At 38.5% G+C, this 259,322-nt stretch overlaps 10 protein-coding genes across 14 annotated transcripts in view; 7 read left to right on the forward strand and 3 right to left on the reverse strand.

Moving 5' to 3' along the window:
* Positions 1 to 25,986: 25,986 nt before the first annotated feature.
* Positions 25,987 to 41,993, forward strand: tbx20 (T-box transcription factor 20). Of its 2 annotated transcripts, none has more exons than XM_062422784.1 (8): positions 25,987 to 26,232; positions 27,307 to 27,544; positions 28,864 to 29,028; positions 30,606 to 30,714; positions 34,462 to 34,620; positions 35,976 to 36,082; positions 40,813 to 40,925; positions 41,665 to 41,993. In XM_062422784.1, exons 1-8 carry the CDS (start codon positions 26,103 to 26,105, stop codon positions 41,991 to 41,993), a joined length of 1,350 nt encoding a protein of 449 aa, XP_062278768.1. In that variant the 5' UTR covers positions 25,987 to 26,102. The 2 variants fall into 2 exon arrangements, with proteins under 2 accessions (XP_062278768.1, XP_062278769.1); XM_062422785.1 differs by having other exon boundaries at positions 35,976 to 36,052.
* Positions 41,994 to 57,214: 15,221 nt separating this feature from the next.
* On the reverse strand, positions 57,215 to 67,988 carry herpud2 (HERPUD family member 2). The gene is made up of 9 exons (XM_062422472.1): positions 67,902 to 67,988; positions 65,268 to 65,647; positions 63,256 to 63,333; positions 61,690 to 61,797; positions 61,228 to 61,397; positions 60,842 to 60,967; positions 59,551 to 59,886; positions 58,894 to 59,005; positions 57,215 to 58,169 (listed from the first exon to the last, which is right to left on the reverse strand). The coding sequence occupies exons 2-9, from the start codon at positions 65,412 to 65,414 to the stop codon at positions 57,969 to 57,971; spliced, it is 1,278 nt and encodes a 425-aa protein (XP_062278456.1). The 5' UTR covers positions 65,415 to 65,647; positions 67,902 to 67,988; the 3' UTR covers positions 57,215 to 57,968.
* Positions 67,989 to 70,152: 2,164 nt separating this feature from the next.
* On the reverse strand, positions 70,153 to 72,785 carry pkdc (protein kinase-like domain containing). Of its 2 annotated transcripts, XM_062423288.1 has the most exons (4): positions 72,718 to 72,755; positions 72,520 to 72,553; positions 72,003 to 72,385; positions 70,153 to 70,934 (listed from the first exon to the last, which is right to left on the reverse strand). In XM_062423288.1, exons 3-4 carry the CDS (start codon positions 72,371 to 72,373, stop codon positions 70,343 to 70,345), a joined length of 963 nt encoding a protein of 320 aa, XP_062279272.1. In that variant the 5' UTR covers positions 72,374 to 72,385; positions 72,520 to 72,553; positions 72,718 to 72,755; the 3' UTR covers positions 70,153 to 70,342. The 2 variants fall into 2 exon arrangements, with proteins under 2 accessions (XP_062279272.1, XP_062279271.1); XM_062423287.1 differs by lacking the exon at positions 72,520 to 72,553 and having other exon boundaries at positions 72,718 to 72,785.
* A 4,602-nt stretch (positions 72,786 to 77,387) lies between these two features.
* On the forward strand, positions 77,388 to 92,934 carry brd2b (bromodomain containing 2b). Of its 2 annotated transcripts, XM_062423277.1 has the most exons (13): positions 77,416 to 77,506; positions 80,769 to 80,842; positions 83,227 to 83,515; positions 84,078 to 84,215; positions 85,742 to 85,886; positions 86,104 to 86,267; positions 86,641 to 87,138; positions 87,692 to 87,820; positions 87,945 to 88,190; positions 88,280 to 88,533; positions 89,039 to 89,355; positions 90,839 to 90,967; positions 91,104 to 92,934. In XM_062423277.1, exons 3-13 carry the CDS (start codon positions 83,255 to 83,257, stop codon positions 91,232 to 91,234), a joined length of 2,412 nt encoding a protein of 803 aa, XP_062279261.1. In that variant the 5' UTR covers positions 77,416 to 77,506; positions 80,769 to 80,842; positions 83,227 to 83,254; the 3' UTR covers positions 91,235 to 92,934. The 2 variants fall into 2 exon arrangements, with proteins under 2 accessions (XP_062279260.1, XP_062279261.1); XM_062423276.1 differs by lacking the exon at positions 80,769 to 80,842 and having other exon boundaries at positions 77,388 to 77,506.
* On the forward strand, positions 92,046 to 97,799 carry LOC133983924 (H-2 class II histocompatibility antigen, A-U alpha chain-like). Its single transcript, XM_062423136.1, has 4 exons — positions 92,046 to 92,108; positions 94,765 to 94,984; positions 96,331 to 96,615; positions 97,669 to 97,799. Exons 1-4 carry the CDS (start codon positions 92,046 to 92,048, stop codon positions 97,797 to 97,799), a joined length of 699 nt encoding a protein of 232 aa, XP_062279120.1.
* A 1,286-nt stretch (positions 97,800 to 99,085) lies between these two features.
* LOC133983431 (class II histocompatibility antigen, B-L beta chain-like) lies at positions 99,086 to 103,697 on the forward strand. 2 transcript variants are annotated; one of them, XM_062422504.1, is made up of 5 exons: positions 99,086 to 99,175; positions 100,124 to 100,393; positions 100,604 to 100,885; positions 102,861 to 102,972; positions 103,096 to 103,697. In XM_062422504.1, exons 1-5 carry the CDS (start codon positions 99,103 to 99,105, stop codon positions 103,157 to 103,159), a joined length of 801 nt encoding a protein of 266 aa, XP_062278488.1. In that variant the 5' UTR covers positions 99,086 to 99,102; the 3' UTR covers positions 103,160 to 103,697. The 2 variants fall into 2 exon arrangements, with proteins under 2 accessions (XP_062278488.1, XP_062278490.1); XM_062422506.1 differs by having other exon boundaries at positions 100,696 to 100,885; positions 103,096 to 103,194.
* A 1,113-nt stretch (positions 103,698 to 104,810) lies between these two features.
* LOC133983755 (vitelline membrane outer layer protein 1 homolog) lies at positions 104,811 to 109,723 on the forward strand. The gene is made up of 4 exons (XM_062422933.1): positions 104,811 to 105,096; positions 105,541 to 105,653; positions 107,110 to 107,416; positions 109,652 to 109,723. The coding sequence occupies exons 1-4, from the start codon at positions 104,887 to 104,889 to the stop codon at positions 109,652 to 109,654; spliced, it is 633 nt and encodes a 210-aa protein (XP_062278917.1). The 5' UTR covers positions 104,811 to 104,886; the 3' UTR covers positions 109,655 to 109,723.
* Positions 109,724 to 113,295: 3,572 nt separating this feature from the next.
* On the reverse strand, positions 113,296 to 227,690 carry LOC133983731 (raftlin-like). Its single transcript, XM_062422907.1, has 10 exons — positions 226,979 to 227,690; positions 212,811 to 212,982; positions 179,753 to 179,930; positions 169,495 to 169,603; positions 160,950 to 161,436; positions 151,012 to 151,215; positions 139,165 to 139,283; positions 125,417 to 125,520; positions 119,759 to 119,834; positions 113,296 to 118,600 (listed from the first exon to the last, which is right to left on the reverse strand). Exons 2-10 carry the CDS (start codon positions 212,956 to 212,958, stop codon positions 117,944 to 117,946), a joined length of 2,082 nt encoding a protein of 693 aa, XP_062278891.1. The 5' UTR covers positions 212,959 to 212,982; positions 226,979 to 227,690; the 3' UTR covers positions 113,296 to 117,943.
* Positions 227,691 to 239,077: 11,387 nt separating this feature from the next.
* Positions 239,078 to 243,285, forward strand: LOC133983925 (cysteine-rich venom protein). Its single transcript, XM_062423138.1, has 7 exons — positions 239,078 to 239,141; positions 240,069 to 240,169; positions 240,955 to 241,045; positions 241,392 to 241,534; positions 242,418 to 242,506; positions 242,965 to 243,047; positions 243,149 to 243,285. Exons 1-7 carry the CDS (start codon positions 239,078 to 239,080, stop codon positions 243,283 to 243,285), a joined length of 708 nt encoding a protein of 235 aa, XP_062279122.1.
* A 5,668-nt stretch (positions 243,286 to 248,953) lies between these two features.
* Positions 248,954 to 259,322, forward strand: part of LOC133983027 (inactive phospholipase C-like protein 2) — a 54,846-nt gene continuing 44,477 nt past the window's right edge. Inside the window, exons 1-2 of the mRNA XM_062421942.1 lie at positions 248,954 to 248,966; positions 249,165 to 249,686. Of these exons, the coding sequence (XP_062277926.1) occupies positions 249,435 to 249,686 (252 nt within the window). The 5' untranslated portion in view covers positions 248,954 to 248,966; positions 249,165 to 249,434. The remainder of the gene's footprint in view (positions 248,967 to 249,164; positions 249,687 to 259,322) is intronic.

Genomic DNA, 259,322 nt, shown 5'->3' on the forward strand with positions numbered 1-259,322 from the left:
TCACCTGGTTCCATCAACAGGGAGTGAAATCAGGCCTCGGAGAAGTGGTTGTGTCAAAAACAAGAAAATGAGTGTGTTGGATTTGAGTTTATGCATTTACATACTCACGCTCCATAAGTAACATAAAACATTAAACTAGTGGCATATGACAATGTCAAACTTTTTTTTTTAACCAACACAGCCTCGTGGTGATATGTGTCAGCCTGCAACTGTGTCATAAACATTATACTGCACAATATTCTGGTTATTTGTGTCTATTTTGAGTTGTGACATTCCTGAAAAGGCATTTTTTGACTCCCCTGCATTGCATATTTTGGCTTCTATACATTAAATGTTTCATAACAGTCACAATTGATGATGGGAAATTGACTGTAAAGGTATCAACTTCATGTCTTTTTATTCAGACTTTCAGAGTTTTAATTTCTGTATAAACTGTGTTAATATGTTGAGGCTTAAAGTTTGTGTTTAACAAATATCATCTCATAATTCAACTTAATGTTTAAGAAAAGCTACAAACAACACAATACGCATTACAAAAAACATGAGAGACATGTTTAGTACATGTAGGAAAAATAAATCTGCTGTAACTTGTTTAGATTTTCTTCTCAGTTGTCAAAAGTAATCTGAGTACTTCTCCCTCCCTTGACTGTAACCATAAAAATCATCTGTGCTGCTTTCTCCGCGTCACCTCGTGTCTCTTATCCAGCCCGCTAATGAAATTAAGACTGACAGCGTGCCATGACAATCTTCAGCTCTGTCGCCTCATTGGCCGATAAAGAGGAAGTCATTTATGTGGTGATGTTTTATAGGAAGATCTGCATTAAAGTTCAGAGCTCTGATTTCAGCATTGTGGCTTCAGTAGAAACACAAAAGACAACAAACAAACAACACAGACACACTGTTAAAAACACACACAGACATACAGACGTCTTTCCTTATTTCTCAGATTCATGGCTGCATCTTGAAACACAAACCATGCACAAATACGGAGAGAGCAAAGCACTGTCAACACCATCCCAGTCTTCCCAGTATGGACCACATCACTGCCATTCTCCACCCTGTGCACACACACATGCACGTGTACACACACGCACATGCAAGCACAGTAAAAATGCCCAAAACTTGCTGGTTCCAGCTTCTCAAATGTGATGATTGTATGATTTTCTTTTTCTTCTATAATGGTAAACAGACAAAATACATCTCAAGACATCAACTTGGGTTGTAGAAATGTATAAGACAATATATTTTTTTACTATTTTCTGACATCTTGTAGGCAAAATGGCTAATTGTAGATTATTCTGCAGATTCAATCAATAATAAAAGAATTAGTTGCAGCACTTGTTTACAAAAGGAATGACACACAGAGAGTTGCAGCAAGTGACACACTTATAATAAATGCACAATAACTTATAATCAAATACACACATTTCCTGCATAGAACACACTGACAAACACTTGTACCGATGAACACATGAAACAGAGACTTATACAGAGAAATAAACACAGGCTGGCTGACACACACGCACACACACACACACACACACACACACACACACACACACACACACACACACACACACACACACACACACACACACACACACAGAGAGAGAGAGAGAGAGAGAGAAAGTGATCCAGACCTGCCCAGTCCTCCCCTCCTCCTCCTCCCTGGGAAAGAGTGAGAGGACAGCGGGCCGTCACTGTTAGCGTTACATACCACTCAGGGCTCACTCAGATAAGACAAGCAGAGGAGCCGAGTCCCTCAAAAGACCACAACCAGACCCTCAGTGAGCCGCTGACACCACTTTTGCACTATTGAATTATGTGTTATTTAGATATTATGTTTAAAACCTAAATAAATGCCACCTGGTTAATGTGGTTGATGAAATAACATATAAAAAAAATAACAATAAAGTTGAATGAAACAACAACGTTTTTTAAAAGATTATTTCATCTTTTTTCACCAGTCAGTGCAGGGAGATATCAAGGGGCGATGAGCCATGTTACAGTTATGTGGTATGCATCTTAACTATAAGGCCACTGGGTCACGCCTGAAAATACAATATTTATATAATCAAGTTTTTCTTCTATGAAATCTCCACAAGAATCAGAAGGAGCATGTTCATCACTCACACCGTGTCAGATGACGTTTTCATAAAAGTTTGGCCTTTCTCAACTTTACGCTGCAGTGTAGCTAGCTGCTTTTTATCTCTCTCTAGCTCAGCTGGTGGGGGCCTGCTATTTACTTGCTTTGGAGTCCGTATATGTGAATGTAACCAAGTCTGAAGACGAACTTATTGTTTCAACAGTGATTTGTGACAGTTTTGAAAGGCGGATAAATGATGTCATCTTGTCAATAAAGGCGTCAGATCAAAAAAAAGCTTATATGTGTCATTCTGGAGGTCAGTTACAAAATTATGTTTCTGTTGTTTAATTTGGAAGACTTCAAAAACTTAAATTGATTGTTAATTATGATACTTGTGACACCAAACTGAAAATCTGATAATATAATATGCTCGTCAAAAATACAATATTTAAACCAGCAATAACAGATTTTTTGTTTACTTGTTTACAGTGGAAACATTATCGTGTCGAGTCGTGTTTCTGTCCACCAGGTGAATGTAAGTCCTATATTCACTCACTCATTTGCTATTTTTATTTAACCAACTACCAAGATTATTTTAGCCTCCATAGCAGCTCTCGCCCTGTAACCCACAGTCTGCAGGGAGTTGGTTCCTCAGGGCTGATAGTCGAGGTGTGGGACAGTACAAGGACCAGAGTGGTATCCTGATAAAGGAACGGAGAGTTGTTGCGTTCACGTGTTCACTAATTTAAGACGTTCACTAATCGTGGCTCACTAATGGACTGTAGAGCTACTATTAGGATCTGTGAGATAGTTTATCTCTGAGCTGACAGAATACACTGACCTGAGACAGACACCGATACTCATGCACACATTTGTTTTTCCACTTCCACATATATCCGTACAAATGAATACACAGACATAATATTTTAATGTGTGTAGAACTATTTCATTAATTCATTTATTCTCTTCTAGTGTTAATTTTGGCACCTAATACTGATTTAATTTTAGTCTTTTGGTTGGTTTTAGTCAACAGAAACTAAACGTATTACAGTCTTATTTACATCATGCAACTTTCATGTCATGATGATGAAGCTACAGCTGTCATCGTCTTACAGTTACCATGGTAACCTCTATAGTGAGGTTAAAAGCCAACTGATGGTAACGTTAACGTTGCATTCACATCCACAGCGTTTGATAAATGTACGTTAGCTTAAGTTTCTATAAAAGTGGCTGCATGTTTTCTTACCTTGTCCAGCTGTTTTGTTGCTGCTGCTTACTGTCGTTTTAATAATGCACATTCAGCAAAAGCAATTAATAGTTCATCTTTTGAGCATGGCAGTCACATAATTAAGAATATCTCCTCAGGTTTTAATTGTTTTCTTGTTTTTTTCTGATGTATGATGCCTTCTGAGATGATTTGTTTCAGCTGGGTTTAATCACCAGTGCATCCATGGCCGCTGTGTTATATAGAATCAACACACAAGGCAAGCCGCGGGCTGAAATGCATTTTGTTGCTTGTGCTGCTGTGCACCATTAAAGTGATAATATAAACTGATGTGTGAGTGCTGACATCTCCATTTGTTTACTTCTTGGGGTCAGCACCCGACACTCCTAAAATATTTAGAGTTGAGCACGCCAGTTTTTGTTTTTTGTGTGTTGCTGCTGCTTCTCATGTAACTCTCAGTAATTTGCAGATTAATTTAGTCCATCTATCTGTAATTTTGGAGAAACGTTACAACAACAACAACAACAACAACAACAACAACATTACTGACAGAAACACAGTTTTACTGAATGAAAGATGCCTCTATTAACGATACGATGCAAAATGTCAAGCAGCTAACACTAAACAACCTCAGAACATGATATATTTTGGTGCAGGGTAGCTTTTACTAGTGAGTAACTTCAGTGTGTTATCATTTAGTTTTTTATTAATTGACCAAAAATGTGATACCTTTCCTATGACAGCATATTAGGGCTATATATGTAAAAAAATAAACAATACTTACCTGGAGGAGGGTGGGTAATATTTTGAGAAAAATCTCAGAATTTCTGAAATTAAAGTCGTAAGTTTACGAGAAAAAAACTTGGATATTCTCTGACATTATAAAGTCGAAAATTTGTGAGAAAGAAAACACAAATTTACAAAGTCCGGAAGCTTAGGATGATTTGGTGATTCTGGGCGAAGATAACTACTATCTCCTTATTGCTAAAAGTACAATTTGAACAGTTCCTCCGAGGCAGGCGATTTCTCTCCAGTGTTGCAAAATGAGGCTATGTGACTTCTTGGCAGAATAAAACATATTCAGAGAATATCCAAGTTTTTTTCTCCTAAATTCACGACTTTTATCTCAGAAACGCTGTACTTTCCTTATAGTTCCTGTTTTCAAAGATTGCTTTTTATTTAGTTGTAGTCTAATTTTTGTCATAAAGCATAGTTTAACTACATTAAAACTGTTCTCTCCACCCTGTTGCTCCTTTTCATGGTTTGAAATTCTTCAACTCTGTCATCTTTAGGCTTTTGTTTTCCAGTATCACAATGAAAAAGGTCAAAGCTCCAACAACACAGAACAACTTTATTATTAGACCAACCCATTTCAGCTTGCGGCGGCCTTCATCAGGTTGTTCTGTGTACTACAAGAGTTTTTGGAGCTTTCAATTTTTTTAGACTTTTTTCCCCTTCTCTGTGCACCTTGGAAGTACTTTGCTTCTTTTATTGTCTTTACATAAACCACATTACAGTATATTCTTAATATCAACTGCCCTCTGTAACATATCGTGTGCTAACTGTGTGTTGGTTAACGCAGTTGATCAATTACTCATCCCCCGCAGAAAACAGCTAACAAGAAAGAAATGTCAGAGTGAATGATTGGGTGGTAACAAATTGTGTTTTTTAAGTCTGAATATCACAATCTTAAATCTCGGCCTCACTGGTGATCCAGCGGTGTGGAGCTCTGAGGGTTTATCAGAGTCCAGGGTGCTGTTCAGGGGGGGGTCAGCAGGTCACAGTGGGGGGCCTGAGGGTTCAGGGACAGCCTGTCTGTCTTTGAGCTAATCCTTAAGCACACATATACACAGATACACAGATATACACTCTTAGACCTGGTCTCTCTACCACCAAACAACTTTACAGACAAGACAAAAGAGCAGAGTTTATATACGATCTCAATGTTTGCATGGATCTGTCTTTGCTGTCTGTGCTTCTGAGCTCTAAAACACATACCTGACTGTGTCCATCATCCAGTGGCCAGACTGTAGGCCGCTACTGCCGGGGCGGCAACAGACAGGGAGGGACGGCATGGGGGTCAAAGGTCTAAGAGAAACAGAAGTCCCTGGTCACATCTATCTATCAGCACTTTGTCATTCTGCACCTCCTTTTTCTGAGCAGAGCAGAGGGATTGTCAGCAAAGTAATGACAGAGCTATCAACACTTCATTTCTGTTGATTTGTTTATCATTTTTTATTTTATACAGCTTCATCAAGAAAGAAAAAAATCCCCCATGTCTTTGACCTAAATGAGAAAGTGAGACTTCATAAGAGAAACAGACAACAGTGGAGCTTTAAGACAAAGAAATAACTATTTGTTTTCATGCGTCATTCATCACAACACTTATCCTTTGACTTGACACTCAACACTGAAACACGACTTCTGTTCTACTGCTAAAATGATGACCCCACATGCAGATATTTGTGTCTGGCCAGCCCTGTCTGCAGGAAATCATGCTCTCATCTTTACTGAATTGTGTTGTGCTAGAAATGTAATGCTGTAATTATGTTTTCTCTCAACATAATGAGAGAATGGAGTTAAATGAATGTCTTTGGCAAGTTGCTAAAATGTTTATGAGTGCTTATGAGTAATAGGTTCAGTGACAACATAGCTACCACCCCCCCCCCCCCCCCCCCCATTAAAATATCTTATCTTTCACTACAGTATCCTCTAATAGCAACTACAGCAATATTAAACTTTGTTTGTTTATGTTAAGGCTCTGTCAGCACGTTGTTATCGTTAGGGAAAGATCACAGTCTTGGTTTAAAGGTCCAGTGTGTAAGATTTAGTGGTATCTAGTAGCAGTGAGGTGGCAGGCTGCAGCAAATTGAATACCCCTCCCCTTCCAAGCATGCACGAGGACCTACTTTGAACATTCTGTTAGATGCCACTAAATTCTACATACTGCACCTTTAAAACAGAAAAAAGTCTGTATTTACTTGAAGCACAAAGTGTTAATGAACATTTAAGCAATATGCTCTTTCTCCTTTGCTGCCTAAATGTAATAACATGTGGGACAAAGGATGTGCCAGAGTCCTGCATCTTGTACGCCAGTCATCCAGCCTGACCTCCTACTTCTGACTTCAGCGCAACATAACAAAATAAAACACTTCATTCATTGGGAAAAACGTGACGTGAACACAATCCAAGAAGCGATTATATTTGCCAGCGCAATGTAATAGGGAGAAAACAGTTTAGTAGTGTATGAGCGTAATTTCTAGGAGACAGGGTCAGTCTGAAACACCAAAAAAAACTGAAAGTGAAGGCTTCATCTGTGACTGAATTCACTTGAATTTCAAACAGGAAGAAGAAAGAAACTGAATCGGTTTTCAGACTACAAGCCGCAACACAAAGTCAAAGCCTATTATTTGTTTGGACGAAGCAAATGTTACAATTTAAAGGCATGATTTGATCATTTCTGGGAATAATGTATCAAAGATCAACCCTCTTATGCTTACTGGACTGTCTATGTTTGGAAGTTGAAGGTGGAGAAATCAATCGTGCATGTTTTAAAACCTGATAAAACATGATTTTTATGTACATGATTGATTTTCATTCCTCAGCTCGGAGAAACGTCCGACGTATCAGCTGACAAAATGGACACCATTTTTATTTGTGTCGGGAGTTGGGACGTGTGACAGTGTGTATGTGTTACCAGACAGACGGAGTTAGAGTATGTGTGTGCGTGCAGATGGCCGACCATTCAAAGGTGTGACTGTGTATGTTCAGTCATCTGTAGATTTTAGCAGCAGCGTGTGTCTACTGGGCATCGCTCAGTTCTTAGCAGGCAGTGTGTTTCTCTGGAGGGTCAGAGACAAAGTGTGTGTGTGTACATGCATGTACAGTACAGAGTATGCACATGCTTATCCCACTGGACTGTGAGGATTTTTATCACCTCATCAGCTTGTTGGTAGACACTTCTGTTTCTTCTAATTGAGTCACTGAATGAATCACGATGTGGGTTTTTATTCATTACAATTTGTACACATCAAAATCTGAGAAGAAATGCTAAAAATTCCAAAACAAAACCCTCAAAATATTGCAAAAAAAATATTTTTAATGGCTGAGGTAGAAGTTGGCATATAAATAAAAGAAAAATGCAAAACAACAAGTGAAAAGATAACAGTCTTAGCGATGAAATAAAGCATGTGACTTAAATGTCCATTTATGCTCCACTGAAAAGATGAAAACATCTGTGTGGATCAATGAGGAGACTCTAACACTCCTCAAATTAGTACTTGTGGAAAAACTGAGACAAATGTCATATTTCCATAATTCTTTCTTCATTTTTACATGGTTTTGTTTGTGTTTGAAGGAGGAAAGTTTTCTCATCTTAAAGGACAGGTTCACAAATGTTCAAGTCTGCCTTAAAACAACAGTCAGGAGCCCAAATTAACTTTGAAATAGGATTTTTCTTGCTCTAGTCATTCCTTTCATTTCATACTGACCATTAGAAGATCCCTTAATAATGTACTTACAAGATAAGGGATGGGGGACAAAATCCACAGTCCTCCTCCTGTGCAAAAATGTATTTAAAAGTTCATCTGAAGCTAATAAGAAGCTTCAGCCGTCCAAATGAGTCAAATCAAATAGATATCTTCTAACATCACAGTCTTTTTAGTGCCAAAGTCTTTGATGGGAATTTGATGCTAAAAAGACTGTAAATGTGTAAGATATCCACTTATGACTAATTCAGACTGCTGAAGCCTCATATGACTGCAGACATATTGTGGATTGTCCTCCATCACTTACATTGAAAGCACATTTGAAGGGGCTCTTTTAATAGTCAGTATGAACAGGAGGAATGATTACAGCGAGAAAAAACTCTTTCACTGTTGTTTTAAGACACACTTGAAAAATTGTGAAGATATCCTTTAAGATGTTTAAGTTTGGCGTTGATTTGTGACATCACAACTATAATGGTCCAGTATACGACTTACACAAGTGTGATGTGGACACATGAAAGATTTGATGTAGTAGTAATTTAATTTATTTTTATTTTATTCACACACACACACACACACAGAGGCTGACGTCTGCTCTCTCGGGGTTGCAGCAGTTCTTAGCAGCTGCTTGGTGTTTATGTGACACCTTTTCAGGAGTGCTAATGCTGGAAAGGCGTTTAACAGCCAAACAGGCCCGACGAGCCCTCTGCTCCTCCCCGCTGCCAGGAAACAGTAATGGATGGCTGGATAGTGACTGAGAGGAGAGGAGAGGAGAGGAGGGGAGGGGGTGAGGAGCAGTGAAGAAGAAGGGTGAGGGAAGATGTTGTGAGGAGGGGGTGATTCTTATCCCGATCCCATGGCGGCTCCCCTGCTGCGCTGGATGAAAGCTCCCCGACCAGCCATCGTCGCGGTAACTAATTTGCTGAGATTTTCTGCTCGACTAGAGGCACGAGGAAGAGGCCCCCGTCGCCCCCACCCGACCATCAACTTCCCCTCATCTCTCCCTCAACACTCACAATCTTTCCATCTCTGCTCTCTTGCCTCTTGACGGATCTTTTTCAGCTATAAAAGGTCTTCAATTTCCAAAAAGCGTCTCTCATTGTCGTCACGATTAAACCCTTTTTTAAACCTGTTTTGCATCGCTTTACCATGCTGTAGCAAGTATAAACAGTTCATGAAGCTAACCTCTTGCCACATTGACATCAGATTGACTGTAAACAGGAGCATGAACATGTCAGCCTCCTGGTGCTAATTAGAGGTAAAAGACTTTGATAGGGCTCTGATATTTGCCACATGGTATCACACATTTTCGCTTTGCATTCTTTCCTTCTTTCTTTTTCGATGAATTTTAGATTCCTTGTGTTTTTTTTCAATATAATATCCCGAGTTTTATTCAACAAACATTTAAAAAGTCTTAGAGGAGTGTAATTGCTGGAAGAAACAAGAAGCAAAGTGTTTTATTCATTTCTAATCTCCAGTGTTGCCTGATGAGAAGTAGCTCAATCATCATAAAAATATCTACATTTTACAAATAATGAAATACAGGTGCTACGTAATGGTATTTTTAATTTTTAAAGTTTTCAGTCATATGAACAGATCTTAAATAATATAATAAGTATTGGAATAGGAGAAAAGTTCTTCAATTTATACTCAAATCTCATCTTCTCGGATGAAAGGAAGAGTGGATATTGTCGAATATAGCCAAACTTTTTGTCAGTGAAAGCTGCCCAAGTGGTAAAAATAGTCAGTCAAATCATCAAAACCTGCCCAAAACTATTTGTGTAGCAGCTTGCTTATTAATAAATTCAATTTCAAGTACAGTAACCATCTCAATACAATCACAATGCCAGGTATCGTAGCAACAATGTGCCTTACCTTCCTATTATCTAAATGTTGCAGAAACAAACTGGATTCTCTTCACCTTCTCTGTGGTATTCTTTTCCAGAAGCAGAATTGAAAGCTATGGTAGAGAAAACAATCATATCACATGGTCTTCATCAACATACATCAACATCAACCAGTTGACATTGATTTATAGATGTTCAAATTTAAGGATTTCTCTTCCGTGTTGGCTTAAAAGTTCAAGTTTAAAGTTCATGACTGACCTTTGAAACAGCAGTTGAGAAAAGATCTAGCGGCTCCGTCAAGTGTCTGAACATTTAGTTTCCAACCTCGACGCTTTAGGGGGAAAAAAACATACATACAGCATCTCATTCAGTTTATTTCTCCGAGCCACGTTGCCTTGATAATATAACCTAATCGTCGCTGTGGCACCCTTTAGAGTTCAAACGGGGTCACTGGCAAGAAGCCATAATCCTCTTCTTGAACTCTAACCCACGACGGCCATTTTAATGGGGTCAAATACTGGAAGCGGATCATATCACATCCTGACCAACAACGCAAACACAGACGATAGGCTGCTGGATGTGAGAGGACGAGGACTTTTTTACACTTTGGGAATTCAGCAATTATGTACCTGGAGCAGATAAACATGAAGATTAAATGCAGGAGGATCAATAATATTGATTGGGGGGGGAGCAGCAGGAGAGGTGATCACTTTATACTTTAAATGTCGGAAATGAATGAAAATCTCAAAGGAGGCAACACTCACACATGGATTATTAAACGATGTGAAAACTGCTAAAATACTACGTGGGTCACAATGTCGGGTTTGTACGTGCACAAGTCTCTACAGTGTGTGTGTGTCTGTGTGTGTGCGTAACTCTCTCTGTGTGTGTGTGTGTGTGTGTGTGTGTGTGTGTGTGCATTATGGTGTAACTAAGCACAGATAATTCCAGGCAATAACAACACTTGGACAACAATAGGCCTTTTCTTGGGGCCGTTTGGCGCTACTCCAGTTTCCTCTGTGTTATTTTAGCACCGATGCTAATCCCACTTCTAGCAAGAGCCAAGAGGAACACAGGCCATGAGACTGAAAGATTATGGCTTATAGATCGTTCCTCTGTCCCGCACGTGGTCCATATGAGCATGTGTGAGAAAGTTGTTTGATTTTGACATTTCTGTGTGTGTATTTTAAGTCCGTCTGGTACTTGAACCAGTTTAGCTCTCCGTTTTACTTAAATCTGAAATCTTTCTTTGTCAAGTCTCTGTCTTGATTTTTTTGGCATTACAGGTGTCTCACATCTGATTTCTGAAGGCCTCGTAGGCAGACTGTGATTGACTGACATCTGTCTCACACACCTGTGGGAGCGAGACAACTTACACTAGGGTGACCAGACGTCCCCGATTTCCGGGGACAGTCCCCGTTTTGAGTGACCTGTCCCCGGTCGAAGCTGTCCCCGATTTTGACACTGAATGGGTGAAAAATGCGCACAGACTCAAACACCAGTTATTACGGTAGCCATTTAACGCATCGCCAGAGAAGACGTCGTATGACGTACAGACGTTATCAGGACGTATGACCACACGAGGCAGCGTCAACAACAACAATCTAGAGGCGGCAAAAAGGAAAGAAAAGAAGACCAGCGGTCATAAATGGTATGTTGTGTATGAACTTATTTATTTTGTGTGAATTGGCAGTAGACTTAGTAGTGTGTGTGTGTGTGTGTGTGTGTGTGTGTGTGTGTGTAGTGATGTAACGTTAAAGTAAGTTGTTTATCTGAATTGAAGACCTAACGTAACTTTTCGTAAAAGTCAGTGAACGTTAACATTATGACAATGTTTTCATATCTGTCATTAGTGACGCTGTAATGTTAACGTTAGCATGAGATTACCAGGTGATGACATTGTATGTGGCCCTGTTTTGGAAGAGGGGGAGGTGGAAGACATATGATTTTCCTGTAGGCATAGGAACATGAGATAAATGCAGACCATCTGATTAGCTGATGCCCTGAGTCATGTATAATATTAATATACTCATATGTTTTGACTTGGTAATTATTATTAATTACATCTTGATGATATTTACTAGCTACTGGTCTGGCAGCTGTCTTTGCACATGACACTTAACTTTGGAAGAGAGATGTATTCTACATTTGTGTTTTTGACACTGCTGTGCGCTACTGATACATGACATTTGTGGGTGCTGATATTTTGATTTATTAACCAGGTCCTTTTGTGTAATAAAAGCTTGTTAAAATACATGAAAAAGTACTTGTCCCCATTTTTTATTTCATAATGATAATATTTAATGATTTTTCACCGCTGCATTGAACATGTCCCTGATTTTCATTACAGAAATCTGGTCACCTTAACTTACACCTGTAACTAGATCACACTAGCTTTTAAAAACAGCAACTTTTCGCTGCAAATAACTCAAATTTTATTTTCATCACGTTCATTTTATGTACATTTTTTGGTGGCACTTAGGTTCTTTTGATGTGAAACACTTTGAAATGTATTTTTTTGTATGAAAGGTGCTATAGATAAAATGTTATTATCATTTTTGTAATATATATTAGTTTTATATGGGAATTTAGTAGCTAATCTCCACCCAGTTTGAGCCTGTTTTGATTTAATTAGTTAGAACTGAATTCAAGCAGAAAAATCTACATACAGTGTCTGTTTATCCTCAAGAGAAAAGTATGTTTTTTGTGGAAAGAAAAAAGACTTGACTTGCTCTTGACACTTTGGAGCTGGTCCTGAATAAAGACAACATCTTTGGTATGAACGTCATGGTTGACAACCTAAAGAAGAGATCACATAAATCTGGAGAAAGACACTAAAAGTGTGGGCATCAAGATCTGTTGATTTCCCAACTGCTCAGTCAGAGTTAGATAGTAAGAAAGTCTTCTGAGCAACACCACAGAGCATGAACAGGAGGTGGGTGGGTGGTGTTGTGGGATGGAGGGGGGTGCTCGGGGTTGACGGGGTCTTTAAGTGAATAAAGGTTAAAGTCAGTTCTACTAACAGGGGCTCTTTGCACATGCAGCGCCTTTAGCTCCTCTCACTGGGGCGGCTGTTAGCACCCTGCATCCCTCTGCTCACCAGCTCCAGTCTTCAGCCCCCCGACTGCCCACCAACCCACACACGCACACACACATGCTGCTGTGTTGTTAGTATCTTAAAAATAAAGAGTAGCTACAAAAAAGTGGTGCTTACATCTCAGACACTCAGCCGTTTGAACTCCTTCACAGTTTCTTCCCCACATATTGTATGCTGTTCCCAGAGGCTTTAAAGCATAATAGTTGCATAAAAAACCTCAGTAGACACAGAATATTGGAAAAAATCTCTCTTTTTCTATTGTAAAATCCATATTTTAGATCTAAAAAGTAATTCATATTATTCCATATTGTGGATTTCATGTGTATTTTTGCCATTCAAAGAAAAATGCATGTGTATTTTTTGAATGCCCTGTGATTTGGAAACTTCACCTTAAAGGACATAAAATAGATATACTTATGAAATAGTGAAAATCCTCCTTTATAAGTTGCACAATAACCTTGACTTTGACATTTCAGCCTCGGTGTGAAATCCTCCAAACTCTCCACAGAGCGCATCTCCTTCTCTCTCCTTGCCAAAGTGAAAATCTGTGGAGCTGAAGTGTGGAGTTCTGAAGTTGAGGTCAAACTAATAGAAGGACACGGAGGTGAAGTCCACAGTCTAACATGCGGCGATGACTCCCCTCCACCCGTGGCCATATTTAGAGATGTGACTCTTGGCACATCTCAGAAAACAGCTTCCCCGGGGGGTTCGGCAGGGTCGAGCCAGTCTGCAGAATCACAACACAATTACAGCACTCCTCCTTAAAGAGATGTACAAAGAGGTTGAAGAGGTTTCTAAAAAAAAAAAAAATCCCACTGTCCCCAACAGCTTTTAGCACCACGCCCCTGTCGCTAAAATCTCATGGTTGTTTGTGCTATGCTGCAAAAAGGGTTCGGGTGTTGCAGTAAGCGTGTTATTAGCCTCTCGCTGTCAGTGTCTGTCACACTCTTTCTCTGACAAACACTCTGAGGACAGACGGCAGAGTAGACGCTGTAGATGTGCATTAATCGGCTTTTCTTTTTCTTTTTTTAACCACCGAGCTCCTCAATTATTCAGAAGCGCGGCGGAGTCAAACATTCCCATTTAAAGATCTAACACTTGTTTGACCAGCTGAATGTCCGATAGTCGTGTAGAGACAGACAGAGCAGATGGCTGGGTGATGGGCAAGGAGGACGGACATGACATCCTTTCAGGCTCAGATAGTCAGTGTGTTTAAACGCATTTGAATGCTCAGACTAAATTAGACTTTAGCCAAGAGTTTACCAAAAAGACCGATGAAAAGATGCACAAATCTATACCATTTTAGATTGACAGATATGCAGCATATACATTATTTTATTCATTTAGGATAACCTCTTTCTTTGCATAAATATATTTATTTAAAACACCCAAATTCAGATCTGAATCAACACATTTTGTTCTCAATCTGGTCTGACGTATGTAGTTTGGTTTCGATCCAAATGTATACATTTTTACCAAATTTCTTACAAACAAATATGTTTCTTTGTTATTAGTGATATTGGTTTAGAAAGTTCAGGGACCCCCAGAGGACCACATGATTTTGAGGTCTTGTAGCCATGTGGTGATTATTTGTGAAAACGTTCATGATCTGAGGGTTTGTTCCCCTCTGTTGCAATTCTGGAAGAGTTAATTTGTGGTGGGAACGTGATCCAACTTCAATTCAATCCATCTACTACAGTATGTGTACTCTGCAGGTTTGAGCAAAATGGCTCCTGTGAGCAGGTGAGCTTTGCATATTGGGATACAGATGAGTGAATTTAACAGTTGCCAACTGAAGTTGGACCTGGACTGGTGCAACTAGTCCTATGTTGTATTTGGCCACTGGTCCTCCTTCAGGACCTTCTGACTGTGTTTAAATTCTTGCTCCCGCCTCTGACACATCCAACCAGTGAGCAAACGTTCTCACATGACTTGTAGTGCTGCATTTTGGGCTCGATTAGATTTTTACTCTGTGTGAAAAGAAACTGAATCAAGGAGAAAACGCTCCAAGTTCACCAAGTTCACTGTTCTATAGGTGTGAAAACGCCCTGAGATATGTAAGTCAGCTGCTAAAAGCCAGTGTGTTTTACCAGTTTGTGTTTAACGTCTTGTTTTTTTTAATAAAAATAACTCTAAAACTTTGGAGTTTCCATGAATGCACCGAGAAGGAAAGATGTTTAAATGAGCGCCTGCGTTTCCACACAACTGTAACACGACTTCAAAAACAAAATAAATCAACTAAGGCTGTTTTCAACTCTGCATTTAGACCAGTCCAGTCGTCTGATGTGATTTTTTTGTTTGTGTTTGTTGTGTTCTTTTAACATTGCAATCATAGCCAATAGCATAGCATAGCATTGTATCGATACACGGACGCCAAGTATCGATCTTCTATTATAGGAATTTGCACATCAAAATTGAAGTTTTTTTCCCTTTGGGGACATAATTTGCACATGAAAAAGGGTAATGAATTGCAATATATCACAGCGTATTGCAATGTATTTACAATCGTGAAAATATTCTATCGTGACACAAGTATCGTGATAATTTCGTATCGTGGAGCCTCTGGTGATTCCCACCCCTAACAGTCAGGTGCAGATCAAAACATCTGCACTGAAACCCTTTAGAGGAAATAGTTTTGCTCCCAACTATCAGTATTCAGACATGAATTAGAACAACTAGGTACCAATGAATGGAGTGAACATGCTCACATAGCCATAAAATACCAACTGGCCCACTAATTCTGTTATAATCACCAACTTGAAGCAGGTCCTCAGTATCTGAAGTGTGTCTGAACTTGACTTTGTGTCTGTCATGAGATTTTCTCTTTGAACAAGGACTTTGAAAACTCTCTCACAAACCTCCGTCACACATCATCACAGTGTTTGTGGCTCAACGGTCCCCTGATCCATCACATCCTCATCCCTCTCCTCCTCCTCCCCCTTTTTTCATTTGACCTATCCTTCACCAAGGCCCAGTGTAATCCCATTGAGTTTGGGCAAGACAGAGTTGAAGAAGGGGGTGAGGGGGTGTTTATGGAAACCTGCTCGAAAATCCAAAAGTCAAACATTTGATCCTTCAGCTACAGCTGGATGTTCTTCAACCTTTAATGGTAAACAAGGAACTGTATTTTTACTATCCGTTCATGAATACAACATTTATTCTTAACATTCTGATTATAGCAGTAATTTAAAACGGTGATTCTTTAGCTCTGTCCACTTGTGGTTTAAGTTTTGCTTTTTAACTTTTTGCCTCACTGGAGAGATGTAACCATGAAAATGAGCAAGGTATGAATAAAATATGATCATCGAAGATAGGATAGAAATCATCGTCAGAAGTACAAAAAAACCTAGATATTAAAATAAAATCGAAATAAAATAAAATGACATGAAAAAAAACTTGTTTAAAGGCTGATGAAAATGATATTTGCCACTGCAGGAAACTTCTATTAAAGGATATGTTCACAATTTTTCAAGTCTGAATATATTCTGTTATATTGATAAAAACATTATATGGCATTATATTTTTCTCAAACATATTTACTTTTAAAAATTTAAAGAGACAAAGTTGCACTGAATCCATCCCAGACTTTTGCAGAATTATCCAATATCAACATTTTCGTCTGGTGATAAAACTTATAAAAATAACTTTCCTAGAAAATCTGCAGCGTGAAATAAACCCAAAATAACTCGATTTAGCTTCTTTATTTTGTTGCAGACATCATTCAGACTTTTAATATATATGAATTCATGAAAATAGAAAGTATTGAACAGTAAAGTAGAGATGTGTAGGAGTTTTACTGAGGAGCTGTGGGGGATGTTTTCCTATAATTTTAGAAACAGATCATATCAGATCACACATTAGCTGACATAACAAAGCTTTGATCTGAAGCATGTCTTCACCAACATGGACTCTCATTCACCTGCTGTTGACTGTAGTGAGTCAGTCCTCAACACACACACACACACACACACACACACACACTCACACCCCTCCTGAGGCATGCAGTGGTCGGTCTGTTGCCTCCGTTCATATGACTAATTAGACCAGATTCACACTGCGCCGTTCCTTTTGATGTTGATCCCTGGTGCTAATTGCTGCGTCAGTCCCGGGCCACAGCCAGGTTAAGTTCAAATGCAGGACCCACGTCTCGACTCGCCCCCACTCTCTCTCTCTCCCCCTCAACCCCCCCTCTACTCATCTCACCCACGAGGAGCTTTAACAAACAGGTTTTTCCACTGAGTTTAACAGCAACTATAAGGCTGGAAATACTGATGAAAACAGAATTTAAGTCAAAACACAAGAGCATGTACGTTCATCTTAGTCTGTGTACTTGAAGCTAACATGAAGCCATCCAGACTAGTTAAATCAAGTCAATATCTTTCAATGTTTCAATGTGTCTTTTTACTGCCGAAGTCCTACTTTTTGTTACAATACTTACACCACAGCTCAAACACTGTCCACTGAGACATAAAGAGAGAAGATTTCACTATAAAGACTGTAAATGTGACATATCCACTTGATTTGACTAACTCAGATGTCAGTGGGGCATTTTTCCTTGTGTGCATGTAAAAAGATTAAATACAGATATCCACAAAGTCCAGTTTGAATAATCTTTCCATGAGTTTGATGGTTTATCAGTTGCCAGCATAGTGCTTTATAATACATAACAATCATTTCATTCTACATCAAGTAAAAGCTTGAGATATAAGGTCAAAATTTGAATTTGTCAAATACTATTTATGATAATATGACATAATATTTATGACCTGCAAAACTCATGATATTCCCATCATCTTCAGCTGTACTTTGTGTTAAGTCCTAATTAGAAAATATTAGCATGCTTATATTCTAAAGATGGTGAACATGGTAAATATTATACAAACATGTTAGCACACTGAGATTCAGTGTTGCCAATTTATCGACTTTCTTACTATAATTGGCGGTTTTCAAGTCCAGCTTCACAACTTTTTTTTTTTCAGCTAGCAACCACTTTGAGCAGATCTGAACCCCTCTCAAGTTTAGTCATGTTTAGTCTTTAGACTTCATTTTCTTTCCTTGCCTTTTTTCATATCTTATGATCGTAACCAAATACCTAAATATTTGGAATTACAATATGACATCACATTTATGCAAATTTGCGCATTAGATCACCCAAAAAAAATTTCAAGCAGGCTTTAGCTACTTTTAGCTGAGTATCGTTAGAAACTCTACTGGCGTTAGAATTTAGCTTAAACTTTTGCCTTCCTTTTGTATTTTAGTATAAATGATCTAATTTAGTGCTGAACTTTTGCTCTTTTGTTGCATTTGTTCTAAGGAGCGACCATTAAATGGCGATTATAAATCAGCTTGCCCAGATAACATCGCTCCGTGGCCCCGTCAGCCCCGAAAGTGAACGCTGACATGTAATATGCAGAAGTACCTGTGATAATGGGGATTTACATTGACAAAACAAAACCCATGCACATATATTAAATGTATTCCTGTAGGCAAATAGTCGCCCCTGCTGCATGCTCTGTAATCTGGTAGAAAATCGTCAGGGAGGTGAAGGGGTCGGGTCACAACAACAGCCATTTCATTACTGTGGCTCAAATGTCCCAGGATTCAATTCAATCACGGGGCGATTATTTTTCCTCAGATTCCACTCTGCTGGGAATTGGCTGTCGTTTGTCGCTGACCTTTTCGCACCGTGGCCATTTATCCCGAGGAATAATTGTTCGGATCGTTTCATCGTCATATCCCTGAGTGCTTTGGCTTTAGGCTCTCAGTGTGGTGAGCCGTCACCTATCCTGTTATCTCCTACTACTGAGAAATACTGATGTGTGGCAAGAAGAGCGTCGCACACTGCAAAACATGCCATCTTTAACATGCTCAGTTACTTTTTTTCTTATTTAAATGAGTGAAATGAATGGTAAAAGCAGAGGTTGTTTGAGTTGTTTCCCTCAAAAATTATTATTATGAATTTGTATTCCATCAAATGTCAGATTTTCAACATTTCAAGACTATATGATAAAAAGACAAAGATTTTAATCGCATCAAGTCTGAGCAAGTGACACTGCAAAATCTGTCTGTACAAATCACTTTTTAAAATCACTTTTTAATGTATTTAGTGATTATTTTATCGGGTAGTCTCCTTGAGATTGCGATCTGTTTTTAAAAAGAGACCTGAGAACAAGATCAGCATCAAACAGAAACAATACAACTAAAGCCAGACAGATAAACAAAGAAACAAAGAATTGATAAAAGCAGTTACAAGAGTCATAAAAACATCAGATAATACAGTTTATTAAAAGGTGCAAAGTACCTGAAACCTGCTCTTCTAGGATAAGTGTATGGAACATCTAAGTTAAAGTAAGTAGTTACCAGATTGTGTTGAATGTAAGTAAGTCTATCTGTTTCTATTTGATTCATGCTGGTGTCTTTTTACTCATACTAGTTCAGTAATCTGCCTCATTCTGAAATGCTTATTATTCTATTAAACTGGCAACAAGTTGAGTTAAATATGAGTTCAACAAAAGCTTCACATTTTTTCCAGTATGTCTTAAAACAATACTAACATGCCCTTACATACATTGGAAGAGATACTGGTTGTTATAATGAATCCTCCTGTCTATACTGGCTGCACAGAGATATCTTCTTAAAGTAATTTCAATTTAAGCAATATGGGGATACAAACAGTCTTCGTCCTGTGTAAAAACACAGCAGAAGTGAATATAAGGCTTCAACTGTCTGAATTAAAGAAGTCAAAAGGATATCTTCCAAAGCCACAGATGTTTAAGTAACAAATTATCTTTGTACAAAGAGAAGATCCCCATTTGAACCTTTGATTAATTTTTTATTACTGCATTTTAAACTAGTGTCATGCAGCTGTTGTCTCTTATGACCTCTTATGATGTTATGTGTCTGTTTCCTTTTTGTCCTGTCTGCATCCTAAAAAAACACTTTTTTAAACAAGTTTTTGGGCTTAAATTGTCTATTGTCTATAAGTTTACTGCTTGTATTGTGATATTTCTTCATGTCAGACAATGAACAGTTTTAATGTGTTGTCAATAAAGCCAAACCTCAAAAACCTTTGCTATAAAATGTCCCATCAAACTCATCAAATTTATGAACTTATTTTGTCCAAGTCAACCTGCACGTCATTCACGTTTTTATTCCCTGTTTTTATATGTGACTCATCCTGTATTCAGCTGTGAAAGAAACACTAACCACCATATTTTTCCCCTGGTTCACTTCCAGGTTGTCTGTTTCTTTAAGGCTGCACCGGCCCCTCAAAGTGTGAATAATATTCAGTAAGGAGTAACGCTTAAGTGGGAAAGCTTTTAGCACATTATCCACTGGCAATTGCAAGGTAATCTAATTTGCCAGCGCAGGTCTCTTATTAAATATCTGCAGCAGCGGATTTGCATTCAGGAGTCTCCTAATAGGTTTAGCGGCTCCACGGATCTCTGACTCTGTGTTTATGTGAGCCTCCATCTCTCAGAGAGAGAGGGAGAGAGTGACATTGAGGATGAGAGGTGATCCTGCTCTATCCACACAACACACACACACACACACACACACACACACACACACACACACACACACACACACCCACAAACACACACACACACATACACATATAGAGACTTTTGGAAAAAATCAGAAGTCAGCGTTTTGCAAATGTGATGCATTCAGGTGCTCCTCGTAAGCTTCTGCTTCAGATGTGACTTTCTCAGTATCAAAAGAAGAAAAAGGGTCCAACTGCATTATTATTTTTTATTTATTTTTATATTATTATTATTTTTGTGTGATTTACAGTTTAAAAAACTCCTTATTTATCTCATACTGGCTTTAAGCAGCCCCTCAGTTCAGCCTCTGTCTGAAACAAGCTGTTTTAGCTCCTGTCTCTTTAACGATGAGCCCACTCTAGTCTGATTGGCCAACTCTTTGGGAAACCTACACTGGCTCTCGAGGCAATGTCAACACACCTTAAAGCGAACTATAGTTGTAAGATTTCACTTAGATTTCACAGATTTCTTTTTCTTAAAATGTCAACTTCTCAAATATATGTTCATATTCAGGCCGAAATCCGATAGCAGACATACAAAACACATGGAAAGACCTTAGCAACAACCTTAGCAACAAAGGCTACGCAATGGTCAGCGCAGTCATTTATGGGCATGTGCAACAAGCAGACATGAGGTTGTTAACGAGGTAGAGATAGTCACAAATGGAGGTGTTCAGAGCAGGTTGAAGCTTTTTCTACTGAAAACATTACAAGCAAAGAAAACAACATATTGTCTTACCTTCAGAAGTGATTTCTTCTGGTTTTCTTTGACACAAACTCTTTGATTGTGTCTTTAAAATCACACCCTGAACAATGTAATGCTGATGAACAATAAGGGTGAGGTGACTCAGTCTTTCTTGCTGCATAGTTGACCGCAGTCTACTTTTAACAAAGGAAAGTTTAGAGAAAGATCGCTCTCTGCTTGCATTGGTGACAGGAGGGGTAAGGAAAGGGCATAGGGTTATGTCTGTATTTGGGAACACTGCAATTTTCTTCAACTCAAGTGTTTGAGCATTTCAACCACCAATGTGTTCACCTCATTGTGCACAAACCCCTGAAACTGAATCGCTTTTGCCACAAACTCCTCCTCCAAGTCCATGTGATATCTTTGTCGTGTTCAAGCACATTGTAACGACCAAATATCGAAGCACAGCGATAAGATTTACTTCCCATCATGTCCATCCCAGCATCACAGGTAGCTCACTCTCCTACATTATGTTTACTGTTTGCTGTTCTTTTTTTAAACTCAAGTCTTCTTAGACCCCTAGTCCTCGATCTGAGGCCCAGGACCCGGAGCTTAAGTCCTGGTAAGTCCATGTATTAGTTAGTTAGGTGTGAAAGAAATACTGTGGTACAAAAATACAACCCAGAATGCAAAATCTGCTCAGTAATACCTGAACATTTGACTCTTTGTGTGGTTTTCTTTGATTTTTATTTCACAAACAGTTTTTTTTTTTTTACACAGAAGACAATGTTACCTTCTCATTCTGAGAAAAAATTAGTTAAATTAATCTTAAAGAAGTTGCTTGCATGCTATTGTGGCAGAAAAGGAGGTGACGCTTATACATCTGTGTTCCCTACTCTCTTCCCATTGGCTCGCAGATCTTGGGTCCCCAGAGAAGAGGTCCACTGATAGACCCATGCAAAAACACACTATGAAGTTTTTGGCTTTTAATGAATATATATGCTTTTGGGTCTGTAGTGAAAGCGGTCTCTCTAATTGTCTTTGTTGTTGTGACCCAGGCAGTGCTTATCTGTCATATCGAGGAAGTCAAAACATTGTCTCGATAAGGACTCAACCTTATGTGACGTCTAGACCGGATTCGGCCCCTATCAAGTTAAAAGAAAAAGAAATAGCAGGAAATACGAAAAAGATTTCTTTAATCAGTCGAAAGCTTTCCTCTTTGATATAAACTTGAATGAGTGATTAAGGACAGTAATACGATGATAACAGTGAAGAGTCTGAGCCTGGAAAGCTGATCTGTTGTCACCAGTTACAACCAACTAGACTGCTACTGACACTGGAGTATTACCACTGTTACCAGCAGGCCTCATAAAAAATAATGTGCATTTCCTGTTGTCACGTGAAAGCTGTGTGTGTGTGTGTGTGTGTGTGTGTGTGTGTGTGTGTGTGTGTGTGTGTGTGTGTGTGTGTGTGTCTGTGTGTGTCTGTGTGTGTGTGTCTGTGTGTGTGTGTATGTGTGAGAGAGAGAGAGAGAGATTAGGGGCTCACTGGTGTGTGTCATAGAACGGATTAACCCAAGACTGCTGCTCCTGCACTCAATAAGGTTCCTGTGTGAGTGTGTGTGTGTGTGTGTGTGTGTGTGTGTGTGTGTGTGTGTGTGTGTGTGTGTGTGTGTGTGTGTGTGTGTGTTGCTAAGGGTCTAACACACCTCACATCACATAATGAGGGCAAGAAGCAGAATCTATGGCGAGTCACTGTGTTGTTCAGTCTCACAGTCTATAACCAGGTCGGGCTCATACCAAGCAGAGAGCTACCACGGCTTGAGTCTGAGGCCAGTGTTGAAGTCCCTTAAAGAGCCACCGACGGGTCCTGCTCACTCTCAGTCAAACCATCTTCTCTCTGGAAATACCATGTCAGTAATGTTTTTCAACTAGTAATTATGGCCTCAATCTCTAAATTCAGGCCCTCAGATTTAAGTGGGTGTTGATTGACAGCTGTGATTGATAGTTCGCTCACCTGCTGATTCTCCAAGGCTCTGGGACTCACACTAAGTCGGACTATTGACGCAACATTTTTGATAAATTTAATGTTATGTGATTGTGATACCTGTCCAGTTAGATCAGTTTAGCTAAAGTAGCTAGCATTAGACCAAATGTGCATCACTAAGTGTTCCCAATACGCTAGTAGGGGGTCTTTCCAGAATGTGAAAAACCTTATTTGGCAGCTTTCCTTTCAAACGACCATTATGCTGCAACTCTGGTCTTCAAACTGGCTCCAATAAAAACATCACACCCTGCTACATCCGTCTTTATGTACAGTGTATGATTCATATTCAGATCACAATTCAAACCTCATCAGAAATTAACATTATCATCATCATCCTACTTATTATGACAGCTTTTAACCTTTGTGTCGTCCTCCCGGGTCAAGTTGACCCCATCTGTTTTGACTGTTCCTTCTTTCCTCCCTTCCTTCCTTTCCTTACGTCTGTCCTTCCTCCCTCCCTCCTTCTCTCTTTTCTCCATCCCCCTTTCTTCCTTCCTTCCTTTCCTTCCTCCCTTACTTCTTTCCTCTGTCCTTCTTTCCTTCCTTCCTTCCTTCCTTCCTTCCTTCCTTCCTTCCTCTTTTCCTTTCTCCCTCCCTCCCTCCCTCCATCCTCCATTCTTTCCTTTTCTTCTTCCCTTCCTTCTTTCCTTTCCTCCCTTCCTTCCTCCCTCCTGTCCTTCCTTCCTTCCTCCTTTCCTTCCTCCATTCCTTCTTCCTCCCTTCCATCCTTCCTTCCTCCCTCCCTCCCTCCTTTCCTTCCTTCTTCCTCCTTTCCTTCCTTCTTCCTCCCTTCCTTCTTTCTCCCTTCCATACTTCCTTCCTCCCTCCCTCCTTTCCTTCCTTCTTCCTCCCTTCTTCCTCCTTTCCTTCCTTCTTCCTCCTTCCTCCCTGCCTTCCTTCTTCCTCCCTTCCTCCTTTCCTTCCTTCCTCCTTCCCTCCTTTCTTTCCCTCTTCCTCCCTCCTTTCCTTCCTTCTTCCTCCTATCCTCCCTCCTTTCCTTCTTTCTTCCTCCTTTCCTTCCTTCTTCCTCCCTTCCTTCCTTGACTCGAGGACAACACAAGGGTTAACCAAAGATATTCATTTTAAAACTAAACCACATAGCCTACTCACCTATTCACTTTTGCCTCTCCCGCTGCAAAAAATGTGTCATTACACATTACATGCACCTGGAACCTTATGGCACTTGGTGGTCAGGTGGAAATAAAGAGTAAATAAAGACAAAAACACACATATAGATTATAGATTACACCTCATTGACTACATCACATTGACGCCATACATGCAATTCACGTCAGGACTGCCTGTAGGGCTGAAACGTTGCCTTTTCCTGTCCATTAATTGTTCAGTAGCTATAATCCAGTGTGCAGACACTATTGTCTTTCCTTCATTGAGCCTGTTGTCCTACACCTGCCCTAAATATAGTATGTAATGTGCACACAACTTTCTATTACTTATGTCAGGTGGAAAATGAAACTGAGTGAAGTTTCTCTTTGATTTGCAGCGGTTTGGATTATACAACACCAAGCAAAATCTGCCAAATGAATAAATGTTAATACATATAGAATAAGCGACGTTTAGGCTCTGACTGTGAAAACTAGCTATCCAATAAATCAAAACAGCAGCAGTAAGTAAAGTAAGTTTCTCTCTGAATATGTTAACATCACAAAAAAGCCACTGTTCATAAGAGGACACAGGTTTCAGTTAGGTGCTCTGCCTAAAAAAAGAGAGAGACTGTAATGTGTCTGTTACGCAAAAACAACTTAAGGATAAAATTAGAGGAAAAACCTCATGTGTTGATCATTTTAAATCAATCAATACCAATATAAAGTATACATTTTGAACAGATAATACAGTTTGTGATGACTGTTGGCATTTTAAAGTATAATTTACACTGAGTGACCAGAAAAAGTAATCAAAATGTAAATTGTTGGTCAATTGACTCAACTCTACTGTTTGTTTTGAGGTTGTATACTTTATAGTGATAATGCACTTTATTGCCTTTTATTGAGATGCTTTTAAAATTATATTTACACTCCTCAAAAGCTGCAAGAATATTAGAAATACCCCACAATACAACATCACATGCACCACCCTTAAACATTACCACATATTTGACAACAAAATTGTAAACTTTGACATATTTTAATTACAGAAACATTATTTTTATGATTATTTAGTGTTTGGAGCTGGAGATTCGATTTTGTATATTTGTATTTTCTCTGTAATACCTTCCAGTTTTGACTAAAATGTTTTAATGTCTGACCAAAATCTTAAGAAATGATTTAGAGTGTGTGTGTGTGTGTGTGTGTGTGTGTGTGTGTGTGTGTGTGTGTGTGTGTGTGTGTGTGTGTGTGTGTGTGTGTGTGTGTGTGTGCGTGTGTGTGTGTGTGATCATCATGGCTTCTTTTTTGCTGCCATTAATTATCAAATAACTCATTCTTGGGTCACTTTTTATTTCTCTCAATATTATGCAATGACAGTTAAGCATATCATTTTAAAACCAACATCAGATCCTCTACAGTTCAGTATAGATGAATACACACTGTTCCTCTTCAACATCACACACTGTCTCTATTTGGGGTCTTGGGTATGAAGAAGAAGAAAAAAAAGAAAAAAAACCCTGACAGCCCGCTTATTTAATTGGCTGCTCGGTATCAGAGCCGCTGTGGGACAGTGTGAGTGTGACGTGGAAGCCGAGACAGTGATTGGAGGACAGACTGGAATAATAAGGGGCGGGTGACCAGGACCAAAGCTTCCCAAAGAGCAGCCGGCCTCAGATCTGCCACCGCAGGACGCTCACAAGTCACTGGAGTCAGTCCTCCTTCTTCCTTCAACATGCATCCAACAAGACTTCTAACTCGTTTGTGACAAGTGTTTTTTTGTTGGGTTTTTTTGTGCAAAGAGGCGAGTTTTCTTTTTTTTGTTATCCGTTCAGGCGAGCAGATTGTTTGTGCGTAAAATAGACTGAAAACGGGGAGAAACTGCGCGTATTTTTCCTCCGCCGGGAGCCAATAACAGGCGGACACAGGATTTTGTTTATTTTATTTTGAAGGCGGAATAATTTGAGCTTTTTACCCAAAGACATGGAGTACACGTCATCCCCGAAACCTCAGCTCTCATCCCGGGCAAACGCTTTCTCCATAGCCGCCCTGATGTCCAGTGGGAAGTCCAGTAAGGACAAAGACACGGAGGAGAACACCATCAAGCCACTCGGTGAGTCTGGGACTGGGAAATAAAATAAACTTAATTCTGGGTTGATTTGTGCGTAAAGTTTTGTAGTAATTTAAGTTTTACGCACAAACAATCCTGCGTTTATGAAGGTTTTAATGAGGTGAAAGTTCCCCGTGAGGAAACTGAGAGCCGATGAAGCAACAGAGAGAATAAAAAAAAAAGATAATAACTAACTGGAATAAAAAGGCCAACACCAAGAGATGAAAAAAAGAGGAAATAATACGCATATTAAAGATGGATGAACTCTCTTTGTTGACAGTGAGGTAAAAAGCGAAGGGAGCCGAAGCTTTATAATGTAAATAGTATATAAAATAAATAAATAAGTAAATATGGTGACAAAAAAACTCCTAACATCATTTTAATTGCACAAATACACTCTTTACATTTATAGAGTTGTGGCGATTGTTTCAAATTGAGGTTTGAATAAGTATATTATAACCGAGCTGTTATTAATGATTTAAATAATGTCCAGAAATTACAAAAGAAGTGAAGATGACTGACACAGTGGATCATGTGTTTTATACAGAAAGTAAATGTTAACATGCAGGTGATGAAGTGTATTTTGTTTCCATATTCACTGAATTTGGAACAGAAAGGTCTGGAGAGTTTTTAAAGAAATCAATCAGAATTTATTTTATTCTCTTACAGGAGACGTTTGTGTCATTTGCAGCTTCACATATCCAAAATACTCCACTATTATTTCTTAACAATCCTCAAAAAGGGGTTTTGATATCTGGTCATCTTTTTTAAGGAATAAAAAACATTTTGCAGATGTTTCAGTCCATTTTTGCCCTTTTTCTATCATTTGAGTGAAATTGTCACAGCGGCCTTTTTCCATTAAGGACAAACATATTTAATGGATTCAAATAGGAAACATGTTTTCCGTTTCATTGTCAACGCTCCTGTTGAGATTTAATGTGCATGGATCAGTATGGATGCTCTAATATTAACAATATACAAAAGGAATAATTAAAAGAAACTGAGAAACTGTAAGTTATAGATCTATTTACTTTTTTTTCCTTTTTGTTTCTGCGTGTATTCTTTAAAAACAAAAAGAGCAATTTGTGGAGAAGTCCTCCTGCAACCAGCAGTCTCTGCCGGACCTGTCATCCCTGGACGGGCACGGGGACTTCAGCGGGAGCGCGCCCGCGGTGTGCACGGAGCCGCTGATCCCCACCAATCCCGGCATCCCTAGCGAGGAGATGGCGAAGATCTCGTGCAGCCTGGAGACCAAAGAGCTGTGGGACAAGTTTCACGACCTCGGCACCGAGATGATCATCACCAAGTCCGGCAGGTAAATGGTTAACACCTGATTTATATCATTTACATGCATTTATGGTTATTTATCACTATGCAGTGGGAGTTGTTAGACTATAATATAAGCTAATAATAATGGTCATAGTAATAGCCCTGATAATAATTAGATAAATTGGTCAAAATTATATAATATAAACAGCATTTTAATATACTAAATTATAAGGAAGGATGCAAAAGAAAAAAAAACCTAACACACACACACACACACACTGCTCATGTCTTTTTTTTTAGCCCAAAACTTTGTTACAAATAAAACAAGCAGGGCATTTATTGTCCCGTTATTGCTGTTATTGTTTTTTTTTTAAAAGGTAAAATTAAGAATAAAGCTTATTTCCTGATGCAGAGGTGCGATACACACAGCAACACCTGAGATGAAAAGTTCACCTTTCGTCTGATAAAGCGGAAGTTTAAGTACATACACGTGACAAAATGAACAAGCTATAGGTTTACTGTAGGCCCACACCACAGGGCTTATGTATGTGTGCTTATAATACGTAAATAAATAAGAAGAATTAGAATTAGATTATATTTCAGAGTAGCCTATATCTTAAAAGAAAAACAACCAAGTGACTTTAGCTTACAGTGTAAATATATTTGTAGGTATTTCCGTCTAAACTGGGACAAGCTTATCTTTCATAAGCTTAGAAAACATTTATATTTCTACTGATTGTATTTTCGTGGATGTGCATTGTGCAAATGTGTTTTTCTGGCAATTTGGGAGTTTCAGTAACCTGAGGGGATTTTTCATCCTACAAAAAAATACTATATTTATTTTCTAGGCTTCAGAATTTAAGAGGGATCACTTTAAAGCCCCCTAACAAAAGAAAGAAAGAAAAAAAGAACCCAAACATATCGGATTCACTATTTCTCCACCAGGATTCCTGGCAGTGTGGAGACGGCTTTGAAAACAGCATTTAGACTTCATGTTGGGAAATAACATTTACAAAAAATACAGTTATTTAACTTAATGAAAAAGAAAACAGACTGCTGGACATGATGTGGTGTCTGACAGTGAAGAATGTTTTGATATCTTAGTCATGCATAGCTATGATTGAGATGTCTTGCCTGCTGTTTGTATATAAATACATTTACAAAGCTGTGCTCAAAATTAAAAATATACAAATATTACTACTACTGCTATTGATAGGATAATAATAGTAGCAAATATTGGTTAGATTCGATTTGAAGAGAAAAAACTAAATGGCACATAATCAATAGGCTTTTAGTAGGCATAATTAGCATAACAATAATACTACTACTAATAATAATGATAATATTTTGCCCTGTGATTATCAGGAGGATGTTTCCCACCATCCGGGTCTCTTTCTCCGGGGTGGACCAGGACTCTAAGTACATCGTGTTGATGGACATCGTCCCGGTGGACAACAAGCGGTACCGGTACGCTTATCACCGCTCCTCCTGGCTGGTGGCCGGCAAGGCGGACCCTCCTCTGCCCGCCAGGTACAGACACTCACCGTCCACACAGCTGATGACTGAACATAAAATACTACTTCATCTTCATGACTGTGAAAAAAGAAGCAAAACGAAGAAAGAAATAGAAAATAATCGGAAAAAGCACAAAAAACAAATATCAAATCAATCAAATGTTATAGCACCTTTCATACAGACTAGTGTAGGCTAGTTCAAAGTGCTTTAATGAATGAGGAGAATACAGCCTGTATTTTTTATTTTTTGTGTTTGTGTTTGTGTGTGTGTGTATGGAAATTATAACTAGGCGAGGTTAACGTGTTATTTTAGTCTAATAGTATAATTATGTTTATATATAAGACTTACATTATATATACCATATTTTAATGGTAGGTTTCATGCCAGACGCTTCTTAGGTGACTGTTTTTATTCCAGATGTCGGTGTTGTGTTAATAACAGGAGCCGTCACATCAGTACTCCAGTAATGGTTATATTGGGATTTATCGTGTTTAGTCTATGCGTTTCGTTTTATTCAAACACCAAAAACTGAAGTCGCCACCTTATTATAGAGCAGGAATGATCAGGATGCATCTGGCAGCCTTCATACATGCTGATCAATGATGTGAAGATGTCAATTCAAGTAACACGCCAGCTGAGGAAGCCGCGTTTCTTCCCTCAGTGCAGGAAAGGACCGTCTATGCTTAGACACTGAAGTCAAGTTTTTTTTCCTGGGAGGGTCTGAGTGCAGGCTGCATCCAACAATTTAAGAAAAAAAAAATCCACGTTGGACATTTTTTATACTGATTCCGGTATTTTTTTTTGTGTGATTCCTATTAATTAGGCTAATTGAACTGTCCCACTTTCACACCGAGGAAATGAGTAACCAAACAAAGTATTCAATATTTCCCCACCAGACTGTCTTTCATGGCTGCATGATGGGAAAAAACTTAATAAAGAAAACATTTATTCAACTCTATTATTGGTGTCTGAATGAGGTTATAGCCCAAACTGGACACATGTATTTAAAAAAAAAAAATCCATGCATGTGATCTAAACTTTCCTATAATTACAAAGACATAAAAATAGACTAATTAAATCGAAATAATCTCACATATAAAGATAGAAACGTTATACAATCGAAATAAACTTGCATATAAAGATCTAAACACAATTAAATCGGATAATGTGGATTAATGGCAACATAAGTAACAGCATATAAAACAAGCTATATGCAGGCTTTTATAGGCTATTTCGGCAATATTTGCTTTATTTGCGTAATGTAAATTAGTCAACTACAGGTAGGTTCCTACTAGATAAACTGATAAATATACTGTATAGGCTTATATTAATTTAAAAATAATTAGAATTACGAATTCATCGATTTTCCTGCTCTAAAACAAAAAATAGATTCCGAAAAAATAAAAACAAAACAAAAAATAAACAAAACACAAAACAAGAACGCGTTTGGAACGGTTGCTAGGCTACAAGTCACGCAGTGGAATGCTGGCTTCGAACGCTGGTTTCGAACGCCGCTCAGCCAATCAGAACGCAGGGCGTGACCCGACGTTCTACTTCTTCTTCATCATCACGTTCTTGTCCTTTTCCTGCAGGTTGTATGTTCACCCGGACTCTCCGTTCACCGGAGAGCAGCTGATGAAGCAAATGGTTTCCTTTGAGAAAGTCAAACTGACGAACAACGAACTGGACCAACACGGACATGTGAGTGTCTTCTGTCTGCTGACGATAGAAAAGCACGTCAAGTATTAACATAGTTATTATTACATGTAGCTCATGTGTACAAGCTGTAATGTTAACATAGCTCACAGTTACATTTCAGCTGAAACAAAAACAGACAAAGCTAAGTTTATGACATAACAACAATAATAATAATAATAATAATGCATTTTATTTAAAGGCGCCTTTCAAAGCACTCAAGGACACCTTACACACATACACAACAACAGTACATCAAACAATATAAATCAGGTAACACTGATGTGGAAGATAGATAAATAAATAAAAAAGAATGTGAATAAATAACATAATTGGGCCTTCCAACATTTTTAATTGGCTGAATTAATGATATGTATAAATGTGTAAGTGGGCTGTGTTTTCTGGTCTGGATTTGTTATTACTATTGCCATAAATTATTAATCTAAGCCTGGATATAGTTTAAATTAGAGCCTGACCGATATATCAGTCAGCCGATATTATCAACTGATATTGACCTATATCACAGATATATTGGTATCAGTGAATAATATGTTGTGCTGATTTATATAAGTGATATAGGCATTATTTTCATGTAGGCTATATTTGACCCTTTTTTAAATTCAAGTTTTATATATAGGCATTTGTTGTTGTTTTTTGTCTGACCCAAATGGGTTTTTTTACCATTCAAAGCTAATTCGTGCACATTCATTTTATACAATTAAATGTATTGTTAAACTGGATAAATATCATACCTACATTACATTTGAGGGATTATTACAAACAAAAATGTATTTTTATCTATATATTCTGTACATATAATATTATCAACCAAAATATCAGTATCAAAATTGTATCCAATATCAGTCAGGCTCTAGTTTAAATAGCGTGTCAATTATAAGTGTACATAAATATGTTAAAGTTTGAAAAGTCACGCAGAACTTCCATGAACAGCAGGCTATTCGTCTCTCTGTCAGAAATAAAAGGCCGGAGTGTACTCGGTTGACTCTTGCAAATTGCTCCTTTAATCCTCCTTTCACTGAAGGCATCACGACAAGCAGCAGCAGGGAACAGAAAAACAGTTAGCGTTTATCCATTAATTAGCCAACAGTAGGGCAGACAGCATGGGAAACCAGGTAATTATTGTCCTGAAAGGTGTGTGTGGGTTTGTTTAAAAAAAAAAAATTAGACTCATGATACAGCTTGCATGAAAGTAACCAAAACAAGCCTCTACAGTATATGAGCAGATGACACCAAAAAGTGCTGAATATCTCTTTAAATTATTTCAAATTTTTTTGGCTACTACTAATAATAATAATATATATTAAAACACATTTTATCTTGTAAAAAACATACCAAAGATGTTTGTTTTAAGAAGAGATAATGTATTTACACCAAAAAGAGATCGCCACAAAGAAACTGTATTTCAAGAGACACCAAGCAAATGCATTGTGATAATTAAACTGCTAAAATATTTTACATTTTTGTGGACCAGATAAAGGTTAGATTGTATATGATCATCATTTGATTCATATACTTAGCTAATTTACATTTAAATTAATTCAAATGTCTGTTTTTACTCAGAAACATACAATATAAATGAATGAAATGAGTGAAATTAAATTAATTTGGAGTGTGCACTGTATATTCTTAAACAGACGTAACCTAAAAGCAATAAAAAATAAAGAATTACTGTATCCAAAATAAACACTACCAACAATATCTCAAATAAAACCATTTGACAAATCATTCAAACAAGCAGGATGAATTATGTGATGAAAGCAATGGAGGAACAGTGTCATTGCACTAAAAACAGGGTTACTATTTTAATAAATATAAATATCACATTGTATCTGACTTTATTATCACTGACATACACAGAAGCAATGTATATGGTGCATCCTTGTGTAGCTAAAATCAGCATCTACTGTTTCTATATCTGAATTTAACTGTGACCTGCATGCTGAGATTGATAATAAATTGTACGATTGGTTGAAAACACAAAATGTCACACAGCAGTTCCATCTTTAATTTATTGGCCTGAGTTGAGAAAGATAAACTGTTTCCTGGGACGCAGCCAGACACAAACAACTATGGAGGGGAAATTCTCACCATGACGCTGCAGCTGTTAACAACTTTATCTGTTCGCACTTGTCTCTCTTTTTTTTTCTCCTCGATCACGCCATTCCTCTCTCTGTCTTTTTATTCTTCGTCTCTTCGCACAGCATCCCCGTCTTCTTCTGTCATCACAAGCTCTTCGTGTTTTTGTTATTCTTCTTTTGCCCTTTTTTTTTCTCCTCCGTCTTTGTTGGCCTCCCCTTCCCTTTCAATAAGAATGACGAGTTGGTTGAATATGAAAGCTTTTCTATTTTTGAAACGTATCCAAAGCTGCGAAGAGGCATAAGCAGCTATGACATGTGTTAAAATGTGTTAATTCACCATTTCACAAATGTTTTACACTCCAACACTGTATATAATTAAATTGTTTATTGACAATAATCTGATTAATATAAAATAGACAATGTCAGACTTTTTAAGAAATGTTTTAAAAACACCTGCAGCAATGCAATATTCATCATTCTGGCAGACAGACAAGCTCACATTTTGACGTAAAGCGTTTCATATTTAGACATTTAAAGGACATTTTAACGTCACAAAAGGAAAAGAGCAGGTGTCAGTAATTGATGAATGATGACCTTTAAGCTGCTTCACTTTCATTGTGCACGTTACCTCACTGGGACACTTTATTGTGTCTTATTGTATAATTTTATATAACATAAAGAGTTGCAATTATCACTTGATTGAACTATTAGTTTCCAATTTAAAAAAAATAATTGCCAGCTATTTTAATAATCCATTCATTGTTTTGAGTAAATTTCCCCCCAAATTCTCTGATTCTAGCTTCTCAAATGTGAATATTTTCTAATTTCTGTGTCGTGGACTTCTGGTTGCGAAAAAAGCAAGACATTTGAGGATGTCACCTTGGACTCTGGCCAAAATAATTGGCATTTTCTGACATTTTATGGACCGAACAACTAGTCAGATGAATCGATAATGAACATAATCATTAGTCACAGGTCTAATAACATCATGTTTCCTTTTAATGCCACTGTTTTTTTACATGATATTTTAAAAAAATTCTACCAATTACAGAGCAATTAACAACTCAGGCAGTAAATACTAAATACTGCACTTCATGTTAAACACACCACTAACTCTCACCTTGGCTCAGTAGTACATATTATACATGTTGTACACATTGTCCTGCAGCATAATATTTGCAAAATTAGCACTGTGCTGTTCTGTTGTGTTCTTCATTTCTTTTGCACAACCTTCATTCTCAAGAATCCCCAATTCACAAGTGTGTGTAAATATAGTTTTTCTTCTTTACTGCTACTATTATTGAGGTGTTTATATTATTCTACATTCATTCATTTCATTGTTTTATCTACTCTAAATTATTATATCAGTCTAAATTGCACTAAACATCACTGTGGACTGGACTCAGCATCTTGCTTTCCTTCAACAGGTGCCTATAAGCCAAAAAACACCTGACATCCAACAATAATATAAAAATAACACCAAAACTGGGCCAATTTCTAACCCAGTGATTTTTAGTGTGTATACATGGAGGGACTTCAGCTGTATTTCATGGTGCAATCCTGCAGGCAGTTGTATAACGATGATTATTGGACAGTTCAAACCTGCACATGTCTGATCTGTTTCATTGACTCTGGCTGTGCTCCTCCTCTGCAGATCATCCTCAACTCCATGCACAAGTACCAGCCGCGGGTCCACATCATCAAGAAGAAAGACCACACCGCCTCACTGCTCAACCTCAAGTCCGAGGAGTTCCGCACGTTTGTCTTCGTCGAGACCGTCTTCACCGCCGTCACAGCCTATCAGAACCAGCTGGTGAGTGACACGAACCAACGGCCGTAAAACTTTAAGCCTTGTCTGTTTTCAGGGGCTTTAAAATTTCCTTTTACTTGATCGTATCACATGATCTTCCTCAGCAGATGGAGTTCATGGACTTTCCATTTCCACTTTGTCCATGTTGGCTTAAAAGCTAAAATTGAAGGTTTTTGACCTTGACCTGACGAAGATGGCAGTGAGCAGGGAACACTGATCAGCACTGGTTTTTATTCATATATAAAGCTTTATTACAGTTACTGCCAGCCTATATTTCTTCCCTTTAAACCATGAGGTCACATGATATTGGTACTCACTCACAGAATAGGTTGTTGCTTTATACTCCATTAGTGGAATTTAGTGGCATCTAGCAGAATGGATTTGGCAGAAAATGAATAAAATTCATAAGTATGTTTTAATTAGTGTAGAATCACCTGAAAATAAGAATAATCTACACAGGGAGCGGGTCCTCTTCTACAGAGGCCGCCATGTTGCACCACCATGTTTCTACAGTAGCCCAGAATGAAATGACTACTGATACCAGAACTAATCCAAGTACCCTTAAAGTGACACCAGTACCATCATGTAAACAGAAGCATTAAATGCGACTTCATTATCACACAGACGGGTCATATAGCTGCTGTGGCAGTGGGCCAATCACAATTTGCATTATATCGAAGAACGCTTGTGTTGATTGCCTGTGAGCACGTTCACACAAATAGTCATATTTTTCTAGTTCTGGGTACAAAAAGGATCGGTTGCAGTTATCGTTTGACGGGAGACGTTTCGATACTACTTAGTGTCGATTTATTATGGTCAGTACCTTTAAAGTATTGAGTACTGATACCCAGCTCTAATTGTTACTTGGGCTCCTTTTTTTGCAACAGTGCTGGTCATTAATCACAGCCTGTATTGAACTAAATTAGTGTAATATCTTTGAAATTCAAGTGAAATTCAACAATTGTTAAGTACTTTGCCTTTCTGCATGTTTCACTTGCAAAAGTCTTTATCTTTAATACACATTTCCCCTTAAAACTAGCCTGAAAGTGTATTGATAAACTGTGACAATATAGATATCAATAGTAAAGAAGGCCTTTCAAGCTTTTTGCAAGTTTTCGGGCACTGTAGGTTTTCTTGCATGGTTAGTAGTGGGGGAGGGGGGGGGGTTGTTTAATTAGGTTGTAATGTGCAACCTAATCGCGAGATGCCACTAAATCCTACAGACTGCTCCTTTAAATCATGAGCTGCATTGTGGTAATATTACAGAAGATTTTTTTAATGATCACATTTTTTTCATACTCCACATAGTGACTTTGAAGAATAATAATTGACACTTTTCTCTTGTCTTTTTTTCTCAGATAACCAAACTGAAGATTGACAGCAACCCGTTCGCCAAAGGTTTCCGGGACTCGTCGCGGCTGACGGACATGGAGAGGTACAGGGGATTCTGGGTCCTGCACTGCTTGTTTAGCTTTTGTCCTCCGCCGCCATGGCCGCCACTGATAAGATACACGAGGAGGGAGGGAGGGAGGGAGGAGTGTGTGTGTGTGTGTGTGTGTGTGTGTGTGTGTGTGTGTGTGTAGAGGGGAGTATGAGATCTCGGCTCATTAGTAAATACAGAAGCTTCAGTGTTTATCTCTCTCTGTTTGTGTCAGTTTAAACAGATAATCCACGTTTCATGTTGCAATCTTCTTTCTTTCTGTCTTTTCTTCTTTCATTTATCATTTCCTTTTTGTGTCTTTCCATCTTTTCTGTCTTGTTTTTCTTACATTCCCTCCCTCTTTGTCAACCCTTCTGTTTTTGCTTTAACTAGCCTTTTTCCTTCTTTATTTTTCAGCTCTCTATCAAGCATTTCAGTTCTTTATTTTCTTTCTTTTTTGTTTCTTGTCCTTCTTTCCTTGGTTTTTTTCAGTTTCATAGTCTTTCTCTCCTTCATTCTTTCCATTAACCTTTCTTACCTTGTTGTCTTTCCTTTTTCTTCTTCTTTTCTCTCCTTTCTTGTTTTAAGTTTTTCTTGTCATCTTGTATTCATTTCTTGTCTTTCTTCCTCCTTTTATTCTTAGTTTCAACTCTCATCTTTCTATCTTTTAGGATTGTTTTCTTCTTATACTATATTCTCCACTCCTTTCCTTGTATTTTCTTTCTCTCGTTTCTTCCTCTCTTGCTTTTCCCTACTGCTGTCTTTCTTTCCTAATCTTAACTTTTTTTCTTTACCTTGTCTTTCCTTTTCATCTTTCATTCTTCCTCTCTTGTTTTTTTCTGTCTTTACATCTGCCTATCTTACCTTTATGTCTATTCCTTCTTGTCTCCCTATATCATCCCTTTTTTCCTTTCTTTTTTTATTTCCTGTCTTTATTGCAGTAGGCAGGAATCAGAGTGTGTCATAGTTAATACTCTCTGAATCGCATATGTTAAACAAAATAGGCCGTTACTGCTGTACCTGCCTGAATGCACCACAATTTAATCATACAAGCCTTTTACATCATCAGCGGCAATCGTTACAAGCACCAAGACCAACATTAACAGCATTGCATAGCCTGGCAGAGCCGGCCACATAAACCACACACACACACACACACACACACACACACACACACACACACACACACACACACACACACACACACACACACACACACACACACACACACACACAGTAGTGTACAGTAAACAAGTCTGATTAGGTGTGTATGTCCTCAGTGCTGCGCCGAGCTCAGGCTTTTGCATCCAAAATATTTAAATGTGCCTCTCTGAGTGCAAAGCTGCAGATATCTGTGCTTTGCTTTGGTGGGGAGGGATGGAAGTCATCACTGCAGAATCATGTGATAAGTCACATAATGCTGCTGCTGCCGCTGTCGTGTTGTCACTACTCGGCATTCGTTGTAGAGAAACTGGCTTAAGTTTAGCTGTCTGGGTCGAGAACGACGGCTGAACTTTAACTCTCTTCCTTCTGTTCCCAATGTCGTGTTTTTGTGATAAACGTTAGCAAACTGCGTTGTTTTTATCTCAGCTTACATTAAAAGCAGCCAGCTGAGTGAAAGAGGAGGGGCTGCTCACTGCTCACAATCTAGCATTTGGGAAATATACTGCCACTCAAAACATCTGACCTATTATCATCATCAATATCATCCTCACACAGTAAACTAGAGGAAAAGAAAGAAGAATAGTTTAATTTTTATTGGTCAGATAATTAAAACATTGACTGCTTTTCACTTCATGATCCAGGCCCAACGCGTCTAGATTGTTTAGGATTTTTCGCTTCTTGTCTTCTTTGTCTTTCTTTTTCCTCTTTATTTTCTTTCTTGTCTGTCTTTCTATATTCGTTTCTTGTCCATATTTCTGATTTCAGTTTATTTTCCTTTTTTTAAATTTCCATTCTTGTTTACATTTTTCTTGTTGTCTTTAATTCTGTTCATCATTATTTTTTCTTTTCCAGTCTTTCTTCTTCCTTATATTCATAATTTTTTTCTCCCTCTGTCTCAGTCTTTCTTTATATTTGTGTTCTGTCCTTTCTTACCCTGTTATTTTCTTCCTTCCAGTCTTTATGTTCTTCCCTTCTTGCTTTACCTTCCTACTCTTTCCTATTTTCTGCCTTTCTGTCTTGTCTTTTGTTTTCCTCTTTCCTTATCTCTCTTGTTCTTTTTTACTTGTCTCCTCTTTTACTATTTTTTCTCATCCTTGTCTTTCGTTCTACTCTCCTGTCTTCCCTTTTTCCTTTCTTGTCTATTTTTCTTTCTACCTTTTCTACCTTTGCTTGTCTGCCCATCTTCTTTGTCCTTCTTTTTCCTCCTTATTTTGGTGTTTCTGCCTTTCTTTCTTTCATTCTTTTGTCTTTCTCTTTCTTGTCTACATTGCTTCTTTTCTTGTCTTTCTTTTATCTCGTGTCTTCCCTTCTTTCCCCTTTTGCTGTTCGATCTCCCTGCCTTTCTGTCTGGTCTCTGTCCTCTGGACTCTCTCTTTTCTTCTCTTATTTATTTAATTCCTTTTCTTTCCTTTCTTATTTATTTATTTTACTTCCTTTTCTTATATATTCCTTCTTTCCTTTCCTTTCTTCTGTCCTTCATTTCTAGTCTTTAAAATTCTCTTTTAATTTTTCCTTTCTTGTCTTTTTCCTCTCCTTTCTTTCCTCTGTAGTTATACTTTCTATTTATCTTATTCTATTGTACGTGACAGATTCAGAGTTCATGCTCAATACCTCCGAAACACACAAACACACACACACACACACACACACATACACAAACACACACGCGCACGCGCACACACACACACACACACACACACACACAGTTACAGTCTTCCTCCAAAGGATTTTTATGGACGCTGCCAAAACACACACTTCTCGTAATTCCTGATTCCGGTACTACGGCCAAAATCAGCTGACAAAATCAAACCATCTGCCCATTTCCCTCAATCAAACATCCTGAAACAGAGACCGCCGAAACACAGCCAGACACCCCCTCTCCACCTCCCCCCCACCCCCATCTTCCTCCTCTCCTCCTCCTCCTTTTTCTTCTCTGTCTTTCTCTATTTGAGGGCTGTGAATTAGACCTGATCAATTGATCTTCGGGGAGCTGCAGAAATCACATTAGTCTGGAGTCGGCCACTGCACTAAAACACACTGTAATTCAATTGGCTGCAGTGACTGATTGAAACCAGCATGCCCCGCCCGCCCTCAACTCCCTCCCGCCCTGCCGTGCATTGTGGGAGTTCGCTGTGGCCTCTGCGCCGGAGGGGCCCGACGCTGATAAAAACACACACATTTGTACTCCTCTGCTGACAGATATTGCACTTTCCTAACCTAATTGGAGGGGCGGGGGCTGCAGAGAGGGGGGCTGCTAATGTGGACGCATGGCTCTCATGATGCAGACCACTTGCCTGTCTGTCCTCACACACACACACACACACACACAGACACACACACACACACACAAGCTCACTACCTCCCCCTAACAATTTGTGTCACTGTGTTTGAGAAGTGCTGTCTGACAAGACTCAAATGAGCTAATGCACTTTGTGGGATAGCAAACACACACACACACACACACACACACACACACACACACACACACACACACACACACACACACACACACACACACACACACACACACACACAACACACACACACACCAGAAATCTACATACACAGTCAACACAAATACATACAAAGACACACACATTCAGATAAAAACTAAACATGTAAAGGAAACTGAATATACAAACATAAAACAATGCTAAATGAGACCCGTCATTTCCACCGAATCTGACGGATCAGCCATGAAAAACAACTAAAATGTCGACTGAAAGGCTTCATACAGCAGACTTATTATCATCTATCACAGTATGGGACCCTTTGAAAACATGTGCTTCTGTAATAATTCATGTTTTTATGTTTTTGTATTATTTTGTTCAAATATAGATTAAGAAAATGTAATTAAAATTATCAAAGAATCACAATCTTTGCTAAAATACAGCAGGCAAAAAAGTGACTTCTATTCATGATTACAATTTTCTTTTTCTTTTTCTTTTTAATTCTGATCTTCTGACTACAGCGTCAACGATTAGTCAATTAATCGATTGCTTTTCAGCTTTTAAAATGATCGCCAGCTATTTTGATAATCAATGAATCATCCAGCTTCTCAAATGTGATTTTTTTTTTTATCCTTGAGAGATTAAACTGAATATTTTTGGATTGTGGATTGTTGGTCAGGACAAAAAAAGACATTTGATCATGCCATCTTGGGCTCTAATTGATTTATTACTATGAACTATTACTATGATAATGAAAATAACTATTAGTAGCAGCCCTACTTCTGACGTATATCTTATGGCTTTTGTTTTGTGTCATTCATTGTTGCCGCTTATTGTTGTCAAAAATACATTTTTCAACTCTAACATGGTTAAATAAAGGTTTAAATATATAAAACTGACACATCACAGATTTTAGAGTAACACTGAAACTGAGAGAAAATGCTTTACATTCAGTGTGTGTTGTTATTTAGTTCATTTCAAATATTAAAGAAGAGTTAAGAAGTAAAGTAGATTATTTTCATGTTCGTATTTTTCATATATTCGACATGTTTATTTTCTGAAAATCCTTTAAAAATGTTTATATTTACTTGACAAAATAAATAAATGAAATGGGAAAAAAAGAGATTTATTTTGGGGTTCTCTCTTCGGCTTTTGCTGCAGGGAAAGTGTTGAGAATCTGATCCACAAGCACTCGTACGCCCGGTCGCCGATCCGAACCTACGCCGGCGACGAGGACAACCTGGGCGAGGACGGACTCTCCGCACACACCAGAGGTGAGCGGCCGTCACACACACACACACACACACACACACACACACACACACACACACACACACACACACACACACACACACACACACACACACACAGATACAGTAGATGAAAGAGACCCATAAAAAAAAGAAGGGAACAAGAACTTAATGTGGGATAATTAATCAATCACCTTATTACTGTTTTAGTCATTTTTAAGCGAAAATACAGAACATTTGCTGCTTCCAGCTTCTCAAATGTGATGATTTTTTTATGGTTTTCTTTCTCTTCTGTGCCTTTAAACTGAATGTATTTGGGTTTTTGCACTGTTGGTTGGACAAAACCAGACATTTGAAGATATCACCTTGTGCTCTGGGAATTTATAGCAAGCATTGTAGACAAAACAACAAATGAATAATCAAAGAAATATTCATCAGATGAATCGTTAGTTGCAGCTTTATTCAAACAGGGTGAAACAGTGTATTTGTTGGGGACTATTTTCAGCGGCGGATTAATCCACATTTGGTGTGCTAGTGAGCAGCACAGTTTATGTGGCATTGAGTCAAAATAAACCACAGTGAGTGTGATAATGGTAATGGAGGAAATCAGTGCAGCGGTGTGACTCATTGACATGTTTTTAATAGTTTTAGGACAACATCAGAGATCTATGGCACAGAGGAGGAGGGAGTTGGTTTTGGTCTTTTAATGGTCTTTTTTCTTACTTACTCTAACATTTACATCCACTTCATTTGTCTTCTGCAGGTTCGGCGTTCACCGCCTCAGACAACCTTTCCCTGAGCTCCTGGGTCACCACCACCTCGGGCTTCTCGGGCTTCCAGCACCCGCAGTCCCTGTCGGCCATGGGCACCGGCGCTGCCTCCCTGCCCCACCCAATCCAAGGCTCTCTGCCCCCCTACAGCCGGCTGGGCATGCCGCTGACGCCCACCGCCCTGGCTGGAACTATGCAGGGCAGCGGACCATCCTTCCCGTCCTTCCACATGCCCCGTTACCACCACTACTTCCAGCAGGGGCCCTACGCCGCCATCCAGGGACTCCGCCACTCCTCCACCGTCATGACGCCCTTCGTATGACTTCATCCTGGGGGAGGAGATGGCCGAACCTCGCTCTGACACTCATCCCCAACTCCAGTGCAAAACACAACAAGTTATTTCTCCACTCCTGCTCTTCACTCCTCCATCAAGTTTCTATCTTCCCCTCTGGTCTTTGTAAATAGCTCACCTGCGGCGAGCGAGGTGACGGTAACGACGAAAAGATAAGACCTGCGGAAACACCAGTAGGTCCAGAGGTTTCTACTTGTGACGTTGTACAAACACTTATGACCTCGATACAAACTTTAAAACAAAATCCAAGACAATAAAAGGAGCATGTCTGATCCTGGCCCTTGAAGAACAGAAAGTGGATTCTCAAATCCTCAATTTAAACTCATTTTAACAATATTTAGAAGACCCTGCCTCCCTCTAAAGATTTAACAGTCGCTACTGGCTACAGGGTCTCCACCGAAGCTTTAAACGATGCTTTTTGGAGTGACTCATCCGATGCAATGTTGGACTCCGAGGCTTGGTCTGAGTCTGCAAACGATTCAGTGAAACAGCTCAGCGAAGAGACGGAGCCGCCATCTCAGCTTTCCTCTATTTTGTAGAAGGTCAGCCATATGTACAGCCGAAAAACTCCGCTCTGTTGAAAGTAATGTCAGAAACGTACGTTAAAATTCATTGTACAAAGATGAAAATGCTACATTTACTCACTGTAGAGTGCAAAAAAAAAAAAAAAAAAAATCATAGACGCATGCTGACAAACGCAGTAGACAAACCTGCTGGGTAAACTTTATATGGAATAATATGAGATAAATAAGTTCACCTACGACAGGGGCGAAGGCTTTTTGGTGTTATTTTAAAAGGTCCGGTCACACCAGCGTTTAAAAAAAGAGGAAAATCAGTTCAATTTATGGATTTGCTTCACAAGGGCGAATCACATAGATGCACATTTTTCACATTATAGCTTCAACTTTGGCGATCTTTGGCAGGCTGATGATCAAAATCAAAACATCTTCACTTCACTTTAAAGGAACAAATTTGAGGTTTCAATCAACTTGTTTGACTTCTTCTGTCTGAGTATAAACTGCTCCACAAACGAGGAATGTTTGCAGACAATTATGAGACAAGAGTGACACAACACAATAAACGGTGTGAAGTTACTGTCCCATCAGCAATCGAGCTAATAGACAGTTAGCAGACTTCTCCTAGAGATTACATTAATATTTGACTAAATTACGCTAAGAAACGTAGCTGCGGCTTGGATTAGACAAGATACAAACAACATTTAGTATCGATAAGTGAGGTAGCTTGAATGTTGATGAGACAATAATTTAGTTGTTTATAAAAGCTCTATTATTAGTTCACCAACTCGCCAGTGAGCAGATTCAACGTTATCGAGCACCTGCAGCGTTTCACAATGATTTCACTTTGTCACTTATTGGTGTGACCGGACCTTAAAGGTATACTACACAGGATTATCATTAAAAAAACACACACAAAAACAATGTTCAGACTCATACCCATTAGAAGTGTGTTTATCTGCTCTCCGCTAGTGGTGTGAGGCCACTGTCTCCGTCTCTCTCCTCTGCTCTCTGTCTTTGTGTCATGGATGTATGAAGAGCACACACACACACACACACAGAGCAGAGACGTAACAGCAGACATGATAAACATGCACTTTGGCTGCATAAACACCAAATCCACTGATCCAGCACCAATGCTTTAGAACGTAACCGCTGTGAAACAATTAAAAAATGATGTTTTATTTATCAGATTCATGACTTTGTTCTCACTACAGCCGCTCCCTCTCTTCATTCACTCTCAGCTCGCTTTGGTTGTCGTTGAACCGGGGAGGAAGGGCCATCTTTAAATGTTGTGTTTACAAATCCTGCATAGTATACCTTTAAATAAGAGGTAAGAGTTCAGATATTTTAATTCACTGTTTTAATTCATTCAAGTGTCTGAAACTGGCCGTAAATGTATCCACTCTAATTTTAATCTGTGTTGTTCTTGAGGGAAACAAACAGGTAGAATTTGAACTCATCAATCATGCATTTTAATCTCTTTTAATGTCAAAACACACAGAAGTATTTGAAGGGTAACAACAGTGTGATTTCATCTTTTTTTCTGCACCGTTTGTGTAGAAACATCCAGTTTGTCCGCAGAGTGTTTTCAGCTCGCAGTTTCAGCTGGGCAGTCGGTCTCCAGCAGGTGTTAGCGAGCTGATGCATGGCCGCCTCAGATTGTGTCGACAGGGCTTCCACACTTGGAAATAATGGCTCTGCGCCGTCTCATTTAAAACACGCAGAGAGAGGAAGAAGCTGCAGGAGTCGACTCACACACTCAGTAGAAGTGCAGGTGCATTGAAATGGCGGCTCGCTGGTTAGAAGAGTAAAAAATACAAGCAACACATATGAGATGGACCTCCACAGTAAAATCTCTAAATCTTATCACATCACTGTTGTCTATTATTGAAGCCTAAAAATTTAAATCAGCAGAAATGAGCTTTTTTTTGCAGATATATTGATATTTCTGTATATGTCAGCAGCTAATGCCAAAATGCCAAAAAGATTTTTGAGGTAAAGTCTCAATTTCATAATTTGTCCACAGTTCTAACAGTTTATTATCATTGTTGTTTACTCTGCAGATTATTTTAGTGATTAATTGATTATTTAATTGTGCTCTCTACAAAAAAAAAGTCAGAAAATTGTAAGAAGTAGCCCAATGGGACGAATTCAGATGACAGCAGCTCAAAATCCTAAAGATATACAGTTTAATATCAAATGTAATGAAGAAAATCAGCAAATCCTCACATTTAAGAAGCGTAATACCTGCAAGGTTGATTTTCTGCTGATTGTCTGCTCTAATCAATTAGTCGACTAATCATTTCAGCTCAAAACTCTTTAAAAAAAAATAATAATTTAACAGATCCTCATCAAAAATGTTTGTTAATGTAATGAGTTTATGAACAAAATACATCACTATCTGACTTTTTAAACTTTAAATTATAAGTATTAGTATAAGATCACAGTATCAGTTGGATGAAACTAAAACCTGTATTAACTCAAATGAGCTTTAGTTTCATTTCAAGCGTCACTTTCTTGTTTCTAGAGCAGCAATTCTGTCATTTCATCATCCAGAAACTCATTTACTAGAAAATGACTGAAACATTGGACTAAAATTTGACATAATTTTAACACACAGGTGGATTATTTCACTGTAGAAAGGAAAATAAGTCTTTTTACGGACACAATAATTGACAAGATATCGGATTGGGTGCTGTCACATTTATGCACAAACTCCACAGAAACTTAAAGTTCAATATTTCAGCAAGTTTTGCGTCATGAAAGCATCATCTGGCTGTACGGAAAATGGGGCGTTATGTTCATTCAGAGGTGTGTGTGTTAGGGACGATGAAGAAATCCTGTACTATGGAGGCTGGATGAAAATAAACACATGTATAAAAAGTGATGCATTCAAACACTGTAAAAAGTTTGAAAGTCTGCAACATTTTTACATCATAAGAAGCCTGTCGCGGTGGAAGATGGATGTTAACGTGCTGTTTTGACGCCTTGCACCATCATTAACGTGCGAGCAGTTTATTTTCTCTCAGAAATTAGACTTTTACCTGAATGTTTAAATGTAAAACACTTTTTTTTTCATTTTGAACCAAACGCACAGTCCCGATTTACCACTGAAAATAATCTTTTTCTGTTATTTTGTTTTGTTTTTAATGTTTTGTTTCCTTTTGTATGTCATAATCTGAATACGACACAGAGAAAGATTTTTTGTTTTTTTGATGACTTTTAAGTGCAATATATTTATTTTGCTCTCTGGAAATAATGTGTAATGTATTATGCCGCATTAAAAAAAAAAAAAAGTTATTTGTAAACTTTGAGAAATATATATCACCACCCCAAAACACTTTGAGTTATTTTTTTCACTGACTGAAACTATGTACACTTTTCTTTCTGTTGCAATGAAATACAGAAAAATAAATTAAATTGTGAAATCATTAAAAAACCACTGAGCTGACATACAGATATTTATTTAGGTCTGTGTATTAAGCAACATTTCATGAGCTCACACTTTTAAATGCTGCTTTTATTCATGTTTTTATTTTTTCTCCACAGACTTTTATAGCAATTCAAGTGTTAGATCTTTGAAAGTTTAATCTGAATCTGAAGTCAAAGGCAAACATTTATTGAGATATTTAAAGTTTTACATCTTTAATTTTAGGGTTTACAGTAAATAATGAAAGTCTATTACAGAAACCAGTGATTTAACACACAATAAGTATTTGTCATAAGGAGAAAAACACAGACTTGTTCTCATTTTACCTTCATCAGGCTCTTTACTGTCTCTACTTGTTTAAAGTGGCAACACAAACATATCCTACAATGCCACCTAGTGGTTAACTGTTAGAACTCACACTCATACTATATGCATTGACTAATATTCTGGCATTGTGTCCACAGATACACAATTTTCCACCGTTTAAACATACAGATTACATTCAGAGGCTCTCATGTGATTTAGAGTCAGCTGATCAAAAGGTCACTGCAGCTTCATTTGAATAAATTAAATAACAATGACAGAAATGTTTATCTAAAGTTTGGAAAATAATGTCATATTTTTCCATATTGAACACTTAAATCTAAGTGATTAATATCCATCACCTTTTCCAGAGCTGACAAGAAGATTACAGAAATAGTTAGAAAGATAGATATAGAAGATAAGAATAATAGATTTTATTTGTCATTCAGATTATACACTATACAGTGCACATCCAAATGACATTTCGTTGCAATGGCTCAAAATTGTACAGAATATTAAAAAAGTGCTGATATTAAAATAATAAAACAGAGGGGGAAAAAAAAGAAAAAAACAAACAAAACAAAATAAACAAAATATTCTGAACAAGTCCATACAAAAGCGCAAATATTGGCCAAGAGAAGGAAGGTTATTATGACCACAAATTCCTGGCATTTTGGAATATACAGTCTGTGATTCAACTGTGTAAGATAGTGAATAATTATGACTTCTCTTTTAGTTAAATGTTGATGTTTGAGGGTTTAAAAGTCAGTAAAGGTGTGAAAACTTTTAGCGCTATTTGGAAGTGTTTTATCTGTTTTAGTCCAATCAAAGCTGAGAAAAGAAATCCTTCACAGCTCTTTATATTTCATACAGACCTGCCAGATTCATTCTGATTCAAATTAAATTAATTATCTTAAATTCAAGTGAGAAAAGTTTATTTGACAGTGCAAATGTTTGGAGATGAAATGGTTCAGTGTGAACATGTTCATGAACTCCAATAACTCTTGTAAAGTTAATATTGGCACTGCTTCCATAATGACATATTAGGACAATAACTAAGTGTATGTGTTTTATTCTTTATTTAAATTCCTATAAGCTTCTGCTAAATGGTCGCTAGTCTTCTTGTTGTCCACACAACAACAACAACAACAACAACAACAAAACTTTAACGTTTAATTGATTAATAAAGGAAGAATAAGCAACAAAAAAGCCAAATATAGAAATAATAAGTGCCAAAACTGGATTTATGAAAAGATAAACAAAAACAAAAAGATCCAAAACTGCAATAACGATAATAAAGAACAACTAAAAAACCTTCATCACAGATAAAGGACTCTGTGATCTTAAAGGAGGACCATCAAGGTGCTGCCGAGGTCTTCCTCTGAACTGATGTGTCGTCTGTCTCCGGTGATGAGACAGTGACATCATCGTCCAGCACTGAGACTCTTCATTCGACCCACACACACACACACACACACACACACACACACACACACACACACACACACACACACACACACACACACACACACACACACACACACACACACACACACACACACACACACACACAAAGGATGATATGATCAAATGAAGAAGCTGAATCCAGGAGTGTGTTCATTCTTAACTACCAATAAATAAAGTCCTTTATGTACAGAAATATGCGGCTGAGACGTCTATGACTCAAAGACACAGCTGCAGGCGGATAATGTGCAAACGTACATTTTATCATCATTTTCAGTCAAAATGTCCGATTGTCACTCATATATCAGTCACTTCCTGTTCTGGTTTAAGGGTTAAAACCAGTTTGTGTTTCCTCCAGTTTGAAATAAACACATTATAAAACAGCTTCTCCTCCACTCCGCTCTGCTTTATATAGTACACATTTTCAGCTATCTGGTCTTCATCAAGGCTGCTGTTGGAGCTGCTTCCGTTTCCCTAATTATATCATATGACCAACAAATCAACATAAATACTACTGTGTGTACACAATATCATAATCAACCTCTTCTTAAATGATATAATTATAAGAGAAATATTGATCCAGAACATGTAATATTCTCTATCAATGAGGAAAAAGCTGAATATTCAACTTTCAATTAAGGCAAACAAACAACAAAACAACTCTGTACATCACATTTTAGTTTAAAAAAAAAAACAAGCTTTAGTTTGATTATTGTTCTTTAAAAGCAGACATAATGGGTAATTAGTATTCTCACAAAGACTATACTTGTTTAAATGGAGTTTAGACACAAACTTAGTACACTGGATGTCCCAAATTTCACCCAGTTTGGGTCAAAATAGCAGCAACACAATACTGAGTTAATGTTACCCAGAAAGCCTCTGAAGCTGTTTGACTCAGTTTTTATCTTACTGTTGGGTTATTTATCCAAACTACTCTTTAAATGTGTATGTCACAGTTTTATAATGATTGTTTATTCCTTGAGTATCTTTTTAATGTCATATAAACATCATTTTTTAATATGAAATTAAACGATTTGTGACAGTTTTTAGCTGAAGCTTGTTGTGTGTAACGCTGGATAAGGTTAAACCCAGTGTTTTATTGGTGCATTTTCATCCAAACTTGGTAAAAAAAATGTATCCAGTGGTTTTTAGTATGTAAAGTTCACAAATGTGTATAAATCCTCCTCTAAATATAGTCCCAGATAAATGCACTATTTATTCCAGTTTGAGTAACGTTTGCTAAAAACTACAATGCCCAGATGTTTTAGGAAATTCCTGCCATTCTGCCATTTTTAAGAATTAAACTATACATTTGTAAGCCAGTTTAGAAGATTTATGTCGCCAGTAGGAACCAATAGGCACAAAGTTGTGAGGGACAAACTAACATGTGTCGTAGATCTATATGTCTGCCAAAAATTAGGCTGAAGCGCTTGAAATATGGAGTTAAAGAGGGTTTTTTTGCAAAGAAAAAACACTAACATGCAAAATATAGTTCCATATTTATATAAACCTTTGCTACAATAGTTTAGTAGCTTTATTGTCATTATATTGAGAGTCAGACAACAATATAATGACATTTACATAGCACTCCCTGAGCCATAAGAACATTTAAGACAATTCAAAACTTTTTAAGACATAAATAAAACATTGATAATCTATTAGAGCAATAAAGTGCAATATGCAATATAAAAAGGTGCAAACACAGCAAACAGCAGCAATGCTTATTGTAACAGGAGGCCATGCACACTTCATTTAAGTGTGTGTGGGTCAAAACAAATCACAAATTACAGATACTTCCTGTTGCTGGTTATAGAAGCAAACAGCTGTGGTTGCAATTATTTCATTTTATTCACAAGTTATCTCAATATCGCTCTAATTATATTGCACTTAAGACTAGATATTTATCTCAACAACACATGAAAACAGTCTGTTGTTTTCTGTTGTGTGTCGCAAGATACCAATAGTAAATAATAATAAAAGTATTGCAGATTCTGAAGTCGGCTTTGTTCTTCGATTCGTTGAAAATAAGAAAAATGTAGCGTGACACCAGATTTATCCTTACACTGACATTTCTTTTTAAGACAAAACAAATGAGATGGATTGAAACCCTGAGTTGCTGTTAAATTATTAAACAGGGCTGAGTTCTTTCAAGGATATGTCGCTCAGTTCAAACATATCATACATCATAATAAGCGGTAAAGCTAATTGAGCTGGAATTGAAATGCATAAAAAGTCTCTTCTAATGGGAGCATTGCAATGTTGTTACATTTACATTTTAGGCATTTTGCCGATGCTTTTATGAGCATTACAGCAGAATATGAGCTTAAACATTAAGGTAAAAGCAGTCATACTGGATGTAGATGCTTGGAAGGGTCCAAAAAATGTCAATTCACCTTTAAAAAATATAACATAAAACAAAAATGATGTCAGAGCTGCAGCTCAAAATGATTTTTGTGTAAGTCAGGTTAGCGTTGTGTCATCCTCGCGCACATATTCATTCACAATCTAAACAAAAAAAAAACATGCTCATATCTGCACTATTGACTCCAGTACATGAAGTGCACACACACACACACACACACACACACACACACACATACACACACACACACACACACACACACACACACACACACGGTCGTCTATCACCAGAAGCATCACCCGCCACCGCAGACAAACTGACGGATCGATGGCTGGACGTTAGTCACCGTTTCACCAGGAAGAAGGCCCCACTTCGGCCCTGATAAGAATCGGTTACATCCTTCGAAAATAAATAAATAAACAAATAAATAACATCCAGTGTGGCTCTGATTGGATTAAAGGGAGAGGGGAAGGGCAAGACGAGCCACCGTGAGGTATGGCCCAACAAATTGGAGCTAACAGTCGGGCCAGAGAGTCCATTTTGGGGCATAATTTACACAGTGAGGAGCATGAGCTGAATCTAATGTCATTTCCATCAATTTTGCATTTTGGCCCTTTTTTCCTTCCCTCAGGCTTTTAGCGGTCATTTGAATCGTCTGGCGGAGGATAGCCGGAGAGCTTTACAATGTCGGAGACGACATTTAGCACAGCGGCGGAGTGAGAGGTGGTTTTTTATGGCGTGGTGACTGGCTGCACTACAGCGATGTGTATCCATTGCTGCACCATCTTGCAAATGGCTAACAATATGCTAATAGGTTAAGAGTACAGAATGGCCCCAGACAAGCCCTTTAATGGATGTTTTATCTGCAGGTCAAGTGACTCATCATCCGCAATCTGGCTTGACGAGACGTGCCAAGTCAAATTTAGCGATAAAGTGCTTTTAACAAACAGGCCACAAAGTGCTTCGGGGGAGGACAAAGGACACAAACACTCTGAAGAGTTTGTGGTGAAATGTGAAACCTGTTGGCAAACAATGGAAAATTGTTTTAGAGAGAATAAAACCTTGAAAGCAAAGTTACTGGAGGTCAAACAGAGAGAACAAGACTTCCTAAAAACAACTGATTTCACCTCCTGCCCTCAAAGGGTTGAATACATGATGCTTCCAAAGGTTTCTAAGACCAAATCAGGTTTTTAACTTGCTGTATTGCCATGACAAGACAACCAAATTAGTGGTGGAAAGTAACTAAGTACTGTACTTCAACACAATTTTACAGGTGCTTTACATTTCATTCCACTTAAAACCTCCACTGCTCCAAATTTAAAGCTATATTATTTGAGGTTTTCATCATTGCTTCATCATTATTTGCTACAATAAAATGACACTAATAATAATCTAATAAAATGTATAATATATTTCATACAAAACACTCTGAAAGAAGCTTTTTTCATCATGAGTAGTTTTATTTTTGATATTCAAACTTGCACTTATCAGAAAACTGTTTATATAGCAAACATGTTAGCAAGCAGTTACCTAATTACAAGCAGAAGTGATGGAGCAACTTAAGCATTCAGTTGGAGTTTTGTTTCTGTCCACCTGATGAATATAACACCAATATTAATTCTCCTTTTTGCTCTGTTTTTGCTCTCCACCATCTCCTGATGGAAATATCTGGATCTTTATCTGCTAAATGCTCTACTGTGTTTGTTGAAGCTATTTGTTGTTCTTGTTTAATTTAATAATTCAATGTTGATTTATGTATTTTTGTTGCTGTTTGTTTTGAAGAATATTGTTGAATTAGTTTGATTATGATATTAGTGTCATTTTAGTTAATTGTTTTGAAGGTATTGGGCAGCTTAGGGCACTGAGGTGAATCTATTTTCCTAGGCAGGTAGGTAGAGGACCAGCAGGCATTTGCTATTGCTCTTTGTCTGTTTGCTTGTAAAAATGGTCAAATAAACCAAAAGAAACATCATGCTTGCCTGGACAATGCACTTTTTCCCCCTGCATAAGATTCATTCCTGCGGTGCCTCAGTGGCTGATTGATCTTGAGTTAATTCATTTATTTTTTATTTTTCAAGTTAAGGACTAATCGCCACTACAATGTTCACCAGCTAGTCTACAGCTAACTGTGTCTGTTTGCTGTTTGGTGCTGAGCAGGTAGTGTATGGTGGCTTTATACAGCTTTACACAGCTTTTTCTCTGAAACAACGACACTATGATCATTCTCTGTAGGTTCGTCACTACTTAAGCAACTCCACTCACACTCACAAAACAATAATAGCAACAATTATAGCAGGATTTACATGCAATAGAATATAATTGCACTGTGGTATTGCTAGTTTTGCCTTAGAGTTCAGGGAAGTTATTCTTGCATATGAGACGCTCCTCAATGGTTAAAAACTCTCAAGGCAAAAATCCAATTTGAACTCCGTACGAACAAACTTTGCTAACATAGAAGGTTGTGATGTGGCTGCAGTTATGTTTGGGACTCAATTCAATTCACAAGATAACTTAATAACAAGCTATCTCGTACAGTAGAGAGTAGTTTTGACAGTAGTGAGTAGGAGGATTATGGGGGCCAAAAGATGCACGCAGTAGTGTTACTTTCAGTGTCAGACAGAGCCAAGGAAATCCACTTTACATGTGATGTAATATTGTTTCTGACACTGTCTGACTTTATACTACAGACTGACCCATACTGTAGTTTTTAAGGCCGATATCGATATAAGAGTTTATAAATCTGGTAGCAGTATATCCTCTGATATTTGCTGTTTAACATAAACACGATCTCATTTGGTTATTACAGAACAAGATACAATTTAATGCCTTAAACCACAATTATAACTATATTTTTAAAAGAGAAAACATAACTGGGAAGTCAATTTGTATCAATAACAACTAAGAGTTAAATATATGCAAATGAACAGTGATAATCTGTATTGTAGCATCAGATGAAGGAGTGTGTGATGTGAGGAAGTCTTCAGTATGAACATTTTATTCATTTTTGCACCCAGGTGGACAAAATATATAACGATGACTGTTTCAATCTCACCACAAAGGTTCATTTAGTAGCTGCTCTGGAGCTTTTGATCTTACTCAGCAGATAAAGTCTGGTCAGTTATCTTCTTCTTGTCCAAGTTAAAAGCTGAGGTTAGAAGTTTTTCTTTTAATATTTGTATTTAAAAAAGTATGACACATGAAGAGGAAAACAGTGTCAGTTTAACATTAAGAAGACATAATAGCATAGTGGTATTAGTATAAAGAAAGCACCTGTGCATTTTCATGGATCAAAAGAAAAAAAAGCTTTACTTTCTACCTTTTGGATGTTTTTAAGAGCCATCTGAGGACTGCTGGTGCTTGATTTAACTAGAGTTTAGCTATCCACTGTGTTTTGGAGACATGGAGAGGAGAAAAAAATGAAAGGGACAAATGAAAATGAGCTCCACACCTGATACATTATGTGATAATTTATCTTGTTATCTTGAGAGATCTGCCTTCTGTAAAACTAACTTGTGATCTCAAGATAATGGCATTAAAAAAACATTATGTTACAGGCTTTTATCAGCTTCTGTAGAAACGTAAGCTCCAAATGTGAGTTCGGTGAACTTCAGTTGATTCTTTAGCTAAAAGTTCTCTTATGAGTTGTTAGAACGTAAAACTGATTTAGTGAACTTAACCAAAACTAGCTTGATTGATTTTGTACTTAAGTTAATTAATACATTTATAATGTAATACAAAGTCAAGAGGTTGAGATATGTAGCACGACAACCTGAAGCTCTGTAAATGTAACCATGTTGCTGATATTGCGGATATATCAAATATTCCAATATCGTATTTATGAAACAAAAATAATTAACAGGATGAAATTGGGACGTCAGGGTCTCCAAAGGCAAATCACCTAAACACCATAATGCCGACCTGAAACAGACAGCTCTCTTCCAAAAGAAAAAAAAGAGAGAAAAGTCAGTGGATGTAACAGTAATACAAAGTCAAGAGGTTGTGATACGTAGCACAACAACATGGTGAAGCTCTGTCAACATAATCATGTTGCTACACATGCTCAGTGGCGTCTGCTGTACACAGGACTACTCTCTGGAGACTCAAAACCTCATTGCTGTTATTAGTCTTTGGAGCCGTTTCTAAATCAACTACGTAACCGGGGTCTTTAGGACAAAGGAACATTAGAGCGGTGAGACTCACTGATGTGTTTTTAATAGTTTTTTGGATAACATTGGAGGTCTACGACACAGAGAAATGGGTCAATGGTGTGGTGTTTTTGTGTCTATGTGGTTTAGTCAAATTTAAAGGGGTTAAAACTTGATAATAAACGTATGAATAACTTGCACACATTGTTTTTTTTGTGGACCCAGAATAAACATTCTGCTTTTAATCCATTTTGAGAGAATATATTAGAGGATTATGGCAAAAATGTCTAAGTGGTGTAACCATAAAAACTTTTGACCAAATAATTAAACCTAAACTAAACTTAATGGAATACAATTGTTATAAATATTACATTTAATCTGGGGAATCATGTAAATCAGGAACCATTTACATTTTTTGTACATGAAGTAATTATTTATATAAGTCCACTTAAATACACTGTAGGTGGATAAAACATTTAATATTTATCATTCTTTTTTGGTTACACCATTTGAGTTAAAAAATGGTGCAAATATAATTTCAAATGACATAAAACAAACAAACATACAATAATACATTGTATTGTATGCAGATATTTTTGAATTGCTTGCCAACCCTTATTTGTCACTAACCCTTATACGATATATATCAGGCTTTGGATTATAAACTAAAATTGGCTCATATTATCGGCCCTCCTATACATCGGTCAAGCTTTAGTCTGAACAAGAAACATTTCCTAACATTTGCTCAGTCAGGGTACTTTTATTGAAAGCAGACGCTTCAGTGCATCACCATCCCGTCTATCTCCACTCTCTCCTCCATGGCAGGTGTCCAGCCCAACTGCTGCCTCTCCAAAGACAACGAGGCCTGATAGCAGGGAAACAGGAGAGAGCCGGCTGCATAACAAGGACTTATTATGATGATGAAATGTCCTACAAAGCCCCAAACACCCTCTTAAAGAAATCTCTCCGTCCGATAAAGGGAGTCTAACCCTCGTCCCAGAACTGCGGGGAAAAGGAGTTGGGGAGGGGTGGGTGGGTATCCTAACCTGATTGGATGGGTGGCTCAGAGGGGGCACACGTAACGAAATCAAATGGCCGTCAAGCCGCTGTCATGCATAATTAATTGGGCCTTCTACGACCAACTACACAAAAATCTATGGTCATTAGATTAGGGGGTTTTGGAGGACTCTCTGAAGTGCATCGCTGTCTGAGCTGCTTCCCTGCTCACCTCTCTATCTGTGAGGATAGTGTCAGAGTCTGAGCATGTTTTAACATCCAGCAGACACTAAACTCAAGCTTTCATTGAGGCTCCTTTACAAACTCAAGGGCAACGTGATGCTATCGCTGGTTCACAAAGTCTGCACAGCACAGTCATACCAACCAAAATGTGAGTGAGTTTTACTTTGAGTGGGTAGTGATCACTTACAGTTTACAGGTGATGAACTCAATAAAACACTTTCTGAGCTGCCGTCCCCTCCCATCAACTTATCTGGACATGATAAGTGCATCCAGAAAGGTCGAGTCAGGAGAAACTAGACTTTTTGATTCTGCTTCTCATCCAAAAGGCTTCTTAAATCGATTATTTCTAAAAATGAAAACTGGCTGCGATTCAGAACAATTCTTAAAAACTGTTTCCCAAAGAGCCAGGGTGGGCCTAAAGCAAGAGATTCAGAAGCAAGATGGTAATTTCCACTGTGAAAAATCTCTCTAAATTGTGTCTTCTGACTGTCGAGCTGCCTAAAAGAAGATCTGAGTGTATATAAATGTCGATACACTCAACTGAGCAGCCTCTTCTTGTTATATTCAGAGCAATGAGCAAAGAAAAGCAGCAGTGAGCAATGCCATGATGCTTTGCCCTGAGTTTCACCTTTCAGACTACATACAGGCAGCCCTACTTTAACGATGTCAGCTGTTGGAGCTGTATGCGGCCAGAAAAGGAGTACCTGAAGATGTTACTCAGCGCCTTTAGTGTTTTCATACAGTTGGCAGTGTGTAACTACACTGTTGCTCTTAATGTCAGGATTCAAGTCAGAAGAGGGAAGTCCTGATCATGCTTTTTAGTTTACATTGTTGATTTTTCTTACATGATAGAGCTGCACAGTGCATACTTGAGCTATATTAAACCTACAATAACATTAGTACAGCAATTTGAATATGAGGCAGCTGATTTGTTTGGTTTAAGAAAATATCACCTGCATCACATTTCCTATAATATATCATATTTTCTCCTGGAGTATTTATGTAACTGTCCAGAGGAGTGTTGCTGTTAATCTGCTGAAGCTTTAACAGAAGTCAAACAGCTTCTTATTCACAGCATAAACTAAACAGGGAAGTTTCAGCTGCAGTTTTCAGCCAACAGCAGAATTTACAGTTCACCTGTAAAATGAAAGTATCTACCATGTTAAATCTGAAACAATAAAGGACGTGTTTTTATGGCTGAATATACAGCTATTGATATAATGTATTATGCATAGTTTCATACACACATTTTACTTTAATTACAACATATTTGCTATTTCTGGTTCTAGCGGATTGAACTGTTTTTGTGTTCTTAAAATGCTTTATCTTGATTTCATCCTGCTCATTAATTTCTATTTAATTTGACTTCAATTGTCTTTTTTTATTTACTTTTTTTTTTTTTTTACTATTTGCTCTTATTTTGTTGCCTAAGTGTTATTATTTTATGTTATGAAATATTTTAAGCCAACAGGATGAGTATCGGAAACAGTATTAAATAACCCTAACCCAGTAATTAAAATGGGACAGGAAATAAGTAAATATTACAAATAATGCAGCATTTATGAAAATTATCAGAGTGCAAAGATGAAAACAATTAATCAAAGTCTAATATAATGAAGTTCCACCAGCTGCCGCAACCTCCAAACATCTCAACGCTCAGCCGCTCTAACGTTTGTATGTAAATGCTGCCACCTGCAGGACAGCAGAATAAATGACAACCAGTCAAACTGCAGAGAGATTTTTATTCAAAAAAAAGCAATATATTCAGGAATTAAAGATGCATATACTTACATGTGTAAATAGATAATGTTCAAATACACAAAGTGGGAAAAACAATGTGCTTAGTGGCTGCAGTGTCTTTATGCACATCGTGTGCGTACATGAAAATGTCACCAGGGCTTTCATGGTTTGTAGGACACACGTCTTCCTCTCATTATAAGAAGAATCCTGATATCTTTTCTTTCTTTTTTGTTGTTGTTGTTGTGTGTGATCTGGATCACATCCCTCATTTAAAAGTTTCCCAAAAAAAACGAGCTTATCACTGCTTAAAATGGAAGACAGTTCCCTCCAGAGTCTCTTCGTCACGTCTCAATGAATTCACAACCGATGAAAGAAATTTAAAAAAAAAAAAGAAAAAATCACTGCTGAAGCATTTACTCCATTAACACAGAATGATATTTATTTTCTAAATGTTCATTTATTCTCCTAATCCTGCGTCAGAGAGGCAAACTGCATCTCTTAAACGTCGGAGTAGCCTGTTTAAAATAAATGTCTGTTTGTTGGCAGCTTGTAGGAGGTTTGGATTGGGCGGTCTGTAAATGAATATTTGACTGTATGAAGGTGGTTTTCTGGGTAATTAGGGCAGCTAAGAAGAAGGTAGCAATTGCGATACTTCTGTAGACTGGTACTTGCTGGAAGGAGGAGTAATAAGAAGAGGAGGAGGAGGAGGAGGAGGAGGGGTATTTGAGTGGTAGGGGAGGCTGCCTAGTTAGCCGGTTGTGGCCGTCCCTCAGGGATAAGAGAGGTGAAGAAAGTGCTGATGAAGGACCACGCGGTAGTAAGGAAGTTTGGCTCGGGGAGAACAGCAGCAGGAGCAGCAGCAGCAGCCTGGGCCTGGTCGTCCGGGCCTCCTCCTCCTTCTTCACCGCTGTCATCGTTGTCTATCCCCTCGTCCATCAGACGCTCCTGAGACACAGACGGACAGAAACAAGCGTTGTTAAAGAGACACAGAAAGAGTGAAGGAGGAAATACTCCTCTACATATTACATTCTGACTCATAATTAGTTTCTACACCAATTCACATTCATAAATTCAGTCATTAATAAATGTTTGATTAATCTTATGGGAAAAAAACACATTCACAGTCACTATTTTATGGTCCAGGAGAACATTTTATAGAATATGATGAATACAACATGTTTAAATGCTGATTTGGAATTTCTTTTTATAAACTCAGGTCAAATTTGTACATTTGCATATATAAATGTGTATCAGCTGCACAAGAAAGAAAAAGACGCATTTTATTTCCATTTTTTGTATACTGTGGGTCACATTAGGAAAGATCTGGCTAAAAGGAAATGTGTATATGGTGTTTTTACAGCTCTCAAATGTAAAAATGGGTAAGGGTTAAGTTAAAGTAACAATACAACAAATTAATAAAGTTTAATTAAAACAAGACACACTGTAAATTTCCCCACAATGAGACTAATAAAGGACTTGCTCATCTAACAGACATCTATCATCTAACAGAGTATTGGGGCAGATTCATAAACATAAATAAGCTTTTTAAAGCTCCATGCAGCATGAATTTTAATGTATTGCAGCTGATTCAAGTCTCTATGCAGACTTTTTTTTCTGGTTATTTGTCGCCATTAAAAGAAAAAGTGTGGAGGTTGAAAACCCGACTCACCATTTCCTGTATGTCCTGGTGCCTCTCCGCTTCTTCCTGAGGAGCTCCGGGTCTTTCTCCTTCTCTGAAGTTCTGCTGCTCCGGCCTGAAGGGAAACCAACCAGCCTGGTGCCTGAAAAACAAAAGAAAAACTCTTATACAAGGATTTAAAGTTTATTTAGGATTCAAATTGAATGAAAACTGATGAAATTTTGACCATAAACACACCATAAAGCACTGAATATCAGGGCCGCGACTAATGATTACTTTCATTATCGATTAATTTGTAGATTATTTTTTTGATTTATTGATCGATGGTTTTGTCTATAAAATGTCAGAAAATGGTGAAAATGCCAATTATGTTTTCCCGGAGTCAAAGGTGACATCTTGATGGTTTGGTTTTGTCTAACCAACAATCCACAACATAAAGATATTCAGTTTACTATCATGTATGATAAAGAAATCTTCACATTTTAGAAGCTAAAAGCAACACATTTTGGGGTATTTTAGTAATTAAAATATGACTGAAAGGTTTATTTAATAAGCAAAATAATTGGTTGGTTTAGTTAATTTAAAATAGACTAATCTAACTCAATATAAATTCAAGTAAAGGTGAGACAAAATTATAATATTATACTTAAATGTGTATTTTTTCAGTTTCGCGCAAAGCTGACTCACAAGTAGACGAGCAGCATGGCGCCGACCACCATGACAAAGCGGCTAAAAGAGGAGTAGAAGTAGACGATACTGAGCAGGACGCCGGCCCGCGACAACGTGTACAGCCAGTCCAGCCAATCCCGGTTCAGCTCGTCCTCGTTCATCACCGCCCCGCCCTGCGCGTTCATCTGGATGTTGGGGTTGGCCGGCTGGTTCTCCGGTAAAGGGTTGGGTGCCGGGTTGGGCCCCAGCGGAGGTTGCACCCCTTCGTTGGGCTGGGCGGGCTGAAGGGGCGACGGGGAGGGGGAGGATGGAGGGGAGGTGCTGGGAGGCTGAGAGGCAGCGACTGCTGCTTGACTGATAGGAGGAAGCAGGGAGCGAAAGTTTACAATTATACACACTGAAGGATTTATTTATTATCTATTTCCATATATTTTCATTGTAGTTATTATACTTTTTTAGTAATCTCTGACACTCCTGGACTCATCATATCATTTACATCATCAAAGCTGCTGCTTTACTATCTATATGTATCTTAACTGCTTTATGTCATCTTCTATAGGCTCTGTCTGCTTCGATTGTCACTTGTCTCTTTGTCTGTAGTGCTATTTCATGATAAAAAATAAACATATCATATAAAAGATATCCTCTAGGAAGATAGAAGTTCGACCACTTAAGCGTGTGATTTTTTACTGATTAACCTCTGACTGTATATAAAGATAGACATCATGACAGCTTCTCAAAAGTGAAACCAAAACATCTGGATCACCCTCTAGTGGATGGCTGCAGTATAGCTCATGAATCCAACCTCCTCTATGTTAGCAGATGGGACATGAGCCATGAACCTAAAGATGGTTTCTGCCATTTTAGGTCATTCTTATCACACTGATGTTTGTTCAACTGCTCATTTTTCTGATGAGGTATTTATTAATTAGTTGTTTGATGATGTAAATAAGGGGGTGTGACATCATGATTGACAGCTATGACAACCGCTCTCAAACCTCAAAATGAAGTCAAATAAGCGAGGTGCTCGCTCTTGGAAAGAAGATATTTTGGCTTCACTTTTGCATTGCGGTAGAAGTGGAGATGCGTCGTCCATGTTTATATACGATCAATGTCATTAAAGTTCAAAGAGAGCAAGAAAATAAGCTTTATAGTTAATTAAATGAAAGAACTGAAACTTAAAATGAACAGCTCATCATTCACATTTTCACATATATATTCTGTCTTGGTAAGTCCTTGATATCTTCCTGATGAATCCTGAGGAAAATGTATGAATCCAGATGAGTACAAACACACTTCTTTAACTTACTATTGCATGTAGTAGTGGCGCGCATACATCTGCTGCCACCACAGCATCTGCATGGGCATGTACATGGGGTGGGGGGGCATGTTGGCCGGGAGGCCGCCTTGTAAAGGGACCTGGGCTCCGTCTGGCCTGTGGAAGAAATGTCACGTTAGTTATAAATAATCTATCAGTTTCCACTCTTGATTATCAGTAAAAATGAAAAAAAAAGTTCTGTATTTCTCTTTGAAGTATTTATTTTAAAATGTTAACTTGTTGCTTTTTAGATGTGATGAGCACAGAGCACAGATCTTAAACTGCTGTAAATTTCTCCATTGTGAGACTAATAATAAACAATTGTCTTTTCTTATCTTAAATTATGACCTGGGTCTTGTTGTCAGACATTTGCTTACCACTGAGGGACTCCGGGGGGGCTCTGAGGGTTGTACTGGGGGAAGCCGCTACGATACCTCAACCCATCATAACTTCCTGGCACAGAAGAAGATGAGGAGGAGGAAGAGCCTGGCTGGTTGTCCTGATTTGGTGTGGCGGCAGGAGACGCTGAGCCTGCACTGTCTGAACTCTGTGACGAAACATGAACACCAATCAGAAGTTGAGCTTAGTAAATACTTAAAGAATCAACACAAGGAAAACAGAGGATTTCCTAAAAGCAAGCAAATAAACATGGATTTGGTGTCGGTGGTGCAAAACTCAGGCTGAAAACGTTTCAACCTGTAAGACTCCACTTCACGAACACACAGAGAAAGGAGGGGGGATGACTGTGAGCTGTCGTACACTGTGACTGTGTGAGGCCCTTACAGGAGCAGGTCGTGTCAGGTCAGTGTGTGTGGGTGTGTGTGTGTCGGTCTACTCACGCTGGAGTCAGAAGCTGCAGTGTTGGCCATGGAGGGGCTCCGGGACATAGGCGAGCCGGGGGGACTGTGAGAGGTACACACTAAATGCATCATGTGGTATTCATCCTGCTGCAGGTCGACAAGGTCAGGACACGAGCCGAAAGGAGAAGGAGGAGGAGGAGGAAGATAAGGCAGTAACAAAGGAGAGGGAGAGACAAAGCAAGAAACAGAGAGAGAGAGAGAGAGAGAGAGAGAAAGGGAGAGAAAGGGAAAGAGAAAGAGGATTAGTATGGAAATGACCAGAACTCAGTCACACAATACTCACCCTGTGTTTGAAAAACACATCAGATCAGCTATTGTTCCCCCCAGGCAGCCTGTTTCAGTTCCCCCACAGCGCGCGCACACACACACACACACACACACACACACACACACACACACACACACACACACACACACACACACACACACACACACACACACACGTCGGACCAGTATTTCTCTAGTTTTATTATGGCTGTACATGTCTTTATGTCTTTATTTTGTAAAGAGGAAGATAAGATAATTTAAGGCAAACCAACAAACAACAAGAAATAAAAATCACTCAGTCAGTACATAGTAAATACAATTAATAAATAAATAATTGTCGGTTATAACTGGAGGGCAGGAGAAGCCTGTCTGTACAAGAAGAGACTTGAACTTACTGCTTATTTTTATGCTCTATTTTAGTCTAGCTTTTTGTTTTCTTTCTCTTTTTCTATTGTCTGTTTTCATGTTTCCCATTTTTACGGTTTAATCATCCCCTGATATTTTCTTTTTATGTAAAGCACATCGAATTGCCCTTGTGTATGAAATGTGCTATATATAAATAAAGCTGCCTTGCCTTGCTGTGTCTTCATTACTCCTGTTTTATTCAAACATGTCAAACATACTGTGTAACACTCATTATGTGAGGATTTAATCAGTTATATGTAAATCAGTTCTTATCTTTTCTGACACGTTGTTACACAATTGCGACAATATTTTTTTGCTGGGCTCTTGGATGTGCATGAAGCAACAATAAGTGAAAAAAGGCTGATTATTTGAATTTGATTTAATTGAAATGTACCTTTAGATCCATCAAATGCAAATAATCTAGTTTAAACATTATGTGAATTATTGTGTGCATTATACATTTTACTTGTTTGAGTTAAGTTCTTCATGTTTTTTAGCCAAATTAATGATAACTGGAACTTAAACACCTGAAATAATCTAAAAAGGAATGTGTATTTATGCAGCTAAGTTTTGCCACCTCAGTGTTATCACCATGGGGAAACTCTAGATGATTTAATGGACAGACAACATCTTTCATACATGCAGTTTTCCACACAGACTGGGGGGCTGAAAACAGCACTGAGCATCAGGAACTGACTTCAAAACACCAAACAATTCACAAACTAACTGTACATGTGCCTCTGAAACACACAAAAACTGAATACAGACATTTAAAAAGATTTTTTGGATGGTGACTGCCAAACTAAAATCTATTAATGTGAAATATTACACACACAAAACCCAACAAACAGCCCTTCGGTCAGTCTTTCTTACCTTTCTAAGCACATCTCTGAGCTGCAGGTGGTCTTGAAGGAGCCTCCCTGAGTAAACCAGCCGCTGGTCTTTGGACAGCTACGACACAAACACCAGTTATAATCAGTGTAGAGACAATATGAGACACTGAAAATGTGTTTTCATTCCTTATTTAGGTCACTGACTCCTACTCTAACATCTAACAGCCTTGTCTTTGCAGTGTAACTAGATAAGGATGTCTTTGTTATATAAATAATGTGTAAAAAAACATGTTGTCTTTATTTCTAACATCTCAAATTTGACCTGATGTCGTGCAGCTTTTCCTCAGACATAAACTTGCAGCAGTGGGTGGAAATGATACTGCAAAGGGCCTCTGGAGCTAAAATTAATCCCCAAACATATACAAACGCTTCAAATGTTTCCAAAGTCAAGAATGAACTTTAAAACCTCAACTTTTAAGCTTCTACCTGGATTAGAAGCTCTCTGATATTTGTGCCATGAAAACTATTTTACAACTTTTACAGACTCCACTGGCTAATAAAGATTATACTATATGATGAAAAGTATAAAAGAGGACCTTGTAGTGAGACTTAGGTACAGAGTGATAAATGAACCACATCTATTAATACTGTATGTTTACAGTAAACACTGCTGTTTCAACCTCTCTATTTTTGTTCTTTTGTTTAAAGTTGTGAGAAGATTTAAAACTTGTCGTTGGGTTGAATATGATGAGCACAAGATGTCAAATCCTTAATGTGTGTAAAGCAATTAGGCACCTTTGGATTAGATTAAGACAATTTTTTACTGAAAGCAAACCAAGTGTGTACAATCATATTTGTTTTCTATGCTTCACGAGGCAGAGGAGCCTCTTCATGTCATATTTATGAGACAAGACTGACAACAGAAGCATAGAAATAACACAAGCTGACCTCATTCTCGATTACCGTACAAAGAAATGTTTTATTTATGAGTGCCATGTTTGCTTTTCTATAAAATGATATATATTTTTTGTGCAGATATATGTTTGAGTATAAAGTTTATTCTTAAACTAGAAAGATACTCCTGAATGGGAAAGGTGTAATTTCAGTCCACAGACATGACCCCCATTTGAAGCACATTTTGCTTGTTGCCATACTGTAGTTACACAGCATCGCTCAGTGGGCTTTTTTTAAAATCTATGGCCGGCTTTTTTTAAACATGACAAACTAAAAACAGATAACTTGGAAAAGGAAGTGTTTCTTAGTCAGCTGAGATGAATTTTTTTGTTTTTTGTTTATAAATCTATGGCCAGTTTTCTTCATTATGACAAAGTAAAAACAGATAACTTGGAAAAGGAAGTGTTTTTCAGTCAGCTAAGTTAAGTTTTTTTGTTTTTTCTTTGTTCAGATTGTAAAGACAGATTTCCATCAATCATGAATTCACCTAAAATCACAAACAGTTAACCTTTGACTCGCAACTTCAATCATAATTTAATAAGTCTTAGTGTAAAAAGGACAATACTGAACATATTTGTTGAACATCCGAAGTGCAAAGAGGACAAGATAAAGAAAAGGAATAAAAAAAGATGAAGGAACAAAAACAAAAAAAATAAATTACAAAGAAAAAATTGTGACACAGACAAGCGAGAGAAAATAAAAATGGGGGATAAAAAAGTAGGATTTAACTTTAAAATAAAATAAATAAGAGAAAATGTATTTAAAAAAACAAGGTTTTAAAAGATTAAAATGACAAAACAAAAGTAAAATAAAATAAGAGATAAAGTTCAGAAAAAGTCAGACTAAAACTAGCTTTAAAAAAATTAAAAAGACAAAAGAAATGGAGATAGATAAAACAGATAAAAATATAAAACTTACAGAATGATAATAATAATAATAATAATAATAATAATAATAATAATAATGATAATAATAAAATAAAGTAAAACAAACTTTTAAAACATCAAAACAAAAGAAGAAAAATGAAGCTATGAATAAATATTTGTCTGTTGTAACGATCGTTCGAACCTTTTAGGGAGCGATTTTAGGTCCACTTACCGGCTTGCTGGGGTAAACGTTGGAGATGTGAGTCTTCAGCCTCTCCACGGTCCAGTTGAGGAAGCAGTTAATGGTCTGGTCTTCATACTTCTGGTTGGGGGCCTTGATGACCAGGGTAACAGGACTATCAACTGCCCCAGAGTCCATGGCTCATATTACTAACCAAGGGTGGTCTCTGAAGAACTTAGTGTCGCAACTCAGGACTCACCTGAGGAAGTCTTCCTCAAAACCTCTCCATTCTGCACTCAGATTAAATTAAATAAAACACCTGAAATAATCCCTGCTGCTGGAGGTTGATGGGAGGATGTGGTTCCTTCTCTACAACATGGGTCCAATTATACTGATGGAAATTCTTCTGTGGTGACACTTCTGGTGGATTACTGGTGAAAATAAGAGGAAACGTTTCAGTTTCTTTTCCACAGAAGGAAGTCAAGTTTTCCATAAAATGCAGAAGCTTTAAAGTTGTATCTACCAAATGTAATAATCACATTATAACATATGTAGTTGTAATATTTTGTTATTTATATAGTGTATTACATTTTTTTTTTAAACAAAATATTAAACAGTAAAAATTGGTAAACATTAAAACATACAGTTAAAACCAGGAAACCCCATTATAATAAAAAGAAAACAGTAAAGAAAAATAAAAAGCTAGACGAAAAAGAGCATAAAATATGATGAGAGTGCAGCATAAAATAATGATTTTGCATTAAAATGATTAAAAGAACATACAGTACACAGTCCAAATGAAAGATTCAAATTTAAAATGTTTTAAAAGAACTCAATCATAATAAGCACATGAAAAGAAGAAACTGGATGTAATAATATTCACATTTGGGGCTAAATGCTGGTTCACCATGTTCAGATTAAGAAACATACTCTATATAGCATCACTAATAAAAGCCTCCAAAATGACCATGAACTTAAATCTACGCCTCTCTATAAATCTGATCATAGCTGGAGACTCTAGTAAACTACATTCTTGTCACAGTCACAGGAACTTTAAGAAAATGAATGTTTGCATTTATCTACCAACATGAACTGAAACCAAAGCTGAGCTCAGTACACTGAAGAGGAACCGGCCGACTCAACCACCAAGCAGTCAAGACTTTTAGTATATGTTGTAGCCTGTTAGTAGTCTGTTGTAAGGTTTAGTGGTAATTACAACCCCCAAAAGAACTAATAAATGATTTACATTTGTATTTTGGCTGGTGACGTGCTCCGACCCTACATACATCAGTAGCTACTAAAGCTATTTGAATGAGAATTTCTGATTTCAATCAATCAATCAACTTTTTCTATTCAGTTATTTTAAAGATAACTAGTATTATGCAAACTGTGCTAGTTATATTGTGTAACATTACACATGTGAACATACAGGATCCTAGTTTGTTAAACTTTCAGATGAGAAACCACAAGACAAAAACCTACAGGCAGAAAGTTCAGAATCAGAAAGTTTTGGCAGATATGGCTGCTTTGTATAAATCAAACCTACAAATTCTGAAACCAGAAAAACAGGGTTTTTCTTGAAGTAATTTCCCAGGACTTTTCCAGGACATATTCAGATGCTACATTACGACAGACAACTGATCACACCTACACTAATCAGTGTTTCCCACATAATTTTGAGAGACTATGGTGGTGGGATCGCAGTCCATTTTTAAGTCAAATTTATCATTCTGGTTTCACTCTGAGAGCAACATGAAGATGTTTTATCTAGATAGAAGCCAAGCAGAGTTGTGCCTTAATATTTCCCATTGAAGGCAGAGTAAGAACAGATTATATGCATGCGCAAATCTTCTAAACCGTTTGCATTTCCTCTAAAGGCATAGAAGCAAAGGGAGGAGAAATAATCTTCCGAAAATTTTACTTTTTCTCTCTTTTCCGATGTGTTTTCCATGACTGCAAAATTGGTCAATCATTTTCCAGGTTTTCCAGCAGGGTTCCCAGGCATTTTTACCATTGAATTTTAAAAACGTTTCCATACTTTACTTAATTTAAGTAGTTTAAATTAAGTAACTTGGGGGGGGGGGGGGGGGTCCAAGTTCATGCAGCATGTCTTATATCTGTTATCTTTGATATCAGAGCAGGTCATCCCTAATTCAAAACCTTTCCAAAACATTTACCTAACTTCAAACCATTTCCAGGCCTAGAAAACAGTTTTTCTAATTTCATAACTTTTCCAGGTTTTCCAGGACGCGTGGGAACCCTGATTAATATATGTACCATTTTCCTTTTCAGTACAATATCTAAAAACTGCCTTAACTGATTAAACAAGGAAACATCTCAGGGATTTCATAATGATTAGGTGTTGATATAATGTGTTTGATTCATATTTAAATATGTTGAACAAGTCAGAATTTCAAAAGTGTCCCACATTACCCTGTTCCACCCTACTGTCAAAACAGTTCACTGGAAACCATTAAGAAGGAAAGATAAGTCAGTCACACAGAAAAACGAAGCAGCTTTTATTTTGACCCTTGTCATAATAAAGCCCAGTTAGCATTGTTGGCTAACGTTAGCATCGATATAAACTCGGGTTAAACTTGGCAGACAGCGACTATAACCAGTTTATCCGTGTTAAATAGTAACCACGTGATCGCTTCAGATATGTTATTGTCTTTTTTATAGTACCTGCTGTCTGGTGTCTGCTGTCTGCTGTCGTCGCCTCTTCGTCCCAAAGCTCAGCTCTCCTGTCTTGTTGTTGAAATGTCGGGGTGTGAGAGAGCGGAAGTGACGTCACGACCGTCCTTCACACAACAGCTGATCAGACAAAGAGGAAAAGTGAGAAAAGAAGAGAAAATAATAGCAGAGAGGAGAGAGACACATCTGAGTGAGAGAAGAGGGGACATATCCAGGCTCTTTTTTGAGTGAAGGGGGAACATATTATAGGTGTTTTAGGTGAGCTGGATCATTTGGCTCGTCTCAGGAAATAAGAGCCACAGGTGTTACATAGTATTTGGTGACCCATCAGATTGTGTGACCTGCAGTGTTGGAAGAAGTACTCATATAAATTAAGATAAGATAAGAGAGGAGAAGAAAGGAGAAGAGAAGACAACACTGGGGCAATTTAGACCCTACATTTTTATTTATTTATTTTTTGTTTATTTATTTTTTTCCAATTCTGCATACTGCCTTGGCTTACTTTGCCAGGAGCTAGAGGGTTGATAGAAGGGAAACTGGGGGTTATGGGAGGGGGACTGATTCTCCCCCATTGCTGTATGCCTATAGGCGATTATTATGAGTTGATTCCCCTCCTGTAAATGACAAATATATAAATAATGAACACTTAATCACAAAAAAAGATTAGATAAGATAAGATAATCAACAACAATCGTCCCTGAGAGAAGAGAAAAGGTCTTTATTGATCCCTCTTGAGAGAAATTCAAATTGACACAGCAGTACAGGGGGAAAAGGTAGCAGTGTAAGGGTGGAAGTGATGAAATAAAATAAAATATATAGTAAACTGGACCTTTGTGTAATTAAATCTGTGCAATATGCAAACATTTCTGAGATTAAATAAATGTGTGCAATGTTCCTGGGATTAACATTGTAAGGACAGGATCAGTCTTTTTTAGTGGGAGTGGGAGGTACTGGGATCTGTGGTGTTGTGCAATCCGATTGCTGATTATGGTATGAAGGAGCCCCCAAGCGCTTTGAGGCACACGGCTGGATGAGTCTGAGTTGCCTCAGCTCGGCATATAGAGAGGGTGGGAGGGATTGTCCATGAGAGCTTCTAGCTCTCCTCTCTTCCTCTTCTCACTTAAGTAAAATTTTATATATTAAAAACGTAAAAGTACATCATTAATAGTGATCAGTCAGTGCACCCTAACCCTAATTATCCTCAATATTAGTACTTTTACTACTTATACTACTTTTAGTATTTTAAGTAAATCTAGCCGATAATATTTCTTACTATACTTTAAGTGTTAAATAGGATTTTAAATGCAGGATTTTTACTTGTAATGAAGTATTTTGACATTGTGATAGGCTACTATTACTTCTAACACTGTAGATCACAGAATCTGATTTGTCACCAAATATGATGTAAAGGGTCTTCATTTAGTGTCACTGCTATCTTTTATAATTCAACCAAATTTAGCAATGTTTTTGATCAATGACCCTATGTAACCCTAACCCTAACCCACATGTATCACCTAAATTATTCAGTGCAACTATACTAAACCTTATAATTTCCAGAAAAGCATAATTTTACATTGTTTGATATAAAAATCTTAAATAATATATTTTTTAAATCAACCATATCACGTTTGTTAAAAATGCAAAACGAGGCAGATATAGTCTCTCAGAATAAAGATATATTTGCTCAGAACACTACAACTTAATAATCATAATCTTTTTAATAGAAAAATAAATAAACAGCTATTCTTAAACTGTATTTTGTATAATGTTTCTATTCTGTTTTTAACCCTAACCCTTGATTATTTCTTGACAGTTTTAAACATGCTGTATCCTATAACTATTATAACCTTTTAATAGTGATGTCTTGGGCAGGGCTACTTTAAAAAATGATTTTTATCTCAAGGGACTTTCTGGTTAAAGAAAAAAGAAATATAATAATGATATTTTGACATGCACGACACCAGATTCATGGAAGTTATATTCAATTAGTATACTACTAAAGAAAGAATGAAATTGATGCTCCTCATATCAACCTCATTCTCTCTTCAAATGAAGCTGTTTAGAAACAGTTTTAGCTCATTTGAATACATTGCAGTCTTGCTGCACATTATTAAACATATAAGCCATAGAGTTATGTTTTGCAATTAGTAAGTATTATGTCTTTGTAGTCCTGTGGTTTAAGAAGATGCTAAGTGTCCGTTAAGATCTCAAGGGCTGAATTATAGAAGAAAAATAGCCCAAGCATTTTTCAAAAACCTTTATTCATCCAGAAATGGTTTGATAAGCATGTGTCACTGCAAACAGCTGAGTAAAGGATTTGACTGCATGTTTCATTTTTCTATCTATGATACGTTCAAACTGGTCGCCTTCAAGTCACACACTCGGCTCTCTGGTTGTCTGCAGAGTTAAAATTAGAGTTTTTTTGGTGCTGATTAAAGCTGCAGTTTTCCCAGAACCTCCTTGGTCAACTGTTTACTGTAGCGGTTGATCTTCCAGTGTCCGGGCATCCATCCCAGCAGAAAACGATGGAAGTCCGTCCAGGCAAAGGCGAACATCTCCCTCCACTCCTTCTCAAGGGCGGCAAAGTCCACATCTTTTTTCACAGAGAGCTTCAGCTCGGAGAAATAATAGTCCAGTAAGTCTGGTACCCTCTTTTCACACTCCTTCTCTTCCATGCAGCTTCCTAAAAAATACACGATATCTTTCATCCCGCAGCCCCCACCAACATACTGAAAGTCTACAGCTGCAACTTCCTGTCCGTTTGGGGAAAAACAGAAGTTGGCTAACTTGGCGTCTCCGTGAACGATGGTCTTGAAGTGGCATTCGTTGAGTATTTTGTCGATGTCGCCGGCAGCTGCTTTGAGCTCGGCATCATCCATGACCTCCAGCTCGTCCGGCCGGGTCTCCAGGTGCCAGTAGGTACCGACGGGCCACAGACCCTCTGGTGCCACGCCCACGAAGAGAGCATGAAAGTGGGCAAGCCAACTGAGACAAGCTTTAATCTCTCTGTTCCTCACACTGGTCCTGCAAATAAAAAACATACAATGAAGAAATATAGACATTGTTGCTTATATTGATTGTAATTCCTCTCTAAAAGATATGATTAATTTAGTTATTAATGTAGTTAGCAAATTTTACACATATTAAGGTTTTTATATCTCATTACAAAGATACACTGAAATCAATTATGAGTAAAAAAAGGTTGTTTTTTACATTTATTCATCATCACCATAATGTGTTTGTTTTTTATTTATTTGTTTTCAATCTGTGATGTCTGAGTTTTTATATGTTAGTTTGTTAATAAAGCTTTTGTTAAAAAACAATCAAACACCTGGAAAAGTCTTGACATTGAAGAACTGCAGAGCATCACTAGTTCTGTTGTTAGTGGTAAAATCTTTACAAGCTGGTTTTATGACCGACAAGCACGTATAAGTTCAAGTTTATGAGGTTCAAATGTTGGATTCAGTATGAATATTATTATTATTAGATCATTATTATTATATAATATTCAATATCTTAATATTGAAAATGTATTAATCTTGATGAGACTCATAACAAATATATCATACATAGATCTGGGATGTATAAATATCCCATATCTGACACATAAATATTAATTATCATATTGTTTTATTAACGATTTTGAGAAATGAATTCCTTGCTTAAAAATCATTTAAAATCATCTCATGTAGATAACTCATTCAAATTAAACTATAATTCTGGATGATGGATCCTCCTGTTTTGCTCTTTAAGTGAAACTGAAAGTAAAACCAACAAACCATCTGAGCTCAGTTGAGCCTCGTATTTACTCAGTTAACCAGGCGCATCCTAGCGTGCTCTGACAAACCTCAAGATGACTGTTGTATTAACTGGAATTACATTTCACAAGTAGACACTTTAATGCTTGTAAATACTGCAACAAGTGTGAGTACTGTGACATATCCTCAGATTATTTTTAGGATGCTTAAATCCACATCTGCATATGGCTACTTACTGATCTTTTTTAGTTTGTTTTGAGTTTGTTTTGTACTTTTTAATGTAAATTTGAGGACAAAGATTTTCCAAAACCGCTTATTACCCCCATATTACTACCTTCTCTGGTCAAAACCGGCCACATCCAGGTCCTCCAGCACAATCAGCATCTCGTCTCCATGGGAAAAGGCGGTCAGGCATGCTGGGATGCGACAGCTCTGATTGGTGGAGTAGTTCTGGTACCAGTGTGTCTCCACATGATAGGATCTTACTTTGCGTCTGTGAGAGCGGTCTGTGTTCCAGCCCCCGGGATGCTCTGCGTCTTCTGGAAACTTGACATGTTTGACGACCACAGAGGGCCGGTCGCAGCCCTCCAGGTGCAGCCTCAGTATCTCTCCATAACCGCTCCACAGTGTCTGGATCTTAACACCGACATGCAGGGATGAGGCACCACACGCCTGCAGTACAAGATCCTGGTACTCCTGTTTCATCTCCACTCAGTGCTGAAGCAAAATGAAGAGGAAGCACCACAGTTTATGATCAAATATAAAGCACATTTCTAAAAAAGTGAATCTAACATTTACAGATAGATAGATGTTGCTGGTGGTCACTATTTTAAAGGATGCTTTTTACTTACCTAACTCACACTTCACAAATCTAGTGCATGCACACTGGAAAACATAAAGCTATATTTCAGCCTATTTCTGTCTCTCACACACAATCAGATGATGCCACTAAGACACTTAAATGAAGTAAAACTAAAAAAATGAAGCTTTTAAGAGATACAAATGTCAATAAATATGAGAAAATCTGTGAATAAATAGGCTTGTTTTACCTTTCAGCTTCCAGTGAGTTTCATGTCACCTGCGGTTCAATGATCAGAAAAACAGGAACTATTCACTAGAGCCTTCTGTGTGTTGTTTAAAGCCACAGGCGTGAAATGTGAAGTGAGCCAAAAGAACAACACTGTCACCTGCTGGACTGGAGGGCACAAACACAATTTTTTTTTTTAGATAATCCATATATATTTGGTGCATATTTGGACATATTATCATAAACACCTTATCATAACTATGAATATTAAATTTATTTTTTTTCTTCTTATTTTTTGGTGCAACTGAGTCCTCAAGATCTGTTGTGTGTTGGAAGCTTTGAAAATGCAGGTGAGACATTTCCTGTATTGTGGTGCCTTTAGGTTTTGATACTTTGATCTGGCTATATAAGCATGAGAAAAATGATGGGTTCATTTTATAATCACATCAAGAGCAGGGGTGTCAAACTAATTTTAGTTCAGGGGCCACATACAGCCCAATTTGATCTTGAGTGGGCTGGCCTAGTAAAACCATAGCATAATAAACTATAAATAATAAACACACTACAATGTGTATTCAGAAAGTTTTGTTTTGCTTGATATTTGCATTCATTTCTTACCATGTGTCTCTGTTTCCTCCCACAGAGACAAGATGATGTGCCGTATCCGTACAGAGAAAAGTTGTTTTCTGACTTCACGTTCTAATTATTTTTTATCTGATACACATATACTGTTCCCATTAAGCAGTTTTATGTTATGTACGTCTGTCATGTTTTGCATTATATTGTAACATCCAGATGCAATTAATATTGTCCCTGTAATGATGAAAGTGCAAAAAAATCACAACACAACTCAACTATGCATGTTTAAAGAAGAGAAATAGGTGTAAGCATGCAGAAAACACGACTGTTTATTGAGAGGATTTTTTCTTCAGATGTGAGTTTTGAAGATATGAGCAAGACAGAAAAGATCTCAGACATTTGATCTGATTTTAGCTCTCCATTCAGAAGTTGATCTAATGACTCATGTATCGCTCTCTCTGATACACACTAACCTATTCTGTCGACCCACATCATGGTCATTTCATTGTTGTTGGCGTTGTTTTATCATGTCAAATATTTAAAGTAAACTTATTATATTCCTTGTGCAGCAAATGTGACGCCTCATGTCATATTTGATGTAATTTGCATATTTGTAGAGATTTGTTGTTCTCACTTGAATTTGCAGCTGCTATGAAAAAACTTTCACTGTTGAAAAGTGATTTAATTGAAGGGATTTTTGGCTCCATCTTGTGACAGAAATACATGACTGCATTTTAGAAACTGAAGATTTTTAAATGCTAAATGTATTCAGAGATAAAGTCATTTCCATTTGAAATGAGCACGCCTGTGGGTGTAGTCCACATTGTTTCTGACATGAGAATCGAGATTTGATGCTGTAGATTTTCCTTCTCACATCTGCGATGACTGAACTTTGACCTCATGTGTTCATGACTCCTCTCCTCCGTCTCCTCTCACAGAGAGAAGATGATCTGCAGGATCCTTCTGCTCATCAGCCTGATCTCCTGTGTCTCTGGTTGGTTTACAACTTTGCTGTAATATCCATAAATATGAATAACAAAATATATTTTCAGCCTCACTTACAGATTTTATGACCTTTATCTTTAATCTGAAAATGATAACATTTGCAGAACTTATTAAAGGTGGTAAAAATGCCTTATTGCAATTGGAGAAAGTTTTCTTCATTCAGTTATTACTCCTTTTTTTGTAGGAGTATCATGCATCACCTTTTTTATAATACAGCATCTTCAAACTCCTTAGTTTTGCACTCTCAGTTTGTCTGGTCCTCACTTTCCCTTTCTGTCTCCTCAACAGGAATATTTGTAGTGAAAGTGACACAGACTTCCCATCAGGCAGAGGAGAACCACAACATCACACAACCAAACCTGACAGTTCCTCTACCTCACTTAACATCTTCTGTCAACTGTTCACTGATCACAAAGCCCCAGTCCTATAGCTCATGTACATCAGGGTCTTTAAGGTGTGACAAAGACGCTCTCAGAGGAGGATGAGTCAGACTTCACAGACAGTTGCCTCCTCAATGTCACTGCTAAGATGATCAGTGTGAAAGTTGTGTTTCTCAGAGAGCAGACTTCTGTCAGGGCAGCTTTTTACTTTCTGTGTCAATTCAACCTGACCTCTGACCTTTTGACATGAGACAACCCAGCAAGATGAGAGTGTGAGTGAGGAGAACAACATCTGATTAGACCCACCAGGACTAAAAAGGTCTGTGTGAATCTGTCTTTATCTAAGAAAGCTATTACATTCCTGGAGTTTGTTACTGCACACAGTTTAAACCCAGACTGAAAGTAATCAGATAAATTGAACTGCAGTCATATAGGCCTGCTGTATTTGTTTCAGACCTGAGTCGTATGTTACATGTGATTCTGTGTCTGCTATTGTGTTCGATCTTTTGTTTTGTCTTTTGTCAAAAAATGCTTTAACCTTTTTGGCATTATAACCTGGTCTCGTGTCCCTCATTGAGTTGTGGCTCTCGAGGCCAGCTGTGACATAATGAGGGCTTGTCAAAAACTCATGTTGTAGTTGGTGAGTTAATTTTTGAGCCACATTTTGTTTTTTTCTTTCATTTAGTTAGGAGACTCATGTTGATGTTGCCACATGAAGTAGATTTTTAGTTAGATTTAGTTTAGTTTGTTAGCATTTTTTAAAAAAAAAACCTACTACAAGCAAATATTTAATTGTATTTCAGTATTTCAGTATGCCTATAGGTCCTGGAAGAGAAAGAAAAGCACACACACACACACACACACACACACACACACACACACACACACACACACACACACACACACACACACACACACACACACACACACACACACACACACACACTGTTGCATTAAAAGTTTTCCTTAAGTTTTTGTTATTTAGCTTACTTCAATAATATTACATTTCACCCAGAGGTACGTTACAACTAACCCAGACTATGAGGTTAGTTGTAACATTTCACTCCTTGTGTTTGAGACTAAATCATGCATTTTCCGTTTGTGCTGCAGAAATAACAGTTACATCATTTTAATAGCAGACACATGTCACTAGATTGCATCAAATTTTGAACGCCCTATTTTAAAAGAGCTCCAAGCTAGAGACAGAAATATCAAAAATGTTACAGCCATCCCTGGTCTCCCTACTGATTATCGACATGGTAAAAGTGAGTGTGGGGGTTTGTTTGGGACCCCCACATTAAAAGAAGTGTAATGTAAGTGTATGTAATAGTGGCCCATGACTCTACGTGATTTTAGATGTCCATGAAAATATACCACCTCTGAAGAGTGAGAAAACCTACATCTGAAACTGCAGATAACACAAACTCATAGTCACACTGTTAGACTGTAGATCATCCATCTTTCAAGGTGATATTCAATTTTGAATACTTCAAAGCCATAAACTCAATTTTGAATCGGTTTAAGGCAGACTTGTGTCATAAGAAAGAACATAAAAAACAACAACAAAACAAAAACAATGTCATGTCATTTCCATGTGAGCAATGAGTAAAAACAATACAATCACAATAAATAAAATAAAACCATATATGAACACACACAAGAGGTTTAGTTATTCACATTAAATTTTAAATTGCTTGCACAATTAATAGTTTTTGTTAATTATTATTATTTTTAGATTTAGTAAGGTTTGAAAATAAATGTTTAGGTCAGTTTGTTTAAAAGTCGAATAGGATGGTAATTTCTTCAATAATTTCATTTTATGAATGTAGAATTAGGCTAAAATAGCAAATTAGCAAATTAATGACACATACTTTATTGCTGGAGAATTTAGGGTCGTTGAATGTGAATAACCAGGGTTGGGAAGGTTACTTTGTAAATGTAATAGGTTACAGATTACTAGTTACCTTATTTAAAATGTAATAAGTAATGTAACTATTTCAATTACATTTGATGACTTTTTGATGACTTTTCTAGTTTTCTAATGAATGTGTTCAGCTGTAAGTGTACGCATTAAGCCCCCCAAAATTTAAGTTCAGGTGTTTTGTCATGGATACTGACATGATTTATAAGGGAGATCATTTCTTATAAAGCATAATAAATCTCCCATTTGAAAATGTATTCATTAGTTCATGTAGATTTTGGAATATAAAATAAAGATATTTTATGAAAAAAGTCAAAAGTCTGGTATGAACATAATTGGTACTGTGACACCAGTTAAGGCCAAATCACGATTTATTTATAAATTATTATAAATATATTGATTTCAAAGAATTAAAAACAGCAATATGTATTCAGTAACATAAATATTAAAATAATTAAATTACATAACGCCATGTAACGCCACGTAAATATTTACTCCCCAGCACTGATGAATAACAAATCATGCTTTTTGTAAGCAGTGTCCTTCTCGAAATATGTTTAAAGATCCAATTAAAAAGTCAGCCTTAAAACATTGTCACATATAAACACTAAACTGGATACAAAGGGAACAAGATGTACTGTCGGCGGGGCTAATGGGCGTGTACCTTTTGTAGTGTGACAGACGTGTAGTCGCAGCCAATCAACGTCCAGAATCACACAAAACGTCACAGGAAATACGTGACGCGTCCACGTGTGGGTTTATATAGCGTCAAGCGGAAGCGTTTAGGCGCCATTTCATTGCGGAGTCGCTCGGTAGCGTTACACCGTTAAAAACACAAAACAGCGTCAACAGCGGCGGAATAATAATAATAATTGGATTGTAAATAACAGCCCGATGGAAGCGGCTGTCAACCCGCCTCACGACAGGTAATGTCAGCATAGCTTTGTTTTTTAAAGATTTAATCGGATTTGTGCAAATTAAGCTAAGTAATGTTAAAATATAATACGTTACTGATACCGTTAGCTGCCTGTTATAAAGAGCTAGCTTGTTTTGCGAGGATTTAGCCAGCTAGTGTATGCACGATTTATTAAATGTCAATTAAATTGTAGCTTTTCTTGCCGTTTTTCTCCTGCTTTTACAGAAGAGCTGGCACTGAAAGTACAATTGACAGCTGCAGCCCCACCGGCAGGGTTGAACCCGGCTGCTGCTCCCTCTGCCAGGTGTTATGGTTTATCTGGTGACCGTGTTAACTGGTGACTTTCTCACATTACATTACGTTACGAGAGGTGAATGAGTCCTCTGAACACAATTTAACTTGCATACATGATTAGATATTAAATCATATGAATGTGTATTTTATAAGACTTAAACTACAATCAAAGGCTTTGAGGAGAGAAAGTCGCCAGATAATACGGTCACCAGTTAAACCATAACACCTGGCAGAGAGAGCAGCAGCCGGGCTGAACCTGCCAGGTGTTATAGTTTCACTGGTGACCGTGTTAACTGGTGACTTTCTCTCCTTATAAAATACACATTCATATGAATAATATCTAATCATTAATGGACGTTAAATTGTGTTCAAAGGACTCATTCACCTCGCGTAACGTAATGTAATGTGAGGAAGTCCCCAGTTAACACGGTCACCAGATAAACCCAAACACCTGCAGGGTTCAGCTTGGCTGCTGCTCCCTCTGCCAGGTGTTATGTCGAAATCTGTTCCCCTGACAATATGTGTTCCCCTCCTTCCTACTTTCCCCATATAACCAATAATCAAATTGTCTTTTGAGGTGCTTAATCTCAACCCAAATACTATTACATTAACCCTCAATTACCTAACCTTATCTCCAAAACGCGAATGATGATATTTCTAACCAGAGGAGGGAGGAGGCATTATTTTAACAGGGGAACCGATTTCAACATAACACCCACACACACACACTCTCTGTCTCTCTCTCTCTCTCAAATGTCTGTCAGTCGGGTCATTCACAGGGTCCTGGAAAACCTGGAAAAATGATTGACCAATTTTATGGTCATGGAAAATAAGAGAGTATTAGTGTATGGCGTGATAACTTGTCTGTCATACTGTAGCAGCTGAAAATGTCCTGGAAAATGGTTAAATAGAGAGCTAAACGCTAATCTGTCAGCTCATGTGACCATCACACACACACACACACTTGATAACTGGTAATAAATATCCTGTATGTGTGTTTATGCTTCTGCACACAGTGTATTTTATTTTAAGGGAGGAAGTAGCAGCTTGCAATGAAGTGTTAGATTCTTGGTAGTCATTATTATTCTTGCAGTAGCAGCTCTGTTAGCTTAGCTTCTGTGTGTCGGTGTGTTTATACGCTGCGGCAATGTGACAGGAATCGACACACAGGTTATTCGTTTAGCTTTTATATCCAAAGCTACGCAGTTAGAGAAATGCTGTGTGCTTTGCTTTTTGTATTTATTATTTGGAGGAGGATGAGGAGGAGGAAGAAGGAGGGGGTTAGATAAATCTCATTCTGTGTCTGTCATTGTGAGGCTGTGTTTACAAACACTGAGGGCGGGGCGTCTCAACCACGCTGCTGCTGCTGCTGGAGGGTAAACCTTAAAGAGTTTTTCATTTGAATTTAAATACATATAACTGGTTTTGTAGGTATTTATTGTGAGTGATAATCATGGTATACAGATTACTAGTTACCCTTTACTTATGTTTTCAGCTGTTTATAGGGTAAAAGTACCTATGAACCCTTACTTACTGTTCATATTCCGACTCATAATTAGTCTCTACACTAATTCACATTCATATTTGATTAATCTTAAGGGGGAAAAAAACACATTCACAATCACTATTTTATAGTCTAGGAGAACATTTTATAAAATATACTGAATACAACATGTTTTAATGCTTTTTTTTCTTCTTTCTTTTATATGTATAATTGCATACATAAAAATGTGTATCAGCTGCAAAAAGATTTTTATTTCCATTTTTGTATACTGCCGGTCACATTAGGAAAAGTCCGGCTATCAGACATGTATTGGGTGTTTTTACAGTTCTAAAATGTAAAAAACAACAGTATGTAAGCTCACCAAAATCTAAGTTGAGGTGTTTTTCATGGAGACTGACATGATTTATAAGGAAGATCATTTCTTATAAAGCAAGATTTATCTCTCATGTAGATTGAATATAAAATAAAGATATTTTATGAAAAAAGTCAAAAGTCTGACATGAGCTTAATTGGTACTGTGACACCATTTAAGCCCCCGTGTGCTCCAAATTAGCTCACGTCATGATTTATTTACAAAATATGAAAAAAATATTGATTTCAAAAACAGCAATATATGTATTCAGTAACATGTTGAATATTTAAGAAATGAGGGATAAAACCCTCCTGAGCAAAATCTTAAAGGTCTGACTTCAGATGTTTCCCCCTTTTTATAATCATCAACATTTTCATAAGGAACTGTAATTTAATTACACATTTTTTCTCAGTAACTGTAACAGATACCATTTATTTTATGATTAAATACTTCTAGTTACTCCCCAACACTGGTGACGGTTGCTGATTAGCAGAAGTTGTTTTAAATGCAGGATGAAACAGTCAAAACAGTCACAGGCATGAGGCTGCACTAATAATAAACGATTAGATCCTAGACAAATAAATTCAACTGGATTATTTTACCCCCCCCCCGAAGGATCACGGTTGTGTTCACACGTTACATAATATCCTGCATTTTTCACCAAAAGCCTCAAATATTCACTGAAACAGATCTAGGGCTGCAACTAATGATTATTTTCATTATAGTTAAATCCAAGGGGTTTAATATCGCCCACTGGATAACTTTTGCAAAGTATGAAAATTGCAATTGAAAAAACGATGAATACATATTGTACTTATATTTAAAACATTCAGATATTAAACATCAATCAGCAGCTTCTGTGCAAAATAATCTAAAAAAAGACAATATGGTTGAAATTGCACTTCATTTTTCACAGTAAATAGATGGTTTATTATAGTAAAGTTATAATATATATTATTTATAGGTTATTATGCAGCGGTGTTATTGGTCGTGCCCACTTGAGATGAATTTGGGTCGTATGTGGCCCCTGAACTAAAATGAGTTTGACACCTCTGGTTTAATCTGTCCATTATTGTCTTCATTAATTAATTAGTCTTTTGGTCTTCTTTTTTTAAATATCAGAAAATTTCAAGGTGTGCCTCTGACGAACTAACCTGAGAATTCATCCTTGGACACAGTTTGGGGGAAAAAGGCAGGTACGTTTAAAAAAAAAAAAAAAAACTTGGCAGTTGATCGGATAAAACTTTTGTCTATCATGATCCTGACCACTGTTGGTTTATAGGATTAGATAAAATGAAATATTACTTTTTTTAGTCCCTCAGTGGGGAAATTTACATTACTGCAGCAGCAAGTAGCAAATAAGAAGAGAGATCATCAATAGAAAGAATAAAGGACAATAAATAATAAGTAACACGTGATAAAAAGATTACAGTGGTTAAAAAAAAAGTAACAATATGTACAAGACTAATAATGCTGGTGAATTATAAAATACCTGTGTTTATTGTGATTGCATGGATTTTAAAGTGGAAAAATAAATATATGTACACATATACTGCACGGTTGAACTGAGTAATAGTTAAAAACAAAAGAGTGTTGTAGCTAAACACATCCTGATTTAGTAATTTATTGGACATAAGTGTACTAGAAAATTCAGATTAATTAGACCCATTAAAAAAGCAAACTAAAACAAATATATACAGTGTGTCAGCTTTAATACACTGATCAATATCTAATAAAAATATCCAGGGTATTACTAGTAAAATAACAACCCGTTATTTCAGATTATTTACTATTATTTTAATTTATCTTGTTAAGTAAAAAGTTTAAATAAGTGGATCTTTTTAATGTTTATTTAACTAGCCGTGTGTTTTCAGTCGGGCCATGTGGTGTTATTTTTTTTACTCCTTGTGTTGCTGGGATTTTGACAGATGTAGAAAATCAGCTCACAGGCTTTACCACAGTTTGTGTGTCAGTGGGTCAGATGACTGTCCTGTTGGGTTAAACTTTACATTGCATTTGACTCATTTGTCATACTGACTGTAGAGTAGTGGGCTCCCTAATACTTATGGGAGGAAACTAGAGCACATAAATTGAACACAGGAAGCTCAGAGTTGGATGTGTCTGAGCTGGTTAGGCTCACATTTTTAAAGCATATTTTCATAATCAGAATCAGCTTTATGCAAACAAGGAATTTGACTCTGGTATCTTTTGTTTCTCAGTGAACTTACACACAGTGATGTTCAGGAAGATGCAAAAACGGCCGAAACAAAGACAATTAAACATAGCATAGCATTATTGTGCTAATTCAACAACACTGCAATTTTTTAACATTATTTACATTTTTTTTGCATATTTTAATTGCAATGAAAAAAAAAGGATTATTTCTAAAAAAATAAAAAGTGTCTCCAAACTTCCACATTTCAAAATAAAACGTCTCATTGAGCACGTTGACTGTCAAAGACAGACGGAGGCTGTGAGTCAGTGCTTTAATTTTAATACCACGAAGTGAGACATACTCAGTTTAACTTCCACTTCCACACACAGGAGTTGATGCTGAACCTGAATATTTTCTCATGATTAACAGTAAAGAAATGCGCCACAGTTTTAAATATTTATATTGATGTAAATGTGATAATAATATATAATACGCAGCCTCATTATAAATGATTGTTTGTTTTTCTTTAGCTGGTGACGACACATGAAGCTGTGTTGGTTCCCATGACTGTGATAAAAGTAGCAGCCTATTGATAGTATCCTGGTTTTACTGGAGGACGTAAACTGAGGGGTGTGGGGGGATTTGGGGGGGTTACAGCTAAAGCTTCACTGATCATGAGGGTAACAGGAATTAATCAATCATGTATAGGCTGCAGATTCTCCATTAGGGCTCCTGAGAGTGAGCTAGGGCTGCACAATTTGGTGAAAAAGTCATATTGCGATTATTGTGGAAAGCATTGCGTTATAATAAATTAAATGGTATCATGAGTGTATAATTATTAACGATTTTGTGACTCTAACTTACCAATAGCGAGGTGAAGTTTATGTCCATTGATTAAGCTCCACCCCTTTCACAATGTTAGTACGGTTATCTGTTGTCATAGCAACCTGACGCTCCTCCCTCTTTGCTAATTGAGTACAGGGGCATCATCAGTACGTTATGGAGTCGGTTTGTGTTTCGTTTTGTTCACATGCTGGTCGTCTCTTTATTATTAGTTAGTTGGCGCTTTTCACCTTGATGCATTCATATTTTTCTTTGTGATGTTTAAGCTGCTGATATAAATTTGTTGTGTTGCTGCGTGACGTGGAGACTTTCATTTGTGATGTTTTACAGAGGACATCTTTCTGCTCGATGTCACTGATTTTAAATCCAGAATCCTCTGAACTACGGAAGCCCAAGAGGAACATTAAAGAGAACCGATTTTCATTAAAAACAAATCGTCCTTAACTGCAAATTTGAATTAATCAATAAAATCGATTTATCACCCTACTGTGGAGCTTCTTTATTTTTGTATTCTCACACTAAAAAATGAGTTCCCTATTCTTTTCTTTTTTATTAATCCTTTATCACATCTCTTTTCTCTAGCTCTCTGGTCGGGTTGTCCGGTGGCGGGATGGACCAACACTCCAGCTCGGGCAAACGCATCCGCAAGCCTTCCCTGCTGTACGAAGACTTCGAGAGCCCCTCTCTACCGCACAGCATGCCCCAGGGTCCCCCCGCCCCGCCGCAGCCCCCGGTGAAGGATCCCTCTCGACCGAGCCGCATGACCAATCAGCTGCAGTACCTCCAGAAGACGGTGATGAAGTATCTGTGGAGGCATCACTTCGCCTGGCCGTTTCACGAGCCGGTGGACGCTTACAGGCTGAACTTACCGGTGGGTTTCAGTGAAATGTTTGAGCTAAGAGAGATTTTCACTTTCATTATGAGTTGTAGTTCTGTTTGTACAACTCATGGAAGTACTGGAAGCTCAGATGATAAAGTAAATAAATGCTGCTATTGTTAGACGTTCATTTATCCTTTATTTACAGTGTTCATCCTGCTCCACAAGGGTTTTTTGGCTCATTTTCTTAAAGCTTTCATGTGTCTCACTCTTCTAGTTTAGTTTTAGTTAAGTTAGTTAGTTAAAACACATTATTCAAACACATACACATGAATACAAAAAATGGTTCAAACACACATATTTGAAAACTACTGATGTTAATAATAGTGATGATCTGAATAGAGGGTTAGATGAGATGTGTGACTCCTAACAAAACGTTACTGTAGGATCAACATTTTAGTAGTAGTAGTAGGAAAAGTATATTACATAAACTATTTTACAATATGAAAGATGGGGATAAATTAGAATGTAATAAAGAGTAAGAAGACGGTTTGTGTGACCAATAATACCTTATTGTCTCTCTTCTCTTTCTGCCCTTTTTTTTTTTTTTTTTTAGGATTACCATAAAATCATCAAACAACCGATGGACATGGGCACCATCAAGAAGCGCCTGGAAAACTACTTCTACCGCAGTGCGAGTGAATGCATACAGGACTTCAACACGATGTTCACCAACTGCTACATCTACAACAAGGTAAGTTTAAAAGGTAAAAAATGTGATCTTCATCCATCCTTTTTTTTTCAAGTTTCTCTCTTACTCATTATTAAACTACTCTCATTATTATGTTTAAATACCAGGTGGATCGTTACTCACAGCAGGGGTAAAACACTTCTTATATTAAACACAAGGCGTTGACGACAGCACAGGGAAGAGCTACAGTGCTGACGTTGAAAATATGTGTTTTGTGGTTTAAGCTTCACCCAAACTACAGGAAGTGTCTGACGCTGTAAAACTGACACGCTTACTAAGAAGTGTTGGAAAAATATCCAAATTTAGATTCAACATCTAATTTTAATATAGTTTGTTGTTTTAACTGACTTAACAAAAAACCTGATCCGGGCCCCCAGGTGCAGACTCAGGAATATTCAGCACATTGTGAGAAAGAGAGTGTAATTTTAAACCTTTTCTCAGTTTCCCATGAGAGAAATGTTCATCTCACACTTTACAAATAGAAACTTGACTGTAATACTCTGCTTTCCTAATATAATACAAGAACATGTGCAGGCCTGCAAACAGTGAACAGTATAAGCAAGACGGGGGAAATGAAAATGACGGGTTGTCTTGGATCTGTCCAAAAGTGAATATTTTCTGGTGTAAGATTTATTCAGAACTAGTGACTATATTTGGGGCAGACGTTACATTTAACTGGGACGAACCCCTTTTTGGGCGTGTACACTCAACAAATGTAAGTGTATAAACAAAATATCTGAGTGTAGCTGCTAGAAAAGCAATCACAAAGAAATGGCTTAAGCCAGACATCCCATCTATAGACGGCTGGTACAATATAATTTATGAAATATATTTGTAATGAAAATAATCACTTTCTCCATGAGGCTTCAGCTAATTTTCCAAATTTGAGGACATTTGGAAGGAATGGAAAATGTATATATCCCTAAAACACCCTTCTTTTGTTTAAGTTTCTTTTATTTCTTTCACCCCGTTGTTTTCATATTACGGTTTATTTTCTTTTATTACAATGGAAAACACCCCATGTTCATATTGTACTTGTGCTCTATGTGTGTTATTTTATAAATGAAAAAATGGATCACTGTGTAAAAACAAGTAATTACGCAATTAAGATGACTATATGTAATATTGTTGACACACCAAATAAAGGAAAAGATGTTTTCAAAAACTGTAAAGTTGTCAAGAGACCAAATGACCAAATTCCAGCTTTCATTAGGTATTAACAAAGTGCCTTTTTATATCTAAGTTGTAGTTCTCTAAAGCAACTAAACTATTTTTATTTTCTTTATTAATTTCATACATAATTAATAATAATAAATCCCCAGCACATGATGCAAATATTAGTAAATTTGTGTCTAGCGTATGGTATATACATGTATTTTATAAATCATCACATTGTATTGACATTTCTATTATTGGCACACAAATTAATCATTAAATCATCACAGATGTTGTTAAATAAGTGCTCTAAACTGCTATAATCAACTGTTATGGCTTTACAGTATGTGTTAATAAGTTATTTTCTTGCTTAGCCGACAGACGACATCGTGCTGATGGCCCAGCCCTTAGAGAAGATTTTTCTCCAGAAGGTGGCCCAGATGCCCCAGGACGAGATTGAGCTACCTGTTCCAGCTCCTCGAAACAAAAACAGCCGAGGAAGAGGCTCCAAATCTAACTGTGAGTAGAAGTGACAGCACACTTTGTCACCTGAAATCTTCTGAGACTTTCTGAAGGTTCTTGTCACAAAACATGCAAATTGGACACATTTTCAGTGTCATATCAGCATCTGTACGTCTCCCCCGACAATATGCTTCATTCAGACTATTTTGCACCAACTTATATCACCTGTAATCCCGAGTTATATCTCTAAAATTATACCTTATTTTTTTTCCAGCGTCGAGGGCTCAGCAGGTGCCAGCAGTGTCGCAGTCGGCTTACTCTCCCTCTTCCTCAGACACCGGGGAGTCGATGCTGGCCAACTCTCCCCAGACTGTGCTGACCAAAAGCCTGCCTCTAGCAAACATCATGGGCATACCCCCAACGCAGCCCACAACCAAGGTACATGCTAATAACACATTACTAGTAAAGATAATTAGATATTTATAAAGTGGTTGTATATAGATTGACATTTGATGCACAATACAGGAATGCTGAAGCAGTGAAGTGTCTCAAAAGGCAGAAGTTATACAGATTTGTATGTTTGTTTATTGTAAAATAGTGATGTCTCTGCTCCAGTCACGCAACTTTTGTCCTCTTGTGTCAATTTTGACTGCTTATAAAGTGCAAATCATCACCCAATTCATGAATGTAGTGATTATACTTGCAAATAATTTAGTATGAAAATTTTGTTGATTTTCTAGCATTATGATGACTGGAATTGAGCCATATTGACTATCGTAGTGGCTTTTAACCTCTTTATTTCTCTTTGTAGAAGAAAGGTGTGAAACGTAAGGCAGACACCACCACACCCTCCACCATGGGCTTGACTGTGGGCATGGCGGGAGCAACGCACATGGTGGGCTTAGGCAAGGGAGGCCACGGGGGCCAAGTCCACGACTCCTCCATGCACAGCATCTCGTCCATGGGAGGTATGAGTTTAGAGACTCCGCCTGGAATGGGACTGGTTAGAAGCCCTGGAGGTCCTGTCCTGCTCCAGCCAATGATGTCCGGCACTGGGCGCAGAGTGGGCAGCGGACGCCCCATCAAACCTCCTAAGAAGGACTTACCGGATTCTGTCCAACCTCAGCCATCAAGGAAGGGCAAACTGAGCCCACAGCTGAGGTACTGCAGCGGGCTGCTGAAGGACATGTTGTCAAAGAAACACGCTGCGTACGCCTGGCCTTTCTACACACCCGTGGACGCAGGTTCACTGGGACTGCACGACTATCATGATATTATCAAGTGTCCCATGGATCTCAGCACCATCAAGGTAACATCTCATACTTGGAGCTCAGGGAAAGACTACTGCTCCCACTAATTGCACATTAAAGGGATGAGTGAAGTTTCAAATTTCTGACTTCACACTGTGATGAAGAACATGGAGGCAAACTTTGAGGGTGAAAATCGGTACTGTAAATTAAAGTTTAATTGAAGCTCATATGAAGCAAAATAGTCAAATCAAGTAGATATCTTTGAAAGTTACTGTCTTTTTAGTGCCAAAATCCCCTTTTTTTGTTATTATACTTCCACTGCAGCTCAACAGGGAAACACAAAGAGGGAATTTGATGCTAAAAAGACTGTAAATGTGTCAGATATCCACTTTATAGTAGGGCTGGGCAATAAATCAATATTATATTGATAGCATGATATTTTGTAGATTTCGTCTTAGATTTTGAATGTTGTAATATGTTGATATGGAAATTGCAAATTGTCACATAAGAAATGAAACACGGATAAAACTGGGAAAAGCTTCCAGAAAAACCCAAATGTACGAGTGTAGTAGGTCGTAGAGCTAATGTTTTCCTTTGTGAACTCTTCATCAGAGGAAGATGGACTGTCGTGAATACAGGGACGCTCAGCAGTTTGCCAGCGACGTCAGGCTCATGTTCTCCAACTGCTACAAGTACAACCCTCCCGACCATGATGTTGTTGGCATGGCACGGAAGCTGCAGGTAAGCTCACAAGTTTAATCCTACTTTTTTGAATTTAAGCAGATAAGATGACACATCTGCAGAATTAAAATAAAAGTCATTCGTTACTTTTCTCACTCTTTTGATCTGCGTTTCTTTATCCCAGGATGTGTTTGAGTTTCGTTTCGCCAAGATGCCAGACGAGCCACACATGGATCACACGGCCATGTCGATGAGCGGCCACCCAACTTCCTCGTCCTCGTCGTCTTCCTCGTCCTCGTCCTCGTCTTCCTCCACCTCCGAGAGCGAGCCCAGCAGTGAGACTGAAGAGAGCGAGAGCAGCCCCAGCTCAGACAGCGAGGAGGAGCGAGCGCATCGCTTGGCTGAGTTACAGGACCAGGTGTGCACACAAGTAAGATCTCCAGTACTATTTATTTATCTAAATCATGTGGAAATAAAAAAAAGTTTTCACAGTAATCATCTTTAAAAAATGTTTCATAGCTCCGGGCCATGCACGAACAGCTGGCCGCCCTCTCCCAAGGACCCATCATAAAGCCCAAGAAGAAGAAAGAGAAGAAGGAGAAAAAAGAGAAGAAAAAAAAGAAGAAGGTGGAGAAGAGAAGTCGAGTTAGCAGAAGCAGAGCTGGCTCTGAAGAATGGAAGATGCCCGGCAAGATACTGAAGAGCAAGTCTGCCAGAGCGGCTGCATCCCAGCCCAAGAAAAGCCAGGGAAAGAAGAGCAACAAGAACAGCAAGTTAGTACTTCTGTTACCTCTTCACACTATTTTAAAGGTTTTAATTCAGTAATATCAGTATTAGCTAGAGCAGGGGTATTCAATTAAAATTCACTGAGGTCTAATTTGTGAAGATTTCTTCATGTGAAGATCCAGAACATCATAATGTCCGTGTTATTTTTCAGTACCTTGAAGTAGCATTGTAGTTACATCAGCATCTGTGTCTAGTGGGAAGATTGTAGACTGTCAAATAAATACAGTAGAATTAATTTATTAGTATTTACACTGAACTTGTGGGATTCAAATAAATAATAAAATTTAAAAGATTTAAAAACGAATAAAATACATTTCAAATAAGGATTGCATTTTAAAATAAAGTGCATTACAGAAAGCTTTTGATTGTTCTTCTTAAATAAAGTGCTTACTTTTAGAGAAATAAAACATAATCCCCTTAAGCTTATACCCAATAATGTCCCTTAATGTCTTTTTTTTGTCCTGACGGTATCTTCCTTTTTTAATTATTTAGAGCTGCAAAGAAGCCGTTCTACCCCCCGGTGGCCCCTTCCATGCTGCCACACTACGACTCCGAGGAAGAGGAGGAGATTGTGCCCATGTCGTATGATGAGAAGCGTCAACTGAGTCTCGACATCAACAAGCTGCCGGGCGAGAAGCTTGGTCGCGTGGTCCACATCATCCAGTCCAGGGAGCCTTCACTGAGGGACACCAACCCCGAGGAGATCGAGATTGACTTCGAAACGCTCAAACCGTCGACGCTGAAAGAGCTGGAACGCTACGTCATGACCTGTTTGAGAAAGAAGCCTCGTAAGCCGTTCACTGAGCAAGGTCAGTAAAGTAATTTGATTGGAGCTGCAAATGACTCTGAAAAGCTTTAAATCTAATTGGAGGATCTGGAGGCAGCAAATATTTGGCATTCTTGCTTCAAGGTCACAAGCCAAAACATGCTAGTGTGATAATATAATTCTTCTTACTTCAAGTGTTGCTGAAGCTTTGACTTTCTTCAGACTTGTTTCCCTTCTCAGTTCTCCTTGGAAGTAGATGAAGTTGTGCCAGAAACCTCCGCCCTGTTTCTCCAGAAAAATGAAACATATTGTTCTGGTGCTCATGGTGACGTCTTCAAATTGTGTCTGATCAACAAAACTAATCACTGCAGTTACAGACGATGGTTTCATTTTCCCTTTAGAGGAGAATCATTTATCGAGCAGGCAGTGTGGAGAAAACCTCAACTGCAGCTTTGGTTTGTGGTTAAACTTAAGTGTTCGAGGACCATTAAAGAGTTTGGATCAATAAGTGTCCCACATACATTTTGAAAGGGTATTAAAGCTCCTTGTCCATTAATTCTCTGACCACAGAAAGGACCAGAACATTAACTGCATCTCAAATAATACTCAATAACTCCTGAAAACAGTTTCATCAGCTGTCAGATGGAGAACTCTAAACCAGTGGTCAGTAGGGCTGCAAAGGGGCGGAAGATTTCCTGTAAATTTCCAGAAACTTAAACTGGGGAATTTTGGAAATATTCCTAATTGGAAACTTTCTATGGGAATTGTGGGAATATATGGGAATTACCTGGAAATTTGGGGTAATTTATACAAACTGTATCAACTGTATACAAACATGAATATAAACATTTAGTTTTGTCATAAGCAGACATGCATGCAATCTAATACAATTTTTTTTTTTTTTTAAGCCATTTTGACTGATTTATTTGTGATTACAACTTTACTCAATTCCTGCATTGAACAACAAAAACATGAATGTTGAGTAAAATAAACATTATTCCCTTCTAGAAATCATGTGTGCATGTGATGGAGGAGTGCACAGTGCATGTAGGGGGTTTGGCCCTGCAGTGACTAATGTGCTATGTACATGTGATTGAGGAACAGGGAAGACTGTATTTGAATTAAATGGTTGTTTTTAACCAAGATTATGCTGGAAGATGTACATTTTAGTTCCCTGTAATTTTGTAAATTTCCAGTTTATTTTCATTAATTCCCATGAATAGTTTCCAACTTTGAAAATTCCTGGAATTTTGCAACTCCAGTGGTCTCCAACTGCCCTGTATGTTTTAGGTATCGCTCCACTCTAACACACCTGATTCTAATTATTAACTCGTTATCCAGCCTGTTGACGAGCTTCAGCTGCTTGATAACGAGCTAATTATTAGAATCAGGTGTGGTGGAGATACCTAAAAACATGCAGGAATGAATCAGACCTGCAGATAACTATCAAAAGAAATGTCTGACTGCAGCTCATTTACACCAGTATTCTGTTTCATAACTTCCATGTTGTCATTTCTCACTTTTAGTTGTAAAGAAAGGCGATGTTCCCAAGTCTAAAGAGGAGCTGACTCTGGAGAAGAGGAGGGAGCTCGAGAAGAGGCTGCAAGATGTCAGCGGGCAACTCAACTCCGTCAAGAAACCTGCGAAACCTAAAGGTGAGTCACATGCGACACCTTAAATGTTGCTTTTTAAATGTAAAAATTCTTCTTAATTATTGGTTTTCTCTTTTTTTAATCTCTGCCTGGTGTGTCTGTAATAATATAAATTGACTCTTATTTCTTCCCTCTACAGTGGAGAAGCCCAGTGCCGTAGAGACCAACGCCCAGCCCTCTCGCCTCAGTGGCAGCAGCTCCAGCTCCGACTCTTCCTCATCTTCCTCCTCCTCCTCGTCCTCAGACACCAGTGATTCAGACTCTGGTTGAGATCCTTAGTGCTGACTAAGAGAGAAAACACTAATAACTCAGGGACTTGGGCTGGCCCAGGACACAACACACCCTGAAAAAAACAGTAGTGGGCTGAGATATTAGATTATTGCAGCGAAAATCACACCAAGCTGACTACAAAAAAAATGTTTTGAATGTGGGACTGAGGGATGTGAAAAAATGTCTCTGTGGATAATCGTAGAACCCAAACACTAAATGCCTTTGGTTTCTCCATCCTCCCCTTTTGTAAATACATGTACAAATGTATGTTTCTTTTATAAAGAAGAATTTTATGGTGATCCCCAAAGAGGGAAGTGGACTAGTAATAATAATAATTATTAAAAAAAAAAAAAAAAAAAAATAGGATGTGAAAAGATGCGGCCCTTACTCCTAATCTGCTTTGGCTGGCCTTATGCTGTGTCCTCTATGGCGAGGGAATATGGAGAGTGTTATTTATTTGTTTTCTTCATCCACATTTCCTCAGATGTTACTGGAATTTGAACCAGCAACCTTTTTGGTCACAAGCCTTGTTTTTCTAACAACTGGTTATTTTAGATTATTCCCCCCCTACACACCTCACCCCACACTACTCAAACTCAGCCTTAATGATCTAGATTGTTGTTAATAGCTGATTATTATTATTATTATTAATATTATTATTATTGTTGAGAAGCCCCAGGATTTACTTCTCATGTTCACAGGTCGGGGAGCTATTGAGCAGTGAATGACTGTATGGTATCTGCCATATTCGGGTCAAATTTGACGTTGGTTACAGTTTGAGTTGTAGATCATCTCTGTTACGTTTACAAAAATGTTAAAATCTCAGTTTTACAGCGAGTTTTACAACCTGCCGTTCTTGGTTTTTGAACACAAGGTGGGTTTCATAGTACAGTATAGACACTGCTTAACATACTGTAATTACAACGTTTGCAATTAAGTAACAGTTTCATTCAGTTGTTATTGTTTTTATTGATGCACTTTCTCCTTTAAAAAAAAAAAAAAAAAGCCCACCAGCCATTTGAAGACACTCCAATCTTCTTAACATGACACTTAAACAAAATACTGTCTTCAGTATTTTCCCATCTGTTCATACAGCTCAGCTTCAATGTTGTTCTTGAAATGTCTCCTCTTGAGATCAAACAGTAAGTGTGTGTGTGTGTATCTATTTCTTAAGAGCTGAACTCCGGCTGCTGAAACGATCAGATTTATAGTGACGGTCAAACTCTCAAAATTTCCACATTTCTTTGTCTTGAACATGTAAAGTATCGCATTACTGTTTCTTGAAGACATTTTGTAGCACTTGGAAAAACACACAGCGACAGTTTCTTTAAAAGAAATCTTTCGGCACTTACTGGATAAAAAAAAAGAAGAAGAAATAGAAAAGAAAAAGACGTTGACTGAATAAACGCTACAAGATTCCCCACACAGAGACGGGAGAGTCCTCATAGTTCATAGTTGAAGCTGTTGTTAAATGTTCAGTGAAAGACGATACACTTGTATATACTTACACTGTATTTGCTGTTGCACAAATTATTGTATTTCTGCTGTTCGGTCTCTTCTATTTTTTTTTTTTCAGTTATCTTGTATCTTTTTCTTTTTTTTTTTTACATGCTAATATTTCTCATTCCAGTTAAACTGTCTTAGTTGTTTTCCTGAAGAATGTTCACATGAGCATCGCTGCCTCTCAGATGCATACTGTTCATTTGACAGCGTTGTTTATTAAAAATAGTTTCTTCTGTAAAAGGAAGTGGATTTCTGTCTGGCTGTGTGGCGTCTTTCATGTTGATTTAATACTTTATGGAGAGTTCAAATCAAGTGATTAACGAACAACATAGTTTATATAATATTAATAATATATCATTTTTAATAATTTAGGTCATTTATCAAGCAAATATGATAAACGTCTTCTGGTTTCAGCTCTTGAAGATTTACAGTTTTTCTTTGTTTTATATCAAAGATTGTTTTAACTATAAATGTTTAACTTATTCATACAAAACTAATTATTTAAAGGCTTCATTTAAATGCTCTGATAATATATAACAATTTTTCCCCCAGTGTTTCCTGAAATTATTTATCATTCAGTTCTAACTGCTAATTAAAATAATGGTTGTTATAAAGATGACACAAAATTAAGAGTATAGAGCACAATTTATTCCCTTTTTTTGGTCTTTTTTGTTGCTTTTAGAATTAAAATACTAACTCAAATATTAGATTAAAATAAACTGAAATATGATATTACAATTATTAGGTTATTTCAGAGCTTTAAAAACAAAAAATATATGCTGCACAATTAGTATAACCAAGATGTGTCCAGCTTAAAGATCTCCAAACAACTCTGTTCAACTAATAATACACTTTTTTTGTATTACTTACAAATCCTTAAAATTGATATCTAAAAAATACACTCTCTGCTCTCTGAAGATTAATCATCAATTTATTAATGACTGATTCGGTATTCATGATTGATTTGAGGAATTGAATATATGTATATAGACTAATTATAAGAGGCTACTGTGAAATGACCGAATATGAAGACAATGTAAGGGTTAAGTTTCATACTGGACCACAATTTGCTCCTTAGTTGTCGCGATTGTGTCACAAATAATGCTTGTAGCTTCACGCCTTAAACTCATATTTTCTGTGAGCACAGAGAAACGTTCCCCCTTCAGAAGAGGAATGTGACAAGAGGTTTTAAAAGTCAAACTCTGCACAAAAAAGCTCATAAATCCACCTGAAGAAAACACAGAAAAACACATTCTTTACTGGAAAGGGTTGTAATGATCACGTTCCTCCAGTAGGTGGCAGCAGTTAGCCATGTTCAAATCTGACTCACCTGTGCCTTCAATGTTTTCAAGGTGGAAACATTGTTGTCATTGAATTACAGCCAGTGATTGGTTTGTGGTGTCAGGAAGTTATTTTTTCAGAATATCTAGTAGTTTCATATTTGGGAGAGAAGAGCTACAGGCAGCGAGACCTGCTCAGTTTGGGTGTTGTTTGGTGGAGATGAACCTGATTGCAGTGCTGCTGGTTATCTGTCTTCCTCAATGCTGTCAAAGTAGGTTTTTGTAAAAGTGCATTGTTCGTGATTGAATGTTTTCAGATTTGTAAAGATAGTAAGTTAATTGCTACGTTAAGCATGTAAAAAGGTATGAAAAAGTGGGCAAATGTCATCTGTAGAGACTTATTACTAGCTTAATCAGCTATATATTATAACTAGTGTATAAAATAGACTTTTCCTTTCTTTCTTTGCTGTCTAAAAGGTCCCAAATTTCCTCTGTTTTACTGCCACTCAGCTATGTTTCTTTTTACAATAAAAATCATCATGCCTGCCAGCGTAGCTGATGATATTGTTTTTAAGACCTCTGTCCACATGAAGCTTAAGCATTAGACACCAGCTTTGCTCACAAAGACTACTTGAACCTACTTGACTGCACAGTGCAAACACCAAAATGCCAATGTAATACGTCTTTCTTACTTTTAAACAAACTGCAGGTGGACACTTGCTCCGCTTCTTGACCTTCTGTCAAAAGGACGTACCAGCAGACGGCCAGTATGATATTGAATTCGATGGGGACCAGCTCCTCTTTGTTGACCCTGTCACCTATCAGACGGTTCAGCGTCTGCCCGAGTTTGCAGAGCAGTGGACCCCTGATCCTGGATTGGCCCAAGACACTTATGTGTCTCTGGGTACCTGCAAGTACAACATCCCACGTGCCATAAAGGGAGAAAATCATCCTCCAGAGGTTATAGGTGAGGTGGGATTGAACAATAGCCGAAACACTGAATATCTCTGTCTTCCTTATTGTCATTCACCATTTTCACTGCAATCTTCTATAAGAATCTAAACCTTTCCTTACGTCCATATTTATATATTTAACATTTCATATCAGATCTCTGCCTGAGGATTCAAGTCTGCAGATAGAAGTTGTCAAATGTCAAGAACACAATTAATCAGTAAACACCTAGATTCACACTACTGCCTCCATCACACTAAAACTACACACACTAGATTATATATAGGACCAAATGTTAGTGAACCTATTACAGTGCAATGGTAGTAAGCTGTGATTATTAAGCACAAGTTAATGAGAGGAGTGTTCTGGTGTGTTTGTGTGTTTGTGAGGGAAGAACAGGTAACAGCGGGGAAATTCCTTTCAGGTTCAATTAACCTCTCTGGGTGAATAAACATGCTTGTATTGTCAGTAAAGATGAAGGTGTCTGTCCCTGTATATCACGTATCTCCACATGTGTGAGTTCCCTCTAATTAGAATATGTTCAATGATACTGGTATATGTTTATTTACGGCAGGTCTGCATTTACATTCGGACTAAAATTATCTTCAGCACTTTAGCTGTCCAAATTAGTCAAATAAAGTACAGATATCTTTCATAGTTACTGTCTTTTTAGTGATGAATTCCCTCTTTTTTGTTTCACTTCTGTCACTGAAGCTGAACAGGAAAACACTTGTCTGTTGCGACACAAAAATGCCTTTTTATTTACTATAAAAGGCCATAACTGTGGAAGATATCCACTTTATTATGACTAATTTGAGATGATGACTGAAGCCTTATATTGTCTTATAATTTTAATAAGTACATATATACATTTTAAATACATTTGATCTCAAAACAAAAGCTTTGAACAGGAGCAAAACCTTGTTTTACTTTCCATATGGATGCCTGACTGTTTTAAGACAGACTTGAACAATTGTGAACCTGTTCTTTAAGTAAACACATCTCTAGTTTTTTTTTCCACTCCCTGGGATGAATTTTGGCTCTGGGGGCAGCTTGTAAAACTGTGCAAAAGGTTTAAAGTTACTGGATGTAGACATTTTTTGGCTAAAATATGTGGACAGTCTTGCTGATGTCCCTTTATTTCAAATTAAGGTACAACTTAATGCATCTAAAAACAATAAAACAATGATACCTAGCTAAAATTGTGCTTCTGTGCACATAAAGAACTGCTTTTCGGAGTTTAGTGAGGAAGAATAACATCTTCGGACTGTATTTGAGGCCTTTGTCTCATGGGACAAGTTTGGAGTCTGTTGTTGCAGAGCGAATGTAACTTTAGATGTCTGTGTCTGTCAAACATCACAGTTAGTCCGACCTCCTTGATCTACCCAAGGCAGGAGATGGAGCCTGGAGTCCCAAACATCCTCATCTGCTTTGTCAATTACTTCCATCCTCCCAGAGTTGAGATCACCTGGACCAAGAACGGGCTGCTGGTGGACCAGAGTGAGGTCAGTCAGACCCAGTACTACTCCAACGAGGACTTCAGCTTTCGCATCTCGTCCTACCTGAGCTTCACTCCTGAGGAGGGCGACTTCTACTCCTGCAGTGTGGACCACATCAGCCTGCAGGAGCCTCTCACCAGGATCTGGGGTGAATAAGTCGTGTCATGATGAGTCCCAGTTATGAGATGCTTAGTGGTAAAAGTAGCAGAGAGGATATTTTGAGTTTTCAAGACAAGAAAAGATAATATGTGGAAAAGGGAAAATGCATGATATTTAAATTCTCACACATATTCAATAACTGTTAATTTCCTTCAACATAATATTTGATATGGTATACAGATGATTGATATGTAAAGATACACATAGATGAGCACAAATGAAGGCCACCTAACAGTGTGACGGCTATGCCAGTCAGTCAGTCCACCACTTTGACCCTGACTGAAATATCTCAACAACTATTGGACGGATTGCCATACATTTTTTCAGATACCCACAGTTCCTAAAGGATGCAGCCAAACGACTTAAGTGACTTTTTCTCTAATGCGATTATGAGGTTCATTCATGTCTACCTCAGGAGGAATTGCTGCTGATCCCCTGACTGTTTTTTGAGGTTAAAATTTTAATTTGTCCAATACTTTATGACCAAATATCTGCTAAACTAATGACATATGAGCGCCCTGGTGGCCAAATGGTCCAGCGGGGGGCCTTTGTAGCATGTAATGCTTCTCTCTCTGCCCTTGTTCTCTCTCTGTCATTTCACTATCAGCTGCTGTCCAATAAAGGTCAAAATGCCCCAAAACAAAGGCTATTAAGAAATAGTGACATCATCCTCACCTGTACTTTATATTTAACATGCTAAACTAAGATGATGAATATTTTATCCATTCAATTTGAACTCAAAGCAGGAATGAATTATGGTTTAAAACATAATAAAATTACAGTTTTGCAGTTTAAATCAACAAATCAATCATCCATATGTCAAATATTTATGATCCATCAATTATTTTAAACATTTATTCAGCAATAACTGCTCACTTCTGATACATTGTAAGTTAGTAAGAGCTTTGTTGAATATTAAATGTCAGCAAGTGATATTAGACAGCGTATTTTTCGTGCAAAATGTTGGCTTCAAAGATAATACTGGTGTCATGTTTTAAACTCCATCCACCGCCATCTGTTTTTCTGTTTTTTTTCCCCACAGAGGTTGACGTACACACAGACCAGCAGGTTGTGGAGACAGCGGTGTGTGTTTGTGGCGTGACTCTGGGGCTGATTGGAGTTGTCACAGGACTCTGGTTCATCCTGAAAGCCAACAAGTCCTGCCAAGCATAACAAACATCGAGAGCAATGCCTACATTTAGATGTCAGATGTGGGATTGTCTTTGAGATGGATTTGCCATTTTTAAAAAAGAAACACCTGCAATGTTTTTTACGTCTTCCGTTTTTCATTCGTGCAACACAACTGCATCAGTGGACACTATCCTGCAAAAAATTATCAACAAATGACACATTTTTCTTCCATTTTGCAATAAAACATATTAATATATGAGAACATATAATGCTTTACCCACATTTTGCCATATTCTACCACTGTAATGTCTTCGTATGTCATTTTGTTTGTCATGTACAAATAAAGACCATTAAGGGAAGTTGAAAATGTCTGTTCTGGTATTTTCTACAGTATGTCAAAGTACATGCAAAACACATTAAAATAAAAGAGGACAATCCCATTACATTCTTCCCTGTGTTTTATTAACCCTTCATCACAGCAGCCTCTGTGTGATCGCTGGCACGTTTCACAGAGTCACCATCAATTATCATGGCAACGACTAAGCTTTTGGGCAGATTGCTGCTCCTGCCTGACATAAAGGATCAGTAAATGATGTTTGTCATGTCTGCTCGCTTGTGTTTTAATACTGGCACAGAATGGCAATGCTCCAAACTGCCTCTTTTCTCTGCCGGATTTATTTGGCGCGGGCCTGAATCTAATTATTTTCGCAGTGATGGATGAGATAGCTGCCACATTTTAATATGGAAGTGTGTGGAGCCTCTGAGGGATGAATTTAAGATCCCAAACACTGAAAATACTGCAGCTTTGAGTTAGAAATAACAGTATATATGCAGCTGTGAGAAAATAATTCATACTGTGGACTCAGTTAAGTAAGATTAAGACAATTGGGCACAAATTATAGAGTATACAGAACAAATGGGTGGCTAATTAGTTTACAGGCAGTTTTGAGAAGCACAATAATGGGCAAAGCATTAAGGGAAGAGTGAGACTAGACTGACCACATTTCTGTTTTGCTCATTTACTTTTTATGATGCAAGAGTTGTCTCACTCTTTTAAATCATTTTAAGAATGATAACAAAACCACACACATGATACACCTGAAAAACCTGTTCACCTCAGCTCTGCGCTTGCATTAATGTGTGTGTGTGTGTGTGTGTGTGTGTGTGTGTGTGTGTGTGTGTGTGTGTGTGTGTGTGTGTGTGTGTGTGTGTGTGTGTGTGTGTGTGTGACATTTAATCCAGGGGAAGTACAGTTTTTGAGCTGCAGCAGATTTAAGAGCATGATGGAGTCTGTGGGCTTCTGCATACAGTGAGAAATGAACTTCATGTTTTAGTTCTCAGTTTGATGAAGATGATGGGAATCTATTTTCTGTGTACGATGGCAGTCGCTGCTGTTTTACTCTGCACTCCACCAGCAGGTACTGTTTCTTCATGTATTATCGTCTTGTATTTCTGCATACTATTATATTATCTGGAATTGTTTCATGAGTGGCACAGAGCAGATATATCTTACAATACAATACAAACAAATCTAATGTAAAATGAATTTGCTCACACTCATGTTATTAGTTTTTTGTTAAGACTGACAGAGGAAATGATTTAACGTAATTTTAAAAAGTGTTGTTGTTCTGCACACGCTATCATGATTTTTTGGGACTTTACTCTGGTGACATCATATAACTTTGCTCTGACTGTGACCATTGGCAAAGTTTAATCAGTAAATGTGCTTTTTTTGTGTGTGTACATAAGGCGATGAATGACAAATATTATTATTAGAGTATTTCCGCTCACTTGTTACAGTTCATTCTGGGAACTTTCTGCTTCCCTTTTCAACTTTTGGCTGGACATTTGCGTATAAAATGACACATTCTCACACTCATTTGAATTAAATTACCATTTCTCAGTCTGTCTCATCAAACACAATAGAGCTATAAAGTTATTGGAAGGTATTTGTTTGATTTTATCTTGTATGTGACATGTCTTTAGTTAGTCACAGAAACCACCTGAAAGTAGTTTAAAACAAGATACGTACTCACATCCTATAGTCAAGAAAATACTCAACACTGTAATGTAAAAATACTTAATTGCAAGTAAAAGCCCTGAATTTAAATTCCTACTTAAGTAAAAGTATAGAAGTATTACCAGCTAGATTTACTTAAAGTACTTCTTTAAAAGTACATGTTTTGCAGAATATTGGGCTGTGATTGATACATTAATTTGAGAGAGAACATTATTATTTTGCTGAGTATTTTATGTTATTGTTGCGTTTAATTTATTACCCCATCATTATGTTATTGTATGTACAATTTGAATCTGAAAAATTACAAATAACTAACCCTGACTGACATGTTTCCTTACTGTTACAGGTAGCTATACATACCAGATGATGTATGACTGCGAGTATGGCAACAACAACACCGACATGGTCTTCTTTGTTAAAAATGTATTTAACCAGAAGATTAACACCATGTATGACTCCAGAGTTGGAAAATATGTTGGTTTTGGAGAATATGGCATGAAAAACGCAGACCATTATAACAGCCAGGGTTGGAAAATGTTCTTAAGAAGAGCTCAAGTGGAGATTCTTTGCAGATACAATGCACAATTGTTTAGAAGGAGCACACTGGATAGAAAAGGTCAGTTTTTTTGGTGATTTCTGCTCCTGGCACACACCACTTCATTGGCTTAATTTGCTTCATTGGTATAAAAGGAAACAATCTTTCTATTCCCATTCTTTAATTAAATGGCTTGAAGAAAACTATTTGGGCCATGGCTTTTTCTTCTGCACTCTGTGTTCAGCAGGTTAAGCTAATTTTTTTGTTGCTTTAATCATTTCTACACTCCAGTGCCTCCAATTGTCAAAGTCCATCAGACCAAGCCAGCGGACTACGGGGAGCGGTCCATGCTTGAGTGCAGAGTTCTGGGTTTTTTTCCTCAGGAGGTGAAGGTGAGCTGGCTGAGGGACGGAGAGGAGGTCACCACCGATGTGTCGTCCACAGATGTCATGGCCAACGGGGACTGGAGCTTCCAGCTTCACTCGTACCTGGAGCTGACACTAAGGAGAGGGGAGCGGGTGACCTGCAGGGTGGACCACGGCAGCCTGAGGAAGAGCCTGGAGGTGGACTGGGGTAAGGGGGGGTTGTGCTAAAGAGAAAGGCGCACACTCTCTTACATCAAAGTTTGAAGCCACAAATATCACAACTGAAGAATTGTGTGTCTTCTTTTCTCAAAAACATGATATAAATTCAAATTATATTGGAAATGAATCATATTTAAGATGTGTAAAGAGAGCAGCATCCAACAACCAAGAACAAAGTTAATTTATGAATGGAAGAAGCTTCAGCACAGTAGGAAAGTGGAAATGATGGAGAGGCTTGGAAATATGAGATCCTTCTTATTCAACTTTAACAAAAGCTTAACAAGATCATAATTTAACTCTATTAAGGCCCATAGTTTCTAATACGAATGCGTGTCCTCGCAAATAATTACATAGTGAACCAGTGTGCCCATATTAAGGAATCAGCTCTATTAATTTTATACCTTAAAATAAATTTGATACCAATTGAGCACCCATATTCCTTTTAAAGAAGACAATTTTGGAGAAAATACATTTATAAGCTTGCTTGCTGAGAGTAAGATGAGAAGATTGATACCAGTCTCCATGACATCAGATTATCTTCTCGTCTAACTCTTGGCAAGAAAAGTGAACAAACCAATTTTCCAAAATGTTCTTCACACTTCACAACACACATCATGGTTGTGTTATAATCGACCCGTCCAAGATTATGTGGATTTTGAAAATCTCAAAACTTCTCACATACTGTGAAGGATGAGTGTGCACAGAATGATTTACTTTAAAGGCACAATTTATCTTAATGGTACTGAAACCAGGAGCCTGTCCATAAAACAAAAATGAAGCATTATTCGGCAGTTTGATGCCCAAGGATCGGTCATACAGTCATAAGTGATCTAGTGCTTATTGTTTTATGATGTTTTATTGTATCATTGTTTGAAATTTGTCTGTGTTTTTGTGCTGTTTTATACATAATGTTGAATTTTGTGTTTTGAGCTTTAACTCTCCTGTTGTCCTCGGGTCAATTTTAACCCCAGAGGACGACAGGCGTTAACCAAAAAAATAAGGTATGGTTTCATTTAAAAGTTGTGTAAGACCTGTGGTAAAAAGTTAGAATGAAGTTGGCTGAGAAAAAACAGGAGGATTAAAGGTGCAGCATGTAGCGTTTAGTGGTATTTGATGGAACAGACTTTGTAAAAATGGAATATAATATTCATAAGTATGTTTTAATTAGTGTATAATTACCCAAAAATATGAATTATTGTGTTTTCGTTAACTTGCTATAGATATAAAAATGCTCTTTATATCTACATAAAGAGCTGGTCCATATTTTTACAAACCAAACATTGGCTATAGAGAGGACCTTTTGTGTTTTTTGCGAATTTCGCAGCCGCTGTAAGTTCTCCTACACACTTGGAAGGAGAATAGGGTGGGTATTCGACCTCACCACTAGATGGCACTAAATCCCGCACACTATACTAGTATTACATAGGCGGATCTGGAAACATTTTGATGGGGAACCAGGCTGGGGCACAGTCTCACGTAGGGTGGCACATATAAAGAACATGTAAACATTTTTTTTTTTAAAAAGGGGGGGAAAAACTAACAAAAAAACAACACATCTAGACTCTAAATAATAATAAATGATACAGTACAGTGCCACCATGGTCCTTTATTGTATTGTGTTTTGTGTTTTGTGTAGCTCCATGTCTATTTTACTGTTGGGTTTAATAGATTTTTGGCATTGCAAACTAGCTTAGCCTATAACATATGCTGTGGTATGTGGCGTTAGTTTATGCTATGTACATGTCCCTATACAACTAAATGTTATATAAATAAACTGACTTCTTTTATGACATTATTAGGCATTTTAACTATTTTTGAAACATTTACAAGGCCTGCTTTCATATCTTAAGCCCACCTTACAAAATTCATGTTTTTCTTGTCTAGGACTGTATTGGACTACATATGCTACACTATAGGATCTATGAGCAGATTATTATGTCACTGTTATCATTTCTCCCACTCAGACACTTCTCCACTGGATACCAAGTACCTGAAGAAGTCAGTTGGGATCATCTTCTTCTTTATTGGCTTCGTTGCAGCTGCTGCTGGAGGTGCTTACTACAGGTGGAAACAGAGGTGAGTTGATGTCAGTGCCGGTATTATAAAACCATTAACGTTTCTTTGGTGCAGTATATTATTTTTTTGTGAGAGAATAAATGGTAATCAGGTTTATAACACTTTTTTCTTTTCATGTTTCAGGTTTGACTTCACTCCGTTAGGCAGACAAGGACAAACACCTCCATGTAATCTTTCAGAGTTTTAATTTGGGGAAAAGGCTGCCTTTATGCTGAAAAAAATGATATATATTATAATAAATTCAACCACTGAGCTCTGAAGATATAGTAATGCACATTAAAAAACACTGCATTAAAATTGCACCCAGTTTGGGTCAATATAACAAATATATAGTTATGTTGATCCAGTGTTACACACAATAAACTTCAGCTAAAAACAATGTGAATATGGCATTGATATTAATGTTGCTGAGTCATACAGCAGACTATCATTCAAGATTCATACTTAACATTTGACACAGAGATAAAAATTAAACCAGGATTCACAATGTTTGTCTTCTTCAAAGCGTAAAAATATTCTGCAGTCAACTTTCATGTCTGAGCTTAATAATGCAGATATTCTGTATTGTCATGCTGCCCCAGTTAAACCTTGTGTATCATATTGCATTACGCTTTATCACAAATAGTATGTTTTGTACTCATCATTGCCCTCTGTATCACACGGTCCGTTAGACTTCTTTACAGACAAGATGAAATAACCATCTCATGTTATTCATCTACACAACTCTACTGCTGAAGCTTCCAAACTATCTCACATCTCTTTTCTTATTAAACTCTAGAGAGAGAAGAACTCGATCTAGTAACCACCGAACCTTAAATATCCATCTTGTTGGCACAATTGTTGTTTAACTGGTTTCAGATACAATACAATTAAATAAACTGCCCTCAAACTTGAGTCTTACTTGGAGACCTAAAAGCTTTATTATCTGATGTTTTGATGATCCTTATAACTGTTTTTATTAATTATCTATGGTTTAATTGTGTTGTTTCTCTTTGCTGATTGTGTTCTTGTCTTTTGAATGTTTATTGCTTTCAGATCTCTGTTGAAAAAAGGTAAACTGCTACATACGTTTAAAAAGAGTGGAGTAGATTATAACAAGCTTTAGTTTGGGTAAATAACCCAACACTAAATATTAAAAAATAACACTAAAACTGGGTGAAAACAGCTGCTGTCTCCAGGGGCTTTCTGGGTAATATTAACCCAGTATTATATTGGTGCTATATTGACACAAACTGGGCAAGATTTTAACCCAGTTATTTTTAGCGTGTGGTAAATCAACACAACAATTTTCCATCTTTCAAAAACACGTCAGCCTACAAAAAAAGAAAATAACCCTAACCCTAACCCTTCAGTGAGAGGATATAAATGGCATCGTGGGAAGACAACATGCTGTTGTTTTATTATGGCACTGCCCATCTGACATGGCAGACACGGTGTAATTATCTTTATCAACCAAGGACTTCCTCACAAAAATGTGCCATCTTTTTTTCCACCCAAGTTTGTGTTATGATAATTTTATAGAATTATTGTGTCATATTTGACCTTTACAGTAGGGATTAAATCAGTTTATGATCAGACTCATCATGACTTTATGGATCACATTTGTAAAGCAAACTGTGTATTTTCTGCACTCAGGTGACGTAGATGCATGTTTGTAAGTTGATAACTTGAATGTAAAAGATAAATTAATGCATAGAAGAGTAGCAGTGCCTCTGAACTTAGATGAGAAAAAGCTTTTCTTTTTCCAACAGCAGCTGTTCATTCCCACGCCAGCCTCTGACTCTGTAAATGATTCATCCTGATATGAGTATTTTAAGATCGACGGAGGAGCTAAAAGAGCTGCTAGTCTGAGGCCCTGGTTACTTGTTACTTGGCATTTCTGAGTGAAACACAGATTGACTCACTGCTGTCAATATGGCATGTCTGCTCACTGTCCTGGCCGTGCTGGCCCTGTTTTCCTGTGGGTTGTGTGAGGAGAAGAACTTCTTGCAGCGGGCTGGTATGACTTTCAACAACAGACAGTACAGATCTATGCTTACTGTCACCAACGGAGAACAGTTTGGAAATTGGACCTGGCCTGAGATGTGTCCAGACCAGTTCTTTGCTGTTGGATTCAGTGTCAGGGTAAAGACACTGACTTTTTCACACATTTCATATATTGTAATTATTGTAAACCAACTTGAGTCTTACCTAAAGTTCAATTATATATTCAATTATTTCAGCTATATTGTTCTATTATATATTAATTCACAATATATATTCATGGTGGAGTACAGTGGCTAAAGATGTGAATCATGTTCTCAATTTAGTTCAATAAGGAACAATTATAGTGACAAAAATTGCTTTAAAATCTCCAATTTTCCATCTTCTAAAAATGGAAAAATAATCCTTTCTTTGTGTTAACCTGCATGCAGAACAATCCTCATTCATTCTTCAGATACTAACCGACTAAACCAAACCCCCAAAAATCAACTTTAAACTGATCTGAACTCACACCACATTTGGCAGCTGCTTCACAAGAACAAGATAAAAATCTGATGTTGTGTGAACTCTGCTCTGTTTCCTCAGGTGGAGTCCAGCCAGTACGGGGGGGACGACACCGCCCTGAATGGGGTCCGCCTCATCTGCGCCAAGGACGGGAACCGTAGCTTCCTGTACTCTGTTGAGTCCCACACTGGCTAGTAAGTTACTCAAACATAACCACTTTCTAATAAGGTTCCTTTATTGGTTAGTAAGTCATTAATTAATGCTTTATGGATCAGTTTTGAGGCATTTATAAGATCAAGGTTTGGATTGATGTATGTTTATATGTATATATGTATGTACACACAGACTGAATACTGTACATATCCACCAATCAATCAATGTCACAACACAATATAATCAACAATATATACTAAGAGAAAGGCACCTTATGTTCTAAAGCTCACATGTTTGATTGTTAACGAGCCACAGCTTCGACTGTAGAAACATGGTGGAAGTTTCTGGCATTCACCTACTTCCAAGCTGCATGGAGAAGGGAAAAAAGTCTGAAGAAAGTCAAAACTCCAGCAACACAATACGTGTATGCATACGTACATGTAAGCCACTATGGCATTTCAAATAGACACAGTTTAAATTTTAGCCTGTATTATTCTGGTTCATGGACCAAATATGGTGTCACCCTTGTCATTTATTGGATACTCCCCTTTGCCTCCCTGCCTGTCTGGGACAATGATTGGCCTGAAGTCACATGACCATGTACCCAACCCACCTTGGTGCTTTAACCATTGGCTGATGCATATCTGGATGCATGTTATTGGTTATTTTTTGGCATTTTTTCATACCTTTTTGAATTGCCAAAAGGCGTTGGTCTATTAATAAAATTCCCATATACTACCAGTGTTGCTGGAGCTTTGACTTTCCGCAGTTTCAACTGATTACTGAACAGAAAGTCTTAGTTTCTCTAATTTGCACTGCTAACGAGCTGTGTGACATATATTATTACCCAGGTTAAAATACACTTTTTTTGCTTTTCATTTGTTGCAATAAATGAAAATTAGGTGAACTGTCCTGACACACACATTTGAATTGCATGGTGACAGTTTTCTTTAAAAATCCAACCCTTTCCAAGCCTTCCAGTTTGCAAGCTATCTACATTTTCTATTGATCTGTGCACATTTTCTGTCTAGGTGTAATAATATAATGAGGCTAATGATGCTATAATTTTTATTTTAGGAAGCCAGAAACTGACATGTCCAAACGATAATGGACATGTCAATAGAAACACTTTCCCTCTAAATCTATTCGAGCATCTCTGCTGCTGCTAAAATGTTTTTATTGATGTCTTTAAATATGCAGCTGTTTGTTGCTGTGGTGACATCTGTCTGATCTCAGTGGGAATAACCTGACTCTACTGTACAGGTTAAATAAGAAAAAAGTAGGAACTTTGAAAACAGCAGGAAGCTTGAGACTGGCAGCTTCCCATCATGTTCAGAGGGGAAATGAATGTTCTGCCTCTGCCAAGACTGCAAATTAGGCACTCAGATTTAGAAATATCTTGACTTTCATCCAGTGTTTTCAACCCACATCTTGGATCTTTTCCTAAATTATTTCCCACCCCCTCCTATTTCCTGTATTCCTCCTTCTCCTGTCCAGCTTCGGTGACTGGTCCCAGCCCCAGTACTGCCCCAGTGGTGTGCTCACCGCCTTCCAGCTTCGTATCGAGCCCCATCAGGGAATATTTGGTGACGACACGGCCGCTAACAACATCAAGTTTCGCTGCAGCAGCAACCCAACGCTGGAGGGGACCGGCAAGGACTGGGGAGAGTACGGCCACTGGAGCCAGGAGTGTCAAGCTGGAGGAATCTGTGGCATTGAGAGCAAGATGGAGGAGTATCAGTATGGCCTGGATGACTCCACTCTCAATGATGTGCGCTTCCATTGCTGTGCGAAGCCTCTTCAGGTAAGATAGAAGGTTAAATAATGACCCAAAGCCCAGAAACAGTTAACCCTGTTCATATTCTAACTCATAATTAGTCTCTGCACCAATTCACATTCATAAATTCCCCACCGGTCATTAATAAATGTTTGATTAGTCTTTTGGAAAAAAAGATTATGGATTTTCAATCACTATTTTATAACCCAGGATGTTTGAATGATTTTTTTCAATAAAATGTGTATAAGCTTTTTTGCAGCTCTCAAATGTAAAAATTGGATCAAAGTTTACCCTGAACAGTATGTAAGGGTTAAGTAGTTTATGACACTTCCACATAAAGGCTTAGTTTACTCTCTAGGACTTGGTGCCATTAATCTACACTGAAAATTGCCCGAAAATGGGGCTGCAACTAAAGATGTTTAACCCTAACCCTGATCCCAATCATAAGTTACAGCAAAATGCCAATGTCATTTGTCCTTTTTCAAGTAGAGAAAGAACAAATCACCTCAGACAATCTTAGAAAATTAAGCACAAAAATTGCTCAGAAAATTGCAGAGTCAAAGTGGGCTGTCAAACCCAAAACATTAAGCATTTTAAGAGCCTGTTTGTTCCCCAAAAAACTCACCAGAGGAGCAAATCACAAATGGAGAGTTTTCAAATTCACGGCCAGTCAAGTGGATTCCTCGTTATCTTGAGAGTTTTCGATGATGAGATGAAATTTTCTCCAGATGTTCTCAGGTGATGAAGATGGAAATATGGCTACTTGAGGAGCTTTGCCACCAGCTGTTCTTGATGTTTGGAAATGCTCTATTTTGCATCACAAATCAGTTTCAGGAAACAGAGACACAGATTATGCTAGACTCTGAACATATGAGAAGTTTAAAGAAATATAATTCAGTCATTCCTACATTCATGATCGCTAATAACTACATTTCAGAAGATATTTAATAACACAGTAAGATGCATCTGACTGTCTTTTTAATGCTGCTATATGGACTTGGTCTTTCATTTTCTGCTGTTTCTTCACGCTTAACTGATAAACAATAAAGAGATGAATTATGTCAGAGAGCACAGACATATCCAGCATTTTCAATCACAAGTTACATATACTGGAATTATAGTAGTTTGGAGTTCCATTACCTCCAAAATCTCTAACCTATAGGGATGACCAATTAATTAATCAATGTCCAATAAGAAAGCAACTTTTTTTTGTTTCCAAGCCCTGATTTATTTATTATTGGGCTGTTTGAACCAGATCCAAAAATACAACAAAGAAAAGATTTTTGTTTTTGTTCTGGTTGAGATGAAAAAAGAATAAAAAGACCAACACAGTTTATGCAGATTATAGTATATGTTTGCAGTCCTCGTGAACACAGAAATCAAATCCCATCTGAGCTTTTCTGACGTGTCTTTTTACATTTAAAATGTTTTACATTTTAAAATATAAAACTAGCATACTCACTTGAGATATTTTCACTCTGTGGTCTGAAAGAGAGAAAATATCTCAAGTGAGTATGCTAGTTTTATTGCATTATAAGGTGTATATTATTGCATTATTTATTTTCATATATGGGCCAGTGACAAATAAGGGTCGGCAAGATGAGCAATTCAAACATTTCTTTAAAAAACTGTCTTAAAAGCAGCGTCAGGTTTGTTAAAATGTACATTTTGTATTTTTGTTGGTTTTATGTCATTTGAAATGACATTTGCACCATTTTTTACTAAAACTAAGACTGGATGCTCCTGAAAATGTCAAATGGTGTAACCACAAAAGAATGACAAATATGAAATATTTCATTCACCTACAGTGTATTTAAGTGTACGTATACAAATAATTACTTCATTTAAAAACATCAAATGAAAAGAAACATTTTTTGTAATATTTCAACATTTAAATGTTAAAGCATTTTGTCAATATTGAGCAGAACATATCCTAAAAACAACAATTTTTTTCTAAATAAGTTTTGACAAATTATGTAAAATTTGTCACAAAACAGTGTTGCATTGCAAAAGTGGATTATATTTATTCTACATTTTAATTCACATTTATTTTCCTAATCAGATTTTCATGAAAAAATACTGGTTACACCAATTGGATGCTGGGTTGCATCACATCATTGACCCATAAATATAAGAAATAAAATACCAAAATGAGTTCAATGACTGTGTAAAATGATCTGAATATCAAATGTAAATGTTCTCCGTGGTTACTATCCATTGCTGTTTATGACTGACTTTGTATTTGATGATTTTTATCTACAGTGATCGGCAAGTGAACACTGAGCGCTCCTGAACAGTTTGATCCAGTCCAACACTTTAAAACTCAGAGCTGACAAATAATAAAATTCTCATTTGAAGTGCTGCTGTCTCTTTAATAATTTTCCTGAAACAGAAAAGGTTGTGTATGATTACAGTTCCTTCCTTTTAAAAAGCAAAAATAAAGATGTATTAAGGTCATAGCTTGCAGCAGTCTACAATTAACTAACAGGTATTAGTCAAAACATCCAGCTCTCCACACAAAGCTGAGTGTCACCTTCAGCAACAAAAACAAAGAGATTAAGACACTTTTAATCAAGCACCAGTCTGGAGAGCCTTTTTTTCTAAGTTTATGTCATCCCTTTCTCACCTCTCAACAGTGTGAGAGTAGCATGTTTTCATATCCTGTCTAATGAAGCAGTGAGCTCACAGCAAAGTCATAATAAGCGAGAGCACAAAACAGAGCCGCTGACACAGGCATTTCTGAGAAATCCTGCTGGAACTGAGGTAATTAAGAAATGACAAGAGAGGTGGTATTAATTAATTTACAGTTTAAGGCCTGACAAAGGTTGATAAGACACCGATTGGCACACACAGAGGTAATTGTGTTAATTAATTGGTGAGTAGTTAATCTGCTAACACAGAGTGTGTGCGGAGGGAACTTGAGGATGTTATCAAACACTGCAGTAATGGTTTTCAGAAGATTGTGCAAGTCAAGGAAAAGTGATTACAGTTTTTAATGCACAGCTACAGAGTTCCTCTCAGTTGTGGTAATGAAATATACTGGCACTGACCTCATATCTAAGTTCAAAGTGTACTTATTAGATGCTCAAGTGCACTTGTTGTTATATATGAGCAGGAGCGTTGACAAGGAAAGCAGCTGTGTGAGAAGGGAGCTCATTTCAAGTTCACAATGTGATAAAAACAACAACTTTTTCCATAATTTCTTTACAGAAAATACAGTTCGGTGAGCCTAAAGTGTTATCTTTAAATTGTTCATTTTGTCTGAACAACACCTATTAAACCACACTGACTCAGCAGTGTGACAGTCATTAGAAACTAACGCTGTGCATCCCAGCAGTGTTCAAACCCTCTGAACTGTACTTTGATTTGGAGATCTGACAGTTTTCAGAGTATGTCATGCAACATTTGGGGGAAATGTGTATGAAATGATGCACAAGAGATGTAGAATATGTCTATTTTGTGGACTATTGCAGCAATAAAAAACATGGAGTTTGGCTTTAAATATTTAATTCGCTCTTCAATGAACAGCTATACTGTTAGACAGCATGGAAATGTTTTTTCTAACTTTACTTAAGGGGAATTTCAGCAGTATTGAACATTTCCATTAAGTCAGGACAGATTATAAAATAATGAACTTTGAAACAACAGAGGTGGATTTTTAGTTCCTCTGTCAAGGTTTTCTGTCAAATCTCATTTTTAAGTCTAACTTATTAACAGATGACATTTATAGCATCATCAGGTTTATTTTCTCAGCTTCACAACCACAGACATTATACAACTGTCTCCACAGGCTGAGAATAAAGTGACATGATAATTAAACTGAGCTTTACGTGTCAAATTGTTGGAATACCCCCTAAAAAGGGAAATAGGAAGGGAAAGGGACATTTTCATATATATTTCATAATAATAAGGGATAAAGAGAAGCAAGATAATTTACTTCATATTTGGCAAATCAGTTTTCTGCTGAATGCTTGACTTATATACTTTATGATTTCATCTTTAAAATAAGTCCAGTATTGTGATTTCACTGCACGTGACAGCCACTAGATGGCAGTGCTGCTTCAAGCGGGACTTTAACCCACAACTCACCAGAATCCATGACTTTTATGGCACCAGCCCATATAAACCACTTTGACTGATTTTATGAGTGCAATGAATTGTAGATCGATTCAAAAATGTTCAACACCTGGCACAGTGAAGCAGCTCCACCTCGGAGGCCCTCTGGGCACAAAGGCCCAAAATCTGTGTTGAATCAACTTCAACCCCCTTGCTTAAAAACTGTTATGGTATCTTGTACTGCAATCATAAAAATAACAGTTTCTAGACTAAGAAAGCAATATCATTATTCAAAATATGCTGCCGTTAGCGCGTTTTTGCACTGAATAGCATTACCTGTGGGACCAAGGGTGGAACCTTAGGGATATAATGACCTGGGTCATAGGTTTAATACCCCAACCACAGAATGAATGTGTTTCTGACCAGTTTAGCAGCTCGCCAGTGGTTCCCAATCTGCCTCAAAAGCCATTAACGCCTCCTGTAGTGAACAGAATGGATATAGTGTTTGTGGTTTTGGTTGAAGGCAAAGCCCTCCTCTTAATGACCTGAGCCTCCCCTGGGCTCTGAGCTCATGACTTATAGATTGCGCCGGCTGTGTTGACTCAACTGTAAATATAGTTCTCTTCATAAACACCAATAGGGTTATGATCATGGGTGCCGGCCTGGGTTTTTATGTGAAATATTGATGCATGAGGAATAGTTTTTGGGGCCGAAATGCATTGTTTTGATGTTTAGACAGAATGGATGGTACTGTTTTGGTGTTGGGGTGAAATAACCATAAAGTTGATCTATTCAAAGGTTTCCATGGTAATGAAGGTAATAACCAGATGGAGCAGATTTAAAAAAAAAAAAAAAAAAGAGAGATATTTTCTTTTAGAGAAAATAAAAATGTGGGTTCTCTCCTGTGTTTTTCTCTTTGATGTCAGCATGAACTGTCCCTGTACAGTTAGACTATAACATCTCGAAGAAATCTTTTTTTCCCTGGTTAATGATAAAGAGATAGCTGCAGCACTTTATGGGGACCAACAATTGTGTCTGCTGATGTAGACAGATGCTCAAGGTTACAGACAGGGATGTTGTATTTGGGTCTGTTCAGTCTTGAGTGCTTCATGTATTATCTGCCTTCTCCGCTGTCTGTCAGCTGTGATTGTTTATGTATTAATACATGTAAATATATCATACACCCATAGTTATTATTATTACAGGAATATTTGGTTTCCAATAATTGCATATAACTACGTTATGTCTGTAATTGAGCACATCTGCCCCAATTTGTACTTATAGCTAAAAGCCTAACTGCATTTTGTTGTCTTCTACTTTGTGCAACAACAGTAAAGTTAAATCTAATCTGATCTAATTTGCTGTGTTATTATAACAATTTTTAAAAATAATGCCAATTTTAAGCAGATTTATGTGCTTTCCTGTTTGTATCACATTTCAAAATCCATTTTCTAAATCCAAATGATTGTCCAACTGAAGTGATGACGTTATATCACAGATGACTCACCATGAACAACATTATGAAGGATATTCAACGGACACTGTTTTGTTTTTATTAGACTTGGTCTTGAATAAATCCCAAAACTGCTCACACTCAACATCAGCGGTCTCGACTACAGGCGTGGTTGCAGGGTGTTTGCATCTGTGTATATTTTTCTCCTGCAACTGTACAAATGAAACAGCATTATGAGTTCATGAGTCAAATCGAGAGCTAAAGGACAATTCCTGATGAAAGCTTTGTGACTGAGGATCCAGGCATCTTTTAAGCAGCTGCCTGAACAAATGAGAAACAACTGTATATTTCATTTGACACAAAATAAGCAACGACACATGTACACATTAAATATAAATCATTTTATAATATACAAATTGTACAGATGTCATGAACAATAGGAATGTGGACATACTCAGGATAGCAAAGATAAAGAATACTTTTTCTTCCTCGATAGCAAACACTGCTATGCAAGTGACAACAGCACATGATCAAAGATACTCAACATTCATGATGGCAGCCGAGGTGATAAAAAAACTAACATCAGAGACAATAACCTAAGAATACATTTTCCAGAGGCTGTGAGCAAGCTAAAGTGACAACACAGAAAAAAAAAAAAATGACGGCATCCTATTGTATCATGTTCTGTCATTTCTACTCTGCCCATTTCACATCATAGTAGCACACAGGAAATGAACCAATACGTTTTTTTTTTTTATTTTGTTTTTTTTTACAGCATTACCAAAAACGATTGCACCAGCGTAACTATTGAGGCTCAGAAACAATTATGCTGATATAAGACAGGAAACTGTATATTACCTTTATTTATTTTTTAATACACAAATGGGAAGAGGGCTGCAAATGTATACTAAAGTATAACATTAGTCAAAGGTCTCCTTCTTTTCACGGATGGCTAAGTTAACATGGTTCAGCATCATTTAACTGATGAAGTGTCAGATCGTGCCTCGCTTTTCTCTCCCTGCGTGTGTTTTTGTTCTTTTTTTTTAACATCATACCAGACGGGAAAAAAAAATCATAATTACCCACAGTCCCTGGAGTGTACTCATGTCAGAGGTTAGACTGCACAGCAACCAATCAGCCCTTATCAGGGGAAAGATGGAGCCCCGAAGGCCGCGGCCTCAGGTAGGACCGACGGATACAGGGCCAGTTGTGACTTATGTCAAGGTTACAATCATCCATGTTTGTGGATGTCTAACTGGAATGTGGTGGGAGTAAAAAAAACACAGTGATGTCGCATGAGACCACAGCGCTACTTTACTGATTTTCCAAACTCTGCTGCCCTTGATAAAATGGAATATGATCTGCCCGTTTTCACAGGATGCCAAAGGGGAATAAATGTCACAGTTTTTACATAAAAAACAAAAAAAGGGGGGAGGGGAGGGGGAGAATTGCAGGAATACTGAAATAAATTCATATTAATAAAACAGATGACGGGAAAAACGTTTATCTGTGCACTGGGGAGATTGAAGAAACTGATTAAATCTGACGAAATAAGTTGACAGGGATTCAGCTGGGAGATTTCTCAAATATTCAAAATCATCTCCTCAGCTATCACAGACTGTCTTTTAGCCGTCTTTTGGTATCGACTTTCATTATTCATATTTGTCATTTTCTAACAAAAAGTGTAAAAGTGACAGTTGGGTGTCATTTGCTCCCCAGTAGTTATGATGTGAGAGGCAGCATAAAATATTTCTTGAATACAATAAGTGCTTATTAAAACTCAAACAGCCGAAAGCTAAAAGCAGCTGAGAGAATGAAGGTAAAAAAATAAAGGAAAAGACAATACAACAGAGAATATTATGATATGACTTCATATCTTAATTCAATATCGGAGTGGTTATTTTTCATGTGCCCGTGCAAACTCCTGTTGTACAGCTGTGGAAAATCCATTCTGGCTCAAATATGACCCTTGACCTTATCTGCCATTAGCAATGACCTGACACTCACAGGTCTGGGCTCCGTCATAGTGGAGGGCGAGAGGACAAGGAGCATATGTTTCAGGGGGTCACACATGCGGTGACCCCTCGGTTAAAAACCAACAACAGTCCTCGGGAGGTAGCTCGAAGCGTCAGTCAGAAATACATTTTAGCAAGCTTAAGCGGAACAGCAGAGGCAACACAAAATCCACAGGAAAATCATACGTCTCTTAAAAAAACAGAACAGTCACAATAAAAAAATCAGAAACATGTTCAAAACATGTTACATCTCAAAAATAAATCCAGAACGTATAACCTTCATAAAGACAAACACTTTTATCCCCTCTTTCTGAATTCCAGTAATAAAACAGGGAACAATGAACTCACCTTCAAAATACCAACACTGACTGTAGCAAAACTTTCCTGTTTGACTATAACAAACATATAACACTTAAATCACCATTGTGCCTCTAAAAAGACATTTCTAATAGCAGACTGTGGGCCATTTACAGTATAGTAATAAGGCTAAACTGGTCACAGTTTTATATTCTACGCTACACACAAGCATTTGCCATTTTACATTGAAAAAAATCTCAGCGGCGGGCGGATTAATCCCCCAAAAAGAGAGCACTTCAGCGTAATCGATCTTACTTGTGTGTAATTGAGGAGTCTCATTCCCAAAATGGAGACATTTTTCTTGACCAAGCTATCATCTATTCTCATAAAAAACAAAAGAACCAAATTGTGACAAATTGCAGTCTGTATAAAGCAGGACAGGAAGTAGTTTAATTCATTGATTGACCAAATGTTAACATTTTAATGAATAGGCATATTTTATGATGGAGTATGTGTATAATTTCTTTGCAAAATTTAGCATTTTTAACAAGAACTCTTCCCTCTCAGTGCAAATGATTCCCCATGACATCAATGTTAAATCTGAAGGCTATTTGCTTGACACACTGAGGTGTTTTTTTGTCAATAACTCCCCCAATAAGTGACCACCATTATAAATGCATGATTCCTGACAGATACCCCACTGACAAAATCCATTAGTGAGCTAATGAGCGCTCTATGCCGTGAACATTGCCACCCTCCCTCCCCACCCACCCCTTTTAAAATGGAAACACGATGCCATGAAACAGCACATTATGACTTGGTTATTGTCAGAAATGATGTCTGGTAAGAGGTGCTTAAAGAACTGGTGGTAAAATAATGAAGGAAATCTCAACGGGGAATGTGGGACGCAGGCGGCCGTTACTTTAAATGAGCCTATTCATTTCTTTTATTTGACTCCCTTATGCTCTATGGTCTTTCTCCTTCGCTCTCAATCTACTTTCTTTGCCTCAGCGTCTCCATCTCAATCTTCAGTTTTGGTCTCAATAAACAACAAAGCCTTGGTCCTGGCCACACAACTTAACCGTGTTTCCAATCTGACAAGTGCTTTTGTTTGTGGCCGCTGACTGGAAATGTCATTAAAAATGCAACTTTGAACAGAAATAAATCCTCACTCGTATATGTAAAACCTAACGAAGTGTGTCTAAGTATGAATTTTGTCCTTGAGCTGCAAACATTCAGCTGAATTTCACATCCTTATCTAACTTGGCTTTGAATATGGAACATTCTGTATGCAAGGTGAGCTTAGCACACCACACCAAAGAGTGATTATCGGCTCTCTTTGAAGCACTTGACGGCTTAGAGCTCAGCGTAAACAATTATCTCTTCACCCTACTTTGGATTGCCTGTCGCAACAAACGCCTTTCCCATCACCTCTACCAGTGTTCTCATCCGAGTTCCCATCACGACTTTCTATGGTGCACAGAACGAAGGAACAGGAAATGGTGATACAAGTCTGTGATCACATGACGCTTTTCTGCCTTTAAAATCGCCAGTTGTGTGAATGAGGCAGGTCAGTGTCTTTTTAAAACTCTGGATTTTGGAGCTGACTTTTTCCTCAGCTTCAAAAACTAAAAAAGAGCGGCTTAAACTGCTCAACTGCCAGGTGAAAGTACCTCTTGTAACAGGTGTTATCTGCGTCTCTGGAACAAGACAAGAAAAGCTCACCATGGTCTGTTCTCTCTCTTTCTGTAGGACTTATTTTTTGAGGGGGGTTGCTCAAATTTTTCTTCAAAAGCAAGAAGAGATTTTTCTTCGATCCACATCGTTTATTCTAAAAAATGTCACTGGTTAATTAACCCTAATTGGACAGGAGATGTAACGCTACTCGTCCTCTTTAAGGCTTGGTTGCACCAGAGAGTGGCACAGTGAAAATATTGTTTGTGGTTCTGATTACCTGCAAGGGTATTTTGTGAATTAATGGTGATTAACTTTTAACACGCTAGCAGTAGTCAGTCACAAGGGATGCCTGAGCTTTTTTCATTTACTCCGGTTGTTTACCCCTATCCTGGAAATTGTTCTCAGAATTCAATAAAGTGTTATTAGTTGCTAACAGAGAAATAAGTTTCCCATGATTTATTCTAAAGATTCATCTGTACCATCGACTCCTGCCTCAAAGCTGTTTTGTGGAGTTGTTCATACTCCGATGGAGGAGTTCAAATAAAGGCGACACAGCTAATAAGCTATGAGAGCTTCTCCACTTTGGACTATTTGGTTCGCTGTTCCTTTGAAAGGTCAGCAGTCAAGATGGCTCGATTTTGTGTAACTTTGTGTGCCGACTCGACACAAAGAATTCTTGCAGATTTATTTCGCTGGCGTAACCAAGCCTTTAAAACTGTTGCTCATTCTTCTAAGTAAAGTAAAAGAAAAATGAGCCCTTTGTAACCATGGCATCATTCTAGGCGTTCACGTCCCTGTTCCAGTGACTCCTGCACCAGCATCTCCTATATTGGATATATACATTCAGTATGTGTGGTTATACAGTAGGACTGATGTCCGCTGTTACATGAAATTGTTCCGTAGCTACACAGGTCACAGGGGTTTGGGGAACGCTGCAGCGATGGGGATCAAAGCCCCATTAATGTGGATCAGGGATAACACTGTGAACCAGTTCTCAAGATGGGGAATTTCAGAGGTAGGGTGGGAAAAAAAAACTTTGACTTGGACTACTCTTGGCTACTCTTCTGGGCTTTGATTAGTCGATGTGGCCTGTGAATCTGCCATGATATCCTCCATGATGACCTCCGCTGGTTCCTCTATCTGGCATTTGATCACATCCTCTTCGCCCTCTTCTTTCTCTTCATCCGTCTCTACCCCGTTCTCGATTACAGCTTCAGCTTCTGCTACGCCCTCTTCCTCCTTGTCTTTGGTCTCACTCTTTGTTTCGACAATCGCAACGGTTTCTGTCACCTCTAGGACCTCTCCGTTTTCCAAAGGCTCTCCGTTCTCTTTTGATCCATCGTGGTCCAGTTCTATCTTTTCTTCTTCTCCCTCTTCTTCCGTGCCGTTTTCTGATCCTTTGTCTTTTGTCTCCGCTCCTCCATCTCTCTTTTCGACAGCCTCTACGCTGATTTCAACCCCGTCATCAATCTTTCTATCTTCCTCACAACTCGCCTCCCTTTCTTTCGATGTCTCACTTTCTCTCGCTGCCTCTTCTGTGTTCACCCTTTCATTGCTGCTCTTGTCTTCCTCCTTCTCAACCTTTTCTCTCTCATCAGGAATCTTGGGATCTTCTGCATCCTTCTCGTTCTTTGTTTTCTTTTTCTTCTTGTTCTTTGCTGTGTCTTTGATGCAGTTCTTGTTGGACTTGCTTCGGGGTTTGAAGATCAATTTCTGAAAAAAATTTAAGTTACATTAGCATTTTTCTAGGATGCATTGTAACTCTTTAAATATATGCCTGAAGCAATACACAGACTTAATTAAGAATGGATCACAGTGGATCTAATATTGCACTGGGAAAACTACTTAATTCAAATGAGCCTCATTGATGCAGAGAAGGAAATTGAGGCCATTTTGAGGGTAGTTATTAGTGGCCTCAAGGCCTTCAGTCTGACCAAACAAACAGGCAGAAATTTAATGCAATATGTCCTCATTTACTTGTACAACTTCTTCAGGGTCCTACACACTGCAGGGATATAGAGAACTAAGATAAACTGCAAAGAAGCTGGCAAGAAAATCTTGTTAACGCTAGCAATGCCCTTAGTCTTAGGCCATATTAAATTTGTTGTTGTGATGGCAGTTTAAATTCAGGTCACAGAAAGTGTCAACATGGATTCATTCCACTGCAGACAGAGGTTAGCTTTAGAGGTTATCACCACTATTCAGGGTCGCCAAGAAAGCATTACCAACCCTGCTTCTCCAAACAACAAATTTGGCCAATGCTGAAGAATTTCTCATATCTCAAACAGAGAAGGGATTCATTCACATTTGTCCAGCGCTGTGTGTGTGTTTGTCTACTTAAAACAAAAACAGCTCTGGAATTAGAAGTGGCAAAAGGTGATGTTGGCCTTGGATATATGGAGAACAGGTGACAGAACAGCTAGTGGGAGACTCCAAATTATAGCCAAGAACAACACATACTCATACCGAAATGACAGAAAAGGCTTACTTCCAATGACTCCCAAAATGACATATTTGAGTGTTTTCAGCACCCTGGATAGGACTGATTGGGGCCAGACCAGCGCTCCACATTGATACACTATGTTCCAAATCTGTTACAAATCACTGTTAATTATGTTTTATAAGGTGAAAACACTGTGGTTAAAGTCTGGTTAGGTTTAGGCACAAACATCACTTGAAACATTTATCCTTAAGGTAAATAATCAATATTTACCTTGATGTCATTTGAACTACGTCATAATAACTACGGCCACAAGATGGTGTAAGCTTTAGGGTCGTGTTTGACCGCCTGAATTATAGACCTATACTGCTGTTTTTTTATGTGAGAACATGATGTCCAAGAATCACAGAGAGGAATGTAAAGTTGTGTACCTTGGATTCCCTCCTCTTTCGGCCCAAGACTGGTCTCTGTAGGAAAACAATCTGTTTGGTGGACAGACTTCCATCGCTAAAGGATGAAGGGAGAGAGAGACAGACAGGGGGAGACAAAAAAAGATGAGAACATGAGCTGAACATGTTGATAATTTAACAGGATTGTGAAAGGATTTTATGTCTTTAATATGTTGATACTAATTTATTCAGAAATTATAAAAATAAAATGAGACCGGGAGAAAGAATGAAGCTTTTCACGACTTGTTTTACATTTAAACACGGACAGATTTTTAATAATTTATTGTTTTTATTTTTATGCTTGAACCATACTGTCAAACTCCAAAGTAAATATGTACAATGTATTAAGAGTTAAATCCTGGGATAACATGCAGTGATCCACTCTGTTTGACCTTCTGTCAAGATAGTGAAATGATTGTTGGCCACGGCTCATGCTTCACGCTCTTATCTGACAGCTTTAAGGATATCGGCTCACATATCGGCCCAACCTCTTTGCTGCTGTGATCCGTCAGTGTCATTTCTCCTTGTACATTTAAGTCTTGCAGAGAAACAGGCGGTTCATATGCAAAGAGGGCAGATTTGAGTTTTTTTTAAGTTTGCCTGAATATCTGTGCTTAACTCGTGAACATCTTCTACTTCTCAGAACATGGATTTCTTCTCTTTTCCTCAATTCCCCAAACAAAATCCTCCCTCCCATGCACATGTCACACTCCCGTGTTCTGAGAAGGATAATCTGCACAAGTACTAGTGCTGACAGATTAATCATGGCAGGAAATGCAGATTCATCTCTGAGTGGGCTTCCTGTCTCTCTCACGCTCACTCCCACTCTTTCATCTGCTCATCTTTGCCATACACAGCCATTTTTCTTAACACTCATTGTCTAGCTGCCTGCTTTGTTTTACCTCTCTGCTTTTATCACCCTGTGACAGCCTGATTTGTGACAGTTTTATTGTTTGTTTCTGCTTTATTTCTTTTATTTCTCTCTTGCTAGTATTGGACATGGCTTAAAAGGAGATATGTTACCCTCTGCTATCTGACACAAGTTCAATAACACGTGCACACACATACACACAAAGGTTAGATGCTGTCTAAAGTTAAGCTGCCCGCTCGGCCTTGCACATGAGGAAAGATGGCAGGTTTATGATCACTGCAGAACCCTAAAAGCCTGCTACAAATCTTCCCATTCTCAACATCAAATGGACTTGAGACTCTTCCAGCAGAAGGCTTACTATCTAAACCATCCAAAGCCCACCACAACTTCTTTTTTCCATTACCTCCTTCCTTCCACCATTTATCCATAGGCTATTTTCTGGGCTGTCAAGAATGCTGGACGGCTTCCTGGCAATTCAAAGCTGAAAACTAACCCGAGTTCCAAGCAAAAGCCCCAGCCCATTAAGCTAGAAAGGAGAGGATGGCTTAGAAAATTACAGGCCTTTACTGAACCTACTCTTGGCTGTCAGTGTCAGCCGCACTATTATAACTTGAAGTCATAAAGAACAGCAATAACCTGTGTCTATTTATGGATGAATGTACCTGTTGGTGGCTTTATCTTCAGGACTGCAAAGTGCCACCATGGCAAATAAAATACTGCAGCTATAATGAAAATATTTCCTCTAAAAACTAAAATTAAGACTCTATAATGTATATGTCAAACAATATTTCGTCTCCAAAAATGTTAGATACCTGCACTAATTACTTGATTCGTCTGAACCTTCCTGTTTCTTGTTCCATAGTTAATACAGAGACATTCACATTGACTGTAGTTAATGGCTCTAAAATGCAATTACCATGTACATTAATTGAATGCGGCGAACATGAATGCATGCTCTGAGACAACTACATGAATTAATGTTGTGTGGAGAAGCTGCTGAGCACCAGTTAGCATTAATTTCAGACGCTGCTGAGATCACTGAAACTTATCCGATCCCTCCAGATGAGTGCAGGCTGCAAACCATCAGACTACAAAAAGCGTGCCTTTACAAATTTGCTATTTAAAAATGGAGGAGTCAACACCACAAAAACAAGTGTAATGAGTATTGCTAATCTGAAATAGATCATCAACCATTACTTCTGCACGCAAAATGTTTTTGAGGCAGGGAGAGAAATGAGCTCCGTCTTGTACTGTATCTAGGCCGACTCTGATTAATTAGCTATGTTGCGCTGTTGTATTGTGGCATTTTGAAAGCGAGGAGCGAGGGAGGGTAGGTAAAAAAAACACTAAGGATGAAAATAGAGAGGTAATTAATCAGCTTTGCTCTGAAAGAGCAGCAAACATTGGGTGGGGGCAGAGCAAACACTCGGTCAATGTGCTGATGGAAACATCCACACTTCATCATATGGGCTCTATGACACAAAACATCATAAGATCATAATGAAAAATATAGTGTTATCTCACTAGATAAAAATCTGTTAACTATATCCTATTAATACTGTATGTTAGTAGTATAAGTAAGCTATACATATTTACATGTAGTTACATTTGTACTTGTAATATCTCTTTTGCTTATGATATTACAGTTTTGCCACACCAGCCGCTGGTTTCAGTTTAATATTCAGTTGCTAGTAGCAAGTGCTGCTGGTACAGTACTATCAGAGATTAAAGAAGCACAAGAGACAAAACTGGTGATTTTTTACAACCACAGCTAGAGGGCACTACAGTCGCACTGCCAGCATTTTGGACTGAAATCACCATCGCATTCATTGAATTTCATCACGCCTTACACACCCAAAGTCGGTGACTCTCAGAGCCAAATCAGTGGCACAATAGAAGATTTCTCAAAATAAGTATTCAGTTAATTGTATGACACTTAGACTATGTACTCATGATGTCACTATACTAGATTTACTAATGAGTATCCATTACTTTCAATACCTGATTTGATACCATGGCTAAACCAGAAACCTCATTCAGGACACACTACTTAAGTAAAAAACTTTTTATAAACATGAACAAGTGAACAGAAACTTTGTGTGTTTCATTATTTAAGCATACAGGCTGCATTAGAATAAGAGTTACAAATGATATATTGGCCTATATTCTTCAAGTAGAAAGCAAAGCAGTCCCCAAAAATAGTCAATTTAAAGTAGAGGAACTGTATGAAAAATCATGCTGTAACAACAAACACAACTGTGTGATTATGTGCCCTCGTTTTGGTTTGTAATCTTGTCCTGAAACTTTAAGTGTTACTGCTTTTAAGCAAACACATTCTGGCTATATTAGAATAATGACACTGAACTGTAGAGAGAAGCGTTGACACTACTGATAACTACAAATGCAGGCAATAGTATCATTTTCTAAACGGTATTGATTTTGTATGTGTCTGTGGTATCTGTGTATTGATTCTTGTGACATCCCTAATTTCATCCACTTTGTAATGTGATTATCGAGTTGTTTAGAAGAATGGTTCCCAAAGCAGGATCAAAAGACCACCATGGGTCCTCTAGAGAGATGCAGGGGAGTCCCAGCAAGGACAGATAGATTAACTTCACTTTTATAACACGTATTTCATAGGAACGTATCGTCTTCGAGGGAATCCTTTCTGAAAAAACCCTCTCAAACTCAGGTCTGTGGTCTATTGTGCTGGACTTTGCTACAGTGCTGGACTTTTCTAGCTTCCATTTATGTCCATTGCTCACTTTTTGCTCCTCTGGGAAGGAGGACAAAAAGTTATGTTATGTTATGTTGTGTTATACAGTCATGTAATACGGTAGTACATTCAGTCCAAATTGGCTTCTTCTTATCAGTGTACGTTCTTTGGCACTATGACTATGTTCCAAGTGACGCTGTTACATCCAACATTTTGTGAGCTAAGACTAAGCAAATGCTGAAAGGCATCTTTTATCTGCTCTTTAAATGCCCTTGTAGGAGCATTATATGTAGTCTAGCTGCTCTTTTATTATAGCTGTTGTTAATTTAGTAGGATTTTCATTATATTTCTTAGCACCTATAAGAGGTTGTTTCTAATCTTCTGATCTTACACAAAATGGCTTTTCAAGCAATTTCAATGTCAATTTCCATAGTCGTATTAAAATCATGAGAGTTTGAGTTGTGGCGAGCTCTCGTCATCTCAATTGTTTGTTGAAAGCTGGTCATAAAACTGAGCTGTCTTAAGTCAGTCTTTTTCACGTCTTGATAAACTGATACAATCAAACATGATTTTTTGTCTTGGCTCATGCAAATACTGAAGTTCAATGACATGAATATTTTTTTAAAAACAATAGAGTCGCTCTATCCGTCACCAAACAGATACCAGAAAACTGGGTAGATAGTAAACATAACGGGGACTCCAGGGATCTTTGCTGTCCCTATTCTCTCATGTCCACATTCTGTGGTGCTCTCTTAATTTTGGCTGGTTTTTCAAAACAAACCACTGAACACACTGAAGGGCAGCTGTGGCCAAAATCTGCTTCTGTTTCTGCTCCATTGTTTGACAGTTTTTCTTCTCGTACATTTCTAGCAGGATAGGGAATAATCTCAAAAGGAATCTAGTTGTAGTCTTGCAAAGACAGGCCTTGCAAGATTCCCAGTCTTAAAATGATGACACATAGTCTTTAGATGTGAGGAGGTTTTATGTTTGGCATAAGACTGAAACCAGACTGTACCAGAGTAAAATATTTAATCTATACAGTACATAATCTGCATGTTGAAGAGCAAATTCTGGTTTCGAGTGAAGCTCTACAGTGTGCCTGAGAACATGCATGGCCTTTGACCATAAGCGGATGTACACTCATATAACAGCCATGAGTGATGAGTCAGCGAAGGCTTAGCTGAGGAACCGTTACATTTCTGTGAAGAGATTTTCCACCAACAGTCACAGCTGCTGCTTTTAAACCTTGACTGCTGCTGCCGCTGTTGCTCGGCTACAGCTATGAGCTCAGCCTAAATTGGCGAAGATTTAGGTCAGTCTCTCCTGAAAGCTGTCATATTTCGTTGAACAATAACTTGAACAGACAAGGTATGTATGTTAAAGTTTATAACATGTTCCAGTTTTCACAGGCAGGACACATAATGCCTTAAACAGTTATGACTGCACAACGGCCAGGAGTACAATACTATAGAGTACAGAAGGTGCTCCTACTATCTGTAAGCTTTTTCAGTTTACTGTACTTTGTCTTTAGAAACACATTGTGTGACATGAAGAACTATCTCCACACAAAAAAACTAGAAGACGTCAGTGGTTACATTCTCCATTTTTTATATTTACTCACAGACCTTTGGATAAGAACAGTTTTTATTCTTTGCAAAACTGCAGAGACACATCGTTCAGGTAACACTTGGACATAAATATTGCATACTTAACACTTAGGCATACTAAGTGTACTTACTGATACTTTTGATAGATTTGTAACTACATTGAGGTATTACTGCTTTTACTAAAGGAGGAACATTAGATGGATGTTCTTTATGGAATTATAAGGCATTAATGTTAAAGATTTAGAATAATGTTAGCAAAAAATAAAGTAAAATATGTCAAATATGATTTACCATATTTAAATTGTATGTAAATGGCTAAAAAGTTGCAAGAAATGTGCAAGAGGCTTTCAGTTGCCATTGCTGCAGTTCCTTCTAGTTGCCAATAGAGGTCAGGAGAGGGCAGACATTACTTAATACCCCTTTAATAGTCAGATAAGGGTCATTACCTGTTAGTCTTGATTACAGGAGTTGGCAGCACACAGGTGAGCCTCCAGCCATACGTGGCCAGGGACTGCAGTAGAGGAACATAATCAGCTTTCACCTGCAAACCCTGAGGAGAAAACACAATGTCCATTACAACCTACAATTAACCCAAGACCTGCACATAATTCCAGCTCTCTCTTCCTTTCAACACCACACATACACAGCACATTGAATAGTATGAAAATTATGTAGCAGACTGCATTCGCTACAGTGATTACAGCTGTGACGCACCAAGATATGAAATGCAATCAGGCGCTGTCAGCATCACTTAGAAACTCAAATCTCATTTAAGAAAAAAAAAAAAGCCTCTCAGATATGATTGCTTTTATATGATGTGAATGTGTGTGTGTGTGTTTAAGGGTTGTTTTCAAAAGCAATGTACATGACGAAAGAATAAAAGCTGAGATATAAATCAACTGCAACGGAAAATCCCTGGTTGCCATGAGTCAACACTGATGACAAGAGTTTGTCAGCACAGTAAGTCCTTCAGCAAACAGATTGCTTAGTGAAACTGCTCACTTTATGGTGAACATTTTAATGCTGTTTGTGCTATTACAATACCATCACATGAGCCCGAGTCACATCATCTCAATGACAGATTTACATCAAGAATGGACAAAGCATAAAAATGAAAATGTGTATATTGATTCAAACTGTCATTCACAACTGAATTGGACACAGCTTACTTAATCTAGCTTCAGAGCACACACTCACAGATGCAACCCTGTACAGAAAGGATGTGCGTGTGTGGTTGCCATTCTTGCCATGTTAAGGCACCTGCCGAAAGTGAGAAACCACAACGCGTGTCAAACGGATTGCTCATACGCACAACAACATATACATTTGCACGCACAACACACATGTGTACACACACACACACACAGATTTGTCAATTATTAGGAGATGTCAAAGAATGGCTATACTGGGAAAGTTGTGGATTATGCAAAAGAAACTGAAAGAAAAAAGTAAAATGTCACCATAAGGACCATTACCCTTTTTTTTACATAAACTCCAGACCGATAAATCCGTTGGTGAAAGATGAGCACTGATATGAGTCAAAAAAGCACTGAACATTAACGAAGAACACCACAGAACTTCAGACAGTCTATTCATAGTGCGCCGCTCAACTGCACGAGAACAGAGACTTGTGAATACATCACACCTACACACCCTACTTTAGCCTTCAGTGTACTGCGAAGTGTGAAAATGTTATCTAATTAAAGCCGCACCAACCGAGGTTTTCATGTGAATATGCTGTACGCCTGCCTTCATTAGCCTTTGTAACATCGAGGCTACATAAGATGAGTGTTGCTGAAGGAGCCACAGCACAGTAAAAAATAAATAAATCTGGTAACAAATCAAAACTTACAAGCAAAAGAAAAAATAAGCCTAGCTCTACACATCACCTTTGATTTCCTCTTTGACATCCTACTATATAAAGTAGGACAAACCAGCAGTTTGTGTGGAGTTTACTCAAGGCACCATACAAAATTTAGGGGATTGAAGTTCACAAATATTGAAACAGACAGTTTTGGAGCTGCCAATGCGACTTGTTCCCAGCAGCTTTCCTAATGACAAAGTAAAATACTTTGCAAATTACAGCTTCTTGTGGTAACCAGGACATTAGTTTTCAATCATGCAGCTGGTGTTTTTCTGCTAGTACTAGTTTTCTAAGGAGGTTTTTTAGCAGCATCTCTGTTGCACCGAATACAAGTAACAACGTACTTGTATAAGAGTAGTAATGCTTTTTTAAGAGAATTTAAAAAGGATCACAAATCACATGCTCAGGTGAACAATGAAATATTCGGAGAAGGAAGGAGTTAAAGTATTGTGGGACAAACTACTACCACCTCTGTAAGTAATACTCATATTTACAGAGATACCAGTAGAGCAACTATTGCAATTAAGACAACTATCAACACTAGTACTATTATTAGTCATACTACAACTCACACCATCACAACCATAAACACCAAAATACTATTACACTACTGTCTGGGTTTGTGTTAACACTACTATTGCTTATACTGTACATATTACCTTTATTTAAACTTGAAGAATTAACCCTAACCTATTTACAATAATGGCAAATAAAATATGAGAGCTACAGAGTGGGAAAGGGATGTATATTTCCATTATAAGTTTGTACTTTTTGTTAAAATAGCAGGTTTAGTGGTTGGTTGGTACAACTGCCTTCAAAGGGGATTTTTTTGCTTAGTCAGTTCTTTTGTTTTTCCAGGCAAAACGTTTAGTCAGATATACTTTGGTTTTATGTAGTTCATGTTCCCTCCACATTCAGACAAATACTGTTTGTGTATTTAAATATTGTAAATAAAAAATGTGTAAATATAAAACACACAATTCTGTTGATCATCCTTTAATTCATCATTTTGTTTCCAGTTGTCGTGTTTCTGTCTCCAGTTCCTCTATAGTCCACTTCTGGGACATTACACTCAACTACAACAATCTCACATTACAATTAATGCTAATCAATGTAATGCTAATCAGTAAAACTGCTACTTCCTCAAATACTATTATAATTACTATTATAACTACAACTAAAAGTAAGCAGTACAGCTACTGATTTTACTGATATCCCTCGAGCTGTTACTACTACCTCTAATTCTCTTACTACAACAATACTATAATACACTGTTTTCCTACCACTATTACCTCTGCATCTGATTCTGCTACTGCACTGGTGGGTAGTCATAGAGAAATAATGAAAGAGTGAAAGCACTTCTAAGAAAGAGAGAGACTGATCAGCATGCAGCGCTCACAGTCTGCCATGAGACAGACTTCAAGTCAGAACACTTGAACCCACTCCACTGCACAACGCCTAATTTTTCTTCCCCACGTTCGCATTGACCAGGATGACAGAACATGCACAGAGGCAAACAGACCTAAAGCAGTCGCATATCAAGTTGTAGGTTGCGACGAGCTAATCGTTAGGATACAAGACAATGCTCCAGACATTGTTTAAACAAGCATTACTTTCTAAGTTCCTACAGGGAGAGGTGCATCTACATTTTTCTGGTGTTTATGTTGGAACCACTCCCAGAAACAGGCTCTCTTTTAAAGCCTGCCCGGAAAGTAAATTGAGAAATAATTTTTCTGTAATGGCTTGCTGTTCATAGTAGAGTAGGTGAGAGTTAATCACTGTCCGCAGAGTCTGGCCTCTCTCTCTCTCTCTCTCTCTCTCTCTCTCTCTCTCTCTCTCTCTCTCTCTCTCTCTCTCTCTCTCTCTCTCTCTCTCTCTCTCTCTCTCTCTCTCTCTCTCTCTCTCTCTCTCTCTCTCTCTCTCTCTCTCTCTCTCTCTCTCTCTCTCTCTCTCTCTCTCTCTCTCTTCTCTCTCTCTCTCCCTGACTTATTATGCGGGGCCACCTCGCAGCATCAGTGTTCCAGCACCAACCTGTGAGCCTAAAAAACAAAGTAATCATATCGGCCCCTTTTTTCTTCGATGTTATCAGAGTGACTATAAAGAAGGAGCACACAGTAAGAGGACAGAGAGGCTGTAGTTAAACCATCGTGGTCAAAGCTCCTTTAAATTAAATTAAGTACAAAGAAACTTTAGTCATCCAGGTTCTTCCTGAGTTCATCTCTTTACACAAGTAAAACACATTTGTAGCCTGGAGCTGTGAGGCAAAACCCCCTTGCCAAAGGGCATCTCAGCAAGAAAAGGAGCATCTGCCTGATTCACTGTCATTGTCACAGTTTTCCCAGCTAGAGATGAGAGCTAAAACAGCTGCTTTGGCAATAAAACCACCTTTAATCTTAAAAGTTTTAGCTGCTCCACCTCCACACTATCACTGTCAGAAAATGTAAGGAGGATATATAATCCAGCAGCAGGCTTAAGACACAGTTTGTTTTCGGGTCTGTAGCAGAGAGAGTGCAGCTGCAGGTCAACCTGAAGTTCAAAGTGCACTCTGGGAGTCAGCTCAACAAAAACACAGGTCTATTGTTTTTCTTTAAATCCCCTCCGCAGACTCAGCAAGGTAGACATAACAAACCGTAATTCTGTTTTTCTCCAGCTCTGAATATAGCTGTATTTTTGCAGACTACTGAGGTCAACAGGTTTACAGACACAGTCCGGTAATGATGAAGCAAATACCTTAAAAAAAAGAAAAAAGAAGAAAAAAAAGGGAAATTCAGATACTGTTCACGATTGGCTAGTTTGACCTGGAGCGTTGTCACAGCAACAGAAGATTCAGCACTCACTTTTATCTTTTAAAGCTTTGCAGCAACCTTTTATAAGTGTACTTAATCATGCCATAAAGGTTTAACACTGATTTAAATGAATGACAGATATTACATACTGATTTTTAAAAAACATTTTGTTCTCACTTTTGAGCACTTTTGTGCTTGTTATCCAGAAGTTATCTACACCTCTTGTGTGCACTCGCTAATGGATCTAATAGTAATTGCAGTGTTTTAACTATATAAACTTGACTGATGACAATCTAGTGCGGACGTCCCACAACATCGCGTCAACGTGACAAAACAATATGACCACATGGTCCATTTGGTAGCTGTTCTGGAGCTTTCACGCTTGTCACATGATCAGCAGATTTGTAATTGTTAATATTTCTAATTTTCTGAGCACTTCTTGTTCATATTTTAGGCCAACATGGACATAAAAAAGTCAATTCATGTTGGAAATATGACAAAACAATTGCACAAGATGGTCTTTTAATTAGCTGTTTTGGACCTTTTGATCATTATCATCTTAAGGGTATTTTCTTATTATGAAGTCATCTATTTGTATTTATTTATTTATTTTATTTGTGTTTTCTTATATATATTTATTTTCTGTATTTTAACAGATTGTATTTATTATTATTTCCCTGTTTTTTCAATGTTTTTTCCTTCTCCCTACTTAAAACTTCATTAGCACCACATTCATACAGCTTAGATGCATCCAAATGAAATTACATCCAAACCACAACTTTTCTGAGGCATAATTTGACTTTTAAGTCGAGATGAAACTGTGTAGCCTGATAACACATGGTGAGGTAGTTAGGAAAACAAAGGCTCAGCCAGAGCACATAGCTGTTAGTGTTCATCATGAGTTGTCAGTGAAAGCTTTTTATCGTGTACTTCTTTGCATGAGCGTTTGATGATTGAAACTGATGATTCAGATGGGGGTTCACAGGCAGATCAGACAAGTCATCGACTTTAAAGCAGCAGCTGTAATTATTTTATTTTAAAAACAGACAGCGCCCAGAGCAAAACTCTGACAGGGGGCTCAGAGTTCCCCCACTGTGTCTCTGTTTACTGCTTTGTAAAAATTAGTCTGCTGGCTAGTCAGTTAACAGCCAGATGTTTTTTTTTTTTTTTTTTTAAGGTTAACTGAGCTCATGCTTTAACCACAACCTATTTTGAGATTGACAATGATATAAAGACTAATCAGATTCTGTGTCATGGTAACCTCAATTTGTACTGATGTGACAGGTTTTACTCATATGAATTCAAATCAATCCCGTCCTTTTTCAGATGTCGCTCAGTTAACTGCATTGCTTTTTATAAATTCCTAAAAGTATGGTTGCTAGGCAGTGATGGAAGATGTACCAATACAACAATTTCATATTTTTGGGCTTTGATAGGTGATGTGAAAGAAACCATCTAATAAGTTCAGCAACTCATAACAACTCATAAAACAACGGGCACCAACTAGACACTGCTTCTTTACAAGGGGCCAAATGTTTGCAAACCACTGGCTTTAACAATGCACTGTATTTAAAAGTTTATCGTACTTCATCTCATGTAAAATATGAATAGAAAGTAGTCAAAGTTGACAAAAAGTGCAGTAAAAAGTTCAATATTTCCCTCTTAAATGTAGCAGAATAGAAGCATTAAGTAGTATAAAAATCGAAAAAGTAGTAGGTGAACTCAGGAAATAGACAATACTTGAAGAAATTAACTTAGTTTGTTTCCATTTCTGTTACTGTGGCAAAAATGGTAAGCCTCTGTTCTCTCACGTACATGTTATTACTTGTTTCTAATATCTTACTACACCTTTTAAACAACTACACCTCATACTGTAAACCACCACGTCTGCCTCCATCCCGGAGCTCTCGGCATCATCGTCACGCTGTCTGACAGAGCGGGCGTGATCTCTCACTTGTGGGGACAGTGCAAATTACTCTCCTTCTATCTAGGTCACCTCTTCTCTCACCTCAGTCAAGAGAGGATAGAGATGTCACGGGCAGGCGATAGACGTTAACGATCTGCTCTCTTCACCACATGCACACCCTCAGGCAACAGCATATACACACACACAAGAAAAAAATAAATACTGTAAAGTGTATAATATAACTACATATCATCATTTTTCAGTCTGTGTTGATTATACTTAACCCTGAGGAAAATAATCTGTAGCAGGTGGCTTTTGTATGAACCTGATCTCACCACAATGTATGTGGGTCAGTGACTAATAAGGGTTGGCAAGATGAGCAATTCAAAAATATCTTTAAAAAATGGTGTAACCTCAAAATAATGATAAATATTAAATATTTTATCCACCTACCGTGTAAAAAATAAAGTGACTATCTATCTATCTATCTATCTATCTATCTATCTATCTATCTATCTATCTATCTATCTATCTATCTATCTATCTATCTATCTATCTATCTATCTATCTATCTATCTATCTATCTATCTATCTATCTATCTATCTATCTATCTATCTATCTTACACAAATAATTAGTTCATTTAAAAAAAAAAATTTAAATGGTTCCTGATTTACATGATTCCCCAGATTACATTTAATATGTAGAACAATTGTATTTTATTACCTTTATTTAATATATAAAGTTATAATGTAAGATCATGCCAAACTAGTTGATATGGTGTTTTATTGAGAATTCAGCGTTGTTAAGCAAGTTGAATGATTTAGTACAAAGTTTTTATGGTTACACCACTTAGACATATTTGCCATAATCCTCTAATATATTCTCTCAAAATGGATTAAAAGCAGAAATTTAATGCTGGGTCCATAAACAAAAATAATGTATGCAAGTTATTCATACGCTTAAATTTGACTAAACCATGTGGACACAAAAAAAAGGTCATTGACCTGTGTGTGAATCTGAGATGTCCTCTTCTATATCTTAAAAAACGATGTCCTCAAAGATTTCCTCTCTGCCTTACCAATGTTGTGATGTGAGGCTTAATCCCATTTAAGACATAATTTTGTTTCAGTAGACTGTGAAGTGCTGCTCTTCAAAGCCAGAGATGCAAGTGAATTCTGGGTATGAGTGACAACAATGTCGGCGCTGTTAAGCTCCTTTCACTTGCTTTGACTTTGGACTGCCATTCCTCAAATTTTCGACTCCGACTGATATGAACTTTTATGGTGTATTTCTGCAGGAGTAGACACTTTCTCTCTAAACTTGCCCCCTGCTGTTTCTCCAGTTTGTGTTTTCTGGTTATGATTTGTCAAGATGAAGCAGAGAGTGAGCCTGTGACATCATCAAACTGCAGTGCTTGAAGTTGCTGAGAGATTTTACTTACTGACAATCAGGCTATGATATCCATAGTCTTTAATAAGAAACTCAAAGCCTGCAGGTACAATATATGATTTTTTTTATCCATTATGTCCATTTGTCCATTATGAACTGTAAACCTTGACAAAACAAAACATAAACAGCTCCTGATTAAATCTGCCTTATGATCCTCCACAATGCATCTAAAGTCAGAGAGAGAGGAAACAGTTCTTTCAGCGTTTAATCATTCTGCAAAACACGACACACTCATAAAACAACAGTTATTTTTTTAAATGTTCTAGCAGCGCTAATAATACCCAGAAAACAAAGCTATTCCTGTGGTAACCATGGAGCTAGTTTGCAATCTGTCTTGTTTACTGCTCTCACTATTTTTCTAAGTTATGTATTTGCTTTCATACAAATATCTAAACCATACAAATGCATGGGTAACCACTACACATAAATAATGACTTTTTTCACTTATTATTACTTCTTTTTTCCCTGTTATTATAGATACTGCAGTGCATATGCATGCACCTCTGCTGTATCTTATTATAATAACAAACACCTAATATAGTATTATTGCTCCAGTAAGGAATATTTTAAAGGGTCTCATAGCAAAAAAATAACAAAAATACAAATATAATTTCTCATTTACCTGCAGTTGCATGAGGCCATGAAGGATACTTTTGGTTTTATGTGCTGAAGTTTGGACATATCCATTATTGAGATTTGTGCTGTTACAATTTGCCTCCATTGTATTTTAGAGTAATGGCACGCACGCACGCACACACGCACGCACGCACGCACGCACGCACGCACGCACGCACGCACGCACGCACGCACACACAGCACATAAAACCGAGACAATCTGCATGGATTGTAAGAGTGGAGTGTAAGTGGAGTATACACACTTTTGGGATTTGAGTGAAATGACCGTGGCCAAACACTGCAAGTGTGCATTGATTTTTGACCAACAGAGCACTGATTTTCCTCTTAAAGGAACATCCATTGATTTTTATTTATTTATTTTTTATAACAAAGTCAATGTACTGATCACACGGAGCACTACACAGCCTGTGAAAATAGTCTTCTGTAGCTCTGGAGGAGCTTTGTGAAGTCTGAGAATATTACTCATGTGATTGCATTGGCAATCTCAGTTTGGGCTCAGATTTTTAAAGGTGACATAACATGTTTTTGTGTTTTTCTGTTATTTTTCTATTGATATGATGTCAAAAACTTGAGGGATACTTATGTATGTATGTTCTCTTTGAGATTACTTAGATTGTTGTTGCCAGTTTATCTGTCCTCGCATACTTTGAGAGGTTTCCATTTCAAGTGAAGAAGAAGAGCCTGTTTCAGATAGAGGCTGAACTGAGGGGCTGCATAAAGGACCAGTATAAGATAAAGATATTCCAGTGGATCCCCATAATAAAAACATAAACCTGGAGAATGTGCATGATACATCCCCTTCAGCAGAAAACCTTATAAAAATGTAGGCATGGAGTTTTAAAGATATGGGCGTTTTATGAGGCAGGGGAGGATCTAAGGAAAGATGTAGACGCATCATATTATATATAGAATTCAGCGTTTTTGGAGCTTGACCCTATTAGGAACTCAAAGTCAGGATATCTGACTTTAATCTGTTTTTTATCTATACAGCTCTATCCTTAGACCCCCGATTCAAATAAGGAACCCGGCCTCCCACATACGCAGCCTGTATCTGCATTTCTCTTGAGTTTTTTGAAGCTTAAACATACAAAGTTTACATTGTATTAAATATTAAAACCAGAGATTCCATGTTTTTAAGGTGTTTTGTTATGTTTTCCAAATCAAAAACGACAAAATACGTCTTTATACATGTCTAATAAATGTTTAACCATCAGCATGACATATTAGACATCTTGTTATCTTAAGAATTTAAATTACAGCTCTGAGTTTGCATTTGTGATAACGGATCTACTGCTGGATGTAGATGATAATAATGATAATAAATGTGTTTATATAGCACTTTATATAGCACTCAAAACAAATGTTGCAAAGCACTCCACACAAGGCAACACAAACAGAACAGATTACATAAAAGTAGAGATGGTAAAAATAGACTATTAAGACAGAACGACGTTGAGGTAGATCACGAATTACAGAGAAGAAACAAAGTGATAAAATCAAATAAGTAATCCAGCAAAAAACAATGAACAAAAAACAAAACTGATTTTATAAAAATGTTGGTTTAAACAATATTTTAAGTAGACATGAAAGAGAAGATGAGACGCTTCTTAGAGCCATCATCACAGACATCAGCCATAGTGAGGTGAGCATCAGTTCATCTTTTAGTAAACACACACACACACACACACACACACACACACACACACACACACACACACACACACACACACACACACACACACACACACACACACACACACACACACACACACACACACACACACACACACACACATCTTTTGGTCTCTTTGTACTATGTTTTACTTGGACGCAGACAGACTGAAGCACAGCACCTTCCTGCTAATGCACTTTGTCCCTCTTGATAAATAAATTTCCCCGCAGAGGCTCATGGTGAGCAAACATATTAAGACCAACGCTGGCGGAGGTCTGAAGGAGAGCATGTTTTGTTATGTTATTGCCCCGGTGAAGCTCAGCGGAAGGAAAGACAGCTTTCAGTACATTAGCTGTAAGGCAGCTCCTGTATTGATTTTCCCACAGGACACAAGAGATGGGATTCTGGTCCTAATTGGAGTTTCATAGCAGAGACCTATGATGAGTTATTCATTTTGAGCATGTCATCCCCCTCCATATGAATCCTTTTCAGCTTATTTTGCTCAGGGGGGGGATAAAAAAAGTGAAATTCAGGTAACTGCTGCATCTGCAAATGTTTTTTGGACAACTGTCTAAAAATCTGCATTGTTTCCTGTTCTTGAAAGCTTCACGAAATGCCTGTAAGAGCTCTTTAGCACTGATGGCATTTTAATGCAGTATATATGCAGCCTTCTACTCGCTGTACGTAATTTATTTCCCTTGCTTGTCATTTCATGTATTCTTTTGTTTTGGTGCTGTTTCCCTCCAGGCTGTCTTCTGCTGTCATTTAGTAGAAAGAGTTTCCATAGCACTTGCATCTTAACTTCTTCAGTTTGACATTTATTTTAGTGGATTGTTTTCTTCTATAATTTATTTCTATTATTTGATCTGAAGTCAGAGGTTTTTGTTTGTCTGCCGTGCGACAATGTCTGGTTATTGTCATATTTGTTGGCTTTTTTTGTCATTGTGCTTTTATCATTTATCTGTGTTATCCCAGTACAAATAAACTAAATAAAATGAAACTCATTTAGTTCATTATTTGGTAGTAAACTGAATGAATTACCTAATTAGATGAAGGTATTCTTGTAATTTTATATGATGCTGTCAGGTCTTAATGTGGGCAAGGTTAGTTTTGGATTATATGCATTTTTATTTAACTGTATACTTAGCGTTGTGGTCCAAACCATCGGTGGTTTGGACCAATCAGCGTCCTTTGAGGATTCCAGGACCATCTGGTGTGTTAAATTCATTTTTATTTAACTTACTGTAACTCTATCCAACTGTGTACAATGATTGAAATTGTGTTTTAGCATAACTGGATGTGTAGCTTTGATCACCGGTGTTGAAACATATAATGCATGTCACGTGAAATGACCCAAAATCTTCAGTTGGAATAATTTCAATCAGAGTGGAAATGAGTGTGCGTGTAACTGCAGCCAGTTTTACATTTGTGACCTGTCTTTTAATTTAGAGGAAAAGAAACCCCCTGAATGCCCCTTCTGCAAATCCAGAAATAAATATACTAAAATTAAAATAAAAATGTCCTGAGCTGGTCTCGAACACAGCTTTGGCACACTGAATACCTCTCATTTCAAACTGAATTAAAATGTATAATATCCGGATTATAAACAGTGTAATGTGTCTGTAATCTGATATAACTGCTGTGTACTGCAGCTCATTACCACTCTGCTGCAAACACCTGTAGATCTGATGCCATTAGACGCTTGGAATTTTTCAAATGCAAATCCTCTGATTAACTGTAACTTTTGTATAAATGAAACAATTTGAAACACTTTTTCACCTTCACTGATTAACCGACACCGTCCCTGAGAAGATACACTGGCACTTGACGACAATGTAAATGATTGCATGCCTTGAGTGAAACAGCTTGTTCTCCTCTTCTTCTTCTTCTTTTGAGCTTCATACATCCAACCACCTGTCAGACTTTTGTGAAAAATAAATTAAATTGTATGAAAAATTTGTGAGTGTAAAGCACTTGTGTGAGTGGGGATGACGTACTGTACATGAAGAAGAAAAAGAACACCCGCAATCAATATTCTGCATGTTCATTGTAATTATCTTTGCACTGAAACAATAATGAGCTGTGAGGATACTTTGCATATCAATTTTAGGCAGTTATCACAATGAATGAGGATGATGTGAGGCCCTGATCGCCCTTTGTGAAAGAGTGTGTTGTCAATCTAATTCGGCACGGCGCAGATCGCTCAGGTGAAACAGTTTTGATAAAGTCCCACTGGAAGAGTTGATTGGATCTCCTGGAACACTGGGTGTCGATTCGGCGTCGTTTACTGTTGACATTTCTGAGGTAGCCTTGAAATCCATTAAGCTGTAACAGTATTACTATTCCTCTCGGAGGAGGGGAGGCTCTACTGTCGCCGCCAGACGACTGCAGGAGTCTTTACATTGGCACATGAGGCCATCAACGCTGGACTGGACTATCAGAGAGTCACATTTGGAGGACAAAAGTCTCCTTTCACACTTGGACAGCCACAGGCCGAAAAAAGTCTAAATTCAATTACCAAGATAGCATCTACAAACACATACAGACACATAAAAAACTAATTCACACACACACACACACACACACGTAATGGATGCAGACATGTGCTCAAACAGACGCGTGCACACACGTGTAGACACACCACACATACTCACACATACAAACAGATGAAAGGCAGTGAAATGGCCACAAAGCTTTCAACTCTGGACAGAAATCAATTTCCAACTTCGAATTTGTGCCGAGGAGAGACGCTAATCGGTGGCCAGATAAGGGCTTGTTTGCTTCTGATAAGACAAGCGACCGCGACACATGTCCCATAAATTGAGATTGGCCAGATTTGCCTTTGGGGTTGTTGGAGGAAAGGTTGGCTGAAGAGTGAGTAAAGGGTGGAAGGGCATGGATCTGAGTGATTTTAATGCTACAGGACCAGACTACTGAAGAGGATTTGTGTTAAAAAATAAAAATATATAGCTAAGAAGTTATAAGGTGTTAAGCCTCAAGACAAGCTTCCAGGTAACTTAGCGTTCACCTGGGTTGAGATCTGGTGACTGTGAAGGATAGCATATGATTGGATCATTCAGTAGCCCTTCATACACGCTATGGAGACATCTCCAATAATTTATTTAGATTTTAGCTTTAATTTGTAACTCTTCTGTGCATCCCAATATGGAAAACGTTTGAAAAATCACACTGGTATGTCTTACATCAGCCTCTTGACACATTTAAAGCAGACATATCCTGCACATTTCCAGGTCTATATATATATTTTGTGGCTTTACTGAACATGATTTACAGTTTAAAAGAAATACAACCTTATTTGTCTTATACTGGCCCTTTATGCAGGCCCTCAGGTCTGGTAGACTTCCAGCCACAATGGAGGCTTCATAAACAACACTAGAAGAATGATTTCACTTCTTTTGCTCATTCTTTACTTGATATATAAACTTCTCAAATACATCCTTATATGTTCAAGCTCAATTTTGATGCAAAAAAATATGTTTGTACAACATGAACAGCTCATGGACAACCTCCGCATCGAAGGCTACACAACTGACAGGTGTTTGTGGGCATGGACAAACAATCTGAAGTCAGTTCGATGGGGAAGTAGAGGTCACTTTGCAAATGAAGCTCATATCATCATAAACTGATTTCATTCAGGGTTGGTGAATGATTAAGATGATATGATATTGCCCAACATAGACTCTAAATGTACCTATATAGTTTCAAAAATATATATGTTATGTAAAATATCACGTGTGCCATCCACAAAATCCCCAAAACTCCACAGCTTTTCCTCTCTACTTGTAGCAGAGAGCAACAAACCCCCCACCCCCAAAAAAACTGTGATACTGTGACGAAAAGAAAAATCTCTCCACTCACATCAATCACGGTCCACTGCTCCACCACGATGGCGTCGTATATCGGGGTGGCCAGATTCGGCTCGCTTTCGTTTGCCTCCTGGAAGATGAAGACACTTTCCACCGACTTAGGCAGCAAATCTGCGGAGAAGAAGAAGAAGAAAAAAATCCAGCCATGAAAAAGAGTATTTACAAGATGGAGCGTGTCTGTCTTGTCTCTCCCCTGCTCCTCCAGACCCTCCAGGCCAGAGGAAATGGAATGATATCACTCAGCCACGTTCTCACACGAACCTCTTTATTACATAGCCAGTGGTGTGGGCCATTTGTATGAGCAATGTGCACTTATACATTATGCAGGGAGACAGTGTAACAGAAAAGAGCAGGTATTCCCCTTCTGGGATCTTAAAAAAGAAGAGGAGACATTATGTGCTACATCAGTGGTTTTCAGGAGGCAGAGCACTGCTGGTTTTCACGCTGGAAAGCTAAATAGGGGCTAATTACAGCTGGGTAGAAAGGTGTTTGCGGTCGCTGATAGGATTTAAAACCAGCAGTGCTCCGTGTCTTGAGGATCAGCACCGAGAACCACTGCTTTAAAAGAGATGGACAGATTTTGGCGATGGTAAAATGTAGCCGTTCGTTTAATGAAGTCAGTCCGTAAGGCATTAAAGCATAAATCCTTTTGCTAAGCCTGCATAATTCACCTTAAAAAGACTTGAATTAAGTGAGCCACATAAAGACATTGACGTTGATGCTGTGGGCCACTAGTGAGATTGTGTGCTGCTGACCAAATAGATTTTCTAAGCTTCTCTTCTTTTGGAGGTTAACAATTGCAGCATTGGCATTTGAGACAAGAAACACCAGCCCCCATGAGCCGGGACCCCTCTCCACCCAACGTCTCCTGTTATTCATTTGATGCACATACACACACGCAGACACAATTCAAGCCCCATGGTCCAGTCTTCCAGGCTGGCCTGAGTGCTTTCTCATTACTTCCACACCATTTACACACTAATACAGTTTGCCGGGGCCCAGGAACCAATACAAGACACTCCACATTTCATTACTGGGTCCTAATAATAGGGGGAGGAGAAGCGGCCCGAGAGCCTGTGGAGAGAAGAAAAGAGAGGAAGATAGTAAGAGAAGGAGTGAGTGAGCAAGACAGAGGGAGAGATAGAGTGGAGGGATGACAGCCTCTTTTATTTCCTGCTCCCTGAAAACCCATTTAGGACCATAGCACGCGCAATTGAAGACATCTCTCAGACATCCATTGGTTCTCTCAAATACAGACATCTTCGTTGTTCACCCCATCTTTTCTCTTCTTCTTCTTCTTCGCCTTTTCTCTTCCTCATCTCCCTCCATCACCCCCTAATCCAACGCTTCTCCATCACATTTGTCAGCCCTTTCCTGCTTAGCATATAATTGGAACAAAGCATTTTTGGGAGAGGTGATTCGCCGAGGCCCACCATCGGTTCCGCGACAGGGAGCGCTCAGGTGGGATTGACACAGGTTTTTCTGTGTGGTTGCTCTACAGGGATCAGCCTGTCTCTGGTGATAATGCATATAGACATTCAGCAGAGGAGAGAAAGAGAGAAAGAGAGAGAGAGAAGGAGGGAAGTGGAGGAGAAGGAGTTGGTTGCTGGAGGGGTTGAGTCTGCCAAGGGAATGCACCGGTTGCGTGCACGAATAAACATTATCTCGCGCCTATTGACTGAGAGCTGAGCAGAGCAGTCAGCAGGCCGACTGAGAATAAGTTGTTTACACTTGCAAAAACCGCTGTGCGCTCTCAATAAAATTGTTCTCCATCCCCCCCGTGACTCACATACTCAAGGTCGCAGGGTGAGGCATGCAAATACAGTCCCACTAAAAACAGGGAGTGACAGCGCTGGGACTGAAAGACACCGAAGCAAATGGGGGGGGGGGGGGGGGCGGCGGGGAAGTCAGATAGCTGGTGAGGCAGGTTGACAACAAGTGACACCCGGTGACACACAGCAGCTGAAATCAGCAGCCGAAATGACAGAGGAGAGGATCAACAACAGAATCCCGTTGGGCGTAGACAGTGCTGACACACGGAGACTGTGAAACTTAAAGTGTGGAGTTCGTAGTATTGCTTTTGATGCGTAAGTGTCTGAGTGTGGATGTGATGTCTTTGGCTGCACATACTCAGTCAGTTTGGAGGCTGTTTTGCTCCTAAGATTCACGGACATGTTCGCAAACCTGTTGTTGTACTTTGATTTGTAGCACAATGCATTTTGAACAAGCAAACAGCAGAGAAAGTACAACAGAAGTTGTTCCAATGAAGTCGTGCATTAAATGCAAAGTCAGTTTGGCTCCAGCAACAATTTACAGGTGTACATCACATCCGGTTCATTTACTCTAAGTACAACTCATTCTTTTATTGCCTCAATCTACAATTAATACACTGATTTAAGGATCATACTTGTGATTTGCTGTATTTTCCCTTATTCCATGCAGCTAATGCTTTCCAATCATATAAAAAATACTTAAAAGACTCTTGAAACTTGTTATGTAATCCATCATATCAATCAAAAATATAGTAATAAAGCACCTTTCATACAAATGCAATTCTAAGTGCTTAACTGAGTGATTAACAAACACACAGGACGGTAAATATGGATTGCGAGACTAATGCACAACAAGTAAATTACCAAAAATTAAAACATGTTGCCTTGTAAAATGAAAATGAAATACATAAACAAATGAATAATGAAGATAATAACAGATTAGAACAAAAACATTTAATAAACCTACTTTAAAATAATGAATGTAATAAGACAACAATAAAATATACATCATTTTTTAAAAGTTAAATTATTTTTCTAAACTAAATGTTTAACTGAATCACCAGTTGCTATGATAATATAACTTGAACAACCTGATGCTGTAATATATTACATCATTTAAAGAAGTTTCTGCTAACTTCATATCAAGCAAAATTTAGGGGAAAACAACAGCCGCCTGGAATATATCCATAACATTTAATCCTGTTTTTATCTTGTGAGGCAGCTGGATTTCAGATCAGATCACTGGAGAATCCATCTTTACAGGCTTTAAGTTATTTGCTTGTGTCCGAACCACCAAACCACCAGTCAGCGTCCTGTGAGGATTCTCACATAATCTTGTGATCTTGAATCCAGCTGCCTCCCAAGGTAAGGTGGTGTTAGACAGATGTTTCATCCAATCACCTTCCAAGGATTTTTTTTAAAATATCTGATCTTTTTCCAAACGTTCTACATGAACTGATGGTTTTGCATAACAAACCATCTGGTGCATAAGGTTAATACTGTATGACGTGGCATGCACTGGAAAATGTGAAACAAACTATTAAGCCCATTTTGTGTCTCACCAACATGAAATTGAACACACTAAAGGCACTCTCCAAAGCGATATTATCAGGTATTTGCATGTGTCCAGTGTTTAAATTACAATGTTCAACTTTTTATTGTATTTTCTTTCATATATTTCTCCGTTTTATAGGATTATGATCAGCTGATTGGTGAACTCTTCTTTTCAATATGTGCGTTTCTTATTGGGTTTTAGTTTATTTGTATTTTGCCAAATCATGTTGCATTTATTAGTTTAGTATTTTATGCTGTGTACAAATTAAAGTAATTATAGTCAGTCTGCAGAGCTGGGACGAGGAGCAGAGGTGTTTCTTTCTGTGTCCTTAAATGCCCCTCACCTCCTCTGAATCTCCTTCATGTTATGTTAAAGTGGCATTCATTTTAGTCTCTACACTTTTGGAAATGTTTGGTGATAAGCTGTGGTGTTCTCTTAATAAAAATAAAAATCATAATAATGGATTAGTGCTTTATCTTTATACCCAAAATGCTTCACAGTGAAGGGAAACTCTAACCTTTGCCCCTGATGACTGACCTGACATGAGAAAGTCTCTCAAAAATTTTAAAGGTTAACGTATTTAGCAGTTTATAGGCAAAGTAACAATTATTTGAAGCATTTTGAACATACTGATCAGAAGCGGATTATGCTGCAGTGGTATCCATGGATATTTGTATGTTTTTTTAATGTGTAGTAAGGAGTAAACAACAAACATTTTCAAGGCATCTTTCAAGCCTACAGGGTGAAAATATTGATCACTCAAAAGAAACATTTTCAGCGGAGGATGAACTGTCTTCCCTGGTTGAGTCATTATGAAAGAGCTGCAGATATTAATTCATATCACAATATTGTAGATTATTATACTACAACGTAATTTAGTCAATTAAAATGTTCAAAATCAAAATTTTTGCATTTTTGTGTTCACAAGTCCACGCAGGTCAGCGTGTGTGTTCAAGTCCAGCTGACCGCTGCCGAGCCGGACAGTGACTCTCCCCGAGTCATGTCTGCTGACATGATTTAAACATGCGTGCCAGGCACTGCCTCAGAGAACTGGAGACAGGCCGCTGACAGCTTATCTATATTTCAAACAGGACGTGTGGACATCCACAGAGAGGGACAGTGAGAAGGAGAGAAAGAGGCAAGGGTGTATAATGTGTGTGGATTGGATGTGGCTCTTCTCAGCGGAGCCAAAGGTTTGGCAGCTGGCAGGCTGGTACCTGTGGGTTACTGGGCAGACTTCAGCTGGCAGTGAGGGAACAGAGAGTGGACAGCATGGTGATTGGATACCAGGGGGTGTTTGCAAATGTATAGTCCATTTGCTTTACTGTGAAAACACAGAGCACACGGTAAAACTCTGAATTGTTAATCTATATTATTATTTATGAATATCTATCTATGTAATATCTAAGTTATAACCATTTACAGTATATAAATATGGACATCATGACAGCTCCCCAATAGTGAAGCCAAAACATCTCAACTGCCCCTTGTGGCTGGCTGCAGTATAGGTTATAAATCCCGCCCCCTCCATGTTCAGACAAAAATATCAAAGTACACATCAAATAAATCTTCCCCAAAGATGGTTTCTGTCATTTTATGTAGTTTTTTATCACAGTGGTGTTTGTCCAAGTGCAAATTTTTCTGATACATTTAGTTTTTTAATGAGTTTTTTGACGGTATTAAAAAAAGGAGGTGTGACATCATGATTGACAGCTGTGACAGCCGCTCTCAAACCTCCGTCAGGCTCGACTCTACTGCACAGACTCTGGCAGCTCCCAGACACAAGAACATGTTGGCTTCACTTTTGCCTTGTGGCAGGAAGTGGAGATGTGTCATGATTATCGATTAATGTGTCAATCATTTTCTTGATTCATCAATCAGTCGTTTTGCCCATAAAATGTCAGAAAATTGTGAAAAATGTCAATCACTCTTTCCCAAAGCCCAAGTTGACGTCCTCAAATCTCTCATGTCCCTACCAACTGCACACAACCCAAAATGAATTCAGTTTATTATCAAAGAAGACAAAAATATAGATTATCAAAAAAACCTGCCGACTAATTTAATAGTTGGCAACTAATTGATTAACCGACTGATCGTTGTAGCTCTAAAGCACTTATATGAGAACAGACATAATGCTCAGCTGGTGTGATTACTGTTATTGGCTGACATGCGGACCATTTGTTCATTGACAGATTAAATTCACTTTGGAGTCGGGTAGCACATTTGCTTTCTTTCAGCTGTGGAAGGCATCTGTCCTCTTGTACAGCAGTCAATTATACATATGACGTTGTGTTTTTTCACACGTTAAATATAATTTTATGACTGAAGCTTCAGTGGGAGTTGTCATTTCCTTAACTAGACACAGAGGACTGTCTTTTCAGGATAAAAACATGGAACTTCAGCATCTGTAACATCTGCAGTGTCAAATCCTTACTTAGATTTGCTCTTGTGCTGATGTGTAACAAAGGGATTATCCAAGTGCTCAATAAATAAATGTCACATTTTCTCACTTTTCTCTTACAGTTCACTGAGAAGTTGCTGATCTACAACTGTCTTTTTTATTTAATCTTAACCAGTTTGTGTTTGTCACTGATGCACAGTGATTCCTGCCGTTTGTTGGCTCATATTTTCACAGCAAACAAAATGCTCAAAGCTTATAAGAGGTTTTATTTTGACCGTCTGAGTGCATTTTTAGAATTGGTTTTGAGATTTTACTGATTACTTTTAAGGCTTTTCACAGCTTCTGTACTCTGCTATATTTCTGACATTGTCGTACAACATGAGTCTGTACGTAGTTTGACATCTTCAAGCAGACTTTTATCTGATCCAGAGACCTGGTCGACAACTACAGGGGACAGAGAGTTTGCAGTCAGTCATCTCTTCTTAAAACACATCTTTATCTAAGAGCTTTTCCTCATTTTTCAATTTCATTTGAACTTCTGTCTTTTATTTTTGTTTTTATATGTATTTTTTAATTTTCTTTTCTTTCATCTTCCATTACTGGATTTATCTTTATCTGTTTTATCATAAAATCTATTCATTTTAATTTACTCTAGCAATTTGTAGCTTTGGTTTTTAAAAGTGCACTATAAATAAAGATTATCATTGTTATTTTATCATTATTTTCCATTTGCCCCAAAGCACTGAATTGCATGCGACCACCAGCGCTAAGTGAAGACATCAGAACCTGTCTTGTCACTGGTGGAGGGGACACATGCTGAGCTGTCACAACCTATATACATATAGCTGCGACCGCATAGTAATGCATCCTGCCGATATGCACACAAATGTACACACACACGCACACATGCACAAACATCACAGACCTCTGAGTTATAATTCCACCTCTCAACGTTTGTCTCAGAGAAACGCTGGCACATCGTTTCCCTTCCCAGAATTTATTCTCACCAAAAAAAACTAAAAAACACCTTATGTGATTTCATATCCCCCGTATCTCTCTCTCTCTCTCTCTCTCTCTCTCTCTCTCTCTCTCTCTCTCTCTCTCTCTCTCTCTCTCTCTCTCTCTCACACACACACACACACACACCGTCTTTTCCTCCCCCTATTGGCTTTGCCCAAATTTAGAAACCAGTGAGGGCTGACTGTCATGCATATGAATAGCTCAATGTCTCACAACCAAGCTAAAAATCCTCATCTTGGCTCTGGAGATAGCTTAAGCTAAACAACGACAAAGGCAAACTCCCTGCCAACATCACTATGGTCAATTCTTCAGGAAACACTCTTCTTCAGGGAGGTAGCATGAACATGTGTGTGTGTGTGTGTGTGTGTGTGTGTGTGTGTGTGTGTGTGTGTGTATGTAAATGGTTATATTTATAGCTATATGTGGATGTATGTAGGCCTTCAGTATGTGTGTTCCAGTTTGCAGGCAGTGCCACAATGTGTATGAATCTTTAATGCGTGTCTTATGACACTGGGGCCTGCGTGCAGCTTAGGATCTGTAAATTCAATATCGCTCTAATATCCGACCTGTGGCTCAGGCGAAATCTCCACTCACAGCAAACACTGCTGCCACACCAGACAGGACTCACACACACCGTCTGAGCGACACACACACACACACACACACACACACACACACACACACACACACACACACACACACACACACACACACACACACACACACACACACACACACACACACGCACATGCACATGCAAACAATGCCCCCTATTGCTTTCTCATCCAGCTTCACCATGGAAACCCATCTTTAGAAGGATCATGGGGACACAGTGTGTTTTTTGTGTGAGCGTGCATCTCTCTGGACCATGTCAAACAGCCGACTGTCGGAGACAATAGAAAGGTAGCACAGTATTTAGGAAAAGGCCAGAGTCGCCGTCTGGCTGCCAGGAACATGAACATTGATGTACTTGATATAACAAAAGAGAGACAATCTCTAAGTCAACAGCAACATACTCTTACGTTGACATTTTATATTTGAAGGTCCATTTTACTCTTAACTTGTCATGTTCCTCACAATAAAAGCAAAGGAAGTGTTACTCTTAAATGTATTTAGGTTTAAAAAGTGTTAAAAGATTTAAAAAGTAAATAAATCCTTACTAATTCATCAAGATCAGTGCCATGAAACCACATAAAAGAAAAATGCTTTATTTGAAGGTTATGAACTGATATATAACTATGCTAATATTGCAGTGTCCTCAGTTTCTTATTAATATTGAATATTATCCACAAAGTCACATCGTTCATTACCCTCTCACCCCCTATGATTAAGGTATGCAGCTCCCTGAGTGCTTTCAAGTTGACTATAAATTATGTTACTATTTAGAATTTAAGCTTCAAAAGCTCAGAGCTGCATGGATAATTAATTTCAATCAATGGCTGAATTATGGCCTTTCCATAACAATAGCACAATTATGAACAATTGTTGGGTTTACTGTGCATGGTTACTGTTGACTTCAGTAAAGATCATGGTAGTGTAGCATAATAGTGATGGCACTGACATGGCTCTTCTTTTAATGTCACATCGGATGACTGATGGGAGAGCTGAAGTATTTTTAAAGATGCCAAATTAAAATATATAATCTGTCTCAGATTATACAGCATTACAACTGCTCAAAACCTTCCAATCAGGCAGGTTTGCAGGATTTTGAAGCTGAGAGTTTCCAGTTGAAATCAGGACCATCAGGCTCAAGTAGTCAAAAGTTGAAGCTGTAGCAGCCAATTCTCAAACAGAATAATAATAACTTTCTTTGCTTTGATATCACCGTTCACACAAGAAAAGCAGCTCAAAGTGCTTCACATAACAAAATCTGAAGTGCAGAATTGCTAAGCAGGCTCACAGTGACAATGCTAACATGCTGATGTTTAGCAGGTAAAATGTTTATCATGTTCACCATTATAATTTTAGCATGTTAGCATGGTTTGCCAATTAGAATGAAAAACAAATGAAAGCTGAGGCTGAGGTTAATGTAATTAGTTTTGGAGGCATTTAGTCATAAACCAAAGCATGAGACAAATTTAGAGGCAAAGTAAAGGTGACACCAAAGTCATTAATTCATCCTGAGGGGAACATGAATCCATCTTATTATGGTTGAGATATTTCAGCCTGGACCAAAGTGGCCCATCCATAATAAAATGTAGACTGGCTCAGCAACATTTACTCTGGTTAAATACTAAATAGTGTAAAAACAATAATAGTATAAAAAGAAAATAAGGTCACTCTTAGAAAAAAACGCACAATTACACTCATTAGACTGCAGCTGTATCTTTCAGTAGTTACATGACAAGCTGAAGCATGCCGGTCGCTCTGCATCTCAAAACAAGGATGTAACTGTCAAAACAATCTCCCACCTAACTGCATGCGTCTCTCTCTGTCAGCTCATGTCCTTTAGTGTATTGTTTTGCCGTCAAACATGTCCTTGATGTTTAGGAGGTTGAGATGGTCTCCTGCCTTGTGCGAAGCATCTCATCATGAATCCCGAGACTCGTCTCAAAGAAGAAGCTAAATATGGAGACGGCAGGAAAGGATACTGATTCTAAAGCCCTGCGCTGCATGGGTGTTTGATGTAATTAGCCGCTAACAACAAATGGGATGTCGCTTTGATGGCTCACTGCCAGCTCCTCTGGAGAGACTAAAATCCACAAAGTAAAGTATTCACCTCTGTAAAGTTGCCTGTTTTCTAAAGTGGTTTAACTTAAGCTGTGAGCTGAATTCAGTCCTGCAAGTCAGTGAAGGTAGAGGAAGTTTCATTCAGGGAGGCTGATGTGCTTGCTATCTTATCCAGTAAATTCGCTGTTCGAGAGACGCATATCTTAACAGCACATGGAAAATGCAAAATATGTTAGAGGACCCTAATGAGCAAAAAAAAAAAAATTGAATCATAATAATACACTTCATTACTCCATTCGCAGGACATAAAATATGCAAGGAGGCACTCATTTGTTATCAGGTTAATTATCTGTGTTTCAGAGTTGCTGAGGCGTTCACTTTCACAGATTAATGAATTATGACTCTTATTTACTGTAGCTGGCTTATTCCGCCAGTGTCAGAGTGAAGCACAGAGCCCCTGGGGTCTGATGGAAGAGGAAAACCCAAACAGGAAATAGTTTACAAGAGGACACCAAACAGCTCTATGAACCTCAGGCTCTGACAGCATCTCTATAGCACAGCATCACATCATGTCGGGTACACTGTGGAAAACACCATCCTTCTGTCATTTGTGCTGTCTATTTCTTACAAACCGGAAAAACCTAATTATTCCAGTTCAAATTGTAACTTCAGTTGATACAGTTGGTGTACATGGCATATAAAGCCATTGGCTAAACTCTGATGTTGAGCTTATTGTCCAACATTAAAACAACTGCAGGGGAAAAAACTGCATTGTTATGGTTGTAAACCGAGCCATGCTCTATGATTGAGCTATCGCTTACATGATGGAGAGATCATTGAGAATGGGGCAGAAAGATTCTCAGAAAGACAACCGTGATTTATCATTGCCTCATCAATTTGTCACGGCTCATAAGTTGCAAAAAAATTGCCTCCTTAGCCATCCAGCAGACACAGAGCAACATGAGTATCCCATTAGAGTCATGTTTAAAGCTACCTAATAAATGTTAAGTCCAATGTCTGCTTGAGTTTTAGCTTTACCCAAAAATATCTGGGTTTTTAACCGCTAAGTGCTGAATGTTTTTCTCTACCCTCTCATTTACTTCAGCTTTCAACTGTTGGTGATGTAGTGCTTTGCTTGTCGGGGCTTGTGTGATGTTAATGGCTGCCTACTGTTTCTTATGTAGGGTTGGGCAAGTGCTGTCAGACCAAAACAATGAGACAAAATAGGTTAAAAGCTGCCGAGTTTGGTGTTGAATTTTCTGTGGATCCGGCACTTGTAATATCGCCTTTTGATTTAAAGTTAATATCAAAATTATTACTTAATGGAGCTTTAAAATTCAAACATTTGATAACCACAGTTTCTGCAGTCATCCAGTGTCTGTTTTAAACCACTTCCTAACATAGACAGAGGAGGTATTATCAGAATCACACACCTATAATTGTTAGTCAAATGTGTTTTGCTTTTTGTCTGGTGTAAGGTGAATGCCAGCTAATGCATAATTAATGATACACAGGGCAAGGTGCATCATTACCTGCCATAGGAATTTCTGTTTTACAGAAGTCAGCATTAACTCTGCATCTGCCTAACGGTGACTATGTTACTGATGATATTGTGAAATAAAAAAGAGGCAATTTGGGAACTGTTTTCACTTAAAATCTGAGGAGCTGAGGAAGATCAATTCTGTAGAAATCTGTAAAATACTGTAATATATTTTTTGCTCATTACAAAACTCTGTTATGTTTTTTAATTTCATGTAACCTGAAAACAGCATATCTGAATATAAAAAATGCAGTGTGTTTTATTCTTTATGAGACATTTTGTTTTCTTCCTGGAAAAACTTAGGAGGAAGATCAGTCGTCCACTAATCAGAAGATCGGCTGTTTGATTCCCGGCTGCTCCAGTCCATGTGTCGATGTGTCATTGGGCAAGATACTTAACCCCAAATTGCTCCAGATGGCTGCGCCAACAGCAAGTTGTATGAATGTGTGAGTGAATGTTAGTCTCCTCCTGATGAGCAGGTTGGCACACTGCATGGTAGCCGCTGTCATCAGTGTATGAACGTGTTTGTGAATGGGTGAATGTGACATGTAGTGTCAACCCAACCGGTCGAGGCAGATGGCCGCCCACTTTAGAGCCCGGCTCTGCCTGAGGGTTCTTCCCTTTAAAAGAGGCCACTCGCCTCGCCACTGTCGCCAAGTGCTTGCTCATGTGGGAATGTTGGGTCTCCTTAAATTTAATTCGGTCTAGACTTGCTCTATGTGTAAAGTGCCTTGAGATGACTTTCGTTGTGATATGGCACTATATAAATAAAGATTGATTGATAAAGATTGATAGTGTAAATGCACTCTGAGACTAGAAAATCACTATATAAGTACAGTCTATTTAGCATTCTGCAGTAACAGTGAGTGACGCATCCTTACCATTTACGTTGCCCAGGTGGAAATAACCGTCGACCAGTGAGGCTCCGTTGTTGAAGTGCTGCGTCATGTGATCCAGCCAGTTGGCCTCCACTCCTTTCACCCCCTCGTCACAGTTCTGGACCCGCAGTGGCACCTTGACGGTGTAGTACTTCACCTGCCCCTCTCGGACCGGCGGGTGGTTGTACAAAGCGAGCAGTTCCACCCCTGTTGAGACATGACAGAAAACAAAAACCCCCCGCCATTGATTTAATTCAGTAACGGTTGTGACAATACAGATGTAGCCTCTGTGGAAGTCCCACGGTTTACTACATGATTATTAAACTACTGCTGTACATTGGACACAGTCCAAACAGTGATTTGGCTCCGTCTGTAGGAACAATTTTTTCCTCTTGAGCTGCCAGTAGTTAAAAGAAATGGCGCTAAACAATTGGCTGAGAAACACCAGATTGTTGATCTAAAATACACAACTATCTGCAGTATTAATTTATAATGGCACTCTTTAAAGGCCTCTTACTTTGGGAGAACTTATTTCCAGGTGACTTTTCAACTCTAAGCACAGATTCACACTGTCAGCAACGTGGTAGCAAACAACTGAAAGTACTTTTATTCCTTGATAAGCAACCAGGGAAACTCCAGCCAATGTGTGGACAGTCAACAAGCTTCGTGGCCAAGAAAAGTTGGCCACACTGTTCTTGGTCATCAGCCGTCAACAGCAAACACCAATTTGCATGCTTCCTTTTCAAATCAGTAAGATTTTCTTTACTTGTGACAAAACAGAAAAGGAGATGACATTTCTTCAACTAAAGATAGATAATATATATGACCGCTCAGCGTTTAATTGGATGGACTGTGTGGGTTCCTGGAAATAAATATGGAAACTGGGGCTGAAGAAAATGGTTCAAGAAAACAGGAAAGCTTTGGTATGCTAAAATTGAGTCTGGAGACATTTGAAGAACAATTATAGCCTTTCAACAAATCTGACCTTGACTTTTCACTGCTCTCATTGTAATGTTTTTGTCAAGCAGCAATCTCCGGGGTTTAAAAAATGAAGCCAGCACGGAAGTGCCAAAAACTTGAGGCTGGCTCCAAAAGTGAGTCAGTCCTCATGTTAAAATGTCCAACTTAAACAGCAGAAAAACAACATTTTTACATGTTTACAGCCTGGTACAAAAAAAAACAATGTTTTTATCTCTAGTGCTTATTTCCGCTCTCATTTCAAATGTATATGGGGTGAATTTTATATAACCCACCTGTTTAAATTTTACTAAGGCTTAAAGTTATGCAAAATTAAGGGTGTGGCTGCTTTGAATGACAGGTGGGTGAAAGTCGCTACCATGGCAACAACATTGGTTAAGTAATGTAACCATGATGTAACTCCAGATTCATACAGTATGGGCGTAGTTGTAGCTGTTTCTATTTCAGTGTGTTTTCAGTTTATAAAAGTTAATTATAACATTTTGGTCTGTTAAAAATGTCTTGTTTAGAGTTTGATTGTACTAAAAAAAGCCTCTAAGGAGTTGGATGTTTATTTTTTCCCCAGTATATACATTTTATTTGAACTGTTTTAAGTTTTTTTTACTAGCATTAGCATTAGAATGATAACATTTAACTACAGACTGTGAAAGCATTGTGCTAAGCAAGCTAACAGCTAGCATTAGGGTCAGCTCCTCTCTCTCGTCCACCTTTTCAAAAATCCAAGATGGCGATTATCAAAATGCAAACTCAAGGCTTCAAAATGTGAGTTCACAAACCAGTGGGTGACATCATGATGGCTAAATTTTTTTTTTTTTTTTACAGTCTAAGGTTTTTACATAACTTTGCCTCAAAACCCTGGAAAATGAAGTCAACATCTTAGACTATTTAGTCTTTATCTTGATTTGTCTTGGATATAATTGTTGTATATTACTTTTACAGAAGACTTCTGAGATAGGAAACTGTTATTCTTTAATTTTAGGACTTTTTCCAGTGTGATTCAGAGATGTATGGGCCACATACTGCATCTGCTTTACATTCATTGTTTTGTGCTTTGTGATCCCATGCAGGCAGCTCATATTTGTATGCAAGACACCACCATACAAACTTCAACATCATTATCATATCATAAACAAAAGTTCCACCTTGCAGGTGCAGAATAAATGGGAAATGAAAAAGTAATATAAGATGAGATTTGGGTTGCCCCGAGCTGGACTCACAAATTCGCTGAAAATCTTTTCCAAGGATGCTGCCTCAGTTGGTTTCTTTTTCAACAACAAACGTGAAGAGAATCAAAAGCAATTTGATGCTACAAGTCATCCTCAGATTCCTTTTAATGTTCTCCAGAAGAGATGTAACTCTACTGAGGCAGAGCTTAAAAGGGACCATTTTATTGTAACCGAGTTAATTCATAGTATAACCTTGAATAATGCATTAAAAGCTCTCCAGCTAGCTTGTTGTTTACATCAAGCAGAAATATACATAATGTAGAGGGCCTCAGGAGGTATAAACAGGCTTGGAAATTTGCCCACAGTACGTATGTCACTGCTCCACTCATATCATACTAAATCAAAGCGGAAAGTGTTTTATTTGTTGTGATGCGAGTGAGTGAAATATTTGCTTGGCTTAACTTTGAGGGAACACAAAACGTGAGATGTGAGCGGGATTCGAATCAGGCGGAAAGCAATTCAAATGGAGTCGGGTAACATTTTCCCCTTTCTTTCGGATGCAAATGTCGGACTGTCAATCCCCAAGTGAACCAGATGGATGAGCAGAATGTGCGGCACTGCCATCCACCCACCCGTACACACACACACACACACACACACACACTGGTGGTGTTGAGGGAGTCATGGCTCAGTCGCTTTGGTACTTCTGTCACTCCATGCGTCCGGCAGACACCCAGAAATAATAAATCATTTATAACCATTTCTCGTCTGGCTCGTCTGACTGATGTGACAGCTGGCCACCAAATTCCCTAAATCTTGTCATTTGTCACTCTTGAGAAAAAGTCACAGTGAAAGAATATTTACACCACCCTCCCTTCATCCTCCCCTATGTTACCCATGTTACAACAAGCACAATATGGCAAACAAATCTTGGACAACACAATGACTTCTCATACTGTGCAACATGCCTCCAACTTTGCCAAAACAACATATTCACTCACTGGGAACAACTTTGTAGCGATCTGTATCACATAAACTGGTTTACAGTTTATGTGCAAAGCCTGCAGGATGTATCATTACTGTTTGTCCTATGAATCCTTTCTCAGTATCTCAGTGAGCTTTGGGACTGCTTTCGAAAAATAACACCACACATTCAAGCTGATTTAGACATGTGGTAATGCTTTGGGCCACAGCTCTCATCTTGTGTAATCATGGTGTAATTAGATAAGTAGGAGCGTCAAACCATATTTGACACAGATGATTCCATTGCTACTGATGGGACTGTTATAGACAGGGTCAGATATGTGTCATTTACACCAGTCTGGTATAAAACAAAGCCACAAGCAAGAAACTAACTACCCTGCCTCTGTCTTACACACAATTTTAGCTATTTTCTGTATAATAGCTGAGAATTAACATTAATGTCAAATTACACCATGATTATGGCACAAAGGCATTCAAGCTGAGGGGTAGGCAGTTCATTTTTTCAACTTTCTTTTTTGTCAGGAAAGACTTTGTGGGTCTGTAAACATCTTTTCAGCAGTGCTCTGTTCACAGAAGATATACTGGAGCCATGGAGGGATTAACTGCCATGCCTAAGGGCAACTTCAGCAGGGCAAAGCAGTGGAAATAGCAAAAATATTAGGATAAACAGACTGTTCTCTGGTATTGATATGTATAACTATGGTGTAATGCCCATCACAAGGGGTTGTAAGATAGTCAAACTAGAGCTTTGTGTTTTCATCTCACATATAAGATTTGGTAGAAATCTCTCCAAAATTACTTTATATGTAGATAGCTTGCAGATGAAATGCCCCGTGAAATACAAGTCAAAGCATTGAATTCAACTTGAATTTCAAAAACAGCGGTTCATTTTGTTTTAGGGTTGGTTGTGAATGACTAGTAACATCATAGAGGAAAAATATGACCTGGTTTTAGTTCTCCATCTACAAGCTACAATTCAAGTCTAAAAAGCTGATCTTCACACCATGATTTAGAAACTATTGTCCCATTTACAGTAAAATAGATGATGAAGCATGCTTTGGCGTTGGTTACGTAGATTGCATAACCCCAGATTAGAAAAGGAATATGGTGTAGCTGTCATTATATTTTCAATTCATGAAAGTTAATTGTAACATTCTGGTCACTTAAAACAGTCTTGTTCAGCGTTTGGCTGTATTAAAATATCCTCTAAGAAGTCACATGTTCAGTTTATCTGGTAAGTACATTTTGTTTATCGGTTGGGCTGTTTTCTGACTGTTTTTCAGCCAAAATTAGCATTAGCATTAACATTATCACAGATAACCATTGAGTGTAAAGGCACTGTGCTAACCAAGTTAGCAGCTAACACTAGTGTTCGGGTCAGTGCCACCTCTTATCCAAATATGGTCACTAAAGTCAAGATGGTGATGGTCAAACTGCCAAACAAGTCCACGAACCAATTAGTGACACCACAAAAGCTACGTCTATCTTTTTTTCTTTTTCTTTTTTTTTTTTTTTTACAGTCTATGGTCTGTACATAGGATTAGTAATTTCCTTTTCTGGCATTAATTCACAAAATTATATTTAAAAATTATGTGATAGATGAAAAATAAACCAGCAACTAGTCAAACCAGAGACTCGACAGTTCATGACAATCTTGAGATACTACAGAAATACTTTACCATTACAAAAACTGGTGCAAACTGCAGAAGAGCAGGTACTTTATTAAGAGAAAGAACACAAGGTTATGTAATCTTTGATCTTTAACAGCCTCTATTAATAACTAACATAAAAAGCAACATAAATCTTTTGCCAAGCTCTCCACAACCCCGTCCACTTGTGCTATGGAAGCCCATAAATGACACAAGAAACCATATTATAGAAACAAAATAAGCCACATTATCTTTTCAGTGCACAGATCTGCAGAACAGGTGATATTTTATCAAGAAACAGTGGCAATAATACTACAGTGTCATTTGCTTTTTGGCTGTGTAGCACATCAATAGCCCTAAATTAAATTGTGTGTCTTTTACTGTGGTATTTCATTTATGGGGACAAATAAAGACTAAAGAAATATTATGACCCTTTTTGTGCTATAAGGCAGGAAAATATGACTTAATGCCCCAGTAATTTAATATTTATAGCTATATTTTAGTATCCTCATGTCACACCCACCCACCCACCCACACACACACACACTGAAGAGCATGCTTAAGTCTTTTGAACCAAATCACATGAATTCATTACATCAACAGACAACAGCTAAGCCTTTCACAGTACAGTCTATGCAGCTAACCTGGATCTTGTTGTCGCTGGGCAGGCCGGCTAACAAGAAAATGAGCACGAGTGTCGTTAGTATGTTGAAAGCATGTTGCTTCAAAGGGTTATCTGATGGGAGAGCAGCTGTCCAAGTGACAAGGTCAGCGGCATGTCATCAATTTAACGACTGTTTCTATAATCTAAAAGTCTAAATGTTGGACACTGATTCCATCAGAGCTAAGATAACATTGATCTCAAGGATAAAACAACCAGCTGAAAAGACTCCCTGTGCACTTTGACTAAGATGTTTAAGATTCATAAAGACATGCCTCAGGATTACACCTCTGACAAAGCTCTTTTATGCTACATGCTGTTGGCTTAAAGTTCAGCATTGGTTTGTAGCTTTGTTAACTTATCATGACAAGAAACTCAATCAAGGCCTTTTTTGCATCATAAAGACAGATATTTTAGAAAATAAATCTCTTGCTTCTTTGCCAGATAGGCTAAAAGGAAACACAAAAACACAAAACTTAAGTTATGCTCACAGTTCTTTTTGTTTTCCCAATCCAGAAAACGTGACATCCTTATACTGAACATATAGTCATAAACAGGAAGTTGCGGTATACGTTTGGGTGTACAAAGCAAAAGATTTCCGCCCTGCATCTCCTGTGGTTTAGGTTGCAATACTTGGTTATGTAAAGATGATTTTGCTTTAATATTGAAACATTCAACATGTCTCATCCTGTGTTTCAAGTCCACAATCTTTGCCTAACCTTAAACAAGTATCCTAAACCCAACCATGAAAATGTATCTAGCTGCCTGGAGTGGATTTTGTAAGAAATTACATATAATGACAGTGGACAGTTTGCAGACATGTTGTATATAAAATAAGTGTTTCCTCATCATGTACTAGTCTACAGCCATGCTAGCAGCTGTACTATGGCACACAGGTGCTTTGAGCTAAATGTTAATATCAGCATGATAGCATGTATAATGATTACCATGTTCACTCAGATTTATTCTTCAGAGACAGATTTCACCTATAACCACATGTGATGAAGCCTTTAAATGCTTTACATTACCCATACAGTTTTGTGCCAATCCATTTGTCAGGATAAAATGAAAACTTTGACCTGCTGGTGTGAGCCCAAGAAAAGTCACTGGATCATGAAAGTCATTACAACTCAGTCTGGATCAAAAGTGATGGATGGAACAACCATCATGGTCAGCCATGCCAACCTTAGAGCCATGCCGCTATTATAGCCAACAACATAATCTGGGAGGCATTCTGACAAAATGTTGTTGCGAATGTAGTTTAGTTGTATATGAACGTCAATTTTAGGAGCGCAACATGCTTGTACACTTGTCACTACCATGCTACACTTCCCTTTCCATTTACTGTACCACCAGAATCCCTTTCCCTCAAACCATCCAAGTATTTGAACACCCAAACATGAGCCCAGTCTTTATCACAGCTTCAGTCTCAGGGATGGTGTTCCTATTTCGACTGTAAGCCAGCTTCACCGCCAACACTTGCACAGCATTCACCTTGAGATCTGAGGATTAGTGTGGACAAGCCAGCAGCAGCCAAGACTCTTGGGCCTCCTCGGCAGACTGGGCATTAGTAGAGAGGGACATGGGAGCTTGGCAGGCTCCCCTACCACCCCGGTTGGCTGCTACACCGGCGCTGCTGGCGTTGTTGCAGAGATTCAGGGGGATGAAGGTGGGGGTAGAGAGAGAGAGCTGTGAAGCAGAGGGAGGTAGAGGACGAGGCAGTGGGGGATTATCTCACTGCGAAATGCACTGTTGGGAAGCCCAGATGGACCAGTGGGCTGCGGTCTGCTGTGATGCCAAGTGTGAGTTACCGCACACACATCCATATATAAACACACATGCAAACAAAAGCACATAAGCATCTGCACACAAAAGACTACATTCATTATGCAACACCTAGTATTAGGTGCTTTGAACCTAACCGCAGTGCACACTGTACATACAAATACACTTTAAACACACAAACACACACGCAAACACTCCCACTGGGGCATGTGTCTAGTGCACAGTTTGCACATTGCACTGACACCTCTCACAAATAGGTTCTCTGAGAGGAACAGAGACTATGGGGTGATAATAGTGGGTGTCTCCATCTGTTAATCTGAAATGCTCAAATAAAGCCAAAAACTATAAATGTCTGTGCTAATTTCATCTGCATTCCCACAGAAAAGGGGGCTATCATGAATAACTCACAGAGGTGTAGCTACGTATGGCTCACTGTCTGCGTAGACAGAAAGCAAGCCATGAAAATCTGCAGCCTCCGAAAAAAAACAGACAAAACTGTTGTGCTGAATTTCATAGACTCCCTGCTTCATCAACTGAGTATGAGTGTGAATTTGTATGCACCACAGCTATAAGACGATTCCCTTTGTGTAACGGATAGAGAGGATTATATCCCAAGGCAGTACATTGTTGTGTAACATTGAAGCAATAGCAGGAAATGACACCTCCACAGTTGCCAAGTGTTTCAAGAGGGATCTACGGCCCCACGCTGTTCTTTAGTTAAACAGCCAAAAGGTATGGCTTTAAATGAAACCAAAAACTCCAAGTTACACAGATACTGCATGTAGATCTTTGGCTAAAGATTAGAAGCTGTCAGCTTGTATCTCTTTGGTTATGTGACAAAACAGCTACAGATCACATCGGATGGCTTTGACTGCAGGACTTAACCCCCAACTGCTCCAGTTGCTGTGGGACGAGTACTAAACTGTGATTTGATGAGGGATTTCACAAATATGAATGTGCACAAAAATGAAGCATAAAATGCGTTGCATGCCACAGGTCATTTCTATTTTTTGTAGTTTGCACTTGGAAATCTCGAATATCCTCCTGATGAGATTCTTCATATATGTTATATATGTTATGCTTCTATAATTTAGTCATCCTGTTTTTTCCGTGCTGTATCTCAGTGATTTTGCTTTCTTTGTCTAATCCGTTTACATTCCTCCTTTGTTGCCTTTCATGAGGTTTATTCCATTTTCCCCTGTTCTGAATTGAGGGTTTTAAGGATTGAGCGTGGTATAATGCTGTATGTACTGTATGCTGCATGCTGCAGATAGTAAAGCCACCTGAGGAATATCGGTGATATTGGTCTATACAAAGAAAAATAACCTGACTTGACTCATTGGGTATTGTTAAATAACAGCATTCATTAAATGTCCATGAATCTTGAGTTACATCAGCACTGAAGCTGTGGTGTTGCAGCAGTTACGGCCTTTCACGATATGAAGTTTTGACCTTTAATTATCTCTTAATTATCATTCCCTCATTAAGCTGTTCTGTGTAATTTGTAAGGATAGCTGGATTTGCGTTGCAGTCGCAGGTCTCATGTTATTTGGAGTCTTGTCAAGTTTTAAAGCCTTGAACATTTTTGAAATTTTGACCTTTAATTACAGCGCCCTCAATGGGCCAATTAGTGTAACTTCCTTTAAAGGGTCTGTTCACCCAAATGACAAAACAAACAAACAAAACATTATTTCTTATTCACATCCAGCGAGTGAGGAAATATATCTCTTTAAGGCCAGAACACAGTGTTTACAGTACCTGGGTTTTCCTTTCCTTTAAGTTTTTAAAATACTGGAGCAGTGGTGTGTTTGAGTAAAAATTAAAAATGCTCCAGGTACTACTAAATGGCCAATAAGTATAATATCTTAAAACCTCTAACATAATGCAAAAATCATCCCCTTAAAGGTGAAGCCCACATTTTAAAGCCTATCTTGAAACAATACTCATGAAATAGTTTTTGTTCGCTGAAATTGTTTTTCCTCTCTATACTGGTGGTGATGTGATCCCTTCCTCGTGAGGCTTTAATGTAAGAAACGCTCCTTGTTCTGCATAAAAAATGCATTTTAAAGTTTGGTTAAAGCAATTGTGAGGATTCTGCAGTCAGAGTTAGACAAATCAAGTGGGAATCGTTCAAGATTAAAGTCTTTTTTTAGAATAACATTTCTGTCTTTGTGCTTCAGTGTGTTTCTGTGATGAGCTGCAGTGGAGGGATAGTAACACACAACCAATATAACCAGGAGAAATGACTGCAACAACCACAACAGAAAATCAGTTTCATACGTGCATGTGAGTACTGTTTCATGACAGAGTTGAAAAATGTGTTAACTTTAGAGCCTGACCGATACATCAGATATCGATATTATCCACCAATGTTGGTTTATCACAGTAAACTAACAGTAATTATTAAATTCACAGTGAAGTTTACTGCTTCACTGCACTGATGACATTTTATACAATACAAATTATTGTTACGTATATATTTTGTGGATATAAGATTATCAGATTTTACTTCCTATTATTGGTATCAGCTACTACCCCTATCCAAACCTCTTATCACTTAATCTGTCACCTACTGTTAGAACTACTGTTTGTCCCCCATTTTTCTCCCAAACCAAATTTATTCCCAGCATGTAGGAGCTTTACAGTCCTAATTTACATGTTTTTTGCTTAACACATCATTTTTAGTTTACGATTGCTGTAACCATGGAGACCACTCACCATCGCCTCTCCGCTGGCGGTATCTCGGCCTCTCCTTTGTCTCTGTGCCACTGTCTTTGTTGTTATTGTGACACGGTGACTCCTCCTCAGTCAGCTCCTCACTCCGCTCCAGATCTCCCTCTGATATTGGAGACGCTGCGGGCGAGGCCTCGACCTGTCTGCCCTCCATCCCACTCCCTGAATTATTCCCAGTGTTCTCACTTGCATTCTTCTCCTCACCCAGTGCTTCTTCCCCTGCCTTACACGAGGCATCCTCATTCCCTTCTTTGTCCGCTGCATCCTCTTGAGCTGCAGGTACTGCTTGGCTCTTGGGGCTTGAGGGGTTCGAGGGGCTGCGGCTGCCCAGGGAACCAAGCACAGAGCTGGGGCTTGAGTGCAGGGAGAGGGAGGGGGTGTCTGGTTCTCTGATCCTGGTGCACGGTGCCCCATATGGTTCCTGGACAAATCCTATGAACATCACCCCCTGGTCGGCAGCATCCTGGATCTGCTGTTGGGAAAATATTAATGATTAAAAGACAGAATGACAAATGCTAATACAGGTTCTGCTACTTTGCTTTTAGTTATTTTGACTCAATCACAAAGTCTGAAACATTGAAATGACTAGTTAAACATCAATTAGTTGATTGACAAAGAAATCATTTGCAACTTTTTTGACATAATTGATTGTTTGAGTAAATTTCAAGCATATAATACTAAAAATTATCTGTCATTCATTCACTTTTCCTTTTCTTCTCACTCTTGTTTTCAAATGTGGGACTGTTGGATAAAACAACTGAACAATATGAGAAATTGTAATGGGCATTTTTAAACTTTTTTAAATGTTTATTGACCTTATGATAAATCCTGAAAGTGAATGGCAAAGAATTGATCATCAAAATAATCATTAGTTGCAGCTCTGGATTTGACTATATACACATATGCTGATGCTCTTATTAGTTTTGGGTTTCAAGCATCAGCTAAAAAAAGCAGGATGCAAAATGACGACCTATTTCAGAATTAGTTTGAAATCAATTATAAAAACTATAATTGATTTCAACTATAAAAAAATAGTTTTTCTTTCAACACTTCATGAAGAGCATCTTGGATCTTTGTGTTTTCTTTTCTCCACCCTTCCCCCCCCAATCAGTTGTTGATTAGACTAGAGTGGCCACAACCCAGGTCCGGGCCGAATCCCAAATCCAGCACCCCTCCTCCCCCCCTCCCGTCTTATTGTCATCTGGCATTTTATGACAATATTGGGATTCTGCCACGGTGTGAGATTGAAACGTTAACTGTCAGAGAATGTTAATGATGCCTTTCTCCATTTCAGCCCCCCCCACACGCCACTCAAACCACCCCACCGCCAATCACCATCACCACCCCACTCCCCCCTACACCCAAGCCAAGGCGTCGCCCGTCTCTATCTCGAGCCACAATGAGGGAAGAGAATAAAAATCAAATCAAATCGCAGGTTATTCACTATGAAATTAAATTGGAAAACAGTCACATTGTTTCCAGCCATATTGTTTAATATCAGTGAACGCTCTCTGGGTTCTTCCACATCATATTCCCCATACCAATATGTTGAAATGGAATTTCTGAGATAAAAGGGAGCAACGGTTGTATCTCATTTAATGGTAATGCAGGCAGTCAGAGAGAATGAGAGAGAGAGAAAGAGAGAGAGAGCGAGATGAATGGCTTTGACTGTCTAATGTTGGTGCAGTTGATAGCACAAGTAGATTCAGATCGTGGGCTGTAATGATTGAATTTATTTTCGGCGCCATTGTTATTATTATCTTATTATTAAAACTCTTGTTTGACAAAATACAACCATTCAGATTAGACTTCTTTTTTCCAGAAACATCCTGATAATAGTCCAGCATCATGACATGCATCAAGATTGACTGAAAACACACAAAATATGTAAATGGGATGTCAAACGTAGTGTCAAAATAGTTTCATATTCACAAATGACCGGGTTTGCCTTTTTCCTTTCAGATGAAGTAAATGTAAATAGGTTATTAACTTTGCTAGATACTGTAAATACAAGAGTGTATAGCTAAAATGTCTGCTAAAATGTATGTATCTATCCATCTATGCTAACATTTACTGCAGTGTAAATGTGTAAATGTCAATGGTGCAGCGAAAGTAAATGTCAGGGGGATGATCAATGTCATCACAAATCATCCTCAGGGAAACATGCACAAAGTTTCATGGCAATCCATCCAATAGTTTGACGGGATATTTCAGACTGGCGGTGAACTGAATAAAGCACAAAAAATCTAGAATATTAACATTTGATGGGATAATGCAGCCGTTTAAAATGCATGGTCTTGTCTTTGAGTTTTTCCCTCTATGTAAACCAACTAAGATAAAAGCAGATACATTAATACTCTATCAAACAGTGTGCTTTATGACTACTTTAATGAGCTTATAGATACTTAAAGAGAAACAAAAGGGGAGAAGTGGACCTTTTAAGGTTAATTGGAAATGAGAATAATTGTTAGTTGCAGCCTTTTAAGAGCCACATGACTTATACATTATTGGGCTCTACTGTAATACACAAATGTATGATGTTAACAGAGTTGATGGGTAAAAATATGTTCTATGAGTGCGCACAAATTTGCATGCTTTAAATTTCTCAATGTGAATGAACAGACAAGTCGCTCCGCCTCAGTAGGAACCACCTCAGGTCAGGAAAATTAGGTTTTGAGGTCAGAAGGGAAACTTTGCATCGCATCGTTTCTCTTCATTAACCGACATGATTCCATGAACAAACTTGATGAAACATATTCTGGAAGCAGCTTCCTCTTATTATGCCACCAGAATATCAACAGCCTGCAGTGAAGAAAAAAAAAAAATTTCAATTTTGACTTGAGACCACATTTCCTATTTCCCCTGTAAGTTATTAAAGTGGCACCAGGAGGAGGTGTGTGAAGGTCAAGATGAAAACCCAGGAGGAGAGATGAGAGAGGAAGTGAGGAGATGACAGAAAAAGACGCGGACAGATAATGACAGAGATTGAGACAGTGAGACATGGAAAGGAAAGAAAATAAGAAGAAATGATACGAATAGAGAAAACAGCAAAGGAAACAGAATCCAAGAGAGAGCGTTGAATGGAAATTGACTTTTATGCTCAATTCTTTACTGCTCATCCATGTCCACTTCCCTTTAATACATTTCCAGCATGACCTCCTCCTCCTCCTCCTCCAGCAGGCCTGTAGCAGCTCAGTAGATTAAAATGATAACCAACAGTAATGAGGTCCTACAGGACTGCAGTTGCATGACTAATCAAAGGGCAAAATGTACAGAAAGGTTCAGGAGCGAGGCTTCACAAGCCGACATAACGGCCTATAATATAGAGATTAGGCAGGAGGGTTGAATCATGATGATGCAGCATTACTAGCTCTATTTTCCCCACTGGAAAAATTCCTTTTGCAGCAAACTTACATACACATAACATACAGCTAAAGGAAACATTAACAAACATAATTCTATGTATGGCATATATGGCATCTGAAGTGCCATTTCAAATAGGCTCCCTACTGTGGCGCATACATGACAGAGACATACGCCACAGAGTCTGTTAATTATTAGATCAGTAAATGAGTGGCTTCTGTTTGATGCTTTCATCTCTTCTATATAAGATATTTGGTTTGCTAATTGCTGTAACAGTAGCCTTGAAGCATTTAGAAAACACAGCTAATACTACAGTACATATCATACATACACACATTGAGGTACGTTGAAGCAGTGTAATTAAACAATTTGCTGCCAAATCATGAAAATGAAGATTAGGGAGATTTTTTGGAATACCGGTATGTGATTTGAAAAGAGCCGCTAGATGCCAAAACACCTCGCTATGCATATCTTTATATGGGTCAATGACGTTTTTTTGTGTCAATGTGGCTTAGTCTAGTTTAAAAGGAGTTAAAATTAGATAATAAACATATGAATAACTTGCACACATCTTTTTTTGTGGACCCAGCATGAAATTTCTACTTTTAATCCATTTTGAGAGAATATATTAGAGGATTAAAAAAATGTCTAAGTGGTGTAACCATTAAAACTTTGTACCAAATAATTAGACTTGCTTAAAAACACTAAATTCTCAATGAAACACCATATCTATTTATTATTTCAGTAATTATTTGTATAAGTCCACCTAAATACACTGTAGGTGGATAAAATATTTAATATTTATCATTATTTTATGGTTACACCATTTGACATTTTCAGGAGCATTCAGTCTTACTTTTGGTTTTAAAAAAAATGGTGCAAATGTCATTTCAATGTCTGATGCTGCTTTTAAGACTTTTTAAAATATATTTTTATTTGTCACTGACCCATATACAGTCTGTGGCTTAATTAATACTATGTACTTGAACTTCACTCTTGAACTCCACAAAGGAAAATATTGCACTTTATACTCCACTACATTTACAATATGTGACAGCTAAAGTTACTTTGTAGCACAAACAACGTAAAATATGACACGTGGCACAGATTACACCAATAGTACACAACGTAGTTACATTTAGTTCTACCTGAACATTAAAACACTGCTTGACATTAATGCATCACTAATTTTATACTGTATGAGTACTTTGAATTATGCATTTTGCAGGTAGTACTTCCATACTTCTCTTCTGAAAAAAACTATCCCATACCTGCCCAAAAACAAAAAAAAACTAAAGTGCCTTTTATTTCAAAGTTCAAAAAGTTGTTGCAAAACAGCTCAGTGCTCAGTCATGACGGCACACAACATTTCAGATAAATACCAATCTAGTTTCCATCAGAAGCATTCCTCTGAAACAGCTCCTCTCAAAGTCTCCAGAGACATAATGCTGTCTTCTGATGTGGGTGAATGCTCTGTTTTGGTGCTGCTGGATCTCAGAGCAGCTTTTGATACTGCAGATCACAGCATCCTGATTGAAAGGCTAAGGCAGTGAGTGGATGTGGACTGGTTCTCCTCCCATCGCTCGGATAAGAGTTTCTCTGTGCTGCTTGGTCCCTACATGTCTGAAACTGCTGCTCTTTATTGTGGTGTGCCCTAGGGTTCTGTCGTGGGTCCTATACTGTTTGCTCTGATATGCTTCCCTTAAGTCATATTATAAGCTAATTTAAAGGTGTCGCTTATCAGGTTACGCTGATGACATTCAGCTGTATGTCTCTTTTAAACCCAATAACACTGATAAACTGTTTTGCACAATTGTTTGACTGCTATAAAGGACTGGATGTACTGCTAAACACAAATAAGACTGCTCATTGCTTCAGATAGCATGGCTTCTAAGGTTGTTCACCGTATTGTCTATAGCTGTACAGTCTAATCTTAGAAACCTTGGTGATATATTTGATTGCTAACCCATTCATGTTTCTTTCATTGAGGACACATTTCCAAATTTAGATCTGCTGTATCACAATCTGATCTAGAGATGATTATTCATGCTTCTATTGTATCTAAGATGGATTATACCTTTTCCCTTTCACTTGATTTAGATAGTCGTGGCTGGACCTTGTATGCTGCTGCAAAAGTTTTGACCAGGTCCAGCAAGATTACTTGGATTTCGGATTCATTTTACAGTTCTTGATTTCACATATAGAGCCCTGCATGGTCAGACACCCATGTACATCTCTGATCTCCATCTTTATATCACCAATAGGTCGCTTATGTCTTCTGACCAGGACTTACCGGTTGTCGCTCGCAGTTGACTGACAGCAAAAGGGGGTTGTGGTTTTTAAAGTTGTGGCTCCAACACTGTAGTCCGCTCTTCTTATAGACATATGAACTGCGGTCTATGTTGATGCCTTTAAAAACAGCTGAAGACTCATTTATTCAAACTGACCTTTGTCTCACCTCGTAAAGTGTCTAGAGTTTGTATTTTATGTGTTTTTAAGGTAAATTGTTGCTCATTTTTTATCGTTTGCTTCTTTTATTTTATCTTATATTGTACTATTTTTTTCTTTAACCATTTTACTGTTGTGAAGCACTTTGTAACCTGCTCTGTGAAAGGTGCTATATTAAATAAACTTTATTTAATTACTCACTTACTTATACTTGAATTCAGTATGGAGTGTATTAAATTGCTGCTTTGCTACTTTCACTTAAATCAATGATCCAAATTAGATGTTAAAAGTCCACTTAGTTCCTATAGTTGTATCCAAGACCAAGATCCACATTATATTTCATCTAATTCACCTAATCCTCCAAATTAAATGTTAAAAAATGGTGTTGAAATATGATTAAGTCGAGAAAGGCAAGTGTTTTCTGCCCCTATCAGCAGACGCAATCATTAGTCTGTGGCTTATAAGTATATTTTATAATGTGACAGTACTCTGGTTTAGACACAAAAACAACTTGGGTAGATTTAGGTAAAGATCATGATTTGGGTTGAAATTACCACCCAGTTAAAGGTAGGGGATTTTCGTTGTCATGGTTACAATAAGAAAACCAACAGAACTCGCTATCAGCTTGTAGTGCATCGTAATTATAGCAGGAGAAAATGTTTGTTCTTTTGAGGTGAGATGGAGAATGTGAACTGTGAAGTGCAAGAAAAATAACATGTATTGCTGCTCTTATTAGACCGTGGCTGCTTGTTAACTGGTAGAGCATCATGCTGCTGCCGGTTTTGGTGCCTTCTCTTTCAGACAATCAGGTCTCTGCATCAAGTCTCTATTTTTTATTCTAAAATGTATTCATGTACATTGGGCTCAGTTTGGTTTGGTCTGTTCAGATGTAGACCCCTGAAGACTTTTAATCTGAACACTTGTTCCACTAATGAGTAACCTCACCTCCTGCTGCACTGCCTGAATTTGAAACCATGACATTCATGAAAAACTGTAGCTAGTCAGACACTAAACTCACATGAGGAATGGAAATACTGGATGCTGGCTTTAAAACAATTGTTTATCAGTAGTGGATGAACTACTCTGATCCTTTACATAACAGAACCAAAACATCAATGAAAAAGTAATCCAGTACAAGTACATGTTGTCAAAATCGAATTATCTATTATCATCGAATAAATGTACTGCAAAAAAATGATCCTGGTGATATTATTGATGCGTCAGTGTATAAGCAGCATTTTACTGTTGAAGCTGTTCAAGTTGCAGGTAGGTGTTCTGACTTATATGACTATACAATGAATTTACAGTGTGTCCACTTCAAAAAGTGAAATGAAAAATCTGAGTTTTAAAAAAAAGAAGCTTTTCTCAAATCTTAGATCTTTTCTTTCTCTTTTTGGTGCAAAATACAAGATAATTTGACATATTTAGGTGTTGATTAGTGAATTAAATTAGACATTTTTGTTGGTTAAAAACTTATTCTAATATGAAACATCACAAGGGGCCAAACTTGATATTGCTCTTTTTTTTAAAGGGTCACAAGGCAAAAAAGCTTAGAACCACTACTTTAATATTCAACAATGTATTATATTTGATTAGCGTATCATATGTTAACTCAATATGTAACCCTCCAGTACAGTAAAAGCTACCATATTAAGTGGAATAGAGGTACAGTATAAAATTGCATAAAATGGTATCACAGTCTGTCCTGCTACATGAGGTCATGTTGTATTATTTTGAATATTTATTTGTCTTTCCTTTTTTATTTCGGTCACTTGTCTCGTTTCAGATCAACTTCCTGTCACGTTTCCCGCCTGTGGGATTGTCTGCCCCGCCCTAATGTGTTGCACCTTTGTTTCATTGTCTTCCCCTCTCTTAATGTATTTAGTCTGTCTTCCTCTCCTTCTGTTCCAGATCTTTTTTTTTGCCTCTGTGTGAGAGATCCAGCGTTTTTATCTAGTGTGTATCGACTTTTTCCAATTACCTACCTTTTGCCTGCCGATTTGGATACATTTGCCTGTTAGACTGAATATCTGTGTACTGACCCCCCCCCCCACTGCTACTTATTGATTTAGTTTTTATGTGACTAAACTGGTATTGTTACTTTCACTCAAGTGGACAAAGAGGAAACTGTTCAGAAAATGTTGAAATGAATCACTTCAAGCACATTTCTGGTAGTAAAAGTAGAAGCTTTACAGCTGATTCATACCTGACATTCCCTGAAATACAGTTTTCTTCTTATTTTTATGCTCAAAGAAAGAGTGGCAGCAAAAAAAACCCAACAAAACATTCTATTGTCACTCCTCCAACATGGCAACTGTGCTCCCAGCATTTTGTGACAAGCTGCTATTAAAAAATCTTCAACCTGACAGCAGTGTGCTTACTTGCAGGTTTAGTAAAGTGGTTGATTCACTAAAATATAGTTGTAAACATTCAAAACATTGTGCTCTTTGAACCTTTTAGACAGGATGACATGCTGCACAAAAGCGATCTGGAGTTTGGTAGCAGGCGTGGGGTTTATATTCTGGAGACATCCTTCTTTTACATGTCTGCTTAAGATCTTCCAACTCAGTATTTGTTGTTTTTGAATATGCAGCCACTAGAATTTCTCTGCATCTGTCCCTCTCTAACTCCCACTCCCTTCATTCTTCCCTGCATCCCTTCTTCCAGCTGGGCACAAACTGACAAAACCTTCAGCTTGGCATTTGTAAAGCAGCCCTACCTTCTTGACGTAGCCCTGGATGAGCTCCGGGGTGGGCACCTGCTCAGCAGACAGACACTCTTCCAGCTGTAGTTTGTAAGGTGGGCAAACCGGCTGGCTCCTTTCCACCCTGCAGGCACCACAGTGGGGGAGAGAGGACAATGAGTTTCAGCCCTTTAACCAGCCAGGCTGCTGGACAAATGCTCGCTATACATGAGGGTACCCTTACATGTTCACACATACGCACACACAAAAAACACATCCACAAATAGCCTAAAATTATAAAATTACACACATAAAACATCCATAGATGGGGCGCTATTCACAGACCAAAGCACTAGATCTATAATACAAAAATAACCCCCTATCAACAAATTACACTGCATCAAGAAGCTTTGTTAATGTTATTGTTGCCCTGTGGGAGGCGAGAGAAAAATACAATAAAACACTTAAGTGAGACAAAGATCCACATGCATGAAAGAAAACACGTGGGGAAAGCAGAAAGCAGGAAATTCGATGCAAATCTGGTCTTGTCCCCCCTCAGCCCTCCCCACTGAGGCCATATCAGTATTTTGAGCGGGGAGAATCTATTTATATGGTGTTGTATTTTCCTATTTCTATCCTCTGGAGGAAATCCCAGAGCCAGCCCTGAGGAGACTAATGCCCCAGCTTCCATCTCCCCTGCTCCTCATCCTGTTGACAAGGTGAAGAAGCCCCACACGCCCTTTTCCTCAGTGTACAACAGAGTGCATGTACTGTACTGTAGGTGTGTGTGTGTGTGTGTGTGTGTGTGTGTGTGTGTGTGTATGTGTGTGTGTGTGTGTGTGTGTGTGTGTGTGTGTGTGTGTGTGTGTGTGTGTGTGTGCTCTGCATGAGTTCTGGCTTTGCACGGACACCTGATGAGAAAGAGGGTAAAAGATGCATGTGTGCATGTCAGTGTGTGTATTAAAGCCTGTGCATGCTGCTTCCCAGTTCACACAAAGGCTCCCTCTGAGTGCATGTGCGTGTGTGTTTGTGTGTGTATGAAGAGAGCGAGAGGGGGGGGTCCTAATGCATTATCACTGTGATTTTTCTGCCATGTCCCCTTTTGGATGAAGGAAAAATATCATGCATGACACTTACACTTCTCATAATAGAACTCAACTTTTGATAAACCCTCCCTGCCTGATAAACACCCATCTTCCTCACTTTAAGCACCCACTTTGTCTCCCAGGCTTTCTAAGGAAAAAAAAAAGTTGTCTCTAAGCCTTGAACTGAGATTAAAGTCACTATCACTGCATTATCACTTTAAACCCAAGCTTAGACCTTTCTGTACATTTCACAGCACTGTGTCACTTCATCCCTCCAGAAAAATCCCTTAAAAAAAACAGTCACCACACTTCTACCCTCCTGTCACTGAAACCTGTCACTCTGCCTATATCGCTGTGGCAGCACACAGAAGCACAGAAACTGGGCCGACTGCTTCATTAAATACAAACCTCACACGCTCTGTGAAACATTCATTACAGCAAACGGTGGTGAGAGAGCCGACTCTCATTTTTTCGCAGCGTCATTAGATTCAAAGGCACGACAGCAGAAGCCTGGTGGCACTGTCAAAAAGGTGCATGTATACCCCCGTTGGTTGCTACATCAATCAAAACCGACTAGTTTGGTTGTGCTCCAGGCACAACTTCAGGGAGCAAAACGGAGAAAAAGAGGGAGAAGCAACCAGTGTAGTGTATATACTGTAATGTAGTAAAGTGCAGAACATCTGTTGTCTTATGTTCTGATGCATTATACTTACATTATAGACCTTGTACAACATGTTTTAGCAATATTGTACTAAGATGTCTACAGGTGCCCCGTGCACTTCTCTTGCTGCAAGTTAAGAGGCAGCCTCAGAAATTCAAATGAATAGTTTTTTATCATATTAATACAAATTCATGTTGAAGAGCTATTAAAAGTGCAGATCATCATGCAGCATCAATCCATAAAACAAAAACATCATTTTGAGAGCTTTTTAAAAAAAAAATCAAGAACTTGCACTTAAGCACTATAATTTGATTTCATTCTGTGCCATCAAATGGAGGAGGTGTTACTTCTTTTCAAACTGTTAGTAAATCATTTTGGAATAAAACGAATGAATGGAGGCAGAGAGCTGGAACGGCAGAGAAGGGAGAGATGTGTGAGAACAACTCAGTCCTGGAGGGAGGCCTCGGGTTAAAAATAGCAGCTGCATCACCTGCTGTCCATCTTCTGTGTGTAAAACGGTGACTTTTCATGCAGCGTGCAGCACTGGCTGTCAACTTCCGAGGCCTCGTGTGGTTAGACGGGTGTCAAATGCCTTCCTGCCTGCCTTGCCGCCCGCCCACCTACCTGGAGATCCTTCCTGGATGAATACACCTGCTAACCACTCCTCCCCCTCCTCTTGTCTGCCCACAGATGGGTCACATGCTTTTTTTCACCGTAGAACATCTTTTGTTGTACTAATCACTCCCTGAAGAGCTGAACGTTCACATGGTAACTAATTGTGTATTACCTGTTAATGGCTTGCTTTGGGATTTGTTTTAGCGGTGTAGTGGCTACATTGTTTGTAATTGTGTGGTTTCCAATTACACTTTTACTCACTGAGGTATGAGAGGAGGTTATGTTGTCATGTTGTTATTTTTCAGTGGCTGCCAGTACCTGATCTTTTCTCAGAATAAAACCTGCGAGAGGATTATATATATACAAAGTGGTGTTTCTGTTGATGAAGTTTCTATAGGTGGTGTTTGGGCACTATGTTCCCAAAAGCAAGACACTCAAGTCTCTGTTCTAACAATGAAAAATATATAAGGTAGAGACAGACAGATTTTGCATGGCCACACGATTTGAATATTTAATTATCAGGCTTATGCATTGAGCACACCTGGATAAACAAGACTAAGACTTTCCCGTCATGCCAGCAGATCTGTGAGGATGCATTTAAGCACAGCGACGCTTTGAACTAAATGTTAAATTCAGTGGCAAAGTACTCTGAATCCTAACACTAATGATTAAGAAGTATATTAGCTTATTTAACATATTCCATATCTTGGTTTAGGATGCATTGAATTTAGAATGCATATTTAATTATAAAGTCTAGGAAGATTGTTTAAAAGTTGTGCCACTTAAATGGTCAACATTCAGATACATTAATAACATGCGACTGACTTGCAATCTTCCTGTTTAGACTTGGACTTCATTAGAGAATTGAGGTTTTACTTGGACTCACCTCGAGAGACTTCAAAACAACATAACTACCTGCTGCTTGACTTATTTGTCCATAAAAATTGTTTTCAGTGCTTAAAAAGTAACTGCATCACTTCCTGTGCAGAAACATAGTTCTTAGGAAGATTATTTTTTAAGCCAGTCACTGTTGGAAAGCAACAAACTTGGTATTTGTAAAAATGCTTTAAATTACTACTTATGTCGCCTTGTTTCAGGAAATTGCTTAAGAAGAGTTGAATTGCACTCACTGTATATAATTTTACTCATGCAAGAAAGCCAAGGCTGTGTTGTTAGCGAATATGAGTGAAAATGTGAATCCCTTCCTGTTTCTTTTACTTAAGGAGCAGAGCCGTGTTGGGCCTCTCACCCGCCGCTCATCTATTGCTATGACGACACAGTCAGGGAGCATCTGAACCCGTGTTTAGCACTCTGTCACTGTGGAGCTTTAATAATACAGCGCACCTCTTCTAATGTCACATTTTCACACGTTTGTGAGTAATTTCACCAGAGCGAATCCCCTCTAATGGTTTTTAGTCCGTACCTCTTTATTTTCCTCTTTCTCTATCTCTCTCCATCTCACTCTCTCACGCTCTCCACCCTTCTCCTCCCTCACAGCCCATCCCTCTCTTTCTGTGTCTGAGCACATGGGAGCTTCTTGCAATTACCCAATAATGATGAATATATCCCATCAGACATTGCCTGCTGAACTGTAACCCTATTCCATCGCAACCAAATTGAACATTGGGAAATTTGACAGTTGACATTTTAAATTTTCAAACGGTGCAATCCATTCTGTCGGCGTTGCAGGTTTTTTTTCTTCTTCTTCTTCTCCCCCCCCCGCCCCCACCGTTGAAGGTTGTAACGGGGTGGCTGCCGGCGCCGTTGACAAATTGCTGTCTAAGGTTTCTAAAGTTATAACCCAATTAACCAGATATGTCAGTCAGGTGACGGTGTCTAAACATTTACAGATGACACGCCGCTGTGTGTACACAACCTCTGTGTAGTTCCTGACTGTGCACAGACTCCTGCAGCGTCACCCCCTCATCCACCCCCCCTCTCCATGTAAAGTGCTTTGTTGGCTGAGCCTTTCACACTGTGGCTAATACTGTAGAGACTCGACTGGGCCTGTGTCCGCAGACATACTGTGCATGCTAAATAAAGACGCCTATACAGCTGCTGTTCACCAGTCAGCTTCTCTACCTTGACTTTTGCTTTGTTTTTTTTGTTTTTTTTAATGCAGTCGCAAAAGCGGTTAGTTTTGGAGCGATGGATGAATCGCTGCTCGTTGTCATGCTTTCAGGCCCATTCACTGCAACACCAACAACCCTTCCCCGTACTCTTTTTCTTCCTTTTTCTTCCCCTTCCTGCATCTGACAGCATAGGGGAACTGGAAAGGAGATGCTCTGCTTTTTGGTTTCTCTTCCCTCATTTTCCCCTGGTGGAGATTTGGATTCCCCTGGGCTGGTGCTGATGTGAGCAGCTGTCTCCACGGTGACAGACGCTGGAGATAAAGCCCAGGCCCCCGCTTTTGGCCGGGGCCATCAAAGGATAGTAGACTCCTCTGCCCTTTTCACTCAATATCTCTCTCCCTCTCTCTGCTTTTTAAAAATCCCTTTCAGTCTCTCTGTCTTCCTCTCTCTACTTCTTCACACCCCAACTGTGATTTTCCTTTCTTCCTCTCCACCCCACCCCGCCTCCCCCTCATGGTGTCTTTTTCTTTGCAGCAAGGCAAGCATGTCTTTGAAAAAAAAGCAAAAAAAAAGCAATGCAGTCCATTCAGCTGTAGCCTTTTCATAAAGAATCGATATTTCTGTTGTCCGGTTTTTTTCAGCGGCGAAGAGCTAAGGAGTGGATGATTTGTATGAATGTCTGTGCATGCTCGAAGTGAAGCTGAATTGTTCTATACAACAGCATGGGAGGTGATTACAAATGGACACAATCTCTAGGAAGGGAGGGCAGATAAGGTGTCATGCATTTAAACTATATGACCTTCTAGGCTGGCTGTCTTGTTTTCACCACAGTAACCCTACAAAAGATACATACTAGTCATCTGTATTTCTGCACACTTATTCGCCAATGTGGGAAAGTTGGTTTAGTGAAAAAGAGAAAATGTGGTTAAGACGGAAGCTGATTTTTAAATAAGATTGGCTTTGATGTTGTGGTGCCTGCATGTGCTACTTTTACTGTTGATAAAACATTCATGTGATATTGTCACTCACAGTTAAGAGACAATCCTCTGTGATCAGAAAATCGAAGAGAATACAATTAAATCACTACAAGCAGCTGATAAAAACCTCACAGGGTCCATGTGAAACAGAAGAAAAACTTGAATGTCATCTAAGGTAGGAAGCAGCAGTGAAATAACTTGATGGTAGATGGTCTTTTAAAGAGTTTTGCTTTTATCGGATAGTAGACAGTGAAGAAAGTTACTTGAGCTTCATTTTAATCTGCTCACATCTTCTTGTATATACTTGAAGACAGCTGAAGGCAACAAGCATTGATTTTCTTTTTTTTTCTCCCTTGAAATTCAAAACTCGCACATCATTTTGATGTAAGACCTCCAAAACTGACAGCTTTTGTCATTTAATCAAACGACTTTATCATGGCGTTATGAAACGATCTTATGTGGCTGTGTAAGGCTGTGTAAGGCGGTAACGAGACATTGTTAGAAGGCCATAAAATATCTTCGGAGGGGGGGGGACAGTATGTCTCCTTGGAACCATGAGCTTAATCTTTCTCTAACCTTTAGTTGTCGACTTTAAATGTTTTTTTGTGCTTTGGGATTTCTGGACTTTTGGTGTTTTCGTTTTGATTTGTTGCAGATGGGGGAGGTTGAAGTGTTTCATATTTGGGTTTGATTCCATATGTTTTCTGTCTTCTAGTTTGGGTGCGTCTTTAATGACATCTAAGCCCTGGATCATTTATGCTATTTTCAGGAGACGGCAGGTGTGGCTGTGTAATTAATGTTCTCGTTCAGAGATATATGCAGTAACGAGACATTGTTAGAAAGCCATAAAATATTTTAGGGAGGTTTTGTCTGACTTTGGATGCCTTCTCCTTCCAACAATCAATGTTGGCTTCTTTTAACCATGAGCTTAATCTTTCCCCAACCTTTAGTTGTCTAAACTTAATGTCTTTTTGTGCTTTGGGATTTCTAGACTTTTGGTATTTTGGGAGTTTTGGGGTTGATTTGTTGCAGATGGGGGAGGTTGAAGTGTTTTGTATGTTTTCTGTGTGTCTTTAATGACATCTAAGTCCTGAATCATTGATGTTATTTTCAGGAGACGGTAGGTTATATGAGATTAAGTTTGTGTTTTTGGTTTCCCTGCCTGTGTTTCTGTGCTTGTTTTTCTCTTCCTCTACTCATCAACACACCTGCCTTGCATCTAGCCTAATTAGCCCTGCCCTGCTCTGTGTTTTCCCCACACCTGCCCTGTATCAGCCTCGTTAGCCCTGCCCTGCTCCCAGTGTCTATATATTTTCCTCCTGGTGTTCAGTTTTGTCCTGTTCTTGGCTTGGTAAATAAATATATTCTTCAGTCCAGCTGCTTTGTTCCACATGAAACTCAACCAAACTTTTAAAGAGGCATCAGTTCAGAAAATGCAGCATTCACATTTTTAATGAATTTCCATTTTTAAATAAATTATGTTCTGATGGACAAAAACGCCTTTGATAAGAAGACAAGGATATTAGAAGTAAAACTGTCAGGCAACATGTCTTTTTTTTCCTGTCAGAGTCTTCAATTTCTTCCTGTGGCTGTCGGGTGATTGACAGTAAGCAAGGCATATCAGAACGCCGTACACTGCTCAGCTCTGCTAAAATTACAGTAAATAATGATAAAAAACGAAAGTTTGACAAACCCAAATTAAGTTGTCATGTTTGCTGTGATGAATTATCTCGCATTGTTTCTCAGACAAGGAAAAGCAGCGAATATGTCCTTCTGAAGGCAAGAAAAAAAAACAAGCCCCTCCGATATCTCCAACAAACACCAGCGGGGGAGAGAAAGAGGCAGGTTAGACAGTTCGCACTAACTTGAAAACAGTTTTTTATTTCCTCAGGACACAATTTCTGCACATTCCTCCACCACCTAAGAATGTAAATTATCATCAGCATACATTTGCACAAACCAATTAATTGCTTCCTTTCTAATTTACTACTTTTTGAGTGTATTATTTTTTTTCTACTCTTATCTTTTGTTGTGTTTTTTGTTTATTGTCTTCTTCTACATTGGATCCTTACATTTTCTTTTGCAATTTAACTCTCCCGTGGGGATCAACAAAGTTGTATCTTCCCTTATTTTATGTTATCTTAAATTCCTTTTTTTTTTTTTACATAATTCTCTCTGGTCTCAACAACAACAGTTTTTTTATTGCGTCTTTCGTGCAGTTTTTTTCTTATATGATGACTCTGTGGTTGCAGCAGAACTGTCAGGGAACAGCTGCTCTGATTATTACACTCCTCACTCTCAGTTGCTTGTAATATTAGGTATTGGTTTTTCTGCAATCATTGTACTGTCGCTGTGGGTGAGAGTGTTAGCTAAATGACTGAAATGTCAATGTAGATTAGTCGCAGTAGTGTTGGGTTTAGGCTCGGCACTGATGAAATTACAGGAATGGGTTTGTCAGCTTTCAGAAATATGTTTTCAAAGCCTTGAAGTGAATTCTGCTCAGCAACAGCATAGGGTTGGGAGATTTAAACAGTTTGTCCACCCACTTCAACAATACCCCAAAAGTCAAATGTACAGGAGTTTTGTATGTGAAAGCAAGGAAGCTCTTAACACACGGAAGCAAGAGGTGAAAGGTTCAAGAGCTGAATGTGTAACCTCTTCAGAGAGGGGCAAGACACACACCCTCTCACACATCCATGCCCTGCAGCCAGGAAACAGTGTTTCGTAAACAGGACTGGTTGTTTACTGGGGCTCCAGAGCCAGACGTAGCAGCCACTGGGGCTTTAGCTGCTGGACTCCGCCTGTCTGCATGTCACTACCGCCAGCAAAACAACATGCACAAAAAAAAAAAAAACTTCATAGTTTCAGTCTTTTTTGATTGTCTTGTTTTTATTTGATCTGACTTTACAAGACGTGGTCCTGAATAAGCTGATCAGGTTTCATGACCCCTTGGGGCCGTCAAAGCCATCTAAATGCCAGGATGAATTTTCCCCAAAAGCTACAGTACAAAACCTTTTCTCCTAAAACCGAGAGAAAGGGAATTTTTTTTGTAAGAGGGATTTTGACCAGACAAAAAGAAAAAACAACATCCACTCTTCACCATTGGCGTCTTTTAGCCTGAGCTCTTTTAGCCCCAAAATAGTTTTCCACTTTGAGCGTTTTGTCACGAAAGAAAATGTCTTCAGTAAACAGAAAAGTGGCCAGACCAATCACAGAGCGTTTACAGGACAATACATGGAAATACTTGTGTCTTATTGGCTTGCAGGTCCCTGACAATTCTTCAATTGATGGGCCATTTTCATCTCTTTTGTGAAATTGCCATTGTATTAAGGATTTTGAGGATTTTTCCATAATGTACGCCTAGTAATAATGGTCGTAAGTATCTGATATGATGCTCATTTTGGTTTGAGACATGTGCAGATTATATGGTAAATCAAATCCAAACCCTTTCCTTCCTTTTCCAAACTTCACATTTTTTAAGCAATGTGTAGCCCACACACAAGCAAAAAGAAAAAAGTCAATTTAGAAGTATGTTTTTTTTTTTTTTGATGGAGAAGAATCTGGACTTAGCCCCCTGATGGTTAACAGTCCAGCCAATGCCCCTGCCCTCCACTGTCCAACACTGTCCCTCCATGCCCTTCAGCCACCCTTGGAGCCATTCCCTGGCGTCCTGCCCTGATTGCATCCACGCCCAACCCCCTGCAGTTCCCTGGACAGAGGGGTTTGGGCACAGGGCTGGAGGGCAGATGTAGGGGGTGGCGGTGACTTTGGACCATGCAGCTGGTTATGGCTGGAGCATTGAAAGGGCTGATGATAGAGGATTGAGATTATTGCTGACTGACATCCAAATGCATTTGCCCAATGACAGCTTGCTGAGCCACAAACAGATGTTGTGATGCTCTGGTGCAGACAGCGGCACGCCACTGAAATGTTGCAGGACTGACACACACTATTAAACACAACAGTATTTTCTCAGGTGGTATCCCACATTAGACTGACCAAAAATAATTTGTTATATAATAGTTATAAACATGTGTAATTAGTGTGAGACTTAACAAGCAGTCAGCCTACCATTTTCGTACCACTCAAGACATGAAGATTAAGTATTGTTCTGCATAATGACTACAATTAAAGTACATTAGCAATCTTGACATTGTCTTAAGTGGCCATAATGGCTACATCATTTTGTGATAACAGTGGCCTTATTCTCAGGAGTGTAGCGAGGAAGTCTGGGGTCCCTGCCAGATGATTGCCTCAGGGCCAGACCCCTTAGTTTATTAACATATTTTAAATAAGTGTCTTCTCCCTTTTAATTGATGACTGAGGGTGAGGCTTATAATAGTAAAAAAAGCCTGTGTGTTAACTTGTGGAAATGTGTAAGTATGATATACAGAAGTCAGTACTATCAGTTGTCATTTAAAAAGAAAATTATGTTATTTTTCAGCAGGAGTTGCAGCAAATTTTTGGGCAGAATCTCAATAAATCCCAATAACATCCGATTAGTCAGTTTAAATTCAAAAAAACATCAGGACACTCAGTATACTCAGCATATTACAGTATTAACTGTATGTAACTTTATACTTGCAGTGCTTTTGCATTGGTTATTTCCATTGTTGGTAAACTTGTTAAATAACTACAGTGTCTATGTTGCAAACCAAAGTGTTGCCTCTTTTCTCCTTCATCTATTTATGTATTTGAGCTTATGCAACGTTTTTTAAAAATACTTTTCTCTAGGTAGCAAAAGGAACCTGTGGAGCAACAAAGTTCCTGGAATCGAAACCAGGATGTTGCAGTTGCAGTATGGTATGCAACTTAACCATTATCCCGCCATGATGCCTCATTACACATTTAAATACCACTCTCTCACTCTCACACGGCTCTTACCCGTCGCAGAGTCGGACCAGTATGGCCCGGTAGAGCTGGTGTGGTAAACTGTTGGACTCCGGACCACAGGGATGGATGAACGGGTGAACGGCTGCCAGAACGAAGCCCTGCTGGTAAAGCTCCTGCAGCTGGTCTGGCAGCTCCCGCACAGACGAGAGATGCAGTGTGGACGTCCCACCTGAGAGACACCAACAGGGAAAAGAACGTGTGAGACAAAACAATCTGATTTGGAGACATTTTTTGCTGCTGTGCTCATCGCTGTGTTGTTTTTGTTTCTGTGGAAAGTTTAAAGTTTCATTTGTAAAACTGAGCAAGTTTATGAAATTTTAATATTCTGTATTCCTTATCTCTAGGCAACCCTGTCTCCTCAAAATTACATTGCAATATCATAATATTTTCTGTTGCAAATTTGTAATATATCAAACATTTGGCAATACAAATGAGTATAAACCGGGTTGGAGACAGGGTGGCTGTCATCCAAGACTGTCACTGCTCCTATTCATAATCAAATTATCATTCTGTTTATTCTCAACAAATTGCAGCTCTGTCTGTAAAGTAATAACTTCCATTATTATACATTACTTTTCTCAGGAAAAAGACACATTTACATTTAGAACTTCATTCCCTTAAGTTTATATGTATTTACAAGATATTACCCACTGCTACATTATAGGTGTTTTAACCATGGCATTTACAAAAGCTCTTCAATTCTTCTCACTTCATTTTGTGACATACACAGTGCATTTTGGAAATGCTAGGAAGAACGATTTTAGCACCATTCAACTCAGTGGGATAAACAGCAAAAAATGTCTTGTGCTCACAGTTTCGCTTTTCAAAAGTAAACTGACAAAGGAAACCGCATGAGAAACGTTTTCAACTGAAACTCTCGGTCTTTGCAATATGTCTGTCACACTACGTCAATGACATAAATTACACTACTTCCTCACAACAGCCTCTTTTTCAGGACCTCGTTATTGTAGAAAGGATCCATTACAGCTAGATCGACCTAACCTCACACATTATTTTAATGAGAATAACCAACAGCACAACACAAGAAAAGAGAGCAAACCTGGCTGTAGACTAAAATTTGCTTAAAAAAATTACCATGTGAGAGATTTGCAATTCAGATATCAACACTGATTTTTAAAAGCATTCACGGTTTGTTTTGGCAATTAGCATCACGCCTTTTGCTCCATCCCCTCAATCTGGGAGTTAATAAGAGTGGATCAAAATCCAATCAGAGCTGATTGCTTAGGTTCTGTATCACAGCAGCTCTCTCTGTTCTGACACTTACTTTGATTCCTTCTCAGCTCAACTTTACTTGTCCAAGTAGAGCGGACAAAGGCCTGACATTAATGAGCGGCAATCAGTGGAAAAAAAGAAAGTTAGGGACAGAGTTTCTGCAAAGCTCTTTCTCAGCATTATTTCCCTCCCAGCTCTTCCCCAGGGGATGAAAACCTGCAGCAGACAGCCGATGGTGACGGCTTCATTCAGGGAGCAACCAGCTGTGTTACAACAAACCACACACAGCTTCTGTCAGGGAACATCAGCCAATCAGGATGTATGGTAATGAGTGCGGCAAAGGAGAGTGGTTAAGGTTCAGGAATGGGAGCGATTAGATTAGGAAATAGGGAAGATGCAAAGCCTAATAGCAGGAAGGAGGAAGAGAGTGGATGGACAGGAAAGATGGAGGAATAAAAGGCAGAGAGGTCAAAACACAGAGGAAGAGAAAGTTAGGGAGATCATAATGGAGACGGCGCTTGGCCCTGGATGCATAGCGGCTGGGATCCCAGCAGTACGCTGCACGAGGCGACATTTACTGCAGGCCAAACAGCTGGGGTGCATGGGAGAGCGCCAAGACAAAGAGCTGGATGCAGAATGGGAATCTGGGGAGATGAGAGGAGGGAGGGAGGGAGGGAGGGAGGGAGAGAGAGAGGTCTGGTGGTCTGTACTGGCTGTCACAAGACGTGGGAAATGCTGCTATGGCTAATTAGATTCAATGAGACTCTACAGAGGGAAAGCTTTAGATCCATGAGAAAAGTCAAAGTATAGAAGTTCAATGGGAGGTCAGACAGACGGTGAGTATGGGTGGAGCTGGCAGGAGAGACGGTGATACTTGTATTTCTGGTCTCAGGTAGCATCAGGAAGCCTAACACTGGCTACCATCATAATCCGTGACGAGGCATGAAAGCTACTCTCCAAGTGTAATTAGGTGCAAACTACTAATAATCCGCTTTAATTAAAAAGACTGTCGATATGATGGACTATGTGTCTTTGATGTGTAATCTGTTTGTGATTGACTATCTGGCTCCAAAATCTGCTAAACCAGAATTTTAATTGGTTTACTCTCTCATTATCAATGTTACCATCATCATATAAATAAAACATACACTTTTCCCCCCCACAAAGCAACACAAGGACATCTGGGGCCTAAATTCGGTCAGTCAGCCATCCCCAATTTAAATTCCTTACACCAAACGGCATGCTCTTCCACATATTGAGTGTTGTTGTTTGTTTGTTGAAGTCTTGGTAATGTGTGCATGCTTGCAAAGTTGTTCTGCATAACATCTGTGTAATTTATTACATTTGGCCGGTGCAAACAAAGTTTTTTGTTTTTTTGGCTCCTGCGGCACTAACATGCAGATTTGTTATTTGTTATATGTAAGTGACTGATTTATTGAACTGAAAACATTTACTGCTGCCATTGTATATATTTTACATGCGCCTCTTTATATTTCACACATTATTTATTTGCACAATCAAGGGAGAAGAAGCCACTGAAGTATTTTATTACATGCTGGTATGATCGTGGATGTGTCAAATACAATTTAAAATCGTGGAACATAATTAAATACACGTCACACTTATAGTTGCAAAGCCTTTGACCAACATTAAACAGAAATAATGACATGCTATTGACTCCAGTCAAGTGTAATATAGTTAAATACACAGCAGTTTTATTTGTACTAGATACATTTTTCATTGAACGCTTTCTTAGTGTGTATACCTCCTTAAATTTGCTTAATTAAGTAAAGCTTGCTAAGCAAACTTAAGAGGTGGCGTGACTGCACACAAAGCCAATGTAAACACACAGGTGGACAAGCCCTGCGCGGCGCAAAGTGAGGCACAGATGCATCAACGTGAATTGAAAATGTTTCTGCTCGAACAAAAAAAAAAAGCACATACTGTATCCTGGTGTCAGATGTACAGTATGAACATAAATCAAGGTGAAAGTCTTCACACACCATGACAACAGTTGATGGTGTCAGATTTCAGTTTATGAAGCTTTCCTTCAAATGTCTTTAAACCAATCAAATAAAAAGTATATTTAATCTGATTTGTGTCTTTACAATACCTGTAATTGATTACAACTGTTTTCTTCTAAATGTTTTCTTCAAAAATGAGATTAAAATAATCCTTTTGCATGGAATATGTCATTCCCCAACCCTTTTCCACTTTGACAAACCACACTTCCTCTGGCAGACCAATTCAACTAAAGCTCATATGTGTGACATTGTTCCACTATTTCGTGAGGCTGTATCACAATAGCGTGGCGTGCTTTCAGTACATCATCAAGACTGCAACAGAAGAAAGAGGGATTTCTGGAACAAGCCTGCTAGCACCAATCAGGAGGCAGCCCCTGTGATGTAGATAGAGAGCTGATTCAGTTTGGATCCCAACTCTTCCCCTCCAGGCACAAATCCAGTGGTTCATTGTGAAACCACTAAAGAAGCAGAGGAAGAAGAAGGGGAGGAAAAAAATCATATGCTGTCCCCTTAGGGTAACTGAGTGCTTTGGCTAAAAATACTCCTCCAAATTTCTCAATCACACTCTGTCCTACTGCGCCACAATGCAGGAGCTTTAGAAGTTAAAAAGCGTGGAGGAATTAACACAAAGAAATAGGGCGCCATTGCAAATGGGTGCAATGTATTCGTCTCTTCCTCTCTCTGTTCCTCCCCCTTCCTCCACCGCCGACTGCCTTCAGAAATGGAATTAATCCTTCTGTGATCTGTAATTTTTATTTTTTTTTTCTTTCCTTCCCTCTTCATTTTGGTGCTACATGAACACCCTGTCCTTTCCCCCAGAGGGATGCTATTGCGTGTGCACATGGCTCATGAGGCGGTAGATATTAAGTGGAAAATGAAACTGTCTTTGCTTGCTCTCTGATCCCCTTAGTCGAGATGAGTAAATAAGGAATGGTTTCAATTAGGCGGCGGGAACACAGCCGCTGGCAACTTCTTAAGTTGGCTTTAATCGCAGTGTGAGCTGCTAATAATCTCATCCAGAGGCCTTTAAATACACAGGCTCTACATTCTATTTATCAGACCAAATTTTATTTATCATGCTGTCCCCAGAGCAAAGCGTTGCCCACTGCTAAGTTTCTCTGAATCTCATGGCGTTGTAAGGATGTTTACTCTGCCCTAAAATCGTGTTATCCAAGGAGAATCACTTTGTTTGCGTAGATGAGAGCAAATTAGCTGCCGTATAACTGCTGTATGCAAGTGTCAGCGTTGATGTCTTATCCTGCGAATATTCAGGTCTTTGAAGGAGCCTGTGGTCGATCAGACAGGCAATCTGGTAAACCTTACATGGCAAACTGGCAGCCAATTACTTCACTCTGTCTTTTTGTTTACTCTGGAAGAAAATTCTTGCACATATCAACAGAGAAAAGCCCTAAACTCACAGGAACAAATCGCTTCGTGACAAATAATGAGAAAAAAGGAGGCTTCTGGCTGACAACCAACAAATTGGTTTTCTGGAAAATTGTGTTAGCGCAGAGCTGTCAAACAGACACTGCCATTAAACACAGAGGAGGAAACAAAAGTGGGGGCAATGTATGTACTGTATTTATGAATGTATGAAGGGGAACTGATAGCTATGTCTACAGGCAAATGGGAAGATTCACAATCATATTTTTACTGTTCATTGTGGATGACAGGTCAGGGGTTGGAATAACATATTGTAAGTATCAAACGTACTTACAAGACAGTACAGAGAGACGTGAGCAAACAGTGGAGCTATGTAAAGTGTTTAAAACGTTTAATACATTTGGGTCAATGATATTTTTTTGTGTCCATGTGGTTTAGTCAAATTTAAAGGGTTAAAATGTGAAAATAAATATATGAATAACTTGCACACATCCTTTTTTGTAGACCCAGCATAAAATGTCTGCTTTTAATCCATTTTGAGAGAGTATATTAGAGGATTATGGCAAAAATGTCTAAGTGGTGTAACCATAAAAGTTTGTACCGAATAATTAAACTTACTTAAAAACACTAAATTCTCAATAAAACACCATATCAACTAGTTTGGCATGATCTTACATTATAACTTTTTATATTAAATAAAGGTAACAGAATACAATTGTTCTAAATATTACATTTAATCTGGGGAATCATGGAGATCAGGAACGATTTACAATTTTTAAATGAGGTAATTATTTGTATAAGTCCACTTAAAAACACTGTAGGTGGATAAAATATTTAATATTTATATTTTATTATTTTGTGGTTATACCATTTGACATTTTCAGGAGCATTCAGTCTTACTTTAGATATTTTTGAATTGCTCATCTTGTCAACCCTTATTTGTCACTGACTCCACTGATGGTTTTGCTGATTTAAATCAAATGTCAGATGTAAGGATCAAATGTCATTATTTCAGTCATGATCTTCATCAGCAGCTTGGTGATATTAATAACTTAGATTTATATAGCGCCTTTCATGAGACCCAAGGACGTTTTACATAACAGGCAAACAACAATAAATATAAAACACACAAGTGGTAGTCCAAGGTCAAGAATGAGCTTTGAAGCTCAGCTTTTAAGCCAATATGGATGAGAGGTAACTTAAAGTGTGCCGAAAAAACATAAATCCCAACAACTTGATTAACTACTAAACGAAAGAAGGAAAGAAAAATTCAAAGTAAACAAATAGAGATGTCAGCACTCACACATCTTTGTATATCATAACTTTAATGGTGCACAGCAGCACAAACAAATGGACACGTTTAAACTTTTTTCTCAGCGTAACCACTGAATGAACTCGCTGTGCTGATGATGATGATTGTGTAATATGATTAAAAGCTCCAGAACAGCTACTTAATGGACCTTGTGGTTGCAATTTAACAACTTTCAGATTGAACTATTTGCTTATCCAATTACAAAAACATGAAAATAGATGTAAGAATGTGGTTGAGTAAATACAAATATGTGAACCCAAGGTAAAAAAAAAAGAATGATAAATTGTTAAATAATGTACATATTTTTAACAAGGAATAAAGAAAGGAATTAAAATAGTCCTAATATCCTGTAGGGATAAGAGTTAGGTAGCGAGACAGGTTGTGTGATGGTGTGTTTTCAAAGAGGGAAAGGAGTCTGTGCTGGCGTTACATTCAGTACAGAGTGAAGATGTAAACATGCAGTTTGAATATGCATGCATGATAGAGTTCATCTAAGGAGCAGAATAAATAATAAACATCCGTTTCCATTAATTTCTCTGCTGCTGACCTTCCAAACATAGCAACAAATATTTATCTGACTCATCACTTGGAATTAGCAGTGGCCCTCATTTCATGTTTTTCATATCTGGATTAAGTCCAAATATGATTTAATACAGACATATTTACACTGTGTTTGCCTGTGTTGTCCTGCCCTGCAAATCTGGATAGACCCTGAAACAGTCATAGTCCAGGTGGTGGTAATGTAACTGAGGCTGTTTGCCAACCACCAAAAAATGACATAAAACATGAGAAGAAAATTAAGTGAAAGGACGGGGATACATAGAAGAAGAAGAAGGATATGAAGGAGGGAGAAGAAAGAAGAAGGAAAAAAAATAAAGGAGAATGAGAAAAAGATGTAGAAGAAGCTAGAAGAAGGCAAAAAAAAGACAAACAGGAAGAAGGAAGTGATGTGGACGATTAACATTACATAACTAACACAAACACATATATGGCTTGCATGAATGGGCAATGAGAGGGGAAAAAAAGTTTGCCTTGCCATATGTGCAGTTGCTCTCTCTATTTTCAAACTTCCATTACTTTAATTAGAGATCGGATAAACACGACACACAACAGCACCTTACACCATCTCTGATAACCACTGAAATCATTGGAGACACTCACTAAATTATTATAAACTTCTTCGTACGCAGAAATCATTTCAGTGCCATTATCGCTTGACATTATCAAGTGGCAAAGACCCTGGAAGTTGTTATCTTTTCACATCAATTATTGAAATAGTTATGCTCGAGGATGTGTTAAATTTGCATATGCAGCTTGCAGAGACAGATGCATTTTAATGTTTTCAACATCTGGCTGATATGTGTCTTAAACTACCCCGGGAACTTCCTTAAGAAAAGCTTGGCGGCGGTTGAAGATGTATGCAGATTCCAATAAAGCAATGGAAAAATACTCCATTAAAAGTAAAAATCCTGCATGAAAAATTCTATATCCTATCCTATACTGAAGCATCAGTGTTAGAGCAGCATGTGACTGTTGTAACTGCTGAAGGTGGAGCTAGTTTCAACTACTTTATATACAATTAACTAGTTTAGTCCCGTGGTTCCCAACCTAGGGGTCAGGTCCTCCAAAGGGTCACCAGATAAATTTAAAGGGGTCAAGCAAAAGATGATTAATGGGAGAGGAAAGAAGGAAAAAACAACTTCTGATACATACATTTTTTCAGTTTTTGAAGTTTTTTTCTAATCTTGATTTATTGAAATTGAATTATGGGAAGTTTAGAGGGAACATCCTTATTTGGTGGAGTTGAGAAAAAAAAAAACTATGATCCATGAAGTCCAGTAAGAAACAGATGAATTTGATGGCTAATCAAAAACTGAAATGCTGCACAGTGAGTTGTAATACCATGACACAGGATTTTATAAATCTGTAAAGTCATTACATCTACAGTCAATTTAAATTTGTCACAATGATCACAAAACAAAGTAATCTGCCAGGAATGTACACTTTCATGTATTTGATTGGCCGCTACAGTGCTGTGTTGGAGCCTTCTGTGTTTACACCCTCGGTGCATCAGTGGTCTTATTCAAATGAAGGGAGCTGCATGTTTTTATGCAGGGCTATAATCTGTCTGGAAACAGCCTCAGACTTGAATTTTTATATCAGACAGCTATCTGATCTACCGATGACACATACAGTGACCAAGTGTAAATTACATTTGATTCAAATATTTGAAAGCCCAGTAATGTTGCTGCATGGCCATTACTCTACAAGTGGCTGCTTCCTCACTCCACTCACTGACATCACCACACTTAGGACCAGGATGTATGTGTCTCAGTAAAAGAGAGATTAATTTACACTACTTCAGCTAGAATGTATCTCAAACCTCCCCCTGACATTTGAGTAATTTGCCTCTAAAGCTCCTTGGTTACATTTACAATTAGCTGGTCTACCCAAGATGCATCAAGTAGGGTTAAATACAGGCGAGATACAGGCTTTGCTTTACAAGTTTGAATCCACTAAAGGTCTGGAAAAAGATATACAGGAGAAAAATTTTCCCTTTCTCTTAAAATGGGTCATTGTGCCTTTGAGCATGGCATTAAAGCCCCAAATTAAACACGTGACACTGTTTTTATTGAAAAGGGAGCACAGCAGGACACGGTGTACGTTCAGTCAACTTCCCGTAGATAATTCTCACGTCCCATGAATAATAAAAGAAAAAAGATCACTCAAGTTTGAATTGAAATCCTGCCTCTGACACTGGCTCACTTCCCTTTTTAAACCCATCTGCCATGTAAGCACCTCTGAGCTGCAGCCTGCCGCATTTCCATCACTCAACACATTTAAAAATAAATGAGTAAATATGAAATTAATAAGCTGAAAGATTGGAGGCTCGGCACACACACGCGCCATCCTCGACTCTGGGAGAAATGGTTCGACCACATTTGCATGTGGGAGAAAATAGCCCGGCATATATTATCCACCCGCTGCAGCTGATTTTTGATCCTGCTGCTCCTATCTGCCACATCTCTCATTCAGTGATATTGCCTTGTCTCATCATGATCAGAGAATTATTTGTTTCTGCTAATAGTAATGGCTCAATTAGCGGCTGATGTGTTCATACTGGCTCACAGCATTGAGGACAGAATGTTTTTATTTTCTGTCTTATGAAAAGAAGTTAGAGTGAAATACTGCTGTGCCACTGGGGACAGGAGGAATTTATTTCTGATGCGACACATCAGGACATTCAGTACCTGGTTACACAATAAGTTAGTAAAGTAGAAAGTAAAATGTATTTGTATAACACTTTTCACAGACATAAGTCACAAAATGCTTTACAAGAGCATTAAAGAACAAAGACAGAAAACATAGAAGATGAAGTGACCAAGCCACCAAAACACGATACATACTAAAAATAAACAATAAATACATAAAATGCAGACCTGGTACATAAAGATTGCTGCTTTTTAATCAGAATCAGCAGACCTTAAGTGTGTAAGCAGAGGATTTTTTAACAGTTTAGGTGCTACAACTTCAAAACTTCCACCACAATGGTTCTTTAGGCGTGTGTGGGGACAGACAGTAAATTGAGCTTATATGACCTAAACAGAGTGAGCTGATGAGTGAGGGTGAAGTACTAGTAGATCAGACACATATGCTGAAGCTTGGCCGTGCAATGCTCTGTAATTAAGAGTGAGGATTTTTTAAAGTGGATCCTATATGCAACAGGGAGCCAGTGAAGAGATTTAAGTATAGGGGTAATGTGGGACTGTCTGTTTGACCTAGTGAGTGGTCTGAATTGCCTGCAGACGATAAAGGGCGGACCAAGCGAGGAGATAAGTGCGTTACAGCAGTCAATGTGAGATGAGATAAAGGCATGTATGAGCACCTCTAGATCTGCGTTTGAAAGTACAGATCTCAGCTTACTAAAGATGTCTTAAGTGGAAAAAACAAGATCTAGTCAGTTGCTAAACATGGGTATCACAAAATGAGGATTGATCAAATATATCCCCTAAATTAAGCAGAGGGAAGATGGAAGAGGTTCAATACTTTGCATGATCATGGTGGTAATGTCTTCTGGAGCAACAATCAGCACCTCTGTTTTATCAACATTGAGCTGCAAGACATTTCCTGCTATTCAGTCCGTAATAGCGTTAAGACAGTCTAGGAGCCTAGATAACCTATAAGGTCACTAGGTTTGAAGTGAAGCATGTACATTCACTCAAGTGCTGTCCCTAAATACAATTTTGAGGCACATAAGTAGTTTGCTTTAGGTAAATATTTCAATTCTATGATACTTAATAATTCTCCCCTCCTGCACTTCAGAGAAATGGTTTTCCTTTACATGTTTTATGTCTTGCAGGCGCCACACATATGCATTACAGCCCTCTGCAGTCAGCAGCAATATGTATTGTATCACTCATGTGCCTGGTCACGTACAGGCGCTGTATGTACTCATACATGAGCTGATAGAGCATGAGACTGTAACAAAAAAGGATGATCAGTAAAACCACAGGATATGTTAAAGGTTTTTACATTTCAGTAGCAATGTTTCATGTTTTCATTTCATGCTTTCCACAATAGTTTTTGCATGGCAACTAGGTATGATTAAGATTAGGAAACAATTGTGGTAATGGAAAATAAATTATAGTTATGATGTGGTTAGGTAACAAACACTCTTGTATTTGCTTGTTTTTTGTTTTGGCCACTTGGGGGCAGTGGAAAGGAGTTGTTAAGATAACACTGATCTATCATAACCTTCTACTTTGACATGTTGAATTTGTTAGCAAACAGATGCTTATTTAGACATCCAGCGGTCACAGACACACATTTTCATTTATTTGGTGTTGAGTTTCTGTCAAACTGGTGAATGTAAGAACAATATTCACTCCCTTTTTGCTCAGTTTTTGTTCTCCACCAACTCCTGAGGGCAATATCTGGCTCTTTAGCTTCTAAATGATCAACTCCGTTCACCAGCTAGTCTACAGCTACCTGTCTGTTTGCTGTTTGGAGTGTATTGTACAATGAGTTTAACAAGCTTTTTAGCTGAAAACAGCTACAAAAATTGCATAATAAGCTGAAGCTCTAGTTAAACTCTATTCTTATATGCTACACTCTATAAAGCTCCGTAAAAGTGAGAGGAACTGCAGAGTTACTGATAGTTCTCTGTAGGTTCATCATTATGAGCGACACTTCTCCTATTACAAGTTGTCAATTGATACATTATATGATATCAAAAATATTGATTCTAGCTGCAATCATGAGGCAAAACAATCCAAAAGTTAACAGCAGGTCTGTGACAGGATGCAAACTCTGCTCTCCTGGATGAAAGTCAAACGTTGCAACATGGAGTATACAACACTCCCTGTATTGGCCCTGAATGTTGGTGTTGGAAATAAATCAGCAATAAAAACAACCACTTGGTGATTACACTGTGTTTCTGCTGACTTTAACATTTCCACTTTATTATAGTTGCAAAAAATAATTTGGATTAGTAGATGGTCAGAAAATGACTCATCAACTATTTTGATTGCTTGCTTTCAGTCATTTTTTTGGCTCCAGCCAGATACATGAGAATGTTTTTCTGGTGACTTTCATCCTCTGTTACTGAGCTGAGTATATTGCTGTTGTTGACTATTGATGAGAACAATAGGTTGCAGTTAGGTTTTGGGTAATGTTGGTCAATATTATTCACTATTTTCAGAAATTTTAAAGACCAAGCAACTCGATAAATCAAGACAATAAGATTATTCAATGAAGAAAATAATAATTAGATGCAGCCATACTCTTTATACCCAATCATTCTGTTTCCTAAGAAGAATTATTAAAATAATCTATCAGAAAATAATCTGACATAAACCTGTGCACATCCACAAAGTCTTGGAAGCAATACAAAATGAATATACTGTAATTGGCCTTTTGAAACTGAAAGCAGCACCCCAGCATTCTCTCTGTGAAGTAGTCATATCGTTATTCAGGGTCCAATTAAAATGGCCTTAGTCTCCTCAGGAGCTCTGTGCTCCTGTGAGGACCACCTGCAGACTCCTAGCTCAGTCTCAGCAGCCCGCCTTGAGTCATTAGCCTTCATAAAGGCTCAAAATGGAAACGCCAGTAACTCCTTGTCCTCCTCGCCGCCACCTCCTTTATTTTTTGTCTCCTCTTCCTCGGCTCTGATTTCTCTCACCCCTCTGCCACAGGAGAGAGGGAAGTTTCTCTGCTTGGCTTCTCTGCACATTTAGCCTATTTTTCTGCCTCTGCTCTCTGTGGGGAATCTGCCCCACTCTCTTCGACTCTCCTTCTGTCTCGCTTTTACCACCACGGCTCTCTGTGCTCACTACTCCCTCCCTCTATCCATTCCCTGCACTGTGTTGAGAAGAGTAAAATCTTTGAAGAGTGTCTTCTGCTCTTAACCTCTTTCCTCTGCCTCAACGTGTGAGTGTCTATTTTCTGTACTTTTCTCTCATCCTGTTTGTGTCAAGACAGCGGTACAAGCCAGGGCAAGGTATCAGTGATGTGATGGTGAAATGAAAAAAAGACTGGTTGGTCTTTTGTGCCATAAAGAAATCATGCAGATATCAAATACTGTACATGTTAAACCATACAGAGGGTACAAATCAGGGTGGAGTTACATCTTAATTAAGATTTCAGCACAATTAAAAATGTGCAAAATGGATAAAATAATCCTGATTGTGATATACATTGATATAATACATTTTCTGCAAATTATAGATAAAATAATAAGAGGGGGATTAGCACTGGGTGATACTGGCAAGCTCAAATACTGTGATTGGTGTGGACCAATTAATTGGCGCCATAGACGACACGCTACAACACTGACATAAGATTAGAAAATAATGTAATTTACACAACTTTAAAGGATAGGTTCACTTGTTTTTTTAAAGTTTACATTCAGCCAGGAACACATCATAGATCAAACCATTTATTGCAACAAATGGAAATTCAGTTTTACGGGGTGCTCAAGGCTCCACTCTAAGATGCTCCCTGGATTAGGCAGCAGCATGATAAGCTAAAACAGGGAGCGCAATGCAAAACCCCTTCATTGCAGAGTGGGCAGGACCCTTGGGACCCTGAACCAGAAAGGTGGAGGAAACCAAGCTTTGCCAGCAGCAGCAGCAGTGTGAGCGACAGTGTTGGTGTATCAAGATCAATGTAGGTGGGAGTCATATTTAAATGGACAGCCTAGTGTGAGAATAGCTGTGATTTTTGTGTGACTGATAAGGAATGCTGATTCAATCAGCTGATTTCAGCTGGGGCATATGACTTCCGTGTCCTGCATGAACTAACACAGTGCTTCATTTTATATAGTGCTCATATGTAAAATGAGAGTTTTTGGTTCTCAGGGAACCCATTTACATTTGAGAGCTGTAAAATCACCCTATACACATTTCTTTTAGCTGGGTTTTTCGTAATGTGACCCACAGTATATGAAATTGGAAATAAAATACATTTTTTCTGTGTGCAACTGACACACATTTTTATATATTCAAAAATCAGTGATAAAACATGTTGTTGTATTCATTATATTCTATAAAATGTTCACCTGGACCCTAAATAGTGATTGAGAATGTCTTTTTTTTCCATAATGTGAATCAAACTGAAGGATTAATCAAAAATGATTAGTAGTATTAGGGGAGCTTATGAATGTGAATTGATGCAGGGACTAATTATGAGTCAGTGTATGAACAGCATGTAAGGGTTAACTCAATAGCAGTAAACATGATGAGTAAAAAATATCCACAGCTCTGAAAATAACTTCTGAAGTTAAGCTAAAGTTAAAATGAGGCTGTTTTTAAAAAAAATGTTGTTTTCCAGAAGTGTTTTTTAGTAAAAAAAACTCCCTATGTAACCTTCAGTCGCCTCCATCTTTCTCTGTAATAATTCATGTTAAATGTCAGCCAAATACATACCAGAACTATTACCATTCATCTGGATTTATGTGGATTGTGTCAGATGACATTACACTTATGAGATTATGATTTTGTCAGCAGCCTAGGAATGACTTCAGGTTTACAGATTGTCTTTATCAGCTGTGATTTAACTTTCAAATTCGTTCCAGTGCCTGACAACAGAAGAAGAAAAATATTGTTTATAAAATTTGTGAATGAGAATAACTATATTGTGAATCCAGCTGCATTAAAACACAGTATATGTGTGTATATGTGAACAGGCTGACACTCACATAACTTTTCTTGTGATCATGCATTTTAAACGTCAGTATAGCTGAAAATACATCACAGCTAGTGCCATTAACCTGTATTCATGCTGATTTTGTCAGATATCACAACCATATAAATAATTATTTAGCCTGCTGAGCTGTCTGTCCTACTTCTTACCAGATGTTGGCTGTGAAGCAATTTTGTTGTTTGCCAAGTGAAAAGAGGGTGAAGAAGAAGAAGAGAAGGAGAGATTTAGCTATTTTAATGTGTTTCTCTGTGGGCAGAGGTCTCTTCAAAAAACAATCTGGAAACACTTGTTTGGAGGATAATAATTTTAACATTTAGATGGCTTGATGTCGACGTAGTCTCTTCAACTGTGTTTTCTTGTTGAGCTGCAGTGCATGGACAGTAAGATAAAGAGGAGAATATGGCGTTAAAGACCTAAATCTGCTACACAAGCTGTTCATGCTAATTGCACTAATGACTCCAATTTAGCGTGGTATACAAATGCTACAAGTAGCACTTCTTAAGGATACAACCATCCTAGAAAAAGACATCATTTTGATACTAGTTTGTAGTGCAAAGATTCGTGTCGCATTTCATTTTCTTGGTTACAAAAATAAGTGAACTCTACATTATTCTGCAGATAGAAGCTGAGTTTGAGTGTGTTTACTGTCCATTATATCCCTGCAGGGGTGTGAACAGTATTGATCCCTCCGTCATTTCACCTCTCTGTGTGACGAGCAGTTCGGGCACCTACTGTGTGAACTAATCTATGTCTCTCTGCCTCTTTCTTGGATTCTCTCTCTCTCTCTCTTTCCCTCCATCTCTCTCTACATCTCTCTGAGGTCCAGGGCAGCATCATTAGCAGTCGGGGCTCAGAGTGCAGCTGGGTGGAGCCCTGGGGCCAAAGCTTTATGCCTTAATTACCCACCTAATGAGTCACTGGGAAAGTCACTGGGCCTGCTGGTGCCTCCCTCCCTCCCTCTCTCTTTCACACACACACACACACACTTACTGTATTCACTTACTTCATTCACACAGTCATACACTTGCACTTGCCACATCCACCTAATGACTGCAGTTGTACTCACTCACTCGCTCACTCACTCTTCCTGATTTACACACACATACATTTATTCACTCACTCAGTTACTTGTTTTTTCCCCCCCTGAGGCTTAATGTCCACATTAAGCCGGCTAAATCCAGCAACACAGTTTGTGTGTGAAAACAATATATCCACACCAGCTCTGTCAGGTTGTTTTCATAAGGAGCTCCGTCCACACTGAAACATTTTAACTGTACTGTAGCAAAAAATGCTTAATCTCCTTCTTCGTTGGTCGTTTGGATAGATAGTGTCAGTTTATTAAACTTTCTGTCACCTCTGTTTCTCTATCATCATCATTTACACTGTTTAAACACTGCCAAATCACAATCCACATCACTAATTCACAGTTTTTTTTGTCAGACAGCTGAACAAGCATGAAAATCACACAGATGCTATCTGTTAACAACGGGCCCAAATTTACAACACACAAGCTGTGACTTGCAACATGTCATCATTTCTACTTATTTGTTATTTTTTGACATGTTTATCTTATTAAAAAAAAAAACACCATACTTGTGACTCATGCACAAGCTTACGCAAGGATTGTAGGACTCACTGATTTAAGTGCAATTTTGCAAGTGATAATTATTCATGAAAAGGCACTGGTTAACTATTGTGTTGCAGCAATGAGGCAGTGATTCAACAAAGGGAACATTAAAAAAAAGGTTAATAACAAGACTTCCCATGTGTGATTCACTACACTGGCATTTAAAAAGAACAATCAAAAGGAAAGTTAGAAATAACAGAAAGTAGTCTTAACTTAACCAACCCTGACTGTGACTGACCAGGCTTACATTATTATTTTGCAAAAGCTCAGTTTTCCTCGTAGATACTGAAACACAATGCCAGCATTTTCAGATGTATCCATTCTGCATACCACTTTCAGAAATCTCAATTTTTGGGTGAGAAAAACACCATCTTAGAGCAGTTGGAGGGCCAGAATTGGAAAGAAAAAAAGTGTTTTCAGATCTAGCCGAAATACACTCAGGCCATGTTCAGACAGACAACAGCACTGTGTGAAAAACCACAATCCCCTCATGTGTTGAGGTGGCTCATTCCTTGTAGATTACTTTGTAACATGTAACAGTGTATTATTATTTACCTGCTGATCATCCTGACAGGACAAAAAATATAGCCACTAAGTTGCTGAATCTTGTCTTGCAGTATTATGAACAGATGTGCAGTGCTTTGCCATCTGAAAAGTCTTCAAACTCATGAGTTTATTATTATTCCCCCCCCCCCCCCCCCCCCCACACACACACACACACACACACACACACACACACACACACACTTTCGGAGACTTAACCATAACCACAACCATTGACCCAAAAGTGAGCTTTTTACCAGTAGGTGAAATTGCTTTTGTGTCCAGTTTGACAAGTTGTCCCCAGTTAACTGGTCCTAAGTCTGAAAAGAAAAAGTAGCTTATGACACACACACACACACACACACACACACACACACACACACACACACACACACACACACACACACACACACACACAGTCTGAAAAAGTAGCTTATGACACACACACACACACACACACACACAAACACGTACACAGAGACTTGACGACACACGCTCTCCCTGTGCCTTCACACTTCCTGCGCTCTCCCGCTTCACATTCTCACAGTTACACTCAGACCGATGGGATCACACCTGCATATAGGGCAGAACAGACGGACAACATGATACTGATAACGTAAGGCTGAACTGACGCCGCTTTATTAAACCAGCTCAAGCGTCAACGTAACGCTGAAAACAAACAAAAAACTCATCATGTTTTCAGAGTAGTATTGATTTTCATATCACTCACATCAGTCTGATGTCGGATGTCACTCATATCAGTCTGGTTTTATTCAAGGAATGGACTCTTCATTGGTGAAAAATCACTGCCAGGGTGAAAATTAAGTTGTCGGGTAAATATTGAGTTTAGCAGCCTTCTTATGACCTTTGCTTTTAATGAGCACGCTTGTTTGAGAATGAGAAATTGCAATTTGAATTGGCCCTGTAGAGTTAATGTGAACTGCTGCCATACATTTCTAAGATCTACACTGGTTTAAAATGTCACATAAATTCTATTTCACCAATGTAGGAAGTGTCAGGACCGCAGCAAAGTTAGTTTCTCTTCCTAAAAATCTTTACTGCTGCAGTTTGTGATGGTGACAACTAAAACATTCACTTTGCCAGCTTAGGAAGTCTTGCCATTAGGGTAATGGGCACCGAGGATGGTTTTAGGGTGGAAAGAAACAGGAGGAGAATGGCGACTGGAAAATTGGGGGAGCATCTGCCCTGAGGCAAAAATTCAAAAAGCAAACTCGTGACCGGAGGAGCGAGGAAAATCTGAATGCAGGAGGCGAATGAGACAAGCTTTTTTTCTCCTTCGACAACTCCTGTTAAGATGCCCTTGAGCAAGGTGCTTAACGGCCGACTTCTCCAACAGAGCTGCTGACTGGCACCAGACTGTGGTTCTACTGGGTAACTTCCAGGTCTTAATGTCCGTGACTGAGCGATTGTGAAGGACATTGCTGTGTTTGAGCACAAACCAGAGCCTCTCTGTTTAAATAAAGATAGAAATAAATAGACTGAATGGGCAACTAAATGCTTGCAATTGCTTTCTCTTTGTCTAGACAGAACATTTAAGGCTGCCTGGGCAAATTTCTTAATACATATGCATCTCTTAGTTTCTGTCCAGAGCTCTGGCGGAAGCTTTTACCGGAGATGGGGAGAAAAGCAAGTTAAATTCATCTACTGTTCTCCTCGCTAAATGACTGGAACACTGTAGTTTGAAGGCGCACGGATGTCTTAATGGGAGAAAAGTACCTGTAATTTGTTCAGCCAGTAAAAAGGTTTATATATAGAAAGAAAAAAGGTCTATCTTCTCCTCTGTTTCATTTTCTCTCTTGTTTTTTCTCTCAGGAATTAAAGTGGGCCTCCATCACCGGTCCTCAGGCTGACAGCAGGCCTCCAGAGTGCGTTTTGTCTGCTCGACGCCACCTCCTCTGCTGACAGCCCTCAGTTGCCTGGAGACGCTGCTTGAGAGACAAGCTGTGGTAAACGAGCAGGTTGTTGATCAAAGCCCACGACGGCCCCGCTGCTGCATTTGCAACGGCTCAGGCGTCTCGCACGCACCGCTCTGACTTCCTGTCCTCTGCTAACTACAAGTTGCAGGATTTCTTCTGTACGGTGTCACACCCTGACATTAGCCTCCTGTTGAAAATCACATTTGAAGCGTTTCTGCTGCGATATGTCAGCTTGATTGGGGTTTTTTTCTGTCATTAGCATTGCAAAAGAGTGTAAATTTGAATTTTAAAACACAGGGTTCTGCAATGATTAAGCTCTCTGACAGGCTTGAGATGTTTTCCTGGCACCATGGGTTTGCCATTAGATGCTTTGCGCTGTTGATTGTGGTGCGTAATATGTTCTGTACTTTGAAGACTGCTTCCAGGGCAAACAACCAGCATTATTATTGTTGCCTTTTTAGGGAAAAAAAAACTGGATTCAGTGTTCCAGAGGAATTTAAGGTTTAAATGTTTTTAATGTTTGGTATGGGAATTAAAATATACAAAACAGGAGTCAATTAGGAAACGCTGTTAAGGCAGCGAGCAAAGCAGCTGTCTCTGTCAGACTTTTATAACAAACAAATCACAGAGAGCCGTTCTATCAATTCCAGACCATACTACAGGTTTCCAACAGCAAGGTACAACATATTCAGGTTTTCATTCATTCCAAGTACTCTTATTTCTAATATGCTGTCAATATACTGTACATTGCCTCTTGGTTTCTCACACAGCTTAGCAGTTTAGTTTTCCCTATCTTTATTCTTTGTGTTTTCCTTGTTTTAACATATGTTCTTATAATCTGAATTGTGGATAGTAGTGACACTTTTAATATATTTACATTTTTAATTGTCTTGCTGTGTTTTTATTGTGTTTGTGTTTTCATGGTCTTGTGTTTTTATGCTGTCCTGCTGCAAAAAAATGCCATAAATATCTGAACTGAGATGCTTTAGACAGTGAGTGCTTACTGTTACATCTGCGTCATGGTAATGTTTGTGCAGCAACCTGTATCGTACGCTCCACCAATCTAATCTCATCACATGGTAAATACACAAGGTTGAAGTTTAACCTAAAGGAAATGGTAAACAATTAAAAGTTTTGCTAAGTTACATCATACACTGTTTATTGACCGAGGCCAGATTATAAAAACTTTGGAGCTGCTGTTTCTCCAAGACAGTTAATATTCAACTGCTGGCGTACGAACGTACAAAAGTATCATGAGTAAGAATTGGTCTTGAGCAAGACACTAAATTAACTCCAGGTGCATGGTATACAGTATTAGTGTGTGTGTGTGTGTGTGTGTGTGTGTGTGTGTGTGTGTGTGTGTGTGTGTGTGTGTGTGTGTGTGTGTGTGTGTGTGTGTGTGTGTGTGTGTGTGTGTGTGTGTGTGTGTGTGTGTGTGTGTGTGTGTGTGTGTGTGTGTGTGTGTGTGTGTGTGTGTGTGTAAAGCACTTTGGAAATATAAAATGCAGTCAATTTTCCATCACATATAAAACATAAAATGGCTCATTACACAGACAGAATGAGCTCTTTCTGAATTACATTATTACGGTATATGATATAAATACTTTATTATGCATAGATGCATTAATGTGTGAGCAGCATTACATGGTTTAGAGTAGCTGGTTGTGTGGAGCTACTTTTGACTATTTCATATACTCTTGGGTAGTTTAATGTACTGTATAGGCAATGCATTTTGATATGCTCACTATTAAGTAGCCTGAAACCTCACAATTGAAATCTTGAGTAACTGTATGTCACGACTGTGTGTTGATGTGATGGGCGGTGAAATAAACCCCCCAAAGTTAGACAAACACTCCTACACACACTTACTTAAAAACACTCCCCAACCCAGAGCACTTGACATTCCTCCAGTGTACCCGTTGAGACGTCTACAGTGAAAGCTGCGCTTGCCTCTTCAATTACTACCAGTGCTCTGAATGACGGGAGTGGGATCCGACATGTCACTTCAGATACTCTGCTACCAGAGAGCTTGTCCACACTACCTGACTGGGAGAAGTTCAGTGTCAGTGTAGTAGGAGGGGGCAAGCATAGGTGTGATCGTGGGTGTCAAAGATATAGCTTTGGGACATCACACTTTACTGGAGGATGTGTTATGATCTAGATTCAAGGAAACATCTGGGAACTTGAACATGCAAGAGCTCACTTGTCACATTCCCCTCTTTTGTTGGACAACTTGGGACTTTACTTCAAGGAGCAGTTTTACCTCAGATCATTTCCACTTGTGATGTTTTATTGTTTAGCATGCAGGATATAAAACCGAAAGAAGAGGTCTTTATAATGTAAATCAGGGGTGTTAAATTAAAATTCACTGAGGTCCAATTTGTGAAAGTTGCCTCAAGTGAAGGTTTGGAACATCATAATGTCCTTGTTATTTTTCAGTACCTTGAAGTAGCATTGTAGTTACATCAGCATCTGAGTCTAATGGGTAGATTGTAGACTGTCAAATAAGTACAGTATAATTCATTTATTTGTATTTACATTGAACTTGTGGGATTCAAATAAATAATAAAATAAATAAAATACATTACATACATTTTCTTTGATTATATCAAATAAAGATGTCATATTAAAATAAAGTGCATTACAGAAACCTTTTGACTGTGATTCTTAAATAAAGTGCTTAATTTTAGAAAAAAAGAGAATCCTTTTTTACTTTTAAACTTAACTTACATTTAAACCATAAACTTAATTTCACATTGAATAACTTTATAGAAAAACATCTCGACATATTAACTGTTTTCTCCGTGTGTATCTCTCTGACAGTCGAGTCTCTCCGTGTGTCCAAATGCATGGATTTGATTGGCTGATTAGTGTCACATGAGAAGTTTGCCATGCACAGTGATCTGTGAGTTTCTGAGGGCCACTCCACTCTTATCGTAATAGCTGGATAGAAACGCTCAGACAAAATTTAACAATCCTCAATATTTAATCAGTTACAGGTCTGGATCCAGATAGGACGGCGTCTGGGTTCGGATCTGGACCGCGGTCCGCCTATTAGTAACCTCTGATGTAAATAATACTGTAAAAATAAAAGTGTTTATTTAATAACAGGGTTTTACCATGTCCACTTTATTGCACCGACTACCGTTCTCTGACATGGTGACAAGTACATTTAAATGCTTTTTGATCAGTTGTGCAATGTTGAAAGAGTATGCCAACCCTTCTCAAACCATAACCTCAACAAAAAGTACAGCAAACTAAATGAAGAAGATGAAGTTCTTGAGGCCAGACAGCAGAATGTTTATTAGTGTTCACAGGTCAATAAAAAGGGGGAAAAATCCCTAAAGACCAGATCAAGCCATGTTCCTCAGTGTAACACTATATGTTTCTCTCTTAAAGACTCAAACCAAGTGTTAGCCAGTCTGCTCCACACTTACAAGATGAGGAGTCAGCCTAAAAATAACAACAAAGTGTGAAATGGTTTCAGGCATGCAAATTGCTCTGTACTGTGACTGTGTACAAGGGCTAGGGTGACCTGTTTGTTGTCGAGCAGAGCAGTTTAATGTTGCTATATAGGCCTCTTCTGCTGCTGCGTCTTTTTAAACACCAACCTAAGACTAAAATCAGGATTATATTCTTTTTTTCCACTGCCAGCTTTCAGAGTATGTTTTGAACCATGAAACATTGATTCATGCTATACCTTCACACCTAATATGATCAGGTAAATGATTACAACAGAGATGTATACGTGTTTCGTGTTGATATGCCAACAAGTAAGATAGATGTTTTCTATAAAATACTAACTACTAAAGAATGTAGTCCTAATAGGAATTGAGTTTCTTGTTTATAATGAGATGCAGCCATGACAAAGTCCAGCTTTGCCAAACAACACATTCTGCATCCAGACGTTTACTGCAAAAGAAATGCATCTGAAACACATAGATGCAGTGGTCCTGGGTCCTTCCATTTAAATCCAAATAATTTATATTGTGCAGAGACATGGATTAGGTGTTAACACCACCTCAGAATAAATAGTCAATCTAAAGTCAGCATCATAAGCCACATATAAGCCAGACCAGGCCAAGTAAGGCTCTAGTGGCAAAGCTCTTCAGTTTGAGGCACAGGTTTCGGTGGTGGTTCAACTAATAGTAAACTCAAACTCACAAATGTCAAACTTGTGTTGGCGCTAGATGAAAAGTCTGTTTTTTAAAAAGTCCTTAAGATTGTACCTTTGGAGAACAAACGTCTGCACATTTCAAGAAAATCCATCCAATAGTTGTTGAGATATTTCAAAGTGGAACAATGAAACAACACACCAACATTACTGTTCTTAGAGGCAAAGAAAATTTATTTCAACCTCACATACTATCAAAACAATATATCATCTAACCCTAATTCAGACTTCGAGGACGAGGAATATGGATGGATGGTTTCAGACAATTGAGAGTTTCACTGGGCTGCACTGGAGGGACATGGGGAACCAGAGACTGAGCGTATGCTAATAGAAACACATTGCTAATCCATCACCCAGTCTCTTCAAAAGTAATTAAGTCAAATTATAGACGGCCCCTGCACCCGTACCTTAATCTCCCTCCAGATGGGGACCCTGCTGAGCAACAGGTGGCCTCTTTTCATCCAAACCTGCATCCCACCACTGTCATTTGAATCCTGGGAAACAATGGTGGGCTCAAAGAGCTAGACATCAGAATGAAATATGAGATGGATGTGTAATTATGACAGAGTGAGTGTACATGTGCGATATCTATTTCATAATTAAGTGCCTACTGTGCCACTGTGACACCTGTCTCTGTCTTTTGTCTGTGATTATAACAAAAAAAGATGGATGAAGTTATTTTATACAGATGGCTGCTTCACATTTCCATACAGTTGTTCATGAAAGTTCATGTCATCATATTCTGTTTTTGGGAGTGAAAAGAAGCAAAGAGGTGGCATGTAAAATGTTCAAACTTCAGTTTGTGAAGCATACTAAGAACTCATTATGTTCAATATTGTTTTTTATTTTTAATTATTGGGTAAATTTAAAAGGGGACATAGTTAGAAACATTTTCAAAGTGAAGGGTTTTGTTTGGTCAAAAATGGTGAGCCCTGTGTTCTGAAAGCATTGTTTTTGTCATCTGACAAGTCACTATTTCTATTGTTTACTTTGTATAATATAACATAGTTGCAGGGGCAGCTTTCCAGAGTTGTAATATCCTGTGTCAGGGTATTATCCATTGTTCAGTGTTTTGACGTCTGAGAAGCCTTCAAATTCAAAAATCTATTACTCCAAAAATGAACTTCCTGGATCTTATTTCATGTCTCAAAAGTACCTAAAGGAACACCTTCTCATCATTGCAGCCCCCTGCCTTGTTATAATGCAGATTTTGATCTGAATGCCCACTTCAACACATTGTAGATATATCTGCATTTGGTGACCAGTGCACATTCATCCCACAACAGCTGATATTGTAGCTTCTGCACAGTGTGTTTACACATATCATCATGCAGTGTAAACTCTACCTAATCAGGGGTGCTATCGGCCGTCATCACAGAGGAACAGAGAATTATACGTCCACGCTGCAGCTGGGGACGGTGAAGCCTGATTGCTTTTCCCTCGTCTCTCTCCCACGTCTGCAGATTGATCATGCCGACGACTCGCTCTCTGCATCCCACATGGGTGCAAGTGCAATCAAAGTATAATGTGCACGTAAATCGACCCCAATCAGCACCCTATTTTTGAATGCCACCCCTTGATGTGATAGGTTGAAAACACAGGCAGTTTTGAAGCATCTCCGTTCCTGTTTGATGAAGGCTTCAGGCAAATTGTTAGTCCATGCTGCCATGGAATGAAATCACTTTAAAGGTCTACAAGGCCACAGTATACATGGTTAGTTGAAGCGTGACTCACAGGTCTGTCTAAAAGATGCTGCTCTCCTCAGCGGAGTTTCAGAATGAGTCAATTCTGCTTTGCTCAACAAACATTTGCCATGAATTTCTCACCCCATTTGTCAAATACACTTAAATAAAACATCTGCCTTTCTCACTTATTGATGCCGCAAGTTCTGCAGGCCTTACTAGACGGCTGATTCTTGACTAAGGGGGGTATAGCGGGGGATTTGGGGGGTGGTGCAGCCGAAAGAGCCAGTGTGCCTCTGCCAATTCGTACAAATGTGATGAAACTTCAAATATGCTTTTGAAAAATGTCCGGCTTCCAACTCATAACACGTCCGCTGGGAGGGGTTCAGACAACTTCAGAAGATCTGGAAGTCTAAGCAGGAGTTGGTTAATGGGAGTGGGAATAGATGTGGCACATGGAGAAAGACAACCAGGACTGCCTGCAAAAGGGCTGTTTGGTGTGTCTCTAAATTGCTGTTTTATGGTGTGTCATCTATACAGGGGATCCAACACAAGCTAATGTTTGCTAAGTTAAGGTGTCAAAGAAAATCAAGGATTATTTACTTAAAGAAAATAAGAATTCTGGTATCTGCGATCGATGCAAGAACCATTTATTGACTATTTTCATGCCTCTTAATTACAGTTTTATACCTCTGCTTTTTTAAAATGTCATGTTTGTACTGAAAATACAGCATGCAAACACATAATCCATGTTGTGTTATATTAATGGGAAGCTCCATTACCAAACCTCATTGAAGCAAACCTTTGTGTTGTTGTCAGTGTCTATTATTCTGGTCAACTGAAGACTTTAATTTCACATTCAGATAACTGTTACTGACAAAATGACACATATTCTAACAGAATGATTGATGGCAGCTATTTTAAAAAAGCAAACTGTCAATGTCATCCTTGCTTACAAAGATGTTGTGTTTTTGAGAACTGAAAAGATTTTTTTAAGTAACTGCTGAATTTCATGCATGTTTATGAAAACAAATATCTAACACTTTATTTTAAAAAATGCAGCTTCTCTTACCTGTGTGTAAATTGATTTGTTAAGGACACAGTGCTTTGCAGCAAGAGCCATTTCTAACTTCGAACAGTGGGGAGTTAGCTGAGAATTTCATTATCGAGCTGACAAATTATAGTTATTCACAGTTTTACAGCATTTTTCTTTTTTTTTTCAAGGAAAAAGTAGCTTTGCAAATATTCGCTACAGTGAGAAAACTCATAACTCAGATTTTGATGCTTGTTTGTTTGTCACTTGAACTAAGAAAACCTCTTGAGCTCATAAAACCATTTCACAACCCCTGGAGGAATGTCAAGAATACATTTCCCTAAAGTTAAAATCAAACCTATTTACATTAGGTGGCACTATCCTAATGTGCACATTACATTATTATATTATTTTTATTGTTATTATAGAAATGTCATGACATGCACATTACTGAAAACATTTCTCCACTAACCCCATAATCATCTGAGTTTGAACCCAAAAACATATTTTGCTTTGACAGCAGTGTTGCAACCACCCACTTGGGAGGAAGTGAGGTCATGGCGTAGGTCACATCCTGCACACTCTGCTTGTGTGGCCTTACGGGTTTCTAGAAGAGCATCTAACAATAGCTGCGGCTGCTTGAAAGCTCCTCTGTTTCTCTCCACACACATAAATACATTTGTTCCTCTTTGGGAGGTGCTATCAAGGCCGGGCTGAAGGCCAGCGGAGGTGTTTTGGTAAATTTAGATTGTTTGCTCCTCTGGTGAGGAGACCCTGATTGCATTTCAACACAATCGATACTGGCATATTGGATCTGAGTGAGAGGGCAATAAGAGCCAATAAAGCTTTGAGGGGGCGCTCGGGCCTATTGTCTGACAGCCAGGCAGGAAAACAGCAGAGGCCACGTAAGAAGAGACAATAAGCAGTTGAGCTGGATAAACCGCAGCAGTGTACAAACGCAGCTAAACACAAGACAAACTAACACAGACACAGAGGCCCTGAGACTGAAAAGACATGTCACCTAAGTACATGTGTACATACACACATACACACGAGCTGTACACACCACACAAAGTCCCTATCTCGGTTTGTGTCTCCATTCATTTCCTCTCTCTTTAAGACACTCACTTACTCATCTAATGACGCACGCAGGTTCCCCACCCACACGCTGAATTTGTATCTCAAAAATAAAACACAGAGAGCCTCAGGATGTGTTATTATGCTGGGACGGCTGATAATGAGGTCGTTTAGAAAGTGGAGTCATGACTGGAATCTGAGAAACCTCAAGGGAACTTCGATTAAAAACCAAGTGCCCCTAAGGATTTGCTAAACTTTAAAATGTCTTACTGGGTGTTACATGTCTGCCCTCTTTTCTTTTCTTTTTTTTCTTTTTTTTTTATACCCTGGCTTTCTACCTCTATGTCTTATATTCCTAACCTTCTATATCTTACACAACAAGAGCTGGCATCCAGCTAAGAAACCTTTAACACACTCATTGTGCAGTCCTCGAAAACCTGAATCAAATCATGAGCAGAATATTTCTCTGAATGAAAGGATTTATATTTGCAGCAACACCATACACAGACACACACTGCAGATTGGAAACTGCAGTTCAGTTAACTGCAATGACAAAGCTTTCAGACACAGGAATAGTCTGCATAGAATACAAAGCATTACAAGGAAAGCTAATCTTATACATACTTTTGAGTGGGAGGGAGGGAGGGAGGGAGAAAGAGGAAGGAACCAAGCAGAAATCTGCGTTTCCTGTTGCTGAAAACTTTGTCAGCAGTTGTAGCTGTTTGAAGCTTAACGAAAGGAACCTGAGCTGAGCTTTGGCTCTGTCACACGCTTAAAATGCTGCTCTGACATCTTTGTCTCAGCAAACTATGGCTTGGCATTTTGCTGCTTGACTGGTTCAAAACAATACAAGAAGTACCCACTTAGTATGCCACTATGTATGGATGGAGGCAGACAAGGAGCAGCGACACGAGTCTGAATTTGTACTGTCGGTTTGGAGGGCACCTGATGCATATTTCATGCACATTTCTGAGAGATTCCACAATCTACTGGTAATCACATTGAAGACCTTCATCAGGAGCGCTCATTGTGCAGTGACAGGCCTGTTCCAAAGGAGGTCTGGATTATTAATTCAGTAATTTCCAATACATAATCACCACTTGCCCATTTGGATTTCTCAGACCATCAGAAACACATTTTCCATTCAACTCACTTGGCTTGCATCTAATTTACAATCGTGTTTTAAAAATCGGTTTTGATTTGGAGCTGCACAGCCACGCCCTGGGCAGTGGGAATATAATGGAAATATAATGGAAAAACCAGATGACCGTGAATTCAGTCCTCAATGTCATTCTCCCCTTCAATAACTGCGATTCAATTCCACCTCTCAAGCTGGGGAGCCAAGGGATAAATCCCAGCTCCCCCACCATCCAAGGACTAATCTCCCCTCGGAAAGCCACTCCGGTGCACGGCGTTCCCGCTGACCTCTCCTGCAGCGCGGTCTTATATCTGAGCGACGCTGAGTGGAGTGATGGGGGGAGAAGGCTGCTCCTGCGTGTCACTCACCTGCCGCCACTGCTACAGCTCATATTAACAAGGGGACTTTGGGCTCTGGGGGTTTTGCATATAAATGATGAGTCTAGTTCCCAAGATGATATCAAACGGTGTGTGTCTGGGCCTGCGTGCGCGTGTGTATGTGTGTGCGCAGGCCTCACATATGTGCTCACCGGTTTTGATGTCAAGGACGACATCTTTATATTTCCAGTATTCGAAGGCTGCCTGCCGAGAAGACACAACGCATTGAGCATGTTTTCAATTTCTCATTCCTCCTGACATTTTTAACATTTGAAAATCACATTTTGGGGAAATAAGATTCCTGCCACACATCCCAGAGTCTATTGTGCTTGTGTTTACAATGAAATGGCTTCTTTCCACACCATCTAACACAGCAACAGCGAGGCGCTCTCTCAGTTCCTTGAGGGGTCATGATCTCAATATCAAACAGACTCTCCGTTTTGTTTTTTTTTGCGGCTCTTTCTGAGGTGAATAAATGGTGGCAGAGTGACCATGAAGCTAAATGCACAAATACAGCAACACAAGGCAATTACTCATCACTGAGCTGACGATGATATTTAGTGCAGAGGAGGTTTATTACCCACAGCTTTCTCCGTTTTACTCTTCCTTTCATCACTGTTTCTGCAGTGAAAGGTGTTATTTTTGTACATTTGGTGGCTGGTTGGTAGCCCGTGGGGCCATCGTAGCGGCAATTGCAGAACACTATGATCTAACACCGTGGCAAGAAATTATCACAAACATTATTCACTCTGCTGTAGTCATAGTGAACTCAACATGAGGGCATATTTCCCAAGAAGAGAGGAGGTAAAGAGGAAGCAAACAAGTCAGCTTTAATTTTGTCCCTGTTAAAATATGCTGGTGCAGAACATGTTTCTGCTACTTCTGGTATGTTTTTTGTGTTTTTTTTTAAAGAAAAGCGTGTTTGATTTTTCCCCTCATTATGCAAAATGCTTACAGGAGACAGTGATAATGGTTCCTGAATTAGATGTTAGGGTTAGGGTGACAGTATAATGGTTCCTAATGCTGTTTAAGGGCTTACAGCATCAAGCAAACATGGATCAGTTTTTATAGCATGTGTTGTGAGGTTGTTGCTCTACAAAGCCATACATTGATGTAATCATATTGTTTGTTCTCATAAAATAATAAAAGAAAACATTATTATTTTGCTATGAAAAGATTCATCCGATTACAAGCCATGACAGAAAAATGAGGGGTAAAGTGGACAAGAATAACCCAACATCTTAAGTCTCATCTGAATTTAAAATGTGGTTGAAAGTCCAACGTGTGCTGTGGCATAAATATCTGCTCTGTAAATCACTTGTCCTGTGTTCACCTTTAAGAAATACCAAATATACTCAAATCCAATTAAATCCCACCTAGATAGATAGGGACCCTATTTCAGTATAGCCAATTAATTATTTGCATAAAGTCATAATGTGCTTTTCTATCATAGGCAGAGCATATAGTCACACTGAGCCTGATTGCCTCCTGCTACACAAGAGCCACAGACTCTGAAAAACAACTTGCATTAGCTTTTCTGCTAAAGTCTCCTCATATATCTTACAAACATGAACACAAGCCACCAAACAAATATTTACCAAGGAAAGACTGCTGTTCATCTGCAGCACATTAAACAGCATGTATTGTAAACATACCAGCAAATGCCACTTCTGTCTGGTCCTTCATCTTCAATACTACTGCTAACAACACACTGCTGATGCCATGCAACTACAGAGCAAGTTCCCTACCTAAGACCTAAACACTGTCACTATGGAGCTTATGTATATTATACTGATTTCCACTGTGAGCCAATTATCAAGCATCAAAAAATGATCACTGACTTTTATTGCAACTCAAACTGTAAGGATCCGTATTTATGTGCACTCCCTACAGCTCTGCCAGAGACTATCTTCACATTCATAATCTTTGACTCTGTCTTAAATATTTTACAGACTTCCTGTAGAAAAAAGGCAAGACACATGAATCATTACCTACACTTACATACCTGGAACAAGGTAATTACAGCTATGAGTAACATGCAAACCCTTCAACCCCAAAATCTGCTGATGCAAGTGAAATGATTCAGCCACTGGGGCCAAACTTACAGACTGATTTTTCAAACTTAATGTGCTCTTATGGGAATCAGGCAGCGAGAGAAAGACACAGGAAAAGAGACACACACATACACACACACACACACACACACACACACACACACACACACACACACACACCCATACACATTTTAAAAGATGAACAACAGAGAAAAATAGACAGAGGCGTACTGACAGTGATCGAGAGACAGAGTTAGAGGAAACTGATTACAGTTAAGTACCATCCCCCACCATTATAAAGAATACTTGAAGATAATGATGTGGCCACGAGCCAAAGACATACACACACACACATACACAAACACACACACTGCTCAACAAAAGGGAGGCACCTGCCCACCTCCCACCTCTTCTTCCAGCCCCGCCCTTATGTCAGGTCCCATATGAGGGAGGATGGAAAAGACAGTGTGGACCCCAGACGCTCACGTTCCCCGGCTCCTTCATCCATCCAGTCCAGTCAGCCTGACAAACTAATGGAGACTAATCAACTGTCAGGGTGAACACGCTGCGCACTACATCTCCCGGCTTCCCGTACCATCCCCCTTCCTCCACCCTAAACCTCTCCATTCACCGCCAACAAACTCTCCTCCCACCATCATTTCAGCTATAACTGTCATGAGCAGAAATAACAGAGCGATAGCTATATATAGCACTGTGGCTCGTCTTTGGCATAGTGTACACACATGCACACACACACACACACACACACACACACACACACACACACACACACACACACACACACACACACACACATGCATGTATACACACATCCTGTTTTGGAAGAACCTTAATTTCACATTTGCTCACCTTAACCTTAAAGACCTCCATTATATTTTACCTTAATCTAATCGTAATTCTGAATTTAATCCTAAACCTTGACCTGAACCCCAGTGCTGATGTCTGTCTTCTACAGTTACTGGCTGCTCAGGAAGTCTCTAATAGTTGGCTGATTTGTAAATCAATAAATTTGACAGCTTCATGCTCCTGGCAGAGGTAGGGAACTCAGTAAGTTTACAAGCTGCCTGTTAATTTGATTATGATCAGTGTAAGAACACATTTTTTGTTTTTTGTTTTTTGCAACTGTCGTTTAAACATCTTAACTGGCCTCCCATTACTAAATTATTATTTTCTAATAATCCTGTCCGCATGCTTTAGTCTGGATTCTTTCATTGTTTTGACTCTGTGTGCAAGCTGCAAATGTCATGGGAGTTAACTTGAAGCAAAGCAGAGTGCAAGTATGTATGACAAATGAATGGTATGCGTATCAGTGGTAAGAAAATAAAACTTCTTTGCAGGGCATTGGCAAAAAGACTTTAAAGTTCCAACAAAAAAGTAATGGTGCTCTTTGCATTTGTGCATGAAAACACTAGGATATTTATGATTTAAAAAAAGCTATTTTAGTGTATATGACTATATTGTATATCATCAGACAAGAAGAAAATGTTACATATTGGTCGTGGTGACAGCATGCAGCCATGGAAGAAATGGAGTCAATATACGAATACTGATCCCGATAGTTCAGAAGCGTAAAATTAGAAAAAGCTGCCAAAAGTTTTAACACTTACATAACTTTACCCTATCTTAGTTCGAAGCAGGAGTGCTGTACTAACTGGACTTTAGCCCACTCAGCTGTTGGAAGTTTCTGGTGTGCATGATTTGCCTATAGAGCATGCACTCTATGCACTCATCCAGCCAACAGAGGAAAAAAACACCCAAAACCAGATTAAGAACTGCAGTATACTGTGACATACAGAGATATTTATCTATCAGCGATAGGCTTATTAAGCATTTTGTGAACTCGTTCCAAGGGCTTGAATGTGACAGATGTTCTTTTATGTGTAAAAGTTCTCCACTGCAGGTTTAACTTAACCTACCATTATGTAACCACATCTAACCTAAACCGAACTCTAAAGTTGACCTCATATCTAAAACCCTTTTGGGTAAACTATCTGCTTCTGTTGGACTATGCTCCTGTTCAGTTTATACAACAACAACAATGCAACAACAGAAACACACATGCAAAGTCCTGCATACACAGGAACACATATGGACACAAAAGCCCCCCAAGCTATTAGTTTAGGTCTCGGCATCTCAGGAAGCAACACCCACCTCCCATCTCATAAACACCTCAGACTAAGGAGAGGAAGGAGAGGAGGGGGCTCTACCGGCCTTCTGCGTGTGTGTGTGTGTGTGTCTGTGTGTTTGTGTGTGTGTTGGGGAAAGGATGCTATCTTTGCAAAGGGAACTGATTCATTTCCATATTTTCATGCACAGCACAGGAGGATATCAGACTCTGTGTGACTGTCAGCAACATTTTCATAGTCAACTTGTTTATATATTTACCGTTCACCCGTTCAGAGCACGGAGCTGGTCGGGCCAGTATCTCACCAGCTGAAACATACTGAAACTAGCTTCAAAACTGTTTTGCGAGGATCAAAACTGTGACCCTGAAAGCTAACAAAACAGTCGCTCTTCCCAGCAGGCCACCCTTTACTTTGTTTGTATCCCCTGCTAGCGGGTTGGACTCAATGCCATACATAATTGATGGACGCCAGCAGGATGTTTGGCGTGGATTGGGCTGGAAAATTCTATATCATTAGCACAACGTGAAAGCATGACTGACTAATTGTCAGAAAAGAAATTACAATAGCGTCTGCTAAGTGCTAATTAACACTCCATCATTACGAGAAAATGCTGATGAAAATTGCAGCTAGTGTGCTCTTATTCCATACACATGAGTGATAGATTTCTTCTGCATTTGAATACTTAATGTTTTTCTGCCGTGTATTTGGTATAATGGCATTTTCGGAGGGGGTGTGGACCGATTCATCACACTGGAGGTAGAACTAATCAGTAAAATACTACATGCAGCACAGATTTGATCAGCCCACTGCAAAACTTGTGAGGCACTTATCATGCAGAGGTATGATGCAGGAAAATGCCAACAGCCTTGAGCAATTCATATCATTTCAACTGTGCATGTGGTAGAGGCAATAATTCAGGTTTTTATTACCCTGCAGCACAAAATGACCATAACATATGTGCAAAAGGGGGCCGTAGGGATTACTGATCAATAGCAACAATTGCTCTGCTGAGATGCCTGGTTCTCACTGGTTAGCTTTGTGGGCTGTTGGTTCTGTTTTTTGGAATAAAAAACAAAAGATTAGGGGGTTGTGTCAATGAATCTTACCATCTTTGCCAATCAGGAAGTCCAGGTAGCGGTAGGTGTAGGCCACGCCCACCTTGGTCTCCACCTGCGGTCTCTTCAGGGTGGAGTAAATCTTACCCGGACTACTCTCCTCCGCCATCGGCTTCATCTTACGCAGGCCGCAACCCATGGCTCCTCAGTTATTGCACGGACCCTGTCAACCAGACATGACATGCTGAGGCGATGTTTCATTGTCACTTGTGTGTCTCTGTGTGTGGCCGGTGAGTAAATTACTGAGTGACTAAGACCACATGGGTTAGCGTGTACATGGTGTGAAAAAATCGTAAGAAACATGGTGAAAGAAGTACACAGAAGCTTTAAATGAAAGTAGCAAACCTATAAAAATGAATGGATTGTAAATGTAAAATGGATTCCCTCAAGGTTTTATCCATTGTTAATGTGAACATACTTCAAGGACCATAACAGTGTGTTTTTTTTATATAGTTATGCATTTGAATGTTTTTGTTTTTTTTCACCATCCAGTCAGCCATCATGTCTACGTGAAATGAAAATCAATTAGCAGACTCTTGAAACTTGTTTGAGACGTGTGATTCTTCACACTCAACAACAAACCTGCATTACATCAACACTGCATCATGATACAAAAGCATATACATTTCAAAAATCTTCCCACCCAACAATAATAATACTCATGTGACTTTCACAAATAATTAGGATTGTTTCACTCTATTTTTAAAGATGTCACCATGTTCAGAAATCTTAGCAATTACTTTGGTGAATACAGTGTTATATAAATGATAAACTAATGGCCAGAGTTACAAAAACGAAATCCAAAATGTAATACCCCATAGTTTTCCTTCATGGTTCAAAGTTAATACATTATATATCTAAAGTCAACAGATGCCTGGACTGGTACATAAAGTAAAGTAACATTTCTAAAGTCTTAAGCCTTTCTAAAGTCTTAATCATCAAATTAAATGTAGAGAAATAACAAATCTAAAGTGTAGTGGAGTAGAAGACAGACATAAAATGGAAATACTAAACTAAAGTACAAGTACAGTAACTCAAAATAGTTCTTAAGCACTTTACCCCTCTGGCTATGACTGATTGAGGGCCAGATTAACTTCTCTGTGACACACACAAACATATATCACTCCCAACTCGTCAAGATATGGACAAATGGACCCCTTGGCATCACTTCTTAACACATGGGGAGCTCTTTTTGAATAATTTTTCAACACACAGGACCATTCCCCTAAACATTGAACTTGCGGTGCTATATGATGTTGTGAGCATCAGTCCGGTGCGAGGACCGGATGACCTGCTTCTATTTTCCTCCTACCTTTCTTTTTGAAAAAACATTTCTCAACAAAAAAATTCTTAGAAATAAAATTTTTTTGTCAGTTTATATTTCCAAGAATATATGGCTCAAGATAGTTGTTACAAAATCATCTTTCTTAAAAGATAGCACTTCAGCGTTTCAGGGTGTGTTAAGCAATTACAAGAAAATAGCAGATATAATAAGCTGAATAAAAGTTTTGTGGTGTAACAGGAAAAAGGCTGTCTTCATCTCCATCTCCATAGTAACCGCCGATGATGCTGATGGGTAATGAAGCTGCTACTGCAATAATAAGCTAAGTGAAATAATTAAAACTGATGGCCTTATTCTTTAGTTATCAAGGACACTTTGATGTTTTTGTGTAAAGAAATTTTAAGGATACAATTAATAGAAACCATTAACATAGTGACAGTGAGGAAATACATCAGGGGCAGCAGGTCAGTGTCATACAGCACCATGGGAGAGTTAATATAAAGTGAACAGACTTTGAAGAGAGTCCTAACCAATCTTCCATATGTTGTTGGGAGTTGGGAGGGAGAACATGTTGAAAGCAAACATTCACGCACTCAGACATCCATGATTCCTCAGGGATTTCAGAAGGGAAGCCAATAAAGAAGAACATGCAGGATAAGCGTCTGTAAATAAGTAAATAAACACAACTAAATGAGCTTGATTCTTCACGGGTTCCCTCTCCCTCGTTCCCAGGGAGACCGAATTAACACAGACAACCGTGGCAGAGTGGGGGGGCTTTGAAGAGCTGCCGCTATGGATGCCACCTCACCCTAAATGCTTTGTGACAGCATCATTGCCTCTCTCCAGTGGCAGCGTCTGGGAGCAGGTGACATCCTATTGTGTGCCACTGATTAAACTCAAGGATGGATGGATGGATGGATGGATGGATGGATGAATGGATGGTGGTGGTCTTTCCCTCCCCTTCCACCTTGGCTGATGAGGAACCCTCTCTATTATCCTTCCCTCTAATTACAGAACGTCACGGGGCCTTGGCCGGAGACTACAAATCCGGGCTGGCCGCCGCTTCAGAGAAAGACAGGACAGGAAGTGCAGAGGGACGGGGAGGTGGGGAGGTGGGGAGGGGGGAGGGTGGGATGTAGGAAGGAGTGGGAGGCAAAATCGGAAATGAGCAGACGGGGACTCCGTTAATGAGGTGAACGGCAAGAATGGAAAAGGTGAGAATCAATCAAGGGAGAAAGAGGAAATGGGGGTGGCCGGGGTTGGAGATTGTTCGTCGGAAAAAAGAAAAGAGGGAGTTGGGGGGGGACAGTGGGTAATGCATGGCAAGTAGAGTCTAGAGAGAAAAAGAGCGTGCAATTAGAGTCCGTTGAATAGAAAAAGGGTGATCAACACACAACGAGGGAGAAGGGAGAAAGAACGAGTGAGAGATGAAGCGGGAGATTCATTACGGTTGTCATGAAAGCCAGTGTTTCCAGTGGCACTTACATGAATTTCTTTGTTGGGCTTTATGAATCTCAGCATACATTACAATCATATCTCTACAAGCCTCATAACAGCTCCCCGAAATGGACTGCGGGCTGATGCATTTGATGATTAATACCGGGACACATCGAGCTATGTGTGCTTGTGAGCGTCTTGGTTTGTGTGTGTTTATAACTTCAGAGGCCTTCTAAATGGTTTTGTAGATTTTTGAAGAGTTTGTGCGTCTCCCTCTCTCTACACGTCCCTAGCACGACTGATGTCTCGCTTCCTTTTTTTCAAGACCAGACAGTCTGCAGAAGCTGGCATAGTCAAAGTCCCTCTAAAAGAACTTCAGTTCCCACTTAAATTGTCACTCAGGACTGCGCTGCACTGTGTTGCAGTTCATCGCACAGCATCAAAAAATGGCTCTGCCATCACAGAAAACAGGGGTAAAAAAAAAAAAATTAAAGAAATAAAGAAATAAAAATTAGACTTTCTCCACGTCTTGGATTTTCCACTGTTGCCTACAGTTACTTGTAAATAGCTTTTCATCATTTCTTCCCCACGCTACCCTGGAGAGAGTATGAACAACAAGAGGGAAGGTGAGGCTTTGTCATGTACTCTACAAGAGACGGAGAAGAGGTAGTCAGAACAATAGGAAACGGGGGGAGTTGAGGGAGGGGTGTGGAAGGAAAACAAAGTGGATGAGGGAAAAAAAAAAATGAAAGGGGGCTTGTATTTGCATAACTCCTTGAGACCAGAGAGGAGGCGATGTGAGGCGAAGGCAAACAGGAATATTTTTAGAGCTGAACTGACAGAGGAAATGTGAGATGTTTATGATTTTTTGAGTCACTGTTTCTTGCCTCAAACCTCTCCTCTGAGGCAGGAGCTCTGGGCAGTTGCAGCCCGCCTCCACACCTTTTTTTTGGGGGGGGGGGTTAGGAGATTGACAGACGGGGAGTTAGGGATGCTTGACAAGGAAGACAGACGGTATGCAGCAATGGAAAAATAGGAAGAGTGCCATTGATTTCCCTTATGCTGAATTAGCAACGATCCTATTGCCATTTTGTTCTATCTTTTGTCTCTTGCTAATGGCATTTTGAGGTTTTATTCAATAAGAGGTTTTATTCAATAAGTTCCCTTCCTCATAAGCCCGAGATTGAAGTTCAGATGCTTTTGTTGTAGCTGGGGTTGCACTTAGCTTTGGCCCTTGCAACCAAAACATCCCACTTTGTACTGTGCTGCATGTCAAAGTAACATCAGGGAGGTGCTCATCTTTCACAGTGATGTTTTCATTCTGTCACTCAACACGAGTTCGTCAGTCCAAGGTTGGCTTTGTTTTCTGTGCTCACGCTGACCACTGGGGTCATTTCCTGTCAATCCTCCAGAGGTTTGACACACTATTAAAGCTGAAATTATTGATTTTTTGGGGGCACTTTGGAGCAGAAGAACTCCACTGCAAGCTGTAATTAGAAAGTCCTGACATATTATTACCTTATAAAGTTGTTACAATAATCATGTTAGCAAATAGTTGCTAATTTCTGAGTCAGTGATGTTGTTTTTTTTCGTGTCCATGTGATTTAGTCAATGTTAAAGGGGTTCAAATTTGAAAATAAACGTCTGTATAACTTGCACACATTATTTTTTTGTGGAGGAAATTTCTGCTTTTAATCCATTTTAAGAGAATATATTAGAGGATTATGGCAAAAAAGTCTAAGTGGTGTAACCATAAAAAACGTTGTACCAAATAATTAAACTTGCTTACAAACCCATATCAACAAGTTTGGCATGATGTTACATTATAACTTTTTATATTAAATAAAAGTAATGGAATACAATTGTTCTAAATATTACATTTAATCTGGGGAATCATGTAAATCAGGAAACATTTAGCACACTTAAATACACTTTAGGTGGATCAAATATTTAATATTCATCATTATTTTGTGGTTACACCATTTGACATTTTCAGGAGCATTCAGTCTTACTTTTGGTTAAAAAAAATGATGCACACGTCATTTCAAATGACATAAAACCAACAAAAATACAAAATATACATTTTAACAAACCTGATGCTGCTTTTAAGATGATTTTTAAAAGATATTTTTGAATTTCTCATCTTGCCAACCCTTATTTGTCACTGACCCTTATACATCCAGAGGATGTGAAAGCAACATACTGTACAGTACGTAATCATTTAAAGCTGTCCTTCTTACCTCAGAAAGGTATGTCTAATATTTATTCTCCTTTTTTGGTCTTTTTTGGTCTCAATCACATGCTGAGAAAATTAAATTGGTGTTTACCTGCTATGGATAGTTGCTCTTTCAGGTGTTTGGTGTTCAGGAGGCAGCAGTAGGTTTATCAGGACTTATTGTTAGGTGAGCAGAAGTTGCACTTCAATCAAAACATTAAGCTAAAAGAGGCCAAAGAAAAAACCTCGACAGCTGCAGATATTTGAAGGTTTATCTATAAAGAACAGCTATCACTTTATTTAGTCACATGATCCACTTTTCATAGAAGAATATGATAAATCTCAAATTACTAATTACTAATGTCCTAATGAGGAATGGAAACGTATGCCTTTTTCAGTCACATATGCGACATTGCTGTTGAATATGAATGTACGAAACTCCACCTGGAATTCACAGCATCAGCAGCGAGGAGCGACTGCACTGAATGATTTTCCTTAATGCTGTCTGACTGAAATCTTCCCCATATTACAAGACTATGTTACAAGGCTTTGATAGCAACGTTGCTGAGATCAAACCCGGCAGCATGGAAATCTTCAGAGTGGATTAATGGAGGAATACATTAATTAGGACACTGTGTTCTTGTGTTCTTCTCCATGTAGTCTCCCTTTTAAGCCCGCTCTCCTCCTCTCTGACTCTCTCTCACACTTTATCTCCCTTGCCTTTTTTGCCTTTCTCTCCGACTTTTGATCTTTTTAATCTGACAAGTAAAGTGAGGCACTAGGCTGCATTTGGTGGTGGTGGGAGGGGAGGGGGTTGCTGGTCCAGCGTCATCCATAGCTTATTGTGAGGAGTACTGTCAAGGGCTCTCCAAAGCAGGGTGGTTAGACAGACCATCGCATAAATGAGACGATGAGGCTGACCTCACCAGAAACACAACAGCAGGGGTTGTTTGTGCAAATGCTTCAAATGACTCATGTTTATGATTTCCTGACAAGCAACCTCTTGTGAGGACATACCACTGCAAAATGAGGTTGAGGTGGATTGTTTGGGTCTATAAAGCCTGCAACTTAAGGTGCTCTCAAGCTGTGTAGTGCAGTCCAGTTGAATTGGGCTCTAGTTCATTTCCCCACTTGATAAAATTTGTTTGGGCAGATCTGAATATTGCAGTAGCACTCAAGTGATTGTATTTTTTCCTGTTTGAAAAGAAACCTGGCCGAAAGAAAAACACAACAAGTTTACCAACTCATCCACTGATTCAGATAAACCAACTATAGGTTTGAAAACACCCTTAAATACAAGAGAATATGGCTCATGTCCCATTTCCCAGAAACACTTAATGTTGGTTCCTTTCAAACATGCAGACAATCTTTTACTAACCTTCACCAAGTTATTTAGGGGTGTTTTTCTATTGCTGTAACTTAAAAGCCTGTTACACAAAGATCCCCTTAACGGGTCTGTGACAAATAAGGGTTGGCAAGATGAGCAATTCAAAAATATCTTATAAATTGTCTTAAAAGCAGCATCAGGTTTGTTAAAATGTACATTTTGTAGTTTTAGTTGGTTTTATGTCATTTGAAATGACATTTGCACCATTTTTTACCAAAAGTAAGACTGAATGATCTTGAAAATGTCAAATGGTGTAACCACAAAATAATGATGAATATTTAATATTTTATCCACCTAAAGATTAAATGTATAATCTAAAATCATGCCAAACTAGTTGATATGGTGTTTTATTGAGAATTTAGCACTTTTATGGTTGCACCACTTAGACATTTTTGCCATAATCCACTAAAATATTCCCTCAAAATGGATTAAAAGCATACATTTTATGCAGTGTCCACAAAAGAAGAATGTGTGCAAGTTATTCATTTTCAAATTTTAACCCCTTCAAATTTGACTAAACCACACGGACACACAAAAAACTTCATTGACCCTAACCTGAAACTTTGGCAAAGATGGTTGGCTCTGGTTTGCTTTTCTATTGTGCTTTACACCTGGGAAGTATCGGCATCATTAAAAAGATGACACTGCACTGTCATTTGTCCAAAAATTCTGCTCTCCCTTGATCTCAATGATAAAAAAGATTTGAAAGTTCAACCACCATGTTACTTATAAGTTTAGATGTGAGGACATATTCACTGTTTACAGCTATGTGAAAAACGATCTACAACTTGTAAAGGTGAAAGGTGCTGAAATTTAGCTCCAGGATCTCATCTCAAACGGGACGGATGACATTGGAAACAAAAGTAGCCCGGACAACAGCAACAAGTTCAGTCACGGGTCAATAAATCCCGGTAATGGAAAAAACCCATTAGTTGCTTAAATTGAACCAGACTCCTTAGAGGTGGCAAAGCAGAAAATGCTCATATGAGGGATTTTTTTTTTTTGAATAGGCACTAACAAACAAACTATTTTGCAGAAAGGTCACAAGACACAGAGCCGATGCATCTGATAGCCTTGTGTTAGGTCAAAATGTCCTTGTCTAACCCTCCGAGCTTCAGCTTCTCTCTTTGCTTCTGCCGGCCGACAGCATCAGCTTAAATGCCTGAAAAATGTTAACAAAACCCCATTTGGAAACCCCCCTATTCTTTTCTTCTTTCCTTCCGTCCTTACCACCTTGAATCCTCGTTTAAGTGGAAGAGAGAGGATGGAAAAAAGAAGGACCGTGAAAACAATGGACACAGAGGGAGGATGTTAATGCTGTAACCTTTAGTGATTACAGGATTCAAAGTGTCCTTTTATCCAAATGGATCTAAAGGAATACTCTAAAGGAGCACTAAAAGCCTGTGGCTGCTTGTAGCCTGAAGGATCCAGCTGAATACATAGTCTACAGTGCAGTTGGCTGTTTATGTCCGTCACTCACAACTACATCTGGGTCAAACGTTTTTAGCTAACCATGGCTAGCAACGAATGGAAACTATGTACAGTATTTGGAATGGAGCATACATATGGATAGAGGACAAGTGACGCTACCAGAGTGCTACAAAAGTTTCTGTTGACACTTTGATATTTATTTTCAGTGTGAAACTGGGTCACTTTCTGGGTGAAAGTCCTTTGTAAGTGTTCTGAATCCTAGCGGGCTAAACTATGTGATAACAATAGCAACAACTTGGACAGAAGGTCAGGATTTGAACAACTGTGAGAAATAAGTGTGTGTTTGTCGCCTGTAGTTTGCAGATTACAGGTTGTTTAAAAAAAAAAAATCATTTCTGTTGATTATAAAGTGAACAATGCATCACTTTCTTTGTAGCACTACAGTTTTATTTTAGTGTAATATTCAGTAGTCTATAGTTAATTCAGAGAAGTTATAAACTTTAACCTTCCTGTTGTCTTCCTGTCGATCGTGCAACTTTTGTTCTTTGACTGTTAATAAAGTGTAAGCTATAAATTATCATCTAATTCAGTGTTAGACCTTCTTAGCCAACAACTGGTACATGTCATACTTTAGTCAGGATACAGTTTTGAAACCATTTCACATATTTGAATGGCATCACATAATGACACCTGTTGCCCTTTTGGGTTGAAACAGACCTGGTTTGGTTTGACTGTTTATAAAGCCTTAAGTACAAATTATCACCCAATTCAATGAAAGCAGTGATGATTATACTTAAAAAATAATGTAATATAGAACCATCCATGTGATTTTCAGGCAATTACAGGACAACAGGGCTAGTAAATGTATTTACCACAATGGCCAAAATGATAGGTCAACAGTTTTCAATGAAAAGGTAATCAACCCAAAAAGTTTAAGTATTGTGAGTGCATGTGTTGAAATACGAGTGGCCCTGGTAGGAGGTAATCCTCAACCCATTTCTGCATCAAGGTGCCACAGAAAAGCTTAAAAATGAGTTTTTTTGGAGACATCTCCACATCTAAACCTTTGCACACTCCCAACAAGGAGGCCTAAGTGTCAAAGGTGGAATTGCTTTTTCAACTCACTGAATTTGTTATATTTGCTTTGAATGCCCAAGGACGATCCATAATAGCAAGCCTGCAGGAGAAAAAAAAAAGAAGGAAAATGATGGGTGTTGAGTGAGACGGAGAGAACGGGCGGGTAAACAATAGTGTATGTCTGAGATTCTCTGCCGTTTCAAGGCTTTGGGTGGCTCTGTAGTTCTATACGGCCTCGGCCAACCCTGTCTTCTTCTGTACAGTCTCAAGGCCCGGCTAGAGTCCGTCCACGCACACACAAATACTAACACACACTCGTACACACTTATCTAGGGAGCTATTGCCATGGGAACCAACCCCTCTATGACTATTCCCTTCTCAGAAGAATAATAGGTACCAATCTTTCTCAGCCTCTCTCTCTTTCATTGTCAGTTTCACTCTTTCTTCTCTTTTTCTGGTCGCTATAAGCTCTCCCCCCACCCTCTTCATCACTGGAACTGGCTCCCCTCCCACCCTCTCCTCCTCCTCCTCCTCCTCGTCCTCCTCCTCCTCCAGTTTCCTTTCCTCTATGGTGCAGGAGCAAACAATCATGTCCTCCTGTTCCCCTCCTCTTCCTCGCTGCATGTCTTTGACAGTCATGAGTTTGATTTGTTATGCATAATCTATCCATGCCGGGATTCGCACAGTTCTCACAAGTGAGAAGCAAAACATTATCTCAGCCCAACCTGCACAAACACTGTCTTGGTTGTTTTCATGCTGTAGCCAAAGATGTACTGTGAAAGAGGGATTGTTTGTCATTTCAAGAAAGAAGGAGAGAACGATACTTGGCTAAAAATAGAAAATTCTTTGGTTGCCCTCTTGCTATTTTTCTCTAAAACATGTTGGGGTTTGAAGAAATTTCCCGTGAGTGACTCATTGCTTTCTGTGAACTTGCTCCAGGCAGATCATTTCTTATTAAAGCCAGCCAAAGCCAAGTTCTTAGGTTTTCAGACACCCTATCGATATGTCCGTGTTGAACATTACCTAATCAATACTGCTGCAATTTTCTTGACCACCCATTACAACAGGAGTCAATTTGCCTTATAGAAATGTCAAGGGGGAGTTTTTTTCCTTCTCATTCTTTGGTTTGTAGATACAGAACTGGCTGAATATTGCTCTTGTGTTTTCCGTCTCGCCTGGAGGACTTATCCTAATACATCCTCTCAGGTTCAGGGCAATGCCAAAGGGTTGAATGACTTAGTATCTTCAAAAGCACAATCACTGTCACCTCGCTGGGGATAGAGGGAAAATAATCTTTGCCCGAGATCTTGTAACTGAGCATTCAGAGAGAAAAGATGAGAGACTTGCGGCGGAGGCTGCAATCAAGATGACATTGCTGTCATGAGAACTGAAAAACTCATGTGTTATTTACCACCATGTCTTTCAGCCATGTTTACTGCCCAAAGTTTATATTACTGCCAATAAAAATGCCAAATCTGATTTCTATTCATTACATGACACCATCCAAAATGGACCAAACTATAAAAAAAACACCAGGTGTTAAGCACTGAATGTCTCTAAAATGTTGACAAGTTCTCTTTCCTGTATCTTATTTTGAATCAAATCCTTCATGCATAAATATTTCACTATGTCCCAAATCTGAGTCTTCTGTGTGTTTTCCCGATATCAAACAAGCACAGCATGATACGCGAATAGAGTGAAATTAATGTGGTTTAAAAATATCTACCTTTCATTTGGATGATCCCTACATTTTCTGAGTATAAAGTGTGGTATTTTGTTGTGTCTGTCTGTGGGTGTTTGTATATACATACTAAACGGAGAGGAGTACACATTAAGGTTTACACCAGTCAAAGCTTGCCAATTACCTTAATCAAATTTCATGCTGCACAGGGGGATTCACGGTGCCCGGATCAGATAGCAAACATAAGTTGATTAAAATACATGTTTGCTAAAAGACTGGAGCGAATGAAAACCAACACAGGCTCACAAAATACACACGGTGATGGCTGAAAGTAAAGATTCAAAGAGTAACATCCTAAAAACTCACAGTCATCACTACTGCGTGCTGTAGTATGTGCGTCAGTGTTGGGACTGATTTTAAAAAGGGCTGGTTCACTCAAATGACAAGAAACATATTCCCTCATTATGTGTGCCCGAGGTTTGACGTATCACCCATGAAATGCTAATAAGTTGTAAATTAAGGGTCATGAGTCAGCAGTTATAAATGTTAGGAAGTCATAAGTAAAGATTTATCTAACTTTCTACAAAAACATAATATCTGCAGAACAAATGTTAACAAAGTCATTAATAAAGACTTGCAACTGTTTCGCTTTCTAATAAGCCATCACCAAGGGCTAGTAAGTAATTTGCAATTCTAAATATTAATGAATCATTTGTAAAAAGGTTTTTTTTCCAGCAATCCACTAACTCTGCAATCTTCAAGGATAGAGTCGGTTCACTTTTTAAAAATCTATCCTAATACAACACATGCCCTACACTGAAAGAGTTATTTGTGGCTGTAACCACTCCTCTTCACACTGATCATTAAGCAATGCCATCATAGCGTGACCACAATGGAAGAAATGTGGGACAAAATCCACAGTGCTCATTCTGTGTAAATAAAACTGTATTATAAAGTGCAGTTGAAGCTCAAATCTAAGCTTCAAATCAAGTGGGTATCTTCCAAAGTTAGTCTTTTTTTTAAACAAAATTCCCTCTCAGTGTTACGATCCCTCCACCACTGCTCAGTAAGGAAACACAGTCCAGGGAAACACAAGGAAAGAAATTGTTCTAAAAACGATCCAAACTGCGGGGGCTTCAAACTTTATTAGCCTTAGCTGAACTTCAGAATGCATTTTTCCACAGATTTTTATTCTTCATTTTTTACACTGGAGTCCCATTAAGAAGTGATCACTTCACAACCAGTATGAACATGAGGAATGATTTACGTACAGCGACCACAAACTTTCAATTTAAAAACAGGCATTTGAATACTGTTTTAAAAATCAAACCTTTAATGACTTGTTAATAAATAGATTTTTGGTCCAGATGCATTTTGGACCTAGTTTTTCTGAAAATGCTAGCTACCCATACATACATTGTTCTTATTAATGGCTCAGTTAACGATTTATGGTTAAACCCATTAGTTATAACATTTAAGCCCATTATAAAGGGAACCTCAGAGATACCTATACTTTTCAATGCTGTGAGTATTCATCCACATTGGGGTTTTTTGTTGTTTTTTTAAACCTGGGTGTATAAAAGCATCATAAACATCTGGATACATGAGAAAACATGTTACTTGGTAATTTGGTTAAATTAACCATTTAAGCTAATGGTTACTTCACCTTTTGGCCTGTGTAATGATTCCCCTTTTCGACGTGACATTGTAGCGTAGCGGAGCCCAAACCACAATCGCTTCCACATTTTCAGCAGCCAAGCTAAAAGCTGGCCGGTGTATGATGCAGCCATATAGAGTTTCTGTGTTTCCCCCTGTGTGTGTGTGTGTGTGTGTGTGTGTGTGTGTGTGTGTGTGTGTGTGTGTGTGTGTGTGTGTGTGTGTGTGTGTGTGTGTGTGTGTGTGTGTGTGTGTGTGTGTGTGTGTGTGTGTGTCTCAATCTTTGAGAGAACCAATGTCAGTTGAAAACAAGCGTTGTGAGGACATTTTGGCCGCTCCTCACAACTTTAAAGCTTAATTTGAGGTTTAAGACTTGGTTTTCAGGATACAAATCTGGTTTAGGTTCAGTTTAAGGTAAGGGTTGGGTTTAGACATTTAGCTGTGATGGTTAAGGGTAGGGTAAGTAAGGGGTTACTTATGTAAATTAGTGTCCTCACAAGTATATAAAGACAATGTATGCATGTACCCATATTCATGTACTCATGTCATAAGTATGTTGTAACGTGTATGCATGCTCATGTCTGCAGTGCTGCCTGCTTTTATCACATGTTGTACACATACAGTATACATTTGCTCTTTGATGGACACACTTGACATTGAGCACATGGCCATTATTTCTCTCTCTCTCTGTCTGTGTGTGTGTTTGTGTGTCTCCTTTATGTTTCATGTTTTTATTTGTGATCTTCCTCTTAACTGTTTCTTTTTTGGGTTATTTTTGTTATGTGTCTGTATGTGTTTTTATCAGTGTTGTTTTCTATACATATCTCTGTGGTATGTGTGTTTGCGTGTATGTGTGTGTGCGTGTGTGTGTGTGTGTGTGTCTGTGTGTGTATGTGTTGTGTGCGTGAGACAGACAGACTGAGACAGAGAACTCCTGACCCACCAACACTGTAGATTTAACGCAGCCCGACGCTCCACAACTCACCAGCTGGAACTAATTAACAGCAGTTTCAGATTGAGCTCTCTCACTCTCTCACTCACTCACTTCTCTCTCTCTCTCTCTCTCTCTCTCTCTCTCTCTCTCTCTCTCTCTCTCTCTCTCTCTCTCTCTCTCTCTCTCTCTCTCTCTCTCTCTCTCTCTCTCTCTCTGTCTCTCTCTCTCTCACACACACTCACACACACACACATACACATACACACTTTCTTTTTTTTCTCCTCCCCCCCGGCTTTTCCTCTCTCTCATGCCCTCGTCTTCCTCCTCTCTGACATCCGACTGCCCTTCCCTCACCTCCTGCCATTCCTCAACTTGTTTTTCCCTTTAAACCTCCTCTTCTCATACACTCACACATGCTTGGCTGAACTCATGTGCCACAGCACATACTCTAAGCATGTAAACATCCACTTGTACAGACAGACACCGATCTATGTTCGCACACATGCACACAGGGAAACCCACACTTTAACCCTTCACACGTACAGTAGCTCACAAATCACACACTCCCCTGTCTTTCTCCTTACTGGTGGGAGTGGTGTGATGCTGTACGTTGAGCACATCTTGAATCACTGTCAGGGTTCAAGTCTGTGATTGGATCCAGGTAGACATTTTTGGCATTTTCAGCCCCACTCTGTACCATCTATCATGCATGTGACTTCAAAACAACCAGACCCATTGATGTGCATGATGAATGGCCAGAGTGTGTGTGTGTGTTTGAGTGTGTGAAAGTGCGAACATGTGTGTGTGTGTGTGTATGTGTGTGGTACTAGTGGATTTAGGGCTTGCTGTTGAACACACTGCCCAGAAGCCAAACTTGTGGCTTGCGGCATCGTCTAATGAATCAATTCTCTGTGGTAAACAATTGCCACCATGCCTGCAGTCCAAGTTTACAATGGCTGCGGTCCAGGGCATCAAGCGTGAGTACAGTAACACTATGTTCGGAAGTTTCCATTCATACACATGCTGAGAAGCTCTAGGGCAAACACAAAGCAAACTTACCTCTCTCTGAATCTAGTTGAAAAGTTCACTGCGTGGATGCGAAGGCAGCAACTGGACCAGAGCTTCCAGCATAGAAACGCATTCTACTTGGAAGGAGACCAGCACAAAGAGAGGATGGAGGACGGGTTCAGATCCTGTACGACAAGCTGATTGAGGTTGCCGTGGAGTTGGCCGGCTGAAAGGAAACACAATCCCTCTGGCAAACAGGCAGCAGAGACACCAGAGCGTCTGTTGGCTCTACAGGCTCAGCAGCAGCAACAGCAACAGCAGCAGCAGCAGCTCCAGCTCCAGCTCCAGCTCCAGCGGTTTGCTTCGTCTTCCACCCTCGCCACCTAACGGAGCTCAAACACACTTGTACACTTGGTGTGTTTAGGTCATGCTCAAAGTATGCCTGTATACCGATGTTCTGCAAGCTCAGGGAAACCACATCCTGTCACATATTTACCACTCTCCCCTGTCTCTCCCTCCCTTTCTGTCTTTTCAGTCTATCTTTCTGTGTGTTCTCTATCTATCTCTCTCTCTGTGTGTGTGTGTGTGTGTGTGTGTGTGTGTGTGTGTGTGTGTGTGTGTGTGTGTGTGTGTGTGTGTGTGTGTGTGTATGTGTGTGTCTCTTTTCCTGTGTCTTTCTCTCGCTCCCCCGTGATTGTCTGAAGCAACTGAGCGCTCTGACCCAGCGTCTGTTCAGCAAAGCCTCTCTGCCTCACTGTCTATCTCTCCGGCAGCCGCACCAGTTCCAGTCCACTGACTGAAGAATCCATCTGAGGAGAGGAGGGGGAGACAAGAGGGGAGGGAGAGGAGAAGGGAAGGAGGGAGGGCTGACAAACGGAGGTGGGGAGGGGGCTTCACTGGGAAATACCAGAGTCAGGGAGAAGGAGGGAGGTAGAGAAGGGGCAGGAGGAGGAAGGGTGGTGGGTGTTGTTTTGGGAGTGACGGACTACAGAAAGATGGGTGCACAGAAATAGTAATCAATAGTTTGTTTGAGGGAGAGATGGAGACAGAAAGCAGGAGCAGGTTTTACAACATAGGTAGTACACACACACACACACACACACACACACACACACACACACACACACACACACACACACACACACACACACATACACACACACACACACACACTTTCACATGTGCACGTTGCAGGAACAGCTGAGGTGTTTTAGGGGAACTGGTGATTAAAAAAAGGGTGAAGTGTATGATGGTGTTTTCTAGAATAAGGATGTGTGTGATCCTCAGTCCTACACTCATCTGTAGTGGTTATGCATATTTAATACATCCGGGTCAAGACCTCCTATAGTTCTGTATTTATTATTTAAGCTAGCTGTAAGAGGGACCACCATCACTCTGGAGAAATAGCAGACCTTTGATACATAAACTGTGATTTCCATAACCCACAATGACATCTATTACTCCAACAACAACAGTAACAGCAGCACCAGCAGCAACAGAGATCCATGTTGGAAACATCTGCAAATCAGCATCACTCCATCATCAGGGAATAAGTTTCCTTCACTGTCTGTCTGCACCATTGACTCTCTGCAACACTTAAAATCTATTGATTGTGACTGTAAATGACTGTATGGTTTGAGTTTGGTTGTGCAGATGGTTGCACAGGATTTGATAACAGTGGAATATTTTTCATGATTTCAGATTTTTCAAATAACTTAAACTTTCAGCTCATTGATCCACTGTTATCCAGGCTGTTGTTCACTGTTTTGGTTCGCTTTTGGTTGTTTTGGTTCTTTCTGTTCTCAGGCAGCTGTTTCTGTGTTACCTGCTCGGCACCAAACAACATCCAGATAAAGTTTAGCGACCAGCTGGTGAACATAGAGGTGTATTAAGCAGCTAAGGAGATATATATTTGCTTCTGGAGTTGGGAAAGACTTACATTCATCAGATGGACAGAAACATGACTCCAAACTGCTCATGTTGCTTTGTGACTGCTGGTGTAAAATAGGCAACTGTTTGCTATTAACAACCTAATATCAATGCTGAGTTCATAGCTTGTTTTTGCTGCCCCCAAGGGGCCAAAACTTCTGTTCTCAAGAAAAAGCCAGATGATGTCAACATTTCAGCAGGCAGAATCGGTAGATCTTTCATGCCTTTTTATTACAAAGAGAGTGACGCACTGAGACACACTGACTTCTGTGTCTGGAAAGATGCTCAAGGCGGTTGGACTGAATGCTGGTGGGTGAAACGGGTCGACCACTGGTTCAGTTACATGTTCAGAAGAGAACAAATTGTGCTTGAGGAGAATGAAAAACAAACAATGTAAGAAACAGGAATCTCAGTCTCATTATTTCTGTGTGAAAAACCTTAAATCGCACCCTTCACATACCTAAGTAACCAACATGTTTTACAACTGTGACCCAAATTCCACGCTGATAATAACTAAACCATCTCCATGACAACAGAGCAAAGCCACGAGGTTGAAGAATTATGTTGGATGTTATGTTGAAATTATTTTCGTCTTTTTTTTTTATTATGAATTAAATTCATAACATATTAGACCTGTAGGTGCTATTAGACTATAATGTGCTGTAAATACTATGACAATTGAAATCTTGTTCTTCTTGTTTGTTTGCCTTATAATAATTACCTGAATGATTAGGTTTTATCTTAACTTGAATAGGCTAACGACTGCAATATGGCCAGTTTTAATCTCATCTTGCTGCAGCCTCTTTTCAGCCATAATAAAAGACTAAGATATGTTGTTGTTTTGCCAAATCCATTTGGTTGCAGTTCAGCACAAAACAACCATGTCACTCATTCAGGATAGGTGCTGAATGAGGATCTTTTACAGCGATGACTATTTTAACAGGTGTTTGCATCTGTTTTCTGTTTTTTCTATCACACAGAAAACATTAATATATCTTTTTAGCCACACTGGCAGTGATGTGCTAACATAGTTAACATACTAAGATAGTGAACATAGTAAACATTATACTCACTTAAAATCAGCATGTTAGCATTGTGCATTGTGAGTATGTTAGCATCCTCATGTTAACATGTAGCTCACAGCACTTCAGTAACAGCGCAGCTCTGCAAATGGGTCAACATCTGCATCATAATACATAAACAAATAATGCAATACATTTACCTGGTTCCTTTCATTTACATAGGTAGGTTTAGCAAGCAAGTCTTAACTGTATGTGTATGAGAAAACTGTGTACCTGCCCTTTATCACAAAATTAAGAAATACTTTAAAGAATTCCTGTATCTGCCCAAAAAGTGTATAATATGTTTCTTGGCCAAAGTTCATGAGATTTAACTCTTTTTTTTTTTTTTTTTTTTTACATTTTCTGTGGGTTTTTCTTTCTTTTTTTCTGTGAGCAAACAGATGAAAAATGTCGGCTTAGCACAGACAGAGCGTGAACTTGAAAAGCAAACAAAAGATGATGCTTGTTAAAAATATTCTCATTGACAAGCTGAGAGAGAAAGAAAAAAAACCCAACCGAAAAACAAGAGAAACAAAGGAAGACTTGCCTTTTTGATGAGTTGCCATAATTAGCCTACTAATGAAGAGCTCAGGAAGCTATGATTAGACTTGATCATGATCGTGACATTGGTCTCTTCTCAAGGTCTTTTTTTTTTTGCCTAACATGAGCTTTATTTGGTCATTTTCCACAGTTACAGCTGTTGTTTCAAGGAGAGCTCTCATTGTGTTGCATAGATGTTGCTACAGGAACTTAACTCCAGGCTGCAAATTAATGATACGTCTGTTTTAAAGATGGAGATTTCCTCTCCGTGTTTTGCTGTCAAACCAGAAGCTCTATTCCACCTTCACATCAAAAAGGTTCAATGCTGGAAGGGAAAAAGGGCTGTTCAGGCAAGTCCTGTCTTTAAAACACCCATGGAGAGACCTGAGGTTGCAATTAAAGAACAAAAGAAAGTTAAATTGTTAAGGTTGGATGGATGCTTCATTTTTTCCCCCAGTGCTTTTAAAATGAGTTAAAAGGACTAATGATCACCAATAGAGTAATTACCAAGAATCTTTAGCTGTGGAAAATATAAAGTATTGAGAAAAATGTCATTTACATGACGTCATCTTCAAATCTTATACATTTTAGTGGGTTTATTGTTTAAGAGGACATTGGACGTGTTTAATGTCCCGTAACTTTGTGAAATCTTGACCTCAACTGCCAAAACATCCACAGAGGGCAGACTGCTGATTCTATTCTGCTGATATTTTCCCACTGAAAGGAGCCGTGGGACAACCGAAACGGGTCAAATATTGTGTGATGAGTTGTAAAGATGAGCAGCCAAGCATAGTGTTTGTGCAAGCTGGTGTTTATGGAAAGCTTCAGTCTTACATGAGTGACTGAGGACTCAGACAGACAGCTGAATGGACGGGAGAGTGACTGAGGGAGCATAAATGAGTCTCCTCGTTTTGTGATAAAATAACGACATTGTTCATTGCACGGTTGATTATATTTGAGCTTTCGTACAAAGAGCGCTTTTGAGTTCTGTCACTGGACCTCAGCTGCTTCCACAGCTCGTCTGTGACTAGAGATGTGACAGCGACCCCCAGTGTTTAATATGGAAAGTGAACCGTGCCTCTCAAATGTAAAACATAAGGAACATCAACATGTCATTAAGTGTTGCTTTGCTTTTATAGAGACTCAGAGTATGATGGAGATCCAGTGATACAGAGTAATTTAAAGTATATTTGTATGTTTTTTGTACCTGTTTCTGACTGTTTCCACACTCTGATGCATATGTAGATTACAGCATGATATCCTGTATTACCTTTACTAATATTAATATAACTTATTTCACTGCTTTGCATGCTGATATCCAACTTAATTTCCATTTATGTCTATTTGTCAGGGACCGAGGCACAATTGACATTAATCTCAAAGAGAAAAGATACATTGCACCAGAGTCTGGTCATTGGCTAGTTTCCATCTGCAGTCCCAGTGATAGTCAGACACAAGGACTACAAACACTAGATATATATAAGTGTAATAGGTAGGGCAGCGTGGGTAGATAGACACAAGCACAATACACATCAGGGAGGGTTGGAAAACAGATTAGTAGACACAAAACAGCACAAAACAGTACAGTAACAATGACAAGACAAATCAGCAACATTTAATCTACTTATCTAATGAAGCAGTCTTTTTTAGTACCACAGATGAAAAATAGCATTTATACTGACTGTTACATTTACAGAAATGTTTATTAAAAGGTGTATCCCAGCAATTTAGTATTGCACTTCCATAAAGTTGGAGGTTTTATGTAAGAAAATAATGGTCAAAATCAAAGAGGGCTGAGTTTATGACTGTGAGTCTCTAACATGGGTCAAGCTGCAAAAACACTGGATCCCACATTTATTCCACTTTTTATTAGATTCTCCTTGGTTGTAACGTCTATTTTATACAAAAAGAAAACCCAATAATAATAATAACTTTATTTGTATAGCAAATTTCATACAATAAATGCAGCTCAAAGTGCTTTATAACAAAGAAATGACATACACCAAGTGCTTCACATAACATAAAAGGAGCATAAAGCAATGTTAAAAGAAACAAGAACAGAAAAGAAAGAGGAAAGAAATCAAAACATTAATGTAATAATAGATGGAATATAAGTGTAAAATAACAATAATAATAGTACATAGTAAAAGTAGCTAAAAAAGTAGATTAAAAACTACATAAAATGAAGTAAAATGCAACTATTAAAAGAAGTGCAGTAGTAAATGATAGAAGAGCTAACTAAAAGCTAAAGTGAAGACATAAGATTTTAGCTTTCTCTTAAAAATATTTAGTAAACCAGCTTCCCTGATGTAACATCGTTTTGGGGGAGTAATTGACAAAGGCTGCATCTTGATTTTATTTCTGTTGTTGCTGGAAACTTCAAATAAATCAGCAGCAGATGATCGCAATGTTCTTGAAGGCAAATAGTTAACAAGGGAGTTAGCCATGCAGCTTGGTCATAGCCCATTAAGGGCTTTGTACATGTATGGAGAAGGACCTTAAAGTCATGAATGTATAGTCTCCAAGCCGGAGCCAAGATGATGTCATTTGTTATTTTCTCAGAGTTGACAAAGCGCTACAGAAGACATTATATACATCTATTTCACAGGCTGAGTGGTACGCCCCTGTATCAGTCCTTAAATGTCAAACATGATGTATGTGTTCTCCTTTAAACGGTAAATGGCTGCATTTATATAGCACTTTTATCCAAAGCTGCACCTTATAATTTGTCGCTCATTCACCCATTTACACGATGATGGCAGTGAGCCACTGTGCAAGGTGCTGGCCTTTCCATCAGGAGCAATTTGAGGTTCAGTATGTTGCCCAAGGACACTTTGACATGCGGACAGGTGGAGCTGGAGATCAAACCAGCCGACCCTGTGATTACTGAACAACCTGCTCCACCTGAGCTACAGCCGCCCCTTTGTTGGTTGGTTTCCTCGTTAATTAGATAATTATAAATCAACTCTTGCTCATGATGCCGCCTGTTTCTGATGGAAAATATGAACTCCTCTTGTCTCAAAGCCTCTTCAGAAAAAAATTGATTGCACTTTTGTTTTGATTGAATGCAGCTTGTGAATCATATCAGACATGAATACTGATGAAAGGAGTGTTTGAATAAAAGTCCAAGGATGTGTGTTAAATCTCGTAATGTTTAATATCTATATTTCTCATTGTGTGCACTTTAGTGTTCCCACAATGAAATAAAAAATGTAGTGTACATTAAAAATTGCATGTACTACTACCTTAAAGGGTTTGCTACACAATGCAATACTTCACCACTGATGATGCAAAGTCACGATGATTCAAAATCTGATATTACTGCTCAGTACATAGTTAATACAGTGTGTAGGGATTACTCAATGAATTGAATGGGGAAGTAAGTTCGGACAAAGCTGAACTAGATCAGCATTATGTGCTAAAATACTGAAATGCTTAACACTACCATTAGTACAAAATAACTTTTAATAAGGCTTCAGTAATGACTCACAGGGATGGATGATAGTGATTGTTGATCCATATCTGTTGACAGCTTATATAACATCTTATAGGTTTTTTTTTAATACATAGTGTTTCTTTATATATGATAAAGGTAAGAAGCTACCAAAGCTATTTTATTATTTTACTGTCCAAAATGTATTAATACACCTTTTTTATTATTTATTTCAGTGTTAAAGGAATCTGTTAGCTGTACATTATCGGGCATTGTGCATCCAGTAGTATATTTCTCTAATGCTTTCTAAGACGCCCATGACTATAATGCATTATAATCTGATTTCCAAACAAAAGATTTCAATCTTTCTGACATTATTTCCACTGAGCCATACTGCACCAAGCTGTCATTTTTCTGCGCAGGGAGTCCGTCTGTAGCTGCACTCACGCCTTTTCTGTAATGGCGACTATTATTTTAAGTGGTGCGCCTTCATTTGACATCATGTGAAGAGTTTTTTCTTTCAAGAAAAGCATATCTGAATGTATACAACGCCATGAGTACATAAAGCACTACACCCATGATATCCATCATCACACAGAGCGTTGGACAGTGGAGAGCAAACTGACTGTGGTTTGCATTTCTTTTTGTAGGTTACATTTTAAATGGAGCTTGCTTCGAGCATTGTGTAGCTTTATCAGACTTTTAGTGGTTTTAGTGGAAAATGACTTCATCACTACATCACTTTTCAGATTAGCACCACAGTTAAAGCTGCAATAATATATTCATGTATGTATCTTATTTTTATGTAAGTATATTTATTCCCTATATATAATAACAGTGGATCAAATGGGTGTCGCTGATGGTGACAACCCAAAGAGAATTATAACCAAACTCTGCAGTTTCCCCTCGGCTCTACAAAGCTTTATTATCCTTCAGATCATTGTGGGTTTACAGCCCACAACTTTATTGTGGTTCAATCTCACCGCTCTCATCAGGCTTGTTTTTCGGCCGCAGCAGGCAGCCGGTTTCATTTAAACAGCTTTTAAACCCTACTACTGTGCACTATACATGCCCACTAAACTTTTGTCTTTGTGCCCAAATAGCATAAAGACAAAGTTAGCCGGTTGGACGTAGTGGATCATTTAGCAGCTAAAGAGACAGATATTTCCCTCAGGAGTTGGAGAACACACCAGAGCTAAACGGAGTAGCAATGGGTCAATGCAAGTTTAATATCTTTTAAGTCTTATTTCAATTTCAGTCGTTTTCAACTGGTTTTGTAATATTACAGTAATAAAATAATGTTCTTCACCACAATGAGCATGCAAGTAGTATAATATTTTCTGCAATACTGTTCTGTTTACACCATAATATTAAAAACAAATCGACATAATCTACATTTAGCGCATTAGAATTTGAAACATGGAAAAACTAAATCACATGACTACAAAACTATACTCCAAAAGCTCAAGTGAGACTTGTCTTTGACCACTGAGACTGTTTGACTCCAGAAACCACTTATACCGTATTAACAAATAACATAATGGTGCATTAAGTAGAGAGGCGATAGCAGAAGAATGCTTGTTGTGTATTAAGTGACATAATCAAAACCTAGAGAGGGGAAGGTATTATGTTCTGAACACACAAGGTCGCTCCAAAGATAAAAATTCTGTTTTGTTCACGCCAAGCTTCTCACACAGCAGTCCAAGTTGGGTTTTTTTATTTTACAAGTTAATAAACACTTTATTTCAGAAGCTAATTTAAATCCAAAATCTACACTATTCCTCATGTTTCCTGAATGTACCTTTTTATTCTTGATACCTGTTAATACGACTTCCATATAACTACTACTACCCATATAACTCACATAACTCACTTATTTGAAGTAAAGACCTCCTTATTTACAGTGATGAGAAGTGTGATTTTATTCTTCCAAAATCACTTCTCAATGAACTTGCAATCTATCCTGTGATTTTTTAAATTCTTGTTCATTTTATGTAGGTTTTTACTTAACAATTATTACTCCTCATGAAAATCACCTACTTTATCTATTGTTTGCCCACCAAGGCAGTGTTTAAAACGCTAAAACAGCATTGAAGAATAAGACTATTTTAAATTGTCAACAAATCTCATGTGCAGAGCCAAACTACATACATATATTGTGTGTGTATCCAATTCCTGATATATCGTATTCCTCTGTTGTCCAAAAACTATTTAAAACTTGTCAATGAGTCGCACTGTTGCAGTGGGTGACATGTTCCTTCAACCTGAAGACTACGGTCCAAAGACTAATAACGATGTAACAGATTTAGATGTTATTTATAAGCACTTGTTAAAAGGGCACCACTTCCTAATTAGGAAGAAATTAATTATGATGATAATTTTCATTTTCTCAGTCAATAGATCTCTGTCCTCTACTCGAAAGATCACACAGACAATGACTAGGTGCAATGAATTTGGCCTCAATAAATTTGAATTTGGCCTCAATAAATTTTAAGACATTTATTGAGGAAAACTACTGGTTAAATTCAATGATAAATGATAAAACACAATGTAAAATGAATTTATTATTATTGAAATGGCGAAATGAATGGAAGATGGTGGTAATGATAGGTTTATGAATACTCTATAGCCTACGGTTACCGACAATGAAACTAATATTGTATTCAATTCTAAATTAATTTAATGTCTCAGTCTGACACCAACCCAGTTATGAGCAAATGACACAGATGTCTTAGCCTAATTTTTGGCAGTCGGGAGAATCAGCTGTCAGTGCAGGGACTGGCGTGGAGCTGTTCGGGTGGTAGCTCTCAAAACACCATGGATCACCATGGTGACTGGCCGCAGCGACAGATGGGCTGGTTCACATTGGTTCATGTTTTAATTATTTTTCTTTTTAAATCAGTTATGTAAGATCCAGTTGTTAACATATGCCACTACACTACTCTTTCCAGTCTAATTTCTTCATTTTCTGATCAGTAGGGCATGATGAGTATATCTAGTTTTGTTTCAGGTGACATATTGCAGCCTGTGAAAGGTCAAGTGATCATGGGATTCAACAATGACTTCACCAGTGGGTTGGCTGCTGTTTTTGCCAGCTGCTACAATTTCAGTTTGCAGGATGCTGAAGATGCTTTGTGTAGATTTATCCAGGTAAATGAAATAAAGGTAATGGTAAAGGTAAATAAGGGCAATGTCAACATTAACATTATATGTGGTTTCAAGGAATGTTTGGATGAGTTGTGTTTGCCATTAGCCAAGCGGTGACAACCTTCTTTCTTCCCCTCAAACAAGTAGTGTGTTGAAGACTGAACTTGTGTGTGTGTGTGTGTGTGTGTGTGTGTGTGTGTGTGTGTGTGTGTGTGTGTGTGTGTGTGTGTGTGCATGTGTGTGTGCATGTGTGTGTGTATGTATGTGTGTGTGTGTGTGTGTGTGTGTGTGTGTGTGTGTGTGTGTGTGTGTGTGTGTGTGTGTGTGTGTTTATTTATTTATTGGTGACTAAAGAGGAAAGCTTTTTTTATTGATAAGGGAAGGCTACAGGGCTTTAGCCAGAAAGTGTTGTAATTCTTTTAATAATGTGCCCAGCATGTCCACGAGAACGGCGATCATGTTTTCAGTCTCTGGAGAGAAGTTCCTATTACAGCAGATGCCACTGTGTATGTGCAGAAGCTTCACTACATTGTTGTAAGTCTGCTATACAAGGAACTGCTCTCCTAAGACTGAAAATGTGCTCACTGTTATAAGTCATTTTCAAACAAACCACCATGCCCAAGCTCTTCAGGGAAAAGGAACATGTTACCCAGTGCAGCAATGTGGCTCACAGCGTGTTTCTTTTTTATAGAACAACAGAGGTCTACTGCATTGAGGAATACAATATATCAGGCTTTGAATACAAGCACAATACTTGTAAGTAGGATTAATTCATTGTTGGTTTGGCTCTGCACAAAAATAAAGAAAATCATCAGTCATATCCTTTAAATGATTTGAAGTGGCTGAACACAACATTGATATATATTTACCATATAAAATTGTGAATTTGTTTCTTATTTATGAGGAAACAGATTATGACACATTAGAATCTCTTTTGAGTTGTGTTTCTGATAAATATTTGGCTGGTTAAAAGCACCACTGTGTCTGCCGTTTGGTGCTGGAAAGTATAGTGTACAGTACACTGATGAAGGCAGTGAGAGTGTACCAAAACCTTTTGGCCGAAAAAGCATAATAGTGACGTGTTTCATTTTGTTGGATTATATAACATTTAAGATATGTTATCTCGTGTTTCACCTCCAAGCTTGTACTATAACTTCAAAGACAGCCTGTCTGTATATCTGTTTGTTTTTTCAAGCAAATAGAAAATGGACACAAACACAAACCTACTCAACTGGTTGTTCAACACAAGACATTTAATACATGTGTACACACAATAAAATTGTAAAAATTTACATTTCCCAATCCTTACTCCCACATAATGGCCAGAACCATGTTTTTAAAGTATTGTATTTTCTTCTAAAACAAACAATGGGTGCGTCTTCAGCAGTCATGACCTGAATAACCTTAATCCATTTACATACACGACCATACAGTTCTGTCTTGTAATCTAACAATGCTCCGTTTCTTTTATTTATCTTGACCTTCTTTCTTTTCTGCTGTATACTGTGTAAACTCAATAAATCAGGTAGTCACATACACCCCAGGGCTTAACAATTTCTTTTTTACTGCCTGTCAGTTTCACTCATTTGAATAAAAAGCCTCTTCGACGCAGCCTGACGGACTTGTTTTTGTCCACTAGCCATTGCGTAAAGTCTGCAGGGACCGTTACTGTTACAGTTACTGTACTGTAATGGTGTGAGCTGGACCTATAAAGGGAGGGAGATGAAAGTCCCAACTCACCTCCACCTCTCGAAGACCAAGGAGCAGCTGTGGCTCTCAGCTCAGACAATTCCTTCAGTGTAAGATTACTTTTTTTTAATAAACTTTTTTTCTCCAGAATTTTTAGTGGACATGCATTTTAAATTAATAATTAATTAATAATTCAGATAAAATGATAAATAACAAATAACAAAACTGTAATGATATGTCAATATATAATATCATACATACAATTCATCTAGTAGTAGTAGTAGTTTTTCATCATTTTACTTTGTTTTTATTTACACTGTAGACAGTCGTCTTCCCTTTCCGTCTGGGAAAATGTTTGCTCTCCTGATTTGCATCTTGACACTGCATCAAGTGCACTCAGCATGTGTTGTGGTAAGTAGAATTACAATAATATTAAAAAGAAATAACAGTGTAAACAGTTTAAAAACATATATATTAGAATGTTGTAATGCAACATGTTATGTGAGTGTTGGAAACTATTAAAAATATGGCTAAAAATACAAAAATGTATATTTTTGAAGTAGTAATACTGCACTAAGTATTTCTATTTTGTGAGTTTTCACTATATTTTGGACAGAATCCAAGACAGGGTCATATGAAAACAATACCTTTTTCTCATAAATTATATGTATAGACCATTACAATATGTTATATTATGAAATATATTATGAATTAAATGGTTATTATTATTATGAAAAAAAGAACTTAGACTGAAGTTACATTTTCAGCTGGAATTTATTAAATTCAAATGTCACATATAATCCAACACAGGATATCAAGTAATAGCTAATACACTAATCTGTGCTTTTAAATGGGTGTAAATCTGTGTTTGGCTTGTTTATAGCATAATTCCTTTGTGGTACAAACACTTTTACATAAATAAAAGATATGATTACTTTTCCTCCTCTGATATTTCATATATGGCAGAATGTATCATAAGCAATAATGAATAAGAACTTGAATTTCTTCTCATTTCATGGACTTTGCCTCTTGCCATATCATGGTGTGTCCACAGCAAGGTAAGCACACTGTTAAATGCATCGAGCATGTTTAACTTTACAAAGGCATTTGATTTTCCAGCATCAATTCTGAAACCAAGTCACCCAATAAGATTATAGGATTTGAAGCAATCCTTTTATGTCAAGCCATTTCTGAGTAATTACACCAGGATGTGTTTGTGAGTCATATCGTGGGTATTTAGCCACCAGAGTAAATATCACTCTTCATTATGTCTTTAATCTGGTGTTTACTTATTGGTTTTAAGCATGTGTGTCTGTATGTATATTTGTGTATGTGTTTGCAGACATTTGCCCAGAAAACACAACAATTCAGGCTGAGATAGTTGACGTGCACAATGCCTTCAGGAGAGCGGTCCAGCCTACTGCTTCCAACATGCTGACAATGGTCAGTGCTGCTTTTCTACTTGCATAGTAAAAGTGGCTGAGATAACATTTACAAATAATTCTCTCTCGTTTGTTTCCCCCCCACTTGTGGGAAGCAATAAAACAATTAAGTAAGGTGAGGTCTTCTGAGCACGGAGCCTGAAAATCATCAATAAAAGAATCATAAGAAGTTTTAAATCAGGGTTGTAAAGTTTGACGATTACTTGCTGACTAAACCATAATTTTGCTGATGCAGTAAATTCCTGCTCATTTTTTAAGCAGGTAAAAGCCGTAGACGATATAGATGTTACAAATTATGTATGAATGCTATATGAAATGGGTTTGTCATAGAGTGGAAAAAGGTGATTCAATTTAATTTTAACCTATTCAATAAGAAGAGAATGAAGCCCAGCCATTAGAAATGCACTTTAAACTCTCAATCTGACAGTCAATAGAGGAGAATAATGACATTTTATTTCTTTTCTAAAGACTTGGATGTGTTGCCGTGTAAGGTTCCTGCAGAGAAGTAAAAAAAAAGAAAAAGTGTGTTTGCATTGGAGCTCAGTTTTGGTGTTAGCCTGTATGAAAAGCACCTCAACTGGTCTCAAAGAAGAAGGCCACTTGAATCAAAGCCATTTCACATCTTAAGAGTTATAGTGTGGAACACATTTTGAAAGTTCATCTTCGTCTTTCAAACCACAAGTGAGCTGGTTCTCAAAAGCAATATCTCACAGGAGAATGGATTTTTTTCCTTTTTGACATTGTGGATGTCAGTGTGGAATGAAATGTGTTTGTTTTCTTTCACAGAGCTACAGCGAGGACGTAGCAGTCAGTGCTCAGGCCTGGGTTGACCAATGCATTTTAGCTCATGGAGCACCGAGCACCCGCATGCTCAATGGTATTCCTCCTTTCTCCTTTTTTCCCCCTTTTACCTTGTTCGACATACACCAGGACCTTTAATAATACCTCAGAGATGCAGTATGTGTGAAGGTTCCCTGTGAACTGAACAACCTTGTGATTGATGGCTGGAATCACAGTGAACATTATCTTATCTCCAGTCTTAATACCTTCTTTTAATAACAAATTACACAGATCTGTTATCGTTAAGTAGATTATTCTTAATATGCATTTTAGAGATTGTGTTTTTATCTAAATAAATTAATCTACTTGGACATGAAATTAAAACCATGTATTTGCAGACACCCATTAATCAGTGCTGTCGTCTGTTTCTCACCAATGAACAGGATACGAATTAGGCGAGAATCTGTTTTATTCAGGCGCACCTGCCCCGTGGACTTCTGTCATTAATGCCTGGCACAGTGAGGTGGGACACTACCAGTATCCAAAAGGATCTACCAACAATGGATCTATCGGTCACTACACACAGGTAACACCTACCTGTTGCCACGGTAACATTATTATAAGAGATGTTGCAGTAATGCCACTTATTTGTCATTGTGTGGTTTCTACTTTTTAATTAAAGTGGTTATAATCAATATATTTTTTATCATAACAATGAATCACATGACTGTAAATTAACGGCCTCTCTGGTGGCGATGAACTCCACAGAGGATTATTATTATTAATCTGCTTTTAGCATCTTTTTAGCTCATTGTTTTTGGTTCTCAAGAAAAACTTGTGTGTTTTATCACCTTTGTAACTTTAGAATGAGTCCTTTATATCTACATATGGAGCGAGTCCTCTTACTCGAAGGCTGCAGTGTTGCACCACTATGTGTCTATTGTAGTACATGCGCGCACGCACACACACACACACACACACACACACACACACACACACACACACACACACACACACACACACACACACACACCTATAGAACGGACAAACCAAACACTGGCTCTAGAGAAGACCTTTTGTGTTTTTTGTGATTTTAGCAGCCACCATAGCTTATTTTGCACACTAAGGGGAGGTGATGGGGGGTAATCTGCAACCTCACCACTAGGTGCCTCTAAATCCTACACACTTGCCCTATAAAGGGTGATGATATATGATATTCCAGTACAGTAAATATTGTAGGTTTTTAGCTGCTGAATGTTTTCATTATATACTGTACACTGTGTATATATATTGTGTTTAAATGTGGTCATCTCTTTCAGACAAAAATGTGTTTGCCAAACTGAGAGAGATTTGTTTTTTTAAGGAAAACACACAAATGACTCATGTTAAACAAAACTAATGCACAACTATTCAAATGTTTCCACATAAGAGTGTCACTGAAAGCAATCGTGTTTTGTCTTTGCTGTCAGGTGGTGTGGAACAGCTCCTACAAAGTTGGCTGTGGAATGAAATTGTGCCCTAATGGCATCTATTTCTACGGCTGCCATTACTACAGAGCGTATGTTACCCTCATTCACCCACTGCTTTTATTTTACATGTGACTTCAGGGAGAGTTTAACAATACGACGGCGTATTAGGGCCATATATGTGAGGGGGAAAAAACTGACCTGGAGGAGTGGGGGTAATATTTTGAGAAAGAAACTAATTCTCTGACATTATAAAGTTGCAAATTTATGAGAAATACAATGTCTTTTCAAAGCCCAGATGCTTAGGATGATATGGTGATTCTGGGTAAAAAAAAAACAAGAATCTCCTTAGTACTACACCCAACTGAAAAGTACAATTTTACAAAGTGAGACTATGTGACTACTTTTTTTTTACATCTATGGCCCTAATACACCATCGTATAACAGTGGTACACAACATTTCTATGTATTTAATCAGGGGTTAGTCCAGCGTTAAACAGAGTGAAGTAAAAATATATATTCATAGATGTTTTTCTAATTTATTCAACAGAGGGAACTTCAAAGGATGGCCACCATATAAAGCTGGACCCTCATGTGCTTCTTGTCCCAATAACTGCGTAGACAAGCTTTGCAGTAAGTGTCACATATTTTAAAAAATACATATAACATTCTTTGCATGATAAGTATGTTGTAAGAGTATTTTTTAAATTTGCTTTGTCTGTTATTTATTTCAGCTAACCCCTGTCCTTACATAAACAAGTTCATCAACTGTCCCCAGATGAAAAAGTCGACTGGATGTGGGAATAAGCTGGTGTCTACCTGGTGCCCTGCTTCATGCCGATGCGCCACTGAAATCATTCCAATTGCCTAAAAATAAACCCTTCAGTCCACAAACTGTACTTTAACCTAAAGCAGTTCACAGTTTGTACATTGTTTGTGGTTTCCTGTGTGAAAAACAAGCTAACTGTGCTAAAGTTCCTGCCAGCTCATGACAAAATACCCCTGACACAAGCAACAAACATGTCTGGATAAATCTGGTTTAGTATTGATTGCCTTCAGATAAAGAGATGTTTTGGGAGTGTTATAAGCTATTTATTTTTAATCAAGCCCCTATGGGTCATTTCATCAGAGTTTTGAGAAATATTTCCAGTTTTTATACACATATGCATGCATTATGTTGGATTTCATTCAACCTGCAGACCACTGATATCAGACTTCTGAGGGGGACATCTCTCATTTTGTGTTACAAACTGCAGAAATGTGTCAGGACAAGCAGGAAATACAGTTTTACTGATATTCCTATGCATAATTATACATGAAGGAATACATTAAAAAGCATGTGGTGTATGCAGTAAAAGGAATGAAGGCGTCTTATGAAATTAAGCATTAAATGATTTTGCTTTTAGCTTTTGATGTCATTCTGTGAACCAATTCACATGAATGTGGCAATATATTGTACAGTGACCATTATGGTTTTTTATTACATTTACATTATATTTACAAGGGGAGAACAAAAGCACATGTTTTATAAATAAACCCTTTAATCAGAAGTGAAAAATAAAGGTTTCACTTTATATGTATAGCGTGTCCCTTTATTATCTACTTATCCGATGTTAATACTCAGTGTCAGCTAGATTTTCTGCATTAAAACTTGTAACTGTGATAGTTCTTCATTATGTATTGTTATTATAGCCATCTGTATTGCATAGTGAGAGACCATACCATACTGTCTGCTACCATACTTCAATATTAAAACATGTTGACCAGCTGCCATCTAACATCATCACTTTAGAAAATTCATTTTCATTGTATATCAAAAGCAACTTCAAACACCAGATGAAGCACTTGATGCTAATCTTTACTCATAGTAAGTGTGTAAATGTGACAGATTGCTGGTTTAAGTGACTATCAGCCTGTCGAATACTGATACTGTACTGTGTATTATCAGACAAACCACAGCAATGCCTTTAGCTGGGATCAGAGCTGCCATGGCTGTGGTTATGATTGCTTATTGACAGTAGTAGTAGTACAGCTGCTAACAATAGGCTATGGTTAGTGGTGAACTTGGTATGAAGCTCATCAGACACTCAGTTGATATAAGTAGAGTATTAATATTGAATGCTCTGAGTAAAGTTGAGAGATCAAACTGCAATCTAGAGATTTTCACACATTCAAATTAGATGATCATTCACAGTATTGGCCTTGTAAACCAGAACAGGTGCAACCTAATAACCTCTCCCTCAATAGCAGAGCACAGGGAGCATCTCCACTTACAGTAAATGTGCCATTTTTAGTGTTTCACCTCACTCACACATAACAGATTTAGAGGGAAACTGTTTTAGTGCAGTGACTTGCATAACAGTTGCCAAGAGAAGGCCGGTGCCAGCTCCTCTGTAACAATCAGAGTAGAGCCAAGTCTTTCATGAGCATTGAGTAAACACACACACACACAGACACACACACATGCACACACACACACACACACACACACACACACACACACACACACACACACACACACACACACACACACACACACACACACATACGCAATTCCAAAAACAGATTTTTTCAAAGGAAGTGTTTCACTATTTTTCAAATCTGTCTTAAAACAGACTTGTCAGTCATGCATATGGACACTGACACATGTTTTTCTTGCTTTAATCATTCCTCCTGTTCATACTGGCTATTATAAAACCCCCTCCAAACATCCATAGTCTTCATATTGAGGAAAAATCTATTTAAAATGTTTTTAAAAATCCGGTCTGTGTCTCGATAGACAATGTTCAGCTGCACTGAGAGGATAGTAACAGAAAGAGGGAATTTGGCACTAAATATACAGTAACATTGAAATATATTGACTTGATTTGACTCATTTTGACAGCTTCATATAAAATTCAGATATGTTTTTAGATCAATTTTTGCACAAAAGATGGACTGTGGATTTTGTCCAGTATCACTTACATTCAAAATACTATTATTACAGGGTTCACCTAATCGTCAATTTGAACAGGAAGAATAATTACAAGCAAGAAAAACATGTGTCAGTGTTCATTTGGATACCTGACTATTGTTTTAGGACAGACTGGAAAAACTGTGAACCAATCCTTTAACATTAGTTCACATTCAGAAGTACAGACTGCTTATTCTTCCTGTTACAATTTTACAACAACTGAAAAAGAAAAACAGTTTTGATTGTCAAGATGATGTGCTTATATTGACTATAGTATATAACATAAATTATACGGCTAGAGCCACACATGATATATATTTAAAAAAAAAACATTAACAGTGCACGATTGCAAGCATAATGACAGCAATAGTATCTTTTTTTAATCAATATCATGCTGTTATGTTTCTTAATAGGCTGATTGTAGCTATTAAAATGTGGTGGTTTAAAAATAAACTTTGCATTGTATTATTGACAGAAGATAAATACAGAGTGAGGAGAAAATCTGCAATGCACAATTTATCAAAAATCAATAACCTTTGTTGACCAGCAGATGGCTCTGTCGTACAACTCACCACACCTCCTGCTTCTCTATCCAACAATATTTAGTTGATCTGCTTTTATCTGAGCCAGTGGACTATGAATAAAACCCATTAAATCAACGTTATGCCTCATCACTCTCTCTCCTGCCATTATGTAGGGGGTGATAATATTTTAGGACATGTTTGGTATATGTTGCACTGTGTGCGTGCGTGTGTGACAATTTCAAAGCTCTTCAAGAACTGATTATATGTGATGAGTCTGTTTGATGTCACGTAAATTAAGGCGCACGTTGATTTATCACAAGACACCTCATGTAACAGTGCAAAAAAGCTGTTGTGCAGTGAAGGTTATTACCTCACCAGTGAGATTGGTCCATCAGCTCAATACACTGTCCTCATAAAGAGGAAGGGCCTGACACACAATGTGACACCAAATAGAGGAAAAAAACAACCCAAATGTCATGTGAGCCTTTCTGGGAGATTATAACTGTCCTTGAGATATGTCATATGAAGCTTTTGAATAAAGCTGACAACAATATTAATAATAGAGAGGTGCTGCAGGCAAAAAGGAGAAAAGTAATATTAAAAGCTGTATTTGTTTAGATGAGTATATTGTTTCACAACTCAGTTCCCAGCACTTACTATATGAGGAACATTTGACACTTGGCCTTTATTGCTTTAATATTAATAAGAGTCCTCACAATGTTTGATAAATATGTCGAGGCATTACAAAATAATGCTAAAAGAAAATTACAAATATTCTGTTTTATTATTATTCTATGTATATTCTTACTTATGCCTATGTTTAGTGCTGTTTTTATGTGTTTGTTCTTTAGTTTTGGGTATAGTGCTGTGTTGTATATACTTTATACTTATATTTTGTGTTTTGTCCTGTTAAGTATGTGGTTTTTTTTGGAGTGTTTATGTTTTGCTGTCAGAGAAAAAAAGAGAGAGTCACCACAGTGTCACCAGTAATGATGTGGACAAATGAAGCTTGTTAGATTTGTGGTGTGTGTTTATGATGGTACAGTGATTGGCAGTGGTAGACAGTAAAAACTCAGGTACTGTGGTTTAGTACAATTAGTACTTGAGTATTTCCTTTTAATGCTACTTTATACTTTCACTCCACTGTGGAAATAGTGTACTTACTCCACTACATTTACTTGACAGCTTTAGTTAGCTACTTTTCAGCTGAATATTTGACTCAATGGATAATATTGTGAAAGATTAATCCAGTGGTTTCCAACCTTTTTGTCACTGACGTCTTACGTAAAGCAGTGTGTAGTCAGGGTCACATTTCAGATGTCTATGAGCTGTTAACAGCTTCGCCAAATAGTGATTCTTCCTTCCAAACTTCTCACATGGTTTAATTTCAATAAATGTTCAAATGATCCAATATTTGACCAAAAAATCAAACATTAGAGGAAAAGTCCAAAAACTGAAAACAGATTTGTGTATCAGAACTTTTCTTTCTTCTCACATTGATGCTTCAGTATTAATAATATAATGATGTCATATACAGTAATCAGCTTCTTTATTAGGAACATCTGTGCAATCGAATTCAATTCAACACAACAGCTCCGCTTTAAATTCTACATTCATGACGTTTAAACATTTTCAGCTTTTGTTGACATTGTCATAAAAGAGATAATTATACTTTATGTTTATTACTGAGGTCATACTAAGTGGTTGTGGCATACTGGGGTGCATTATATTGACTGGTGTTCCTAATATTTTGCAAGCCTCATGTATATTAATGGAGTGGACAAAATATCAGGAACACCATTCAATACAATGCAACCTAATACATCACCATCACCCAATATATGACCTCAATGATAAACATATAAAGTAGAATTATCACCTTCCTGACAATGTCAACAAAAGCTGAAAATGTATAAACTTCATAAAAGTAGAATATATTGTATTGCATTAGGTATTAGGTGTACCTAATAAGTATATATAGTGTACACTTTAACTTGTAATTGAGGTTTTTTTTAAGTAGCTTTATTTGCACCTTTAGTTCTAAATAAACAATCTGATCTTCTTCTACAGCTGTTGAATGGAGAGACGTCTCTGTATAACTTGATCTGTGCGTGAACATGGGGCGTGTTTTTTTATGGCTGTGAATGAGTAAGTGACTGAAAAAAAATAAATTAGGTTTGATTGACAGGACAGCCTGTTTTTGCCTGGTGCGCGTTCACGAGACGTACACAACTTTTGTTCCTTAGAAACGACTGAGACGGTCGTGAACGAGCATCTAATCTAATCACGGGTTAAATTTTTTTATTTCTATTTTATTTAAGACTTTATTCTAGACTGACGGGTGGAGGAAATGAATCCAACTCACTTTGGCAATTCATGTGTTTGACTAGGAGGGAGGAGGTAGTGGGGAGGTTTGCACTGACATGGACTTTGACTTGGCTATGAAACTTCACCCAGCTAAGCTAATAGCGAGAGAGAGAGAGAGAAAGAGAGAGAGGAGGGTTAGCCTACTGTGGCTAACCAACACTTAGCACACAGTTAACATTACAGACAGCACACGGTGCAGTTTGCCTCCTCTCCGATCTTCTCTTCTCTTCTGCTGCGGCGACAACTTTAAAAAGAAAAAAGGAAAAAGGACTACCCTTCCTTCCCCAATGGAGAGACAAGGCAAGTAACATGAGGCAACACTCATTATATGAAGCTAGTTTTGTGTCGAGGGGGTGGGAAGTGTTTATTTATAACTAAATAACTTGCTGTTTAATGCTGGAGGGGAGTAATGCTACAGGGCTTGGAGAAAGAAAGAGAGAAACAGAGGGTGGTTTATTATTATCACTGCAAAAAAGCGCCACAGTGTTGCGGATGTGAGGGAAGGAAACGATGGGAACTTATGTTAAAAAAAGCACATATATTAAAGCGCATATATGTAGCAAAAAAGGCAGCTCGGTTGTGAGTGTTTTTGTATCATGCTGCATTCACGGTGACAGCCCCCTTTCACTGATTGCAACTTAACATCCGCTTTCAGTGAAGACGACATGTGTGAGTGTTGTAACGCTTTGTGCCTCCTCGATATGACCGGTAGCTACACCATGCCATAAATAATACCAAGCTGTATCTACTACTACTACTACTACTACTATTTATATCATTACCGGTGTTCACAGTGGTACGTTTCCTTAAATTAATCATGCAAATCGGTGTGGTTTCTCTCTCTCTCTCTCGCTCTCTGTGTGTGTGTGTCTCTTTCTCTCTCCCTCTCTCTCTCTTTCTCTACAGAGCACAATGCACGGAGCAAGCCTCTCCTCTGTCTGTAGGAACCTGACAGATATGTGCAACCAGAGATGATATGACAGGATTTCGTGCAAATGTTAAAACGAGGCAATAGGCCAGGCAGGAAATTGGAGTAAAGCTGAAAACATACGGCTTTGCTACCCAAGCAGCTTGCCAGGGTGCGTGTATGTGTATGTGAGTGTGTGTATATATATGTGTGTGTGTATATATGTGAGTGTGTGTATGTGAGAGAGAGAGTGTGTGTTGGAAGTGCCTATGGCGGAGTTTGGGGACGACGGCAGCCTGCCTCCATTGAATCTTGGGGATACGACCGTGCCCAGCGACGAGGCAGCTGGCAAGACGCATTGCGAAGTGTCGGTCTTGAATGGAGACTGTGGGATATCACAAAATATGGTCGGTTCAGGCTCCTTCGCCGCACCTTGTAGCCAAGCCGGGGTGGAAACCGCCAACACCTCTGCCGGATTGGATGCCAAATCTGAAATACCACGCAGGAGCAGCATTATCAAGGTAAACATTGAAGTTAAAAGTCTCTCTCTCTCTCTCTCTCTCTCTCTCTCTCTCTCTCTGACTGTGTATGTGTGTGTTATGTGCCATTCATTCAAGCAGAGCTAGCCTGCACATATTGGTGTTGGAAGTTATCATGCAAAAAAAAGAGGTCTAATTCAATTCCTCTCTTTTGTATACATTAGGTGTCTGCTTTTCAGTAACCTTGCCTCTGACATTGTTACACATGACATTTTCCTCTAAAATAGGTGGTTTTTCACTAAGCAGGCCAGTAGTGGGATCACCAGAAGCACATCCTGTACTTTGTCTGAATATTTTTCATGGGATTTGTGTTGCAGACTTTATTCCTTACTTAATCTTGAATGTCAGTAATCTGGCAATAATGTGTGTGCCTGCAGAGACAGGGTAAGATAAGAAAGACTTTAGTGTTCCCAGAAGGGGAAAATGAAAGTGTTAGCACAGCAGGGAAGTACAGGAATAAAGCAGAAATAGCTTTGTCGGTGAAATAATATGCACACGTGTCGTCTAAGGTAACATGTATATAATACTCAAATGGAAACTGCATTTGAATGGAAAATGCATCATAATATGAGTAACACATTCAAGAAATTGACACCAGATTACACCTACCAGTTTAAAAACAGCAAGATAAATATAAAAAATATTCAAAAAACAAAGGAAATATAACACAAGAATGAACATTTGGTTAGAGAGTGGATGAATATAGAGAACAGGATACAGCATCGGAGGTGGGGCCAAAGTAGTTACTTCTTGCTGTAAATCAATTACTGGATGAAAACATACTGCACATGTTCTATGAGCCCAATAAATCCATGGAGCATGCTCAGTAGCAACTTCTAACCTCCAGTTTAGCCTCTAGTTAACTTGAATGTGGATAAAACGACTAAATCATGCAGCTCTTGTAGACTCTTTTTAAATGTGATCAAACCAAATGGATCTAATTTCGATGGGATTGTGACACTTAAAAAAAAAAAAAAAAGAAGAAGTATCAGCTGATTTACAGACATCTCTTTCACAATGTAAGTCTATAGGGGGGGGGGGGGATTTTTGGGGGCCAGTAGTCTCATGTGAAGTTGTAATTACACAGTTTGACCACTATGTCCAATCGGCTTCAAAGCCCAGCGCTCTTCCTTTGGGGGCTTGAGATAGAAGCACAGTCAGGATATTACACTGGAGTGAGAAGAAGGAGGAGAGAGTGCAGTATATACAGTTGGGACAGTTCAGTATAGCAGCTAATAATAATGTTCATATGTTGACATTAGTGTACATACAAGAAAGATAGAGTCAGGGTTAGGTTATGGATTAGTTATTCAGGCTTTACGTTGTTTAACCCATAAATACTCTTCACAATATTACCTCATGATTAGTCTCTGTGCAACATTTCTGAACCACAAATCATTCATGAATATCTCATCAGTCATTAATAAATTAGAGATGAATTCTTAATGAGTATTTTTCAGTTTTTACGCTTTTTATTTATGGAGAAAAACATTTACAATCACACTATATATCAGTTACATAACACAGGAGAACATAACAAGTTCAATTCATTGCATTAAAAGTGAATAAAACAGTATTTTTAGGGCCTGAGCACTGACCAGTCAGTGAGGGACCTATTGCTTTTGCCAAGATTCTTATTATTATTATTCAAGTGCCGCCAAATGAATCCCATTTTTGGCGGCCTGAACATACATGAAAACTCATGAAATTCTGCACACACGTCACATCTGGTGAAAATTTTTATAATTCAATGTGATTGGACGCAAGCGTGGTAAGGGGACTCGCTAGCGCCCCCACACGTCGGGTCATATGACCAAAAATGTTCTCGGATCTCCATGAAATTTTAATATGTCATAGCTCTGGGATCATGGGGAAATTAATATTGTGGAATTTTTTTACCAAACAGGAAGTCACCCACGCGGCGTGGCGTGCACCAATTTTCATTTTTCGAACACCACTTTGAGGACTTTATGATGTTCACAGAATCATGAAACCTGCCACGTAGCTTTCAAATCATGAGCTCTTTCATCTGATACCACATTTGCCCAACATTTTGCCCCAACAGCTCAGTAGCGCCCCCTAATGCCTTTTCCCACTTAGTATGTACTGACAAACTCTAAAACTCACCAAATTGGACACACTCCTCAAGACTCACGAATATTATTTTTTGGTATAACCGCAACCTTTTAAGTGCCAAAATGACTCTACAGCGCCCCCTAGAACATTAAAAGTTGAAGCCCCGCCTTCTACATGCACGTACATGAACGAAATTTAGGATTCATATATATCATGACCAGACGCACAATAAAGCCTCTTGGACCCATACCCTAAGTCCAACAGGAAGTCGGCCATCTTGGATCACAGGTGCATTTTTGCCGCCATTTTCCCCATTTCCAGGCCTCGTACTTTAACGAACTCCTCCTGCAGTTTTGACTCCACAGACTTCAGATTCGAACTGTATCATCCTCAGACCTTGATGATGTAAACTTGACGACAGATTTTACCTACGTTATACCAGGTGGGCGTGGCAGTCGTTTGTTTGTATAAACAAACAACTCCTTATAACTCCTCCATACATTGTCGGATGTTAATACATCACGTGGCTCGTGAAATGTCACACCTGGTGAATCCGTTTCAATTTCAACATCATTGGGGGTGGGTGTGGCAAGGGGTCTCCATAGCGCCCCCTAACAGCAGGTCATGTGACCAAAAAATTTGTCTGATCTTCGTGAAATTTACAGGACTCATAGCACTCATGGGTAAACCCCCAAATTATTTTTTTCAAAATTTTCGCTCTAACAGGAAGTCGGTTATTGTGCATTTCCTGCGTCAATTTTCCGATATTCCCACAGCGTTTAGAGGACTTTCCCGTCTTCACAGAATCACCAAACTTCCCACATAGGTTCACACTCAGGAGCACTTTAATTTGAGACTATAACTGCCCTTGGGCGTGGCACAACAGCTCAATAGCGCCCCCTAATGCCTTTATACATTTTGTACATTTTCACAAACTCCTACACTCACCAAATTGTACACATACGTCAACAGTCACACATATTGACTACTGACAAAGTTTGGGATTTTTAAGTGAGAAGATGACTCCACAGCGCCCACTGGAAGATTTCAAAGTTTAAGCCCCGCCTTCCACATTGACATAGAGAAATGAAATCGAGAACTCCTGTCCTAATTTTGACAGCCCTGCCACTGCCGCACGCACCGACGTGCACGTACAGCGTTAAAGTTGGGGGGAAACCGGGGGGGTGCGAGGGCCCTTCGACACTGCTTGCAGTTTTAATTTAAATTACATTTGAGTCAAACACTCAACAAAAATGCACATCACCTGCACAAAAATGTTTTTAAAAAGTTGAAATATTCCCATTTTTTGTATATTTTGGGTCACAGGAGGAAAAGTCTTCAAATTTCTGGCTCAAAGAAAATTTTTTAAGGTGTGTTTTCTTCTTTCCAATATAGAACTGGACTAAATTAGACTGACCCTGCACAGTATGTAGAGGTTAAGTGTTGAACATTGTTAGTCTAATATGAATATTGTGGTGAGTAGGGCTGGGTATCGGTACTCCATACCTTTTAAAGGTATCACCCGAAATGAATCGATACCAAGTAGTATCGAAACATATCCCGTCAAACGATACCTGCAATCCATCCTTTTTGCACCCAGAGTTAGAAAATATGACTATATGGTCGGACATGCTCACAGCCAATCAACGCAAGTGTTCTTCAATTTAATGCAACATGTGATTGGCCCACTGTTGCCTATCAGAGCAGACACGAGTATTAATAATTTGAAGACTTTAAAAATGCATTTGTGTGAAAATCAAATAATTTAGATGTGGAGGCATTTTATGCAATTTAGTGCTTCAATTCACATGATTGATATCGAATGAAGTACTCAATTGGTGTCTGTATCACTTTAAGGATACTTGGATTGGTACTGATATTATCATTTTGTAAACGATACCCAGCCCTAGTGGTGAGTAACACTATAAAATATATCATATTTGTTGTATTTAAGCCAACAGTATAAAAAGTCACTGCTGGAAAACTTTGCATTTTAAACAAACTAAGACCTTTTTTAATTTTAATATTTAATGTTTCCTTACTTGCTTTCACATTTGAGAAACAGATTTGGAGAAACACATTAGATGACGATAATTAAAGCAGTCGTGCAGCTGGAAGAAAATGTGGGGTGGCCTGGTAGTCAGATAACATCTCTGAGCAATATCCTGGGTTTATGATTGAAATGCAAACATGTTTCACACTGATATGAAAAATAACAAACATACATTTTTAAAAGATATGTATATATATGTTTAATAATTTTATTTTCACCACGAGTCTAAAGTTTTGCACTTTAGTTCACTCTTCTCACGGGGATGGACGTTGGGAGTGTTGCTCAAGGGCCACCAAAGATGATGACACTTCCTCACATTGCATCAATGTACTGTATGTCGAAAGCCTCCGAGACATTTTATGCAGCTAATGTCAGCAACTCTGTAATGTAAGTCTTGCCTCTGCTGCTGCTGCTGTCATAATGTCAGTCATAAGACAGTGGAGAGATGCTTGGCTATACCGAACAAAGGCTTCATTATTCTTTTACATTAACTGTACTCTGTGTACAGAACATCGCTGTAGCATAGACACAAAATGACCCTTCAAAGACGTGAGGAATTGAGTGCTTCTTGTTCTTATGTTGTTTATAGTTATCTTTCAGAGGTCAGTGAATCAGTGGTCAGAGGCAGGGATTTAATGTAGGGTCAGCTAGTTTTAAAAGTGCATGTGTCAGTGTGAGGAATCTTCTGAGAAACACTTATCAGATAGTAGTGTCTGATGTGTTTATCTGTGACTTAATTGTGTATAACAGTGTACAAAATCAATACCATCATTAGGTCTGTGATTGGAAGCCTCAGTGATACTGTACTCTCATAAAATCATGTGACGTGGGCATCACATTGGGGCCATTCGTATGAATAAAATTGTCACCCTGCTTCTCGCTGTTAGCAGAGACTCCAGTCTGCAGTATAGTTCCATATACTTCACTTCTAAACCTGTAATTACATTGAATTACATCAATTAATTAACAGAAAAAAGTGTAGGGAGCCATACTAAGTGTTCTTATAAAGAAACAGCATTGAGTGTTGCGCACCAAAATACTTAGTGTGTTTCCTTGAGGCCTAAGGCTTGAGAAAGTATTTTATATTCTGTGTTGTTTGGGCAATTATTCCTTTCTTTAATGTAAAATTGGATGCTAAAGACACTTGAAACCTGGCCAATAAAATGCAAAAATCTTAAATACAAAACACAACCACAAAATAATAATGTGTTTGCCAGTGTAGACACTCTATGGGATACTTGCCAAAGTTTTATCTTAAAATAAATATTAGGAAAATACACATTTTTGCAAATATTTGGTTGCGCCACCTGACTTTTTTTGGGTGGTGAAGTTAAAAAATACTGTTAAAAATGAATTAAAACTGTTTGAAAAGTTATTTAACAAAATGAGACTTGTTTAAACACATTGTTCTGGACTCAAAAAATATGAATTACATCTATATTGAAAGTATATTTTATTTGTCATTGACCCACATCCATGTGTGATAGCTAGCAGTCTTTCTTTCTTGATGCACACTTATTAAAAAACAGTTCTAGCATTACTAGAGGTCATAAACTCCTTTTTTTAAATTTCAGTTTCACCTCTCCTTCTGTCGATATGCACACTCTCTCTTGATCTCTCAGTCTCGACCCCTTCCTCTTTCTATTTAAGTCAGTTAAATAACAGTCTATAAGCACAACAGACTATTTGAAGTAGTTTGCCTTGTGGTACAGCAGAGGGTAGACCTGTCACGATAAGTACGTCATCACCTTATTGAGCTGTATATGGACATGACTTTGATCGTTTTGGTTGTTCCCAGAAGGTTTCAGCATTTTGATAAACCCAGTTTTTGCTAACCAAAGCTAAGGAAAACCCCAACATATAGACGGCACCTTATACTACATGATACAGGCAATGTTCCGCTTGTTTTAAGTGTCTTTTAACAAGCTGTGACAACTAAACATCATTACACTCTTAGGTAACATGACTAAGTTGTTTAATGTTGAGTATGAGAGACTACTCATCTCCACTAAACTGGAAAAAAGTAAACAGCGTTGAGTAAATGGTGTGTCTTGTTCCTGTTCAACAACAGTTTGCTTTATAAGTTGGAACGGCACCTGTATCCTCAAACTCTTCTCCCCTGGGGGAATCACGGCTAAATATTTCCACTTACTGACACAGAAGAGAATAACAACACATGTACAACTGAACAATACTAATGTGGTGGAAGTAAATTTGTTTTTGGTTTCTATTTTAGGACAAATATAAAAGGACTTATCTGTATATGAACTATTCAATTCATATAATCCCCTTTTTTTGTGAGCATCACACCGACAAATAAAAATGGCTCCTGATATCTCTAGAAACCCCAAATTCTCCCACAACTCTTCACTCCCACAAGTGAGAGGACATGGGCTATGTATGTAGGCTGCAGGTATGGTGTATGTGGATAAGGTGAAACTAGGGCTGCCTCCCAAATAGGTAAATATGTGAACTACAATCGTGCATAAAATGATCTTAAAATGACAATAATATTGTTTATCGCAATTATTTCCGAGACAGTATATCGTCCAACAAAAGGTAACCAGAGAGTGAGCACTGATTGACTCTAACCTTGATATTTTTATTCTAACTCTAACCATCTCACACCTCATGCCTAAACCTAACCAATCCGCCCACTGGGTATCTTTTTTGTCATTTAGTTTCTCCCTAAATCCACCACCAGCTTGACTTATCGCATGCTCTTTGACCTACTAATAAGCCTAATTTTAAAAAATGGAGAAGGACACCGATAGCGTGTGAGCTAAAAGCTGTGGCATTCGGATAATTACGACACGGAAGCATCTGAGAAGTGTGAGGAAGTATTTTTGGCTTCTCCACTACAGATGGCAAACGATAACGACAAAAATAAAGCTTGCCAACTTTGTAAAAAGCAGTTGCCTTACCATTGACTGACAATGAATCAGATGTCTTAACAGGTAGCTTGCCACATCAGTGAGGCATCAAACTAGCAGAGCAATGTTAACTCTACAATCTTTGACACACAGTACAGCTGTTTTACACCACACAGCAAAATATAAAAACTACACTGAACGGTAAGATACTCAGATGCTGATGGATAGACATCGCTGCCCATTTATATGCTTTATGACAGTCACAGCAAATTGTATCTTGGACACATTATGGTACGTGGGTTGTGTTCAATTGAATTCAAATGAATTACTCGTAACATTCATCCTCTGCCATTTTATTTGAGTGTCTGAAAGCTGAGTGTGTAAATATATCCCGCCATATACTCAAAAATCCACACTAGACTGAAAAAGTAGCGACTGTACTGCTGATGTGATGATGATGATGCAAAAATTACCATCAGTAAGTGTCCGAAACCTCGATTTGCTGCTCATTATTAAGTAAAGTGTTTAGTGTCTATTGCATAGGGAGCAGTGTATGAGTGCATAAGGTAGTGATTTTGGACACAGCCACTGTCTTGATCTGAATGGGGAGTTAAGACTGTTCAGCTTTCAGCACATTCCCTGGCAGCAGACAGAGTTCAGCTGCTCACCTTTTCGCCAGCGAGGTTTACAGGCACACATTCTTGGCACATGGTGGGTGTTGAACTTTGACGTGCCCTATGTCTGGAGATTGATGGGGTAATATTGACATATCTGCCTTGTAAAGTTCTGAGTAATCTCTCACTACACAAGGATCTGTCTCAGTTCCCAGGAGGGTTGAGAACGATTTATTTCACTGGGATGTTCACTCCTGTGAGCTATAGGCTTCGAGAGAGAGAGAGAGAGAGAGAGAGAGAGAGAGAGAGAGAGAGAGAGAGAGAGAGAGAGAGGAGAGAGAGAGAGAGAGAGATGAGAGGAGAGAGAGAGAGAGAGAGAGAGAGAGAGAGAGAGAGAGAGGAGAGAGAGAGAGAGAGAGAGAGAGAGAGAGAGATGAGAGAGAGATGAGAGAGAGAGAGAGAGAGAGAGAGAGAAGTTGAAACTTATTTGAATAAGGCCGCGTTCACATACAATCCGGCAAATGCCAGCACCTTCTCCACAGGGTTGTGCAGACGCGTGGCCGTGTTTGTTTTGAGCTTTAGTGTAACATAACCCGCGTTCAAACAATCTGAAATGGTTTCATTTCATTGATTCACACTGCTTTGTTCTCCGTCTCTTTCATTCACTGTCTAGTTTGCCCGACCACAACTGCTGCTCTCTCTCTCTTTTTCTCACGTCTTTTTAAAAAAAATGTATGAGTCAGGCAGGCCGACAAGTAAGCAAATCTCGTTTGATCGCAGCGTGATGTTGGTTGCATTTTGGCAAAAGTTGAATCTGGATCTTCTTGCCGCTGTGTTTTTCTGTTGCACCCCATGCAGTCCCGCACTCCTGCAGCCTAAAGGGCATTACCCTCATTCAGATGGGCAGGAGGACTAGCATTTTCCCCCGCATAGCTAGATTTCGTGCGAATGCGACCTAAGTGAAATGTCAGAATACATTTCTGACTTTGCTCTTTTTACGTTTTCTCTTTAAATAACTAGTTTGAAGCTATTTTAGAAACCTCTGCTTTCTGTTCCTGTCAGGTTTAATGTTCTCGTCCAGTCTAGCGAACGTGTCCAGAGGTTTCCACGCGGTGGTCAGTGCCGGAGTATCCATGCAGAGGAGAAATCACTCTGAAATGCTCCTTGACCTAATTGCAATAAGTCTTCATATTCGAGACTACACAATGAAAGCCTTCATGACGAGGCACATGAAATAAGTGAGATGCACAAGTCAGTTTGAAATCATTTTAGTTGAAGCAACACAGCAGCACACAGATGAATAAACATCCAGTGAGTCACAGACTTACGAGAAGTCACAATTAATCTCACGTTAAGTTGGTATGAAGTGAACTTTGGACTCTTACCAAGGTGTTCAGGTTTTTACAGGAAGTGAAGTTCATAATCAGGGCAGGAAAACAAAATGATTCATAATTTACAGCTCAACTTTTTTTTTTTTTTATATATATATACTTTAATACTCTGAATTTACTGAAAGTGATTTTGACTTTAATCAGCCTGTTCTCTTTCATGATCATTTTGTGGAGGAAAGTGAACTTCTTTTTTTTTTCTTCTGTTTTTTAATTGGGAGCCATGTGAAAATGTAGCATGATAAGAAAATGGGGCTTCTTGGATTGAGAAACTCCCAAAATATGATTTCATAAACACTAGTAAACACAAAAAATTTCCTATCTGAAGGCTATCAAGCAAACCAAATAAGCAGCAGCAGCAGCAAGCCATTCCACTTCTCTTCATTGCCAGTATGTTCTGTGAAGCTGGTTACTTTACTTCTTGTCACTGACAGCTTTGACTGATTGAATATTTGTGCAAGGAGAGTCAGACGGTGGTTGTGAAGGGTTGGACCCGGCGATAACAATGGCAGCCTGTTTTCACACTGTCAGTCAGAGGCCTCGGTTCTTGTTAAACTGCTTCTGTGAAGTGGATGGGGAGGATGTGGTCGGGACAACACCGACCGCATTCTCAT

The sequence above is a fragment of the Scomber scombrus genome, chromosome 7, assembly GCF_963691925.1.
Source record: "Scomber scombrus chromosome 7, fScoSco1.1, whole genome shotgun sequence".
Lineage (NCBI taxonomy): Eukaryota > Metazoa > Chordata > Actinopteri > Scombriformes > Scombridae > Scomber > Scomber scombrus.

Coding starts and splice junctions, on each gene's coding strand:
- tbx20 (XM_062422784.1), top strand. CDS start 26,103: ATGGAGTACACGTCATCCCCGAAACCTCAGCTCTCATCCCGGGCAAAC. Junction 30,715..34,461: donor AACTGGACCAACACGGACAT/GTGAGTGTCTTC, acceptor CCTCCTCTGCAG/ATCATCCTCAACTCCATGCA. Junction 40,926..41,664: donor ACTCTCCGCACACACCAGAG/GTGAGCGGCCGT, acceptor TGTCTTCTGCAG/GTTCGGCGTTCACCGCCTCA.
- herpud2 (XM_062422472.1), bottom strand. CDS start 65,414: ATGGACTCTGGGGCAGTTGATAGTCCTGTTACCCTGGTCATCAAGGCC. Junction 61,798..63,255: donor TCAGAGATGTGCTTAGAAAG/GTAAGAAAGACT, acceptor GTCGACCTGCAG/CAGGATGAATACCACATGAT. Junction 59,006..59,550: donor GCCATGCTGCTCGTCTACTT/GTGAGTCAGCTT, acceptor TTTGTTTTTCAG/GCACCAGGCTGGTTGGTTTC.
- pkdc (XM_062423287.1), bottom strand. CDS start 72,373: ATGAAACAGGAGTACCAGGATCTTGTACTGCAGGCGTGTGGTGCCTCA. Junction 70,935..72,002: donor GCCGGTTTTGACCAGAGAAG/GTAGTAATATGG, acceptor TTTTATTTGCAG/GACCAGTGTGAGGAACAGAG.
- brd2b (XM_062423276.1), top strand. CDS start 77,475: ATGGAAGCGGCTGTCAACCCGCCTCACGACAG. Junction 83,516..84,077: donor CTTACAGGCTGAACTTACCG/GTGGGTTTCAGT, acceptor TTTTTTTTTTAG/GATTACCATAAAATCATCAA. Junction 90,968..91,103: donor GAAACCTGCGAAACCTAAAG/GTGAGTCACATG, acceptor TTCCCTCTACAG/TGGAGAAGCCCAGTGCCGTA.
- LOC133983924 (XM_062423136.1), top strand. CDS start 92,046: ATGTTAAAATCTCAGTTTTACAGCGAGTTTTACAACCTGCCGTTCTTG. Junction 94,985..96,330: donor TCATCCTCCAGAGGTTATAG/GTGAGGTGGGAT, acceptor CAAACATCACAG/TTAGTCCGACCTCCTTGATC. Junction 96,616..97,668: donor GCCTCTCACCAGGATCTGGG/GTGAATAAGTCG, acceptor TTTTCCCCACAG/AGGTTGACGTACACACAGAC.
- LOC133983431 (XM_062422504.1), top strand. CDS start 99,103: ATGAAGATGATGGGAATCTATTTTCTGTGTACGATGGCAGTCGCTGCT. Junction 99,176..100,123: donor ACTCTGCACTCCACCAGCAG/GTACTGTTTCTT, acceptor TTACTGTTACAG/GTAGCTATACATACCAGATG. Junction 100,394..100,603: donor GAGCACACTGGATAGAAAAG/GTCAGTTTTTTT, acceptor TCTACACTCCAG/TGCCTCCAATTGTCAAAGTC.
- LOC133983755 (XM_062422933.1), top strand. CDS start 104,887: ATGGCATGTCTGCTCACTGTCCTGGCCGTGCTGGCCCTGTTTTCCTGT. Junction 105,097..105,540: donor CTGTTGGATTCAGTGTCAGG/GTAAAGACACTG, acceptor CTGTTTCCTCAG/GTGGAGTCCAGCCAGTACGG. Junction 105,654..107,109: donor GTTGAGTCCCACACTGGCTA/GTAAGTTACTCA, acceptor TCTCCTGTCCAG/CTTCGGTGACTGGTCCCAGC.
- LOC133983731 (XM_062422907.1), bottom strand. CDS start 212,958: ATGGGTTGCGGCCTGCGTAAGATGAAGCCGATGGCGGAGGAGAGTAGT. Junction 179,931..212,810: donor CTTCCTGATTGGCAAAGATG/GTAAGATTCATT, acceptor GGTGTCTCTCAG/GTGGGACGTCCACACTGCAT. Junction 161,437..169,494: donor TCCAGGGCTACGTCAAGAAG/GTAGGGCTGCTT, acceptor TTTTCCCAACAG/CAGATCCAGGATGCTGCCGA.
- LOC133983925 (XM_062423138.1), top strand. CDS start 239,078: ATGTTTGCTCTCCTGATTTGCATCTTGACACTGCATCAAGTGCACTCA. Junction 242,507..242,964: donor GGCTGCCATTACTACAGAGC/GTATGTTACCCT, acceptor TTTATTCAACAG/AGGGAACTTCAAAGGATGGC. Junction 243,048..243,148: donor CTGCGTAGACAAGCTTTGCA/GTAAGTGTCACA, acceptor TATTTATTTCAG/CTAACCCCTGTCCTTACATA.